Below are 288,358 nucleotides of genomic sequence, written 5' to 3'. Positions count from 1 at the left end.
TGTTGGTAAATTCTGATTTATTCTATTATCAACTATAATTTTGGTATTTTAATATGTGGATAGTTTCTGATTATATTTCCAAGGCAATAACAATAGTATTAACTAAGGTACAGTTAAATACTCATCAGATAATTTTTTTACTTAGGAATGTTTTATAGTTTTATATGGAAGTTGTATCTTGCTTGAAAACGGAAATGTTCAAGTCCACATTTTTTTAATCTCAATCATTGATACCTCTAAATAACTGATATGGCTATTTCCTTGTTATTATTTGTTTCTTGTTTCTAGTTTCAATCAGAAGATCTGAGACCTGAGAATAGTTTATCAGTTATGTGTTCTGGAAGAGGCCATCTAGTACTTCTGAGCATCACTTCATCTACGATATGTAGATAGTTATTTCTGTCCTACCTCACAGGAGGTTTGTAAAAATGAAACAATATAAAGGCATGCTGTAAGTGCTAAAACAACTAGAAATACAGTATTATTTTCTATCAGAGATAATAAGTGCTTGGATAAGTATTCTCAGCATAAGTACAACTAAAGTGTCCCTCTGACATTTTGTCCAGATTACTTTTTTTTTTTAGAAAATGGGGTGTCATGAAATAAAGACAACTATCACATGATTCCATTTATATGAGTTATCTAAAATAGTCAAATTCATAATATCAAAGACTGGGATGGCAGTTACCAGGGGTTAGGGGAAGGAAGAAATGGAGTTACTAACCAAGAGATATAGTTTCAATTAAGTAAGATGAATAAGCTCTTGGGGTACCTGGGTGGCTCAATCAGTTAAATGCCCAACTTTCAATTTCAGCTCAGGTCATGATCTCAGTGTCCTAGGATCAAGCCCCATGTTGGGCTCTGTGCTCAGGAGGGAGTCTGCTTGAGGAGTCCCTCTCTCCCTCTCCCTCTGTCTCTCCTCCTGATGTTCATACTCTTTCTTTCTTTCCCCCTCTCTCTAAAATAAATAAATCTTTAAAAAGAAAAAGAAAAAGAAAAAAAAGATGAATAAGCTCTAGAGATCTGTACAACACCATACCTATAGTCAACAATACTGCATTGTACCCACAAAAAATTTGTTAGGAGGACAGAGCTCATGTTACGTATTCTTACCACAATGAGGTGAAAAGAAAATACCGTATCGTGTGTTTATATGATTCCACTAATATGAACTATCCAGAACAGGCAAATCTATAGACACAGAAAGTAGATTAGAGGTTGTCAGGGGCTGGGGGGAGGGAAGAATGGGGAATTAATAAAGAGTTTCTGTATTATGAAAATGTTCTGGAAATAGTGATGATGGTACAATACTGTTATTATAATCAATGCCACTGAATTGTACATGTAAAAATGGTTAAAATGGTAAATTTTACATCATGTATATTTTACTACAATAAAAAAAGAAAGAAATTCAGGGGCCATGAGATTCCTCTTTCTCCCCCTAGATTGATTATCAGACCTTAAAAAAACTTGAACATACATACATTCACTCAACAAATATTTATTGGGTCCTCATTTTTAGTTGGCCTTCTTTAAAGATACCCTTTATAAACAGCCACTGTTTTCCTATGTGGGGAATATAAATGCTTTCAGTTAGAAGGTATTCAGAAATCCTTCTACTCAAGTGCTAAAGCAACAGTTTCTCACTTTGATGTTCACTCTGTATTTAATGATTTTTGATGATAAAGATTTATGCCCCTACCTATTTCTTGTTTCATTCTTGCCTTTATTGGGATCTTTACAATGGAGAAAACCATATTGACTCTATGAAGCTCATGTTCACTACAAGGAAAATATAAGATTACATCCTCATTTTACCATAACTCTCCCAAGAACTATGGTTCCATTTGGTTATTCTGACATTCCAGCACCAATATGACTTACCCTGCACTTGTCATGTCCTCTTCCCACCCCTAAACTCCCACTTCTGACTTCACTATCCCTTTTAATGCCAGTACCATTCCCTATGGCCCACTAGTTTGAGAAGTTTTTGTGTTTATGAACTCACATTTTTAATTTCACCTTCTTTCCATTCTATCACTAACATTGTTCCCCATTTTACAAATTTCTTATTTGGGCACCTAAAATCTTAGGCCTAGATTGTTTACAAGTATTAGTAAATTATAGTTCTGCCTACAATCCTTCTCCTCTGTATTCCCAGAATAATTTATTGGAGATGTTATGCTCTTTCTGTTCTCAGAAACTCATGAGAGTTTACTTAGACTGCATTCAAAGCTATCCTTAGTATTGTCCATCTTTCTAGGTTCTTCTCCCAGTAGCCCTGAAATTTAACTGCTTGTTCTTTATGCCAAAATCTGTATTTTTTTGTCTTTATTTGCTCATGCCATTAACTTTACCCAAAATGTACATTTAACCTCTTTTTAAAAATATTTATTTATTTGAGAGAGAGAATGAGAGACAGTACCTGTAGCACGCATGAGTGGAGTGAGGGGCACAAACAATCTTCAAGCAGACTCCCCACTGAGCATGGAGCCTGATGTGGGGCTCCCTGAGATCACAACCTGAGACAAAACCAAAAGTCAGATGCCTAACTAACCAAGCCACCCAGGTGCCTCTACATCCAACCTCTTACTGCATCTTCACTTCTTACCCCATCCATCATTGAAGACCTAATCTTTCACCTTTATAAAAAAAAGAAAAACCAGAAAAAACAATGCAGATTGATTTTTTCTCTATCTGCCCATTGCTTTTAAATGACCAACAGTTTGCATGTACATGATTTGGTCTTCAGAGCTTGTATTTCATCTGTTTGACAATGTTGTTACTAGGCTTAGGATGTTTTTGAATTGTCTTTATATCTTACAGTGTAGAACCAGCAGATTAACTACAAATGAAAAGAGAAAAGTCACGAGGAAGGATAAAAAACAAAAGAGTTGAAAGAAGAGTTCTGAAATGTTGGGAAATAAGTCATTATCCATGACAGAAGAGGAAAAAAAAAAAAACAATTTTGGGAAGAGAAAAGGAAATCAATTGAATAAAGCAGTTAAGTTCATTTAAAGAAATGAAATGATCCATATTCTTCCATTGGCTGTTGGTTTTTAGTAGTTTTATGGTTACCCCATGCCTCCCCTGGAATATTTAAAGTTTTTTTTACAGTGCAAGGTAAATGAAAGAAGCAGACATTCAATACTTGCCATTCTTCATTTTCAGATATAAATCCTTTGAATTCCAATCTTTCTGGGGAGTTTTCTTGTTTCACTAAGTACAGATAATGAGAGTGGTCATGTGTCAGTACCATTTTGGTTTCTTTGGATAATAAGAACATTATTATTATTTTTAAAAATTTATTTATTTATTCATGAGAGACACAGAGAGAGAGGCAGAGACACAGGCAGAGCGAGAAGCAGGCTCCACGCAGGGAGCCTGAAGTGGGACTCGATCCCAGGTCTCCAGGATCACACCCTGGGCTGAAGGTGGCGCTAAACTGCTGAGCCACCCGGGCTGCCCAGATAATTAAAAGATTATAAACATCTTGTTCATTCTCTTATTTTTTAAAATTTTTATTTACATTCTAGGTAGTTAACATACACTGTAATATACATTGTCTTACTTTTAAGAAGGGATTTGCTTTGGGACGCATGGGAAGCTCAGCAGATGAGCGCCTGCCTTCAGCCCAGGGCGTGGTCTTGGGGTCCCTGGATCAAGTCCCACGTCGGGCTCCCTGCATTTAGCCTGCTTCTCCCTCTGCCTCTCTCTCTCTCTCTCTCTCTCTCTCTCTCTGTCTCTCATGAATAAATAAATAAAATCTAAAAAAAAAAAAAAAAAAAAGAAAAAGAAAAAAAGAAGGGATTTGCTTTAACAATGAACTTATTCACTGTTTTAATTATTTTAGTATTTGTCCCTGACTCCCAAGACTCCACTGTTGAACATTTAGGAACTGATTAATGCTTTCTTCTTTTTTCAAGTTTATTTATTTATTTTGGAAAGACAGCACGAGAACGTGTGTGCAAGTAGGGGGAGGGGCTGAGGAGAAAGGAGAGGGACCAGCAGACTCCACGCTGAGCATAGAGCCCGACATTGGGCTTGATCCCACAACCTTGAGGCAATGACCCCAGCTGAAATCAAGAGAAGCTTAATCAACTGAACCACCCAGGTGGCCCTTGATTAATGCTTTCTTAAGGATCAGGTGAAAATATGGAAAGGCACTTATTTTCCTTTTAATTTTTAAGGTTTTTGGAAGAGAGAAGCTTTACTTTCTGATACTAAACTGTATCCATGCCTTAAACATAACAGTAATTTACTTCAACACAGTATAATTAGTGTAACAATATTTACTGAGTGCCTGCTATATGCCAGATGCTTCACATACATATGTCTTTGCAATCTACACAGTGATATTGAGTGATCATATACACATTTATAAATGAGGAAACTGACTTTCTATGTGGCTAAGGAACTAGATCACAGTTATATGGATGAACAATGACAGAGCCAAGTTTTTAATTCAGTGCAAGCACACATATACATTTTTCAGTATGCTATGCTATACTAGTCAAGCTATCTTAGGTTAACAAATCTCCTCAAGTCTCTGGAGCTTTCTGAAAATGAGAGAAGTAGCATATAGGTTCCAGAACCTCTGAATATTTAAAATTCATGGCAGAGGCCAACCTACTCTAGGTTCTCTAGATCTATGCCCAGGTGTGTATTGCCTGTGGATACTTTTGGTATCACTAACAGGCCTAGTGTACACACACACACACACAGCACAGAGGAACAATAAAAGCGAGAAGAAAAAGAAAGGAAGAGATAAAGGGAGGGATACTTGCTTTTGGGGAGAAGCGAGCTACTACAACCAACTAGCTATCAGATACTCCCATTTATGGGTCTATTTTTATACTTAGTACATTTCTGAAATTGTGTACGAATGCCTCACCTGCAGTAGTCAAATAATAGTCAAAAGATACAAAAAGTTTGTCTTCCCAGAGAGTTTAAAGAAGGAAAAATAGCTATCTCTTTTTTGTTAGATCCAGTTTTCAATGATAAAATTCCAATATTACATACATGTTAATATTTTTTTGTTTTAATTTGAAAATCAAATGCATGGTAGACTTGCTTAAATCTAATGAGAATCTTGGTAGATATAATTTTTTAACTTAGAATGTTTTCCATTGTTATCTAAAACCTATTAATTAGATTTATGAGAGTTATACTTCTTGTCAGCTGAATCATCACATTTGTTCCTGGTTTTCATAGTTTTCATAAAGTGATAAGGACAAAATGCAATGATATTAAAATAGTTACAAAAACTGGTGCACATAAATGGTGATGTTACTGGAACTGAACCATACAGAGCCTGAGAAAAATTTTTGTGACAGCTTCAAATGTTTCTCATCTGAATATGAAGGTCTGAAATCAGAGCACTGAAGGTTGTTTAGTGATGTTGGTGCAAAATTTGTGAAAATGAAATTTTCCATAGAAAATGAACACATGAAAAAAAAAAAAAGAAATTGCTTATGATTACCAACCTTTTGTCTCTTAGGTTTGGTCTCTCTGGGGCCATCCAGTGTTCCTTTGATTATAATTCATCAAAGACAGGGCTGCTTTTTCAAACCTGAAGGGGTCAAAAGTTCACTTCATCATTCATTCATTCATTCAGTTCTACATTCATTAATGCATTTCCCTTAAAATATCAACAGAGTAAATGCCCTCCTTCAGGCCGTGAAAGAACATATAAATGAGGAGGCAGTCTTCCTTCAAGGGGCTACAAACCCTGAAGTCCATGAGAATTCAACAACTTGGTTGTTCACTATTCTTATCTTTTTCCCTACTGAATCCCAGTAAATGGAACAGTGGTTGGTAGCCTACCAGTGGGGGTTGAATGGATGAATATAATCCAAAAGAACAAGTGTGCTCATAGATACAGAAAGGAGGACGGAAAGGAAGAAGGAAGGGGGAGGGGTGGAGAGAGAGAGAGGGTGAGAGAGAAAGAGAGAGAGAGAGAGAAAGAGAGAGAAAAGGAGACGGAAGGAGGGAGGAGAGGGAAAGAAAGAAGAAAGAGAGGAAGAAAGAGAGAAAGAAAAAAGAAAACTGAAGGATTTACAGCTGGGGGAAACCTTAGCAGTTATGTAGTCTATGAAAAACCAACCATGTTGTTCCATTTAATAAGTGAGAGTTAAGAATCATATTTTCATTTATAATTCTTTTTTTTTAAATTTTTATTTATTTATGATAGTCACAGAGAGAGAGAGAGAGAGAGAGGCAGAGACATAGGCAGAGGGAGAAGCAGGCTCCATGCACCGGGAGCATGATGTGGGATTCAATCTCGGGTCTCCAGGATCGCGCCCCGGGCCAAAGGCAAGCGCCAAACCACTGCGCCACCCAGGGATCCCTTCATTTATAATTCTCAATACCGTTTTTTCTCAATATTACAGCAGAACAAATATGTACTAACTACTTAAGATGCAGACAGCCAGAATTAGGCTTTATAAAGGATATAGGAAATAAGATATTAACTATCTTTTAATCTTTGCACACTATAGTGTTTGCACAATAAATGCTATTATTATTATTATTAAGTAGTTTATATCTAGAATTCTGAGAATGCCTCATATTAATAAAACTATAGCTACAAATACTTTTCAAGGATTGGGAAAATAAAAAATAATCATCAAAGCAAACTTAAAATAACACTGTAACATTAAATTTTGCAATGCTTAATATGATATTAGTTTTGGTTCTTATAAATAAACAGCTTACTAAACACCTTTCAATGTCATGAAGCATTTATTCTCTAAGATAAACTAAAGCTATTAAATGTTTCCCTTTTAAATTCACTTATACCTTATCTCTAGAGCACTTTGGAGCCCTTAAAGTTTTTCTGCTTTGATTTTCTAATGGTGCCTTTTCCTGAGGCTGCTACCCTGTTAAAAGGCAGATTAATCAGCCTATATCACTTGCCATTCATTTCCTCTGATGTAAGCTAAGTAGCATTCCTAAGTTAGGCGAGTATTGGAAAAGAACTTCCCCAATACCTGGATAGTAATAGAAATGCCTGGAAACTTCAGAGAGAGCGGTTTTCTTTATTAATTGTTTTGTTTGTTTGTTTGCTGGTTGGTTGGTTGGTTCTTTGGTTTTGTTTTTGAATTGCTTTTGGAGTAAATAATGACAAAAAAGGTGAATCAGGATGGAAGAAACTTCTTGGTGTAAGAAAAGGCGACTACATGATTTTGTCTATACAGCAACTACATGGGAGGCCATGATTATATGTTATAATATACTAGTTGCATGAAGTGTGTGTGGGATTATATAGTGTATATATAGTAGCCATTCACATCTAATTTATATATCTTTGTTAATAATTACCAAAGTCTGGGTTAGAATATAGTTTTTTCTTACTTCCCATTTTGGATTGTGAACTTGAGGTTATAATGAGTGCCTGATATTTGCTCCCTGACAGTCCTAGTCCATATCTTACATAAGTGCTACTGCACATTATTAGTAGACTTTAACTAATTAGTTACCTTCAGACTTCATAATTATACACTACAAATTATTTAATGTCACTAAATGGAAATTTTTTAACATTCAAAAGCAATCCATATTTAATGCAGAATATTCAGAATATTTAAAATGTAGTGTAAACTATCATAAAAAATAATAAAAACGCATAGCCTCGGGATCCCTGGGTGGCGCAGCGGTTTGGCGCCTGCCTTTGGCCCAGGGCGCGATCCTGGAGACCCGGGATCGAATCCCACGTCGGGCTCCCGGTGCATGGAGCCTGCTTCTCCCTCTGCCTGTGTCTCAGCCTCTCTCTCTCTCTCTCTCTCTGTGACTATCATGAATAAATAAAATCTTTAAAAAAAAAAAATAAAATAAAATAAAATAAAAACGCATAGCCTCATAAATAAGAAATGCATTTGTTTATTCAACAATACTGAGCACTACTAGGGTTTAGGCAGGTCCTGTTCCAGGACTGCGTGAAATGGGTGGAGAGTTCTAACAAGCCTCTGACTTCATGCAACCTATGTTCCAGCAGTGGCTAGGAGACAGACGATAAAAACAAACAAACAAGACATGAAACAGGTAGAAGTTGCTGGCACAAAGGTCTTAAGTGGAAAGAACTTGATGTGTTTGAAGCTTCTGTGGGTAGAAAAGGTGAACAGAGGAAAAGTATAGTATAAGTAGATGCTTATGCAGGCTGGCTATTGTTAGGATAATAGTCAGTCAAACCTGGCAGAAAAGAAGCTGATGGGGCCATTGCAATAATACACCTACACAAGAAATGAGGGTTTATATTAAGAGAACAGAAGAGGAAAAGGAGGAAAGTTGATAAACTCAAATGTTATTTTTGAAATAGAACTAAGAGGACTATATGATGGATAAGATGTGGGAAGGAATCAAGAATGGCTCCAGAGCTTTTATTTGAATCAGTAGGCAGACAGTAGTTCTGTTTGCTGAGATGGCAAAGGCTTAAAGAGAAACAGTGAGTAAGAGAACTTTGCTTGCCACAAAGCACCTATTTTCTCCTTCTTTCCTGGCAACACAATTCAAATCATAGTAAAGATGGAAGCAGGTCTAGCTAAAATCCATTTTTTGCATTCCCTTCCTTGTAGCTAGGTGTGTATCTTTTGGCCAAAGAGATATATTTGGAAATATCGTGTGAGATTTTTGGAAAGGTTGCTTCAATCTGAGTGATGTGCCCTTTTCACCCTGTTATCTTTCCTCTGTCTTCCCTGCGGAAGCTTAGGCAAGATGGGCGGCATGCCAAGATGACTGTGGATACTGAAGTGATGTGAAAAATGGAAGAACCTGCTAAGGCAGTGAATCAGAAAAAAAAAAAAAAAAAAAAAAAAAGAAACCTGATAACCAAGGAGTCTTCATAGTAGCTCTGAAGGCTGACCTTCAGACCTTTTTCGTATAAAAGAGAAACAAAAGTTGTATTTTTAAGCCACTGTTTTTATATATGTTTTTTTCTTTTCTTTGCAGCTGAGTTCATTCCCATTAATATCAATCAAGTGGCTTGAGAAGAGGGATGTGGAAAATCAAGAACTCTGTTTTAAAATGCTAATTCAAGATGCCTGTTAGACAAGGAATAGACAAAATGCCTATTAGTCAAGTAGCAAATGGGTACAGAAATTTCATCCTAAAATGGAAACAAGGGCTGAAGATATAAACTTGGGTAACATGGGACCAATGTTAAAGCCATGGAACTGATGAGATCATGCAGGAAGGAAACATATGTAGAAAAGAGAGCACTGAACCCTGGGGCCACTGAGGTTTCGGCACAAGAGAAGGAGTCAGGGAATGAGGCTAATAAAAGGAGTCCAGCAGAGTAGTAGGAGAATTCAGAGATTGTGGTTTCATAGTAGCAAATAAAACACACCAAGATACAGGAAGTTGTTATTTGCACTGAATGAATCAAGCAGAGAAAGAATCTGTAAGACTGGCTAGCGTGGAAGACATTTTATCCTTGACAAGAACAGTTTCAGTGGGATAGAGGAAGGGGACTGGAGCTCTAATTGGAGAGAGAGAGGGGAATGGGAGAGCTTCCACTCCCTGCAATGTGGAGAGATACAGACCTTAGAAAATCTCTCAACAACAGCAAAAACTTAGAAATGCTGGACAAAGCACAACACTTTCTTAAATAAGCTAAAAAGAAACTAAGGAGAATCCTAAAGGGCAGAGAAGGAAGAGAGATGAAGAAGGACTTAGTAGCCAGAGGGAGAAGGTGAAACTGTAATTGTATAGTTGTCCTCAGATAATTTGTCAATCGCTGTCCATTTTTTTTCAAACTTACTAAATAGATACCAAGAACATTTATTAAGCATTTGCAATGTATGAAAGCAGTCATGATAAAATGAATACTTAGAACAGCCTTTAAAGTCTTCTTTGTGCCCTAATACTATCCTTTCTTCTCCCTGCTCATAGTTAACCCAGTCCTGATTATTTTATTACTACCTTCACTTTCTTTATAGGTTCATCAAAGTTGTCACCCCAAACAAGTTACTGTTCATCACTTATTCATAACAAGCTTTAATCTGTATTTAAATGAATACAGTCTTTACATTCTTCTGCAACTCACTTTCTTGGGCTTAACAGTATTTTTCTAGTGTTTATCAATGTTGTTACATGAAGCTCTAAGTCAATAGCTAATGACAAATGTAACACTGCCCAGCTGTGGAAAAAAGTGGCTTTGTCAATAAACACAAAGGCCAACTGGAAAATAAAAATTTAACCACTACTTCACTCATCTCACAAGAAAATAAAATGGTGGATTTAAGAGCTAAATATTAAAGGTAAAACAACAAGATTCTAAAAAATAACACAGGAGAAAATCTTCATAACACTGAGGTACGAGTATATTTCCCAAGTGAGATGTAAAAATCACTGGCCATAAATAAAAAAGATTGATAAAGAGGGACGCATTAAAAATAGAAGTTTTTGTTCATCAAAAGACTACTAAGAGTGAGACAATGGAAGAAAGTTTTTGCAACATATATATTCAACCAAGGGTTTGTAAGGAAGAATATTCAGAGAATTTTAGCAAACCAATAAGAGCCTGGCAATCCAAAATAAAAATTCATAATAAGTCTGATTAAGATCTGTAAAAGAGTATAACTAAATGGCCAAACATTATAATCAAAGGTCTTGACCTCTTTATTCATTAGGCAAGTGCAAATTAAGACCTTATGAGTTACAAAATAGAATGACTACAATTTCAGATGACCATTCCAAATGTGGGAGATGGTGTGGAACAACTGTTATGCTGGTGGGATAATAAATTAACACAGAAACTTTGGAATGCTTATTGGCAGTTTATATTAAAGTTAAGCATGCATTCATCCTAATACATGGTGTTTCTATTCTTTGGTACATACCTAGCAAAATATGTTCACCTAGAAGCATGTCCAAGAATATTCAGAGCAGCATTACTCACATAACTCCAAACTAAAAATATCCAGGAACAAAATGGATAAATAATTTTTGATGTATCCCTATAGCCAATACTTCACAATAATGAAAACATGAAGTGCCACAGAACGAATAAATTCGACAAATGTAACACTGAACAAAAACACACAAGAAGTCAAAAGAGTAGTTACCTTTGGGAAGAAGGCAAGGCTAATGATTGGAAGAAATCATGTTTCTAGGTGCTGGTGTTGTTTTGTTTTGATCTGAGTGCTATTTACGTGGATTGTCTTATTCATTTCTACAGTTGTAAGACTTAACATAGGGTCAAATATTGTATGTATTCATTAAGTTTTTAAAATACATTTCATTGAATTTAAGGTGAGGAGGAAAAGCATTATCAATGAGATCATTGCTGTATTATTAGCTGTATACTACTTCAGCACTCCATAATATTTCTCTCTACTGAAACCAAGAAACCCAATGTGGTTAGACTGTTCTTCGCATATCTTTCTTAAAGCAAGAAGATATCTGTCAACCATATATATTTTTCAAATTCTAAATATTTAAGTTAGTAAACTTAAAATTTCTGGGAATTTTCTTATTTAGATTATTTTTTTCTCTGACAATTCCAGATATATTAGGTCGTAGAAGTGAAATCATATACACTTGTTCACTAAATTGTTTTCTACAGAGGATAACCAAGAATAAAAATAATTTTCACTGAATTTCAGGAATGCAGTGTTAAAATTAACTCTGGAAGTTTTAGGAGGTGTCAGGAGAGAAATATAGGAAAGCTTAAAAACATCCATAACATAACAAGGCTGCCAACTTCACACTAATAAGTTCTAAAGAATAAATTAAAATGCTCAGGGACTGTTATAATAAATTGAAGTATTTTTTTTCTTCTAAATGCTCTCAGAAAAACAAACAAAAAAAGTAAGCACTTCCCCTAGAACTACCAAGCCATAAAATTCAGAACATTTCAAATTTATGAAATATGAAAGCCAGTACGTATTGCACATGAAAAAAAAAAGTTTTCTATGATCTTTTGTCTCCATCATAAAGGATGAAGATGAAGTTCAAATGGAAAGGGAAGGAAAAAAAACCAAGTATGCATTTTTATGTGAGTCTCCTTCCCTATAATTAAATTTCAGGTTTTCTACTTGCAGGTAAAGAGTGGATTCCCTTCCACAGTGTAAGGTCAAGGAAGAAAGAAAGCATTTGAACCTTCAGTTTTACTTTGGAATAGACTCAGATTGCAATACTACTGTATAAACATTCAAATATCTAAAGAGGCTGTTACTAGACAAATGCCTGAGATTTAACCAAAGAAACCCTAATGCTCCATAGCTATAGGCCATTCTTCCAGCCCCAAGTAGCCACTTGCATGAGGGTGCTCCTATTCAGAGGAACCAAAGGAGAGAGTATTTCACATTAAGTATTATGTATTTCAGTGCAGTAATTAAACTCATTTAAAAATAAGTCACAGCATGTGTCTAATCAATGGGTAACCTATGTTGTCATTTATTATCACTAGTATTACTATGGGATGCACACTGTAGGAGACAGTTAAGCCTTACAGCTCAGACTTCATTTTCTAGAGACAGACTGAGTTTGACCTGCCGTAAGGTGCCAAGATTAAATATTATTTCTGGGTGTGCCTGTGAGGATGTTTCTGGGTGAGATTAGCACTGGGATTGGTAAATTTTCCTCCCCAGTGTGTGTAGGCATCATCCAGCCCACTGAGGGCCTGAACAGAATGAAAGGCAGAAGAAGGAAAGATTTGTCCCTTTTTTCCTCCCTCAGTGCTTTAGCTGAGACATGGCATCTCATCTTTTCCTGCCCTCAGACTGGGATTTATATATACCACCAGCTACCCTGTATCTTAGGCCTTTGGACTCAAACTGAATCATATCATTGATTTCTCTGGATCTCTAGCTTGCAGACAGCAAATCATAGAACTTTGCAGCCTCCCTAGTCACGTGATTCGATTTCTTGTAATATACATACTATGAAACAGAACCAATAGGAGATATATACCTGGAGGACCCTGACTAATACAGCGGTTGAGTTAAAGCATGTAAAAAATGTGATTAGTATCTAGCATTAAGAAAGTCCTCAGTAAATATTAATTACCAACGTTATTTTATTCTGTGTAACCTAGATGGTAGGACCAGCTCAAAGACTTAAGGATGCTGTTCTAAGACAAAGGACAAGTTGTAACTACATGGGTTAAAGAAATCAAAACATATCTTGGAAACTAGGGCTGCTGTGCGAGTTGAGTGTGAAAGAATCAGAATCCAAAAAGCCCTCCCCATTACTTCCTGGTCTTTAAGGTAGATATCCTACCACATATTCAAATTCTGGCATCCCTCTAACTACTTTAGTAAGTTTTAACATTTTGTCAAACTTCTACCATCTCATCTGCACACCCTCCCATATGTTTCCCAAGTGATGGCAGATGCCTCAAGCCTTTGATTGGTAGCTATGGGATCAAGATCCAACCCGAGTACCTGCTTGAGCTTCTGACTCTCCTATGCAACTTTTGCCAAAGACTTCAGTTTAATCTGAAGTCTTAATCTTATGGTAGGAAAAAAAAAAAAGCCTCATCAGGAAGGAACTGCAAAGTGTCTAGACTTTATGAAATTTGACTTTCACTAAAACTGGTGGCAAACAGTGGGAGTTTGGGCAATCTGGTCTCTACACTTGGGACACAATACTCTCCTCATTTATGTATTACTGAAAGGACTTGGAACTGGTGGAGGATGAAGGGCAGGTGTGAGGGTAGAGGTCCTGGCCCTGGCTCAGCATCTGTTAAAGGTCTCCTTTTGGCTCAAAATGTCAGAACATCTTTTGAATATTTAAAAGGAAACCCTTTTTTTTTTTTTCATATAGGTTCAAATAAATAATCTTGTTATAGACCAGTGAACTCTTGGCCAGTATCTTCTTCCTCTCTCCTGTTTTCTGTATACTCAAGGTTATTTTGTATGCATTTATCACATCACAGTTTTGAGTGTGTGCATCTCCAGTTCTTTTGCTGGGTGTGGTAGAGAGGGATGGCCTGGTGTAAAAAATTGTGCCTTTATCACTTTAAAAAATTTTAAATTATCTCAATTTTCTAGGCTTCTTGTCTCCTTTTCTATTTGTTTTGACATAGAACTTGTTTTATAAAATGTATCAGTTGTGGTGAGACTGTCAAAATATATGGATAGACTGTTGCCAAAGAGCCTTGAAAAAACACCTATGTGTTCACCATATGAAAGCACATTACCACAAATACCTATCAAATCATTGAGCAAATATTTTTAAAATCAATAGTGGGATGTATGTTTTATATCAAGTTTACAACAGAACAACAGCAAACCCAAAATTGTAATACGTACAAAACCACCATGCTTAGTATGTAGACATGAAGATATGCAAAGACCCAAATTTGCTAAGTATGCAATAATGATGCAGAAGGAATGGCAAACAAGATCTTTTCATTCTATCATAAAACTGTGAATTTAGGCCATTTGCTTAATCCCTCTGGATGAGCCTCAGTTTCTACTTTCATACAAAATAAGATTGAAGTGACACACCTCTGTAGTTGTTTCTACTCTTGAAGTCAGAGTGGTCTCTAACCAGAATGGTCAGGAGTGTGCACAGAAAACTTAGCCAACAACGTCAAAATACAAAGAATGTTAAGTATGTGGTGAGTGTCATTACTATTCTGAAAGTTCAAAGGAAAGAGTTTGCTGCAGGCTGAGTGTTGAAGGGAAGGCTTCCTAGAAGAGGAAGGATTTCAGCTGGACATTAAAGACACGGTAGGAATTGGATTGCAGTAAAGACAACGTGGGAAGTTTTAATTGATGATCATGGTACTGTGATTGTGGGTGATAAAGTCCAGAAGCAATAACAACCAAAAAGGTTTTGCTGAGAGAAAGCACAAGAAAAGTTTGGGGAAATATGTTGCAGTTGGGTTATAACTTATCCATGCTTCATTTTTCTGTGAAAAAAAAAATCTCAAACTAAGAAACATACAGTGCTCTGAGGAATGTACTCATTCTGGCAATGGTATTAATTGCCTGTTTTTGTAATTTTCTAATTACATTATTTCATAGAATATTAAACTGAAAAAAAATCACTATAACATTTTCCATTTGGATTAATTTTATACAATAAACAAATGCTATCTCTGTATTAGTAAAACACCTAAAAGTACTGGATGATAATGACTGTCAAACAAAACATAATTTTGTGATACATAATTCGTCTCTTGGCAAATATTCACTTGGCACCTACCATGTGCTAGGCTGTATAGTGGATGCTTGGGCAGATCTAAATAATGAATAATGTGAGTGGAATAACAAACACTGGTTTTGGAAACAAGAATGACTCGGTCAATAAAATAACATAAATAGTCCAATAACTGAACAGTGTTGCAATTTATTTCTACTTTATCACAAAGAAACCTGAAAAATATTTTTATACTGATTTATTAAAACAACCTTTCTTCTTACATAATTGTTAATTTCATTCAACAAATACATTTTTATAATTGCCAATCAGAATAAATTACGTTGATTATTCCTAGCTTACAGAGGTGACCAAAGTTATACCTCAATAAGCTAATATTTCCTCATCTACAAAATAAAAAAGGTGGTGATGGGATTTGGACATTACTTCCTATGAGAAAATTTTACATTGTGCATAAACCCAATGCCATCAATTTTCAGAATGTTTTGGATTTTCCTTATAAAAAAAAACAACAACAACAGCAACAGACACACAGAACGTTAACTACAATAATTTCTTCTTAGAGAATAATTTATTAAAGATAATGATTTTAGGGGTGCCTGGGTGGCTCAGTGGGTTAAGCATCTGCCATAGGCTCAGGTCATGATCCTGGGATCAAGCCCCACATCTGGCTCCCTGCTCACTGGGGAGTCTGCTTCTACTTCACCCTCTTGTTTTCTTTCTCTCAAATAAATAAATAAATAAATATTTAAAAAAAAAAAAAAAAGTGATGGCTCTAACCAAGATAGGGTCCTTGGATTGGTTCCACATCTCTTTCCTTCCTCTCTTTTCTAGGGACTGCTTCTGTAATTAATTTCTCTTAATTAATAAAAAGTACATCAGTTTTCTCCTGCAGGTGACTATACAAGTTCTGATTATTCAACCAAAATGTTTAATGTTGGCCTCAAAAGGTGGTGGCTTGTGTGTATGTGTGTTAGGAGGGAGTGGATGGGACTGGGAAGATGTGAGATGAGAAAGACGTGACATGCCCCTTGGGGGTCAGAGATGGGAGAGAGACTTCTCACTATCATTTAATGCTTTTTGGTGCTTGAGGTACATAATTTGTAACCCCTTAAACTAGCGACAACAACAATAACAGTAAGTGCAGGAAACAGAACTGCTTTTCAGTTTCGATGGGATTTTTAGAGTGCGAGTTTGTTGGGGCTGCAACATGTAGCAAACGTTGCTGGTTATGCACATGTCAATTAGACAAGATACTTCCACTGCAAAATATTTGGCTTACACAGTTAAAGTTTCTGCTCATCTTGCTTTTAGATATTTACTTATTCACCACATTAACAGCATTAACCATGTTCCGCCATGCTGAATTCCTCAGCCCATACTGCTGTCACTCCAGTTACATGGAAAGCACCAACCCAATTTCTCAAAGTTTGGACTAAGCTTACGCATCGCATTGCATAGTTAACTGCCGACCGGACACGGATGCCGGCTGGAGCGGAGCCAGTGGCGCTGAGGGGATCGGCTAGGGCGGGACTCAGGCCAGCCGGGGCAGGCTGTGGATGACGTGGGGCACCCTGTGGCCATGGCAACAGGTGACTGACGCCACCTCCTCGGCTCCATGCACTGCTCTGGCAGCCCCGCCTTCTGCAAAGGTAGGGAGGCTACCCACCTGGGCGCAGGTGACCACGTGGGATCATCCTGGCCTAGGCCACACCGAGAGACGGTTCCCTCTCCCGTTCTTCCATGAGGCAGCAGACTGGAGGACCTTACTGTGTCTCGGCTTTGGCTGCCCAGCACAAAAGCTGTTGGGGAGGTGGCCTTCCCAGCTTCTGTGGGTCGTCCTCCCTGAAGCTCGCAGGGGCCAAGCCGCCCTGGCCCCTCGCAGGCCGACTGAGGTAGCCGAAGCCGCGGCTGAGGGCGGCCGGCGTGCTGCGTGCACCGCGCGGTGCTTCCGGTTCCGCCCGCCGCTGGCGCCGCGGTGGCTGGCCGCGCCTGCGCAGTCCACCTCTGTCGCCACAGCCCGCTGAAGGCCGGGGGTCGTGACCTTCTCCGTCACCTACTTCCCGGTCTTCTACCTCTGGGCGCTGATCTCTGCCTTCTGCCGTTGGTGGCTGTTCTCCGAGTGGCGAAGGACCGCCCGAGAGCGTGTTGAAGAGCCAGGAGGGACCTGGCTGGCTCCTGCACGAGCTTCTCGAACTCGCCGCTTGGCCGCCGGACTCCCGAAGAAGGGCGGCCCGACAGGGGCAGAGGCAGCTGGTGAGACCCGGCCTTTGGACGGATGGAAACGGCCCTACCCCTCCTGCGTGGCCTTAACGCTCTTAGGGCCCAAAGAGGCCAAGCCGTGTCCAGTCTGTGGTCCCCTGGGAAGGTAGTTTCAGATTTCTTGGCACACGGTTGTGCATGAACGATAGGTGTAGGCCTGGGCCTGTTTGAACGTCCCCCGGGGCCCTCCCAGCAGCTGTAGCCACAGGTGAGTTGAGGGCATCCGTGGGCCGGGAGGCTCCAGGAGCTCCTCTGGCTTCTCTGCCCTGACAGGCTCGCCGTCCTGGCGCCCTCCACTCTGGAAAGCAGCACTGCGTTTGTAAAACCCATTCAGAAGGAAAAAAAGAAGTCCCTGCTGCCCGCCACCCCCCCCCAAATGTTCGAAGTCAGGAGCATCCAGACATTACTCAATATGATTTTACATGTGATAATCCACAAAGAAAATCAACATTTCCCAAGTATTTTATATTTTAAAAATTCAGGGAATTTTTTTAAAAACTTTTTTTCTTTTATTATTGGAGTTCAATTGCATATATATATGGCATATCACCCAGTGCTCATCCCGTCAAGTGCCCCCCTCCCAGTCACCCCAACCCCCCCCCCCTCTTTCCACTACCCTTTGATCGTTTCCCAGAGTTAGAGGATTCTCTCATGTTCTCTTTCAGGGATTTCTTAAAAAGGGAGGAGTCCTTATCTTCTTGTTACATGCTATTTTTCTAGAAAAGGTAACTTTTTTTTTTTAAGGTTTCATTTATTTATTCATGAGAGATGCACAGAGAGAGGCAGAGGCTAGAAACAGGCTCCATGCAGAGAACCTGATGCTCGCGAGACTCGTCTCTGGGATTCTGGGATCAGGCCCTGAGCCGAAGTTAGCCATTCAACCGCTGAGCTACCCAGGCATCCCTAGCAAAGGATAATATTTTAAGAACGTTTGCCATTCCTGGGTTCAAAGAAGAATGCTAGATAAAAAGCCCTGGGTTATTGTGGCTGCATATACTGCTTTACATCTCTAGAATCATACTTATGAAACTTTAGATACTTCACTTTTATAGTATTGTAGTACTATACTTATTTTATGAATACAGAGACAAAGGTTGAAGACTAGGGGACTCCTCCATGATCACAGACCATGGGATCACTGTAAGGAAATAAATTATCAGAGTCAACTCTCTTGGTAATTTTGCTGATGACATCTGACCACAGGATAGAGAGAATGACTTATGTGAGCATCATAATGAGTTTATCTACAAAGGGTTAATCAGTGATCTTATTTAAGAGATTTTCTAACTAGGGACATCTGGGTGGCTCAGTGGGTTAAGCCTCTGACTCTTGATTTGAGCTCAGGCGGGTCCTGGTTCTTTTGGGGTTGTGAGATCAAGCCCCAGCATCAGGCTTTGCCCTGGGCACGGGGCCTGCTTAAGAGTCGCTCTCTCTCCCTCTTCCTCTACCCTTCCCCTCCACCAAAAGAGGTTTTTCTAACTCAAATACACATTTTCCCGGAACTGCTTTTCCCCACCAAACCCTGTGGCTGGTAGGCATTTGCCCTAGTCATTATTTTTCATCTGGTACCTCAGGAACAGTATTTGGAGACTGAGTTTTCCAAGAGTCTAGGAAAATGTTGGAGAAAGGGGACATGTAATATGTGGTGTTAAATATATGAAAAAAAATCACAGAATTAATTAACATGTAATTCATGGTCTACAAAATGTAGCATTACAGTATTGTGGCAAATGCAGTCCAACTCTTATGATTATGTGTAAATTATAAAGTAAACTTTAATATCTGATATAGGTACGTTTTAAACATGTTTGATGTGACATTAAGCATTTCAAAGAATATGTAGAGCTTATGAAGGACCTCTTTCCCAGGCCTACCTGAAGACAACTATTCATCTATCAAATGCCAGCTCAAGTGCCACTTCCTCCGAGAGGCTGCTTATTCTTCATTTCTGCTTCCTCTAGGCTAAAGAGGTAAGCACTTATTTCTCTGTGTCCTGATGATGATTTGTTCAGATCACTATTGTAATAGTTTATTATACTTTTTGATTGTTGGTTGGTATGCTTTAACATGCTGCATGGATTCTTAGTTTATCAAGGGCAAGGACCACATATTTCTCATCTCTGTATTTCCAGTATTGAGAACAGTGCTGGTAATATGATAGGTGCCCCACAGTCGTTTAATAACTTAGATTCTTTTTCCATGTAGATACCCGAGCATCTGAAATTCTACCAATGTAGTTAAACTTCTGGAGCGGGGGAGGGTCCAGATATATATATATAAAATGCACATAATCTTGGAATTTATATTGGATTATTTTCCCTGGATCTCTTTGCATCTGTAATAGTTTTTCCCAGAACTGGATAAGCAAAGAATGTTAGAATTATTTTTGATCATTTAACTTTCTTCAAAGGTTGGCCAGTGGGGGACCCCTGGGTGGCTCAGTGGTTTAGCGCCGCCTTCGGCCCAGGGCATGATCCTGGAGACCCAGGATCGAGTTCCACGTCGGGCTCCCTGCATGGAGCCTGCTTCTTCCTCTGCTTGTGTCTCTGCTTCTCTCTCTCTCTGTCTCTCATGAATAAATAAATAAAATCTTAAAACAACAACAACAAGAACAAAAAGGTTGGCCAGTAGCCTGAAACTCCCTGATGTGCCTCTCTCCTCCATTTTCTTATTCTTTTTCTTTTTTCTGTCATTTATCTCCTCCACTTTGGAGAAAATTTTGGACCTATCAATAAAGGTTTTACCTAGAATCAGTTCTCTTGAGAGCTATTTATATATAAGAACTCTGAGGATTCAAGAGTTTCCTTCCTTTAAATCTTTTCATAACTTACTCATTCTACCAGGCTGTTTGTTTTCTATTTAAATGGAGGGGGAAAATGCAAGAGACAGAACATGCTTATCCTCTTAATATTTTCACACTTACCCACTTTTGATTAATTACAATGATATGCTGCAGATGTCCAGCATCATTTAATGTGTAATTACACCTTTTAGATGAATTCCACATCCTACTGCTGTTATTTTCCATGGCCCAGAGAGGTTATGTGCCTGAGCACATATCATGTCCATGATAATTTCATGGAGGATGAGAGTGAAATAGAAACTAGCTTGAGGATAAATTTTTCTTATGATAGAAAAAGTGGTACTTTGGGAATGCTTTGAGGTTCCTAAATGACAAGAAACTGCCAAATGTTACTATTAACTCATGTGAAAAAATAAACTCCATTTTTACAGATGGTGAAACTGACTAAGCACATGACTGAGTACTATTGTCACTAGAGGAATAGGTTTTTCAAGATATATCGTATCATGGAGTTGGTAACAAAATACTGCTAATATGCTCCAACTTTCTACATATAGGAGAATATTTATCTTTTAAACCCAAGAAAAAATATTTAGTGCTCACTTGATAAAAGGGTTAAAAAATATAAAGCATAATTTTGGGGGCTTCATTTTAAACTTTATTTTTTCAAATTGGCATAGAGCTGACAAGATGGATGTGCATTTTTTTTTTCCCTGAGCATAACTATTATTCAAGACAGCACTGATCATGTTTGGCTCAGTTTTTAGAAATAACAGTAACCTTTTAAAATTGATTGGTTTAATGTCATAGCAGCATCATAGTTTTAACACCAACTCAAAAAAGTCAATATCAGCTATATCTCCAAATTATTTAGTTGAATTGTATACTCAAAAGTTTGATTTCATTGTAGGTTTTGAACATTTGTCTCCCTCTTGGAAATGTTTATCTACTCAGGTGATAAACTACTGTAAGTGCTTTCAAAGTCAAAAAACTGTGTATCAGAGTTCCTTCCATGTGCAGTATTTCATGGATCTATTTTATTGAAGTCCGGGGTAAGTTCCAGAAAGAAGGATGAATGTGGAGCCTCTGAACAGATTGGATATGGCAGACTTGTAGACTGAGAGTCAGAAGCTAGACATGCAAGATCAGTTCTGGAACTATACATACTTTGTGACTGACCATGTTCAGACAAGTTATAAGCCTTATAAAATGAGGGTGGTAATATCTGCTTCAAAGGATGGCTGTGAATTTGATCAGACGAGATGTGAGAACGGACTTTGAAAGTGCAAATATGAAACTCTATTTAGATATTTTTCTGCTCTGCTACCTCAAAGTATCAAACTTGACCTAAAGTTGAAGTATTTTGTTAACCCACAAAAACGTACCTTGAAGCACTTCTTTAGATTTAACTTCAAATCTATTATATACTCTCTGTGGATTATTGAATTCATTTCTGTTAATCCAGATAACTTCAAAAATAGATAGCAACAAGCTGTCATTTTTTGAGTTGATGTGCATGCTATTTAGTCACCCACTGAAACTCTATGAGGTAGCTATTACTGTCTGCTTTCTTATTACTTTTATCCAAGTATAATTAACATTGTTTATTGGTTTCAGGTGTACAATATGGTTCAGCAATTCTATACATTTCTCAGTGCTTATCAACATAAGCTACTACTCTTAATCCCTTTTATATATTTCACCCATCCCCCTACTCGTCTCCCCTCTCATAACTACCGGTTCTATATTGAGTCTGTTTTTGTTTTTTTTTTTTGTCTTTTTTTCCCTTTGATTCTTAAGTTCCATATATGAGTGAAATCATATGGTATTTGTCTTTCTCTAACTGAATGATTCATTTAGCTTTATACCCTTTAGGTCCATTCATGTTGTTGCAAATGGCAAGATTTTATTCTTTTTTATGGCTGAGCAATATTCTGTTTACATACGTGTGTATGTGTGTGTGTACACCACATTTTTTTCTATCTATTCATCTATGGATGGATACTTGGGTTGCTTCCACAATTTGGCTATTTAAATAATCCTGCAATAAACACAGGGGTGTATGTATCTTTTGGAAGTAGTGTTTCTGTATTCTTTGGTAAATATCCAGTAATGGGATTACTGGATCCTATGGCCATTCTTCTTTTTTTTTTTTTTTTTTCTTTTTTTTGTGAAATGTACGTGCTGTTTCCCCCAGTGGCTACATAACATGAGGGTTCCTTTTCTCCACATCCTGTCCAACATTTGTTATTTCGTGCGTTTTTTATTTCAGCCATTCTGACAAGTGTAAAGTGATATCTCTTTGTTGTTTTGATATGCATTTCCCTAATGATTAGTGATGTTGAACATCTTCTGTGTCTGTTGGCCATCTGTGTGTTTTTGAAAAAAATGTCATGACTTGAGATTGAGGACCTGAATACTCAGGTCCTCTGCCCATTTTTTAACCAGACTTTTTTGGGTGTTGAGTTATATAAGTTCTTTATATATTTTGGGTATTAACTCCTTGTCAGATAGTATCTTCTCCCATTCAGTAAGTTGCCTTTTTGTTTTGTTAATGGTTTCTTTTCTGTGCAAAAGCCTTTTGTTTGGTGTAGTTTCAATAGCTTGATTTTGTTTTTGTTTTCTTTGCTAGAGTAGACGTTTCTTGTAAAAATGTTTCTATGGCTAATTATCTGCATTTTTAAAAAGAAGTTAAAATAATTTTCCAGGAAAACCAAGGCATAAACTTTCTTGTCGTATAAGTTGGTAGAAGATTTTACCTGTGGATACATTTACCTACTGTTTATTATTTTTATTATTTTTATTTTATTTTAATTTTTTTAGAGAGTATGAAAGTGGGGAGGGCCAGAGGGAGATGAAGAGCAAGAATCTGAAGCAGGCTCTATGCCCAGTGTGGAGCCTTATGCAGGGCTCAGTCTCACAACCTTGAGATCATGACCTGAGTTGAAACCAAGAATTGGATGCTTAACTGACCTGAGCCACCCAGGTGTTCCTACCTACTATTTATTAGAACCTTTACATTGGTATCACTACCACCAGCAGCTACTCCTTATCCAAAACCATCTATCACATTGAAACCAGTGATTTTGTAAAATAATAACTAAAAAATAAGTGGTCATTCTACTTCTGTGCTAAAATAACCACCATGGCTTTTCTGGTCAATATACTAGAATCAAAACTCCTTATCAAGACATAGTGTCCTTTTTCATTTGCCTTGACTTAACATTTCTGGTCTTATTTCCTGTCTCCATATCTTATATTTGTCTCACACTCATTAAAATCTTCTAGAAATTATCCAGTAATTCTCTGTTTCTGTGTTTTTGTTCAGATTTTATTTCACTGGACTTTCCCAATATTTCTTGCCATAAAAACTTTCATTCAGTCTTCAGACTAAGCTTATGCTACCTCTTTATTGAGTCTGTCTTCTTTTTTGTGCTTCTAAAAACTGTTTTTCTTTATTGTTATTTTACAGTGTACCATATACATCTTCTTTATGTACATGGGTGAAAATCCCCTACAGAAAGACAGAGACCACTGTAGTCAGATTCAAAGGCTGCTGGCAACAAGAGTGACACCTAAAGCAAAGTTATCAGCTTAAGGTTAAAGCACATAGCCTGGCAAATGCCTTCCAGGGAAAGCAGGGTCAGCAGTATTCTCTTCAGAGAAATTAGAATTGAAGAGTCAGGTTATTAAAGATATGGGATATCATGTAAGCCCCTTTGGCCCTTACCTCTGTCCTGCATTCCTCTGATACCTCGTTGCTTCCTTGGAGTGAATGGATCTTGTACATCTCCTTGCATCCAATGAAAACCACCTTTTTTTTTTTTTCTTAGCTCTTCCTGAGCCCTTGATATATCTCCGCATTCTTCATCATCTCCTCACTGCCCAAGTGCCTTTCCTCTAAATCCTCCTGATAGTCCTTGGGGGAATCATCCATCCCCCTATCTGTTTTTCTTTTTGCTTTCTTGGGTATGTAATCTTCAGGTAGGCACTTGTTGGCAACTCACAACTCACTCTCAGCCTTTGACAGATTCTAGCTTGCCTTCATTTTTTGGTTTTCCCTTATTTTCAGACTTGCCCTACTTTCTTGCTTTTCCTCATCTTCTGGATGTTTCTTATCATCTGGCTGTCCCTCATTGTGGAGCTTTCCATTATGCCCTGGCTTCCCCTCTACTTCAGCTTTTCTTCCTCATCTGATTTTTCTTCGTCTTTAGGCTCTACTTAACTCTTCTGGCTTTCCCTCAATTTCCAGCTTTATCTTCATTTTCATCGTAGAGTTTCTCTATGTTGAGATTTCCCCTTGTTTTCCTGTCCTGTAGAGATTCTGGACAGGCTCTTCCTCCTTATCCAGCCTTACAGAGTACTAGGGACAGACACACAGACCTGTGGGGCCCCGGGAAAGCGCTGCATCTCATCTAGCTCACTAAAGCCCATTGGCTGGAGGCCTGGGAAACTCATGAAACTGGTTTTACTTGGGGAGTCGGAGTGGACCATGCAGGGACAGGATCACAGGATGGGTGAGTGGCTGTTGAATCTTTCTTTAGTTTTCTGTCTACATGCATTTCTTCTAGTAGACTATGATCTTCTGAAAGATAAGACTTAAGGTTTACTCCCTGACAACCGCAGCACAGAGTATCATGTATAGAAATGTTTGCTAAATAAATAATTGAATTAATCATCTATTTCTGAACACACTAGAAATTCAAAGGATAATCAAAAACATAGCTTATTTAATAATGTCTGGGCATATTTGTACTCAAGAATATTCTTTAGATATAGAAAGCTTAGGATAGTTTTGTTATTTTCTCATTCTGCCTCCTTAACTGCACCCATTATAGTTTTACCATCTACAAAGTAGGAGAGCTAAATAAAATCTACTTAATATGAAAAATAAAAACAAATAACAACTTAGGATGTAGAAAGTAAAGAATGTATCACCCCAACCTAATCATGTAAAAAATCCGACAACCTACAATATCATGATTTGGGGTGAATCTGTTAGAAAGCTGGGGATATAAGGTAAAGCAAGTTGACTCAATTCCTTAGTTGTTTCTCAGAGAAAAAGAACAAAACAACTCTTCTATCCTGACAGAATGGAGGTGACAGAGGTGAATACCTTACAAGCAGAAATCCAGTGATAAACTTCCAAATGATAGCATGAGGAGCTATGCTACCTGTTTTCCAGTGAACCTGGTGAAAACTGTTTTTAAAACAAACAAACACTTAACATCTCTGGAAATGGTCCCAAAGGTAAATAGTGAGTGAAGAAACATCTGTTCAAGAACGCCTCCTAAAATTTAGTAATAAAAGTGAGTTTTTAATATTTGAACTAGTATTCCTCTTTTGCTGCCCATTCCCAGGTTTGTGAAGCAGATGCTCTATTCCACACTACTGCCTTCAAGGACTTCAGATATTGTTCTCCTAGCTCCCAGAGGGAGACTTTCTTCCCAGGATGAGTAGAGAATCAGTGTTTCCTATTTCAGTGATCAGCTACCTGTTACTGAGGCTAAGTCCTGGATGAATACAGTTGAGAGGTAGAGGGTCTCTTCTTCTACTCAGCCCCTACTCATTGAACAGAGGGTCTGCCTTTGGTGCAACATGCTAAAATACTGGAGCCCTGGTCACTTTTGCCCTGACTTTGGAGCTGGTGCTTTCTTACTAAGATCGGCAAGTTAAGAGAACCCTATACTCTTGCCCCCCACCTATAAAATGCTGGATTTCTAGAGCAGAGTGTCACTCAGAAGACTGCCATTGCCCCCACATCAACTTCAGAACTTTAGCTCAGAGATTTTGTCCAAGGGGAGAAACAGGCCAAAACAACAAAGCAAAACAAAACCCACAAAAAAAGCAAAACCAGTTTCCTACTAATTTCTTCCTAAGGAACTTATTTCATTTGCAACAGAGTGAAGAAATTTAAGCCTGAAGGCACTCTGAAGAATAGTGGAGATTGTGGTGAAGCCATATGGGAGGAGATTCAAGCTACAGGCTAAACTGTAGGTCAGGTAGTTTGAAGGAGAGAATTTAGGGAATAATGGAACAGAATAGAAGTCCTGGCATCAGAACAAAATGAAATGCTTATCAGAAACTGTTAACTTGGGGATCCCTGGGTGGCTCAGCGGTTTAGCGCCTGCCTTTGGCCCAGGGCGTGATCCTGGAGTCCCGGGATCGAGTCCCACGTCGGGCTCCTGGCATGGAGCCTGCTTCTCCCTCCTCCTGTGTCTCTGCCTCTCTCTCTCTCTCTCTCTCTCTCTCTATCATAAATAAATAAAGAAATCTTAAAAAAAAAAAAGAACAGCAGGAATTAATAAATTGAAAAAAAAAAGAAACTGTTAACTTCAGAGAAGTCATGTTTGATTGGATTAGTTTGTAGAACAATTTATGCCCTGGGCATTATTAAAAACAATAGATCAGCTAGCTGGTAATTGGTACAGTTTAACTTTTAGAGGCGGTTAGGGGAAATAGATGAAAAGAGTCCCACTAGTACCACTGTCATTTCAGTCTGAGTGTGGGTATACCTGATGTACTCCTTTGAGGAACAACATCAGAAGCTGATGCTCTTGGTGTGGGGAGATCAACTTCATTAAAATAATCTAGTCACTAGATGACCAAGCAAATAATGATAATAACAAGCCCCATGGAAAGGGGTGGAATAATACTCTGTATTATATAAAATTTTCAGTTTTGCCCTCTCCCCCAATTATAAGAATATAAAGAAATGGGAGTATATTGATAAAAAGGTCAATATGTCAGGAGGGTGTAGTGATTATAAACATGTATTCAGTAAATAATAAGAGTACTGAAGTATGTGAAGCAAAAACAGGGAAGTAAATGATTCAACAATAATAATCAGAGACTTGAATATCCCATTTGCAATAATGGGTAGAAAATCTGACAGGAGATCAGAAAATAGAAACTTAAACTGCTCTATAAAGCAACTAGAACCAACAGACATTTTTAGAACGTTCTACCCGACAAAAGCAGAATATGCATTCTTCTCAAGTGCACACAAAACATTCTCCAGAATAGACCATATGCTAGGTCATAAAAGAAATCTCAATTACATTTTTTTCTTTTCTTTCTTTCTTTTCTTTTCTTTCTTTTTTTTTTTTTTTTTAAGATTTTACTTATTTATAGAGACAGAGATCATGAATGGGGGGGAAGGGCAGAGTCAGAGGGAGAAGCAGACTCCCTGCTGAGCAGGGACTAGACGCAGGGTTGATCCCAGGACCCTGGGATCATGACCTGAGCCAAAGGCAGTCTGCTAACCAACTGAGCCACCCAGGTGCCCCAAATCTCAATGACTTTAAGGATAGAAATCATACAAAGTATGTTTTCTGGTCACAATGGCATGAAATTAGAGACTCCCAGCTGGTTGGAGTGCCTGGGGTGGCTCAGTTGGTTAAGTGCCTGACTCTTGAGACTTAAGTTTGGCTTAGATCATGATCTCAGGGTCCAGAGACCAAGCCCTATATTGGACTCCCTTCTCAGCAGAAGGCTACTTCTTTCTCCCTCTCCCTCTGCCCTTCTCCTTCTTGAGCGCATCTGTATGCACATGCTCTGTTTCTCTCTCTCTCTCAAATCAAAAAAAGAAAAACCAAAAAACAAAAAGAAAAAAGAAAAAACAACCAAACATGATAGCTGGAAGAATTTGGAAACTCATAATTATTTGATAATTGAATGACACACTCCTAAATAACCAGTGAGTCAAAGAAGAAATCAAAAGGGAAATAAGAAAATATTATACAATAAATAAAAACAAAGATAACACACTAAAATTTATTGGATGAAACTAACCAGTAGTGGTAGATTTATAGTAGTAAATGCCTATATTAAAAAGAAAGGAAGCTTGAAAATTAACAACCTAAACTTTCACTTTTGAACACTGAAAAAAACTACACCTTTAATACAAAGAGGAGAAATAAAGATTAGAGCAGAAATAAAAGAAATAGGGAATAGGCAAGCAATAGAGAAAAATCAATGAAACCAAAAAGTTGGTTCTTTGAAAAAGTTGTTAAAATTAACAAAACTTTATCTAGATTGACAGGAGTAAAAAAGACTCAAATTATTGGAATCAAATGAAAGAGGGGAATTTATAGGGCTGACCCTGTAGGAGCAAAAAAGGATTTTGGAAGAATCCTATATAAACTCATATGCCAGCAAATTAGGTAATTTAAACGAAATAGTAAAATTCCTAGAAATGCACAAACTACGGAAACTGACTCTGGGGGAAAAAAAAGAAATGAACATTCTGACTTGATCTATATAACTTGAAGACCTTAAGTAATTTTTAAAAAAATGCACATTTTAAAATAAATATATATATATATATATATATATATATAAAACTTCTTTGTTCATCAGTTGGGTTGCTTCCATAATTTGGCTATTGTATAATGCTGCTATAAACATAAGAATATGTTATGCTTTCAAATTTGTGTTTGGTACTCTTTGGGCAAATACCCTGTACTGTAATTACTGAGTTGTAGGGTGGTTCTACCTTTAAATTTTTGAACAACCTCCATACTGTTTTCCACAGTGGCTGTCCCACTTTGCATTCCCACCAGCAGTGGAGGAGGGTTCCTTTTCTGCAACATCCTCACCAACACTTATTATTTCTTGTGTTTTTGATTGTAGCCATTGTGACAGGTATGAGATAATCTCATTTTAGTTTTATTGTTCATTTCCCTAATGATTGATGAGATTGAGCATCTTTTCCTTTGTCTGTTGACCATTTATATGTCTCCTTTAGAGAAATGTGTGTTCATGTTGTCTTCCTATTTGATATTTGGGTTATTTGTAATTTTGGTGTTGAGTTGTATAAGTTCTTTATATATTTTGTATACTAACCCTCATCATATATATCATTTGAAAATATCTTCTTCCATTCAGTGGATTGTCTTTTAGTTTTCTTAATTGCTTCCTTTCCTTTGCAGAAGCTTTTTATTTTGATGTAGTCCCAATGCTTTAATTTTGCTTCTGTTTTCCTTCCCTTAGAAGACATTTCTAGAAAAATGTGATCATAGCAGATCTTAGAGAGATTACTGCCTATGTTGTCTTCTAGGATTTCTGTGTTTTCAGGTCTCACATTTAGGTCTTTAATCTGATTTGAATTTATTCTTTTGTATGGTGCAAGAAAGTGGTCCAGTTTCAGTCTTTTTGCATATAGTTGTCCAGTTTTCCCAGCACCATGTGTTGAAGAGACTGTTTTCCATTGCATATCCTTACCTCCTTTGTCATAGATTCATTGACTATATAACTGTAGGTTTATATCTGGGCTCACAGATCTATTTCATTGATCTGTGTGTCTGTTTTTGTGCCAGTACCATACTATTTTTATAACTACAGCTTTATAGCCTATCTTGAAATTTGGGATTGTCATACTTCCAGTTTTGTTCTTCAAAAGATTGCTTTAGTTATTTGGAGCCTTTTGTGGTTCCGTACAAATTTTAGGATTCTTTGTTCTAGTTCTGTGAAAAATGCTATTGGTATTTTCATAGAGATTACATTAAATATGTAGATTGCTTTGGATAATTTTGGGCATTTTAACAATATTTATTCTCCCAATCCATGAGTATGGAATATCTTTCTATTTGTGTCATTTTCATTTTGTGTTGTCAATGTCTTATAGTTTTCAGAGTATAGGCCTTTTACCTGCTTGGTTATGTTTATTCTTAGGTATTTTATTATTTTTGCTGTAGTTGTAAATAGGATTCTTAATTTCTTTTTCTGCTACTCATTATTAAGTGTGTAGAAATGCAACAGGTTTCTGTATATTAATTTTGCATCCTGTGACCTTACTGAATTAATGTATCAGTTCTAGTAGTTTATCGGTGGAGTCTTTAGCGTTTTCTATAGATAGATTCATGTCACCAGCAAAGAGTGAAAGTTTGACTTCTTTGTTATGAATTTGGATGCCTTTTATTATATTTTTCTTGTCTGATTTCTGTGGCTGGGACTTTCAGTACTTTGTTGGTTAATAGTGGTGAGAGTGGACGTCCTTTTCTTTCTTCTCTTAGGGGAAAAGCTCTCAGTTTTTCACCATTGAGTGTGCTGTTAGCTGTGGGTTTTCCATATATGGCCTTTATTATGTTGAGGTGTTTCTCTAAGTCTAATTTTTATTGTGTATGAAGATTAAAAACTTTTTTTGATCATAGAATATCATCTAGAAAGTTAAAAGACAAAATCCAGAATGGCAAATTATTTGCAAATCTTACAGATATTGCTGATCACGAAGGTGAAGCTGGAATACTGAAAAAAACTTTAAGTACCTCAGGTCCCAATCTAAGAACAAGGTAACAATAGCTAATGGCTATAGGTATTTAAAATCTGTGGCAAAGAGAAGGTTATGACATAAATAACAAAATCTACAGAAAGCCAAACTCCTGTTTAGAATAGCAGTTCGTCACACTGGCAGCATGACAAAAGAAAAGTTATACTGCTTTTAAACCATAACTGCTACCTTGCTTGGTCTCTATATTCCACATATGATACCCAGCACTTAGTAAAAAATTAATGAGATAAATAGGAAAACCAATCAATAATCAAGAGGTAAAGTAATAAAAAAATCTGGTTTCAAAATGACCCAGTTATTGAAATGATGTTAAATTTTTAAATAACTATAATTAACAACTATTGAAAAACTGAGCATCATATAGAAGCAGATTGGAGGTTTCAGCTGGCTGGAAGGAACTTTCTTAAATATCAAAGAAGAACACTATAAATAAGGGGTGCCTGCATGGCTCAGGTGGTTATGTGTCTAATTGTTGATTTCGGCTCAGCTTGTAGTTTCCCAAAAACACACACATCATAGTCAAATAGCTAAAACTCAGTGATTTAAAAAAAAAGAAAGAAAGAAAGTAAATGAAGAAAAAAACTACAAAAAAGGGGCAAAGGTAAGAATTTCATCAGACTTTTACTTAGAAAGTATACAGCCCAGAAAAAAATGAAATGATATCTTTAATGAAAGAAAAATCTTTCAATATAGACTTTGTTAGCTAGGAAATATATCTTTAAAAAATATATCTTTAAAAATAAATAAAACTTTTGTTAGGTAAACAAATAAAAGCTGGAAGATTTACTGTCTCAGGCCTGTGCTAAAAGAATTTTTTAGGGAGTTCTTTTTAACAAAGGAAAATGATAACAGAAATTGAGAACTAGTCAGAGAAATAGTACAGTGGAAAGGGTAAAAATCATGGTAAAATGTGGGGCACCTGAGTGTCTCAGTTGGTTGGGCATCCAATTCTTGATTTTGACTCAGATCCTGGTCTGGGGGTTGTAGAAACAAGCCTTGCATGGGCTCCCTGCTCAGTGGGGAGTCTGCTTGGGATTCTCTTCCTCTGCCCCTCCCTCTGCACTCCCATGTGTGCACACGTGTTCTCTCTCTCTCTCTCTCTCTCTCTCTAATATAAATCTTTAAAAAAATCATGGTAATATATAATAGATATTTTTCATAATCTTAATTGCTTTAAGAGATGATGCTGAAGTACTAACAATGCCTTGTAGAGTTCTGACATATATAGCAGTAAAAAGAATGACAAAGCATATAAAATTAAGGAAATGGATACTATTTTAAGATTCTTACACTATATATGAAATGATACTTAAAGGTTGACTACGCTAGGTTAATGATATATACTGTGAGCTCTATAATAGTCACTTAAAAAATAGCATGACGGTGTTCCAGTATAATGTAGAAAATCTGTAGGAAAAAACTACTGTAGTCTAAAAAGTTATCAATGAAAACTTGTTATCTTAAAACACATTTGTTATGCCTTGAAAATTAGTAAGTCTTTAATCCTAAAATCAGTAAACTTTGCCTTGAATAGTTATAATTAATATAGTAAAGAATTTAGTGGAAAAAATGGACATTTTCTGTTCATACAGCACTATCAAACCTACTAGTGGAAGTTTAAAAATATTTTGTTCTAAAGAGCAAGCAATAAGATGAAGTCTTTCCATTTTTTACTATGGTAGGAAAAATAGCAAACTTGCTTTATAAAATACCTTTCAGAGCATCACATTTCAAAATATACCATCAGAAATCTATAGACAGTATGAAGAGCCCCAGGCAATAAGAGGAATGTTAAATGTAGAGCCTTCCATGTGAAGAAATAACACTGGTCATTTTTTCCTAATACTTTCTATTTTATTTTTACTTACACTGATGTTTTAGATTCAAAAGGCATTGGGAAAATAGAATACTTGTTTTTTCAGTTGTCATACAACACATTTAGTTCCAATAAAGCAAAATAAAACAAAAAAATAAAGTTGATATTAGGATTAAAAATTCAACTTTTTAATTTTCAAATTATAGTTATTACTGTAATATGATTGATAGAAACACATCAAACACATTTTCTTGCATTAGTTGGACTACATTTTTTCTAAACTTTGGCTCGGTGATATTTTTATGCTCTGCATGGGAATGAGCAGTGACTGGTTTTCTGTAATCTCTTTCCATTCCCCTTTCTTTTCAGTTCTGCCTCTAGATGCTGCAGTAGATCAAAGCTTTTCAAAAGCAGTATCTTGCTCATTGTCTTTCGAGTCATGGTATGATAGAGAGTGACAAAGAGGAACAAGAATGTTTGGAACAACTATAATAGTATCTATTATGCATCAATCATAGAAGGATGAGCTGAATTGTGTAGAATTGATATGTGCCTATTGTGAAAGCTTTTTCTATAACATCAGATAGAAATAATCATTCCAAGGCAGGCTTTCCTGGGAAAGATATCCTCTGTCTTTCGGATGTGTGTTTTCAGTATAGCAGGTGGTTTTGCAGTTAACGTAAGGCACATCAAATGAGTAATTCAATTTGAAAGAATTGGTTTTAATTATTGTGGAAATACTAAATGATCAAGCATTAAAATGTGTAATACTAAGCACTGACCTGGCAATCCTCTGAATTAGAAATTGTCTATTTTCATATTTATATCTGGCAAGTAGCTTAAGTGTGGAGAAATGCAAATGCTTCAGGGAACTGCAAATGGGTATCTGCCAAAAAAAAGTACCCATTAAGAGTAAAATATCTGGTGCTCTTGAGAATCTTGAAATTTGTTTTCAGAAATCTGCAGATCACAAAAGTCTTACTTGGCATTTGTATAATTTGTCCTGTGTCCCTACTTATGGCACAGGTTACTTTGCACCATTTTCTTCTGCTAACATTTATAATTTAAATGAAAATGTTAAATGTTTTATTCTATTTACTTTTATAATAAAATATCTTTGATTATGGTATACTTCATTAAATGTCCTTCAAAAAATGAAATTCCAAGGTCTTTTTCTAACAGTTTCTCTGGGACTCATTTTGTGTTTTTTTCTAACTATTTTTCAGGGATACATTTTGTAGGAAAATATACAAATTTATTAAAAAGCAGATGGATCTTTATAGCTTTATAAGCACTACCAAAAACATTATTCTCCAGCAGACATGTTATTAAGAATGTAAATTGACAAATTTTAGATTAGAAAGGGAAAATAATCTATAAAAACTTTCCTATAAGTTCTTCAGTATTTTTCCTCTATAATATCTTCAGGGAAAATATCTGTCACTAGACTGTCACAATTGGTCCTTCTTCAGCAACAGAGTTCTTGAACCTAAGAACTGTGCAGACATAGAGGAGGTGACATAAGAATTTGACTAAGAGCACTTTCTGTCTTGGCTCAGATAGGCAGGTTTGGAGAGGTGACTTTTCTCTATAATGCACAGTCAAGATTTAGGCCTCAACTTCAAGATGTGACACAAGCCAAAATATGATCTCTCATTCTCTCTCTCTGGATCTATTTACTTATCAACCTACCTGCCTACACGCACATCCACACATAATCTGCATTGACAGAATTCGATACCTATATCTATTTCCACAAATATGTCTTTATTTTTTAATTTTTTTAAAAGATTTTATTTATTTATTCATGAGAGACAGAGAGAGAGAGGCAGAGACACAGGTAGAGGGAGAAGCAGGCTCCACACATGGAGCCGGACCTGGGACTCGGTCCCAGGTCTCCAGGATCACACCCTCGGCTAAACTGCCGAGAAACCCAGGGATCCCAATATGTCTTTATTGTAGTTGAGAGTCTTGGACTTGAGGCAGTAGTTAGTACCATCACTACAAAGCTCTTTATTGAATTACATGTTGTTTGAACATAAGGACTTTTCCTTTCCTTTTATATAATGTAGACATTGTAGACTGAATATAGACATAGTATAGAATTGCACATGGGCTTGAGTGTGCTACTTAACCTATGTGGACAAAACTAATGTCATTTAAATGAACATATTTCCTGCTAATCAAAGCTGGAAGATCATCACTAATTTGCAGGCACACATAAACTGTTATCATTCTTGATACTAATGTAATTATAATGTCAAGTTCTAGCATTACCTAGCAATATGTATGCTTAATATAGCATTAAATACCCTTTGATTCTTGAAAATTATTGTCATGTACAGATTAATACTCAGGCCTTTATTTTATTTAGTTTCCAAGTTTAATACACTTCAGTAGTTTACACATTTGTATCTGAAACAAAAGGAACACCCTATAAATCAATTTCTGAGGAATACCATTTTTCCAAATCTTCACCATAGAATGTTTATTAAGACAGTGAATGTTAAGTGGAATTTTATTTGTTGGGAACAAACAGAGTTTGGCAAAGTTAGATGGAATTGTGTTCTACTAAAACAAATCTATATAAATTTGGCAGATAAATATTATATGGTTCTTCATGCTTTGTTTTATTTTTTTTTAAAGATTTTATTTGTTTATTCAAGAAACAGAGAGGGGCAGAGACACAGGCAGAGGGAGAAGCAGGCTCCATATAGGAAGCCCGACGTGGGACTCGATCCCAGGACTCCAGGATCAGGCCCTGGGCTGAAGATGAAGCTAAACCGCCGAGCCACCCAGGCTGCCCTAAAGAAAATATTTTATATTATAATGATTTTTTAAAAAACTTAATATTTAATTACTATAATTAATGCATAATAATGAATAGCATGCAGAATTTATCTGTAAAGAAGACTGAAGGAATTGTTAGAAACTTAAAGGAATAAATGTCTTAATTCATTCTTTTTTTTCAATAAATTTATTTTTTATTGGTGTTCAGTTTACCAACATACAGGATAACACCCAGTGCTCATCCCGTCAAGTGCCCCCCTCAATGCCCATCACCCATTCACCCCCAACCCCCGCCCTCCTCCCCTTCCACCACCCGTAGTTCGATTCCCAGAGTTAGGAGTCTTTATGTTCTGTCTCCCTTTCTGATATTTCCCACACACTTCTTCTCCCTTCTCTTTTATTCCCTTTCACTATTATTTATATTCCCCAAATGAATGAGAACATACAGTGTTTGTCCTTCGATTGACTTACTTCACTCAGCATAATACCCTCCAGTCCCATCCACGTTGAAGCAAATGGTGGGTATTTGTTGTTTCTAATGGCTGAGTAATATTCCATTGTATACATAGACCACATACATCTTCTTTATCCATTCATCTTTCGATGGACACCGAGGCTCCTTCCACAGTTTGGCTATTGTGGCCATTGCTGCTAGAAACATCGGGGTGCAGGTGTCCCGGCATTTCATTACATCTGTATCTTTGGGGTAAATCTCCAGCAGTGCAATTGCTGGGTCGTAGGGCAGGTCTATTTTTAACTCTTTGAGGAACCTCCACACAGTTGTCCAGAGTGGTTGCACCAGTTCACATTCTCACCAATAGTGCAGGAGGGTTCCCTTTTCTCCACATCCTCTCCAACATTTGTGGTTTCCTGCCTTGTTAATTTTCCCCATTCTCACTGGTGTGAGGTGGTATCTCATTGTGGTTTTGATTTGTATTTCCTTGATGGCAAGTGATGCAGAGCATTTTCTCATGTGCATGTTGGCCATGTCTATGTCTTCCTCTGTGAGATTTCTGTTCATGTCTTTCGCCCATTTCATGGTTGGATTGTTTGTTTCTTTGGTGTTGAGTTTAAGAAGTTCTTTATAGATCTTGGAAACTAGCCGTTTATCTGATATGTCATTTGCAAATATCTTCTCCCATTTTGTAGGTTGTCTTTTAGTTTTGTTGACTGTATCCTTTGCTATGCAAAAGCTTCTTATTTTGATGAAGAACTTCTGAAAGAAATTGAGGAAGACACAAAGAGATGGAAAAATATTCCATGGTCATGGATTGGCAGAATTAATATTGTGGAAATGTCAATGTTACCCAGGGCAATTTACACGTTTAATGCAATCCCTATCAAAATACCATGGACTTTCTTCAGAGAGTTGGAAGAAATTATTTTAAGATTTGTGTGGAATCAGAAAAGACCCCGAATAGCCAGGGGAATTTTAAAAAAGAAAACCATAGCTGGGGACATCACAATGCCAGATTTCAGGTTGTACTACAAAGCTGTGGTCATCACGACAGTGTGGTACTGGCACAAAAACAGACACATAGATCAATGGAACAGAATAGAGAACCCAGAAGTGGACCCTGAACTTTATGGTCAGCTAATATTCAATAAAGGAGGAAAGACTATCCACTGGAAGAAAGACAGTCTCTTCAATAAATGATGCTGGGAAAATTGGACATCCACATGCAGAAGAATGAAACTAGACCACTCTTTCACCATACACAAAGATAAACTCAAAATGGATGAAAGATCTAAATGGGAGACAAGATTCCATCAAAATCCTAGAGGAGAACACAGGCAACACCCTTTTTGAACTCGGCCACAGTAACTTCTTGCAAGATACATCCACGAAGGCAATAGAAACAAAAGCAAAAATGAACTATTGGGACTTCATCGCGAGAATATAATTGGCCAGCTTGAGTGTAGGTAAAATGTAATCCAGGATATTTGTGTCAATTTTTCTAAGTGACAGGAGTCAAAAACATATTTTTCTTTGCCATTTTTTGTTTTGTTAAGAGTATATTGCAGGTATTTAATTAGAAAGGGGAATATTGTTTTAGAATATCTTAAGTAGCATAGAAATCTGATCCTAGATTTTCCTAATTTCCTTGAAAGTCATTTGTGCTTTTGAGTTCTCAATTCTATTATTAATACATGATTGTCAGTCATCTCTTGAATCAATATTTTGTAATTGGAATTTTCCTAGAAAATCACTGATTTTATCCTGGATTTTCAAGTTCCTTACCATTCAGTAATGCAAATTATTTTTATAGTGAATTGTGTTTTTTTCCAGATTTTTTGAGACATAAGTGACCTATAATATTGTATTAAACTATATAACATAATGATTTGTTATATGTATATATTTTGAAATGATCACCATGATAAGTTAACATTTGTCAGGTCCTGTAGTTAGAGCTTTTTTTCTTGTGATGAAATCTCGTAATGTTTACTCTCTTAGGAATATATTTATAATTTAATAATACATTAATATATAATATTTAATATATAATTTATTAAATATATAAAATTTTAATATATAATGTTTAATATATAATTTAATAACATTTATGTATGTATGTAGGTCCCAGAGAGAGAAACAGGCTCCTCTCAGGGAGCCCAATGCAGGACTCAATCCCCGAGCCCAGGGTCACACCCTGAGCCGAAGGCAGATGCGTAACTGCTGAGCCACGCAGACATCCCATCTCTTAGGGTATTATATATACCCTAAGAGGCATATTATATATACCTTAATATATAAGGTATAATTAACCAGGGTCAACATGCTGTGCACTTTCTCTCCAGAACGTATTCATCTTATAACTGGAAGTTCATACGTTTTTTCTTCTGCTTTCATTAAAAATAAATAAAGAACATTTTAATTTAATTTCATTTTTTTTAAAGATTTATTTGAGAGAGAGTGTGCAAGAGAGAGCAAAAGTGGAAGTGATGAGGGTTGGAGGGAGAGGGAGAAGCAGGCTCTCCACTGAGCAGGAACTGTCCCCCCTCCCCAACATGGACCCAATCCCAGGCCCCAGGATCATGATGTGAGTGCAGGGCATACGCTTGACTGAACAAGCCACCTAGGCACCCAATTTTATTTCATTTTAAAGTGTAATTAACATAGTGTTATATTACTTTCAAGTGTACAGTATAATGATTCAGCAATTCTATACATTTCTCAGTGCTCATCAATATAGTGTACACTTAATCACCTTTTTTTTCAATCCCCCAACCACCTCCCTTTTGGTAGTAGCTACCAGTTCTCTGTATATGATAGTCTATTTCTTCTGACTCTTCTTTTCTTTGTTAAGGTTGCTTTGTTTCTTAAATTCCATGTATGAGTGAAATCATGTTGTGTTTGTCTTTTTCTGGCTTTTCACTGTGCATTATACCCTCTAGGTCTATCCATGTTGTTGCAAATGGCAAGATTTCATTCCTTTTTATGGCACTTAAGCCAAATTCCATTGTGAGTATATCTGTATATCTGTAACATCTTCTTTATCTATTCAATTATGGATGGATACGTGGGTTGCTGCCATATCTTGGGTATTGTAAGTAACAATGCAATAAATATAGGGGTGTGTCTGTCTTTTCAAATTAGTATTTTCTTTTTCTTTTTTTTTTTTTTTTAAATTTTTTTTTTTATTTTTTTTTATTTATGATAGTCACACAGAGAGAAAGAGAGAGGCAGAGACACAGGCAGACGGAGAAGCAGGCTCCATGCACCGGGAGCCCGATGTGGGATTCGATCCCGGGTCTCCAGGATCACGCCCTGGGCCAAAGGCAGGCGCCAAACCGCTGCGCCACCCAGGGATCCCAGTATTTTCTTTTTCTTTGGGTAAATGCACAGTAGTGGAATTATCAGATCCCAAGGCAATTCTTGTTATTTTTTGTTTCCTTCAGTGGCTGCACCAATATACATTCCCACCTGTCATGCACAAAATTTTCTTTTATTCCAGTTACTATTGGAATACTTACTATTTTTTGTGTTTTTGATTTTAGTCATTCTGACAGGTTGAGTTGATACCTCATTATATTTTTGTTCATTTTCCTAATAATTACGGATACTGAGCATCTTTATATATATCTGTTGGTTATCTGTGCATCTTCCTTGGAAAAATATCTACTCAGTTCTTCCACTCATTTTTATTTTTTTTTATTTTTTTATTTCTTTTTTGTTTTTTGTTTTTTTCCACCCATTTTTAAATTGGATTATTTGTGTTTTGGGTATTGAGTTTTAGAAGTTCTTTATATATTTTGGATATTAACCCCTTATTGAATTTATCATTTGCAAGTATTTCCTCCTATTCAATAGGTTGCATTTTTGTTTTGTTGATGATTTCCTTCAGTGTATAAAAGCTTTTTATTTTGATGTAGTCTCAGTAGTTTAGTTTTACTTTTGTTTCCCATGCCAGAGAAAACATCTAGAAAAATGTTTCTGTGGCACATCTCAAAGAAATTACTACCTGTGTTTTCTTCTAGGAATTTGATGGTTTCAGATCTCACATTTAGATCCTTAATCTATTTTGAGTTTCTTTTTGTGTGTAGTGTGAGAAAGTGGTTCACTTTCATTCTTTACATGTAGCTGTCCAGGTTCCTCAGCACCACTGACTGAAGATGCTATCTTTCCCTCATTGTATATTATTGTCTCCTTTGTCTTAGATTAATTGACCATGAACACAGGGATTTATTGCCACATTCTCTATTCTGTTGATCTATGTGTCTGTTTTTGTGCCAGTACCATACTGTTTTGACTGCTATGGCTTTGTTTATCTTGGCTTATGATACCTCCAGCTTTCTTGATCTTTCTTAAGATTGCTTTGGCCATTGAGGGTTTTTGTGGTTCCATACCAAATTAGGATTCTTTGTTCTAGTTCTATGAAAAATGCTGTTGGTATTTTCATGGGGATTGCATTAAATCTGTAGATTGCTTTGGGTAGTATGGACATTTTAACACTGTTCTGCCAGTCCATGAACATGGAATATCTTTCCATTTGTGTCATCTTCAAATTCTTTCATCAGTGTTTTATAGTTTTCAGAGTAGAAATCTTCCACCTCCTTGGTTAAGTTTATTCCTAAATATTTTATTATTTTTGGTATAATTATAAATGGAATTATTTTCTTAATTTTTTCCTGCTATTCCATTAGTAGTAGTCTGTTGCATTATAGAAATGCAACAGATTTCTGTATATTAATTTTGTATCCCATGACCCTACTGAATTCATGAATCAGTTCTAGTAGTTTTTTGGTGGAGTCTTCAGTTTTCTATAGATGGGTTAATGTCACCAGCAAATAGTGAAAGTTTTACTTCTTTGCTACAAATTTGGCTACCTTAAAAAAAATTGGTATGCCTTTTATTTCTTTTCCTTGTCTAATTGCTGTGACTAGGACTTCTGGTACTCTGTCGAATAAAAGTGGTGGGGATGGACATCTGGTCTTATTCCTAATCTGAGGATGAACACTCAGTTTTTCACCATTGAGTTTGAGGTTAGCTGGTCCTTTTACTATGTTGAAGTATGTTTCCTCTAAACCCATTTCGTTAGGACTTTTAATCATGGTTGCATGCTATACTTTGCTAAATGCTTTATCTGCATTTATGGAGATGATCATATGGTTTTTATCCTTTATCTTGTTAATGTGATATATCACATTGGTTGATTTATGAATATGAGACCACACTTGCATCCCGGGAATAATTTTTACTGGTTTGTGGTGAATGATTTTTTTTTAAAATACATTGTTGGATTCGGTTTGGGAATATTTTGTTGAAGATTTTTACATGTATATTCATCAGAGGTATTGGCCTATGTTTTCTTTTTATTTTTTGTCTCCCCTACCTCAGTCCCCTGTGTCTTTAACTGGTCTTAGTATCAGGGTGATGCTGGTTTTGTCCAATGAATTTGAAATCTTTCTTTTATCTGACACTTTTTGGAAAAGCTTGGAAGAAGAGGTAGTAACTCTTTAAATATTTGGTAGAATTCACCTTTGAAGCCATCTGGTCCTGGACTTATGTTTGTTGAGAGTTTTTTGATTACTGATACAATTTCATTGATAGTAATTGGTCTGTTCAAATTTTGTGTTTCTTCCTGATTCATATTTGAGGTTTTATATTCCTAGGAATTTATCCATTTCTTTTAGGTTGTTCAGTTTGTTAGCATATAATTTTTCATAAGCTCTATAATCCTTTATATTTCTGTGGTTTTGGTTGATGTTTCTCTTCTTCATTTCTGATTTTATACATTGAGTCCTCTGTCATTGGATAAATCTGGCTAAAGAAATATGAGTTTTGTTGACATTTTTAAAAAAAGTAGTTGGTTTCATTGATGTGTTGTTTCATTTTCTTCAGTCTCTATTTCATTTATTTCTGCCCTAATCTTTATTATTTTGTTCCTTCTACTGAGTTTGGGCTTTGTTTTTCTTTTTCTTGCTCCTTTAGGTGTAAGGTTTGGTTGCTTATTTGAGATTTTTCTTCTTGAGGTAGACCTCTATTGCAATAAGCTTCCATTATAGCTTTTGCTGCATCCCAGAGATTTTTGGACTGTTGTTTTCATTTTCATTTGTTTCAGTGTATTTGTTGATTTCTCTTTGATTTATGAATTGGCCAATTTGGTGTTTAGTAGTATGTTATTTAGCCTCCATGTATTTGTGTTCTTTCCAGATTTTTTCTTGTGATTGATTTACACCTTCATACTATTGTGGTCGAAGAAGATGCATGATATGATTGCAACCTTGTGAATTTTTTGAGACTTGTGTTGTGCCCTAACATGTGATGTATTCTGGAGAGTGTCCCATGTGCCATTGAAAACAATGTGTATTCTGTTGTTTTTTGGATAGGATGTTCTGAATATATCTCTTAGATCCATCTTGTCCAAGGTGTCATTCAAAGCCATTGTTTCCTTGTTGATTTTCTGTCTGGATGATGTTGATGTAAGTGAGGTATTAAAGTCCCCTATTTTTAGTATATTAATGTCAGTTTCTTCCCTTTTTTTAATGGTATCTTTATATATCAGTTGCTTCCATGTTGGGTGCATAAATATTTACAATTGTTATATCCTCCTGTTGGATTGTTCCCTTTATCATTAGGTAGTGTCCTTATCTCATGTTAGTCTTCCTTCTCTATTTTATCTCATATTAAGTACTGCTACCCAGCTTGCTTTTTGCTTCCATTTGCATGGTAAATGTTTTTCCATCCCTTTGCTTTCAATCTGCATGTATCTTTATATCTGAAGTGAGTCTTATAGGTAGTGTGTGTATATATATATATACATATATATATATGTATATATATATATGTCTTATATATAAGACATATGACATATATATATATATATGTCTTGTCTCTCTCTCTCTCTCTCTCTCTCTTTCTTTCTTCCATTCATTCATTCATTCATTCATTTTTAAGATTGAGAGATAGAAACCAGAGGGAGGAACAGAGAGAAAAGGATAAAAAGATAAGCAATCTTTGTGCTGAGCATAGAGCCCAATGCAGTGCTTGATCTTACCATGACCTGAGGCAAAACCAAGAGTCAGATGCTTAACCAACTCAGCCACCCAGGTGCCCCTTCATCTTACTTATTATCTATTTAGTCACCCTATGTCTTTTGATTAGAGTTTTTAGTTCATTCACAGTCAGTCATTATCAATAGGTATGTATTTACTGACTTTTTGTTACTTTTTTTTATGGTTGTGTAGTTCTTCCCTGCTACTTTCTTGCTCTTTTCCCTTGTGGTTTGCTCTCTTTTCTTTAGTAACATGCTTGGATTTCTTTTTCTCTACCATTTGCATATCTGTTATAGATTTTTGATTTATAATTATTATGAGATTCATATATAGCATCCTGTGGGTACAGTAGTCTACAGTGAGTTGATGGTCACTTAAGTTTGAACCCATTCTAAAAACACTAAGTGTTCACTCCCCTCCCACCCACCACCACTTTTTATACATACAATATTGTACCATATATCCTTTTTAGTTTTTGAGTCCATTGACCAATTTTATTTATAGAATTGATTTTACTGTGCTTGGGATTTAACATCTGTACTGGTGTTTTTCTGTTATTGAGTTTTGTTTTTTTTTTTTTATCTCTGTTTGGTTCTTTCTTGTTTTCTGTCTTTGTTCAGTGTCTCACTGAGATTTTCCACTCTTTTCTCTAGTCCACTAAGTATCTTTATGACCATTTGAGTTCTCTATCTGGTATATTGCTTATCTCCATTTCATTTAACTTTTTCATTGTTATTGTGTCCTATTTCATTTGGGACACATTCATTAGTCTCATTTGTCTAACTTTCTGTGTTTGTTACTATGTAGTAGGAAAGTCAATTTGTGTGTTGTGATCTTAAAATAGTGGCTTTATAAAGAAGAGTTCCTATGGTGCTTTGTAGCACAGTATCCCCTGTTCACTAGAACTAGGTGCTTCAAGGGTGTCTCCTATATTAATTGTCCTTTACTGTGGTGGCTGATCCTTGTTTACTTTTAGCCCAGTGGGCTGCAGTTGTTTACTTTGCCTATTTTGGGCAGAGTTTGGTTCTTGTCCTGTTAAGAGGCCAGTCTGGGGCCATTGTGGGCTTGTAGTTAGGCAATGTCAGCAGTCAGACCAGAGGTCTGCCTCTGTCTATCTGTTGGGGCTGCAGTAGCACTGGGCTGCAGGGTGTTCTCCCTGCCTTGTACTCTGAGAGGCATTTGTTGGTAGATGGAACAAGAATTTAAGCCAGATGCTGGGCTGCAGATGCATGGATACATCTCTTGTACTGTCAGTTATGAGTGGTGCTGTTTTTGACAGGGTTGCTTGCAGGAGTGAGATGTGCAGGAGCTGCTTTGGAAGGACTCCTGCTGAGTTGAACTGGTTGGATGGGTCAAGTCTTCAGGAGAATGGGCAGGTAGGCTTGTGGGACTCAAGCCATTAGCAGATTGGGTGAATGACATTCTTGCTATTTCCAGCAAATGTCTGGCTATCTACACTGCAGGGCAGGGGGCATGTGGAAATGGCGTTTGTGAGGTCTTTTTTTCTTGGAGAAGGCCCCTCCAGGATGAGTTCTGAGATTCTTAAATAAATCTACTTCTTGTATACTCCAGGTGCTGTTTAGATTGCTCTTACTGTGCTCTATCTTGGCAAGATTGCTATATGCTATTTGGAAGGGCTGGAACTCAGTTTCCTATTGTCCTCCTGCTCTCTCAGGGCAAGCCTGCTGATTTTTAAAGTATCCAGGTGTAAGCCCTGCTGGTTATAAAGACTCACAGAGTTAAGCCCAACTGGTTTTCAAAGCCATTTGTTATGGGAACTTGTCTTTCCAGTTCAGGGTCTTTTGTGTTTGAGATGCCTAGTGTTGAGTTTGCTCCTCTCCTTTTTTTGTGTGGTAGTATCCCTCCAGTTTATGATTAGTCTTTGAGGAATTCGGTTTCTGACTATGTCTCTGCTTTTTGTACCATTTCTGGTCTGTCCTCCTCTGTAGGATTAACTGTGGAAGGACTGTTGTGCCCGGAAAGTCTGTTCTTTGGTCATTTTCTGGGTTGGATGCACTGATGTGGCTGATATCTTAGTAGGTCTCTAGGGCCAGATGAGCTTAAGATACTTCTACTCTGCCATCTTTTCAGAGGTGGAATTTTGTACCTTTTGACAACCTTTACCTATTTGCCAACATCTCCAAATTCCCATCACCTCATTTCTGACAACCAGTGATCTGTTCTTTGATTCTGTGAGGTTTTTTTTGTTTGTTTGTTCGTTTGTTTTTTCCACATATAAGTGAGATCATGCAGTGTTGTTTTTTTTTTTTTTCCTCCTGTCTGACTTATTTCACTTGGCTTAATACCCTCAAGATCCATCCATGTTGTTGCAAATGGCAGGATTTTCTTATTCTTATTTCTCATAGCTGAATAATAATACTGTGTGTGGGGGGGGGGCACATTGTCTTTATCAATTCATCCTTTGATGGACACTTGGAAAATTTCCATGTCTTGGCTATTGTAAATAATGCTGCAGTGAACATGGGTGTGCAGAAAGCTCTCTGAGATAGTGATTTTGTTTCCTTCAGTTCCCTTTGTTTCCTTCTGGAAACATCTGGCAGTGGATTTGCTGGATCATATAATACTTTTGTTTTTAACTTTTTGAGGAATCTCCATGCTGTTCTCCAGATGACTGCACCAATTTACATTCCCACCAACAGTGCACAAAGATTCCCTTTTCTTCACATTGTCACCAACACTTGTTATCTCTTGTCTTTTTTTTAAGAGATTTTATTTATTTATTCATGAGAAACATAGAGAGGAGAGAGGGAGAGAGGCAGAGACACAGGCAGAGGGAGAAGCAGGCTCCATACAGGGAGCCTGATGTGGGACTCGATCCCGGGTCTCCAGGATCATGCCCTGGGCTGAAGGCGGCACTAAACCGCTGAGCCACCTGGGCTGCCCTCTCTTGTCTTTTGATAATGACCATTCTAACAGGGGTTTATATATTATTCTGGTTTTAATTTGTATTTCTCCCGTGATTAGTGATGTTAAGTACCTGTTCATATATTTTTGGTCATTTGTATGCCTTCTTTGACAAAAAAATATATATATATCTTTTAGTTCCTCTGCTCATTTTTTAATTTGATTGTTATTTGCTGTTGAGTTGTATTAGTTCTTTATATATTTTAGACTTCAGTACCTTATCAGATATATGATTTGCAATATTTTCTCCCTTTCAGTAGATTGCCTTTTCATTTTGCTGATTGTTTCCTTTGCTGTGTGGAAGCTTTGTTTGATATAATCCCTCTGCCTTAAATTTCAAAATCTGCCCAGTATTTGTGAAAGTTTTCCCTGACTCATTCTTCATGTTTTCATATTTATTTTCTTTATTTTATTAGAATAGCTTTTGGCTTTTCTCTTATGTTGGTGTGGTGCATGAGTTTTTTGTCAGTTGTAATATATGTATATATATTATGTTATATATTATTTATTATTTTAATATTTATTATTTATTATTTTAATATTTATTTTATTATTTATTAATATATATTATTATGTTATAATATTTTTAAATTTTCTATTTGGCCTTCATTAGACACATTTTTATGTAATTCATTTGTTCAATTTGTTCTTTTGCCAACTTAAATTGAGTAAGTAGATTTGTACTTATTGGTAAAGAATAAAGTAATAGAATTTCATGTGCATACAGCTTTGGTGATACCTCATACAATGATTAATCATTATGTCGTATGTGTGTTTGTGTGTATTTTTTCTCCTCTAAATATTACACAATTGAATAGTTATTTTTCCTCCTTTACCTGGTCTTCAGTAGTGAAACAGTTCTGTCCATCTGTACTACGTGTCTTATGACCCTCCAATGGTGCTATTCTGTGGGATCAATAGAACACTGTAAAACTGGTACCTTTCTTTATCCTTTGCCTCTTTACTGCATTGCTCCAACAAGTGAATAAAAATTTGATTGGTATTTTCATTTGGGCTTGTTATCCCAATTGACTGCCTTGACACCTAACAGCTTGACAGTAAGATTCAAAATGTCTTTTGATTATATCCAGATGTCCCATTTTCAATAACATTTATGAGGCATATAAGGAACAAGAAATTATAATACAAAATTGTATCTGACAAGGCTCAAATGTTGGACTTATTAAAGACAGAATGATTTAAACTATTTTAAAAGTACTAAAAGAAACAATGTGTAAATAATTAATATATGGGAATGAGGTCTTATCAGAGACTATCAGAAAAATTATAAAATGCAACTAAATTGAAATTATGGAGATAAAAATATTGTAACATGAAAAATTCACACCCAAGGCTTACCAGCAGATTCAAGTATGCAGAAAATAGTAGGTAGGGCACTTAAAGATAGGACAATTTTCTACTGTAAGAGAAAGAAAAATGAAGACCTTATAAACCTATGAATACCATTAGGTACACAAATACATGCATATGGGAAGTACAGAAGGAGTGGGAAAAGAGAAAAGGAACAGAAATACTATATGAAGAAATACAGGCAAAAACCTCCTTAAATTTGATTAAAATGATTATTGAGGGATGCATGGGTGGCTCAGTGGTTGAGCATCTGCCTTTGGCTCAGGTTGTGATTGTAGGGTCCTGTGATTGAGTCGCATTTCAGGCTCCCTGTGGAGAGCCTGCCTGTCCCTCTGCCTATGTCTCTGCCTTTCTCTCTGTGTCTCTCATGAATAAATAAATAAAATATTAAAAAAAATTGAACACATTTATGAAGCTCAAGAAACTATATATCTATTAGTAGAAAACATTGATATAAACATCTTCTTGGCCTTCCTGTTGGCAATAATTTCTTAGCTTTTATACCTAAAGCATAAACAACTAAAGGGAAAACAAAAACAGATAAATTTGATTTAATCATATTAAAAGAATTTCACATCAAATGACACTATTAAGACCATGAAAAGACAACCCAAACAATGGCAGAAAAATGTGTGTGAATCATTTATCTAGTAAGAGTATAATATTCAGATTATATAAAGAATTCTTACAATTTAACAATAAGAAATGTCTATTAAAAATGGACAAAAGTATTTTAATAGACACTTCTCCAAAGAAAATACACAAATGTCTAAAAGTACATAAAAAGAAGTTCAACATTATAAACTATTAAGGAAATTCAAGTTAAAAACAGAAGGTACCGCTTCATAACCACTGGGCTTACTATTATAAAATATATGGACAATAACAAATCTTTGGAAGGCGTTTGTTGGTACCTGAAAGAGTCAAACATAGAGGTACTATATGATCCGGCAGTTGCACTCTTTGGTAAATGCACAAAAGAAGTGAAAGCACATTTTCACACAAAAATTTGTACATGAATGTTTATAGAGGTTATATTCAATAATAGCCGAAAGTGGAAACAATCCTGATATCTATCAATTGATGCATGGATAAACAGAGATGGTATATCCATACAATGAAATTTTGTTCAACAATGAAAAACAGTGAAATACTCATAAATGATACGTAATGGATAATCTTGAAAACATTATCCTAAATAAAAGAACCTGACAGAAAAAGTCACATGCAAATCCATTTATCTTAAGTGTCTAGAATTGGCAAATCAATAAAAAGTATATTAGTGATTGCCAAAGAATGTGAATGTACTAAAAATCTTTGAATTTTGCAGTTTAAAGTAGTGAATTTTATAGTACATCAGTTATATCTCAAAAACATTTAAAAGCACCTAGTTAATTATTACAAAGTTAATACTTGTGTAATAACACCTAAATAAAACAAGTTAGGGCACTGTCAATATTGCGTATCTCTTTTAATGTTTTTTTTTTTCCCCATAGCTTTACCATCTGGATTTGCACACCCAAGTACTATATTCCTAATATATGATGTTTTTTTCACATACTCTTTTTTTTACTTTAAATTGTGCTTGTGAGAGTCATCAGTGTTGTTGTAGGTAGTTACAGTTCACTTTCATAGCAGTATATTTTTTCTATATTATTACTGTGCTACATTTGATTTTTTATATGCATATTCAATTGACAGAAATTTGAAATTTTTCATATTACAAATAATGCAGTAATCATTCTTGTATATGTTTCTCAATGCACATATGCATGCAGTTTTCTTGATTGCACATTTTGTTAGATGCACATGTGTATGTAATTCCTGAGAGGGTGAATTGTTGGACAATATACATATGCTCAGCTTTAAGAGATAATGATTGACAAATTTACACTATCACCATCCCAAGTATGAAGAGTCCATTTGCTTCATTTCCTTAGTGTTGTCAACACTTCCTGAATTCAGGATCCTTGGTATTGGTTCACTGTTTTAGTCAGCTCTTGCTGCCATGAGCAGGTGGCTTCTTTTAAAAAAAAGATTTTATTTATTCATGAGACACACACACACACACACACACACAGAGGCAGAGACACAGGCAGAGGGAGAAGCAGGCTCCATGCAGGGAGCCCGATGTGAGACTCGATCCCGGGACCCCAGGATCACGCCCTGAGCTGAAGGCAGACACTTAACACTGAGCCACCCAGACAGGTTGGCTTAAACAACAGAAATTTATATATCAGTTTTGGAAGCTGGAAGTCCAACATTAAGGTGCTTGGTTTCATTCTGAGGCTTCTTTGCTTGCAGGCAGCTACCATCTCACCATGTGTTTACATGCTTTCCTTATGATTATGAGAGAAGACAGAAAAGCAAATTCTCTGCTGTCCCTTCTCATAAGGGTGCTAATTCCCCACACTCATAACCTCATACCTAATGACCTCTCAAAGGTCTCATTTTAAAATACCATCATATTGAGGGTTGGAGTTTCTTTTTATGTGTCTGTTGGCCATCTGTATGTCTTTTTTTTAGGATATATCTGTTCATGTCTTCTGCCCATTTGTCATTTGGGTTATTTGTGGTTTTGGTGTTGTATAAGTTCTTTATATATTTTGGGTACTAACCGTTTATCAAATATGTCATTTGCCCTTATCTTCTCCCATTCATTAGATTGTCTTTTATTTTTCTTCATCATTTCCTCTGCTTTGCAGAAGCTTTTTATTTTGAGGTAATCCCAATACTTTGCTTTTGTTTCCCGTGAGTTAGGAGACATATCTAGAAAAATGTTACTATGGCAGATGTCAAAAATGTTATTGCCTGTGCTCTCTTCTAGGGTTTTTATGGTTTCAAGTCTCACATTTAGGCCTTTAATACATTTTGAGTTTATTTTGTGTATGGTGAAAGAAAGTGGTCCATTTTAATTCTTTTGCATGTAGTTGTCCAGTTTTGCCAACACTGTTTCTTTAAGAGACTTTTTGCCATTACGTATTCTTGCCACCTTTGTTGAAATTTAGGTGACTATAAACACCTGGGCTAATTTCTGGGATCTCTACTCTGTTCCATTGATTTATGTATCTGTTTTTGTGCCAGTACAATACTGTTTTAACTACTATAGCTTTGGTAGTATATCTTGAAATCTGGAGTTGTGATACCTCCGGTATTATTCTTACTTTAAAAGATTACTCTGGCTGTTCAAGATCTTTTGTGATTCCATCCAGTTTTAGGACCCTTTTGGTTCTGTGAAACATGCTCTTGGTATTTTCATAGGGATTGCATTAAATGTGTAGATTGCATTGGATAGTATGACATTTTAACAATATTCATGCTCCCAGTCCATAAACATGAAATGTCTGTTATCCTCCATTTCTTTCATCAGTGTTTTGTAGTTTTCAGAGTACAAATCTTTCACTTCCTTGGTTAAGTTTATTCCTAGGTATTTTATTTGGTATAATTGTGAATGGGATTGTTTTTTCAATTTCTTTTTCTGTTACTTCATTATTAGTGTGTAGAAATGCAACAGATTTCTGTGTATTTATTTTTTTATCCTGTGGGCTTACTGAGTTTATCAGTTCTAGTAGTTTTTGTTGGTGGAGTCTTTTAGGCTTTCCTATAGATAGTGTCATGGTCATCAGTAATAATGAAAGTTTTACTTCTTCCTTACCAATTTGAATGCCTTTTTATTTTCCTTTTTGTTTGATTGCTATGCCTAGGAGTTCCAGTACTGTGTTTAATACAAGCGGTGAGAGTGGACATCCTTCCTCTTCTTGATCTTAGGGGAAAAGCTCTTGTTTTTCACTCTTGAGTTTGATGTCAGCTATGGTCTTTTCATATGTGGCCTTTATTATACTTTTTGTTTGTGGGTTTTGTTTGTTCTTTTTTCCCTTTGGCCTTTATTATGTTGTAGTAGGTTCTCTTTAAACCTACCTTGTTAAAAAAAAATAAATAAAAAAAAAATAAATAAACCTACCTTGTTGAGAGTTTTTATCATGAGTATGTGTTGTATTTGGTCAGATACTTTTTCTGTGTCTGTTGAAATGATTATTTTTAAATCTTTTTTTTTCTTGTTAAAGTGATGTATTATGTTGATTTGCGAATATTGAACTGCCCTTGCCTCCCTGAAATAAATCCCTTGGGATCATTTTGAATGACTTTTTAAATGTGTTGTTGGATTTGGTTTGCTAATATTTTGTTGAGGATTTTACATCTATGTTCATCAGAGATATTGGCCAGTAGTTCTCTTTTTTTGGTATTGTTTTTTTATCTAGTTTTAGCATCAGGGAAATGGTGGCCTTCTATAAATAATTTGGAATACATTTTGGTTGCATATTTCTTATTGATTTGTAGGTTTTTAAAATACATTTGCTGTGTAAGTTGGTTTTATGTGTTGCAAATAACTTCTACACTGTTTCATTCTTTATTATCTTTCATTGATATATTCTATTGAACAGATGTTTCTAAATTTAACATCTGGTTTATCAGTCTTTTATTCTTTTTTTAAAGATTTTATTTATTCATGACAGGCAGAGAGAGAAAGGCAGAGGCAGAGAGAGAAGCAGGCTGAGATCATGACCTGAGCCAAAGGCAGGCACTTAACTGACTGAGCTGCCCAAATGCCTTTTTTTTTTCATTTTTACTTATTTGATTGATTCAGAAGTCTCTCTCTTCATGGAGATAATTATCATACTTTTCATATCTTATATTCTAGGTCAGTATAGGGTGCTTATTATTGTTTGTGTTATTATTGTTCACCTTTACGTATACATATAAATATACCTAGAATTGATTTCTATGTAAAATATATAGTAGGAGTCAAGTTTCACTCATTTTTCAAAATGCAAACAAAATTTTCAACCAATTGTTGAAATGCCTTTCTTTATGTACTGTTCTTCAGTGCCACATGGATAGATCAGATACCATATATGTTTGTATGTATTTCTGGGATCTGCAGTCTATCTCATTCTTCCATATGCATATTTTTATGCCAACAACACTATCTTCAAATTATTCTAGCTTTATATATAGTATCCAGTAAGGAAATCCTCATATTTTTTCAGTTTCTTGGCTACATTTGTCCCACTGTATTTCCATATACATTTTAGAATCAACTGCTCAGGTCTTAAGCATCTGGTAGAAATTTGATAGGGATTTTCTTGACCTTACAGATAAATTTGGGAAAAAATGAATCCTGCATCTCTATGTGTCTACTTTAGTATTGCAATATTTTAGATTATATATGTCTTTGGAAGATTTACTCCAGCATATTTACTTTTACATTTATTCTAATTTCACTTAAAATAATTTTTTAGTTTGTTCAAGATACATAGGTATTCAATTGGACATTATATATTACTCTTCTATGTGACAAATTTGTTAAAGTCAATAATTAATGTTAATTAACCTAGAGATTGTTCTGAATTTTTTATGTACACATCATGCAATCTGTAAATGATGACAGTATTATTTTTCTTTCCAATAACTCATTAAAATTTTTTTGATATCTTATTTTCTCACTAGTATTACCAGTGAACAGTTCAAATATTTTGGAAGGTGTGGTAATAGCCATTTATGGCTCATTCCTAACATCAAACTGAAGGTAATGTTCCATCATTTAGTATAGTTATCAGTTTTTTTATAATTGTCATTTATCACATTAGGAAAGTTGTTTTTTAGTTCTCTAAGATATTTTTGCTTTAAGATTTTATTTATTTACTCACAAGAGACACAGAGAGAGAGAGAAAGAGGCAGAGACACAGGCAGAGGGAGAATCAGGCTCCATGCAGGGAGCCCGACGTGGGACTCGATCCCAGGTCCCTCGGATCAGGCCCTGGGTTGAAGGCAGGCGCCAAACCACTGAGCTACCCGGGCTGCCCTAGTTTTCTAAGATATTTTTATTACAAACAAATGTTGTATTGAGGTGCCTTGGTACTGCAGTTGGCTGAGAGTCCAACTCTTAGTTTTGGCTCAGGTTGTAATCTCAGGGTCCTGGATTGATCCCCCATGTAGGGCTCTGCACTTAGCATGGAGTCTGGTTACAATTCTTTCTTTCTCTCCCTTTGCCCCTTCTGCTCATGCTTGCTCTCTTTTTCTCTCTTCCTCAAGTAAATAAATCTTTATAAACAAATGTTGTAGTTTTACAATACTTTCAATGCACCTATTAAAACATTTGTGCTTTTTTGGTATTTTTTTAATGACTGATTTTTAAAGTTCAGCTTATATTCATGGAATAAATATGAAAAGGTATTATCTTCATTGTATGTTTGTTTTTGTTTTGTTTTTAGTACTTCATATTTGTATTTATGAGTAAGATTGACCTAAAATTTTCCTTTAGTGTGATATCTCTATCAGGGTTTGTATTAAAATTATGCTTTCCTCATAAAATATGTTGGGAAGTAGTACCTATTGTCTTATTGTTTTGAAGTGTTTTTATAAATTTGGCATTATTTCTTAAAGATATTATAATATCTGCTAGTGGATCTGATGAACTTAGAGCTTTGTTTGAAGGAAATTATGAATTATGGATCAATTACTTTGCTATAAGACTGCTCGTATTTTCTATTTCTTCTTATGTTTGCTTTAGAAAATTATATTTTCCAGGAATTTGTTTATTTCCTCTAAAGTTTGATATTTTTGTCAGATTTTTTGTTGTTGTTTTTTACAGCATCTTTATTACCTTCTCACTGTTTGTAGACTCTGGTGATAATACTATTTCTATCTCTGACATAGGCTATTTATGCATAATCTTTCTTTGGTTCATTTTTTTAGGTGTTTGTTAATCTTGTAATTTAGTTCACCAATTTTTTTTTTTTTTTAATTGTTGGTGGTGGTGTTGTTTCATTAGGGGTTTATTATTCTTTTTAAAGAACCTGCATTTAGTTTTATTGATCCACTTCATATGTGTGTGTGTGTATATACATATATATACATATATATTTCATTTTATCAATTTTTTACTTTATATGCTTAAAGATATAAAGATATATGTTAGCACTGGATTGCTAACAAGGTAGAAAAAAGTTAAGTGGTTCCCATCTAGGGCAGAATAGAATCCCCAGATGAGAAGAGGCCACATTATATATTTTATTTTTCACTCTCCTCTCACTGTCTGTCTCACTTATTTCAATGTAATATTTATGTACAAATATTTGTTGAACAAATTAATGGCAATTATAATTACCCCACAGTGACTATTTTTTGTCTTTAACCATTATTTTATGAGTAGCAATAGACTAAGTGATTACTTAATATCTGTTGGGGGAGAATCTAAGTAGAGAAACTAGGCCTGATTTCTTTTGCTGACATTTTTTTTTTAATTGACTCCAAATTATACTGACTGCAGAAAATTATGCTAATTTCCTGAGCTGATTTATTAGTAACATAGCTCTGGACAAATATGTTATTTGTCATCTTGATAGGGCCCAGACCTAAATAAATAATGTATAAAAATTTAGAAAAGTTAAGAAGCTCTTTATTATTGCTTCCACATTCTGGAAAAGACCATCTGCTCTTTAGAGCACTCCACTCTTGTAGAATGTTTAATGACGTGACTCAGTATAAATTTTTAAGTGTGTACTTAAGTATTTTGTTTATTCACTTATTTATTTACCTATTTATTTTCGTGTATGCATAGTTATAGAGTTTTTTTATTCAAGATATGACATGTATCTAGTTTCATCGAAATTTCAAAAAGTACGTGCTCATACAAGTGTGGTGCCTTTCCACTTGTAATTATTTAAAGAGAGGATATTGAGTTTGATGACGACTTTATTTTATTTTATTTTATTTTAATTTTTTATTTATTTATGATAGTCACAGAGACAGAGAGAGAGAGAGGCAGAGACACAGGTGGAGGGAGAAGCAGGCGGAGGGAGAAGCAGGCTCCATGCACCGGGAGCCTGATGTGGGATTCGATCCCGGGTCTCCAGGATCGCGCCCTGGGCCAAAGGCAGGCGCCAAACCGCTGCGCCACCCAGGGATCCCATGATGACGACTTTAGATATTAACCCTTGGATGTTTTCTAGACACATTGGCAATGAAATGGAAAATATTTTGCAAGTTGATATGAAGAAAAGCAGAATAACATTAAGACTCACAAACCTGTCATTGGTTTGGCAGTGAAATACATTCTTGAAATATTTTTAAAAGGCATTTGGAGTTTAAAAAAGTCACAGCTTTTTTATAGATTTTCCTTGGTTTTTATCTTTAAAAATGAAATTTAAGACTACTTGTTGCAAAAGACATTGCCACAAATACAATTGTTGGTTATCCTGAAACACATGCTTTTAATGTGCTAATAAACACAAGGCAGTTATTGAAAGGATTTGTGAATTTTGTTCTCAGTGTGACATATGTGAAAAATGATTGATGGTTAAGAAGATTAATAGAGAAAAGCAAATTCTTTTTTTTTTTTTTTTGAGAAAAGCAAATTCTTATACAATTTCTTCAAGGTACCACCTAAAGGAATAGGCAAAGATGATATGATATAATAGAATGATATATGACATTTATGTCAAGAGAGCATTGTTAATATGTACTTGTTTATCACATATTTGTGAGTTTTCTTACAGATAAATATGGCTTATTTATAATTTATTATTATTCTAGAAATTGGCCAGTTCTAGTTCTAATACATATACTAGGCAATATTTTTAGTGCTTATTAAGTTTGTAGAGATTACTGTTATGCTATTTATAGCAAAATATTTCAAAACTGTTCTAAACAGTGCTGTCTGAGAGCATTTTATATGATAAAAATTTTTCCAGTATTTTCCATTACTGTGGCTACTGGTTACACATGGCTATTGAGTACTTAGAATGTGGCTACTGCAACAGAGGAGATGCATTTTTCAAATTTTATTTAATTTTAATTAATGTAAACTTCACATTAAATCTCCACATGTGGCTGACCACCATAGTATACGGCATAATGTTTTCATTTATCTGCGTTAAAACATGTAAAATATTTAAACAGCATTTTTTAGATAATCAGTACTTATTGTCATTTGTTATTATTATTGATATTATTATGTACTTATAGTATATTTTGGGAAATAGGTTGGCCACATGAATTCAGTTAACGACATGTTGTCTGAAGTATTTGTGCAGCAAAACTCTTAAGAATCAGCTATACTCATTAGACTCCATTCTCCTGACATCCACTTATTTAAAAAAAAAAAATTCTTTCAATGGGTTTTGTGTCCCATGTGAAATTTAATATCTTTTCATGTTTTAAAGCTGAGTTATATAATTTGTGAACTCTCTGTACCACTTGTTCTTCCATTCTGTATTTCTCTTCTTTTTTATATTTTATAAATTATAATGGTATAGATTTGGACTTACATCAAAAAATTGTTAGAGAAAGAATGATGCAAATAAATTTTTATTTCTGAATGTTACATTAAATTATGAATCACATACCTCTTCTATCTATGGGATAAGAAAAAAATCAGTTTTATCCTTTTAGTTTTATAGAATTGCCATATGTACTTATAGATACCACAAAATGTTTGATTTAAACATTTTATGGAGCACATAACTTGTACCTAAAAAAATTTTTAACTACTCTTAAGAATATCTTAATTTCTAGTCTCTGTTGATTTTCTGTTGTTATCCTCAGTTTGGAACTATATGTATATCATGAATTCCTTCAGTATTCCTATGAATTAAGCCAATTTAAGTTGAATAATCATTATTATTATATCTTTTATAAAAATTGCATTTCCCTACATTTATCAGTAGAGGTAGCCTTGAGTTCTTTTATTAAACCATATTTAAATTTTAACACATACCTGTTCTATAAGTTTAGGCAAAGATCCTGAATGTATCTGGATGATAGTTTTTGTTTGTTTGTTTTTAAAGATTCATTTATTTGAGAGAAGGAGAGCAGTGGAAAAGGGGGGAAGGGATAAGCAGACATCCTCGCTGAATGAGAAACCTGATGCAGGGATTGATTTCATGACCCAGAGATCACAGCCCTGAGAACATAACCTGAGCCAAAATCAAGAATCAGACACTTAACCAACTGCACCACCCAGGTACTCCTGGATGATAGTTTTAATCTAAAATAAATGCAGCTTCCCAAAATGTTTATGTACCACAGTGCTAGGGGCTAGACTTCAACAAGAATAACTGATCCTCTCATGTGAATTTTTCTGAGATCAGAAGTTCTGATGTCAATAGGAAAGCAGCAGTTAGGAAAAGATAATCATAGGGAATGCAGTTAATGGACTTCAAAAAATTAATTGGAATAAAATTTGAGGTTAATCTATTGTAGGGTTAGTGAACACTAAGGCACTAATATGTTGGTGGTGAAACTTATATTGTATACTACTGACCTTACATTGGGCTGAGGAATGTCCTAATGATCATGTGAAAGTGATTCGTGAACTTTTTGTTCTTCTCTCCAAATTCTTGATAACAGAGGCTTGGCGGGTTGCTAATCACTAATTTTGTCTGTATCCAATAGATTGCAAGGAACATCCTCCTCATTATTATTTAGAGCAGATGTTGAGAGTTGCTTACTTAATAGCTATGTCCCTTTCTTGATCCTAACTATCATCTAATTTTGTTGAGGTATCTACCCTCATGTAACTTGTCAGTGAGCTTCACAGGTCTGTTCTCAGCCTAGTGGGTGTAGTGAATGGTAACAGCCAGCCATAGTGGCCTCATCACCTTTGAAGAGGATGATTTGACATAGGCTCCATGTCTCTCCTGGCCAATAAAAGTGCTCAACGTTGCTGGGAGTGCATCCTGATAAGGGTTTTCTTGTTTGTTAAAAGTGACACAAGAAAAAAGAAGTCCTTTTCTCCTTATGAATTTCATTCTGAATGCAACAGTGCTATAGCTTATATAGATATCCTCTAATCTGCAGGGGAGCTCACCTGAGAACATAGCCTTGGAACTGAAACCTAAAAATAATCAGAGTCCTTATTGAAGGCATGGAGCTTTTGAAAACAAAACAAAACAAAAGACAAAAAACAAAAAGAATTGCTCTATATCCCACTTTCTCGATTTTAGGGATAATAATTGCCATATTATTTAAACCATTGGAGTAGGGACTTTTCAGTTTTTGAAGTTCAAAGCTTCTTAACTAATGTATCGGTATTACTTTTATACCTATATGAAGATATGTATTAAATAATTATTTGAATAAAGGCAAGTTTAGGAAGACAATTTCACATTTTTTTCAAGATGCAGAAATAACTTTTACTCATGGTTATGTGGATTAGGTTTACTATGATTTGTCCATTCCTGTTAATTTGTATATTAACTTAGTTCACCTTTTTGTTTCTAAACTCAATCTTATTTAAATAAGCATTTTAAAACTTACTTATACTCATGATATAAAACAATTTGATTTATAATTTAAAAAAATGACAATAAAATCAAAGAAAAGCAAGAAACTCAAGTAGAAAATTTTAATAAAATACTCAGATATACAATGAAACTAAGGTTCTGATTCAGATTCCATGAAAACATTTAATATATTCAGTAAGAAAATTTATCTGTGTATGTATAATAATTGCAGTAGTATTCTGAGTCCCTTCTATTTTTACTATTGCACAGGATGAGTTTCTGTCAGGTTTCAGAGTAGGATTTTCTATAAACTATATACCCTAAATCACACTTGATTTGGATGGTGCTATTTCAGATGATTAGATATGGTCTCCAGGCATCCTGATGTGCCATATAACGGATTTGAGAAGGAGTATACAGAACTCTAAAGAGAAACACATTGAGAAGATTAGGATTTTAGGCATTAAAGTAACAGATTTCTTTCAAGATCATGCAGAATACAGTGAGTTTTAAATGGATTTCCACTGGAGTAATAACTAGAGCACTTCTGACTTTCCCTCGATCACCTGTAGTGCACACTGCCTACACTGCTGACAGGCCTAGGGCTGGTATGTGTTCACAGCCCTTGGGGTGTGGGAGTCACTGCCTTATCCTTACCCCTGGTGGAATGGGGAAGTACCGTGGGAGAATCTTAACTACATCTTTCTGTAGTGTTGGTTTCTCTAAGCCTGCTGTATTGATCATAGGTGAATTAAACAAACAAAAAGAAATACAAAACAAACAAACCAGACTTTTAATTGAGAGGGTAATATTTTGCAGAGTATATCAGAAAACCTGTAATGTGGAAAGTTCTGATAGGTCAAACACTTTGATTTCTTCAACAAATAAATTGCAAGGAAAACATGGGAGACAAAATAGAACCTAGAGACTAAAAGAGTCTTAGGAGACATGTCTATCCATTTGAATATATATACCTTATATCTCTCCTGACTAAAAACATAGCAACATCAATATATATAACCTCCCTTATTTATTTGTGAGATAATTAGGGTAGGTTGAATGCTGATTGAATATTTCATGGCATCAAATACTTATTAAATGTGTAGATATGACACTGTGTTTATATTTTTTAAAAGTCTTCATCCCTTAATGTTATAACTTAAGTCTTTATGGGTGAAATTAAATGATATCTGGAATTTGTTTAAAAATACCCTGGTTGACACCAACATCGAACCCTAATATAAACTAGGACTCTGGATGATAGGTAGATATAGGTTTGTCAGTGTAACAAATGTACCACTCTGCTGTAGAATATTGATAATGGAGGAGACTGTGTGTGTGTGTGTGTGTGTGTGTTGGCAGGGGGGATATATGAGAACTCTGTGTATGTTCTGCTCGATTTTGCTATAGACCTAAAGCAGCTCTAAACAAAACAGTCTTAAAAAAAATAGAAGAAAGAGAAATTAAGGAGTCAATCCCATTTACAATTGCACCCAAAAGCATAAGATACCTAGGAATAAACCTAACCAAAGAGGTAAAGGATCTATACCCTAAAAACTATAGAACGCTTCTGAAAGAAATTGAGGAAGACACAAAGAGATGGAAAAATATTCCATGCTCATGGATTGGAAGAATTAATATTGTGAAAATGTCAGTGTTACCCAGGGCAATGTACATGTTTAATGCAATCCCTATCAAAATACCATGGACTTTCTTCAGAGAGTTAGAACAAATTATTTTAAGATTTGTGTGGAATCAGAAAAGACCCCGAAGAGCCAGGGGAATTTTAAAAAAGAAATCCATATCTGGGGGCAGCACAATGCCAGATTTCAGGTTGCACTACAAAGCTGTGGTCATCACGACAGTGTGGTACTGGCACAAAAACAGACACATAGATCAATGGAACAGAATAGAGAACCCAGAAGTGGACCCTGAACTTTATGGTCAACTAATATTCGATAAAGGAGGAAAGACTATCCACTGGAAGAAAGTCTCTTCAAAAGATGGTGCTGGGAAAATTGGACATCCACATGCAGAAGAATGAAACTAGACCACTCTCTTTCACCATACACAAAGATAAACCCAAAATGGATGAAAGATCTAAATGTGAGACAAGATTCCATCAAAATCCTAGAGGAGAACACAGGCCACACCCTTTTTGAACTTGGCCACAGTAACTTCTTGCATGATTCATCCACGAATGCAAAAGAAACAAAAGCAAAAATGAACTATTGGGACTTCATCAAGATAAGAAGCTTTTGCACAGCAAAGGATACAGTCAACAAAACTAAAAGACAACGTACAGAATGGGAGAAGATATTTGCAAATGACGTATCAGATAAAGGGCTAGTTTCCAATATCTATAAAGAACTTCTTAAACTCAACCCCAAAGAAACAAACAATCCAATCATGAAATGGGCAAAAGACATGAACAGAAATCTCACAGAGGAAGACATAGACATTGCCAACATGCACATGAGAAAATGCTCTGCATCACTTGCCATCAGGGAAATACAAATCAAAACCACAATGAGATACCACCTCACACCAGTGAGAATGGGGAAAATTAACAAGGCAGGAAACCACAAATGTTGGAGAGGATGCGGAGAAAAGGGAACCCTCTTGCACTGTTGGTGGGAATGTGAACTAGTGCAGCCACTCTGGAAAACGGTGTGGAGGTTCCTCAAAGAGTTAAAAATAGACCTGTCCTACGACCCAGCAATTGCACTGCTGGGGATTTACCCCAAAGATGCAGATGCAATGAAACGCCGGGACACCTGCACCCCGATGTTTCTAGCAGCAATGTCCACAATAGCCAAACTGTGGAAGAAGCCTCGGTGTCCATCAAAAGATGAATGGATAAAGAAGATATGGTTTATGTATACAATGGAATATTACTCAGCCATTAGAAACGACAAATACCCACCATTTGCTTCAACATGGATGGAACTGGAGGCTATTATGCGTAGTGAAGTAAGTCAATTGGAGGACAAACATTGTATGTTCTCATTCATTTGGGGAATATAAATAATACTGAAAGGGAATATAAGGGAAGGGAGAAGAAATGTGTGGGGAATATCAGAAAGGGAGACAGAACATAAAGACTCCTAACTCTGGGAAACGAACTAGGGGTGATGGAAGGGGAGGAGAGGAGGGGTTGGGGGTGAATGGGTGACGGGCACTGAGGGGGGCACTTGACGGGATGAACACTGGGTGTTATTCTGTATGTTGGTAAATTGAACACCAATGAAAAATAAATTTATTATTTAAAAAAAATAAAAAAATAAAGGGTTAAAAAAATGAAAAAAATAAAATAAAATAAACCAGCCCCCCTCTCTGATGTGTAGTGGGAATGAGTGGTAGTAGAGGTGAAAGTAGAATGACCATGAGTTGGATACATGGCAGTTCGTTAGACTGTGCTTACAATTTCTACGTCAGGACCTGAGAATTTTCACTAAGAGTTTTAGAAGGGTATTTTGGAGAAGTCTATTTCTCTGACACAAAGTCAAGGAAGGCACACTTAGTTTAATACAAACTCATTGTTTCTGAAATAATAGAAATCAAGGCAGCAAGAAAGTTCAAGAACTGTGACAGAATTTCTTTTCTAGCCATTCTTAATGGAAGGGAAAATATGTGAAAGAGGGATTGTTTTTTTATTTGGATAGAAAAAAATAAATTGCTTCTAAGTTTCTCTAGAGTCATTGATTGCACTGCCATATGCATGGATAGTAGAGTCTTGAGAGCACCCTGAAAGTGGGTCTTTGATACGAACCCTCATCCATGTGCCAGAGAGGCCATTTTTTTTCAGTAGAAAGTAAAAGATGCACATATTTCTAGAAGCTCTTTAATTATTACAAGTTTAAAAGATATTAGGACGCCTGGGTGGCTCAGCAGTTGAGCATCTGCCTTTGGCTCTAGACATGATCCCAGAGTTCCGGGATCGAGTTCCACATCAGGCTCCCTGCGTGGAACCTGCTTCTCTCTCTACCTGTGTGTCTGCCTCTGTGTGTCTCTCATGAATAAATAAATAAAGTATTTAAAAAAAAGAAAGAAAACTCCAGTTACAAAAAGTTTAATAAATATTAATATAAAAATGTCAAATTTAAAACACTATTTTCTTTCCTTGTATCAAATTTAAAACACTATATTTTCTTTTCTTATTTTTATATTTCAGATACTAAACTAAAGATCTAAAAAATGATTGAATTTCCTTTCCTTTCCTTTTTTTTTTTTTTTTTTAATTTTTATTTATTTATGATAGTCACAGAGAGAGAGAGAGAGAGAGGCAGAGACACAGGCAGAGGGAGAAGCAGGCTCCATGCACCGGGAGCCTGATGTGGGATTCGATCCCGGGTCTCCAGGATCGCGCCCTGGGCCAAAGACAAGCGCCAAACCGCTGCGCCACCCAGGGATCCCCTCCTTTCCTTTCCTAAAATGAAAGTAGGTTTGCAAAAAAACAAACAAACAAACAAAAAACAAAAAAAAAAAAGAGAGAGAGAGAGAGAGAGAGAGAAAATAGGTTTGCATTACACCTACTTACTTTGCCAACAAGATACATTTAGGCTTCTTAAGTATCCATTTATTTATTTATTATCCATTTGAAATGTGGGAGCTACATTTTAAGTTTTTCTCTGTGTCTTGATTGACTTGAAATTTCATCCAAATTAATTCTCTGCACCCTGGGAAAATTTTTTTTCATTCCTACCAAAACAGTAATAACTCAAAGCATGTATGACATCATTATTGAATAAAAGCACATATAAAAATGTCAAGTGTTATTTTAGCCTTCAGCCATATAAACCAGGGCTCCCAAATTACTGGAAACCATCTAATCTTGCACCATAGTACTAATTTCAATAATGGTAACAGCTGTTGATGGCCTATATTTCATGTAAAAATAATGGGGCTATGAAAGTTTTAGCATTCTATATGCTCACTTACACAAGAGAATGAATCTGATGTAATATTTCTAAAATCAGATGTAAGGTTTTCATGGATAAGAAGTGATGTGTCATGGCTAATCCTATTTTATACCCAAGTGTATGCTCATATTATTTACTTAAGAAAGAGATGAGAAAGATTTTACTTCATTATCTGTCTAGTCTACTTTTTATTGCGCTGATAAGGAAATAGCCCTGAAAGGTCCCAAGAAAGATGTAATACACTTTAATTTCTCCTTTAGTCTTCTAAATGATCAGGTAATAGCCCTTTACTGCTCACATCTCAATTTAAAGCACAGCACAGGGATCCCTGGGTGGCGCAGCGGTTTAGCGCCTGCCTTTGGCCCAGGGCGCGATCCTGGAGACCTGGGATCGAATCCCACATCGGGCTCCCGGTGCATGGAGCCTGCTTCTCCCTCTGCCTGTGTCTCTGCCTCTCTCTCTCTCTGTGACTATCATAAATAAATAAAAAATTAAAAAAAATAAAATAAAAATAAAGCACAGCACAGAATGCTGTCCTTCTTTTGTCTTTGGGAATAGAATATAAAGAACAGTCAATAAAGAGTTACTATGGGTAGCTGACTAATACTCTGGGTTAAACTGATGTTTTCCAGAGTTGTCAGCTCTTGTTGAGTATGAACAGTGACCACAAAGCCACTTAAGAGTGAACTGACTTTACAAACAGATTGAATCTGTCCTGGAATGGAAAATTCTCATTGCATATTTAGAGAGACTAAAACTCCTTCCCATTTCCAATGAAATAATTCCATTAAAACATTATTCTTCGCCATGATATGGAATCATGTCCAAATAACACTGTGTGTGTGTGTGTGTGTGTGTGTGTGTCTGTGTCTGTGTGTTTCTGCTTCTGAAACAATACAATTCATCTTTACCACTTACCTCTCTTTTCTCTGGGTCACTCCAGTTCCCATAAACTGGATTAACAGATGCACAGTTAACACTTCCTTTAGTTTTCCTTAAAGCACACAAGGCCATAAAAAAAGTATAAGTATTGAAGTATAGCACAGTACATTTTTAGTTTATTATCTGGTAGACATCTTTGAGAGACATATTGTCTAGCCAGCATACTTATTTTTATGAATGTATTATCATAAGTAAGGCTATTACTTTTTTTTTCAGGATACAAAGGCAACTACATTCTTATAAGTAAATATAATTTGAATTCTGAATACTTAGATCCAAATAAACACAGACAAATAAGAAGTGGCATAAATTGGTCTTAAAATCGATTTCTTAAAATATCACTCAAGCGATACATAGGGTACAACATTATAAAGAGCTGGCTATATGGAAAGGCTACCATAGACTTCAAAAGTGCTAAACCAAAAAAATAAATAAATAAAAAAAATTAAAAAAAAAAAAAAGTGCTAAACCACCAAATCCTGAGGACTATTTTTCCATGACAGTGTTGGTCATAAAGATCTATGGCAATGGGTCATTCCATAATGTTTTAAACAGCAAGTTTAAATAGGAGTGTTTTGAAGAGTTCTTAATGTTAGTGTTTCCTTTAAATGAACCAAAAAGAGATGTGTCCTTGATAATCTCACTTGTTGGTCTAGATCTGCTTAATATATTCTTATTGACTAGACTCCTAAATGATCATTTCTTTTTGTGCTTTACTTAGTTACTCAAGTGTCAGCAGATTTATTAGAAGACAACAAGCCCTGGAATAGTTGGTCACAACTGATGAGTAAAAAATGCCCACCACAGAAATAAAAAAAAAAAAAAATAACCAGATAACTAAATATATCCCATTAAAGATTTATAGAATGATCCCATCATGCACACACACATTATAAGAATAATGGAGAGTAGAATACCAATTATAGGATGATTGCTAGTGTCTTGAGGGCAGCTCAGTTATGAGGAAAAAGTATGTAATACATGAATATTTTTGCCTAATCAGGGTATAATGACAATAAGTCTGTCAGTAACATACCCTTAGATCCTAAGGGAAAATGTAGTAAAGAGGGAAACTCTTACTGATTTGTTTTTTGGAAAGAAATCTTCAGTTATGACTTCTTTTTGTCACCTACCAAAATACGCAATGAGTCCAAGAGTCTAATCTGGGTAATTGTGTTTGGCTGGCCATATGTTCTTCCTATGGATTCAATCTTCAAAGTTTCCTAATCTCCACTATTTCTATACAATTGGCTTGAATATTCAGTAGCTTAACCAGTTCACCCTCATTGAATCTACATTTTGGGTATAATGCATAGGTGTATATATATATATATATATATATATATATATGATATATATATATATGGCAGCATAGGTGTATATATATATATATATATATATATATATATATATGGCAGCTATATTTGTGGGTTGTTATTTGAAAACAGTCATAGGTGCAAGAAATATCTGTTAATTCCTTAACTACAGTAAATGAATACTTACGATTTCCTATAGTTAGATTGAATAAGTGGTATTTGATTCTTCGCCTTTCCCTCCTCCAAGACTAGTCAACATAAAGTTCTCAAAGTGGTAAGCTCAGTAATGATACAGTTAGGTGCAGAACTAGGCAGGGCTGCTTTTACAGTTGAGACTGGATAGGGAATTGAAGGTAAATTTCAAAATGTGTCGAAATGCCAAAACAAAGTCTGGCACAGGAGAGACTGAACATTGAAGTAAGGAGTAACAAAACAAAATGGAAATTAGGAACTCGATAGAGATCAGACAAATGCCTCAGAAAAATTAATCTCAGCTGAAATCAGGCATGAAATCAGGAAGCAAGAGGAAATCCAAACCATAGGGCTAGATAGGACAGATGGTCCAAAGGCCAGGCAGGCAACCAGGAACTGAAGGGATAGGCTTGGCAGTCAATTGGATAGAAGTGAGGTACAAGCAATACAAAAGATCTTGATATGAGACAATTATTTTTGGCTTTGGAGTTTGGACCCCAGATGACCTAGACCAAGGTTGGTAGGTAGAAGGCAGTAATTAAACAGTCTTCCAGCTCTGTTAAATTCAGCTATGGGAGCTACTTTTCTTCTGAGAGGATTTTAAGTCTTAAAAATTTTTCTATTAAAGTGAAAAAAAATAACAAAGACCTGTAGGTGGCTAGACTTTGGGGGTTGGGTGACTACAAAAAGGGTGACACTTAAGGATGTGGAGTTGTAGTAAAAGAGGAAAGGGTCACAGTATAAGTAGTAGAATGTGAGCAATGGTAAATTTACTACCCTTCTTTAAATTATCTTTATTAGCAGTCACAAACTACTACTATTTTTTCCATCAAAGGTATGCCCCCCAGTATTAGAAACCTCTGAATTGTTAGGCTTAATTTTCAATGTCTTTCCTATATATAGTGTAAAATATCACCCATCATCAAAAGATACTTCCATTAAGTAAATTTCTAGTGTCAACTCCATACGTTTACTCTTTCAGGATTATGATATATTTTCCATATGTATCAATTATATGTAAATTTGATATTAAAACATAATTCCACTTCATTTCTTCATTTCTATGAGGAAAATGAAACATCTGATTGTAAAGTTTTCTGTCAGTACATTACACTGTTATGTGCAATGATAAGCCTGTATTAGGCTAAAAAATGCTACATAAGCCTGTATTAGGCTAAAAAATGCTACATTTAGCTTATACTTTGTCAGTAGTCTGATGGGCCTAGAAGAGTTGAGGTGTCAAAGAATCTCACCACCTCCAGGAATCAGCAAGGAACTGACTTAGAAGTTTGGAGTAGAGAGAAAAAGCAACATGAATCACATGGGTTTTTCCATCCATAATTTAAGTTACTTAAACTATTCTTGAGGTCCCGCTATATCAGTATGTACAGAAACTGTATAGGGTGGCATTTTGAATGGGCTGAAGAGAGAGATGTCAGTGCAGAACTGGGATAATTCTCGTGAGAATTTGTAATTTAAACTTAGTGAGCATATGTATAACTCTAAAAGCATTCACTTCATGGCTTATTAATTAACAAAATTATTTTAGTGTTTATTAAAAACATGAAAGTGTAGGTATATGAAATTACTGTAAATGATTAGTGAAGAAAAACAAAGATAAAACAAAATTCATCTATGTTACTTACATCCACTAAACATGACTTTGAGATAAGTGTTTATTATATGTATATTTTAACAGCTTTCTTGAATTATCACACACCGTATCAGTTTACTCATTTAAATAGATGGTTCAATTTTAGTAATATTAATTTTATTTTTAAAACTGGTAAAAAAATATTCATATATATAACATAAAACTTGATATTTTAACCCCTGCCACTATATAGTTCAGTTGCTTTCATTATATACACAGTGTTACACAACCATCACTTCTATTTACAAAATGTTTTCATAACCAGAAATAGAAACTCAGTAGCTATTAAACCATAATTTCCCACTCTCCTATCTCTCCACCCTCTGGTAACCTCTGGATTTACCTTCTGTCTCTCTGAATTTGCCTGTCCTAAGTACTTCACAAAAGTAGAATTGCACAATATTTATCGTTTTCTGTCTGGCTTATTTCTCTTAGTGTAATGTTTCAAGTTTCATCCATATTGTAGCATGTATAAGAACTTCAGTAATTTTTATGGCTGAATAATACTCCATTGTGTGCATATGTTACACTTTGTTTACTCCTTCATCTGATGATAGACACTTGAGTTGCTTTCACGTTTTGGCTATTGTGAATGATTTATGAATGTTGTCCTAGAAGTATCTGAGTTCCTATTTCAATTATATATCTTTCATGGGTTTATTTGCCATTTGTATATCTTTAATAAAGAAATGTCTACAAAAGTCTGCTTTTAAGTGGGTTGTTTTTCTTTTTGAGTTGTGGGAATTTTTATATATTCTGGATATTAAACTCTAATCGGATGTATAATTTCAAATATTTTGTTCTATTCTGTAGGTTGTCCTTTGATTTTGCTAATGTCCTTTGATACATGAAAATTTTTGATGAAATCCAACTTATCTTTTTTGATTTGTTTCTTGGGCTTTTGGTGTCATATCTAAGAATGTCTTGTTATCTTTCCACACGTCTTTGGTCATCTGTATGTATGTCTTCTTTGGAAAAATATCTCATGTCCTCTGCCCATTTTTTAATTGGATGTTTTTTTGATGCTGAGTTATATAATTCTTTGTATGTTTTGGATATTAATCCCTTTTCAGATTATATCATTTGCAAATATCTTCTTTGTTGATTATTTCCTTTACCAAGCAAAAGCTTTTTATTTTGGTGTAGTGCCAATAGCTTAATTTTGTTTTTGTTTCCCTTGCCAGAGGAGACACATCTAGAAAAAATATTTCTATGGTTGATGTCAAAGAAATTACTGCCCGTTTTCTTCTAGGACGTTTATGGGTTCAGATCTCTATCAGATAATCAGTGAAATGAAAATAAAAGCCACAGTGAGATATTACCTCAAAATGGTTAAAATGAAAGACACAAGAATTAGCAAGTGTTGGCAAGAATGTGGAGAAAAAAAGAACCTTTTGTGTACTGTTGATGAGAATGAAGATTGGTATAGTCAATCTAGAAAAATCTAGAAAAATATAGATGTTCCTGAAAAAACTGAAAAAAGAGAATTACTATATGATCCAGTAATTCTGCCACTGAGTACTTATCCAAAGAAAATGAAAACACTAATTTGAAAAGGTACATGTTTATTGCAGCATAATTTGTAATAGCCAAGATATGGAAGCAACCTAAGTGTCCATCCATAGATGAATGAATAAAGAAGCATGTGTGTGTGTGTATGTGTGTGTGTGTGTGTGTATATATAATATATAATATATACATGGAATATATATATATATGGAATATATATATGGAATTACTCAGCCATAAAATAATAAAATAAAAAATAATGAAATCTTGCTATATGTGGGATCTGAGGGGTATAATGCTAAGTGAAATAAGTTAGGCAAAAACAAATACTATATAATTTCACTCATATGTGGAATTAAGAAAACATGAAAAAAAAAGGAGACAGTAAAAACAGACTCTTAAATACAGAGAAAAGACTGTAAGTGGGGGGGTGGAGATAAAAGGGGTTTAGGAATACACTTATCTTGATGAGCGCTGAGAAGTATATCAAGTTATTGAATCATTATATTGTATACCAGCAACTAATATATCATTTTATGTTAATTATACTTGAAAACAAAAATAAAAATGTGCTGCTAAATACAGGTCTTCAAGATTGAGTCCTACAGCTTCCTCTAAATATTTTATGGTTTTAGTTCTTACATTCAGGTATTGTATCCATTTTGAGTTAATTTTTTCTGGGGTATGAGTAGGGGTTCAGCTGTATTCTTTTGCATGTGGAAATCTAACTGTCCCAGAACCATCTGTTGAAGAGACTGTTTTTCCCCATTGAATGGACTTGATCCTCTTGTCAAAAATCAATTGGTCATATATGTATGGTTTTATATTTGGCTTTTAATTTTTAGTCCATCAATCTATATGTATATATTCATATGCCAATGCCACGGTGTTTTGTTTGCTGTAGCTTTGGTTTTATGTTTGTTTTTTGTTAGCTTTGTGGTAAGTTTTGAAATCAAGAAGTGTTAGCTCTACACCTTTGTCCTTTGTCAAGATGGTTTTGTTTTTTTGATGCCCTTATAATTCCACATGAATCTGAGGATTGGTTTTCTATTTCTGCAAAGAACATTGTTGGAGTTTTAATAGGGATTATGTTGAATCTGTAGATCACTTTGGGTAGCACTGACATTTTGACAATATTAATTCTTTCTGTGAACTGGAGATGTCTTTCCATTTATTTAGGTTTTCTTTAATTTCTTTTGGTAATACTGTGTAATTTTAAGTGTAGAAATCTTTTACCTTCCATGTATTTTATTATTTTCCATGCTATTGTCAAGGTGACTGCTTTCTTAATTTCTTTTTTCTGATTGTTCATTGCTGGTTTCAGAGCACAACTGATTTTGTGTTTTGAATTTGTAACATTGCTGAATTCATTTTTATTAGCTTTAGTGGCTTTTTGTGGTTTATTTAGGACCTTCTATGATCATGTCTTTTGTAAGTAGAAATAGTTATATTTTTTCCTTTCCAATTTTGATGGCTTCTATTTACTTATTTTGTTTAATTGCTCTGGTTAAGGTTTCTAATTGATAAACACATTTATCTCTAGCTTCTTGGGGCTAAAACCTTTACTAATATAAAATTAAATTGTGGGCTGCTTGGGTGGTGCAGTAGGTTAAATGTCCGATTCTTGGTTTTGGCTCAGATTATGATCTGAGGGTTCTGGGATCGAGCCCCAAGTCAAGCTCCATGCTTAAGATGGAGTCTGCTTGAGATTCTTTCTCCCTCTGCCTCTCTGCACCACCCAACACGTGCTCACTCGTTTTCTGTCTCTCTCTAAAATAAATAAAATATTTTTTTAAAAAATACACACACACACACACAAACGTGAATTGTAATGATAGTGTATGAGGAAAATTATTATATCAGTGTTTGGATAGTTTTAGGGTAGAATCTGCTTGTCACTTTGTGTGACATCTTTAGACAAAATAAGTGAATAAACCTTTATTTAGGTTAAAGGAAAAGGTGACAGTGAGTGTCAGTATCACTGTGAATGTTGAAGAGTGGCTATCAAGAAGATGATAGAAAAGAATGATAGTGCCTGAGTTGTTTCTACTGAGAATTCTGCACTCCAAAATGAACATGTTTTACATACATCTTAAGTTTATTAATTAGTAACTGTAACCTGCTTTTATAATTAGTTTTATTAGGAATGTCCTATTTTATTTACTAAATCAATTACTGTGTTTGGTTATCAATGAGTTGCTTGATTTCTTCTTGTCAACAGACATGTTTTTCTCTAAGTTACTAGTATGTCATTTTGTGTGTCTGAGACTGGTCAGGTGCTTCTTAGTCTAATCTGCCAAATACCTTAGTCCCCACTACTATCTCATGGGAACAAGCTGTTACAGTTTTTTCTCCTATTTAAAAATAGTCTTAGAGGGATCCCTGGGTGGCGCAGCGGTTTGGCGCCTGCCTTTGGCCCAGGGCGCGATCCTGGAGACCCGGGATCGAATCCCACATCGGGCTCCCGGTGCATGGAGCCTGCTTCTCCCTCTGCCTGTGTCTCTCTGCCTCTCTCTCTCTCTGTGACTATCATAAATAAATAAAAATTAAAAAAAATAAAAAATAAAAAAAAATAAAAATAGTCTTAGAAAATGCTCAGAGAAAAATAAGCTTAAAACTTTAGTACAAATTATAAAAGTTAAGAGGAAATGACACTTGAAAGGGCAATGCATGATGATTCTAGGTGGACTGTATTATAAAACTCTATTGTAATAACCTGTATGCTAAAAAGTATAGAGAACTGTACTCTCTGAAATGGAGGAGGTGATCATAATGCAGCTATCAGGTGATTTGAAGGATAAGCATGTTACTTTATTTACCAAAAAATATCTGTTCGTGCATGTGTTTGTTTGTAGGGATCTGTTCTCTTGCTTCCACTAATGAAATGATTTGTATATATTGTTTCTAAATGTTGAAGTACATTCTCAAAATATAAGAAATGATTGTTCTGAGTTGAGTGCCTGAAGGAAAATGGTGCTCTAGAAAGTGATGCTCTAGAAAGTGAGTGCTATTCTCTTTACCTTCTTTTCTTATTCTTTTCTCTGTTTGTCATCTGTATCTTTCTTTTAAACTTCCTACTTCTTTCTCCTGACTTCAAAGCCTGGGTTCAATGAAGGGATATTGGGATAAAGAAAAATAATAAGGAAGTGTCAAATTAGAAATGGTATTAACCGTAGTAGTTTTTAAATATTAATTTACTAATTTAGAGCTAGATCTTTGCCATCATCTTGTTCATGGCCTACTTTACAGATGGGGCAACTGAGACCCTTCTTCTACTAAACCAGAAGTCTTCTGGAGGATAAAGACCTTGTCTGGTTATTCTCTCTATCACAGTACCTAATACAGCAGGAAACAACTGAATATTTATAGAAAAAAAAATAACAATTCATATAGTCCAAAACATCTATGATGGAACAAAATCCACTAACCTGCTTTCTCTTCTGTTCTCTTATGCTCACTCCCACCAATATATTTCATCAATTCCCGGAGAGAAAAGATAATCATATTTACTGTTGTTATCACGTTTGTATTTAGCTTTCTGTTCCACTTAGCACAAAACTTTAAGTAGGCCAGGAACCTCCTTTTGCCCTCTCTTTCCATTCTTTTTTCATTGGATTAAGTGCCAGCCCAGATGAATACCTTGGTGGATTCCCTGAAGATGAGAGGAAAGGATAGAGTGTGGCCCTTCTATCTTTTTCTGTTCATTAGAAACTGAAAAAGTCATGTGACTGGAGAAAAAACAATTTAGTACAAATAACTCATTTTATAATATTTGAAAAATAATGGTATGAGTTCCTCATATCTCATGTATATCTGAAAAATGAGAGGTATGAAATATAAGGATCTTGAAATAAGTTTTCAGGCTATGAAGTACTTGTTATTGCTAGAGAAAAATGTTTTCTAACCATAAAAGTACATGTGACATGTTTTTAAAGGATACATCAAAATTATGAAATACAGTAATTTCAGTGGTTGAGAAAGAATTCATTTATTCTGAGAGTCATGCCTGTTACATTAAATTTTGCTTTGCTGATCAGTGGTAAATCTGGTGTGTCCTAGAGAACTAAATCTCAATTCTACTCTCCCGGTTTCCACCTGTCATTTAAAAAAACTCTTTGATTTGTTTTTTTTCCAAATGTTTCTAGTTTTAGGACTTTGTTAGTATGCCTCAGCCTTTCTGAGTGTGCTATTCTTTCAGATGAAAGGAAGATATAAAATCTTAATAAAAATAAAGTATTCCTGAGTTTCTACTTGTACTCATCTATTTCTAATGTCCACTAAACATATTTCTCTTTGTCAAGAAGAGATCTTTTTAAAGAAATAATTGTGTCTTAACCAGGGTACTACTAATTTTTTTTCTCTGTCCCATCATCAAGGTTAATGAATGAATTTTTTTTTTGCTTCCCAGTTTTAGTTTGATGCACTGTGTTTCCCATTCAGTTGTCAGTGCCATATGATTCACATGTATCATTTTTTTTTTCTCTAAGCTTTAAACAAGCTTTATTTTACACCTGGTATCTGTTCATTTCCAGACCAAATTTTAGCCTGTTTGAATAAGCTACTTTTAGAAGAATTATTACAGATTATGATATTTACACCTTATTTTGTTCTTTTTGTATCTTTCAGCTTGCAAAGATAAGTACAAGAGAAGAATATAAAATAAATAAATAGATAGGAAATTAAAGGAATTCTGAGAACTGAAAAATAAAGTCAGATGTAGTGAAATAGTATGAGAAATGAAAATCTATTTATTTACTAAATGAAGGATACAACTTTAAGATTCTTAAATTTAAGCAAGATAATCAGTCACATAGGTAGTACTTTCAAAAGTAAACAAAGCAGGTGCTCAGTAGCACCTCTCCAACTCAGGAGAGAAGACACATGCATATATGTGTGCACCCTCTTAATGTAATATAGGCTAAAAGAGCATCAGGTCCTCACAACATTATTTTAGAGAGGACACAATGGGTTTCACTAGGTTTCAATCAAGATTCCATCAAAATCCTAGAGGAGAACACAGGCAACACCCTTTTTGAACTCAGCCACAGTAACTTCTTGCATGATACATCCATGAAGGCAAGAGAAACAAAAGCAAAAATGAACTATTGGGACTTCATCAAGATAAGAAGCTTTTGCACAGCAAAAGATACAGTCAACAAAACTCAGAGACAACCTACAGAATGGGAGAAGATATTTGCAAATGACGTATCAGATAAAGTATCCAAGATCTATAAAGAACTTATTAAACTCAACAGCGAAGAAACAATCCAATAATGAAATGGGCAAAAGACATGAACAGAACTCTCATAGAGGAAGACATAGACATGGCCAACATGCACATGAGAAAATGCTCTGCATCACTTGCCATCAGGGAAATACAAATCAAACCACAATGAGATACCACCTCACACCAGTGAGAATGGGGAAAATTAACAAGGCAGGAAACCACAAATGTTGGAGAGGATGTGGAGAAATGGGAACCCTCCTGCACTGTTGGTGGGAATGTGAACTGGTGTAGCCCCTCTGGAAAACTGTGTAGAGGTTCCTCAAAGAGTTAAGAATAGACCTGCCCTACGACCCAGCAATTGCATTGCTGGGGTTTACCCCAAAGATGCAGATGCAATGAAACGCCGGGACACCTGCACCCCGATGTCCACAATAGCCAAACTGTGGAAGGAGCCTCGGTGTCCATCGAAAGATGAATGGATAAAGAAGATGTGGTTTATGTATACAACGGAATATTACTCAGCCATTAGAAACGACAAATACCCACCATTTGCTTCGACGTGGATAGAACTGGAGGGTATTATGCTGAGTGAAATAAGTCAATAGGAGAAGCACAAACATTATGTGGTCTCATTCATTTGGGGAATATAAAAGAAAAGCAAAAGGGAATAAAGAGGGAAGGAGAAAAAAATGAGTGGGAAATGTCAGAAAGGGAGACAGAACATGAGAGACTCCTAACTCTGTGAAATGAACTACGGGTGGTGGAAGGGGAGGTAGGTGGGGGGTGAGGGCGACTGGGTGATGGGCACTGAGGGGGGCACTTGATGGGATGAGTACTGGGTGTTATTCTATATGTTGGCAAATGAACACCAATAAAAAATAAATTTACAAAAAATATATATATTAAAAAAAGAAAGAGTTTTCAAAATATCGGACTGAGTGACAAAGTGTGCTTCCATAAAAATTATCTAGGAGAAGGTGATAGCAAGGAGGGAAATGAATTTTATGGAACCCTTGAAGCACAACAGTGCCTCAGAGAATTTGATTTCAGGAGCATTTTCATCTGTTTTTGTTTATTGTAAAAAAGTCAACGCTAAGATTACAATTTGTATTTGGTAATTAAAGAGCAGATATTAAATCTGTTGTAAGAATCTATAGGTAGAATAAAATCACATAACATCATGAGGCATTATAAGAATAAACTGAGTCCATTAAATCAACTTTTCTCATTGAATGTATGCTCCTATAAAATACTGTATAATTTGACTAATGCTAAAGAAAAAAAAAAGGAAAAAAATCATGAAGGGTAGCAATAGAAATATTCCAGGTCTATCATAGTCTCTATTTCTAGCAAGATACTGGCTTTTTTTTTTTTTTTTTAAGAAGTAAATCTTGGAGGAAAAAAAAAAGAACCAAGCCAATTTTAAAAATCGGGGATAAATTAGGGGGGAGTGTCCATGATCTCAAGTTTTCATTTTCAAGTCTTTAAGGACAAGCTGAACCAAATGTTTGGGTGAAAAAGTTCAGAAAGAATTGGGTTTGCAAGCATAACCAGAAATGCCACAAAATGGAGAGGAAAGGATTAATCACCTGGGGTCACAGAACCAAACAACTGGGACACTGAATTTTGCTAAACTCATTCACATGACATAGCAACATATATTTCTTCTACTTTTTTCAGGCGGGAAATAAATACCACTGGCTACAAACCTGTCACTGTTTAATGCGATCTTGCTGTGGCAGAGTGCCTAAATAGGAACATGCCCTGGAATATGGATTCAATTAGTATGAATAAAGCTGACCCAAGTTCCTATAGCTTAACCTTCGGGAGAGCCCATGCTGCCAATGTGAGCATAGTCTCTACTTGGCTTCTCATCTGAGTGTTAGCACATTCACAACTGCCTAACGGGAACCAGATGCAGAACTGGAGTCCCTTTGGAAATATATTTGATAGCACACTTTGAAAATCTTTCTTGACCTAGTCAAATTACTAAGAGTCAATCTTTAGGAAATAATTAGAGAGGAAGACAAAGATTTATGTAGAAAGAGGTTCATCACAAATTATTGGTAATAATGAAAAATTAGATACAACTTAAATGTCTAATAATAGGGTAATGGTTAAATGATGATACATGTACTTGAGAGGACATTAAATAGCCCTTTCAAATAATGCTACTTTATATTTAGTGGTGTAAGGGCAGTGTTTCTCAAAGTGTGGTCTGTGGACTGCTGGAGGTCTTAGGGACCTCTTCAGGGGGTGAACAAATTCAAAACTATTATAATAATAATAAAGGTCTATTGGTAAAAGATTCATTCAAATGCAAGCTAGATCAGTGAATTTTAATTTTCACAGACAGTTTAAACTATGTTGATATTTGCACTGATAGTGCAAATGTGGTGTTGGTTAAAGCTTTCAGTGCCTTAGGAGGAGATAAAACAATGGTATGTACCAAGCTGTATGTTACATTCTTTACCACCAGGTATTTGCAGTAAATTTTTTGAAAAGTCAATTTCATTTCAAAATGACCTTGTTGAAGGAACAAAATTGATTAAATCTCAACTGTTCATGCAAGTTTCTTTTTTAATATTCTGAGAAATATGAAACAGAATTATATAATATATAATATATAATATATAATATATAATATATAATTTTGTTTCATAATATGTATTTTTTCTTAACATGTAATGGATTTTTTATTTTTTACTTAAAAAATCTTTTTTAGATTTTATTTTATTTATTCATGAGAGAGAGAAAGGCAGAGATATAGGCAGAGGGAAAAGCAGGCCCGATATGGAACTTGATCCCGGGACTCCAGGACCATGCCCTGTGCCAAAGGCAGACACTCAACAACTGAGCCACCCAGGTGTCCCAGATTTATTATTATTATTTTAAAATAAACTAATACATATAATTTAATAAACTTCTCAATTTTAATTTTTAATATAAATTTTGATAGTTATAAACCACACAAAAATTTCTTTGGGGTTCTAAATAATGTTTAATGATGTAAAGGTACCTTGAGAGTAAAAAATTTGAGAATGACCAGCATAAGGAAAAAAAAATTGGCAGACAACACAGATTTCAAGATGCAAGCATGTAGTCATGTGTTTGTGCATATTGATAAAAATTTAGAAGATACATCAAAATGATAATAGTATGGATTTCTTGATGGTGACACTAAAGTTAATTTTAAATTCTTTTCTTGCACTTTGTTGTATTTCAGTTGTGCATTAGAATCTTGGGGTGGGGAGTAGCGAGGTAAGATGATTTTACAACTTGGAAACTATCAGGAGGCATTTCCCCTGCTTGAGCTTCACACCATCCTGCTCCAACCCTGGTAAGCTATTTGCCTAAAAGATAAGATCTGCTTCCCTCACTAGTTTTTCCTGATTGCCCTCTTTTAGCATTTTTTCTCAAAGTCAACTCGTCAGCCTTGCTACCCTGCTTAACAGTTTGGATAGGCTATGCTTTTTCATAAATCCCGTTTTTGCTCTTAAGTTCACTCTTCACTGGCCAGATTCTTTGCTAGATAAACTAGCCACATAAACTTCTGGAGCCTGATAAACTTCTCTTCTTTGTATTCCACTGTGCCTGGTACATTTTACTATCAGGACATATAGTACTTTTTAAATTGGAATGAAATATTTTTCCATGTAAATTGCTCTATATGAAAACTCTCTCTAATTTCCTTATTGAATTCTCTTAGACACATAATCTGTTTGATTGAAACTGATTGCAATGTTGAAGTTAATGATCAGTTTTCATGATTTCCCTTAGCAATCACCTAGTACTTGCTGCTTTCTAAATGTTTTTTGGGAACTTTAAAATTTACAACACTATATGAAAATCTGTTTAGAAAAAATTGACTTATTTTATTATGACTCATGAGTTTCTACAAATTTTAAAAATATATTCTTTTAGATTTATTAGTATATATAGTTAAAGCTCTCTTAGATCAGTGAATAAATTTAGCTTATAATATTTAAAAGTTTGAAAAAAAACAAAATTGCATTTTCCTATTTTAAAACAATCTCTTTTTTAAAAAACATATTTAGAAATTGTAAGCACCCAATCACACAAATTAGCATTATATGTAGATATCTTACAAATATTCATTCCTTATTCCTAGTGAATTTGCCACCATTTTTACTTACATTACCTACATTTTAGTCACACTAACCATCCCATTCTCAAGCCTTTACACAAGTTGTTTTTTTGTGATGTTCTTCCTCCTTTTCATCTAGTGGGTTTCAGCCCATGAATTCAGACTTTACTGATGCTACACATCTTCAGGAAATCCTTCAACCTCTCCACCATATCATTCTCAACTCTGAAGCAATTCTTTATCTGTTTCTCCACTGCTGTACTGTTAAGTGTCTGTATGTGCTTAATATATACTTGTTGAAGAATTGGTATTATTTGCTTTTCTGCTTTTCTATATGCCTTCTTCACCAGAGTATAACTTATTATTTATTTTTATATTCCCATCTTTAGCATGGTACCTACCATGAAATAGGAACTTAATAAATGTTTGCTAACAAACACATGAATGGATTACTAAGAGTTTATAATTCATCGGTTTCTTCTTATAAAGATGAATATAAGCTGGTCTTTTAATTCTGTTGTCATTTGTCCTTTGATTCATTAGTGAGCTATAAATTTTAACACAGTAAATAGATTGTTGAACTTGTAGGTGTATCGCTAAGGGTATTTTAAGGAGAAGTTGTGTGAAATATGATTCAAAAGCAAAAGAATCTCTCAGGAGGATAGCAAAGCAATTATTGAAGAAAAATTATGAAACTCATCCCATCCCCTCCTCCAAATTTCCCACCCTTTAGTAACCCCTAACGAAGAAAAACATTTAGCATTCTCATTCTCCAAAGACGCTGAATGTGTTTGATGCATACCGTGGTGGAACTATATGATTTACTAATCGTACCTTTCCCCAGCTTATCTGTACTACCTCTTACCCTTTCTCATCTAAACAGGTCACCTCTTTCAAGGAGCAACTCTGATTTCTTGACTATGAGAGAATAAATGTAACAATGTTTTCTTGCTATATAAGATTTAAACAGAGACAAGATGCTGAAAAGATCCTGGGGACTATTTCTGCCAAATAGTTACTCTTTTAATATGGCAAAATGTCTGTCGTCAGACCAAATAATTAGAACATGGAGCTGTTATATGGTAAAGTGCTCGTTTTAAGTTTTATATAGATTTTACTTAAACTATTTGGAGTCTGTGTCCAATGACCATAGATTTGAAACAACTTGGAATAGCTAGTAACTAGTAACTACAACATATACACTCACACCAACGAAGTTTGTATTATTCAAGACTTGCATTTCTCACACATTATATATAAACTGGTTTTGTTTAGTCAGTATCTTAAATGATCAGAGAATTAGTTATTTAAAGAATGACTTAATATTTAGTAAAAATAGTGAATAATTTAGGTATTCATGTGAAATTTCTAATTTTGTTCCTCTGGAAAGTATGAATATTACTTTCTTAAAAAGATTTCATCTGTACACTAACTTAGAAATTGCTTCTCGGGATCCCTGGGTGGCACAGCGGTTTGGCGCCTGCCTTTGACCCAGGGCACGATCCTGGAGACCCAGGATCGAATCCCACGTCGGGCTCCCGGTGCATGGAGCCTGCTTCTCCCTCTGCCTATGTCTCTGCCTCTCTCTCTCTCTCTCTCTCTCTGTGTGTGTGTGTGACTATCATAAATAAAAAATAAGAAAAAAAGAAATTGCTTCTCAAGAAAAGAGAATGAGAGTTGTAATATAAGTAATTTTTAAATATTTTATTTATTTGTTTGAGAGAGAAAACTAAAGAGACAGAGCACGAGCAGAGGGGGAGGACCAAAGGAGAGGAAGAACCAGAGTCCCATTGAACAGGGAGCCTGATATGTTGCTCCATCCCAGGACTTTGGGATCATGACTTGAGCTAAAGGCTAATACATAACCAACTGAGCCACACAGGCACCCTAATATAAGTAAAATTGTTAATCAGATTACCAGCCAGGCTGATTAGATTGTGTCAGATGCCAGGCAATGTTTTCAGAAATCAGGGCAAAATCTGTCATAAAGTTGGACATCAAATTAAATGGTCTGGTATGAGGACAGTATTGAGAGTAGACACAATTACTCGTTCAATTAAATCCAATTTCCTAAAATGCCCAGGTTTTTGGATGCTCAGTTTCTTCCATAGATTTTGAAAGCTTATACTTATAGGTTTTTGGTATCCTCTAATGTTCATCATTAATATTCTATGATTTAAGCTTCTGATTATGGATTGGTTTTGTAGCCCATCATTGATCCCATTAATGAGTCTGAAAATGGTCATACGTGTAAGGCATCATTTTGTATTCCTTTATTTGCTTTCAGCCTCCACAGAATGAATGAAAATTGGTCAAGCTAGATAGAGATTTTCAGGAATACCCAACAATGATATCCCAACGTTTAGAGTCAGGTGCAAGGATCCTAGTATAAATAAATTCTGGAGCATAAGGCAAGTAAAACATTGCTTTGGAATATAAAATGTTCATTAGGTACCAGTATCCTATTGTAGATAACCTGAAAATTCAATTTAATAAAATATTTATTAAGATGAATTCCTACTTGCTATTTGTTGAATTTAGGAATATAAATATAAATAGAGTAAAGATCCTGCCATCAAGAGGCTCAGAGTCTGTTATGGGAGACATCAAACCAAAAGTGAAAAGCCTGAGAACAAAGTACTTTGGAAGCTCAGCAGTGGTTGCTTCTATCTAAGGTGATCTGGGAAGATTCACAGAGGACACCACTTTCGTGATTGGCCTTTGAAAGTCTTCTCTTTTTTTTTATATTTTATTTCTATGAAGAAATAAAGAAGAAGAATAAATAAAGAATAAATAAATAAATAAATAAATAAATAAATAAATAAATAAGAAGTAAACTTAGCATTTCTGGAATTTGCCCTATATTTCCTTTGACCAGTAAGTTCTTGAACGTTATAGTCTGGAAAGATGGCAGTTGGAATCACCCATTCTATGTGTTGGGTATATTTAGTCCATAGAATCACAGTTCAAAGATTTTCATATATGATTGCAAATTTATAGATTCCGGCCATCTGACTTTTCACCTGCCCTACATGTTATTTATGAAATGCACAGTTTGTGTCAGGCAAGGTGCAAGAAAAACAATGCTGTCCCTGCTTTTCAGAGATATATCCACAAATGGAATTATGAGTGAGTTCCAGACATATCGTTTTTAACCATCAGATTGTTGTTTGGTCAAGACTACTTGCCAAGTGTCTAGTCTAATATTGAATTGTAATTTAGGAACTTTTTTGGGGGGAGGGGATAAGCATGAACTATCTCAGGGAATTGTAATGCAAATATAAAAGGTAGATTCCTGCCCAGTCAGATTGAAGACACCCTAATATCTGAAGGTGTAATGCAGCTACATTATAACCAAGGGACTACTCAGGGCCTAAAGAATTAAGTTCAGTATTCTGTTTGAATCATGCAGTTTTGGAACTGGGAGAAAACTTTAAAATATTTTATCATTTCCCATGTAGAAGGGTATAGCATGAGTTTATAAGAAGGAGTAATTTAGGCAACTTAAACATCTTAACTTTGTATTTATATTTTATATTAGCGTTAGAACAAAAACATGAATGGCACATCAAAACATACTTTAATGAATATGATTTTCTAGGAGAAGGCTAAGAAAAAGGAAAAAAAAGTCTATTTAAACATGAATATATAAATAAAGTGATAGTAAATGTAATACATAGACCCTGAATTGTGGGGATAGCCTATAAGTGATAGAAGCTTGAGAAAGATTGATTGGGTTCAACTTCCTTATTTTATACATAATATGGACTATCAAAATAGTTTTCTTCCTATTTCCCAAAACCGTCTCTCTTCCTGGGCTTTTGGATCTCTGTTAGTGTGGTAGTATTAACCATGCAGTTGCCTAAGTACCATATCTCAAATCAACTTAGTTGTTTTTTTTCATCTCCTATATTAAGGCATTCAACCACTGTTCAGATTCAAGAATTCATAATCTCTTATCTAAACCTTTTGAGTAGGCTTATGTCCTAAAAGATTAGATCTTTTCTAATCTATTCTCATGCTCTGCATTTTCATGTTTTGTTTTTATTTTTTGTTAAACACAGATATGATCTTGTCATTCTTTTGATTAAAACACTTTCCTGGCTTGTATCAATTAAAGCCTGAGCAGGAAATAGCTGACATAGTCAAATTGGAAAATTGAATCTTTGATGAAGTGAAAGTTTGCAAAGGTATGGCCAGGATGTAGAGAAACAACACAGCTTTAGGAAATCCCTGGCCACTGGGTAGGGAGAGGAGCAGAAATGTGACTGTCTTAGGAAAATTGCTCTTTATCCTCTAAATACTTATGGGCCTTTTTTTTGCCATTTTGGGAAAACAATTCTAGGATTAGGGGGGAAGTATCAGGGAATAAACAGCATAGGCCTCTCTTTAAAATAGAGAAGAGAGAGAAGAGGAAGTGGAGATATCACGTGTGGTCCAATACCCTTTTTAAGGAGAGGATTTTGAAACCCTGTTCTCAATTTCCCTTTTCCAGCAAAGCAGACATTCAGCAGCATTGGCAGAGCATGGCTCTGATATACACAGGGACTGAGACTGGGGAGTTAGGTTCCTACATTTTAACAGCTGTATTTCTTGTGGGCAAATGCACACGAATGGAGAGAGCAGAGGTTTGCCAGCATTATGAGATAGCCTGAGTTTTTGCCCCTAATGGTGGTTGTCTAAGGCTAAGTACTCATTTCTGGGATCAGGGCAGGCTCACTAGTGATGCTGTAGCTGTAAAAAGCAGCTGAATTCCTTGAGACACAGAGTAAGAGAGGTTCTGGTTTATGCTAAGGATAAATATTCATTGCTGGGCCCAAGTTAGGCCTTGATATCCAAGGATCTCGAAGTAAAAAAAAGTAGCTCTACTTCTGCCTCCAAAATTCCAAATTATCACACTAGTGGCAAAGGGTCTGAGTGAGAGAATATAGTAGTATAGGGATAAGTAACTTTATTTGGGGGCCAGGACCACTCATTCAAGCATCTCAAACAACAAGAACACCTATATCTCCCTGAGGTTAAAGGCAGCTGGCTCAGCTTTGGGGATCTTAATCCCCTTTTTCTTAACAGAAATATGAACACCAGTCATTTTCTTTATTATCCTTTCCTTCCACTTTACCCCCAGAATATTCTGGTTCACATTTTTACTATTATAGTCATATTTAAACATATGCTATGAGTAAGAAAGCAAGGTATCATCATCATCTTATATATCTTCAAGCTCTCTCAACTAGCCCATAGGAAATCTTAATAAATGTTTGTGGAGTTGAATTATGAGGCATTCCCAAGATCACATTCGGGTCTTATAATTTCCAACTTAGCAATCTTTCCACTGTTGCACATATTTACAATCCTATGAAATTATTTAGAAATTTCCAGATGCAAACTAAAACAAAAATCTTCACATGGATGTATTTCATTTCTTAGCATAACTAAAAGAAATATGTTTATTTTTAACTTTTATTAAATTAACACAATACTTCAGGAGTAACTGCCACAGTGCAGCATAATAAAAAGTTATTTATTGCCATTTTTCCCCAGGTAAAGAAGATATAATCTAAAATACAAAAGCAATGGGTATTATGTAACTTCAGGTAAGGTAAGAATAAATAGTCCACTATTTATTTGAATCCTTTATTCTTCATTTATGAGTAAATGTTTGATTATAACATCTACTTTTGATTACTGAAACAATTCTAGAAGGCTGCCATATTTGTTACTTTCTCTAAAGTGTCATGAGTTAAGTTTTAGTGGCTTTTGGTCCATGGGGAGAGGGATACTAGATATTTTTTGGAGACCTATCATGATGACTCCCAATTCCATAATACAGTGCCTTGCTTGTAGAGTCCTTGCAGCCATGTTTGTATATTGATCCTACCCCATATCTCTCTGATCTGGTTGATTTGACCAGCAATGGAATCTTGATCCCCAAGTGGGCTGATCAGAAGGTTTTCCTTTGGAATAAATAATTAGGCAAAAAGACAAAAATCTAGTATCTCCACATGTCTGAAGACATTATGGGTAACTAACACCCACCTACAAGGCAGCACCATTTTGTTATAAAGATGGAAGCAGAGGAAATATATGTTCAGAGAGAGAGAATCACCAAACAAAGAAGCAAAAAGAAGCAGAGATGAGAGGCAGATGAAGAATACTAGTGGGTCCAGCCCTTCTCAACCTCATTCATTATTATCTTTGAGCTATGGGAAAAGTACATTTTAATACTAAATCTTCATTTTGATTAAGCTAAGCTTGAGTTGCTTTCTCCCCCTCACTAATATATTTGGTAGTAAATAGCTAGCAGAAGGGACACAGAATATATAATAAAATCTAGGAAACAGATCTCTAAAAGCAAGTTTAAGAAGCTTATTGCTGTGCTTAGAATTGTCTGAAGCATACAGTGCTCCATCCTTTTTTAAAAAATGGAAAATAATAAATTTTCTTTAAGTTGCTGAAAAGCTTCTTATGCTACAGATTCTTTTTACAAAATCTACTGAAAAGTCTTCAGTTTTATTTAAAGAGAGTAACAGATTTCCTGCTTATATTAATTCCTGTATATTTCAATTTCAATATTATTTTCTGAATGAATCAAAAGATTTAAAATTTGATGTGCAGCATTTTTACATAGTCAGTAGACAAGCAGTGTTTTTGGTGATGCTCAAAAACAATAATGATCAATAAAGTATAGCGAGTCTTCAGTAGTCATGTATCGGATACTAATTATTCATTCGGAGCTAGATACTGGGGACATAAGAAAAGGACTTTAATATGGAAATAGTTAAGTAATAACACTGCGTAATAGTGACGTAACTGTCTTCCTGAGGACAACATTCTGACAGCTCAGTGACTAAACCTGAAGGGATGCCAGTTTTTGCTTGGTATCAAAAATATATGGATTTGGATAGCTCTGCCAGTAAGAGGGTGTGGGAAACCATGTGTTTTGAGGAATGGTGAGACTTTTCCAAAGAGTAGGGGGTGGAAGGGTGAGGATGGTGGAAAGTTAAACTTGGTGCAGTGGTCTCTGAACGTCCTTTGAGTTTCCCTAAAATAATTTAGAAAAAAAAAAAAAACTATGCATCTCCTTTTATATTTTTAACATCTAAAATTTTTATTAAGTTTAGTGGTTGCAAAGGATATAATTTCTGAAATATTTTATGTGAGCTCCTTACAAATATTGGATTTGTCTGCCATTAAATCTAAATGACAAAGTCAGTACTGCTCTCTACTCAAATCAAACTTAATTTTCAGAAAAAGACGGACTTGATTGTTCAACTCAAATAGAAATGTAAAATGTGTTTCAGGGCAATCATCTCAATTAATTGTGATTTCAAATCCTAAGTGGGAAAGGGCAGAGAGAAGGAGAGAGAAGTAACTTGGCAAAAGATTCCTTTCCTGCTGTATTCTCAGATCATGCCTCTATTTGGCACCCCCAGAGGATATTTCTCTGCCCTTCTCCTTATAATGTATTTTGATGAGATTAAGAATAGGTGTGAGGTAAAGAGGACACCTATGAAAGAAGAAATGAGTAGGGAGAAGCAGTAGGACAGATGTACCTTTTTCAACCATAAGAGAGTATGTTAAATTTTAATGTCTCCTTGAAACTACTTACACCGCATACCTTCGAACAGTGTCTGAGACCCTGAGCATCCTCTCATCAGGAGACCCCTGGTAGAGGGAACAGGGGCAGCTCCAGTTTTGGCTTATCTTGTTCCTTTGAGGGCCTCCTCTCTTCAGTCCCACAAATAAGAACTTCATTATTGTGGTCTCTGGGGCAGGATATGTAGCAGGCAATTCGGAGATCATTCACAAGACTGAGAATACAGGCTTGGGTGTTAGTGTTGGGCAGTAATAGGGAATAAAAACCTTTTGAGATTTTAGAATTCAGAAGAGAAGGTACTATAGTGGACAGCAATGTAAATCAGATGGTCACAGAGAGAAATACTGTCTGGAACCTCAAGTATTAGACTTTGTCTCTTCTAGGAAGTAAAGACTAAGTCTTGGGTATCTGATTCAATGAGATATTTCAAGAAAATAATTTAAAAACATCTAAGTACTTTTCTTCTTTTACAATCATTTATTTCTAACATGTTCTATTAATCATCCTTTGTTCTTGGTCCAGTTCACGTATCTTAAGCAAATTTCATAACTATATTATCACTTTTAATGATTAAAAGTTAGTTTTTTTTAATGACTAAGAGGTAATTCAATCCACTTGAAAGGTGCCAAGTAATATCAGACTCTAACCTCAGTCTGTGTCCTGCTCCTTCCCCATTTCAGACTTGATATTTGACCATAACTACTGCTTAGAGTAAGGAAGAGGATGAGGGTCATGATCTAATTTAGAAATATTCCCTGCCCCCCCCCTTTTCTTGAGGTTTAACTCTGGTGTAGAAACTGTTCTCATTTCTGAGGAGGAAATGGAAGGCTGGAATATTCCTAATACGTAGTCAGCTAGCGTTAGTAGGGAGCCTCTCCTCTCATCCCTCACCACTTGCACAATGCAAATGTAGTTCTGACTTTTTTGGTGGACTTCTCTCATGAACTTCATGGTGATAGCCTATGGATTTTGATGAGAGAGAGACAGAGAGAGAGACAGAGAGAGAGAGAGAGAGAGAGAATGTGTGTAAATCAGTTTCATTGGCCCCCTTCTATTATTACATTAAAAAAAAAAAAAGAAAAGAAAGGCAACTATGTCAGCCTTCAGTTCAGCCTGGTCCCCAGTGCCCAGTCCAGGAGGGGCATCACCTCACCTAAACTGGCAGCTGCCTGAACAGCCCTACAACTCCATGTCCTCTGCTTCTTCAAATGGACAGAAGAAGGAAGCTCTAGGTTCTCTTCCATTCCTTTGGAGGATCATGCATAACTGGGATGCAGTATAATCCCCGCCTCCCCTCTCCTGTCCTCTTATTGTTCCCAGGTGTATTATACCACAGGCCTTTTAAGGCCAGTGAATGCAGAATATTCCCATAACTAACTATTTTCAGAACATTAAACCGAAAATAATCTTTCTGTCTGTCTGAAAGGGTGCATGTGTCAGATACTCCTAAGAACTTTTCTTTTTCTATACTTGGCCTAATGAGCATCAGGAAACAGATTTTATAGTTTTTTCACTTTTTTTTTTTCTGGATATCACAAGTCTGAACTGTTGAATCCCTTGGGACCTTCTGATCATTGGTGTTGGGTAGTGCTGGTGGTGGCATATCCTTCCCCTCCTTCACTGGAAAGAGGTAAAACTTCATACCAAAAATATTTTACTACCCCAAAGATAATGAGTCCATGAATGCCTTTTACCTCTTTTCTTTCCAGTCCTTTTCTAGTGGTAGATGGGAGAAATGAAAGGTTGGGTGATGACAATATAAATGGTTCTGCTTCCATTAGTAAGCCTCAGTGAGTTGTGTCTGATGACCCCAATTATTGGTAGTCTTCGACAGCTCTTCAAAATGTGTGATACTTGGAGCCTCTAATTTGAGGAATGTAGCCAGTTTCACTCAATTTCTTATGAATCTTCGGCAAGAGGAGTTTTTGTCACCTGAGTCCTGGTGTTTTCAGAAAGGGTGATATAAGCAATTATGTCTAAGCTTTTCATCTTTAATAATGAAATTGCCCTTTATTTCTGGGACCTCAAAGGTAGGTTCTAGAATATGGAAATAAAATATACTAAACATACCTAGAAGAAAATCTATGTAGAAGAAATAATTGAAAGCAATAATATGGATCTGGAGCTTGGAGCAGAATTTCAGTAAGAGAAAGATGATCTGAAGCCATTAACATTTAGACAGCATAAAGCCTTGGAGATGAATGACATCTCCCATGGAGAATGTGTAGAATGGGGATGGAAGCAGATATGGAGGGGAACTTTAAAATTGAAGGACAGAAGTGAGAGAGAAAAAGGAGAAGTGGCTGCCAGGCTATGGTGTAATACCAACAGCATTTGTCTGAGAGATCTCTCCATAGTCCCTGTGGTATAGACTGTCCAACATGTATTTGCAGAAGTGAAATTGAGGGTTCTTTTTGTATATTCTCACTGTTTGTGTTAATATGACAACTTGTTCACATATTGTGATGATTAATTTTATGTGTGATCTTGGCTGGGCTATAATACCTGTTTACCCAACACTAGTCTAGATGTTGCCTTGAAGGTTTTTAAGGTATTATTAACATTTACAATCAGTCAGGTTTAAGTAAGGCAGTTTCCCTCCATAATGTGGAGCCTTGTTCAATCATTTAAAGGCTTTAAGGACAAAGTCTGAGGTTTCCAGAGGACCATACAATATAGAAATCTTGCCTTTGTTTTTAGCCCAGTACTTTTGCCTGGTGGATTTTAGACTCAACCCAGCACCATGAACTCTGAATTGAGTTGAATTTCCAACTTAGCAGCCTGCCCTCCCAAGTTTGATGTTTGCCAGCCCCCACCATTATATGAGCCAGTTCTTTAAAGTAAATCTGTATTTCAGTATATTACTATTTTAAATTATTAAAATGATTTCATTAATATTATGTGTAATTTGTATAAGTATGATAAAACAATAATAGAATGAGTATGATAATGCAATATCTTAAGATATATCAAATGTGTTAATATATAATTTGTCAATATTCTATATTATATGTGTTAATATATTTAGATATTTAAAGATACAAATATACACATAGACAAAGAGAAATTATACAATATCTAATAATTTCTGTTTTTCTAGAGAATCCTAATACATGTGTGCATTCTAGCACACAAGCTTTGTGTGTATCTTTCTCACTAAGTTACAAACTCCTTTAAGTCCAGACAGCTTCTCATTCATGTGTATATCCACTTGTCTGGATATTTTAGGCATATAAGAAATAATTAAAAAATTAATTAGATGAGTAAGATCTTCTTGATAATAATAGGTAGAAGATGTCATTTTTTTTTTCTGATGAACACAATAGTTCTATAAGAACTGCTTTAATTGATGATATCAAGATTGGTGTCTCCTAATTACCATGATTGCAGGCTAGAGATCTGAGAAGAATTCATAAAGTATAAAAAATTGGCACCAAAGAAAATGCAGTTATCCTACTGGATATCTCTGACACATTGATACTGGTGCAGATCTAAATCTTTGATCACAAATTCTGGCATGCAAGGGATGATGCATTTCTTTAATTTCTTAAAATATTAAATCTTATTCTGAGCCATGGGCAGGAAGCTCCCTGGATCCTGAATGGCAATGTAAAGTGAAGCTCTTACATTTTGTTTTGGTTTTGGTTTTGGTTTTTAATCCAAATATGAAAAAATATACAGTGTTATATTAAATTTCAGGTATACAATATGATTCAAAAAATTCTACACATTTCCCATTGCTCATGAAGTGTACTCTTAATCCCCTTTATCAATTTCACCCATTCCCACCCACCTTCCCACTAACCCATCAGTTTGTTCTCTATGTATGAGTCTGATTTTTTGGTCTCTTTTTTCTTTGTTTAGTTTAAAAAATATGATTGAAATCATATGGTATTTGTCTTTCTCTGATAGACTTCTGTCACTTAGCTTTATACCCTCTAGATTTATCCAGTTTGTTACAAATGGGAAGATTTAATTCTTTCTTACGACTAAGAAATATTCCTGTGTGTGTGTGTGTGTGTGTGTGTATGTGTGTAAATATACTAGGTATATCCGTTTTTTTTGATATTTTCAAAAAAATAGTACCTGGTTTCATTGATCTGTTCTCTTTTTTTCAGTCTCTATTCCACTTATTTCTAGTCTTTTTTATTTTGTTCCTCCTATTGACCTTGGGCTTTTTCTTTTTCTTGCTCCTTTAGGTACAATATTAGGTTGCTTATTTGAGATTTTTCTTCATGTATTGCTATAAACTTCCCTTTTAGAACAGCTTTTGCTGAATCCCAAAGATTTTTGGACTCATTTGCTGTTTAGTAGCATGTTATTTACCCTCCACGTATTTGTGTTATTTCCAGATTTTCTCATGTGATTGATTTGTACATTCATACTTTTGTGGCCAGAGAACATGCCTGATTATGATTTCAGTCCATTTGAATTTGCTGAGACTTGATTTGTGTCCTAACAATGATCTGTTCTGGAGAATTTCCTGTGCGTCCTTGAACACAATGTGTATTCTGTTATTTTTGTATGAGACTATCTGAATATAGTTATTAGATCCATCTATTCCAATGTGTCATTCAAAGCCACTGTTTCCTTTTTAATTTTCTGCCTGGGTACTTTATCCATTGAGGTAAGTGAGATGTTAAAGTCTCCTGCTATTATTATATTGCTGTCAGTTTCAACTTTAATGCCTCTTAATAGTTCTTTTTTTTCCCCCCCTTTTGTAATGTATTAGGTGCTTCCCTGTTGGGTGCGTAAATATTTACAACTGTTACAGTCTCTTGCTGAATTGTTCCTTTATCATTGCGTGGTGTCTGTGTTTCTTGTTATAGTCTTCATTTAAGGTCTATTTTATCTGATATTAAGTACTGTTACCCAGCTTTCTTTTTACTTCCATTTGCAAGGCAAATGTTTTTCCATCCCTTTGCTTTCAACCTGCATGTGTCTTTAGATGTGAAGTTTATCTCTCGTAGGCAGCATATACATAGGTCTTTGTATTTTATCCATTCAGTTATAATGGATGTCTATGATTACAGTATGTCTTTTGAAGATTTTATTTATTTATTTATTTATTTATTTATTTATTTATTTATTTATTTATTCATTCATTCATTCATTCATTCATTCATTCATTCATGAGAGACACAGAGACACAGGCAGAGGGAGAAGCAGGCTTCATGCAGGGAGCCTGACATGGGACTCAATCCCGGGTCCCCAGGATCACACCCTGGAGGCGCTAAACTGCTAAGCCACCTGGACTGCCCTGGAGTATGTCTTTTGATTGGAGGTTTTATTTCATTTACATCCAAAGTGATTAGCAATAGGTATGCACTTATTGACATTTTGTTACTTGTTTTATGGTTGTTTGGGTAGTTCTTCCCTTTCTTTTCCTGCTCTCTTCCCTTGTTGTTTGCTGGCTTTCTTTAGTGATATATTTGGATTCCTTTCTCTTATTTTTTTGCATGTCTGTTGCAGGTTTTTGATTTGTGGTTAGCACTGGGTTGATGTATAATATCCAACGCATATAGAAATTTATGTTAGTTAATGGTTGCTTAAATTGGAACCTATTCTAGGGATGCATGAGTGGCTCAGCAGCTGAGTGTCTGCCTTTGGCTCAGGGCGTGACCCCAGGGTTGTGGGGTATCAGGTTCCTCGCAGGGAGCCTGCTTCTCTCTCTGCCTCTGTTTCTGTGCCTCTCATGAATAAATTAAATCATTCAAAAATATTGGAACCTATTCTAAAAGCACAAAATCTTTAACCTCCCTCCATGTTTCATGTATATAATATCATACTTTACATCCTTTTATTTTTGAATTCCTTGACTGATATTCATTAATTGATCTTACTGCTTTTATGTTTTAACCGCTGTATTTGTGTTATAGGTGATTAATGTAGTATGTGTGTATGTATGCATGTTTGTTTTAAAGTTTTTTTTGTTTGTTTGTTTATTCCCTACACACAACTTGGGGCTTGAACTCACAACCCAGAGATCAAAAGTTGTTTGCTTTTTGATTGAGTCAGCCAGTGCCCCAAATCTGCTACTTTTTATTTTGTTTGTTTTGCTTATGAAAACTCTCTTTTCGAATTTATCTTCCATGTATGACCTTCTTTCCATTCAGAGTCTATTTGAGCATTTCTTGTGTGACTGATCTAGTGGTGACGAACACTTTTAACATCTTTGGAAACTCTTTGTCCTTGTATTGTGAATGATAGTCTTGTTGGATAGAGTATTCTTGGTTGTAGTTTTTTTCCTTTCAGCGTTTTGAATAGATTATGCCATTTTCTTCTGGCCTGCGAAGTTTCTGCTAAAAAAGTAGCTAACAAGCTTTTAAGGTTTCCCTTACAGGTACCTGTCTTCTGTTCTCTTGTTGCTTTTATTTTCTTTTTATCACTACTTTTTGCCATTTTAATTATTATGTGTATTGGTGTGAACCTCCTTGGGTTGATTTTTGTTGGGGGCTCTCTCTGCCTCTTGGATCTCGATTTCTGCTTTCTTCCCCAGATTAAGGAAATTTTCAGCTATTATTTCTTCAAATAAATTTTCTGCCTCCTTTTCTCTTTCTTCTTCTGGGATTCCTAAAATGTGAATATTGTTACGCTTGATGATGTTGCTGAGTTCCTTTAACCTATTCTCAATTTTATTATTCTTTTTCTTTTTGCTGTCCCACTGGTTGTTTTCCATTATTATGTCCTCCAGGTCACTGATCTGTTCTTCTACTTCCTCTAATATACTGTTCATTTCATCTAGTGTATTTCTGACTTGTTATGTTTTCTGTCTCTTTGTTGAATGTCTCACTGAGATCCTCCACTCTTTCCTCTAGTCCAGTAAGTTCTTTATGATTGTTACTTTGAGTTCTCTATTAGGCATATTGCTTATCTCCTTTTTCTTTAGCTCTTTTTCTGTGATTTTTGTCCTGTTTCTCATTTGTGATCCATTCCTCTGTCTCCTCATTCTGTTTAGGTCTTTGTGATTAGTACTATAGAGTAGAAAAGTCAGTTGTGTCTTCTGATTTAAAATTAGTGGCCTTACAAAGAAGAGTCCTGGGATGCCTGGGTGGCTCAGTGGTTGAGCACCTCTCTTCAGCTCAGGGTGTGATCCCGAGGTCCCAGGATTGAGTCCCACATTGGGCTCCCTGCATGGAGCCTTCTTCTCCTCTCTCTGCCTCTGTCTCTCTTTCCCTGTGTCTCTCATGAATAAATAAATAAAATCTTAAAGAATCCTGTGGTGCTTTATAGAACACTGCTCCCTATTCACCAGAGACAGTATAGTTGGTTTCCTTTATTTATTGCATGCACCCCAGTGTTGTGGCTGAGCCTTGTTTGCATTCTGTCCAATAGGCTACAATGGCCCCCTTTCTCTGTTCTGGGTAGGATTTGGTCCTTGTGCTATTAAGAGGCCAATCTGTGGTTGCCTTGGGCTTTAAGTTGGTTCAGACCAGATGCCTGCCATCAGCCCATTTTCTGGGGCTCTGGTAGCACAAAATTGTAGGATGTTCTCCCTGTATTTTCCCTGAGAGGTTTTCATTGGTGAATGGGGTCTTTCATGAGACCAAATATCTGCCTCCAGTCTGTTGAGGTTGAACTACAGCCCTGGACTACAGGGCTTTTTCCTTGTGCAGCTCCCTGTGAGTTTTTTTTTGTTGTTGGTGAGTGGTATTGGCAATCTGATGGGATGTCTGTCTGTAGTCCCCTGCTGGGAGCTGCAGTGGAACTGGTGTGTATGATTATTTTCCCCTCTCCCCAGGGTAGCAGTTACTTTGGAATGGTGCTTTTCACTGTTGTAGTTGATTGCAGGATGATACTTGTCAGAAGCTGTATGGAGGGACTCCTCCCCAGTGGAGCAGGTTGGATGGGATGAGTCTGCAGTAGAATGCAGGGCGTGTGCTGTTAGAAAAGTAGGTGGGGAATGATACTGGTTCCTAGCAGGGCTACTTGTAGAATGAGATTTGCCAGTTGCTGCTTTGGAATGATTCCTGCCTGGTTGGGTGGTTATGATGGGGGAGGATCCACAGGAGAATGCTGGGGCAGGATATACAGTGTCAGCAGGCTAGGTAAAAAGTATTCATGCTCATTCTTAAAGATGCCTGGTTGTCTAAGCTGGCAGCAGGGAAACTGTCACCTGCCAGCTCTTATGTTCTTGGATAAGTCTCCTAAAGATCCTTGCCCTTGCAGAATACATTCTGAGATAAGTAAAGAAATCTAGGGCAGCCTGGGGGACTCAGTGGTTTAGCACCACCTTCAGCACAGGGTGTGGTCCTAGAGACCAGAATCGAGTCCCACGTCGGGCTCCCTGCATGGAGCCTGCTTCTCTCTCTGCTTCTCTCTCTGCCTGTGTCTCTGTCTCTCTCTCTCTCTCTTTCATAAATTAATAAAATAAAATAAATAAAATAAAATAAAATAATAAATAAAATAATAAATAAAATAAAATATAAAATAAAATAAAAAAATAAATCTACTGTATGCCTACCCCAGATAATTTTCAGACTGCTGATGCTTTGCTGTATCTTAGCAGCGTTGATTGTTATGTTCTATCTTTAAGGGTGGGGACTCAGTTTCCTATTGCCTTCCAGCTTTTCCAGAGTAAAGCCTACCGATTTTTAAAGTACAGAGGTTTAAGCTCTGCTGGTTATAAAAACTCTGAAAGTTAAGCCCCACTGTTTTTCAGTGTGTAACAAATGTTACACAGTTTGTCTTTCCAGTGCAGGCCCCCCCATGTTTGGAGTGCTTGGTGTGGGGTCTGTTCCTCTTCTTCATGATTGTGGTATCCTCCTGTTTGTGGTTAATCTTGTAGGAGTTTGGTTCTTGACTATTTCTCTGTCCTACCATTTTTGATGTGGCCGCTGCTCTGGACTTAACTGAATGGAGCCTGTTCTGTCAGTCTTTGGGTCATTTTCTGGGTTAGTTGTACTGATGTGGCTATTATCTAGGTATATCCATGGGAGGAGATGAGCTTGAGATCTTCCTACTCTGCTGTCTTTACAGGCTCTCTCCTTCCAGTAATTGGGTTCTTCTTAGTTTTGCATGAGTTCTTTAGGTTCAGCAGCTTCTGGTCTCTGTTCTGTGTATTACCTAGAACCTGGGAGTCTAGGCTTGAAATACTGATGTTTAGAGCATACTCAGAGGGCCAAGAAAGCATCTCTTTTGCAGTTCTGCTGCCGTCCCCCAGGCATCACCAGCCAGTGTGACACACTCACTCATCCCTTCATGTCTTTTAACCTCTAGAGAATGCTGAATTCCCTTTCTTGTTGTCATCAAAACTGCTTTTAACATATGTGAAAAGTAAACTTAAGGCTTTTTACTGAAAAAAGAATGATTATTGTTAAGTAGCTTCTATGTTCTGCCCAGAAAGAAAGAAATCCATAAAGCATAGACACACTAAAGTTACCTGCATGTAAATGGAGTGAAAGAAAAATAGAGCAAATGAAGTGTTTCAGAAAATTGCTCTGCCACGGTATATTTTATTCAGCAATCAAAGGCATCACTTACCTGACTGGTACTTTTCTATTTGCAAGAAAACACTCGGCTGTGACTATAATATGAGTCATCAGGAAAGCTAATCCAATGCCCAGGAGAGTCCATATATCTGGAATTTTAAACCAATTAAAAAGATAAATATGCAGTGAAAAACATTAAAAACTCCCAAATTGAGCAATTATTTAGTCACAATGTCACCTACTATTCTGAGTGTTCATGAAATCTGTAGGGGAAGGGTTAACCTTGATGTGGCACCGATTTCCTTTCCATCCTTGTATACATCTGAAAATGAGATAAAATGTGATAGCTAAATTAAGAAAAAAAGTTGAAACTTATTTTAGCAACATTATAATGGAATAAAATGATTAATGTCAATAGCTAATAATACAAGCAATGTGGATAACTTTGATAAGAAACCAAAAATATTAAACCAGAGCAAAAACAAAATTAAATTTTATTATTTTCATAATTGTATAAGATGATCTTAAAAAATATTTAGCACCTTTTGATTTTATCTCTAAGGTGAGAACTTAGTTTTCACATGTCCCTTTCTTATTTTCAGTATTGATTTGGTTTATAGCAGTGTCCAATCCAATATTACTTTATTGATCATTTGTCTCAAAGCTAAAAGCTAGTACTTTTTTCACTAGTGAACAGATTTTTTTCAATATTGATGGAAATAGTAAAATTACTAGATTTACATAAATCAGTATATTTATCACTACATCTGGATGATCCTTCAAGTGCATAGATTTGAAACCAGGTTAATAATCTCATTGGATATACCTGCAATACTACTATGATATAGTTAACTTTGCTTTATTTAGGAATATCATAATGAAACCTAAAACATAGGGAGTATTTTCTTTATAGTTGGCTTTCAGAACATTCAGAAATGGGGACCTGCTTATACTTCGAAGGGAAACCAGGTTTGTTTTTAAGCAGTAAATAGATTTTTTTTCTGGCATAGTATGTGTTTCCATGTGAGTGTGAAAGCTTATAAATTCATAATTTTTTATCAAAACTAACAGGATACAAATTATTTTTATTTATGTTTGGTTGAATCTTCTATCAAGTTCATAATACATACCACAAAATCAGATTTAAAAGTAGCTTTTAAATCTGTGTGCATTGAAACTGTGTTACAAGCAATGCTTTTTCAGCATATAGTTGTATTTTCCCTTTTTTAATTTGAAAATTTAAATGTTTAATGGCAATTTCTTCATTAAAAAATACTTCCTTAAATATAAAAAGCTTAAAGTTTTCAAGAAGGTCCATAATAATGCCTTCCTTCCAGGGTGCCTGGGTGGCTTAGTCATTTGAGTGTCTGTCTCTTGGTTTTGGCTCAGGTCATGATCTCAGGGTCATAGGATCCAGCTCTGCATTGGGCTCTGTGCTCAGCACCCAGAGTCTGCTTGTCCCTTTTCCTCCGCTCTCCACCCTGCTTGCACACTCCCTGTCTCAAATAAAATCTTAAAAAAAAAAAAAAAAAAAAAAAAAAGGAGTGAGAGAATGCCCCCTCACAGAACTAGAAGAAATAATACTAAAATTTATATGAAACCACAAGAGACCCTGAATGGCCAAAGCAGTCTTAAAAAAGAACAATGCTTAAAGGTAAAATCCTGGATTTCAAGATGTACAGCAAAAAAAGTAGTGTTCAAAACAGTATGGTACTGCCACAAAAATACATAGACAGAACAAAATAGCCCGGAAAGAAGCCCATGCTTATATGGTCAATTAATTTATGAAAAAGAAGGCAAGAATACAGAATGGAGAAAAGACAGTCTCTTCAATAAATGGTTCTGGGAAAACTAGTTTCATACAAAAGAAAACTAGTTTCATACTCGACCATTTTCTTACACCATACACAAAAATAAACTCAAAATGGATTGAAGATCTAAGTGTGAGATTTGAAAATGTAAAACCCTGAGGAAAACATAAGCAGTAATTTCTTGCATTGGACTTAGTGACATTCTTTTAGGTAAATCTCAGACAAGGGAAATAAAAGCAAAATTAACTATTGGGACTACACCAAAATAAAAAAGCTTAATAAAAAATAGCTTTTGCCCGATGAAGGAAACCATTAGCAAAACAAAAAAGCAATCTAAGGAATGGGAGAAGATATTTGCAAATGATAAGGAATTAATATCCAAAATATATAACAACACTCAAAAAACAGTCTGGTTGAAAATGGGCAGAGGACCTAACTATTCAGATCCTTACTGTCAAGTCATGACATTTTTCCAAAGGAGACATCCAGATGGCTGACAGACACATGAAAAGATGCTCAACATCAACAAATCGTCATTGAAATGCAAATCAACCACAATAAGATATCACATCGCTTCTGTCAGAAGGTCTGGAATCAAAAACACAAGAAATAACAAGAATTGGCCAAATGTGGAGAAAGAGGTACCCTTGTGCACTGCTGGTGGGAATGTAAATTGGTACAGCTACTATATAAAACAGTATGGAGTTCTCTCAAAAAATTAAAAATCTTATGTTCAGTAATTCCCTTACTTGGAATTTTCCCAAAGAATACAAAAATACTCTTTAAAAAAATAAATGAACCATTAAGTTTATTGCAGTGTTATTTAAAATAGCCAAGACATGGAAGAAATCTAAGTGTCCATCATAGATGAATAGATTTAGTACGTGTGTGTATATATTTTATATATATATATATATAAATTATATATATAAATTATATATATAAATTATATATATATATATATATATATATATAGTTGTTAGCCAAATAAAAGTTAAGATTTGCTGTTTGCAGCAACATGGGTATACCTAGAGGGTATAATACTAAGTGAAATAAGTCAGACTGAGAAAGATAAATACCAAATTATTTCACTCATATGTGGAGTATAGGATGAAAAATGCATTAAGGGAAGAGGGAGAAAGGGAAAATTTTCCTTATGTTTTTAAAGTAAAAATGTAGGAAAATTTGATCATTTTGATGTCTCTGAAACTGATTTTTTTTACTCTTGTCATTCATAAGGTGTGTTCTTTTTCATTCCTTAGTTATTTTTGAATCTACATGCCAGTTTTCACATGTGTACACACTGATGTCATATAGATATGGGGGACACTTTTTCCTTCTGGGTTATTTCGTCTCCTTTAGATTTTGAAGTTCCATTTCACTGGCATCAGATTAGAACTCCAACAATATCTAAGCAAATTATAATTTTAGGCAAACTGTAGGTGTTTGAATGTGTCTATTAAATTCCAGTGGAAAGTATCTTGGAATACCAGTGAAAAAAATAATGGGAGAAACTTCCAGTTAAGCTGGCAGAGAAGCTGGCTAAGTTTTTATCATCCCATGGATGCAAATAGGTAATACTCATGTAAATATAAATAACCCAGAAAATGACCAAAGACTGACAGAACAGACTCTGCACAACTAAATGTAGAGAAGAGACCATTTTGAAGAGTAGCAAGGGCAGAGATCTGGCTGGGAGCCAAACTGACCCACAAATGTGTATTTTGAGGAAGGATGTCACATGTGTGGAGAGTGGCACACTAGATACTCCAGGCATAGGGGAACCACACTGGGAAGACAGAGGCCCAAAACATTTGGTTTTGAAAATTTGGTTTCATGAGTTTTGATAATCACTGGGGCTTAACACCTGAAACTTTAAAAATCAGCCAGTTTAGCTGTGGGAGAATCAGAAGGCTATAGGAAACTGAGTCCCCACCCTTAAAGTGACAGTGTAACAGCTCCCCTAAGATATAGTATAGAAACAGCAGTTTGAAAAACACCTAGGATTTATGAGAACATTTATGTTCTAATCACAGAACATATGCGGAGGGGCATGGATTTTTGGGAAACTACTTCAAGAACAAAAGAGCTGGCACAATTTCCTTATACCATCCCCCAGCCTAGATACAGGGATACCTGCAGGAACCGGTGCAACCTACCTAGTGGCCCTAACACTACCCTTTCAAACCATGTCTCAACAATTTTCCAAAGCAGCCACAGAAGGTCTTTTCCCACAGAAGACCAGTGCAAATGTTCTAACACCACTCAACCTGCCTCTGTGTTTTCCTACAGACCTGCCTCGTCCAGCCTGGCTTTGGCAGAAGTTTTCCAAAGTAGCTACAAGTCTCCTCCTACAGTGGACTTGTGCAAACCTTGCTAACATGGAACCACAACCACTGTGTTCTCTTGTGGACCTACCCCATTCAACATGCCCTTGGCTAGATAGAGTCCATCCAAAGCTGCACCAAGCATAGCAGTGTGCAAGCAACCCATATAGGCACTAGCATCATTTCAAAGTGATTCCTGCACTGTGGAGAGGGGAAAAAAGAAAAGAAAACCAAAACAAAAACAGTTCAAGTGTAGCCACAGCAGTGTAGTCACAGCAGTGGGCCAGGGGCAGACATCTGCTCTGAATGCAGCTGTGCCCACCAATGAAAGCTCTGGGGATGGCACATGCTACTGTGGCCCAGTCTGATCCAGCTCAAGCTCAAGGTGGCCCCAGCCTGGCCCCTTAATAGAAGGACCAACCACTGCCCACAACAGGAAAAGAGAACCAAAGAGCTGACTGAGATGAAGGCAGGTGTGGCTCAAACACAGTGGTAGAGTGTAGGCAAAACACATAGGATGCACCTCTGAAGTGTCAGGTTCTGGTGAATGGGGGACATTGTACTGCAAGGCCCTATAGGACCTCTTCTCATAAAGCTACTACTTTCAAGAAGAGGAGATGTAGCTGAATTTCCTAACACACAGAAACACTCAGAGTGATTTAGACAAAATAAGACAGAGGAATATGTCCCAAATGAAAAAAAAAAAGAACAAGATCTCAGCAAGAAAGCCAACCAAAAATGGAGATAACATGCCTCATAGAGAACGTTAAGTAACAGTTATAAAGATACTCCCTCAACTTGAAGAAAGAGTAGAGGGTCTCAGTGACACCTTCAACAAAGAGATGTAAAACATAAAAAAGAACCAGTAAGGGGCACTTGGGTGGCTCAGTGGTTGAATGTCTGCCTTTGGTTCAGGTCATGATCCTGGGGTCCTGAGATCGAGTCCCACATCAAGTTCCCCACAGGGAGCCTGCTTCTCCCTCTGCCTGTGTCTCTGCCTTTCTTTCTTTGTCTCTCACGAATAAATAAATGTAAAAGAACCCAATGATATGAATAAATAAATGAAATTAAAAATACACTAGAGGGGGCAGCCTGGGTGGCTCAGCAGCTGAGTGCCACCTTTGGCCCAGGGCATGATCCTGGAGTCCTAGGATCGAGTCCTGCATCAGGCCCCCTGCATGGAGCCTGCTTCTCCGCCTCTCTCTCTCTCTCTCTCTCTCTCTCTCTCTCTCTCTCTTTCTCATGAATAAATAAATAAAATCTTTAAAAAAATACACTAGAGGAAATAAGTAGTAGACTAGAGGAAGGAAAATAATGGATCACTGACCTAGAAGACAGAATAATGGAAAGTACTCAAGCTAAACAGGAGAAAAAATAAATGAAAAAATGAAAAAAGATGAAGGGAATCCAGCAACACCACCAAGTGTAATAACATTTAGATTACAGAAATCCCAGAAGAAAAAAAAGAGAAAAGAGAGTGCAAAATTTATTTAAATAAATTATAGCTGAAAATTTCCTGAATCTGGGGAAAGAAACAGAAAACATATCCAGAGCCCACAATAAAACCAACCCAAGGAATTACACACCAAGAGACATAGTAATTTAAACTGCAAAAAGTAGTGTTGGAATTTTAGAAGCAGCAAGAGAGGAGATTCCCTGGGTGTCTCAGTGGTTTAGTGCCTGCCTTCGGCCCAGGGCGTGATCCTGGAGTCCAGGGGTTGAGTTCAGGGGTCAAGTCCCACATCGGGCTCCCTGCATGGAGCCTGCTTCTCCCTCTGGCTGTATCTCTGCTTCTCTCTCCCTCTCTCCCTCTCTCCCTGTCTCTGTCTCTCATGAATAAATAAATAAAATCTTAAAAATAAAAGCAGCAAGAGAAAACAAAAACAAAAACAGAAGATACCTATAAGGGAAGCCCCATAAGGCTGTCAGCTGATTTTTTTTTTTTTTTTTTTAGCAGAGTTTTGTAGGCCAGAAGAGAGTGGCATGATCTATTCAAAGTGCTGGAAGGAAAACAAAACAAAACCTAAGACCAAGAATACTTTATCCACCAAGGCTGTCAGAATAGAAAAGATTGAAGAGTTTTTCTGACAAACAAAAGTTAAAAGAATTTATCACCATTAAATCAACCTTACAGGATATATTAAAATGAGACCCCTTGAGTTGAAAGGAAAGACTATAAGCATCAGTAAGAAAAGTAAGAAGCACAAAAGCAGTAAAATTAAATATATCAGTAAAAATCAGTCAAGGGATTCACAAAATGAAAGAAGGTAAAGTATAGCATCATCTACCTAAAATGTGGAGAGGAGAAAATTGTAGGGCTTTTAAAATGCTTTCAAATTTAAGTGACCGTTAACTTAATACAGACTACTATAAGCATAAGTGTTACAGATAAACCTAATGGTAACCTCAAATCAAAAATAGGTAGTAGATACACAACACAAGGGGCAGAGAGAAGGGAACAGAATCTTCACTGTGCTGAGCTCAGAACCTGATGTGGGGCTCAATTTCACCACTCTAAGATATCAGGACCTGAGCCAAAACCAGGAGTTAGATGCTTAACCACTGTGCCACCCAGGTGCCCCCAAAATAGACTTTAAAACAAAAAGACTGTAATAAAAAACAAGGATAGTACATAATAATAAAGGGAAAAATCAAACAAGAAGATATAATTTTAAATATTTGTGCACCCAGCATGGAGCACCTAGATATTTAAAGCAGCTTTTAACAAATGTAAAGGAAGTAATCAATAGTACAATGACAGTAGGAGACTTTAATACCCCATTTACACCAATGAACCCATCATCCGGACAGAAAAGCAAACAATGGCTTTGTTTGTTTATACAATATAATAGCATTTTTTAAATTTATTTTTAATTTTTTAAAGATTTTTATTTATGAAAGACACACATACACACACAGAGGCAGAGACATAGCCAGAGGGAGAAGCAGCCTCTCTGTGAGGAGCCTCGTGGGGGACTCAATCCCAGGACCTCAGGATCACAACCTGAGCCAAAGGGAGACACTCAACCACTGAGCCACCTAGGTGCCCCTCAAACAGTGGCTTTGAATGACATATTGGACTATATGGATTTATGTGTTTCTAACTATATGGATTGAATAGATATATTCAGAACATATCATCCTAAAACATCAGAATACACATTCTTTCAAGAACACATGGAATATTCTTCAGAATGGATCATATGTTAAACCACAAAAGAATTCTCAGCAGTGGGTAGAAGAGGAAAGAAACTTTCCAACTTCATTCTATGAGGCCAGCATTGCCCTGCTCCCAAAACCAGATAAAGACACTACAAAGACAGAGAATGAGAAGCCTGTATGTCCAATGAACACAGATGGAAAAGTACTCAACAAAATCTTTCCAAACTGAATACAACATTACATTAAAATCATTGACCATGACTTCACCAAGTGAGATTTATCAATGAGATGCAAGGGTGGTTCAGTATTCACCAATCAATGTAAAACATCATATCAACAAAAGGAAAGATAAAAAAGCATATGGGCATCTCAACGGAGGCAGAAAAAGCATTTGACCAAGCACAATATTCATCCATGATAAAAGGGCTCAACAGTGTATATCTAGAGGGAACATACCTCTAGATATATAAAAATACCACAACCAACATCATACTCAATGCTGAAAAACTCAGCACAGTCGTGGAATTCTTAAATAAAATAGCATTTAAATTGGTAGGAAAGATTCAAAACTTTCACTATTTGGAGATGACACAATACTATCTGTAGAAAATCCTGAGGATTCCACCAAAAAAAAAAACAAACCAAACTAACCAACAAACAAAAAAGAACTGATAATTGAATTCTGTGACATTAGATACAAAATCAACATACAGTAATCTGTTGCATTTCTGTACACTAAAAATGAAGTAGCAGGAAGAGAAATTAAGAAAACATTACCATTTACAATTACACCAAAAATAATAAAATACCTAGGAATAAACCTAACCAAGGAGGTGAAAGATTTGTACTTTTTATTGTTGTTTAAGTAATCTCTACACTCAACGTGGGCTTGAATTTATAACCTTGAGATCCACAGTCACATGTTCTACCAAGTGACCCAGCCACTGCCCCCCTGTACTTTGCAAACTATAAAACTTTGATGAAAGAAATGGAAGATGACACAAACAAATGGATTCCATGTTCATGCAAGTGGGAGAACAAATATTGTGAAAGTAAGTGTCCATAGTACCCAAAGCAATCTGTAGACTTAATGCAATTCCAATGAAAATACCCATAGCATTTTTCACAGAACTAGAACAACCTATCCTAAAATTGGTATGGACACACACACACACACACACACACACACACACACACACACAAAATAGCCAGTGATCTTGAAAAAGAAAGAGAAAAAAACCCTGGAGGTATCACAATTCCAAATTTCCAGATATACTACAAAGGTGTAGTAATGAAAACAGTATGCTACTTGCACAAAAAAATAGATTAGTGGAACAGAATAGAGAGCCCAGAAATAAACCCATACTTATATGGTCAAGTAATCTCCAACAGAGGAGGCAATAATATGCAGTAGGAAAGAAGTCTTTCAACAAATGGTACTGGGAAATCTGGACAGGAACATGGAAAAGAATGAATCTGGGGCACTTTCTTACATCATACGCAAAAATAAAATCAAAATTGATTAAGGACCTAAATAGGAGACCTGAAGTCATAAAATTCATAAAACATAGGCAGTAATTTCTTTGACATTGGCCATTGAATCTTTTCTAGATAAATCTTAACCAAGGGAAACAAAAGCAAAAGTAAACTATTGGGATTACATTAAAATAAAAAGCTTCTGCAAAGCAAAGGAAACATCACCAAAACAAAAAGGCAACCAACTGAATGGAAGAAGATATTTTCAAATGATCTGACAAAGGGTTAGTATCCTAATATATAAATAATCTATATAATTCCATTCCAAAAACAAATAATCCAGTTTAAAAATGTGCAGAAGACATGAACAGACACTTATCTAAAAAAAAAGACATATAGGAGGTCCATAAACAAAAAGATGCCAAATATCACTAATCATCAGGAAAATGTAAATCAAAACCATAGTGAGATACCACCTAACACCTGTGAGAATGGCTAAAATCAGAAGCACAAGAAACATGTTGGTGAGGATGTGAGAAAAAGGAATATTTGTGCACTATTGGGAAATCAGGTTGTTTCAGCCACTGTCAAAAGATGCTATGGATTTTCCTCAAAAGATTAAAAATAAAATTACCATCTGATTCAATAATCTTAATACTGATTATATACCTAAAGAACACGAAAATACTAATTTGAAAAGCTATAGGCACCCTTATGCTTATTGTGGCATTATTTACAGTAGCCAAGTTATGGAAGCAACCCAAGTGTTCATCCATAGATGAATGGATAAACAAGACACACACACACACACACACACACACACACACACACACACACACAGTAACTTTACTCAGCCTTAAGAAGAATGAAATCTTGGCATTTGGAACAATATGGATGTATCTAGATGATAAAATGCTAAGTGAAATAAGACAAAGAAAGACAAATATATGATTGTATTCATGTGACATTTAAGAAACAAAGGAACAAAGAAAAAGACAAACAAACAAACAAACAAAACCAGACTCTATGGAGAAGCAATAACAGTTTGACCAGAGGGGAAGTGTGTTGGAGAGAGGGGGAAACAGATGAAGGAGATTATGACTACTCTTAACATGAGAGGCACTGAGTAATGTATAGAACTGTTGAATCACTATGTTGTACAACTGAAACTAATACTGTACATTCATATACTGGGAATAAAAAAATGGGAAAAAAATACTACACACACACACACACACACACATATACACATATCCTCCATTCAGGAGAATGGAGAACGGAACTGCATATGGGGATAAAGGGTTATGTTTTAACATATGTTTGTGCATAATTTCATTTAAGACTTGAAGCATATATTATTTTTAATCTGGTAAACATCAAATGATTGAGTAAAAAGTAATCATTTGAGAATCAGTTTGGTGTGAGGGTTAGTTTTTTACTTCCAGAAACCATTTATTCATTTATATTCAGATTTATTAGAATTTTAAAAATCTGATTTCATGATATAATTAAGTTTCTGGGTCAGTGGGACTGGCCAAGGACAAAATTTATGCTTCCTCCACCCCACAGTAAAAGTGCACCCTGGAGCAGGGTCAGCACACAATAACCAAGTTGCAGCTTCTAAACAAGTGTTGGGTTAACCCACAGCAGCTCTGGTCTGCTTGGGGCATGGGGGAAAAACTGGTTTTAAAAGAGTTACTGTATATAAAAGGGCCAGCCCTAGAATTCAATCAAGTGGTGAAGGAGCTGCTGAAATTCTCTCTGGGTGGGAGAGACTGATGGTCATAGTCTGTATTCCCCACACACCTTAAAAGCATAGACCAGTATACAATCCAGGTGCCCTAACTGACCTGCCACCTTAGTGTACCCTACCCCACACCAGCCCCAGCTGTCCCAGCAAAGAGGCCAAAGGGCAACGTACAGTGGGATACCTCTGATAAAATGTGCTCAATACCACTGCAGCCTTTGTGCCAAGGTGAGACATGCACAAAGCACCCTGGAACACTCCAAGCCCATACCACTTCAGCTTTAGACAGCTTGCTAGGGATCCCCAGTTCAAAGTGCTCTGGAAACTTCTGGCTTCAGAACCAGCTGCCCTGTCCGGGTGTCCCAATGTTAAGCACCCTGAGAACCCCTGGTCCTTCCCTGCATTGGTTCCATTCATTCCTCCCCCACCCCCCAGGGAGCACCCCTCCACCTCCTGTGTGGAGCACAAGAACACTCCCATCCACACTGGCCTCAGCTTCAGTCATGTGGTTAGGGCACCCCCAGTGCTGAGCACCCAGGGACTCCCTAGCTTTCACCACATTCAGCATCAGCTATCCTGTATGGGCAGCCCCAGTGTGGAGAGCCTGGGGATGACCCAGCTTACAACTGCTTAGCTTCAGCTGCCCTGTCAAGACACATTTTACATAAAGAGCTCAGAGACCACACTGGCCCACAAGTGCTTTAGATTTACCTATCCTGCCAGGGTGCCCCCCTTGATCCCACTCCTTACCCTACCTCAGCTCTAACCACCTTTCCAGGGCACCCTCTGTGTAAAGTCCTGGAACATGGTGATTTACACTCACTTCAGTTTTACTTATCCTGCCAAAGCGCCTTCTGCTTATAGAGCTTTGAGACAACCCAAGCTTACATCCAGGTTAGCTTTAACTACCTTGCCAGAGGATCCACTGTGTTCAGAGTCCAGGGACTACACTAATGCATGCTCACTTAAGCTTTACCTGCTGCACTAAAGCACTCACTATGTGGGGAGCCCTAGAAACCCCAACCCAAGGCAGCCACAGCCACAGCTCCAGCCAGCCAGGAAAAATGACCAAGAACACATAGTATACATAGGGGATGACCATACACAAACCATTCCCTGAAGTTGAGAGGAAATTATGCCACATAATATATAGAAACACAATGTACAGCAAATCGGGACAGAGGAATATTCTCCAAAAGAACAAGACAAAATCTCAAACAACTAAATGAAATGGAGATAAGCAATATGTCTGATTTTTTTAAATTAAAGTAGTGATTATAAAGATGATTACTTAGCAGGGAGAAGAATGGAAGAACCCAGACCTTCAACAAATAGATAAAGAAATAAAATAACCAATCACAGTTGAGAAATACAATGACTGAAAGTCCTCTAGAGGGAATCCTCTAGTGGGTGCAGATGAACATATCAGTGGTCTGTGAGACAAGTGAATGGAAAGCACCCAAACTGAATAGCAAAGAGAGAAAGTAATTTTTAAAATTTAGGAAAGGTTAAGGGATATCTCGGATAGCATAGATGAACAAATATTTGCAGAGTAGGAGTCCCAGAGGGAGAGAGAAGGAGACAGAAAACTCATGTGAAGAAATAAGAACTGACTTGTTCTAACCTAGAGAAGGGAATAGACATCTATGTTCAGGAAGCACAGAGAATTCCAAATAGATGAACTTGAGGAACCCCAGGCTACAGCACATGACTATTAAAACATCAAAGGTTAAAGAGATAGAATTTTAAAAGCAGCAAGAGAGAAGCAAAGAGTTATGTATAAGGGAAACCCTGTAAAGTTATCAGCTGATTTTTCAGCAGAACTTTTGCAAAGAAGAAGGTGACAAGACATATTCAAGGAGCTGAAAGGAAAAAAAAAACCCTGCAATGAAGAATACTGAACCCTGAAAGTCTTTCATTTACATTCGACAGAGAGATGAAGTTTCTCAGATAAAAGTGAAAAGAGTTTATTGTCATTAAAGAAGCCTTACAAGAAATGTGAAAGGGACTTCGATAAGTTGAAAAGAAATGGACATAATTAGACATAAGAAAATAAGGAATAAAAAGATCATCAAATATGGAGAAGGGAGTAAAATGGCTTTTTTATTTTTTCATAATGTAGTTGAACTTACATGACCATAAATTTAATAGAATACTATATATACTTAGGATGTTATAGATGGACCTTATAATAACCACAAACCTTATGCCTGTAATAGATACACACAAAAAATAAACAGAAAATCCACATAACACTACAGAAATTCATCAATGACAGAGGAAGAGAAAGGAACAGAGAACTATAAAAATAATCAGAAAACAAGTAACAAAGTAGCAATAAGTACATACCTATCAACAATTAATTTAAATGCCTGGAATATTCTAATTAAAAAAGAGTGGCAGAATGAATTAAAAAAAAAAAGACATCGATATGCTGCCTACAAGAAACTCACCTTGAACCTAAGGATACATATGGACTGAAAGTGAAGGTATAGAAAAACATTTATCATGCAAATGCAAGTGAAAAAAAGCCAGGATAGCAATACCTGTATCAGGGAAAATAGACTTGAAACAGACTGGAATAAGGGACAGAGGCAATGCATATTGAGAAAAGGATCAATCCAACAAGAAGATATAACGGTTGTAAAGATCTATGCACCCAACAATGGAACACCTAAACATAAAACAAATATTAATGGAATAAAGAGAGAAATTGATGGTAATATAATAAGGGACTTTACTACCCCACTTATATCAATAGATAGATTATCCTGGTAGGATGTCAGTAAAGAAAGTGTGCTTGAATGACACATTAGACCAAATGGACATAACAGTTATATGTACACAACATTCCATCCAAAACAACAGGATTTTTTTCAAGGGTACATGGAACATTCTCCAGAATAGATCACATGTTAGGCCACAAAACAAGGCTCAATACACTATATACTGACAAATTAGACAACCTAGAAGAAATGGGTAAATTTCTAGAAAATACAAACTTCCAAAGCTAAATCATGAAATAGAGAATCTGAGCAGACCAATTACTAGTAATGAAATTGAATCAGTAATCAAAAATTCTCAACAAACAAAAGTCTAGGACCAGATGGCTTCAAAGGTGAATTCTACCAAACATTTAAAGAAGGGCTAATATCTAGTCTTCTCAAACTATTAAAAAAAATGTTAAGAGGAAGGAAAGCTTCTAAATACATTTTACAAGGCCAGCATTATCCTGGTAACCAAAACTAGACAAAGGCATTATAAAAAAGAAAATTCCTATAGGCCAATCTATCTGATGAACATAGATGCAAAGATCCTCAATAAAATATTACCAAACCTCATTTAAAAATACATTAAAATGGCTATTTGACACAATCAAGTGGGATTTCTTCTGGGAATTCAGGAATGTTTCAGTATTCATAAATCAATCAATGTGATTTACCACATCAACAAAATAAAGGATAAAATTCATATCATCTCAATAGATGCAGAGTTTTGATAAAATTCCTGATCTATTCATGACAAAAAAATCAACAAAGTAGAGTTGGGGAAACCTATTTCAAAATAATAAAGGCCATATATGAAAAACCACAGCTAACCTACTAAATGACAAAACTGAGCTTGTCCTCCAAGATCAGGAACAAGACAAGGATGCCTATTCTCACCAGTTTTATTCTACCTACAGCTGGAAGTCATAGCCACAGAAATCAGACAAGAAAAGGAAAGAGAAGGCATATTGGTAAAGAAGAAATAAAGCTTTCACAATTTGTAGACTACATGATATTCATAGACAGCCATAAGGACTCCACCAAAAAATTACTAGAAGTAATAAATGAAATCAATAAAGTTGTAACATATGTAATACCCAGAAATCGGTAGTGCTTCCATACACTAATGATGTAGCAGAGAGATAAATTAAGAAAACAATCCCATTTACAGTTGCACCAAAAGTATTAAAATACCTAGAAATAAACTTAACCAAGCAAGTGAAAAACCTGTACTCTGAAAACTATAAAACATTTGTGAAAGAAATGAAGATAAAATAAATGGAAAGACATTCCATGATCATGGATTGGAAGAATTACTTTTGTTAAAATGCCCATACTACTACCCAAAGCAATCTATAGATTTAATGTAATCTCTGTCAAAATAGCAACAGTATTTTTTCAGATAACTAGAACATATAGTCCTCAAATTTATATGGAACCACAAAAGACCGTGAATAGCCAGAGCAATCTTGAAAAAGAAGAACAAAGCTAGAGGTATCACAATCCCAGATTTCAACATACACTACAAAGCTGTATTAATCAAAACTTTATGGTATTGGCACAGAAAATAGATACATAGATCAATGAAACAGAGGGAGCTCAGAAATAAACCCACATTTACATAGTCAATTTATGACAAAGGAGGCAAGAAGGTACAATGGAAAAAAGTTTCTTCAATAAATTGTGCTGGGAAAACTGGACAGGTACATGAAAAAGAATGGAACTGGCCCACTTTTTTATACCATACAAAAAGAAAATGGACTGAAGACCTAAATGTGAGACTTGAAGCCATAAAAACCCTAGAGAACATAAGCATTAGGTTTTCTGAAACTGACTGTAGCATTTTTCTAGGTAAGTCTCCTGAGGCAAAGGAAAAAAAATTAAACTGTTGAGACTATGTCCAAGAAAAAGCTTTTGCACAGTGAAGGAATCAATTAACGAAACAAAAAGGCATGCTACTGAATGGGAGGAGATGTTTGCAAACGATATACTATATAAGGGGTTAATATCAAAATATATTAAGAACTTACACAACACCGAAAAATATCCAATTAAAAATGGGCAGAGAACCTGAAGATACATTCTTCCAGAGAAGATACAGATCGCCAAAAGACACATCAAATAATGTTTAATATCACTATCATCAAGGAAATGCAAACCAAAATCACAAATATCCCCTCATAGCTCTCAGAATGTCTAAAATTAAAAAGATAGTAAGTGTTGGTAAAGATGTGGGGAAAAAAAAGGAACACTTGTGTATTGTTGGCAGGAATGTATGTTGGTACAGCTAAGGTGGAAAACAGTGTGGAGGTTTTTAATACAGAAATACTCTATGATCCAGTAATTTCATTACAGCGTATTTACCCAAAGAATATGAAAATAAAATTTTGAAAAGATATTTGTACCCCTCTGTTTAATGCAACATTCACAATATCAAAATTATGGACTCATTCTAAGTGCCCATCGATAGATGAATGGTTAAAATAGATGGGATGTATATACACACACACGTGAGCATTATGCAGCCATATGGAAGGATGAAATCTTCCCATTGGAGACAACCTGAATGTACCTAGAGTGTATTATGCTAAGTTCAATACCATATGTGGAGTCTAAAAAATGAAAATAAATAAGGAAACAAACAAAAAGCAAAATCAGACCTGTAAATACAGAGAACAAATACATGATTGATGGAGGTTAGGAAAGTAGGAGGATAGGTAAAACAGATGAAGAGGGGTGACCATACAAGCTTCCAGTTACTTTTTTAAAAAATTTATTCATGACAGAGAGAGAGAGAGACAAAGACACAGGAAGAGGGAGAGGGAGAGAAGCAGGCTCCATGCAGGGAGCCGATGTGGGACTCAATCCCAGGACCCCAGGATCACTCCCTGAACCAAAGAAGACACTCAATTGCTAAGCCACCCAGGCATCCCCAGGCATCCAGTTATGGAGTGAATAAGTCATGGAATAAAAACCATAGAATAATAAATGTAGTCAATAATATTGTAATCGCATGGTAGGAAGACAGATGGTAGCTGCACTTTTGGTGAACGTAGGATAACCTATAGAGAAGTTGAGTTATTATGCTGTACACCGGTTGCTAATACAACATTTTATGTCAGCTATACTAAAAAAATATGCAAAACAAACTAAAGATTCATGCAGAGACATGGAGATAAGTTTTTCCAGTATGAATTTTTTGAGGTATACATTCTTTGGATAATTAGTGGTAAAAGACATCCTCTCTCCAACTCTGATGTTAAAAGGAAGTATGTATCCCTATTAAGAAGTACTCTTTATCATTTTGGTACAAAAGCCAGCCTGAAGATAAAATAAACTAATAGGAACACAGAGCCTGCAGAATCACTGAAAAATGGAAGTACAGCCTTAATGTCATTGCAGACATCTGTCAGTTCATCTTTTAAGACTGCTCTACATTTAGACTTTATATTTACACACAGCAATGTTTTTTTAAATCCTTTAAGTCAATTTGAGTTAGGTTTTCTATTACTAACACATATAGAACTTTAACTTTTTAACTCTTTCATTTTGATCTCCAAAGTTTTCTTCATTAAATCAATAATTCTTATTCATAAAATATTTATTGAATGTCTACTATGTGCAGGATACTCTACATATAGAGTATGTAGAGTATATACATATAGCATGGATGTATAGAGTATATACATATAGCATGGATGGAAAAGAAATATTTGAGAATTCATAGCAGCATAAGCTTAGGAAATTTAAACATTTGAAAATAAGACACAAAGTAGAAAATAAAATATATGAAATATAAGAAAGCTTTAAAAAAAAGTGCTGAAAGAGAGGATGAAAGAATTGCTTAAAGAATATTTTTTCAGATCCAGAAAATTTAAATTTTTTATCTCAACTAGACTTTTATGGAACAAGTGATAATATTAAATTTATTCCAAAAAATGAAGCGCTTATATATGTATTATATAACTGTTTCAGAAAAACTAGTTATGTAGTATATACAGAAATCACATATAACTGATGAAATTGGGAGATACGTTCAAATTTTTTCAGATTGTAAAGGGGATCCTAGACAAACCTAGATTTTCCAATTCTTTTCTGTAGTTATTTTTTTCAGCTATACTTCCTCTAATTTTACAGTTCTTAATAATGTAGAGGGAAAATTCTTTCAGGAGCCATGTGAATTTTGGATATATTCCAGATTAGATTTATATTTTGCCGTAATAGCAGACTTATTTTTCTTTGATCAGGCATTTCTGTTGTAACACTGAGTATTAAATTCATGTATATATATTTTATTTATAGAACCTATGTTTTTCTACCTTTGCATTCCATGCTTCAGAAAATTCCAATGTAGAAAGCCCAATAGGAATTGAACACCTGCTGTGTGCTAAAGTTTTTTTTCTAAATGCTCTAATATCTTACTTGTAATACAGAAATGTTAAAAGGTAGGAATTATTTCCCCATTCTATAGTTGGGAAAATAAAGGCACAGAGAGGTTGATCACGAAGTCACCCAGAGTTATATTCTGAGTAAGCTTTATATTATGTCTCTGGCTTCTCTCGAGATGCTCTGTTCACTAAATGGCTTTCCTTCCCATAATCTTCCTAAAGTTTGTAATGGTAATTAACTTGAAATGTTTTTTCTGTTAGGACAGAATTAGGACAGAAATAAGAGGAGAAATATTTTGTCCTAATGGTCTGAGAAAGTCCATTAATCACATTAAGGCTCACCCTGGAAGCACCTCTAGGTGAGAGGGTTCTCAGAAGTGGCCCAGGGGGAAAAAAATTAAGTAATAGTATCAGGGTGAATGGATTTGAGTCTACACTCTGCCACTTTCTACTTATGTGGCTTTGGAATAGTCAAATAATTTCAATTTTCTGTTATAAGTAATAAAAATTAGGACTCATCTTATAGAATGTAGCTGTAAATTAAACAGTGACATGAAAGCATACTGTTAACTGTAAAATGTTATTTATACCAAGCTGTTTGACACCCAGTCTTTTGCTTTCTGGTATAAATCATGGTGATGCCTATTATGCTGACCTTATGCCTACATGCCCTAGGTCCTCAGATACCTGCCCTATTTCCCATTGTTTCCTGAACATCATTTAAGAATTAGGAATGAAAAAGACTTTGCCTCAGCTTCTGTTTTCATGGCTTATTAATTATGCCATTAAAAAAAATTTTTTCAATTCACAATTCAATTCACATATTCGCATATGAATATGCCTGAGGGTTCTTCATCCTTTGCACACATATGGGAAGAAAAAGCAGGTGTTGAAGATGCTCACTGTCTGCCAAGCAGGGAGAGTACTAGAGTACTGCAAGCAGGGAGAAAGTAGTGCTGTCTCAACATAACATGAAAGCATCAGTTCAAACCAAGTGTTTTCTGGACCATGTGCTGGGCCTATGTCAGCAGAAAGGCAGTGGGACAACTGAGGTAAACCCTTAAGGAGCCATCCTTACTGTCATGGGTGAATTCATTTTAACAGAAAACAAAAAAAAAGAAGGAAAAGCCACTAAATAATCCTGGAGCCACAAAGCTCTGAAATTTCACTTGAGTACCAGTGATTAATTTGCTTGAACTAATTTCCTGTTGATTAATTAGCTCCAACATAGTTTGTAACATTAAGTATTAGGTAGAGTCCACCTGAAAGAGAAAGATAAATGTCCCATTTCATCCATGCATAAGGGCTTGTTTTCTTAGTACAAACAGGAGAAAAGGAGAAATTATATGTAAGATGACTCTTGGAGCCAGAACCAACACCCTAATCTTTCCTAAATTCAAGCAGGTCTTCTGTTATTAATAGGTTATAACTGAAGAGTTATGAAACAATTTATTTCTCATTCTGCTTGGTAACACCCATTTATTACTCACTAATACCTAAAAAAAGCTCCTCCCATCCTTGTTGTCATTTGTGTGCCAGCCTTAGCTTAAATGTCAGGGAAAACAAATGAGGAGCTAACACATTTTCTAAGCATGTGTTCACAGAATAACTTGGTCGGAATTGACAGAGGGTTTACTCTGTTTTTTAAAGTAGTTAGATTGTTTAGTAAGTCTAAAGTAATAAGACAAAAGTCAAGTGTTAATGTAGAGGCATGGTTATTTCATAAAATTTTTGATACTGCATATTCAAATTTAGAAGAAATTATAAATTAGCTGATATCCAATATTTTTCACTGATTCAGAATAATCAGGAAAATTGATTTGATTGCATTTTTCCTAACAATTATGAAATTAAAGGGAATCTTAATCCTATTCTGAAGTGGGACATTTCAAAGGATCAGAAAGATAAGAATTTTATGAGAAATATGTATAAATACAATTTCTGAAATTCCCATATCCATTCCTCTATCATCTCAGTCACAAAAATTCTATCAGATTACCTCCTAAACTTACCTAACATGGTCTCCTGCCCTATACTGCTCTGACCATGTAGCCAGAGTCACTCATTGCTGTATAGTAACAGGTTCCTAACTACATGCCTTGCCTTCAGACTGATGTCACATTGTACAGCTTCCCTAATTTAAATCCTTTACCACTTTTTTACAGCTTTCAGAATTCTGTGCAGAAAAAGCAGTTTTACACAGAGGCTTTTATCTGATATTCTTGATAGCACAACTGTTATGTTCTTAATTCTGCCTTTGCTCATAAATCCTTTACTCTCATTTTTTAAAAGATTTATTTATTTTAGAAGGGGGAGGGAGACAGAGAGTGCAAATGGTGGGGTGGGGAGAGCAGGAGAGGGAGAGAGAATCTCAAGCAGACTCCCTGCTGATCACAGAGCCTGACATGGGGCTCGATTTCATGACCCTGAGACTGTGACCTGAGTTGAAACTGAGTCAGACTCTCAACTGATGGGGCCACCCAGGTGCCCCAGTACTTTAATCTAATATGAAATCCCTTCATCTGAGAGATACAATCTTCCACACTTCAAGAACTTCCCATGATGTCTATTCTCATTGGCCAAAATATGGCTTCACTCCTTTTCAATCTAGCTAAGTCATTTTTACCATTAAGGACATAGACCAAATTATATTTGCCCCTGAGAAGCTTTATCAGTGCCCTGACTTAAGTGTACCATCTTTGGTTCCATGGCACCCTGCAAACTCCTATTACAGTACTTACTACCCAGTACTGCAAATGTCACTTTCCTTATAAATACTAAGTTATTAAAGGAAGGTACTAGCTGTTATACTCTTCTATAGTTAGCACGATCCTGTTCATAGATATTTGCTGAAAATATTATAGTCATAGTAATGGGGGTAAACATGTGGATACTGTGTTACAGTGATCAAAGCACTTTTATTTTGTTATATACATTATCTTGTTTAAGCATTAGAGTAGTTATTTACAACTTTTGCATGCATCATTTACCTGGAACATTTGGTAAAACACAGATTGTTAGGTCCAACCTCAGAGTTTCTGATTCAGTAGGCATGGGGTGACCCAAGAATTTCATTTTTAATAATTTTTCAGATGATACTGACTCTTTGGGGCCATACTTTCAGAACTATTGCCTTAGATCATTCCTGTGTGGTTAAATGCTCTTATTCCCAATTTACAGAAGAAACTGAAGCTCAGAGAGCAATGACTTCGTAAGTGCTGAAATCAGGTCCTAGGAACTGCTTAGTTTGTGGTCTTGTCATCGTTCCATATGAATATTTGTGAAATACTTACTATTTTCCATTCCCTCACAAAAAGCAGTGTATATATTATCAGATTCTGTCCTTAGGGGATAATAGTCTGAAAATGCAAATGACATGCCCCTGTGTGGCTTTTATTGTGATTCCATTTGAATTGATAGTTCAAGATGTAGAAGATTGCAAATGTGGCAAGGAAACACATTCAAACATTATTTCGAATTATTATAGCACTATAGAAAAAACTGATTACTTCAGAGTAGATACCAAGCAAATTAAAAGTGCTCTTTTGTTTACCTTTTGTTCAGATAGATTGGTGTGTGGTGGTGCAGGTGCTCTAATACCAAAAATAATAATAATAATAATAATTTAAAAAATTTAAGTAATAATCCTAAATTGATGTTTTGAGTTTTCCATTTCTACTGATTTTTTGCAGATGTTATGAAATGATATTTCCCTAGAGTTGAATAGAAGAGGGGGAAAAGAAAGGAAGAAGAAATAAGGAAACTAACTTATAAACTGGGCAACTAAAAGTGCATTTCAAGTCAATAGAAAGTAGTCTTGTTCTGAAATGAAGAAAGTAAACACATTGTTTTTTTTTGTTTTTCCTGTGGAGTATATAGTATTAGCAAGAAATACGTTCTTGAAAATTTTCTCTGTCATCATATGAAGTTATGAAATAATTATTTTTTAAAGATTTTATTTATTTGACAGAGAGAGCAGAAGCAGGGGGGAGGGGCAAAGGGAGAGGGAGAAGCAGACTCCTTGCTGAGCAGGGAGCCCAACACGGGGCCTCATCTCAGGACCCTGGGATCATGACCAGAGCCAAAGGCAGATGCTTAATGGAGTGAACCATGCAGGTGCTCCAAGAAGTATTTTTTTTAAATACAGATTCTGATAGAGGTCCAGTGAATATTATTCATGTTTCCTCTCCTTCACATTGAAATACACATGAAAACACACATATAAGCACAAATGGAAAGGCTGAAAATCAGGAATAACAGACAATGAATGGTTGGGCTCTGGAAGGAACTTCCACTAACCACAGTGCCCTTAAAGGCCAGGTTTAGCATCCATGAGTGTTTAAGACTCACTTTGACGTTTTGATAAAGTAACAAGGTCCTTTACTTGCTTAGTACAAAACAAGAAATCCTCTAATGGCTTTCCACCAAACTGAGAGGAAAGACTAAACTCTATACTCTTTGTTCACTAAGCAATTATTCAGCGTCTTCTTTTGGCTAGGCCTTATAAACAGCTTTACTGTCTATTAAATTGTATGCTTTCTGGCCTCCAAACTCACTCAGTCACAATATAGTAATGCTCTTCACTAAACACACTAAACTTGTTCTTGTATCAGAGACTTAATGTTTTCTGCTTCTTCTGATAGTTATGTAGTTTACCCAAATCTTGGACACTCATTTTCATGGAATTGTGATCTTGGCTCAAATTACACCCTCTCAGAAAGGCCTTAATCAACAAGCCTATCCAATATATACTACTGCTATCATTCCTTCTCCATGCCTTTCTCTTATTATCCCAGTTTTATGTGCAGACACACATGTGCACTGTATATTTAAATATATTTATAAGTATAAATATTAATTTGGAAATACAGATCATATATATGTGAAAAAATAAATTTATATATTGTGTATATACCTCCATAGATGTTAATTATATGAACAGAAACTTAAAAATCTCAATGAATGGTTTTGCAATGACAATATAAAACTATTATAAAATTGTTGGTAGAAATTCAGAGTAGTTCAGTAACACTTATTAATAACACATGATACTGAAAAAGCCTTAAAAACTGCTTCAAGATGAGGCTGTTTTGCTTTTTTGTTCATTCAGAGTTTCAGGAAAATGTAATTCTCATGCTTTGCATGCTGTTTCAGAAAATAAAAGTCTACCCTATTTACTACATGGAATACATGTTTGCCTGATAACAGAACCTCAAAAAATAATTTTGCTCTGAAGGAAACCAGAGAACAATGTCACTTATATATGTCAAAATCCTAAACAAAATCCCAGCAATCTGAATACATTATAATGTAAGATTGAGTAAAAACTCCCTATTCCGTGGGTATACAGTTACAATCCATGAGGAAGAGGCAAAACAGTCTGTATAAGGAACAGGAGGCCTTATAGGTTAGTAGTATAAATATAGTAGAAAATATAGTAGAAAACCTACTATTCTCTGTTACCAGCAGATTCCCTTCCACTTATATTTCCATCTTGAAATCACTATACTGAGGAATTTTCTTAGCTTCTAAATGAATAAATAATCCTAGTGCTATATAAACTCTCCTAAATATATAAAGTGGATAAGAGCAATAAAACTTACATTATTTTTTAAAAGATTTTATTTATTTATGAGAGGCAGAGATATAGGCAGAGGGAGAAACAGGCTCCCCAGGGGGAGCCTTATGTGGGACTCAATCTCTGGGCCCTGGGATCACAACCTGAGCCAAAGGAAGACACTCAACCATTGACCCACCCAAGTGCCCCAAACTGTTTTATTAATGAAAAATCACGTAATATATTTTTGGTCTAGATCAGTTGATTTATGAATTCTCTCAAACTTCTTTTCCATAATAAATAAGCCCTTCTAAACATATGAAAAGATTCAAGGTTAATGAATTTGTTTCATAAAGCTACATATTCTCTGTTACATAAATCACATATAGCATATCCACAAAATCAGAGGTCAAGTTTTACTCCAAGATGTGCAGAAGTCTAAAAGAGAGGGAAAAAAAAGCCTATTAAGGAGTCTAAACAGCAGACAGTTGTGTATGTATGTGTGTGTGTGTGTGTGTGTGTGTGTGTGTGTGTAATTCCATTGTGTATATATATCTGTTGTTAGAATACATGATCTTTTAAGATTTTACATTCTTGGACAAAATGAAGAATGATGGTCTTTAATGCTTAATCCTAGTAATGATGGAGCTCTAGGTGACTATCTGGAGTTAGCACAGAGGCAGAATCTCTGAATAAGAGTAAGGTGGTGTGCCCAGCTAACAAAAGTCCAGGACCAGATGGCTTCACAGGTGAATTCTATGAAACATCTAAAGAGTTAATATCTGGGGATTCCTGGGTGGCTCAGCGGTTTGGCGCCTGCCTTTGGCCCAGGGCACAATCCTGGAGCCCCGGGATCGAGTCCCACGTCGGGCTCCTGGCATGGAGCCTGCTTCTCCCTCTGCCTGTGTCTCTGCCTCTCTCTCTCTCTCTCTCTATGTCTATCATGAATAAATAAATAAAATATTAAAAAAAAGAGTTAATATCTATTCTTCTCAAACTATTAAAAAAAAAAAACAGAAGAGGAAGGAAAGTTTCCAAATTAATTCAATGAGGCCATCATTATCCTAATACAAAAACTGGATAAAGACATCACTAAAAAAAAGAGAACTACAGGCCAATATCCATGATGAATGTGAATGCAAAAATCCTCAATAAAGGGGGACCTGGGTGGCTCAGTGGTTGAGTGTCTGCCTTTAGCTCAGGTCGTGATCCTAGGGTCCTGGGATCTAGTCCCACATCAGGCTCCCTGTGGGGAGCCTGCTTTCCCTCTTCTTATGTCTCTGCATCTCTCTGTGTCTCTCATGAATAATAAATAAATAATAAATAAATAAAATGTTTAAAAAAATAAATACTGGCAAACCAAATCCAACAATACATTAGCAAAATGATTCACCACAATCAAGTGGGATTTATTTCTGCAATACATGGGTGATTCACTATTCACAAATCAATTACATAATATATCACATCAATAAAAGGATAAAAACCATCTGATCATTTTGATAGCTGCAGAAAAAGCATTTGACAAAGCACAACATCCATTCGTGATAAAAACCCTCAACAAAGTAAGTCTAGAGGAAACATACCTCAACATAATAGAGCCTTATATGAAAAACCCACAGTTAACATTGTATTTGATGGGGAGAAACTGAAAAATTTTCCCCTAAAGTCAGAACAAGAAATGAATGTCCACTCTCACCACTTTTATTCCACATACTACTTAGTTGGAAGTTCTAGCCACAGTAATCAGACAACAAAAAGAAATAAAAGGCATCCAAAGAGATAAGGAAGAAATAAAACTTTCAATACTTGGAGATGACATGATACTACCTATTGAAAACCCTAAAGACTACCAAAAAAAAAAAAAAAAACTACTAGAATTGTTAAGTGAATTCAGTAAGGTCATAGGATACAAAATAAATATACAGAAATTCATTGCATTTCTGTGCTAATAATAAAACATGGAAATTAAGAAAACAATCCCATTTACATTTGCACAAAAAATAATAAAATACCTAGGGAATAAACTTAACTAAAAATCTGAAAGACCTATACTCTGAAAACTATAAAACACTGTTGAAAGAAATTGAAGATGACACAAACAAATGGAAAGATATTCCAAGCACATGGATTAGAACAACAAATATTAAAACATCTATATTATCCGAAGTAATCTACAGATTTAAAGAAATGTCTATCGTGATATCAACAGCATTTTTCACAGAACTGGAACAAGTCCAAAATTTGTATGGAACTGCAGAAGACCCCAAATAGCCAAAGCAACTTTGATAAAGAAAAATAAAACTGGAGGTATCACAATTCCAGACTTCAGGTTATATTACAAAGCTGTAGTAATTATAATTAAAACAGTATAGTACTGACAAAAAAAAAGATATATAGATCAGGGGATCAGAATAGAGCTCAGAAATAAACCCACAATTATATAGTCAATTAATCTTTGGCAAAGGAGGCAAGAACATGCAATGGAAAAAAGTCTCTTCAACAAACGGTTGAAGAGAAACCTGGACAGCCCATGCAAAAGGATGAAACTGGGCCACTTTCTTACACCATACACAAAAATAAACTCAAAATGGACTAAGGACCTAAATATGAGATCTGAAACCATAAAAATCCTAGAAGAGAGAATAGGCAGTAAAACTGACATTTGCTGTAATGACATCTTTCTAGAAATGTCTCCTCAGGTAAGGAAACAAAAACAAAAATAAACTGTTGAGACTACTACATCAAAAAGATTCTGCACAGCAAAAGAAATCATAAAGAAAACTAAAAGACAACTTACTGCATAGGAGAAGATACTTCCACATGGCATATTTGATAAAAGGTTAGTATCCAAAATATAAAAAGAACTTATACAACTCAACACCAAAACACAAAAATTCCAATTGAAAAATGGGCAGAAGAACAGACATTTCTCCAAAGAAGAAATACACTTGGCCAACAGACATATGAAAAATGCTCAATATCACTTATCATCAGAGAAATGCAAATCAAAAGCCACAAGGAGGTATTACCTCATACCTGTCAGAATGGCAAATATCAACAACACAAGAAATAACAAGTGTTGGTGAGGAAGTGGAGAAAAAGGAAACCTGTGCACCGTTTGTGGGAATGCATACTGGTGCAGCTACTGTGAGAAAGTGTGTGGATATCCCTCAAAAACTAAAAATAGAACTACCATATGATTCAATAATCACACACCTGAGTATTTACCAAAATTATAACAAAACACTAATTTGAAGTGATATATGCACTCCTGTGTTTATTAAAGCATTAATTACAATAGACATTATGGAAGCAGCCCAGCTATCCATCGATTGATGAATGGGTAAAGAAGTTATACACACACACAGAGGAATATTATTCAGCCATAACAAAGCATGAAATCTTTTCATTTGGAATGACATATATGGAGCTAGAGTGTATAATGCAAAGCAAACTAAGCCATTTGGAGAAAGACAAATACTATATGATTTCACTCATATGTAGAATTTAAGAAACAAAATAAATGAACAAAGGAGATAAAAAAAAAAAAAAGCCAGAAACAGACTCTTCACTATAGAGAACAGATGGTTGCCAGAGGGAAGATGGAGGGGAGGGATGGGTGAAGGGGGTGAAGGGGATTAAGAGTACACTTATCTTGATGATCACTGAGTAATGTATGGAGCTATTGAATCACTATATTGTACAACTGAAACTGTACTATATTTTACATTGGAGTTAAAAAAGAGTTGTGTGGCTAGCAGTGGAAGAAAAATGACTCTGTTAGGGACTATTTCCTGTTGTAAAAATCTCATAAATCTTAAGGATAATAGGTCATTAACTACCTGGCCAGGAATATACTAGTTGCATTGGGTGAAAGAGAAATTGTAAAAAAAGAAAAGAGAAGAAAAGAAAAGAAAAAAAAAAAAAGGCAGGGCAAGCACCAACTGATGATGATGCTGATAGATCTTCCCAAAGAAATGAGCACTGTATATGTTGGCATATTGAATTTAAATTTAAAAAAATTAAAAATAAATAAATAAAAAGCATGCTATTCATATCATAAAAAGAAATGTTATATTATGTTTTAGTTTCTGACACAATAAATCCTGTTAAACGATTCTGCCACACCCCATATGCAAAGCAACAAGCATTTCCTGTTAAATTTGAAATGTTTTAATTATTTCTGAGCACTTGACTGCATTAGCAAGGAAACAAATATGGACTAAAAATAAAATTTCTAGCAATGAAAATTGACCTGAAGTATATATTGTATGTTTATGTTACTAAATACTTAGCTATTTTGTAGCATATTGTATATACATAAATACAGATTGGTGTAAAGAAATAATGAAATATATCTTTACATTTGATTTACATTATGAATTTATATAAATCCAAGGGTTTTATACATATATTTAAATTTTTATTCAAGTAATTGTTGGATTATTTGTTCCATACTATGTACCGCACGTTATGTACTAAAACATCTTTTTTAAGGGATGCTTGGGTGGCTCAGGAATTGAAGGTCTGCTTTGGCTCAGGGCATGATCCTGGGGCCCTGGAATCAAGTTCGACATCAGGTTTCCTGCAGGGAGCCTGCTTCTCCCTCTGAGCCTGCCTCTCTCTCTGTGTCTCTCATGAATAAATAAATCTTTAAAAAATAATAAATAAAATATCTTTTTTTAAAAGTCCATGTTTTGAAATAAGGTTTTATACTTGATTCATTTGTTTGAAAATATAACAGGCCAGGTGCTAAGTCCTAAGTTTTGGGGTAGCAGCAGAAAAGACAAAGTTCTAAACTCAAGATGTGAATGTTTTACTGAAGAAGGGACATATGGAGAAAGACAATAAGCAAATGTATAAGCAATTGTGGTGCTATCAGAGAGGTTGTAGTGCCAATGTGAGGACTGAGTTGAAGACAGTGAATGTGGATAGCTCTTTTGAGAATTTTTTTTAAAAGATTGCATTTGTTTTATTTGAGAAAGAGAGTGAGAAAGAGGAGCAACAGAGGGAGAGGGAGGGGGTAAGAATCTCAAGTAGCCTCTGCGCTGAGCATGGAGCATGATATGGGGCTCAATCCTGTGACTCTGAGATCATGACCTGAGCTGAAACTAAGAGTCCAACACTCTACTAAGCCAGCCAGATGCTCCTGAAAATTTATATTATGAAGTGGAGAACACAACTTTTTTGAAAGCTAGAAAAGAAAGTGGGAACATGTGAGGGTTGTCTTGTCTTCTTTTTAAAAAGAGGATAGCTACAAGAGCATGTGTTGATAATTCAGTAAATGAGGAGAGACTAGTGTCTGAGGGAGAGAGAGGGGTGACACAGGAGAAATTCTTAGAATGAGTGGAAGGAATGGGTTCCAGAGCCCATGGGGTAAGGGGTCTTTCCTGAAAGAAGACATGGAGCATAAGAACAGATCATTTGCTGATGGAACAGTTTGAGAATTTCTTTTTTAAAGAAACTGGAGGTTAAGTAATTGACAAAGGTGATGCAATGAGATGGGGGCTTGAGAAGCCGGGGAGAAAGCCTAAAATTGGCATAATTTCTGACTTTCAGAAAGCACTCAATTTAGAAACACAGTGGCTTTTCATGCAGTGTTTAGTTATTTGAGGTCCAAATTGTTTGTGTGTGTGTGTGTGTGTGTGTGTGTGTGTGTGTGTGTGAGAGAGAGAGAGAGAGAGAGAGAGAGAGAGAGAGAGAAGTGGGCATTTTGCTATATTTAGATTTTCATTAAATGATTATATACAAACTGTTCAGAAACTCAAGTTGCACTAAAACTCTTAGGCTCTTAAGACAAATACTTTCAATTTCCTTAAACATTTCTTCTAGTGTGAACTTCCATTTTTATTAATAATACACATATGTGGGTTTTTTATTTATTTATTTTACTGTTATGGTTAAAAATTTCACTGCATTATATAACCAGCAGTTTCTTACTGCCTCTTAGAGGCCTCCCTCCACCACTCAATAAAATTAAATCCATACTCAGAATTTTTAATATTATTACTAAACAAATATTGCTGCTCACCACTGAACCAATAGAATACAGAGATTAAACATCCATTTCTTTTTTTGCTTTCTGTAGTTAATTTTCCAATTTATTTAAATTTGTTTAGTCTTCTGTGCTTTGTGCCCAATTCTTAAACCTTCCAACAATTTCTCAATATAATATTCCACCAGATTAAAATATCAGATAAACTATTAGTACTGTTTCTTTTGGAAACCTCCAAAGCCCCCTCTTCCTTTAAGCCAACCTGGACTGCTTACTGTCTAGGCTGCTTTTCAATAACTTGTAGGACTTCTGTTCATCATCAGCCCTGTGTCCTGGATCCGATTTGGTCCTCTTTGGTTTCCTCCCTCATTTTGCTAGGGCACAGTGTGTGTGGGATGTTTATTTTTAAAAATGTGTTGTTTGGAAGCACCTGGATGTATCAATCAGTTAAGCATCTGACTTAATTTCTGCTCAGGCCATGATCCAAGCTTGTGAGACCAAGCCTGGAGTCTGGCTCCATGATCAGTTCAGAGTCTGCTTGGGATTCTCTCTCTCCTTCTCCCTCTGCCTCTCACCCTGCACATACACTCTCTCTCCCTTAATAAATAAATATTTTAAAAATACCTGTTGTTTGAAATGCTACACTTACATTCAGTTTTTGGTTTGGTTGGCTTTGGCTCTCCAGTTTAAATATTATATAATCAGTCAGAAGATTTAGTGTCTTCTAGATATTTTCATCATTTTCTAGTTTCCAATATTTCTCTGATTATTCCTCATTTTTTTATATAAACTTTTATATCACATATAGAGTTATCATCCCAGGTTTTTTGAAATTTCCCCATGGAGAGTCCTAGTATATTTTTTCTTTACTCATTGTACCTGACACTGCATCAACCTGGAGATATTTTTTGCATTATTTCTTTGAAAATTCTTTATTTGCCTTATTTTCTCTTTCTTTTTGGAGCTCTTTGATATTTGGATATTGAACATCCTGAACTGATCCTTAAATTTTCTTATTTTTGTCACATATTTCCTTGGCTTTTCATATCTTTATTTTAGGAGAATGCTCTGGTTTTTTCCTGCATTTTTATTAATGTTTAAAAATTTTAAGAGTTATGTTTCCTGAGGCTGTTTTTTTCTCTATTTTTCATAGATAACAGGCATAATATATTTCCTCACCCTGAGCACACTGAATAGAATTAAACATTTTCTTTAGATCTCTATATTGTTTGTTTCATAGGAGTTCGATTTTTCTAATTGAATCTATTATTAGCTCAATCTGTCTTTTATATTAGTGTCTTTCATATTAGTGTCTTTCCTCCATGTTGGTTATTGTGTAGTTTTTTAGGTGTATTTAAGAGTAAAGCCCTAAAAAAGATGATCACTAGGTCTCTGTCATGCTCTGTCATGGACTGAACTGGTTCACTGATAGGCTAAAGTTTAAGACAACAAGCCTCCTTTTTTTTTTTTGGTGCTGCCCCATTCCCATTATAGAATTTTTAGGTCTTTATTCTGGGGTCATTCAGCCTCTCAGTTGAGAGAGACTTCAGTGTCTCACTTTGTGGTGAGGGTGGGAATTTGGCATGGGGAGGATACAAGATTATCTGCTGCTGTTTTGGGATCTGTGAAGGAAAAGGAAAAGACGGTTTTCATCATTAAACATGTAAACAGACAATTCTTGGAATAGCACCTCATGAGGGCTCTCTGCTAAACCTGTGTCCGGAGTCTTTGGCACAATTTTTTCAGAGAATAGATCTGCAGAATGGGTGGTACAGTTGGGGTTTGGCTAAGAACTTATAAACTTTGAACACATTATTTTCTGAGTGTTTCATTCTGACATTGAGGTACTCAGTACCCCTAACTATTGGGCATATTAGGGTGTCTAGAGTGAATGCACTTGCAATTCATTGGAAGCTCCTTCTGCATGTGCTGGGGTTCAACTTCTTCCACTCTGATAACTCACCCTCCACCTATATATTGTGTCTGAAAATATAATCAATTTTTCTTGTTGTTATCCATTTTTCATTGCCTACCCTTGTCAATTTATATGGCTTTATTTCCCTGTTGTTATTTTGATGGGTGTGGAAAGAAGACAGGGTAAATGCTTGACCTACCAGCTTTTATAATTTTGTTCATCTACATTTAGTTGCTCTGGTGTATTCATAGAAAAGACACATTTGGGTTCATTCAAAAGTGAAGTTTCAAAAAAAAAAAAAAGTGAAGTTTCTCCCAACAAATGATTCAGAAAAAAATTGGGAAAGGAATTGAAAATATCACCAAGAAAATACTTTTAATAATGGACCATGGGATTTTAAGTTTGGTAAGAATGGGAATAAAGACATGAGGAAGATGATAAAGAATGTAAAAACTAGCTTGAGGTCCATAGTTTGGGAATCTGAATAAAAGTAGAGACTATTGCAGTGAATATACTATGTTAATTATGTCATCTGGAAGAATAAGGCACTAGCCCAAAAGAGTATTATTGTAATCTAAATAATGTAGCTGTAGGTCATGACGGTGTCCAGAATGTGACTCTGAAAAGGAATAGATCTGCAAGTGTAAAAGAAAAGCCAATTGGGGAAAAAATCAGAGAATTGAAAGGATCAAGAGTATTTTGAAGACATACACATTGATTTTTAGCTCACTAAGAATGAGTATGGGAATGGAAATGGATATGGCTGAAAGCCAAAACTCCTGCAGAGAGACAGATGCCAGGAACAATGAGGAGTGGCAAATGGTGGAGCTAGATAGCATAGTTCTCAAGGGACTCTGCTAAGTCTGTTTTCTGTTACAGCAGGGAGGTAAAGAAAATAACTAGAATATGTTGAGGCTATAGGAAAGTTTGTTGATCATGCATCTGGAGATGGGACAGAAGGAAAGAAATAGAGGTGGAGATTGATTTAGATTAGCAGATATATTTTCACAAAATGAGACTGAAAATCCTTGATCATAATAGATGGAAGAAAAAAATGTAGAAAAGTTAAAATTTAAACTAAGATCCTGAATGTCTAAGTTTTGGTAGGGTTCAAGGCAGCTGGTCTCTTCAATAGTGTAAGGTCATTTCTTGTCTTAGTGGAGGAAGGGAATGAACATGGCCAATCCTAAATAAGTGCTCGTTTATCTTTTGACAGTGGCCTTTTGATTAAATCTAAATTCTTTTTTTTTTTTTAAATCTAAATTCTTGATGATATATGAAAAATTAATATTATTTAAAAATGTTTTTATTGCAACAAAATGCTTATGGTAAAATAAAAAGTAAAAAAAAAAAACCACCCATATGCCTCAAATAGTACACAGACACTATGATCTTAATTTAAGAGTAAACATACATCAAGATACTAATTTTGATTATTTCTGAGGTTTTCTCTTTGGTGCACTTCTAAATTTAAAAATTTTCTACAATAAATACATTAACATATAGCTTTTTAAATAATAAACAAACAACCACAGAATCTTTAAAAATATATCACATGAGAATGGAATCTTTTATTTAGATACGGGCTTATTTAAAAAAAAAATTCACTGTGTGAAACTTTCAGAGTAGCCAGTCCACTCTGAGATATACAAAGGCCATGACACTTTCATCCTAAAACTGAATGAGCACTTTAAATCAATGATTTCCAGGCTTCTCATCAGCATCTCTAAGAAAGCTATTTTAAAAAAAGAAAGAGAAAGAGATCCCTTGGTCCCACCTGAGAATTACTGAAGTGAGGCATCTTTCTGCTGATTAGACAACACTTTGGAACTGCTGTCATAAAGCAGTGTAAAATGAAAAAAGAATTATATAAAATGAAAATTATATTAGATCTAATGAATCATTAAATTAATGATCTAGTTAGCAGGTAAATTGAACTAGTCATCAGGTGGGTGGTTTTTTTTGTTTGTTTTTAATTTAAAACTATAACCTTAGATGGAGTAAAGCCATTCTATTTTACTCTTCCAGCTAATCACAAGAAGAAAAAAAAACAGTGGATGCATAATACTAAAATCACCTTTTTTCCTGAAAGGAAAAGAGTAGGAAGCTGGCTGGAGAGCTCAGGAATGGAGGAACCCCTGGGGGGATGAGTTTCATGTAGTTTTTATTTTTTCCTTGTCTCTGGTATATCTCTGCCTGAGTAGTAGAAAAGGGCACAGCCCATACACATCCATAGTTTTAACCAGTAAAGGTCCCCTGCAAAGTCTGTTTTCTCCCTACCCACAACACTGGTCAAAGGTGGCCCAGCAGAACAGAGACCTTTCAACCATACTCATTATCTAGACCAATACCGGAGAAGAAATTATGCCATTTCCTCATCCTATGAGGTGAATTCTTTTGAAATGATGTGAAAAAGCACCTGGCTTGAGAGTTGAGGAGCCAAGTGGGATAGGACTCACTCAGCCCAGCCATGATAACTTTGTTTTGTTTTGTTTTGTTTTCCACAAATGGTTGTTACACTGAATCTGTTTACATATTCCAAAGTTATTCAAAACCTCAAATTCTCTCATGAGAGCAAGTGAGACTGTTTTCCTTGGTTTTCTCTCTGCGATTACATTGTTATTAATATTAATATCATTTATTTTTCTTTCTACCAAAGAAAAATTGTTAAGTGTGTTAGGTATGATGGTATTGGAATAACTGAAGCATCTAACACCTCTCCCTACAGAAAGACAGTTTAACAAGCAAAGCCAATTGTAATACAGTTCTTTAAAGAATGATGGTCACTGTTCCTAATTATGTTTCTCTTTAAAGAAAATGTAAAGAAGTAGGAAAAATCCTTCTAGTATTAATGCCACTATTTTGATAGCCTGTTATTTTTGATTAAGGGCTTAAGGGAGAAAATATTCAATGTTCTTAAGTGATTACAGTGCTTGGAGAAAGGGGAACCCTCTTGCACTGTTGGTGGGAATGTGAACTGGTGCAGCCACTCTGGAAAACTGTGTGGAGGTTCCTCAAAGAGTTAAGAATAGACCTGCCCTACGACCCAGCAATTGCACTGCTGGGGATTTACCCCAAAGATACAGATGCAGTGAAACACCAGGACACCTGCACCCCAATGTTTATAGCAGCAATGTCCGCAATAGCCAAACTGTGGAAAGAGCCTCGGTGTCCATCGAAAGATGAATGGATAAAGAAGCTGTGGTCTATGTATACAATGGAATATTACTCAGCCATTAGAAACGACAAATACCCACCATTTGCTTCAATGTAGATGGAACTAGAGGGTATTATGCTGAGTGAAATAAGTCAATTGGAGAAGGACAAACATTATGTGGTCTCATTCATTTGGGGAATATAAAAAATAGTGAAAGGGAATAAAGGGGAAAGGAGAAAAAATGAGTGGGAAATATCAGAAAGGGAGACAGACCATGAGAGACTCCTAACTCTGGGAAATGAACTAGGGGTGGTGAAAAGGGAGGTGGGCGGCGGGTACGGGTGACTGGGTGACAGTCACTGAGGGGGGCACTTGATGGGATGAGCACTGGGTGTTATGCTATATGTTGGCAAACTGAATTCCAATTAAAAAAATATATGTAAAAAAATAAATAAATAAAAAGAAAGAAAAAAAATAAAAGCAAAGCAAACCAAAGAAAAACAAAACAAAACTTTTCACATGGAGAAAGGTGAAGGTAGCTTATAAAACAATTTGGACATTTTGAAATAATATCTGATTACTGTAAATATGCCTAGTATCCTGTTCTTCCATTTTCATGGACTCATCATGTAGATACAACAACTTGTTAAGAGTGTTTTTCTCCTCCTAAACTCTAAGGCCCACGAAGGCAGCAGTAATGTCAATCTTGTTAACTGCTTTGTTCACCACAGCCTGGAACAGGGAACACTATGTGGTCATTCAGTATACTATTCTGAATGCTTATAACTTCTTGTATCGATATCTCTAATGACCCAGGAAAAGAAAACTCAGGAACCCCAAACTAAAATTAATATCCCATCTATTGCCAGAGACTGGGAGAAATTTCTTCAAATAACAAATCAGGCAGATTAAGATGAACATACCTGGGCTTCACCATCTTGTATGAGCAGACTTTAACTATAAATTCTGGGTCTGTGCATAGCAAAAAACAAGGAGTCATTTTGTTACTGCCATGGTCTGCTTTTGTCTCTCTCTGTCTTTTCACTGGATTAGTCCCCCCAGAAAGCAACATGACACAAAAATATTGATTAGGGCAAATTATGTCCTGTGAGGTAATGTCCCCACAGCTTAAGTCACTGAAGGTAGGGATGGAGCTGGGGAGAAAATCTTCAAAATAGCACAGACTATGCGTTGTTTCTTACACAATTCAGTGTCTGTTATTCATCAATCCAGCAGATCCAGGGGCCAGCTGGCAAGGGTAGGAGATTCTCCAGTTTAGCAACTCAGAGTGGAGCCAGAAATAGGACTGCTTGTGCCCATCAACATGCTCACAATTTGATTTGTGATGGACTTCAGATCACCTGAGCAGAAATGGAGACGGGACATGGGTACCTTATATATATCTGTCTATTGTCCTCAATCCACAAGGAAAAATAAATATGCCACTTTAAAAATTATGTCAGGAAAAGCTGAAAGAACATTATCCTAAAGATCCAGAGAATGATCTATTGGAAGAAGACATGGCTTTTCTGAAGCAGACAATTGGTAAGAGAGAAGAAAATGAAATACATTTGAATTGGAATAAGATAAGGAAGATTATGTGGAAATTTAAAAAAATGGTTAAAAAAATTAGAATTCATGTTGTAGGCAATGGATGTGGAAATCGGCATTTCACAAAATAGTTTATTGATAAAGAGGATAAACCTGAGAATCCCATCTAGTATCTAGAAGATAAAGATAATTACATAATCTGTGCTTCAGTTTCTTCATCTGTAACATACATACACATAATAATACCTATTCCTGGGGCTTAACTGATACATATCAAAGTGCTTATAATTGTACCTGGTACACATTAAGCACGAGATGAATATTAGCTCTTATTATAATAAAGATTTTAGTAAGCTCCTAATGTATGCAGTGTATGATGCTAATTATTGAAAATATAAAGGCTAAAGTAACTGACATATTGACAAAAAGTGAATCAAGTGATTAGCAGAGTAAATACTAAAAGACTGAAATAGGTAGGGAAGAGCTCCCTGTCCTAAAAGAGTATCTATGGCTTAAGAGCAGAAAGTAGGAAAATACATAGACAAGTCATTTTTATGGTTGGTTTGGTATACAGGCAACTTTGTACTTTGCCAGTTAAAACATAAGATATCAAATCATTTGTCTTCCAAAGTGAACATTTAGTTCTATTGATTTTTCATTTCTTCTTTAAAAACATCGTAATTGTTTTTAATGCCATCCCTCTAATAAAATCAGGACAGCAATATCATTATTTTGAGAGGTAAGCTACCAAGAGAGACCTGGAGTATTTTTCAATGGTGGCTAACATTACATTGAAAAATAAATTATATGAAACTAGAGGTCATGCCAAATACCATGGTAGTTAAATAGGAAAGGGAATAAAAATTCACATGAACACTCATGGTTCATTATATTTCTATCTCTCCGAATAAAGTGTCTGTAATGTTTGTACTCATAAATTTTGTTTTGAACTGACAAGAATATCAATAAGTTATCTAAAAGATCTTTAAAAACTGACCATACAGTTATACTTCTGTTATTTTCATTGCACATGATTCTCAACTCTATTTTGATCTTTTGTGTTAAAAATTATTATCTTCTACTTTACCTGAGTACCAAAATGTGGCATACTATTAGTGTGAGCCTAATCAACAAATCAACAAATATTGGCTGAGCACCATACTGACTGGAAGAGATATCAAAAAGTATAAAAAATAGCTTCTTTCAGAGTTTATCGTCTTTTTTACATCTACATAATATAATTTTCAGAGAACTCCTGTACACATTATTTTATTCAGTTCTCAGAATAGCCCTATGAAGCAGCCGAGGCAAATACTGCCAACCCATTCTAAAGATAGAGAAGTCAAAATTTATAGAAGTGTCACAAACAATAATAGCAAAAGACAAGAATAATCACCTAAGCTCTTAAGGAGATCATGGAGGTTTTAAATGATTCATGGCTTGTGCATTTTGAAATTAGTGGTATATTTAACCAAATATGTATACAATATGTAATATTTGATTACTCTTTATACTTTTACTTCCAAAGTTGAACAAACAAACAATAACTATACTGTCCTTGCAGTCATTTCATAGTGACTGGACCGGGCTCTTCCTTGACTAGGTCTGTCAGGCCACCAGAGGCTGCTGATGTGGACACTGGAAAGTGCTTTCACTGGGTTCTTCAGGGGAAGTGGCTCTGAACTCTGCATTCTTAAAAGAGAGAAAAGCAAAGGCCCGAGGACCATTTAGAAGATTGTATATTGTTAGAATGTGGAAAATGGAATTCAGTGAAGAATAAAAATCCAATTAGTGTTAAGGCCAAGTTAGACAATAAAGCAAAGCCTGGACAGGTCAATAAGGAAAAGGATTAAATTTGATGACCAGGATAGTTGGATAGCTGTGACAATGTACCAAAATATAAAGGTAAAGTAGTGAAAAAATTGTAAGAGAATGGGGATAGCAGGTTTGATCTACAAATGGAGATATTTGGTGATAGACTGTAGTAGGCATACAAAAACACAACTAATAATTTTGCCCAGACATTATTTGATCCATAACTATACTGGCATACTATACTGATTCAGCAGCAACTATCCACTTAGATATTACAAATGAAAACAATATATGTATCAAGATACTTAGTTTGCAATAGAACAGAGTATAGGCAGAGTGAGGAAAGCCAACTGAGCAAAAGAGATTGAGGATGTCATAAAGGGAAGAGTCCCAAAGGAAAATGTTTCATGAAGACAAGGTCAAGAGCAGTACGGAACAATCTGATGGACAACCCTAATGAAGAAACTGTTGCCTGTTGTAAAATCATCATGTTACTCATAAAACAATTGTATAGCTTAAAAACATTTCTTAGAATGCCAATATTCTATCTACTTAGGAAGTTTTTATAAGACTACATGGAGGCTACAAACAAATGCGTATACATAATGGACGATGCTCCGAGAGTGGAGTTTGGGTCAGTACTACACAGAAGCAAGAAGAATCGATTCTGAGGCTACTGACGTAAATTAAGGTGAGGGGAGATGAAGGCCTGGATAATGGTTCTAGCTATAGCTATGGGTTATAGCTAACAAAGGTGAAAATATAAATATATACACAAGAGAAAAATCAGCAAGACTTGAAAACTGATCAGCTATAGGCAGGAGTGAAAACTCATGGCTTAAGATAACACTCAGGTTTGTACAACTAGGTTGTACAATGGAATAACAGCCTCTGAACTAAGTGAGGAAGATACGTTAGACAGTTTTGCAGGATGCTGTTGAATTCAACCTTGGACATATTGACCCTGAATCACCTGTAGAATATCCATAGGGAGGTATCTTCTGGAGAGTTTAGTATGAACAGGGCTTAAATAAGACTGTTGATCAGAATCTGTGTGTATGGTGGCAAGGGCTGATGGTTGTGGTTGGACTGTTTTTGGTTTGAGGCACCACTCTACTACTTACAGGATGTGACCTGGGCAAGTTACCTAACTCTCTAAATTTCAGTTTTTCAACTATAGAATGGGAATAACTTGAACTTATAGGTTTCATATATATGAAGAAGCATTTATCAATCAGGATGTATACCTGCTAAGCAGGTATAGCTCTTAACATTTAGAACTAGAGGTTTTAATTTTGGAATCGTCAGAATAATATAAATGCAAGGGTTGAGTACAGAAAAAAATTTAAGGAACAATCTGACTAAGGAAGATAACTGAGATAGTTGATATCATGAAACCCTAGGGAAGATTCAACCAGAGTCATCTTAATTATCAAAAGAGCCCAGAAAGGTAATGCTGGAAGATGTCCACTTGTGAACCACTACAGTGCTATCAACAACCTTAGAGCAGTCTCAGTGAATCGGAGAGGTACATGGGATATAAATATAAATATTTCAAAAAATACAGAGTATACCTGAGAAGTTAATGATATTTCTTTAAAAAGAGAGTACTGAAATTACTTTCAGCTTAAAAATGCAAAGAATCCTCTAGATCCCTAGCAAGAATAAATCTAAACAATTACTGAATATTATTTTTCCTCAGATCAAAGTTGCATTTTCATAGGTTTAAAAGCGGGGGTGGGGGGGAAAAAAAAGGAATCTTTGGAAAAGACTTTAAAGTACATTTGCTTTCTTCTATTCCAGTTTTTCTTTGGAATTTTTTCATTGCTCTTAGAAGCCTGGCTTCTTTACTTCTATTCAGATAATTCAAAGGCAACTTCTAAATAGTCTATCTAAACTTCAGAATAATATCTTGGTTATTCTTTGATGGCTCATGGTGATCCGTTTTAATAGGTTTTCCACTATTAATAAAGATGTCTGAATTCTACATCATTGCTTGTAGCTCATAATTACCATTATCTTGCAAAATCATGCAAAATAAAGTTTTCAGTTGTCTGAAGACTTTTAAACCAGTCTGTTTACCCATCACATCCTTTGGATAATCTATAAATTGTGGACATCCTTCTCTTAAAACCCCTGTGCCTTTTAGTTCCACTGAAGTACTAACTATAAAGATAAATATGACTTCTTCACCACTACAGCTCTTACACTTATTTTAGGGTATAATTAACTAACTAATTAACTTTATAATGAGAGGAATAGGATAGTAGAAGCAGAAAGAAAAACTTCTATAGATGGTAGAAAGGAACTTTAAATATCATTTAGGTTTTTTCTCCTCCTCTGTTTTTTTTTCTTTTTTCTTTTTTTAACCTTGATGAGATGATTTGAGCACTCCTCTGCTGCTGAGCAGCAATCCCTGGTTCCTGGTTCCAACAGTCACCCGGAGGGTTAAATCCAAGTGGAACTGTAATCACATGTTAACAGTTTAATTAAGCTTTTTGCTAACAATGAGTAGGGTTATCATTGATATACTGAGTGCCTTCCTGACATGTACAGCATTAAGAATAGGCAGCTGTAGACTTTATAGCATAATATTGTCTCCTATGGGAGCAGATGAATTTGTGATTTTCTTGAAATGACAAAATGATTTATCACCTCCCATATGCACTGCCATCCACCTGGCAGGAATAATGCTTCCCCTGGCAGGCTCCCTCCAATGGGAAAAAAAAACAGTTTTGATGGATAAAAGACTAAACCAAGATTAAGAGAAGGGAAAGAAAAAAGTTATCAAAAAATGGTGTGTTTTTTAATGCATCTTATTAGCAAGATATGTAGCATAACACATTCCATCAAACATAGTTGTAATTTAAGCCTTTAAGTGAAGGACTGTTTATCAATGTTCTGCTGATTTATAAGGTAAGCATCACTAAGAAAGATATAAGAAAACAGATATAAAGGCTGTATTTGGCTAGGACAAATGACCATTATTCATATTTCTACATAGATAAACTCAAAAGGAGAGTCATATTAAATAGTGCAGTTTCTTGTTCTCACTATATTTTGGAAAGGAAACCTGTGATGTAATAAATGGCTGGATTTCTTTGCATTCACTTACTCTCAATCACAAACAAATAACTCAGTTGAATCTAAAATTCAATGTTCTTAAAGTAAAAAGAGGCTAGGGAACAAAGCTCCCATAAGAAACTACCTTTGTCGTTGAATACAGTAAAAAAGAAAATGAGAAAGCATGAAAATTGAAGCTGAAAATATCCACATACAGAGGGGAAATCAGGAAGTGAGTATCAAGAGAGTCAGATGCAAAAAAGAAATGTGAAAGACACAGCAGTGTGTGCTGGAGCTGAGTTCCTGAATATTTATGGATTGTTGCAGCTTCCTGCCCCACCTGCTACATAAAACTCTTATGAAGATTTGAGGTATTTGGCTTAAAGAGTAAAGAACTGTAACTTTTTTCCTGCTTATTTAACAGAAAGGAATAGTCCTTCTCCTCTGATAAATAACTTTAATCAGAGAATTTATGTAAAACTAAAGATTCATTTTAGAGAACAGGACATATAATGCAGTTGGTCAATATTTTGTGCTATTCTAATGGGATAAAAAAATCATACATAATAGGAATTTGTAGGCAGAATAAAGCTACAAAAGTTGGAGAAACTTCATTTGAGATAAAAAAGAAACCTACGCATCAGTTTGGGGATTTTTTTTGGCGTGGTTGTTTTTCCACAGTCTTATGTTCAAATTAAATTAATTTTTAAAAATGCAAGTTGAAGAATCTTTAAATTTCTACAGTAAGATTGGAGAGAAGGATCTTTCTAGGACATGCCATTTGTATGCAGACAGAAAAAAGTGATTTTATAGACCATCACTGGCCCTAATAGCTCCATATTATTTACTACTCTAGACCTGACTTTATTAAATTTAACTACAGTTGACTCTTGAACAAAACAGGAGTTAGGGGTACCAACTCTTCACACACAGTCAAAAATCCATATATAATTTTTTACTCCCCCAAATCTTTTTTTTTTTTAATTTTATTTATTTATGATAGGCACACAGTGAGAGAGGGAGAAGCAGAGACACAGGCAGAGGGAGAAGCAGGCTCCATGCACCGGGAGCCCGACGTGGGATTCGATCCCGGGTCTCCAGGATCGCGCCCCGGGCCAAAGGCAGGCGCCAAACCGCTGCGCCACCCAGGGATCCCAACTCCCCCAAATCTTGACTACTAATATAGCTAATATAGCCTATTGACTAGAAGCCTTACTGATAACATAAAGTCAAAACAAAACATTTTGAATGTTATATGTATATATATGTATATATACATATATATATGTATGTATATATACAATATATAATTGTATTCTTACAATAAAGAAACCTGGAGAAAAAATATTATAAAGAAAATCAAAAGGAAGAGAAAATATACTTGCAGTACTATACTGTATTTATCAAAAAACCCACAAAAAAACAAACCAAAAATAACCCATCTGCCTTTAGTGGACCCAAGCAGTTCAAACTCATGTTGTTCAAAGTCAACTATTTAGATGATTTGAAGATACACTTGATATTAAATAAGCCAGATATCCAGAAAGTCATTATATTTGTGGAGATAGGACAATGAATGGTGTTATTCAAAATTATTCCCATTATACCTGAGATGTAAGGGTTGCTATATGAGATATATCTAGACATATGATATAGGCATTTCTGAAAAAATACCAGATGTAACCTTAGACCTGTCACATTTTTTATTTATCTTCTTACAATTTCCACATATCTCTGCTTTACTAGAGGGCTACACACAGATCTTAATTGCATAAAATCTCGATTTAGGACACCAGAGTATCATGACTGAGTGTATAGAATTCACTCAGGGTGTTTGAATTGATATTCTAGCTCTCATGAACTAGCTGCATAAGCTTGGGCAAGTTCATTACTCTTTCTAAAATTCTCATGTGAAAATTGAAGATTATAATAGAATCTACCTCATAGTGTGCGTGTGAAAGTTAAGTGGGTTAATGTTGGTAAAAGTCTTAAAACAATGCCTAGCACATATCAATTCTTGAAGCTATTATAATTATTTTGGTGGAGTGGCATTAAGAAAAATTTCTATATTACAGAGCTTACCAAAACAGAGTACTGTATCTGATATCTTAACCCAAATATATCAGATCTAATATATTCTGGATATAAAAGCTCCAGGTCATTTTTATGTTTAATTATGCTAATCAGTTATCTCATATTTGAAAACTATCTATGAAAGATCAATTATCTTAGAATGCTTTAGTCTTGTTCACAATAGCCAATATATTGATGTTATCATTAATATATGTGAGAACAATAATCAGACATATTTACTTGAATTTTCCAATTTACTAATTCTATAGGTTTTCTTTATTAAATAGAATTTAAAATAATGTTAATTGGCTTAATTTTAAAATATTATGAATATTATTTTAAATTCTTCCTAAATTATATCATGCTAAATTGCCACCATTCATTCTCAGTACTCCTTTTAGTGTTGTGGTCCTGAAAATTCTGGCAATATTTCACACAGTGAGCTTTGATTTTTCTGTCTGACCCAAACTAACCTTCAACCCTTTAGAACATTAAAATCCAAGAATGTGCCTCTTCATTTCTCTCAGGATAAGACTTATCTTTCTTATTGCGGCATACATGAACTTCTGTGGTCTGGATACTGTTTGCCTTTAAATTTTAGCTTCCATGCCTCTGGAAGTGCTACATACCTGAGAAGCAAATTCAAGAGTAGTCTTTACACATTTGGTTCCTTTTTTGTAGAATATGTAACTCTTTGTCTGTTTGGTAAATATCTATTTATTTCTCAAGATTCACCCCAAAAGCACTTCCTGTCATAAGCCAGAGGCAGAGCCCACATCCCATTGGAGAAATTGAACACTCCAGATACTTGTTTTCCCAGCTTCCATAGCAGGTAAGATGTCAGCAGATGCCTTTACTCTGCTAAAAAGAGGCTCACACTCTAGACTTTGACTTTGGAGCTCAGATGCATTACGTGCATCCTTGCTGGTACTATTGGCAATCTCATCACTTACTAGTTTCTGAGACAATATTGTACAACAGTGCTATAGGCTCAACACCAGTGTTGGGCAGCCACAATGATGCCCTTTCACCATCTGTTCTGGGGCGTGAATTTGGCCATTGTTCTTCACTTCATACTCCCCGAGCAGTGTTCTTCAGCCCTTCAAGTGTTGCTGCAGATTATGTGGTATTTTTAAAGTAAATTCCTTTCTACTTAAATCTACTGGAGTCATTTCTGTTGCTGGCAACTAAGAGCATTGATTGTTGTGCCCAGGCAAGATTAAGAAAGCTGTACTGTGATCTCGTAGCATTCTTTTTGCAGGGTTGTTCTGCACATCTTTCATTATACTGTGTCTCTAATGCTTACCTGTCTTCCCCATTATTATTAATCATTCTGAAACTAGGATAATTGCCTTCTTTATGTTTCTGTCCACATCCTATCACAGCTCCTGATACATAATACTGCTCAGTAAGTGTTTGTTTGTCCTGAATGGGGACGCTATTTAACGAATAACTAAATAATTGTGATTCTGAAGTGGTTTGCTTTTCTATATTATGCTTTTTCTCCTTCAAAGAATGACCTTCTCTTAAACAATGAAGCCTAAGAAGGCTCAATCTGCCTATATTGAATGTGATGATTTAAAGTGTCTCCTAAAGATACATAGTTGAGAGACCAAACAACACACTGTTTATCTAGTAAAAAAATATATATATATGTCTGAAATTAAGTAAGATATAGGTGACCACAAGACATCTCAGCATATTCAAAGCTGCCCCAGTCCCAATCAGTTTTACTAACTAACCTTAACCAGAAACATCAATTTTCTAACCATGATAGTTACCTCCAAAGATTACTCTAATTAAAGCAATGCCTAAATTCTTTAGACTTGTGACCATTTAATTAACTTTTTTAACAGAAAAAAAAAATGGTATTATGGGAAATATTCCATTACTGACTTCAGTTATTCTGTTTGGTTCAGAGACTACCCTTTGATATGGACAATGGTTCTAGAGAGGATGAGGAGACTGGTTTTCTACTGACCACTCTGTACACTTAGAAACAACACCGAGACTCTTAACTATAAGGAACAAACTGAGGGTTGCTGGAGAGGAGGTAAGTGGGAGGATGGGGTAATTTGTTGATGGCCATTCAGGAGGGCACTTAATGAAATGAGTACTCAGGGTTATATGCAACTGATCAATCATTAGAGTCTATCCTTGAAGCTGATAATAATACAGTATATGTTAATTATAACAGTTATATATACTATATATCTATGTTTTTAAAATATATTTATAAATATATAACATATATTTAAAATTTATATATTTTAAATTATAAAAAACAACAACAACAACACCTAATGCATTTTCTGATAGTCAATACAGTCTCCCAAATGTCAAAATTGACTATTAGGCTGAAATGACACCAGTTCTTACTCTCAATAGGAACTGCAACTGCAGATTTAACCTAATGAGACACATAGGAAACAGTTAGTAGATACCTAGCTGACTTAAAAAGATGCATATGAATTGGTTGGAAACCTGGAATGTTAAGAAATACCAAAAGGCTATTATAAAGATATTATCTGAGGCTGAAATCTAATTTTATTGACCTTACAACTATATATTACAATTATAAATTGATCTGTCTCTCTGCCACAGTCTACCTTGGGGGTAAGAACTATGTTGGACTTTACCATTCATCTTCATATATCTAAGAATAAGTACTGTGCTTGGCAAATTTTTAAAAGTGAGTAAGCCATGATAGGATAAAGCCTGTAAGCCAGTTCCCCTTAAAATAAAAGTTTAAAAGTTTATTATTTAAGAGTGTTATGACCAAATTGCTCTTGGCAATCAGGCGACAGAATCTAAATAGGAAAACAAAGACACTCACCATCTACTTACAATTTTTTTTTTAAAGAAAAGCAAGTTAATCTTTAGTTAGCCTGACTAGAGGCTTACTGATTTCATTGATCTTTACTAAGAACCAGCTTTTGGTTTCATCAGTGTTCTCTATTGACTCCCTGTTTTCAAATTTATTGATTTTTGTCCTAATTCTTTACTACTTTTCTTCTTCTTACTTTGGATTTGATTTGCTATTCTTGGGACACCTGGGTGGCTCGGTGGTTGAGCATCTTTGGCTCAGGTTGTGAACCCGGGGTCCTGGGATCGAGTCCTGCATCGGGTTCCCTGCAGGGAGCCTGCTTCTTCCTCTCTATGTGTCTCTCATGAATAAATTTAAAAAAATCTTAAAAAAATAATTTACTCTTCTTTTCCTGGTTTCCTAAATGGAAACTCGGTCTATTGATTTTAGATCTTTTTTTCTAATATTCAAGTCTATAATTTTTCCTCTAAGTGCTGCTTTCAGTGCATCCCACAAATTTTTGTTATATTTTCATTTAGTTTAAAATATTTTTTTTCAATTTCTTCTGAAATTCCTTCTTTGATCCATGTGTTATTTAGAAGTACATTGTTTAAATTACATGAATTTTGATAATTTTTCCTGGTATCTTTGTATTGCTGATTTCCAGCTTAATTCTTCTGTGGTCTAAGCAGACATTGTATGATTTACATTCTTTTAAATTTTTTAAGGTGTGTTTCATGGTCCATGATATAGTTTGTCTTGTGAATGCTCCATGTGAGCTTGAGAATAATGTGTATTCTGCTGTTGTTGGATGAAGTAGTCTATAGATGTCAATTAAAGCAGTTGATGGTGTTACTGTGTTTAACTATGTCTTTTGGATCTTCTGCTTGCTGGAACTGTCCATTTCTGACAGAGTGGGGTATTGAGGTTTCCAGCTATAATTGGACAGGTGGATTTACCTGTTTGTTTGTCTTTCTTGCAGCTCCATCAGTTTTTGCCATATATATGTCTTCTTGGAGTTTTGACCCCTTTATCGATATCTGATTATGTTTTTTATCTCTTATAACTCTCTCTGCTCTGAAGTCTACTGTGTCAGAAATAAAGCCTTCTTTTGATTCATGTTAGCATTTTTTGTTTTGTTTTCTGTTGCCTTCTTTTGATTCATGTTAGAATGTTTTTTTGGTTTTTGTTGTTGTTTTGAACATCCATTTACTTTTAATCTATATTTAAAGTTTGTTATAGATAAAATATAGTTGGGTCTTGTTTTTTTTATTTACTCTGACAATTCCTAACTTTTAATTGATGTATTTAGATCTCTGACATTCAGAATGATTATTGATATACTTGAAATAATATTTACCATATTTGTTAATGTTTTCTACTTGTTGCCCTTATTCTTCACCTTATTTTTCTTTTCCACTTTTGCTCCCTTTTTGATTGAACATTTAAATAATTCCATTTTCTCTTTTCTTAGTATATTGGTTATGCTTCTTTTTAACTTTTTTTTTTCATTTTTAGTGGTTGCCCTAGAGTTTGCAGTATGCATTTATAACTAATCCAAGTCTACTTTCAAATAATATACCATTTCATAGGTAATGTGAATGCCTTATAATGACAAAATGATCCTGATTCTTTCCTCCTGTCCCATGTCTTTGCTATCATTCATTTCACTTACATATAAATATACATAAGTGTGTGTATATGTAATTGAATAATTATTATTTTGAACAAACTATCATCAGTTAAAACAATTAGGAATAAGAAAGATAAGTTTTTATTTTAGCTCCACTTATTCCTTATTTGATGATTTTTTAATATACATCCTAGTTTCTGACCTATAGTATTTTTCTTCTCTCTAAAGAACTTAAACACTTCTTACAAGGCATGTCAACTGGCGACAAATTCCCTTAATTTTTATCTGAGAAAGTCTTTATTTCTCCTTCACTTTTGAAGGACAATTTCCCATGGTACAAAATTCTGCATTGGTGTCTTTTTTTCTTCCAATATTCTAAATATTTCACTTCACTCTCTTTTTGCTTACAAGGTTGCTAACAAGAAGTCTGATGTAATTATGTTTTTCCTCTACAGTTATATTTTTTCTTTGGATTATTCCAGAATCTTTATCTTTTATTTTTTTGTAGTTTGAAAGTGATATGGCTAGGTATAGCTTTTTTTTTTTTTTTTGATATTTATTCTGCTTAAGTTCTCTGAGCTTCCTCAACCTTTGGTTTTGTATTTGACATTAATTTGGGGGAAATTCTCAGCCATTTTTTTTCATATATTTCTTCTGTACCTTTCTTTCTTATCCTTTGTGTATTCCCATTATGCATATGTTATGCCTTTTATAGTTGTTCTATAGTCCTTGGATATCCTGTTCCTTTTTTTTTTTAGTCTTTGTTCTCTACTTTTTCATTTTTTGAGGATTCTAATGGTAAAGCCTCCAGTTCAGAGAGTGTTTCCTCAGTCATTTTCAGGTTGCTGATGAGCCAAACAAAGGCATTCATAATTTCTTTCTTTTTTAATTTCTAGCATTTCTTTTTGAGTCTTAGAATTTCCATCTCTCTACTTACATTTCCCTTCTGTTCTTGCATATTGTGTACTTCATGCATTAGAGCCCTTAGCAATTAATCATAATAGTTTTAAATTCCCAGTCTGATCATTTCAATATCCTTGTCCCATCTGGTTCTAATGCTTGCCATATCTCTTAAAACTGTGGGGGTTTTTTGGTTTTTGTTTTGTTTTGTTTTTTGGGTTTTTTTTTTTTTTTTTTTTGCCTTTTGGTATGCCTTGTAACTTTTTTTTTCCTGATAGCTAGACATTATATACTGGGTAAAAAGAACTGATATAAATAGGACTTTAGTAATAAAGTGCTGAGGTATAGGGGAATGGGAAGCATTCTACAGCTTTATAATTAGACCTCAGTCTTACAGTGTCTGGATTTAGGAACTTCACAAGTGTTTTTCAGGTTTTTTGTTTGTTTTTCTTCCCTCAGGTGGGGCAGGATGGCTAGAATGGACTGGAGTTAGGTATTTCTCTTTCCCCAGGTCAGCTAAGCTCTGATTAACTAGTTTTCCCTGAGGACAGTCCTTATTAAGAAGAATAGAATGTTTCTGGAGTAAAATAGTTCCCTTTTTCCTACCTCTGCTGGAAGACTAAGGGATTTTTCTGATAGTCAATGTGGGAATCATGTCAAGCTCCTGGAGGTAAATCTTAGAATATTATGGGAGTCCCTTATGACTCTGTTTTCCTGGAGTTTTCAACTCTCAGCTTTGTCCATATTGAGCCTCTAGCAATTTGTCAATTACAGATCAGGTTCTCCTCTCCCAGCATTGATTTCTGCAGTGGTTTCTGCTTTTGAGTCTCTGCTTTGCTAAACCTAGACTTCCTTTATTTGCCTGACTCTCCAATATTGGGAGAAGCAGATTCCCTTTCACCCTACCTTCTCTTGTTAGTCCAAGAAGAGTTGTGAATTGTTCAGTCATTTTAGCATTCTGCTTTTTGTTATGATCTCATCCATCTCAGATTTTTAACTTAATTTAGATTCCAAATGTTTGTTCTGTAGTTGTTGAGTTCAGTATTCTATGGATATCATTCGGGTCAATTTGGTTGATAGTGTTGTTCAAATAATCTTTATACTAATTTCGTTTACTTTTTATCATTTACTGTGTGATGGTGTTTTTAAAAAAAATTTTTTTTTTAATTTTTATTTATTTATGATAGTCACAGAGAGAGAGAGAGAGAGAGAGGCAGAGACATAGGCAGAGGGAGAAGCAGGCTCCATGCACCGGGAGCCTGATGTGGGATTCGATCCCAGGTCTCCAGGATCGCGCCCTGGGCCAAAGGCAAGCGCCAAACCACTGCGCCACCCAGGGATCCCCTGTGATGGTGTTTAAAATCTTCAACTGTGATTATGAATTTGTCTTTCACTTCAGCCACTGTTTGGTTAATGGATTCTGAAGTTCCGTTGTTATTTGTTTATTTTTATTTTTTTAAAGATTTATTTATTTATTCAGACGGGGTGGGGGGGAGAAACACAGGCAGAGGGAGAAACAGGCTCCATGCAGGAAGGCTGATGCGGGACTCGATCCCAGGTCCCCAGGATTACACCTTGGCACTAAACCGCCGAGCCACCGGGGCTGCCCTTGTATATTGATTTTTATCATTAGGTCCTTGTCAATTGTCCCTTTACTAATATAAATGACCCTCTGTTTCTTACAGTATTTGAAGTCTGCTTTACCTGCTATTAATAGAACCATGTAAACTTTCTTATTCTTTCTGTCTGTATAATATATCCTTTCCTATTCTGTTACTTTCAACATATTTATGTCTTTAGAATTAGTAGACAGAATATAATTGAGTCTTGCTTTTTTATCCAATCTGAGAATCTTCCGAGTGTTTACACACGGAACACTGGATATAGATATCTTTATCTATCTATACAATTTCCCATTCATTCTTTCTTTTCTTGCTTTTTTTGTTTTTGATTTTTGTAATGCTTCATTCCTACTTTTGGATTTTTTGATAGTCCATTTTAGTTCTTTTTAGTTCTTTAGTTATATCTTTTTTTTTTTTAATTGTTTTAGTAATTGCCTTAGGGGTACAAATAATGCATCCTTAACTTAGCAATTTCTACTTAGAGATTTCACACTTCTACTTTCCACTTAACTTCCTATTCCCCACCTTGCAAATGTAATAAACTTTTAACAGTATAATTCCATTTACCCATTGTACCTGATCCTTTTGCCACTGTTATTTCTCTCACTTTACATTATTTATTTCCTACTTTACAGTCTCTTTTGCTCTAAAAATTCAGTTGTCTTTTAAGGAAAAAAGGAAAAAAAATTGTCTTTTTTATTTCCTACTTATTTGCCATACCTGATCCTCTTACTTTTCCCTTATTTTTCTGTCCCATTTCTCTTCAGCTGAATATTCTTTTGTGTTTCTTATACTGCATGGCTGATTGTGAAAAATGTTGAGTTTTTATCTGAAAATGAACTGTATTTCACCTCTTTTTTGAATGATATTTTTTACTGACCAGTTTCTTTTTCTTTAATCACTTTAGATTTTGGCCTATTGTTTTTTTTGTTTTGTTTTGTTTGTTTTTTGTTTTGTTTTTTTTCTTTTGTTTTTTTGTTTTATTTGCTTCTATTGCTTCTGACAGGAAGTCAGCCTTCATTTGTATTACAGTTTCTCATAGATAATGATTTTTTTTTCTGAAGCATCTTTTAAGATTGTTTATCTTTAAATTTGGTTTTCAACACTTTTACTATGATGTGTCTAGATGTGGCTTTCTTCATATTTATCTTACTCGGGATTTGCTAGGTTACTTGAATCTGTAAGTTGATAGTTTTCACTAAATTTGGTAATTGTGTTGGTCTTATGTCCTTAAATATTTTTATAGACAATTTCCATTCTTTTCATCTGAGATTATTATAAATATGTGATATAATAGGTCACATTACCTAGTAAGTCCCTAAGGCTCTGCTCATTTTCTTTGTTATATTTCTTTCTCCACGTTTTTCAGGTAGGATAATTTCTATCCTCAATGAAATTTTTTTCTGCCACTTATAATCTTCTCTTAATCCTATTCAGGGAATTTTTCATTCCAATTATTGGAAATTTAAGTTCTAGATTTTTCATTTTTTTCCTTTTTATAGTTTCCATTTCTCTGAGATGCCAAGTCATTTTACAAATTAACCCCAGATTTTCCTTTAATTTCCTGAACATATTTATAATAGTTGCATTGTAGTCTTTGTTAAATGCAATAACTGGAGTATTTAGAAAATAGTTTCTATTGAGTATTTTTTTTCTTTGACTGTGGGCTATTGTTTTCTTCATCTCTGCATATTGGATTGTTGATGATATATTGTAGAGACCTTGGTCATCTTCCTTTGAAGAGTGTTGTTTTTTTTTTCCTAGAAGACAGCTCAATTATTGTTTGATTACTTTGAACTTGTGAAGTCTTGGTTCTAAGCTATGTTGAAGCTGATTTGTTCCCCCAAAGAGTTTCCCAAGCTCCTCTAACTTGTCATGTCTCTACCTTCAAAATTTCTCCTTGACCTATTTGTTAAGGTGTGGTAGACTTTGTTAAAATGGTATAGATTAGGCTTTATTTTGGTCCTTATGTGGTCTTTAATCCTAAAATGAGGTTTTTATCTCACATCTGATTTTATGTGTTTCAGATGAATGCCAGTGGTGTTAATAGGTGTTAACAAGGTCTTTGTGGACAGCCCCGGTGGCTTAGTGGTTTAGTGCCACCTTCAGCCCAGGGCATGATCCTGGAGACCTGGGATTGAGTCTCACATCAGGGTCCCTGCATGGAGCCTGCTTCTCCCTTTGCCTGTGTCTCTGCCTCTCCCTCTCTCTCAATCTCTCTCTTTCTGTCTCTAATAAATAAACAAACAAATTCTTAAATAAAAAAAAAAAACAAGGTCTTTGTACTATGCTGAATTGGACTTCCAACACTGCCTCCAACACTACTTGACTGATCTCCAGAATTTGTCTTCCATTTTTGATCCCATAACAGGTGTTCTCTGGTAATCATTGAACAGTTTTGCATTGTGCATGTAAAGTACAACCTTCAGAGATTTCTGGGTCTTACCTCTTCATAGTTTTTTCTTAAGTGGTGCTCTACTTTGCAAATGCCAGTAGCTTCAAATGCCCTAAACATCATGTTCTGCTTAGACACCTGCTTTTTCTGTGCCACAGTTGGGAAATTATGTCCAGGCAGAGAGTATATGAAATCAGAGGCTTACCTCATAAATTTATTTTCTTTAATGGATTGCAGACTTGTGCTACCTGTTAACCTAGTGTTGGAAAAATATTAGCATCATAAATTTTGCCCAGTTTTATTATTGTTTACAATAAGATGGCTATTTTGGTATCAGTTCATACAGAATAGCTGAAAGTAAAGGTCTTAATATTTAATATTGTTGATTAAAATATTCCATGCAGTCTCTTTCCTGCCAGTCTTTTTGATATGTTAGATGTCTACATTCCAAGCTAAATCTTCCTTGCTTAACCAGTTGCGTTTAGTTTACTATATATCCTGATGTGATATAGTAGGGAATATATATCTTGGTCTTTGTCCTCAGTTCATGACACAGAGTTTCTAAAACTCTTGGAAATTCCTGAGTAATAGAGGTGAGAAGGATTATCTTTTTGTATTCATAACCAGACCCTTGCAACCATAACTGAGTTTATGCTAATGAGTTGACTCTAGGTAGGCTCCTAGATAGCTTCTGCCTAAAATATCATTGCCCAAGAAGCCCTTCATGGAACTATCAGCCCTATCCTTGGACCTGAAAGAACATGAGAAGGGCTCCAGATTGAGTTCAAACACCAATGGCCAATGATTTAATCAATTGTGCCTGTGTAATAAAAATTTGATTAAAAACAAACAAAACAGGGGCATCCCTGGGTGGCTCAGTGGTTTTGCGCCTGCCTTTGGCCCAGGGCGCAATCCTGGAGTCCTGGAATCGAGTCCCGCGTTGGGCTCCCGGCATGGAGCCTGCTTCTCCCTCCTCCTGTGTCTCTTCCTCTCTCTCTCTCTCTCTCTCTCTATCATAAAAAATAAATAAATAAATAAATAAATAAATAAATAAATAAATAAATAAATAATAAATATTTGAAAACAAAACAAAAACATCCTTAAATGATGAGGTTTGGAGAACTTCTGAGTTGATGAACACATTCAGGTGCTGCAGGATGCCATGCCAAGAGAAAGCATGAAAGTTCTGTGCCTTTCTCCCATACCTTGTTCAATGCATATATTCCATTTGGTTGTTCCTGAGCTGTATCATTAATAATATATGGGTTATAGTAAGCAAACTGCTCTCCAGAGTTCTGTGAGCTATTCTAGATAATTACTGAAAATGAAGAGGGGGTTGTGGGAAGCCCCAATTTATAGCTGGTTGGTAAGAATTATGAGAGGCCCAGTACTTGTGCTTGGTGCCTGAAGTGGGGACCATCTTGTGGGACTGTGCCCTTTAACTTGTGGGATCTGATGCTAATTCTAGGTAGTGTTAGAACTGAACTAAATTGTTAGACACCCTGTTGGTGTCTGGAAAGTTAGAAAATTGGTTGGTATGAGAAATATACCAACACAGTTGGTGTCATAAGTGTTTTGAGTAAAAACAGTTCAGACCTGGTTTATTTGAGACAGTCTTGGCTAATTTATCCAGCCCAAGTATGCCCCCCTTTGATATTCAAACATGTTCCATTAGGAGAATAAATTATATCATCACTTTTACTTAGCTATATAACTCTGCTCAGGTGCAGTTAATCCATAGTTGTGACTTTTTAATGTAAAATTCATTGCCATGTATGCCCAAGAAGACTGGACATGTGAAACCTCTTCTAGGTTAGTTTTATTCAAACAGACATATAAAATTGGTATACTAAGGAGTATACAAAACATTATAGAAATGCTGTACCTAACTTTGGAGCATCAATTATACTTAAAGAGTTTTGAAAAACATTATAATATAATATACATTATATATCATATTAATAATAATATATATATTATATATATATGAGAAAGAGAAACATATAATATGGTATTCACTGCAATTCTTGCTAACTTTTTAGATAAAGCAGCAGGCTATCACGAAATGCCATACTTGGAATGAGCTGCTTCAAGCTGCACCCCTAAACTTCTCAAGGGATATGCATTTGTTTCTTTCTGTTACTACTGCTCTTTGGATGGAAAAAAAAAGTTTCAGGATACTTACTTCTAGGTCATTTGAGGGCATTTTTCAAATCTTATCCAGCTTAAAAAATTTCCCCCTGTGCCTTTCCTCTGTTTGCCCATTCACCTCCATACATCTTTCATCACTCAGTGCTTGGGACAGCTGTTATAACTTTTCTGTTAAAGACTACATATATATCCAGCACATTTTATATTTTCCACAAAGCATTGCATACTCCTGTCCCTTATACTCCTGAATCAGAAAGAGTAAAAGGCTATCCATAGGTTATCTCATTTAACACAGAAAATAACTTTATGAAAAAAATGTATTATTATGTGCTTTATTTTTTTTTAAAGCAGATGTGCCAAACTCTGCCCTGAATGCTAGGAATATTGACATAAACATGTACTCAGCCCTGTAATTGTGAAACTGACAGAGGAAGCTTTAAAACCTACTTTAAACCTAAAATATTTTATGTTCTGCAGATATTTTGGGTCATTGGTTAACCAAAACCAATGGAAATAATGTAACAGATGAGACACTGGAATGAGTTCCCTTATTAATAATCCCAGCTAGTGGCTACATGCCAGCACTCTCTCTATCTAATGAACTGCTGAAAAAGGAAATACTAACCTTTGAATGTGTCTCAGAGAAAATAAAAGAAAAAACAGTGTCATGTTTTAGAAAGGAAAAGTGGGGGAAAACTTCAATGTGGATGATCCACATTCAACATAGCAAAATTTTGCTTTTCCTTATTTACATGAACTATAAAACTTGCATTTAGTCAACAAAGGAAACACAAATAAAGGAAAACCAGACTTTGTTTTTGTAGGAAAAAAGATATGCATACTTGTGTTTAGCATACTGTTTGGGAGTTAAGAAAATAATTTGATTCCTACCTATTTCTTATATGCTGATTTCAGAAATCATTGTCCAAGATTTTATGAGATCAATGAAACCACTAAACATGATAGAAATGATGACAATTATTTGATAATGTCCTTATATAATGAATTGATATATAGTCCACTCCAAGTTCTAATCTGTACCAGAGAACTGACTGTATACTGCTACCAAAAACATAGCTAATATTTACAGGATCTGTACTTACCCAAATAGACAGTAAGTAGTTTTACAAACTATTGGTTTTCTACATATGCAGCAAAAGGCCAATTATGAGGTTGGTGGTTAAGAGAGTATTATTTATAGTCAAACAGATTTCATTTATATTCCAATTTTGCTACTTGTTAGCTCCATGACTTTGAGAAACCTAATAAAATGTTTGATCCTCTGGTCCATCATCTGAGGACACCCTTGTGTAGTTTTTTTTTTCTTAAATGAGACCGTGCTATCTGATTTACAGTTTTAAAAAATGATCATCATATTAGGTGAATACTGTCCATTAACAAACTGTTTTGGTCTTGTCATGGGATCTTGTCATGAAGTAAGATCTTGGAAAATGCTAATTTTTAAAATCTTATAGCTTAGAATCTGAAGCTGTCTTACATGTAAGCATAATATCATACAGGTATATATTTACAAAAGTATGAATGACCCCCCCGCCCCGTCACTGCACATGGCCCAAATGAATGAGCTGCTTCCTTTTATCTGTCTCTGACACCCACAAGCAGACTTCACTGTCTCTGTCAAATCAATAACAAGAGGGCTTCGTTAGCAGACAGGTATCTAAAAAATGAGCTCAGGAAGATACTATCAAACAGGATCTCTGGTTTCCATACCTAGGGGCCCTATAACCTTACAAAGCACTACCTTTAGTCTTTTTCACTCCTTTAAATCAGAGAGTAATTGGAGGGGAAGTATTCGGTCAGGGATCTGGCCAAACACAGAGGACACAGATAAATTTGGCTTATTGAAGAGTTTATTAAAGGGAATTTTTATAATGAAGGCAAAGCTTAGGCAAAGCAACAGGAAGTGGTGCAGTATACCAGGACAAGTGCCCATGGGATGTTGAAGGGGCAAAAAGAAAGAGCTCTTTCCTGAGCTCAAAAATATAATTGTGGCAGGAAGGGCTCCCATTCAGAAGCAATGTCTCAGAAGAGTAGTCAGTCTGCAAGAGCCCAGAAGGGACTGGGCCAGGGAAAACACTCCTTATAACCCCTGGTCTCTACCAGTGTATCCCACTGGCTGAATTCATAAAAGCCATAGGGCAAGGGATGCGGTTCACAAAGGTCAGCATCCCAGGCACAGAGTATGGAAAAAGAGGGTGGAGAATACATTGAGGGGGATGGAATATGTGCTTCAAGGTGGGGGACAGAATATGCATATTTCTAATGTTGATACTACATAATAATAAATAACCCCTTTTTGGAGCCAATGTTAACACTTTCATTTGCATAAGTCTAAGACTATTCCCTAAAGATGATTAAAAACACTTTCTCTCATGAGTTTCCTCTAACCTCATAATCCATACCCTTTAATAGTAATACCTGGATGCCAGAAACCTTGAATTCCTTGACTTCATGCTCTCAAACTTGAGGCACCTAACATGGGATTTCAAATTTTAAGACTCATATCTTTAAAGAATGTTATCTAAATTGAACTTCAGAATTTCTACGTAGATTATATTTTTGTTGTTGTTGTTCTTAGATCTTTCTAAATTATTGAGAGTATCACGCCTTGTATAAGAGTATAAGAGAGTATACTTATACTCAGAGTATAAGCTTGTCCAGTTGGATTAGATGTTTATTGACAGTATTAATTTTTCGGATTCCCCCTTCCATTCTGTTCAGTTTCTAGCTTGTTTTTGTTTATTTTTTTCTTTTTATCTTTCTCTTTTATGACAAATTGGAAGTAACAGTGTAAGAGGGTCAACTAAGCAGGTAGGTTGAGTTTTAATAAAGAAACTCACTATTATTTGTTGCTTAGGTTGGCATTTCATAAATACTTCCTGTATCTCTAAGTGGATTTCAAGAGCAGGAGAACATTCTGCCAACCCTGAAAATCATGGAGTCCAATATACCCTTATAGCAGAATGATAAGATAAACCACTAAGACAATTCAAGAGATCTCCTGGAACAATCTGTTATCTTGTTTCCACAATGAACCAAGACAATATAGGGAGACACATAAACAAACCAAAAGAAAAAAAAAGAAAAAAAAAAAAAGGTTTGCTTGACACCTTAAAAACAAAGCAGAGTTTTTATAAAGTTAGTATATGGTTAAACTCAAAATATATCATTTGAAGACTTAAAAAATATGCCTTAAATGATCAAGATCAATTTTCATTTTGAGGGAAAGTACTCATTAATCTTTATTTCATTCAAAGATAATCTCTAATTCTGACCATTATAAGCTCATTTGTTATTACTTGAAATAGGACAGGTTTTAGATGTATGGACTGTAACATAATTTGGGTCATTTAACATCTATCAGTATTGAATTTACAGTTTAACTTTGAGAAAGCCAGGTCTAGTGACTAGTAAATATCTTGCAAAGTACACTTGTAATAAAACTTAGACTGCTTGTGACAGGCGTTAAAAATCAACTAATGAGCTTGCATAAGAAAGGTAAATCCACACTAGATTGTAAGTAGAGGAACAAGCTGCAAAATTCATTCTCTTCTAACAAAAGCTTTCCACTCTAGTAATATAGCAGATGGCTTCTAAGATTCCTTGAAAGTCTTAGTGTTCCATTCTTTGTTTACTGGATCCTATAATCTATAATGGAGAACTAGAGCACCAAAAACAAAAATCCTAAGCAAAGCCTAATATTGTAATGGGAAAAATAATTTCTTCAGTAAGAAAACAAAACAAAATTATTAATATGTCTCAAAGTGATATCTTTGCTTATAAGAACCACACTTTTATAAAGTATTACCCATTTCCCTTTTTTTTGCATTTTAGAATAAACCTTTTCCTCTTTCATATAGTTTTTGTCTGATGATAAAAAGGTAATGTATGTATACATATAATTATTGTTTGGCACCTTGATATGTATAGTTTATTTATAATATTTTCAGTGTTATTCATTATTTACTTTAACAATTTTATCTAACAATAAAATTTTGAATATTAGTTCTAAATGTTACTATGCATTATAGTTTATTAGATTCATCATACTATGTATGCTATCATATAAAAACATAATCCACCATTACAGAAACTATACTAAATATATCTTTGGGAGAACCAGGAAGCAGTTAACAAAATGACAATAAATATGCAGCTATCAGTAATTACTTGAAATGTAAATGGACTAAAAGTCCCAGTCAAAAGGTATAGGGTGGCTAAATGGAAAATAAAAAAAAACAAAAAACAAAAACCAAAACCCATCTATATGCTGCCTACAAGGGACTCACTTCAGATCTAAAGACACACACAGATTGAAAGTGAAGGGATGGAAAAAGATATTCCACTTAAATGGAAACAAAAAGAAAACTGGAGTAATAATACTCATATAAAACAAAATAAGAGTTTAAAACAAAGACTATAACAAAAGACAAGCCTATCACATAAAGAGGTCAATGGAATTTTCTCCAAGATGGATCACATGTTAGGCCACAATACAAATTTCAATAAATTCAAGAAGACTGAAATCATATCAAGCATTTTTTCCAACCATAGGGTATGAAACGAGAAACTGATTTCAAGAAAACTGGAAAAACACAAACATGTGGAAACTAAAGAATATGCTATGAAACAACCAATAAGTCAACAAAGAAATTAAAGAAAAAATACCTTGAGACAAATGAAAATGGAAACACAACTTTTTAAAATTTATGAGATACAGCAAACAGTTTTAAGAGGGACTCTGATACTGATTCAGGCCACTTCAAGAAACAAGAAAATGCCCAAGAATCTAAATTTAAAACTAAAACAAGAAAAGAGAGAGAGAGAGAGAGAGAGAGAGAAGGGAAAATAAAGCCTGAAGTTAGTAGAAGGAAGGGGATAATACAGATCAGAGTAGAAATAGAGACAAAAAATAGGAAAGATCAATGAAAGTAAAAGATGGAGGTTATTTTTTTAAAGATAAATTCAATAAACCTCTAGCCAGATTTACAAAAGAGAGTGGGCCCAGTAAATAAAATTAGAAGTGAAAGAGAAGTTACTACTGACACTACATAAATATAAAGGAAGAAGCTACTAAAAACAATTACACACAAATTGGAAAACCTAGAAGAAGTGAATAAATTTCTAGAAACAATCTTTCAAGGCTGAGTCATAAAAAAAAAAGAAAAACAATACATTTATAAGTGATTAAACTCAATCAGTAATTTAAAAACTCCCAAAAGTGATACCTGGGTGGCTCAGCGGTTGAACCTCTGCCTTCACCTCACACGGTGTGATCCTGGGATTCAGGATCCAGTTCCATATCAGGGATCCTTACAGGAAGCCTGCTTCTCCCTCTGCCTGTGTCTCTGCCCTCCCCCCCTCCTCTTTCTCTCATGAATAAATAAATAAAATCTTAAAAAAATAAATAAAAATAAATTAACTCTCCAAAAACAAAAGTCCAGAATCAGATGGTTCCATAGGTGAAAACTACTAAACATTTAAAGAAGTGTTAGTACCTATTCTACTCAACTTATTTCCAAAAAGCGAAGAATGAACTCTTCCAAACTCATTTTATAGGCCAGCATTACCCTGATACCAAAACCAGATAGTTACCACACACAAAAAGAAAATTACAGGCCAGTATTCCTGATGAACATAGCTGCAAAAATCCTCAACAAAATATTAGCAAACCAAAATTCAATAATACATTAAAAGAATCATACACCATGATCAAGTGGTATTTATTTCACTGATGCAAGGATTGTTCAACATCAGCAAATCAGGGGTGCCGCCTAAGTGCCTCAGTCACTTAAGTGTCTGACTGTTGATCTCAGCTCAAATCTTGATCTCAGGGTAGGATTTAAGCCCTGCATTGGGCTCCACACTGGGTGTGTAGCCTACTTTAAAACAAAATAAAATACAACATCTGCAAATCAATCAACACGATATACTCCATTAGCAAAATGAAGGATAAAAATTATATGATCTTAATGTATGCAGAATAAAGTAATTAGCAAAATTCAACATCTATTTAAGGTTTAAAAAAAAAAAAAAAAAAAAACTTGGGCAGCCCGGGTGGCTCAGCAGTTTAGCGCCGCCTTCAGCCCAGGTCATGATCCTGGAGATCCGGGATCGAGTCCCACATCGGGCTCCCTGCATGGAGCCTGCTTCTCCCTCTGTCTGTGTCTCTGCCTCTCTCTCTCTCTCTCTCTCTCTCTCTCTCTCTCTCTCTGTGTGTGTGTGTGTTTCTCATAAATAAATATAAAAAAAAAGACTCTCAACAAAATGGGTATAGAAGGAATATACCTTAACATAACACAGGCTATATAAGACAAATCCACATCTAACATCCTATTCAATGTTGAAAAACTGAGAATTTGTCTCTAAGATCAGTAATAAGACAAGGATGCCTATCCTCATCTCGTTCAATACAGTACTGGAAGTCCTAGCCTAGCAATTAGGCAAGCAAAAGAAATAAAAAGCATCCAGATTAGAAAAGTAAAACTGCCACTATTTAGAAATATGATACTATATATAGAAAACTCTAAGGACTAAGAAAAGAAATTAATAAAATAAAACACTAATGACTCCATCAAAATATTTCTAAAACTAATAAATGAATTCAGTACAGTTTGTAGGATACAAATCAACATACAGAAATCACTTGTATTTCTATGCACTTAAGGCAATAGCAAAACGAATTAAGAACACTAGGGGCACCTGGGTGGCTCAGTCAGTTAAGCATCTGCCTTCAGCTCAGGTCATGATCCCAGGGTCTTAGGATGGAGTCCCACATCAGGCTCTCTGCTCAGTGGGGAGCCTGCTTCTCCCTCTCCCTCTGCCTGTCATTCTGCTTACTGGTGCTCTCTTTCTCTGTCAAGTAAATAAATAAAATCTTTTTTTTTTTAAAGGAACAAAACAACTCCACTTACATTTACAGTTGCACAAAAAAAGAATAAAATACCTAGGAATAGCCTAACAAGGAGGTAAAAGACCTATACTTTGCTTATTATGAAACACTGATGAAAAAATTGAAGATAAGAAGGATAAATGAAAAGATATACTGTGTTCATGGATTGGAAGAATTCATATTATTAAAATATCCACACTACCCAAAGCAATCTACAGATTCAATGTAATACTCATCAAAATATCAGTGGGGTTTTCACAGAATTAGAACAAAGAATTCTAAAATTTGTATGGAACCCAAAGACCCTGAATGGCCACAACAATCTTGAGAACAAGCAATAATGCTGGAGTTATCACAGTCTCAGATTTCAAATTATATTACATAGCTATAGTGATCAAAACAGTATGGTAGTGGCACAGATATCAATGCAGTCACTGATCAGTGGAACAGAACAGAGAGCCCAGAAATTAACTAATAAATGTATAGTAATCTATGAAAAGGAGCCACAAATATACAATGGGAAAAGTCTCTTCAAATAAATGCTGCTGGGGAAACTAGACAGCTAAATGCAAAATTATGAAATTATTTTCATTACCCCTACTTTATACCATATCCAAAAATATATTCAAAATGGATTGCAGATTTGACTGTAAGACCTGAAACACAGAACTCCTAGAAGAAAACAGAGGCAATAAGCTGACTGACACCAGTCTTAGCAATATTTTGAGGGGCTGGTCTCCTCAGGCAAGGGCAATGATAGCAAAAATGAACAAATGGGATTATATCATACTAAAATGTTTCTGTACAGTGAAGTAAACCATCAACAAAATGAAAAGGCAATTTACCAAATGGGAGAAGATATTTGCAAATCATACATTTGATGACGGTTTAATATCTGAAATATATGGAATTTACACAACATAATATAAAAATCACTAAACAACCTTACTAAAAAATGGGCAGAGGACTTGTACAGACATTTTTCCAAAGACGATATACAGTATCAACAGACACATGAAAAGATGCTCAATATTGCTAATTACCAGGGAAATGCAAATCAAAACCACAAAAAGATATCACCTGATCCCTGTTAAATTGCTTTTTATCAAAAAGACAAAAAAAAAAAAAGTATTGTTGAATATATGGGGAAAAAAGCAACCCCTGTGCACTATTGGTAGGAATGAAATTGGTGCAGGTACTGTGGAAAATATATAGAAGATCCTCAAAAAATTAAAAATAAAAATGCCATATGATCCAGCAATTCCACTTCTGGGTATTTATCCAAAGGAAATAAAAACAACAAATTTGAAGTGATATATATATATAATACCTTATGGTCATTGCAACATTATTTACAACAGCCAAGATATTTGCTTAGAAGCAACCTGAGTGTTCACTGACAGATAATGGATGAAGATGTGGTATATATATTTATGTGTGTATGAGCATACACACACACACACACACACGAATATTACTCAGCCATAAAACAGAAATGAAATCTTGCCATATGTGACAATATGAATGTACCTAGAGGGTATTACACTAAGTAAAATGAGTCAGACAAACAGAAATACCATGTGATATCACTCATATGTAGAATCTAAAAATCAAAACAAATGAACAAACAGAACAGAAGCAGACTCACAGAATGGGAAACGAATTGATGGTTACCAGAGTGGGGAGGGTTTGGGGACCAAACCAAATAGGTGAAGGTGATTAAGAGGTACAAATTTCCAGTTATAAAATAAATAAAGCATGGGATATACTGTGTAGCATAAGGAATATAGCCAATAATACTGTAACAACTTAGTATGGTGACAGAAGGTAACTGACTTATGATGGGTATCAATTTGTAATGTATAAAAATATTGAATCACTGTGATATACATCTGAAACTAACAGGATATTGTATGTCAGTTATATTTCAATATAAACTTTGGATGTTTAAGTCTTATAAATTCATGATAAACATACCTTGGGGTATTTAAACCTGAGAATTTTAACCTTTTTCTCTTATGTAAGCCTAAATTTTTTCTTCCTTTGAAACCATTAGTAAATGCTAATGTACAAGATAAATACAGATGGCACTAAGATGATAATAGAATGAGTTGAAAGCAATTCCTAAATGCTTTCTAGTTGGGATATGAAAACTATGTAGCATATTTTAAAGCAAAACTCCATTATTCTGACACTTTCCTTATTAGTCTTTTTTTCTTTTCATTTGGAAAACAAAACAAAAAATTATTATTTAATTTCCACATCTTAGCTGTTTTGCTGTGTAATAGCATGAATGCAGTTATTTCTAAATTGTGTAGAAAGGGGAAAGGAGGAAACTAGATAAGTTCAAGAAATGAAATGAAAGGAACTTTTTAACCACACAGTAACAGTGACCCAGAGAGATTATGAATTAAAATTAGATGCTGCTGGATACCACATTTTCCAAAACAGTCTAGTGCTATGAGACTCCACAAAATAATCTGATACAGAATATGGTCAGAGTGGATAGGAATATTAATAAAATGTTTAACGCTGAGTTTCAGTTTTTTGAAAGACCTCATAGATATTTATTTATTTATTTATTTATTTATTTAAAAAACTAAAACAGACTTTTTTTTTTTCCTTCCCTTCTCCTTTCTCAGGATTGGAGACACCCTTGGATACTACAGTCTTAGACTTCAGGTAATATTAGCTGAGGAGTAAAACCTAAAGAAGCAGTATCCCCTGATGGGCATCAAATCAATGGGGAGTCACTCCAATAGGTACGCATTGAGGGGAGGGGAGGTGACTTGAGATAATTTCAAATTATTTTGTGCGGCTCTGCTGTAGAAATAGACTCCGTCTCTACTACCACAATCCCTCCCCCCCCCCCAAAAAAAAAAGAAAGAAAAAAAAAACAAAATTCTGATATATTGATACAAAATCACAGTTGGCTCTTTAAGACAGTAGCAATTCTGAGGTTTAATTAATGGGGACTCCAAGTACTTCTTGTCTTGAGTTAAAAACATTTAAATGATCTGTATTCTGAAAGTGATATAGTGGTTAACTTCTGGCCAGAGGCATGCACACTGCAAATATGATAAGAGAAAATACTAATGTTCAACTGTTAACATTCACACTCTCTTATTTTAATTCCCTCTGCCAATGAAATAATTTGTATATGTCATTTCTCACACTGATTTTATGTGGAAAGGCTAGAAATGTATGCTGATTTCTATGTCAAAGGAATGGATCACTGAAATGTTATGGAGGGTCAAACTCTGATTTTGAGTGCTTATTTTATTTCTATTGATTGACTGCTAATTGTATATTTCCCAAATTATATAAAGATTTATTTTACCTTATTTATTTATGAGAAATACAGAGAGAGGGGCAGAGAAGTAGGCAGAGGGAGAAGCAGACTCCCTGATGGAAGACTCGATCCCAGAACCCCAGGATCACAACCTGAGCCAAAGGCAGACACTCAACCACTGAGCTACCCAGGAGTCCCAATGTACCATTTAAGCTAGGGAAAAGTTACTTTAAAGCGTATGGGATCCTCTTTGGGTAGTGGGCAGAGAGTTGTTTCGAAGGATTCTTGTGGGAATCAGAGATGTGCCTGTTGAATTTGAATTACTTCATTTTAGCCATTTTCCTAATCAAGAGCATTTAAAGATGGCTATATCCTTCCATGGTTCTACAGACAAATAAATACATAAGTTCCATCCACCTATGTACAAGGTACAACTGAATTTTACTAGGTGATACAGTGGATGCTTTTTCTGAAATAAAAGCAGTCTCAAGACGAAGAGTTTTTTTCTTTGCTATACTTTTTTTTTTCTTTTTGAGTAGAAAAATGTTAAATGTTTTTGACACTATATTTGTTTCTGTATTTGAACTTCTGGACCATTCCTCACTTCTATTTCCTAACTTTTACTTTCTGTTTAGTCGTTTGCCTGTAGAGCTCTGAGCTATTTTTTTCTTTTCTTTCTCTTCTTTCCTTTCTTTCCTTAGATAACACAAAGCTTAAGAATTTCATTTTCATGAGACTTCAATAAAACAACAACAACAACAGCAACAACTAGCATTCCTGCTACTCTAGTCACCCACATGACAAAAAGGAAGTTAAACTGTTTGCTGACATGTCTCTTATGGCTTAAGTCTGGGCTTCCTTCACCAGGAGTCTTGCCAAATACTCAGCTTCCACAATCTTTTGTGGGAGGTGACCTCATTGGAATCTAAGAGCAAAGGGTAAAAAGAAAAAATGCCATAATAATTGCAAATAAACCTTACTCTGGTGAAGGATTGCTTGGTTCACATTCCTAAAGTGGCTAGAAATACACTTCCTGGAGAGTTTAATAGAATAGTAGGTCTCCTTTCTTAAAACAACTCCTCGGGATCCCTGGGTGGCGCAGCGGTTTGGCGCCTGCCTTTGGCCCAGGGCGCGATCCTGGAGACCCGGGATCGAGTCCCACGTCGGGCTCCCAGTGCATGGAGCCTGCTTCTCCCTCTGCCTGTGTCTCTGCCTCTCTCTCTCTCTGACTATCATAAATAAATAAATAAATAAATAAATAAATAAATAAATAAATAAATAAAAACAACTCCTCTTGCAGACATTCAAGTTCTGGCTTACAGTGCCTCTATCTTCCAAGTTATTAGAAAGGGTTTAGGATAATCTTTGATTCTTCCTTCTTCTCCACCATCCTTTACTCATATTCATTAATTATTAAGTTCTAACATCTCTTTTCCAAAATTAATCTTCTGCTATTCTCTTACTACAATATCATTAATGCATTTGACTTGCTATCATAATCCATAGAGAGAAACTAATAAGGAAAAAAGAAGTTGGCCATTGGCACACGATCTTATTCATTGCCTTGTCTAAATGCTTACCTTATCTCCTTTGGCATTCCTTTTGTTGACCATTAAGCACGAAAACTTTTGCCTTCTTTCCTGAATTCTTTATCTGTCATGTGGTGCTGTCTTTCTAGCACCAAGTGGTTCCTTTCTGGGAAAATGATCTTAAACTTGTTTTGGAGACTGCATTTATACAAGCATACTGGTACTATGACATAACCCCTGGTGCCCACCCCATTATGGGGCTGGTACATCTATTAATTCATGTGTTATTTTTGTAAAAGGAATGGGCTGTTAACCTTCCTAAATGGAATTATGACCATATGATTAATGTGGATATAAACCCAACAACTCCCCTTTGACTCTGATTCTGGAACCAGGTAGGCCCATAGCCAGTTTTGTCACTCAAAAAGTGGCAAGCTGCTGAACCTCTCTGTGACTAAGTTACTTTATCTGATAACAACTGATAAGTTGTTTGCAAATATTTCACTTTAAATTTTTGCCTTTGTGTTTCGAAGTAAAATTGATCTCTCTTTGTTCTATTGGTGTATCAACATTATCCTGTTTCATAAAATGAGTAGGATAGTTTTTCCACTTCCTTTCATATCTCTGAGTAATTGGAAAAAAATAGGGATTATTGTTCTATGAAGATTTACTAAATTTCATTTTAAAAAATCATGTTGGGGCAGCCTGGGTGGCTCAGTGGTTTAGACCTGCCTTCAGCCCAGGGCCTGATCCTGGAGACCCAGGATCAAGTACCACATTGGGCTCCCTGCATGGAGCTTGCTTCTGCCTCTGCGTATCTCTCTTTCTCTCTATCTGTGTGTGTGTGTGTGTCTCTCTCATGAATAAAAAAATAAAATCTTTAAAAAAAATAAAAAATCATGTTAATTAACATAGTTTTTCTTCAATTTTTTTCTGTATTTTATATCCTTTCATTATGTGCTTTTCTTGACTAACTTTTACAAATTTACTTTTCTGCTTGCTATTTTTCTTACTCTTACTTATGGTTTTTCTTTTCCAGTTATAGAGCCCCCTTTGACATTTCTCCCTTTTAAGATTTTTTATTTAAATTGCAGTTAGTTAACATACAGTATATTATTAGTTTCAAGTGTACAATACAGTGATTCAACACTTCCATACAACACTTGCTGCCCATTAGGACAGGTGCATTCTTTAATCCCCATTACCTGTGTCATCCATTCCCCCCCATCCACTGCCTCTCTGATAACTGTCAGTTTATTTTCTATAGTTAAGAGTCAGTTTCTTTGTTTTCCTCTCTCTCTTTCTCCCCGGAACCCTCCCCCTCCCCCACCCCGGCTTTGCTTGTTTGTTTTGTTTCTTAAATTCCACATATGAATGAAATCATATGGTATTTGTTTCTTTCTGATTGCTTATTTCATTTAGCAAAATCTTTAGCTCCATCCATGTCATTGCAAATGGCAAGATTCCATTCTTTTTATGTCTAAGTAATATACAGTTTGTGTTATCTGTGTGTGTGTGTGCGCACGCACATATACATATATTATGTTTCCATAATTTGGCTATTGTAGATAATGCTGCTATAAACATCAGGGTATATGTATTCCTTTGAATTAGTATTTTTGTATTTTTTTAAAGATTTATTTATTTTTTCATGAGAGAGAGAGAGAGAGAGAGAGAGAGGCAGGCAAAGACACAGGCAGAGGGAGAAGCAGGCTCCATGCAGGGACTCCAGGATCACACCTGGGGCCAAAGGCAGGCGCTAAACAGCTGAGCCACCCAGGGATCCCCTATTTTTGTATTCTTTGGGTAAATACCTATTAGTGCAATTTCTGCATCATAGGGTAGTTCTATTTTTAACTTTTTGAGTAAACGCCACACTGTTTTCTAGGGTGGCTATACCAGTTTACATTCCCACTATTGATGCAAGAGGGTTCCCCTTTCTCCACATCCATCCTTCTTCGTATATTGTTGATTTTAGCCATTCTGAGAGGTGTGAAGTAATATCTGATTGAAGTTTTCATTTGTATATCCCTGATGATCAGTGATTTTGAACACTTTTTCATGTGTCTGTTGGCCAAGTGTATGTCTTCTTTGGGAAAATGTCTATTCATGCTTTCTGCCCATTTTTTAAATTGAATTATTCATTTGCTGGATGTTGAGTTTATAAGTTCTTTGTACATTTTGGATACTAATTCTTTATCAGATATGTCATTTGCAAATATCTTCCCCCATTACATTGATTGCCCTTTAGTTTCTTGATTGTTTCCTTCACTGTGCAAACCCTTTTATTTTGATGAAGTCCCAAAAGTTTATTTTTGCTTTTGTTTCTCTTACCTCTGGAGACATGTCTTGAAGAAGTTGCTTCAGCCAAGGTCAAAAACGTGATGCCTGCATTCTTCTCTAAGATTTTGATGGATTCCTGTCTCACATTTAGGTCTTTCATCTAGTTTGAATTTATTTTTGTGTATGGTGCAAGAAAATGGCCCAGTTTCATTCTTTTTAATGTTGCTATCCAGTTTTCCCAAAACCATTTGTTGAAGAGACTTTTTTTCCATTGAATATTCTTTCCTGCTTTGTTGAAGATTAATTGACCATATAGTTATGGATTCATTTCTGGGGTTTCTATTCTGTTCTATTGATTGATGTGTCTATATTTGTACCATATTTCACATTAAAAGATATAAGAAAAAAACATTATCTGGTTTCAAAAGCCATTTGGTGGGGGCATTTTTCATCAGTTTATCTAAGGTTATTATTTTTGTTTCTTCATAAGTCATTTTTGGTAATTTAATTTTTCCAAATAATTCTTAATTTTATGTATTTAAAGATTGTTAAGAAATATAGTAATCTCATACTTTGAATAATAGCTACTCTATACTTACATTCTTTTTTAATCATTGAAATTAATTTTCCTTTTGATTAATTTTTGATAACATGCATTTTGATGTATTGTCATATGTGTTTCAGTTCATGAGAAATTATTCTTTTATCTACTTTTATTCTCGTTATACTTTTGTTTTCCCTTTTCATTCTTATTTTAAATTAACTTTTGCCTCATTTTTACTTTGTCTAGTGCTACGGTAGTGTTATTTTTATTATTTTATTCTTGGAAATATTTTCCAACCAATTTTTCTTCAGTCTGTCTGTCTGTATCTCTTTAAGCAGCATATAACTGATTATTTTTTTAAAAAGTAATGTAATTGATGGCAATAGATAAGCGATAGGTACTTTTCATCATTTAAATATAATTACTGATATTTTAATATTCATTTTATTTATTTTGTGCTTCCTGCTTATACTGTTTTTGTTTCATTTTTTTCTGTTAATATTGGAAGTTACACATTTTATTTTTATTCTCTGGTGGTAATCTTTAAGGTTTAAAATATATTCATAGCTTTGAAAGCAGGGACTCAAACAGATATTTGACACCCATGTTCATAGCAGTATGGTTCTCAGTAGGCAAAAGATAGAAGTACTCTCAATGCCCACTGATGTATGAATGGATAAACAAAATTGTGGTAGGTATATCCATACAATGGAATATTATTTAGGCTCAATAGGATGGGAATTTTGATGCATGCTATAACATGGATGAACCTTGAGGCATTATACTAAGTGAAATACAGTCACAGAAGTACAAATACTGTATGATTCCACTTATAAAAGGTTAGAGTAGTCAAATTTATAGGAGACAGAAAGTAGGAGGTGGTTGACAAGGGCTGGGAGTAGGGTGAGGAGTTATTATTTAATAGGTAGAGTTTCAGTTTTATTAGATAAAAAGTGTTCTGGTAATGGATACTGATGCACAACTACTTAACTCTACACTTAGAGGTTGTAAAATGCACATTTAATTTTATATATATTTTGCTGCAGTAAAAATGTATTTATATTTATAGACATTATACAAATATAGTATTTCTCAAACAAATCCTAATTTTGGAATGTCTAACTTCTGAAATGAAAAAGAAACTTAGCACATAGAACTATCCTCTGAACTCTCTTCTCTTTTCAATGCTATTCCTTTTCAGATTTTAGTTCTGACTTTTTAAAACAAATTTAAAAAATGGGTATTATTTTAAGAGTTAATAGTTAATAAATATATAGAAGAACTTACTAATTCAATTTCTTTAATTATCACTGTTTTGTGCATCTTCACTATCACTTTGGGATAAATGTTTCATATTTACCAAGGAATTATTTTTTTAATCAGAAAGTCTAGGTATAGTAAATATTCCTAATCTCTGTATGACAGAGAATGTTTTTATTTCAGTTTCCCAAGGCATGAAATTCTCATCTGACAATTATGTTCCCTTAGCATTTTTCCTCTTTTATTATCTGGTCTCTATATTCCGGAGAGTTCCATCAGTTCAGTTTAATTACGAAAACTTCATAAGTACTGTGTATATTTTCTTCTGCTTGTAAAATATTCCCTTTTTCCTGATATCCTACAACTTTTCCATGCTACATTAAGTTATGGATTTTAGTTTTCTGTTGTGTTTTGCATGCACATGTGTGCATACCATTTTATGTGCTATGTTTGAATTCACAATTTTATTCAAATCAGAAATATTCTCACTTTATTCTGTCAATATTGCTTTTCTAATATTCTATTTTTCTGTTTTTAGAAATCATTGTGGCATATATTAAAGTTCACTAATCTTTCCTTTATATATCTTTATATATTTTAAGTATTCTTTCATATTTTTTAATTTTTTGTCTTTGTGTGTTACATTCTGACTCATTTTAAAAATATCTTCTAATTTATTAATTCTCTCTTCAACTCCACTCAACTAGAATTAGATTCTATTTTAAATATCCATGATTACTTTTTAGTCCAATTAAAAAAAAAAAACTTAGAGCTGCCTAATTACTTGAAACTTCTTTTACAGTTTGTGGATTGTATTTCTTCCTTTAGATTTTTGAGGATCTTTAACATACCTATTTTAAACATATTTTAAATTGCTTTTTAAAATTTTTATTTCACCAGAAGTATATTTCCTAATTGTTGAGTTTCCTTACTGTCTCTCTTTTATTATTAGATTTTCTTCTTGCCTTTGAGCTTTATTTTGTGAACTCATCAGGAGTTGGAGTTCCCTCTCATGTTTCTCCCCATGGAATGGTTTTAGGTTACTGTTTCTTAGGTTATTCTCCATTGTCAAGGGCTGCCATGATACTACACATCTCTCTTTTTTTTTAAGAGTTTTTAAGATCAAATAAATATATTTATTCATGAGAGAAACAGAGAGAGAGAGAGAGAGAGAGAGGCAGAGACACAGGCAGAGGCAGAAGCAGGCTCCATGCAGGGAACCCATCGTGGGACTCGATCCTGGGTCTCCAGGATCAGGCTCTGGGCTGAAGGCAGCGCTAAACCACTGAGCCACCCAGGCTGCCCAATACTACACATCTCAAATATACAGTTCTTATTCCCATAGGTAGCTTGGCCCAAGTACTAGTTACAGTGCAATCTGTGTTCCTTGCTATGACAGGCATTTTCCTTCACAAAAGGTATAAAGATCAACACTGCAATTGCACTTTTCTTCATCCTGATTTTATAGGTGCAGAATCTTGCTTGCACACCTCATTTCATAGGTTCATCCCCCAAAGTGGAAGTACATCTAGTACCGGTTCTTCTACAGGAGTCAGATGTCCAGCTAATTTGTCCTTTCTTTTTTTTTTTTTTTTTAAGATTTTATTTATTTATTCATGAAAGACACACAGAGAGAGGCAGAGACACAGGCAGGGGAGAAGCAGGCTTCCTGCAAGGAGGAGCCTGATGTGGGACTTGACCCTGGATCTGGGATCACGCCCTGAGCAGAAGGCAGATGCTCAACTGCTGAGCTACCCAGGCATCCCCAACTTGTCCTTTCTATAGTTCCTTTTATTTGGCTTTAGCCAAATAAGTCTCTGAAATCAAACTCTTCTTACTAAATTTTTACACCTTACTTTTTCATGGCCTATTATTTCTTATAGCTCTGCAGTCATATTTGAGGACCCCAGTCTAGTTCATCCCACTTACTTTTTTTTTTAAAGATTTTATTTATTTATTCATGAGAGACACACACAGAGAGAGACAGAGGGAGAAGCAGGCTCCATGCAGGGAGCCTGGTATGGGACTCGATCCCAGGTCTCCAGGATCACACCCTGGGCTGAAGGCAGCGCTAAACCACTGAGCCACCAGAACTGCCCAATCATCCCACTTAATTTGTAGATGAGTTCTATAGAACAGACTTCTCAGCACCTAGCCATATCCATTCTTTCCTTCTTCCTTACCTGAGAACCCTGAAACACACCCAGCTGAAAAATTATTAAACCTCTACATTGTATAAGCATGGCTTTGGGGATGTAGTAAAAGTAAGACCCATTTTGTCTTCCATGGTCTTTAAAGCTACAACATATAAATAAAAATTCTAATAGGCCTCATGACTCTCTTAGTCAGTTTAGGTAAATTAGTAATGTGATGGTTACCTTAAATGATAAAAGCATCATTTTGGCAATTTAATTGCTCAATCTTATGTAGTAATCAAAACACCAAACTTAAGATTGTGTTTCTTCCCTTCTTTAGCAGGGGCCAGCTTTAGGATGGTTGCCACATTTTGGGAACACATAACTTGGCATTTTCTTTCTCCCTCAGCCTCTCTTCTCCCAACTGCTTCCCGTCCATCTGTTCATCTGTCACTGGAATCTGGGAAGCAGCTGGGTGACATTACTAATTGAGTAGAACATTTTGTCTCCAGGATTTCTGTACTTTTGACCTACTTTCTAGGGGAGGCATGCAGTTCTTATCCAGTGCCCCAGCTACTGTTCCACTGTGCCTTGCTACTGTAGGGCAACAGCCACCACCAAACACCTCTAGACATCTCATATGCATGACAAACTCTAGTCCTATGAGCTCTTACAACTACAGAAACTACATTAGTGCTCTCTGAGAAGTCTCTTTGAGGCCAATTTACTGCTCCTTGAGGAACAGCATGGGACTCAGCATGGCCAAGAAATCTTCAGAAATCAACACCTTCTAAAGTCCTCCCTCAACACTTTTAATAGCCTCAATGTTGCACAAGTTGTCTAAAACTCAGTATCTTTTAACTTGATATTCTTACTGATTTTTACCTCTTAATCCAAAGTTCCCCCAAATAACATATTACAGTACATTTCTTAGAAAAATGAGATATATGTGAAAATTATTATGTGAGAATCTGGTTAAGCTCCTTTTTCCTTTCTGATTTTGTTTGTTGTGGTTTTTGTTTTGATTTGTTCTTGCGTTTTTTTGTTTTTTTGTTTTTGAGTTGTCTAGGAAGGGGTTATGATGAAGTAACAAATTTAGACTTCAAATTTAGGATAATCACATATTTAGTTTTGGGCTCCTTGAACATGTGAAATGATGTCAATAATCATTTATCTCTAGACTTTTTAAAGAAAAATAATTTTTCATTAGGTTTTAATTTAACAAGACCCAGGTATCTTCTACTAGAAGCTAAACTGGGCTTTCTAATTGATACATATACTTAGAGAGAGGTTCAGAGCCAAAGTCAGTCTACTGACTCAGACCTCTTTCTATGCCCTAATCTATGCCTGAGAGAAAAATGCTAAGGACTGCATCCTTATCTCTGTTCCTTTGTTGGCTTTCTGTTGGGGTTAGCCAATGGAAGACAGAAGCTGGAGTCTGAATGGTTGTAGAGAAAATTTGAATATGTTTTGTCTGTTTCCTCCAGCTTCTCTGTCAGGGCAGTTTTATCCCTGCCCAACTACCCTAGAAGCTTGAACTCCTCCTCCCCCCACAAACACATACATAGCTCTCACTGGGAGCTGGTTATCCGTGATCCACCCTTGTCTCTGTCTCTTCAATTTAGGCTTTCCACTGCTGCTAGTCCCTTAGAGTCTCAACATCCCTTGTCATTAATGTTGCCTATACTGTCTTTAAATAAGTATTCTTGAAAGTTTTGTTGTGTTAGCCATCCGGAGTGAATTATTTTTCCTGCTGGGTCCCTTACTAACACTGCTATATAAGTATTAAATGTAGCCTGGAAAGAACTTCTAATTCTAAGCCTAGTCTTCCTTTCCTTGAGCTGCACAGTATTTCATTAAACTTGATTTTCAGGGATCCCTGGGTGGCGCAGCGGTTTGGCGCCTGCCTTTGGCCCAGGGCGCGATCCTGGAGACCCGGGATCGAATCCCACATCGGGCTCCCGGTGCATGGAGCCTGCTTCTTCCTCCGCCTGTGTCTCTGCCTCTCTCTCTCTGTGTGTGACTATCATAAATAAATAAAAAAAAAAAATTAAAAAAAAAAAAACAACTTGATTTTCAGTGACAAAGTTTTATATATTGTCATGTTTTATCATAAAAACAAAGAAACTTGACAAAATACTTGTCAGTATGGGTATATATGTGTTCACTAGGTGATTTATCCTGGTGAACAATATATTACAAAAATAATATATACCATTTATCAACATATACCTTTTTACGTTCATAGCTTATATTCCCTCAGCATCATAAAATGCATACATAGCCAGCAGGACAATACAATGCATAATTATTTACCTTGTTACAGAGAAATCTCTTACAATATCCCTTTTAATTCCAACAAAATGGAAAACAATAATATATGGAAAGCCTCATTTCCTATTGAATTTTTTTTAAACTAGACAGATTTTCATTCTGATATTCTAAAAAGAAAATAATGTTTTTCAATTTTATCTACAAAGGAAAAATGCAATTATTATAAGATATTTATTACAAAATTAGAATTCTCCATATATATTCAGAAAGCATGCCCCATTGGTCCTCAACATTATTAGACAGCAGTGACATTAAAATGAAAAGATTTGCGGTAAAGTGATCTTACATGCTTTACTCTGGATCCTCAAGCAGTAAATTTAAAAGGGATGCATTACTCTGTTCAATACCAAAATGCATGTTCTCTCCTTTTATCTTTTTCTTGCTGCTCCTAGTGGCATCTGCTACAATGCTTTTGTGTGTTCAGTTCTTGCCCCACACATAGAGAATGAAAAGGCAAATGGAAATTCTATCAACACATCACTGTAATTTTTAGAAAATTATTTTTCTATATTGTGCGTTAGATTTTCCAGGTTTTGTATGTGTGTCTCTCATAATTCATTATTCTTCTAAAAATGGTAAATAGAAGGATAATATGGATCTAGAGATTTATAGATTACATAAAATCTAACCACTGACCACGAATTGTCATAATTTAATATTAAACTTGAAGACATAAACAATTCCCATTACCTCCTTCTTCCTCTTAGTGGACATAAGGAAAATAAACTAAGTCTATGAAGGAAACAAAGAGCAGCCCTACATCTCAGAGGTGTATAGATGGACAGCAGATTAAAGCAATGGCAAACATAAACTAAGGCTTTCAGAGGATAAGAAAAGGCCCACAGGGGTTTCAAAATTAAAATGCATTGAACTACTTAGATCTGTCAACATTTCGCTAGTAAGAAGGATAGGTTCAAAAAGTTCTACCTCATTTGCTAGATTTTGCTTCTGTATGGCAGAGATCAGCCACCTAGCAACAGCACAAAAGATTCTACTCAGACATAGTTAAACTCATGCTGGCTGAGCAGGAAGAAAAGCTATGTAGGATCAGGGCAGAGCTGGATGGCCTGCGGTTCCAGTGCCACTAGGGAGCCTGGTTTGGGAAATTGGGAAATTCATTTTGAGGAATGACTTTTTGTCAGCATTCTTCAAGGCTCAGGTCTCTGAGTGGCTCCATTGGGCTTGCTTCTCTCTTCCATTCAAGAGTATGTTGGACACATACACACACCACATACAGCAAAGAAAGAAAGGATGTCATTTCCAAACAACTGCTACCCCGTTAAAGCTCAGTTGTGCACATGCTAGAAAAACTGATAAAATAAAAATTGTGTAGATTAAGAGGAAACATTTTCCAATGCAGCTCTTTTAGGATCAGTGAGGTAGTGAGGTTTTCCAGGTTACTAATCCTGATAATATAGACAGCTATCTCTTGTTCTCTCTTTTAAAGCAAGTCTTTTGGCATTAGATACTGCCCCAGAAATAACCCACTACTTTTCTTCCAGGAGGAAAGAAATATCTACTTAACAGTCAGGTCATACCAGAGACTTTGGAAAATATCTGGATCACAAATCCCTGTCACCAATGACCACTATACGAAATCTGGGCCATGGCCTTCCTTGCAGAATGCCCTCCCTGGATGAGTCAACAGGTCATTCAAGAGGCACTTACATCAAATTGTCAAAGCAATGCAGTTTTCAGCTGTGAAAACTTATGCCTGGCATGAAAAATCTAAACACAATTTAACAGTTAAGTGTACAGACACGTCACAACACTTTTTTTCTGGGAAAGGAACAGAGAAGGAAATTTAGGTATTACTGTGCTTTTCATTTTCATGACTCTTTTGGCACATGTGATTGGAGAAGAATTGAGCTTTGGGAGTGAGGCAGGGAGGGAGGTTTGGTGAGAGGTTACTTGCTTCATCTTCAATCACATTCCTAGTCTGTCTGGCTTGTTTGGCTCAGCAGGAGGCAGAAAGTGTGTAATACTTTTTGACAACAAGGGAGAAAAACCAAGGGACAGGCACATTTATCTTGGAGACACTGTTAAAAGCAGCCAGTAGGCTCTGCCTTTTACTGTAAGCAAGGTTATTATTTTTTAAATACTGTAACTACTTTAAGGTCTCCTTAACAAAATGCATTTCTAAGTTATAGAAACAGTGTTTGTTCAAATGAAAAGGGAGAAACTGAAATATGAAATTGCCGTATCTCCCAAAGCCAGTTTTCTTTCTAGAGAGGTCACTTACAACCAGCACTTTGATGTATACACTGCTAGACTTGTTTTTCATTTTTTACATACACTCACACTTACACGTCTTCTCTTCCCATAGAAATTTAATATTGGAACTTGCATTTTTCACCTAACAATGTAGATACATTTCTATGTCAGGATTTATATTTTCCATCCTAAAAAATGATTTATTTATTTATTTATTTATTTATCTATTTATTTATGTATTTATTTATTTATTTTTTATTTATTTAAAATATATTATTTATTTTTCATGAGAAACACAGAGAGAGAGGCAGAGACACAGACAGAGGGAGAAGCAGGCTCCCTACAGGGAGTCCAATGTGTGACTCAATCTCTGGGCCCCAGGATCACTCGCTGAGCTGAAGGCAGGGGCTCAACTGCTGAGCCACCCAGGTGTCCCTATATTTTCCATTTAAAAAAATGGTTATATAAAACCACATTACACTGTTCTGAACTTGTTTGTTTTCAAAATAGTACCATAGGGGTGCCTGAGTGGCTCAGTTAAATATCTGCCTTCTGCTCAGATCATGATCCCAGGGTCCTGGGGCTTGTCCCTCTCCCCCTGCCTCTTCCTCTGCTTGTGCTCTGTCTCTTGGTCTCTCTCTCCTTCGCAAATAAATAAAATCTTTTTTTAAAACCAGTACTATACTATACCAATTTTAGCACGTTCTCCTATCTATTTCTTGTTAATATTCAGTAGGCTAGATTCCTAGACCAGAGATTCCTGAGTTAAACTGAATGATAACACCTTGAATGGGTGTTTCCACTTTGTCTTTCCTAAAAGTTTCTTTCCCTAAGAATTGTATATTTGGTTTCCTAAATTAAACAGATTTATATTCACATAATCTATGTATAAAAGTGCCAGTGTTTTTCTACATGCTCACAAATAGTGGTTATTACTAATTTTTTTGTCACTTTAATAGGTAAAACTGGGATTTCAAAGGTTTACTTTGCATTTACATATGAATGGCAGTTGAATTTTTTTCAGATATGTGTTGAGCATTTATATTCCTTCTTCTGTGAATACTCTTTGTTTAGTTGTTTATTACTTTGAAGGAATACTATATATAAATAATTAATGTTATAATTAATCCCTGTCTATATTATATGCTGCGTATCTTTCTTGTGGCCTATTACTGTGTTATTAAAAATACGTGATGTTTTTCACCATACTGTAGTTTTAATTGTTTGATAACTATCCATATGATCACATTTTCAAATTTGTTCACCTTTTCTCTTAAGCTGGTAAACTTATAAATGGTTTCTATACTTCAAGATTTAAAAAAGAGTTCTTTATTCTGTATTTTCTCTAAAAAAATTTACACTTTTAACCTGTTCATACCTTTATTAAATCTGGAATTAATTCCTTGTGTAAAATGTCAATAATAATTTGTATTCTAAATAAATGGCTAACCAGTTGTCCTAATACCAATTATTACTAGTCCAATCCATCCATTCTCATCAACTTGAAATGTGCCAGGCTTATCCCAATTTCACATAGCTACATTAACCTATTTGCAGAATCTTTATTCTATTGCAATAGCCTCTTTGTCTATGTCTGTCCTGGCTCCCCAGTGTATATTACCATGACTTTGTAGCATACTTTAATATCAAGTACAACAAATATTAATTCTTAAGTTTGCCTTTAAATATTATACTTATGTTTCCAGGTAACCATTAAAATCACTGGTGTATTTGAAAAACAAACAAAAATCTAAAACACTGAAAATGTTCTTTGGTGTCATTTCTACACTGATAAATATTGCTAACTCTAGGAAATAAGTTTATCTATTTCTTTTTCCTATCTATGTAATCAAGTCCTTTGCAGTTTTCTGTGTGTGAGTCTTCAACATTTACTGTTAAGTGTAGGCCTGTATGTATTATAAAAATTACTGCTATTTCAGAATATAGTTCTCCAGTTATGTTGTTCATTGTCCCTACTGGTGAAAAGGAAATTTATCTAGTGTTGCATAATTATCACATATCCATCTACCTTGCTGAACCTTTTTTTTTTTTTTTTTTTTTTTTACCATTCTAATGGTATTACAGTGAATTGGCTTGAATTTCCTAGGCTGTGAATATCTTCAATAATATTTGTGTTTCCTCTTTTCCAATATTTTTAACTCTTATTTCTTTATGATGGTTCCTTTGGCAAAAACCTCTTGAGCAAATAGAATAATCCCAGTGCTAGCAGACCATTCATTTTCTTATTCCTGGTTTTAAGAGAAATACTTTTAGTTTTTTTAAATAGACACATTTAAATTTTTGGAAGAGAGAGACTACATCTTTGACTTTTAAAATTTCTACTATATCATTCAATCTACTCAACTTTCGTACCTCCTCTTCTTGGGACAATTTTGGTAATTTATATTTCATCAGAAAATTATTTCTTCCATGTGTTAGACTTGAAAAACAGACATCCGCATGGTCTCTCAGGCTTATAGCATAAAAGATATCTAAATGCCCTCGTCTTTAAATCGACTTTTTGAAATTTTGAAGTGATTTTCATTTACAAAACATTTAAGTTTTTTTTACGAATATTTGTTAGTCCTTAACACATAAGTACTGTGTTTGAAAAATAAGAGGCCATGATCTTAAATTTTGATGGTTTGTTCTGTATTCCATCTCATAAAGAACTATTGTTGGTTGCTATAGAGATGATATCAAATAAAAAATTGGAGAACAGATTATTAATGCTTCCCATTTAGATACATTTAAAAATGTTAAGTAAATAAAACAATTATGAATTATTTATTTCAGCAATACAGAAGCCCTTTTCAGTTCATAGCTCCATGGTAGCAGAGGATGTTAGTTTCTTAGTGAATATCAATTTTCCTCTTCCTCCTTTTAGAAAAAGGTTAAGTATTTCATTCAAAGTCATGGCATTAGTAAGTACTGGATGGAGTTCATACCTAAACTCAGATTTTACCTGTTTTCAGATTCATATCCCAGACTTCTTTTGTGCATTGTACACAGGATAGGACTCACATGCATGTGGGTTCAGGTTAAGGTCTGGAGAGGAGGGTCTACATGGGTTGGCACATAAAAGATGAATTGATAATTTTTTTTAGGTAACCCAGTGGGAAAGTATAAAATTACAAAAAGGGACAACATGAACACCCACAGGAATAAAAGTGAATAGTGTGTTTTAAAAAGTAGCAAATAGCCAAGTGCAAATAAAGCTTAGTTCTAGATTTTCTGTAGGCATTTAATTCATATCTCTACTCACAGAATCTTGCAACCATATAACCATGAGCTACCTAGTCAAATCTCTGAAGAGGAAACATGCCACAGTGATTGAGCTTGGCCAAAAGACTTAGTTTTGAATCTGAACTCCACCATTTATTTATTTATCCATCCTTCCTTCCTTCCTTCCTTCCTTCCTTCCTTCCTTCCTTCCTCCTACCTAGTTTTGTGTACATACACAGTTGTCTCTGAATGCTAATTTTATAATCCCCAACCTTAGTGAATTGTTTTCAATTTTTTAATTACTTTTTATGATTTTTCCTAGGGTTCTTCTGGGAGACTATCATGATAATTTAACTTCTTTATTAATTTTTTTGAGAGAATCTTAAGCCGACTCCACACTGAGCTCAGAGCCTGATATAGGGCTTGATCTCAGGACTGTGATCATGACCTGAGCTGAAATCAAGAGTTGGATGCTTAACTGACTGAACCATCCAGGTGCCCCTTTATTAATTTTTTTGCTTTCTTTTTTTTTTCTCAAATGTTACTGCCTACTACCTCCCATTTGATATTAAATACCAAAGAGGACAGAGGTCATATATGCCTACATTCCCAATCTTAATGGTAATGTCTCTCATAATTTTCTATCAAGTAGGATGCTGAATTTGAGAATAAGGATTTATACTAGTTGGATACCAATTCATATTTTCATTAGTACCTTTTTAAAATTTTTTATTATTAATTTTATTTTTTTATTTTTAAAATTTTATTTATTTATTCATGAGAGACACAGAGAGAAAGAGAGGCAGAGACACAGGCAGAGGGAGAAGCAGGCTCCATGCAGGGAACCTGACATGGGACTCGATCCTGGGTCTCCAGGATCACACCCTGGACTGAAGGTGGCGCTAAACCACTAAGCCACCGGGGCTGCCCCCCCCTCCCGGCCCCTCCCCCCCGCCCAACCTTTAAAAAAAAATCAGGAATGGCAATTGAATTTTGTCAAAGACTTTTTTGCAACTCTGGAGATGATCACAATGGATTTCTTTGTTTCTTTGCCTTCAGAAGTCTAATATTAGACAATCTCTTTCCTTATTATTTGGTCTTTTTCCCTAGAGACCATGAGGAGAGGTGTGTGTGTATGCACATGCATGCATATAGATAGATAATATTAGGCAAAATACCTATTCCTCCCATTCTTTTTTTTTTTTTTAAGATTTTATTTATTTATTCATGAGAGACACAGAGAGAGAGAGAGGCAGAGACACAGGCAGAGGGAGAAGCAGGCTCCATGCAGGAAGCCCGATGTGGGACTCAATCCTGGGACCTCAGGATCATGCCCTGAGCTAAAGGTAGATGCTCAACCACTGAGGCACCCAGGTCTCCCCTCTTCCTCCCATCCTTGAAGCAGTATATTTTTCTTCATTTTGAAGTCTCATTTTTAGTAGGATATGTCTTGGAGTTTCTGGATTTGTATTAAATTTACCAGGTAACTTCTGGCCCTTTTATCATATAAATTCATTCTTCTTTCATTTCTGAATATTTTCTTGGATTACAGCTTTACGTATTTGTTCCATTCCATTGTCTTGTTTTCCTCTTTAGAGACTCCAATTATATACATTTTTTTAAGATTCTATTTATTCTATTTATTCATGAGAGACAGAGACGGGGGGGGGGAGAGGCAGAGACATCGGCAGAGGGAGAAGCAGGGAGCCTGACATGGAACTCCATCCCAGGTCTCCAGGATCATGCCCTGGGCAGGAGGTGGTGCTAAACTGCTGAGCCACCCGGGCTGCCCTATATACATTCTTTATCTTCCACTTCAACTACTTTCTCTTTGGATATTTGTAATTTTCTTCTTTTTATTCCCTTGGTTATTTTTCCAACTTTGTTCAGAATTCTTTAATAGATTTAATTTGAATCTATCCTCTCTTGGGAGAATGTTATAATTTAGTCTTTCTTTTCCACCCTATTTCCTTCCTGGCTTTAATCAATTCTTATTTTAATCTTATTGTTTTATTATCCATTTGTACTTAGACTTTAAAATCTCAATTAAGTTTTACCTCCCCCTTATTTCCCTAAATTTAACTGAATTAATAGTTAATTCAGTTTGGAGTCAGGGTCTTAGATCACTTTTATTTTTGCTTCATGTTTGTTTTTGTTTTGTTTTGTTTTTGATGGGGAGAAGGAAAGTGTTCATAATCTTATTTTAATATTATTTTTAAAATTTATTCATGATAGACATAAAGAGAGAGAAAGAGGCAGAGACACAGGCAAAGGGAGAAGCAGGCTCCATGCAGGGAGCCTGATGCGGGACTCAATCCCAGGACTCAAGGATTGTGCCCTGGGCCAAAGGCAGGCACTAAACCACTGAGCCACCCAGGGATCCCCTGAATTTTATTTTAAACAGTGGCTTTTTATAGGCAGAAAACTTATCTCTTCAATTCAAGCCCAGTGTGGAAGAGTTGAGGTAGTTTATATGATTCCTGGTTTAAGCGCACCCTCTCCTATCATTGTAGCAAAGTAGAGTTTCTTTAATGGATATTTTTCTATTTTGGTATCCATTCCGTCCTATAAACTGGAGTGATTTTTGTTTTTGGTATAATGAGCATATAATATCCTCACTCAGTATTGAAAACTGTTGGGAAAGTCCCCAACAGTTCCTTTGTGACTGGAAATTTGGACCATGGTAGGTCATTTGCTCATATCTTAATAGATTTTAGGTACAAATTTAAAAGTACTGCCACTTTTCCTTGAAATTACAGGACTTTCCCTTTGTATTCATTAATTTATACTTCATTCAGTTATTATTCAAATAGCTCCTACAATGTCAAGTATATATTAGATACTATTCATGAAAACGTGTGGAAAATATGACTCTTATTTTTTGTGACAATAGTCTTTAAAATTTTGCCCACACATTCTGTCTTTAATATTTAGAGATTCCAATTTCCGTTTTCCAATTTTCCATTTTCAATTATCCTTAAACTGATATTTTTATTCCATTTTCTAGCAAATATTTATCCTAACAATATATTTTATATTTACATCCTTTACATATCTTTTTTGCAACAAATATATGAAGATAGTTTATTTTTTAAAAATTTTCAGTGGCCATAGTTGTTCAAGTCTTATTCTTACAAATAAAACTAGTAAAAACTGGACAAAATAAATTTTGATAGTCATAAAGAATAGTTTTAATCGGAAATCTATTTCTTCACAGCATAGGACAGGTTTTCAATTGGTAGTTTAGTGAAACCAATACTTGTTAAATAACAGAATGAGGGAAGCAATAGAGGAGCCCAGAAGGAGGAATAAGGCATTCTCTCTGGTTGCTCTGGGAAAGGCTTCTCAGAGAAATTGCCATTTATATTGGACCTAAAGGATTAAAAGGCATCTTTTGGCAAATAAGGTAGAAACATAATTTTTAAGTAGAGGGAACCGTGTATACAAATCTTAGAGAAAGAGAAGAATATGGCCTGTCTAGGCAACAGGTATTTTTGCACATGGTAAAATGAATATGAGATATCCAAATGAAATCTGCTGTCTTATTGGTAAGTGAATTTAAGAATGTAGCATCTAGTGGGATAGGGTAGCTGTTGATAAATTGTATTCAAAGTCTATAAATTAACCCAAGCTTTAATATTTTTCTGCCTATCTTCACTATGTGAGCTCATATATACATATATGAAGTATATAATAAATTTATATATATATATGTATGATAATATATATGTGTATAAATATTATATACAGATATATGTGCATTAATTTGATATTGTTTTCTATATCTTTCTTTTAGCCTTGATGACTTGATTTTTTTTCCCTTGTAACCTCTTTCCTGCCCTTTAGAATTTATATTTCATAGCTCAGTCTATTTTTCAAGCAAACATATTGATATACCAAAATAATATAATAACCAAGCCTTCTTAGGTGAAGAATAATTTCCCTCCTTTGGCTCATGGTTCACATCTTCGGTCCTCAGACATACCACCCTGTTGGTGGTCCTCAAGTAATGGAAAACCATGGTTTGCCTAGTAGTGTCTACTGTTGTGGATAATGATAAGCTTCCAGCAACTCACATGATCTTTTCTAAAAGTATCTCTTGGGGATCCTTGGGTGGCTCAGTGGTTTAGTGCCTGCCTTTGGCCCAGGGCATGATCCTGGAGTCCCAGGATCAAGTCCCACATTGGGTTCCCTGCATGGAGCCTGCTTCTCCCTCTGCTTCTCTCTTTCTCTGTGTCTCTCATGAATAAATAAATAAATAAATAAATAAATAAATAAATAAATAAAATCTTTTAAAAAATAAAAATAAAAGTCTCTCTTGTCTATGATGATAGATAAGAACTGAATGTCCTTTCTTAAGGTACCTTAGGTCCTAAGAGAAAATCCAAAGGCTCTGGTATGTCCTCCTTTTTGATACCATGAAGTTCTTATATTCACAATGCCAAGGTGAGAGAAGGGCTTTGTTTTTCTGTCATTACTTCTTTGGGTGACAAAGACCACAAATTCTCACACTTGAGAATGACAGGAGTTTGACATAAAGCCAGTATCCTTCCATAGTGCTTTATATGTACTCTAAACCTTTGCATTCTGAAGCCACCTCGTTTAACTTTAAATCAAAAAGAATACCAGTGTGTGACAAATGACCTGGATACAAAATTTAATTGGAAATGAATTTGAAACTAAATGCAACTAGAAATAAATTACATGTTATCTTGCATTTCAGTAAGATGTGTTATGCTTAAGGAATTGTGCAACGACAAGTCAAAGGATGGATGTTGCAAGATTATTTGTGAAAGCAAATATTTAATAAAGAAACTAAACCATTAATAGGATTAATGAGGTTATTTAAATGATGACTAACTCTACATTAAATATTGTAGACTACACAGCATAAAAAAGGATGATATCATAGTTCTGATGGCTAGTTTTCCTGTAGTATCTTTTGTATGTCAAACATGGTACCGAGTATCCCACATATATTAACCCCTGTAAGTCTCAAAATTACCCTATGACATAGGTGCTATTATCTTCTTCAGTTTGCCAAATAAGAAGCTGAAATAATTAGATAAAGATATTTACTCAAAGCTACACAGCCAGTGCGTGAAGGATCTAGAACCAAACGTACTGACATGGAAGAACAGAACAATATTTTATGGAAAAAAAAAAAAAACATAAGGTACAAAGTGAATGTGTAAAGTATAATTTACATTTCTGTAAGAAACAAATGTGTGCTTGTTGCAAACCTGTATTAGTAAAAGGAAAACCATACTGAAGTAGATAGAAACCATAATACTACACAGTGGGATTTAGATGTTGGGGTTTCTACTTTTTGCGTGATATACTACTGTATGCCTTCTAAAAGTTTATTATAATATACATATGTTTATTTTTGCAGTTCATGGTTTTAAAGTAATTAGAATTTGAATAAAGAAACTACCATATTATAATATGGAAAAAAACCTCAAGTCATTCTTCACACCAATGTGGAAAAGAAACATTACAAACCTTTGTTTATACTGATAGTGATTAGTTATTTAAGTATTTGAAAAATACTATTTACCATCAAAAATACTATTTTAAAATTTCTTTCTACATTTTGCTGCAGTGATTTCCTTCCTCTAGTCCCTTTGCCTCTTAATCCTCTCATTGCATTTTCCCCCATGTTAGTTTTCTCATGTGAGAGAAACACATTTCAGACGTCACCATCTGGATATCCATTTTTAAAGTTTATTTAAGTACCAGAGGATGTTGCCAAGAACGCAAAACTCTTCTTGCTTAGATGAGACTAGCTACAGTCCGAGAGAGCTCTTTTGTCTGGCATGGTTAGAGAAGACAAAAACACAAACCTCCTTACTGTAAACAGTTGACACTAAACAACAGTATCTACTCAGCTGACATTCGATAGACATTATTTATGGCATCATTCTCCATTATTTTAGGATATTTTTAGAAATTAATACTGTGTATCCTGTCTTTCCATCAACCTACAGTTTGTGACAAATTAATTTCCATGGAAACTGATACAGGGAATGTATAATTTTGTTGAGATGTTGTGAAATAAATTATGTAATGAAATAGACAAAACACGTAGAGACACCCATTAATAATTTGCTTTCAACAATGTTAAAGCAGTGTCTAAACATATTTCATCATAAAAAAATTTTTTGTTGTGTTAATTGGTAGCAAGTTTTGCTTTTTTAAGGGGTAAACAACTTTTCGTAAAACACGAGTGTTGACTCAGAAGGATATAAGAATTTATTTATTTTATTTTATTTTTTAGGATATAAGAATTTAAACAACTATCAATCAGTGTTTCCCAGACACTTCTATCTGTCTGTATTTTGTTATAACTTGAGAATCAACGTACAATCCATTCTCTAATACGCAAAGCAATATATCCATTGGTCTGCTAGATTAAAAAGTCATAAACATAAACATAATGGAATATGCATCATTTCCTTTGGAATTTATGAAACTGTTTTGCACAATTCCCTAAAGGGTGAGGGAAAAAAATCAAGCAATCTTTGATATGCAATATAAATAACTCCCCAAAGAAATCACAATGACTGTTTTTTTTTTTTTGTTTTTTTTTTTTGTTTTTTTTTACAATGACTGTTTTTGTTTATTTTTGCTTTAAGTATGCAAATGTATTCCCTATCTGTACCTTAATTTTGGCTACTCACAAACATCCATTGCATAAACTAGAAAAAGGCCTTATTTATGAATTAATTTTATCCTTTGTTGTTAGAAAAGAGAAATATGAAATGGGAAATAAAAAGGAGTAAGGAAATAGAGATACTAAGTTCATCTGAACTAGGATAATGCCCATATAAAAAGTCTTTTTACAATTTGATATAAATATTAAAAATAAGAATTAGTATTAGAACTATACCCTATATACCATGTTAAGATATAAAATCATGTTAAATAATTGCATTTTTTCCCTAAAATATACTCACATCTTCCTTTCTCTTCTTCAGACAGAGAAATGGAAATAATGTCACTATCCTCTATTTTTGCCTTATTAACTTTGTGTTCATTGGTGTTATATTGGATTCAAGAAATAGAAAGAGAATTTATTTTTCTTTCTTCAAAAGAAAAAATAGACAATGCTCCTTACTGACACACAGGACTGTTCTTCTCCACTACACAATTCCCACCATTTCTGCAGTAACCTAATGGGCACTCTAAAAAGAAGCATCACAAAACCCACAGATTGTAAATATTATTAGGAAGGAGGAGGACATATTACTGTTAATCACTGCATCAAATCTAGCCACTGAGAATATATTGCTTCCCTGTTGCTAAAAGTGCAAGAATTCCCCTGTGCTCCACAAATTTGTTCATTGGCCCTTGCTGCGTTCATCCTCTTCACATGCCTGAGTGGTGAACCACAAGAGGATACTTTTTCTCTTCCCCTGGATTAAGTAAAATATACTTATTTAGATCATGTCTACATGACAAATTTGTGATTATACTGAAATTTGTTCCTTAATGCAACATGTATTGTCTTCAGTTCCACATAGTAGTCACTAACATGGCAGACAATGCTTTGCATGGAGGACCTTGACTTTTTGGCAAAATGTCACTTGTGCATGTGCACATCCTACATCCTGTCTTTGCATCCATGACAGACATCAGCATAGCTCAAATTGACCTTCATTGCCCTGGCCCTGCTCTTTTGCTGCTTGTATCATTCCCTCCTTCAAGGCTAGCATTAATGTTTACTTTCAAAGGTAATTTGCGTATAGATTAAAAAGAAGCTAGATAGGGGCACCTGGGTGGCTTGGTGGTTGAGGATCTGCCTTTGGCTCAAGTCGTGATCCTGGGGTATTGGGGTCCTGGGACTGAGTCCCAATCAGGTTCCCTGCATGGAGCCTGCTTCTCCCTCTGCCTGTGTCTCTGCCTCTCTCTCTCTCTGTCTCTCATGAATAAATAAAATCTTTAAAAAAAAAGAAAGAAAGAAACTAAATATTGTCACATAGGTATGACCCTGGAAATGGTTGGTGCCTTTAGCCCTTCAGGGTTCTTTACGGTCTTGATCCTCACATTCATCCTGATCTGAGAAACCTGTTGGTTTCTCTACTCAATACCCAAATTGCTTTTCTTCGCTTTTTTTTTTTTTTTTGACACCTCCTCTCTTGCAGGATACCATTCTTCCCTGGTTGGGCTGTCTTAACTCTAATACTTGATAGAAACCTCCACTTCCTCTAACTTGTAATTCAACACATCTATTCTGAGCATCTGTTAATGTCTGGCACTAGGCTAGGCACTAGATATGTAACAGTAAATAATCCAGGAAGTTTACAGAGTTGTTAAAGCTGCAGGCACCAGAGCCAGACTGCCTGACTAAGAATCTCAACTCAACTTATTAGCTGTATAATATAGGATAAGCTAATTAATCTCTCTGTGCCTCTGGTTCCTCTCTGTCAAACAGGGTTAAAAATAGTACCTATCCCAGAGTTATTGAGAATGTTAGAAAACACCCAGCTCATGGTTAAGAAATGTTGACCTAAAAAAGATACAGTTGTGATCTTTGCTCTTGTTGACCTTCCAGCTTCATGGAAAATACAAACAAACAAACAAAAAATGACTGGGGCATTAAAATACACTATTAAAAGTATATAATTTGGAATGGATATAACAAACGTGATGGGAGTACCATGGAGAGCACCTAAATCAAATTTGGGGAATAAAGAAAAGCTTTCCAGAAGATAATCAGGCATTCATTTGGGCAGGTGTGTGTGTGTGTGTGTGTTTGTGTGTGTGTGTGTAAAGATAAGAATAAAGACTCAGAGGCTCAAGAAGAGTGTGGTGTGTTTGAGGACCTGAAGGAAGTTCAGCCTGATGGGACTGATAACATGAAGAAAGTATGGGAGAAGGTCAGAGCCACACAGGGGCCAGATCATATAGGCTGAATGAGGAGTTTAAACTTTAACTTAGGAGGCCAGAATTTTAAGAAAGGAGGTAGATGTTTCTTTCTTTCTTTTCTTTCTTTCTTTCTTTCTTTCTTTCTTTCTTTCTTTCTTTCTTTCTTTTTTTTTTATCTTTCTTTCTTTCTTTCTTTCAATATATTATTTATTTATTCATGACAGACAGAGAGAGAGAGAGGGCAGAGACAGGCAGAGGGAGAAGCAGGCTCCACGCAGGGAGCCAAAGTGATATGGTTATCATGTCTGTGATATAAAGAATATAAAGAATAAAATTTCAGTGGTTTCTTTTTGCTAGAATCAGAGATAACACCTGCATTTATAAATGTTAAAGTACTTGGTGGTATTCTAAGTAAGTATGACATCTTTAACACCAGGACAGAGCTACTGAGAGCCACAACCTCCTTTTTAAATCTAATTTTTATGTGTGTTGTATTACTAATCTATTCAGTTTTATGGTTTTTAGAACCCATCTTTGCAAAAATAAAATGCCCTATGGATATTAAATAGTTATAAATTTAGTATCCTCCATGGTTCTGAAGAGTACATTATACTCTGAAATAAATAGAAAAAAAAAAAAAAAACATGACACGGGACTCGATCCCGGGTCTCCAGGATATTGCTAATAACAAACAAACAAACAAACAAACAAAAAAAACCACGACATGGGACTCGATCCCGGGTTTCCAGGATCACACACCGGGCTGAAGGCGGCACCAAACGGCTGGGCCAACGGGGCTGCCCAATGGTGTAGCTGCCTTTTTTCCTTTTTTAAGATTTTAATTTATTTATTCATGAGAGAGAGAGAGAGAGAGAGAGAGAGAGAGGCAGAACACAGGCAGAGGGAAAAGCAGGCTCCATGCAAGGAGCCGGACGTGGGACTCGATCCGAGGACTCCAGGATCATGCCCTGGGCTGAAGGCGGCGCTAAACTGCTGAGCCACCCGGGCTGCCCTGTTCCCTGTTTTAAAAAGACAATTCTGGATCCAGTATGTAAGATCAACAGAAGGGCTAAGACTAAAATTCAGGAGCCCCATTAAAGGCTTGTTGTAATAATCTAGTAAAAATGATGAAATGAATGAAAGAGATGTAGTGGGAGGTGAGAATTTTGGGGATCTGTGAGATATTTAAATGTTGGGATTGAAATATACAGTGATAATTTCCAAGAGTCAAGGGTGGTGTTCAAGTTCCTGGCTGAGCCACAGGGTAATTGGTGGTTTCATTCACTGAATTGGGGGATTTGTGGGGAAGGAAGAATTTATAGGGGAAAATGCTGGCGTTTTAGGTACCTAAGGTGATATGCAAGGAAGTATTGCTTGGCCAATATTATTTGCAGGTCTGAAGCCCAGATAAAATATAGGCTAGGGCATGAATTTGGAGCTTTGGATTTCACGTTCTGCCTTTCAGATATCATCACTTTTCAGGCTTGCCCCTCAGAAATCACTTGATCACTTTTTAGGCATCATGGGGTTACAAAGATACAGTCTTTGCCTTTACAGGAGCAGACTAACCTTAGCAGAGAGAGAAACAATTTACTTGGGCAGAGAAAAGATAATGATAATGAACATTAACAGAAAAGTAATAAGGAGAAACAAATTTTATATAGGAAAATATCCATTGGAAGAAGACTTTGAAGGGCAACTAGAGAGAGTCTGATTGTGGAGCTAGTCATTGAACATTGGGAAGGGAGTGGAAAGAGGAAAATCAGGGTAAGAGGGAAGTTGCAACAACAGGGAGATGCAAAATACCACATGTTCAGTGTCCTTTTTGTTTTCAAAGGTTTCCAGTGATTTGCCCTTCCAGAGATATCCAGTTGGCCCCTGAACAATGTGGGGCTTGGGGCACTGATCCTCGCACAGTTAAAAATCCACAGATAACTTTTAACTTCCTCAAAACTTAACTACTAATAGCCTACTGTTGACTGATATCATAAATAGTCAGTAAACATATTTTGTGTGGTATTTCTATGATATACTGTATTACTGCAATAAGGTAAGCTAGAGAGAAGATTAGGACAATCATAAAGAAGAGAAGTTGCACTTACAGTACTATACTGAAAAGACTCTGCATGTCAGTGGGCCCGCACAGTTCAAACCCATGCTGCTGAAGGGTCAGATGTAGTTCCCATCTTGCCTTCCCTACTTTTCCCTGTTTAATTATGACAGGGGAGTGTGGTGCTAATGATGGGAGAACAGCTATACCCTGCAGGCTTCTGGGCCATGCTCTGCTAAACAGAACAGATGTGAAATTTCCTTCATAAACGAGAAATTAGCTGTTTTGAATAAAAATAGCCCACCAGTATGGTAAAGCATAAATAGCTACAAACATTTCTTTTTTTTTTTCAAACCTTTCAGATAAACCATTTTATAGTCATGTTTGGTCTTAAGTACAATTTTAGTCTTCCTTATATAAGGGCTTTGTTTTTCTAAGAAAAACCAGTAGAGTGTCTGATACTGCACTACATCAAAATACATACAGCTGCACATTTTTTTTTCTGGGGTCGTTAATATTTACTTTGATGGCTGAGAGTAAGTCATAGGCTTGCTTTACATCAAAATAATTCTGTGGAAATTTAACTATGCATTTTATTACACTGTATAATGGAGCACAGTGGAAAGGACACAAGCATTGGCCAGAGCAAGGAGTAAAATTTGGTGTTTTGGTGGGGAGATGATTTGTAGTTTACCTCCACAAGGCATTCTTTTCAGTTTCCGCTTAGACCCAGGTTCTTTATCCATAAGATGCAAAGACATAGTACAACATATTTTCACCTTACTCAAAACAGTTTAAAGCAGGAAACAGATGAAATGGGGAGGGAGATATCCATGACTAGTTAGGAATGAAGGGATTAAATACTTCCAGGAGATAAGTAGATAATTCTCAAATGGGAATTTGGATTCTATGGGGTTGATATTAGAATTAGCCTGAGTTCCCAGACTCTTCAGCCACATCAGTGTCTCACTGATGTTTTGCATTGGTTACTGTGACCATGTATCTGGAGGCCAGTAGGACTTAACGGACTAGATAGAAATAGCATTCTAGGAAGAGTTCAAGTTCAGTTCCACTCTGGTGTATCACCCTAGAAAAACAGGAACACATATAAACCAGATGCCTGTGTGTGTGTGTGTGTGTGTGTGTGTGTGTGTGTGTGTGTATCTGTGTTGTGTGGTCTCTTTCAATGTGCATGAAGGCTTGGGAAGTGATAGCTATTGCATGGATCACTGAGAAGACTGACAGTCACCTGAGTCCTGGTTTTGCCTCATTGGTACATGGCTCAGTTAATGGGTTGTGTGACTTCAGGCTAGGTACTTTAAAGATAAGGTTTCTCATATTTCAAGTGAGAATTATATCGACTTGCTTTCTAGGGCTGCTGAGAGGAGTATAAAATGAAATGTATTTATAACATTTCTACACTAGTGAGTGGTATGCACAACGTATTAAATCATTGTTCTCACCCAGCTCTCTATATTTGAGGATTCTTTAAACTGCCCATGAAACCTAACTTCTATTACCAGTGTCTCTCTTGCTTTTCCTTTTCCCCTCTACCATTATGAGCACCATTACCACTATCATTTACTGAAAACCTGCTCTGTTTTAAGACTATCCTAAGAGTTTTGGCATTACCTCATTTAATCCTCATAACATTGTGTGGTATACCCATATATATCCTTTTTCACAGAGGAGAAAAACTGGTTAATAATATAATTTGCTCAAGTTAATAGTGAGGGAGCAGCAGATATGGAACCCAATTCTAGTCCTCTAACTCTCAAGTCTGTTAGTCTAAAAATGTCAAATGATCTGCTGTTCACATCAGAATTTCTATAACTCCCTGCTATTCCAATACTATGATCATGAACTTCTTTAAATGGTAAGGTATTTATGTACATTCATGGATTAAATATACACATATACAACAACTTCCACATAGTTTTGGTTTCTGTATGGATCTGAGAGTCTTCCAGAAAACCAAATGGTTTGATGCAGTAAACCAAATACCCAGTGGGCACAGACTGTTCTCTTTATCTTGAAATCCCAGCACAGGGACTGCAGGGAAGATTAACTATGGCTTAGAAATTTGGCATAGCTCTATAGGGCTTCTATTTGGTGTCTGCTTCAAGTACAAAATGTTCTTGTTGAAAAAAATAATAACTTTAACTGAGGGAATTCATTTCAAATAGAGCGAGGGGGGTGAAGGAGAATGGGTGAAATAGGTGAAAGGGATGAAGAGCACACTTATTATGATGAGCACTGAGTAATGTATGGAAGTGTTGAATAACTACATTGCACACCTGAAACTAATAAAGCACTATGTTGAGTCTCCTGGAATTAAAATAAAAAACTTAGTAAAAAAAAAATAAAACTTTTGAAACATTATTAGGTGTTACTGTTATTGCTATTAAATATATATTAAATCATATTCATAATATCTCATATTACTACTTTATATTTTTTTCAAAGATTTTATTTACCTATGTGAGACAGAGAATGAGCATGAGTGGTGGGGGAAGCATGGGACAGAGGAAGAAGCAGGCTCCCCACTAAGCAGGTAGCCCAACATGGGGTTGAAGCCCAGGACCCCAGGATCATGACCTGAACCAAAGGCAGACACTTACCTGATTGAGCCACCCAAGCACCCTTACAACTTTATGTTTTTAATACTTTTTCCTAATTCTCCTTCACATGGATGATTGTCATAATGCAGTATAACCTTACCATAACTTTCATTAACCTCTACTACTACAGATGACTGGAAAAAGACTCCCAATTTAAATTAAGCCAGGCACATTCTGTTCAATAATTTTCTGTTGCATATGCAACCAAAACTTGAAAATAACATGCCTTTCTAACATAACTTGAGAACAAACAGGCTTTGTTGAAATATACTTAACCTGCAACACTTACACAGGGCCTGAGGTCAATGTTCCCTTTAATGACTTAAACCTCAGGTGAGGGTAGGCCAGATGCTCACCACCTGCCATGTGATCAGGGACATTACTGGATGCTGTCAGGATTGGGCTCATAAAGCCTATGAAATGCCATCCATAAAGGGATATGATGTTTGGAAAGAAAGAGGAGGGCAGCCCGGGTGGCGCAGCGGTTTAGCGCTGCCTGCAGCCCAGGGCGTGATCCTGGAGATTCGGGATCCAGTCCCATATCAGGCTCCCTGCATGGAGCCTGCTTCTCCCTCTGCCTGTGTCTCTGCCTCTCTCCCGCTCTGTATCTCTCATGAGAAAATAAAATAAAATCTTTAAAAAAAAAAGAAAGGAAAGAAAGAGGAAGGTGTCATGGGCATTGACACATCTTGGTGTGGATTAAGCTTAGACACATTTTTTTAAAATATTTTATTTATTTATTAATGAGAGACACACAGAGAGAATGGGATGGATGGCCAGTCTTCTGTTTTTCTGACCATATTTTTAAAGGCAAAATATGTAAAATCGGACAATAAACCATAATATGTTATATTTGTTCTCATAGAGAACTGTCCTGAACAAAATCTCACCTTTATGCAAATAAGTTTGGGTATCATGTATCAGTGCTTTGTCTTAGTGGTTTCAAAGAATGAAACTAGCTCATTAATATCTTTCTCACTCTGAAAAGAAAGTGAAAGCATTTCCTTTGGGTATCAATCTAATGTATAAGCATGCCTGGTACAGAAACAATGGCAAAGAGTATTCATCTTTGCATATTTTATGGGACAAGATTTACCTGGTTCTTGATTTCCTTTTGTACTCATAAAATTCAGTGCTCTATGAGTATTCATTTCGGCAGCATGAAAAATAAGACTTTTTTGTACAGTGATTTGATTATAATTATCATGCTTTTGTCACTTATCTCATAATAATCTGATAAAAAGAATATATTCTCACCTAGTTTTGATATTAGAAAATATGATTGAATATATATTTTATTACCAATTTATATTATCTTTTAGATGTGAGAGATTTATATTGCCCAAACTATTATTCCATATATCTCCTACATGAAATAAAAGTTCAATTACTCAGGAGAGATGTTAACAATGGACTGTAATAAATTAGAGAATTTTAAAGCAGTTTTGATAAAAATATACTCACAAACATACATTATCAGCTCTTATAAATATTCCGGGGTCGGGAGAGAAAAATGTTTAAAAGTCAGTGTAGGGCAGCCCCCGTGGCTCAGTGGTTTAGCACCGCCTTCAGCTCAGGGCATGATCCTGGAGACCCGGGATCGGGTCCCACGTCAGGCTCCCTGCATGGAGCCTGCTTCTCCCTCTGGCTCTCTCTCTGTATCTCTCATGAATAAATAAACTCAAAATGGATGAAAAATCTAAATGTGAGACAAGATTCCATCAAAATCCTAGAGGAGAACACAGGCAACACCCTTTTTGAACTAGGCCACAGGAACTTCTTGCGAGATACATCCATGAAGGCAAGAGAAACAAAAGCAAAAATGAACTATTGGGACTTCACCAAGATAAGAAGCTTTTGCACAGCAAAAGATACAGTCAACAAAACTCAAAGACAACCTACAGAATGGGAGAAGATATTTGCAAATGACCTATCAGATAAAGGGCTAGTTTCCAAGATCTATAAAGAACTTATTAAACTCAACACTAAAGAAACAAAGAATCCAATCATGAAATGGGCAAAAGACATGAACAGAAATCTCACAGTGGAAGACATAGACATGGCCAACAAGCACATGAGAAAATGCTCTGCATCACTTGCCATCAGGGATACAAATCAAAACCACAATGAGATCCCACCTCACACCAGTGAGAATGGGGAAAATTAACAAGGCAGGAAACCACAAATGTTGGAGAGAATGTGGAGAAAGGGGAACCCTCTTACACTGTTGGTGGGAATGTGAACTGGTACAGCCACTCTGGAAAACTGTGTGGAGGTTCCTCAAAGAGTTAAACATAGATCTTCCCTACTACCCAGCAGTTGCACTGCTGGGGATTTACCCCAAATATATAGATGCGATGAAACACCGGGACCTGCACCCCGATGTTTCGAGCAGCAATGTCCACAATAGCCAAACTGTGGAAGGAGCCTCGGTGTCCATCGAAAGATGAATGGATGAAGAAGTTGTGGTCTATGTATACAATGGAATATTCCTCAGCCATTAGAAACGACAAATACCCACCATTTGCTTCGACGTGGATGGAACTGGAGGGTATTATGCTGAGTGAAATTAGTCAACCGGGGAAGGACAAGCATTATATGGTCTCACTCATTTGGGGAATATAAAAAACATAGTGAAATGGAATAAAGGGGAAAGGAGAAAAAATGAATGGGGAATATCAGAAAGGGAGACAGACCATGAGAGACTCCTAACTCTGGGAAACAAACTAGGGGTGGTGGAAGGGGAGGTGGGCGGGGTGGGGGGAGAGTGACTGGGTGACAGGCATTGAGGGGGGCACTTGATGGGATGAGCACTGGGTGTTATTCTATATGTTGGCAAATTGAACACCCAAAAAAAAATAATAAATTTATTATTTAAAAAATAAAAAATAAAAAATAAAAAGATAAAAGTCAATCTAAAGCTTAATAAGTTGACTTTTAAACATGACTAGATCATGCAAATAGGGAGCTTTTGTGAAGAATTGGGAAAATTTTTTAAAAATGTTAGGTTATTTCCTTATCTTAGAAACCAAGCAATTTGCCTCAAAGAGATTTTCAAATACTAATAACTTTAAGTTACATTAAACTAAAATTAAGTGCTTGGTTTTTCTTTATTTGGGGACATCCTTTATATAGAATAGGCATGAGTTCATTATGTTATATATTTATAAGTTTATGTGTGTAGCAATGTTAGTATTCTTCCCACCCCAAATCAATAATAGAAATTCAATTATTCCATACTTGCAATTATTTAGAATTTCAAGTTTTGATGTTTTTATCATCTACATGGTTAAATCACTGGCTCATATTGTAAATAATATTTTAATGGAAATAGAGTACCTGAGCAGCTGGATTCATCAGGCTGGAAATCTGCGCAGTTGGCAAAACCATCACAGCGCTCATGAACTGGGATACAGCTGTTCGAGGAAGTGCACATCAAAGCACCATCAGAACAGCTCTCATTGGCTGGGGGAAAAAAGAATCATCTCGTTTTCAAGTGAATTTCTTCTAATGAAATAAGACAGTTTATTATATCATTCCTCATCTTTCTAGTCCTATACTTAAATTATATAATTCTTTCTGATTCTTCAAAAAGTTTGTTGATAGAATCATTCCCCAGCTGTGCACTATGTACTATTATACTGGTATGTATGTATAAAGTTCACTATGTGTATACTATGTAGTCTGAATTGATTTTAGACTAGAATAAACTATGTCAAGGCAGAGCTCTCTGTGCTTCTGCTGCCCTCCTAATGTCCCTGGCATTATGTACAACTGAAGTGACAGCAACCATTACTTGTTTGAATGTTCATCCATTTCCACATGTTTGTAAGCCATGGGTAGTCATATAGGTCACTGCAGCTCAATGCCCTACGACCATGTGCCTTTATAACATGGTGCATTTTACTAATTCCAGAGTCTCTCATCAGCCTGACTTCAAGAGACAAGCATAGGTCTTGCTTGTAAGACTTGGGTTGTTTCAGAAAAATGACTTCACTGATGCTAACTAAGGGTACTGACAATTCTATAACAATCTAGTTTGCCAAGTACTCAACCTCTCTTGGATGCTATTCTTAGTCATGAAACTGTATTTTTGTCTTCCTGCCTCTCTATCTTTTCACTCATTAGGATGATGGTTTCCTGTAAAGCTGTAGGTCATGTTTATGTTCTTTTTACAAGTTAGAGCTGAACCAGAACAGAACCCTTCATTCCAGGCTGCCATCAGTCATTTCTTGTCTCCTATTTGCTTGAGAACCTGGAAACAAGCAGGCTTAGGTTTCAGGTCTAATCTCTGTTCTCTGGTTCTACCTGTTTTGTTCCATGTTGATATTTGTCATGTCTTTAAGACTTTGATGTGATAGCTCTTCCATCTAGCATTGCTGCATGTTTGGAATAGAGGGAACATTGAACCTTGGACCTACTGCACCATCCTGTCAAGAATTCTGGATATATTTCAAAAGCACTAAATAATGATTGTATGATCTACACTGATTTTATGTCCCTGATCCTTTGAGTCCTTCAGTTCTGCAGAGAGAAGCAGAGGGTGGCAGTGTACAGTCAAGGCTTTGTGGTGCCTAATCCAAGTTCAACAAGAACAATTCTGCCTTTCTCTGACTTACCTAATGGTGTCACATATAATACCTGATTTGAACATTTTAATACAAACCTGCTGCTATAGTTTAAAAAAAAAAAAAAAAGAGGATTGACCTGGGAAGTTACTTCTACTAGAATAAAGACAATTAAGTTCAAACTTCTCAACCTAAATTGATATTTTTAGAAGACTTTGAAATAAGCATCCCCATGGATGGGTCTTACACAAATTTTGTCAGTATTAATCATGATTTTTTTCTCTCTTTCAAGTATATTTATGGGCTGGAATTGTTAGAGTTATCGTAGGTTATTGACACAGTTTGACAGCTGCTTATCAAAATTAATTTTCAAATTGGACATGAAATGTTTTTAAGAGTCTTTCCATTGATTAAAAAAGCTAGTTCTGAAAACAAAAGTGATACTTTTCATTGAGCAATCCTGAGGTGCTAGAACATCAGTTCCTGCCAGTAAATATCATGGAGCTGCCACTACATTTAAGACTTTATGCTTAGCACTTCAACTGGAGACTGCAGGGAAAGATTTTTTAGAAAGAGTGAATGGAAAAAAAAAGAAAAAGAGTGACCAGAACATAACGAGCAATAAGAGCAAAATGACAACACAAAAGCAGTTAACAATTTAAAATAATAATAAGAGAAATGCCATAAGGACAGACTTAATTGGTAAAGTATCAGTACAGATAAGTATTATAAAAATAAGAGGTGCCTTTTAGTGCATGAAGTCTGTAAAGACTGAAAGAGTAGAGTCTTGAGATGTTTTAAATTTTCATGTTTCTAATAAGCCATTTAGCAGAGTTGGAACAAAATCTATAAATGGGGGATCAATAAGTTTGACATTAAAACAGTGAGTATAGCAGTTTGCCTTTCACTGGGGAGTTTGTGTAAGGAGGTACTGCAGACAAACTTAAAGCACAGGACTGAAACCAGATTGTAGAAATGTCTGAGGTCTCTGAAGAGATGTCTTTAAGCTTTTTCAACAGGTTAAATAATTTTAAGATCTACATTGACAAGATAAATGGCATTGCAAACCAAGTAAACTAGGAAATAGAATAATCTTCCAACTCTTATAAGATGAAGAGTTGTTTGTAAAAAATGAATATGTATGTATATACATGTATGTTTGTGTATATATACACATTGTTATCACCATTGTTTTGCATTATAAGGGGCTGAGAGATCAGATTAGTGTTACAGTTTTATTTAAGATTTATTTATTTATTTTAGAGAGAGAACACAAATGATGGGACAGGGGGCAAAGACAGGGAGAGAAAATCTCAGTCAGACACTGCTGAGCATGGAGTCTCAATGCGGGACTTGATCTCATGACCCTGAGATCATGACCTGAGCTGAAACTAAGTGTTGGACGCTTAACTGATTGAACCACCTGGGCGCCCCAACAGTATTAAGGTTTTAAATAATACAGTATGTTTAATTTGTGTACAAAGATGATAGATAATACTCATCTACTATTGAAACATTATTTCAAACACTTCTACACTTGAAAATGCTAATCCATTCACATACCTTCACTCAATTTCCTGTGTGACTGATAACTTATTTTCAAGTTGACTATACAATGAAGAGCTCTACCTGTAAATGGCCTAAATCCTCAGCTTTGGCCCAAATAGTATTGAAACACATAAAAAAAATGTAACAAAATAAATGGTTTCCAGTTATAAAAAGTCTTCCTTTTCCCCTTTATAGAAATTCTATAGCTAAGAGACACTATATGAAATTTAAAACAAAAATCTTAGTTTCTATGGCATTTAAAATAGTATTAGACACTGTATGAAATTTAAAACAAAAATCTTAGTTTCTATGGCATTTAAAATAGTATAACATTAAAGTTAATAGATATTTATCAATTTCCCTCTAAAAGTAGATGGCACATAAGTCATGAATGCAATTAATATGTACCAAAACCTACACAGCAAAGGACATTGTACTGAATATAGGAAAATTAAACCATTACTATCCTTTTCTCCTTATCACTACATACACAACAAAGAAAGATTCCAAAAGTACTCCAAATAATCTATATATAAAATTTAGAGGAAACTTAGATTTCAAAATTTCCCTGGACAATATCTACTTTCACCACATTCAAACATGATGGGTTAATGTCTATAAAAACACTTGTCTCAATCTGTCATCCTAGAGTTTGACGTTCTTTCTTACCAAAATGAGCCAAGTAACACAGAACATTCTGTGGCTTTTAGCTTATTCACTCAGGTATTAAACATACATTAAATATAAGCCATTCATGAATGGTTCACTGGAGTTACTTTCCTAAAGCAAATTCTCTTTTATAAATTATTATTGTTACATACAAAATATAGACAAAAGTAAAGTACATGTGTCTAGGGATGTATATCCATTTACTATGAATATGAAAGCACATGTATGCAGTCCCACATTTCAAAAAGCAGAGTGACTATGATCTTGCATCTTGAGGATGAAGGTTGTCAGCCCTTCAAGGCATGTCCACACCGAGCACAGAGCAGGATGGATATTTACTCTACCTTTGAGCTAAAACCAACTACTACTCTTACTGAAATATCTTAGCAGTTTAAATAAGTTTTATAAAACTACAAAAACAATTTAACAGGTAAAGAATAATAATTTATCATGTGCATTATGCAACTGACCATATTCATCCAATTCTTTAGTAACTCTGGAAAATAGACAATCACCATGGTTTTAATGTTGAATAAGCTGAGGAACACTTTTGTGAGAAGCTATCAAATGCAAAGTGATGATCTTTATACTATCATAGAGAACCACCATAGGATGTTGGGATCAAAGCTAACATATTGAAAGGCTGATCATAAAAATATTGATGATAAATGTTGACCCACCAATCTGAAGAGCCTGACCCATTTTAAATCTTCTAAATGGCAACCAACTTCATAAGATACATTGACTACTATTGGAATATGAATTAATGGTAGAAAGTGGGTAGACTATTCACTTCCTCATCTTTTTCAGTCACATCCATCATTGACAGATAGCTTCCAGTGCCTCTCACAAAACATTCTGCATCTTCCCTCTCTGCCCAGAATCCAGAAGCCTGAACTATAAAGGACACGTCAACACACCTCTAGCCCTCTAGCTTCTTCTTGGTTTGGCTGATGTATAGAACCAGCAAGAGGTAAAAGGGATGAAAGAGGCTGTGAGATCAGCATGGGCTAGCTGTTCTCTGACCTTTTATCAAGTAGCCCTCTCTGATTCCAGGTTAACACACATCTTCCCTCTCACATCCTTTGGCCTATGGGTACTAACAGCTCCTGCTTTTACTACCTAGTGTGGTTTCCTTATACATACTATCTCCCTATAAATAAATAACCTCTTTATTAAAATACTCTCAAATTTTACAAAATCAATGTACCATCTGTGTCTTGTAAGGATACGACATCGGATGAACTGGAGGAGTATCAGTAGAAGAAAGCTCCTAACTTTGTGCTATTTTTCTATATAATTAAACCATACTAGTTTTTTCTCCTTTTACAGGTTTATATAAACATTCTGATTACTAGAACACTTATTTTTACAAGAATAAAAGGCCATTTGATATTGATTTCCCTGCTTAAATTGTGACCACTTCAGAATCCGTATTCCCACAACATTTAAACATGTGCAAGCCTCTCAAAACCAACTTAAAAAAAAAAAAAAAACTTATTCCTCTTCTTCTGACTACATCACATTCTAAGTGCCAACTTCTTGGAAGAGGTGTCTATAGTTGATTTCTCTGTTTGCCTACTTTCTCTATTAAAGATTGGCTTCAGAATTCTGGCCTTCCTGCCCACCCAAGTTTCCTTTCCAGGATCACCAGGAATTCTGTTATGCTTTTCCTAACCCATATGTTTTAGGCCTAAACTTACATGATCTCTCAGAAATATCCCAGCCTGTGAATACTCTGTATTTAAGGCTTTATACGTTTCATTTATGGTTGTCACTCTCTTACCAGTGTCCTCTCATGTCTCTGACCACATCTCAGGGTCTTTCAGTGTTTGTTTTCTCTTAACTGTCCTCTACCTTTTGTTTTCTTCTCTATCCTCTATATTATCTCATCAACACCTACAGCTTCAAGCATGTATGCTGAAGGCCATGTGTCTTTATATATCTTGCTTTATCTCCTTCCTGAGTTCCACTTATCCATTCTGAATACATCTTCAATATTTCCATGTGGATGTGTCACAAACCACAAACACAACAAGTTTAAAAGTGAGGCCACAATCTTCCCCTAAGCAAAGCTTCTCCTCCCATTTTCCCCAGCTCAGGAAATGGCCCATTCTCTGTCCTGTTGTCCAAATCAGGAACTTGCAAACTATTCTTGATTACTTTCTTTTTCCTCTTCATCTGAACATTTCTAAAAATCTAGTCAAAATCTTTACTTCACACTGTTATGCAGTCAATTCTTTGTACTTCAGCTGTGACACCTTCTAGCCAACCCTGTGTCTCACTCCAGTGCATTCCATGTACTACTTGAACGGTGGGTGTCAGTTGCATGATGGATGAGAAAGGACTCTTCAAAGTCTAGTCCCTGTTCATCTCTCAAGACTTATTTCTACATTTCTCACCACAAACTCTATTCCAATTATACAAAATATTCTTCAAGGCAAACAACTTTTTCTCAATTTCTGGACTTTTAGTGGAATCAAGACTTCTATACTTGCCAAATGACTACTGTCTTTCCAAATTTGCCCCTGCAATCACTTTTCTTACTAAAGTTTACAGATTCCCTAGCACCAAAAGTATGACCTACCCTATGTTTTCAATAACATTGGGTTTATCTCTGTCACAGAACTTATTTTATCCTCAACTATCACCTTCAGTAATATATCATGAATCCTCAATCTGAGCCGGTCTATGCACATCCATCTGTATTGTCAATGCCCACAACAATATGTGGCATAAATTACATTCTTAATGAGACCGTGTGAGTGAATAAATAACTGTGAGTTTAAAGAAAATACCATTCTAAATCAATATGTAAGCCCAGAAAAAAAACAAAAACCTAGTATATCTTCAATTGTGTGAGTCATCATTAGGTGCTTTAATTCTGTAAATTGGCCCTAGCATTTATCCCCTAATTTTCACACAATTTTCCTTATAGACTCATAACTTAATTAAATATTTCAGAGATGGATGGAAGCAATACTTTCATGATACCAGTTCCCAGCATGAGCTTATTTCCCTTTAGGAGAAGAACTTCACATGTTACTCCATCATCAAACACCAGGTTCCCAAAGAGTGTTTGAAAGTATAAGGATACTGTACTTTCCTAAGCTTCTATTTAAATAGCATTCTTATTTGAAGTCAAATATCATATGACTCTATAGAACTTAATAAGATTTCTATCAACCAAATTACTTAGAGCCCTGATGGGAATAGGGATAAATTATTTGGCAGGCTTTTTCTTCTTCATTCACTTCCATTTGTTTACTTTCGTCTAAGAAAATATTATAAGACTTGACAAGTTGGCTTTATTACATAAAGAATATACATGTAGGAAATAACAGGGGAATGGAATACCAATCTCTAAGCCTAAACTAGGAAGGAAGTTCATTTATTTATGACTGAAATCTTTGAACATCCAAATGCTGTATCCCCTTTCTTGTATTCATCTGTCCTCCTTTTCTAATACTTATAATTCCTGATGCCCACTCTAAACAAGACACTAAAATAGCTTTATATTTCTTTCAAGGTCCCCTTAAAGTTACATTCCAAGCTGTTTTTTACTACTTAAAAACTTGTGGTCATTAACATGTGGTTTGTGTAGCTCTATCACTGCAACCTATGTCAAAATATAAAATACAATATAATGAAACACCAAGCAAACAAATAATTAATGAGATGGTAGCGGTGCTTTGACTCACCATGCTTTTGTACTCACCTTAATGATTTGTGTAATTCTTAACCAACATTCTCCCTTCCCTCTATGAAATATGCTAGTTATAATAAAAGTAGAAAGTGCTGAATACAGGGCTGAGGATTTTCCATATATTTTCTCAAATCTTCACAGTTCTATAAAGCAGTATTACATGGATGATAAGACTGATTCTAATAATGTTCTCAAGCCTGCACTTGCAATAAGTGATAAGGATTATATTCAAAACCATGTCCTTAGGATTTACTTCCATGAATCCTTAATCACATGACATCTACCCAGGTAGTAGTCCAGGTCCAACCCCTACCTACATATCTTCATTAAAATGAATATTTGCCTATGTCTCTTTGCTTGATCCATCTTCATAAATACACTGGGAAGTAATTAAAACTGCACGTCCTCAGTCATTTCCACAAACATTTGTTAAAACAATAACAAGTTCCATTTATAGGTGTATCCAGAAACATCTAAAAATAAATTTAACCAAGGAAGGGAAAGATCTGTATGTTGAAAACTATAACACATTGATGAAAGAAACTGAAAACAATGAAAATAAATGGAAAGATATATCATGCCCATGGATTGGAAGAATTAATTTGCTAAGAGGTCCAAAATACTCAAAGCAGTCTACAGATTCACTGCAATCCCCATCAAAATACTAATAGTATTTTCTACAAGACCTATTTATATGGTACCAAAAAAGACTCCAAATATCCAAAGCAATCTTGAGAAAGAAGAACAAAGCTGGAGGTATCACAATCAGATTTCAAAATATACTACAAAGCCATGATAATCAAATAGTATGGCATCAACAGAACAGAATACAACACAGAGGTAAGCCCATGCATATAAATAGGCAATTAATCTATGACAAAGGAGACAAGAGTACACACCAGGAAGAAGACAGTCTCTTCAATAAATGGTGCTGAAAACTGGATGGCTACATGCAAAGGGATAATTCTGAAGCACTTTCTTACATCACATACAAAAATGAAGTCAAATGGATTAAGGACCTAAATGCAAGACCTGAAACCATAAATTAAAAGAAAACATAGGCAGTGGGCTCTTGGACATTGGCCTTTGCATATTTTTTCTGGATTTGTCTCCCCAGGTAAGGGAAACAAAAGCAAATTTATCAGTTTGAAGTACATGAAACTAAAAAGCCTTTGCACAGAGAAAGAAACTATCAACAGAACTAAAAAAAAAATACTAAATGGGAAAAAATATTTGCAAATGATGTACTTGATAAGGGCTTAATATCCAAAATATACAACTGAACACATACACACACACACACACGTAATCAGATTAAAATGAGCAGAGGACCTGAATAAGACATTTTGCCAAGGAAGACATCCAAATGGTCAATGGACACATGAAAATTTTCTCAACATCACTCATCACCAGGGAAATACAAATAAAAACTACAATGAGATAATCACCTCTAAGATTGATTAGTGTCAAAGACAGGAGATAACAAGTGTTGCCAAAGATGTAGAGAAAAAGGAACACTTGTATTGTTGGTGAGAATGTAAAATGGTACAGCTTTGATAAAAACAAAACAAAAAACAACAAAAACAAATACTACAGAGGTTCCTCAAAAAATTAAAAACAGAACCACCAGACAATCTAGTAATTCTGCATCTGGGTATTTACCCAAAGAAAACAAAACACTAATTCCAAAGGATATATGCACCCTTACATTTATTGCAATAAACACAGCCAAGATATGGAAACAAACCAAGCATCCATCAGTAGATGAATGGATAAAGAAGATATGAAACGCACACACACACTAGTAATATAAACGATAAAAAAACAATGAAATCCTGCCATTTATGACAATAAGGATGGATCTAGAGGATATTGTGCTAAGCAAGTCAGTCAGACAGAGGGAGACACATACCATATGACTTCACTCATATGCATAATCTAAAAACCAAGCAAAAACAGAAATAGAACCATAAACACAGAGAACAAACTGGTGGCTGCCAGAGGGGACAGAGGTTGTGTGGTGGGCAAAGTTAGTCAAGGAGATTAGGGGATGCAAGCTTCCAGTTATAAAATAAATAACTCATGGGGAAGAAAAGTACAGCATAGGAAATGTAGTCCATAATACTGTAGTAACTTTGCATGGCGGCAGATGGTAATAAAAACAACAAAAAACATAACAAATACATAGGAGCATCCTCCACATAAATGGCCCAGATGTAAATAAAAAAGGAAATCAGGTAAGTTTAACATAAATTAGTGTGACTACAAACAGAATGTTTCCAGAAATGCTAAGCAAAGTCTACATGCTTTGATTAGCAACAAAATAAAAGCAACTACGTTACTAATGATAGAATCATGGTAAGACTCTAGAGAACTCTGCTTCATCTGTCAAGTTCTCTTTATAATTTCCAAACTGCATTTCTTCCCTGACACACTGAGTTAGTGAAAGTAACTCACAGCAGCTGGATTCATCTTCATTAAAGTGACAGTCGGACACTCCATCACATAGCAGGAGAGATGGGATACACTCGTTGCTGGAGCACTGGATCTCCATTTCACCACAGCGCTGAGGAGGGGGGCTGAGAGAACAATCCATTTCATCAGAGCCATCTATGCAGTCTTCCTGTCCGTTACATTTCCCTGGAGTGTGTAGATACAAGAAAACTGATGGGCTTCACAGGATGATGGCTAGGGGGGGCCACAGGACCTAAACAGAGAGCAAGTTGTTTTCATATTAGGAGAATTACTGCTCTGTCCGATGTTGAAATATTATAGGATACATTTATTCCTGGGTAAAAATGAAACATTATGGTAATTTAAATAAATTACTCTTCAATTAGGAATGATGTGAGCTCCACAAAACATCCAGGTGTTATTAGAGACTATGCCCCATCTTAACCTTAGAAACAACATCCTTTAAAAAATGACACTTTCAAATTAAAGAAGAGATTTTGGTTCGTGTGTTTTAAATTTGACCATTACATCAGATTTTCCTTGAGAGTGAAGCTATTTTACACAGTAAGTTAAGTACTTTGGAAAGCTGCATTTGCAATTCTAGAATTATGTGAAGGAAACTGTCATTCGACCAGTAGGTAGTTTACAAACGTTTTGTAGCCTCCACTTGGGAAATTTGACTCCTGAGACCCTGGTCAGGGCTGAGTCACAGAAGTAGACATCTGCCATGAGTCTGTCACACTGCTCTAGGCCCTTGGGTCTTGATGACAGCTCAAAGGTCATGTGCTGTCATATGGAAAACACCAATGAAATCATAATGGATGGCAAGATACTGCCCTAGCAGGAATCTTGAAGATAATGTGGTTCAAATCCAATCGACTTATTTTACAAATGTGGATGCAGAGGCCCATAATTTTTGAATTTACAAAGACATAATACTAGTTTATAAATTTTTATCACATGAAACTCTTCTGCAGCACTGGTTTGTTTGTTTGTTTGTTTATTTTTGCAGCACTGGTTTAAATCAGCTCTAAGCCAAAACTTAAAGCATGAGCAAAGACTGATGACTTGCTGCAATTTTTTGAAGTCAGAAATATATGAGAATATACCTAATTGCATTAATTTGCTGGAATATTATTGGTGCAATGTTCCTTAAGTTTCATATTATCTTTTTAACAGTTGTTGATGAACCTGTCAGTATATTAAGGGGAAAAATAGATAATGGTGGGGACCAGTTCAGGAATAGTTTTGTGTTCTTTACATTTTAGAACAACTTTTATTCATATTGTTATTTAAATTATATATAAGATTATATATTCTATCTTATACAAAAGATATATAATTTTAATTACACAATTATATAGAAGATATTGATTATATATTATATATAAGATTATATAAGAATAATTTGTTTTACGTATTAAGATGCTGTTGTGAATTTCTTAAAAAAATGAAACTTTTAAGTTCTTCTTTCTCCTGACTCAATCGAGTAGTGGTAATATATGTAGGATATATTTAGACTCAAACTCTGTGGTGAAAGCCATATATTTGCGGGAAATTTTCCAGGAAACCACCTTATTGGACTGGGCTAAATGTATGACTTTTAAGACACTGCTACCATGTTTTTATCTCATGACTAACAGGTCATAGTGGCATATACACTTGTAGTGCTCCAATGTACGCATCAGAAACTCAAATTTAGAAGGTAAATTGGATTTAAGCTTTTGTTTTGTTTTGTTAAAGATTTTGTTTATTTATTCATGAGATACACAGAGAGAGACAGAGACACAGTCAGAGGGAGAAGCAGGTTCCCTGTGGGGAGGCTGATGCAGGACTCGATCCCAGGACCCTGGGATCACAACCTGGGCCAAAGGCAGATGCTCAGCCACTGACCCACCCAGGTGTCCCTGGATTTAAGTTTTTATATCTTTATACACACACACACATCCATTAGATTAAACTCATATTTAAGGAAAGGCAGACATTCTTAATTTGATTTTTTTTCTAAAATATTTTATATGCTGAACTTTCATCTTTATGAACTCATCAAATGTTGAGAAGTTTGAATAAACTGCATATGATAAAAATTTAGAATCAGATTTCATTATACACCTATTACTTAGCTGAGGTACTAACCTTTCTGAAAAAAGAATACAAAGGATGTAATTTTTCCATATTCCAAGACAAGTACAAATTCCCAGTGCTTCTCCCCTGTTCAGAATGAGGCATATATGTGTGTCTGTTTGTGTGCATGCACACGCACACATGTGGATGTGTTCCCCTACATTTTCCCTTACATTAGATACATAAATATAAATAATACCTTTTATTTGGAGGAATTATTCAGAATTATTTATGGCAAAAGGTACTCAGAGCTCACTTGTCCTTCTTTACAAGGAAATGGGTAGACTTGTCCTGCTTTTTGTGGATTCTGTCTTGGGCTGAGGTTTTCCCACCAAGATTAAGGTGTTTTATCCCACAGCTGCCTGGCAGGGGGGGTTTGCAGACAGCTCCCAGAGTCCAACCCTGGGAGTTTCCATCTGAACCCCTTCTGGGAAATGGCTCCATTAACTGACTGGTGCACTGGGGATAGACAGGCCCAGCCCCTACGCCTCAGCCAGGGACAACTATGAAAGGGCCAGTGCGGCTCCAGAGCCCCCATGGCATGGTCTGAGGCCCCCCTACAGCACCTGCATCACACCTGAGCATCCCTCCGCCCAGTCCTGCTCCCTTCGATCCACGGGGCTTACTGCTGGGAGAATTTCCAATCCGCTTTCTACAAAGGAATCTGTGTCTCAAGGTCCACTTCCCTGGGAACCTGGCCTCAGATACACTCCAAGCACCAAAACGTATCCGGTTTTAAACTGAATTCCTCTGAATCACTTCCTAAATTTTCGCTAAAGTATTTCTGATGTGAGAGGAACATGAACTTGCATCCCTAGGGGAGTCTAAATAGGCTCTTAGCCAGAAGCACTTCTCCATAAAGCCCAGCATTTCTCTTAAGTCCCTTGTTTCATCTGATGAAAATTCTGTATTCTGCTACACAATATATCCGTGCTTAGCTTGACAGTAAAGTGCTCAGACAGTAAAATGCTCAGAAGTTGCTAGGGGTTGGGGAATAGAAGAGATAAATGATGTTCTCGTTCATTTGGGGAATATAAATAATAGTGAAAGGGAATAGAAGGGAAGGGAGAAGAAATGGGTAGGAAATATCAGAAAGGGAGACAGAACATGAAGACTCCTAACTCTGGGAAACGAACTAGGGGTGGTGAAAGGGGAGGAGGGTGGGGGGTGGGGGTGAATGGGTGACGGGCACTGAGGGGGGCACTTGATGGGATGAGCACTGGGTGTTATTCTGTATGTTGGCAAATTGAACACCAATAAAAAATATATTATTTAAAAATAATAATAAATAAATAAATGAATTAATTAATTAATTAATTAATTAATTAATTAAAATAAATAAAATCTTAAAAAAAAAGAAAAAATGAGTATGGTACAGGGGATTTTTAGAGCTAGGAAATTCTTCTGTATGACACTACAATGGTAGATATATGTCGTGCTATAGACCAAATGTTTGTGTCCTCCCAAATTTCATATGCTGAAATGCGATGATATGTAGAGGTGATTAGCTCATGAGGGTAGAGCCCTCGTGAACATAAAAATAACTCTTGCTCCTTCCACCTTGTGAGGACACAGCAAGAAGGCATCATCTAAGAAAAATCAGCAACAATATACCTCAGAATCTGTACTTGAGGGACACCTGGGCGGCTCAGTGGCTGAGCATCTGCCTTTGGCACAGGTCATGATCCTGGGGTCCTGGGATCGAGTCCCGCATCAGGTTCCCCACAGAGTCTGCTTCTCCCTCTGCCTATGTCTCTGCCTCTCTCTGTGTGTCTCTCATGAATGAATAAAATTATTTTAAAAAATCTGTATTCTAGCCTGTATCTCCTATTTGATGTTTTTCTTCTGAAATCTCTGTTCTAGTTTCTCCAAATCCCTTTTAAACTTCAACATTTAAAGTACACAATACTTTAAGGGTGCCTGAGTGGCTCAGTCAGTTTAGTGTCCAACTCTTGATTTTGGCTTGGGTCCTGATCTCAGGGTTGTGGATCGAGCCACACATTGGTCTCCACCCTCAGTGGGGACTCTGCTTGTCCTCTCCCTCTGAATCTCCCCGTTGTGCTCTCTCTCTCTCAAATAAATAAAATATTTTTTAAAAAGTACACAATACTTTGATAAATGTAGTGTGCATAAGCCAAGCACACTGGCCCATTATTTACCATCCCCAGTGAGCTGCTTAGGCAGGTTGTTTAAGACCAATGGACCTAGGGATCCCTGGGTGGCGCAGCGGTTTGGCGCCTGCCTTTGGCCCAGGGCACGATCCTGGAGACCCGGGATCGAATCCCACGTCGGGCTCCCGGTGCGTGGAGCCTGCTTCTCCCTCCGCCTGTGTCTCTGCCTCTCTCTCTATCTCTCTGTGACTATCATAAATAAATAAAAATTAAAAAAAAAAAAGACCAATGGACCTAAAGCGCAGTGAACACACAAGGAGCATAGAGCCTTATCAGTGCCAACCCTGGTATGCTGTATTGGAAATGCATGCTGCTGTACCTACATGAGGGGGTAATTTTGTGGGAGAGAGGAACGTGATCAGAGCAAAACTAAGATATCCAGGAAAGCAAGCTGAAAAGAGCACATTCAGGTGTCACTTCCATATGCCCCAAGGGGCACCATCAGGATAGAAAAAAATGAAAGATAAAGTAAGAGAGAGGGTTGTTCACATTTTGGAGAGTGTGACAGAGAGACGGGAGCAGGAGAAAAGACACTCCAAGAAAATGGTGCACTCATTTTGACAAAATGATTCACTGTTGAACTTAAAGTCACTTCTGGTTAAGTCAACACCTCTCAAGCTGTATCTGATAAGACGTATTGCATAGACCTGACGCTGGGCAGGGAGATGAGAGGCTGGTGTGAAAGCTTCGTGCACGCGTGTGCGCGTACACACACACAAAAACACGCACACACACTACTATACTATCTCATAATAGCTGTAGGGGAAAGTTCCTCAAGTGAATTACAAGTCTAAAGTGTACTGGGATCAATAATGAAGTAGATCTCATGTTGTAGTTTGCAACTGATTTGTTCTCTATATATTAGAGCTAATTCAAGGCGGTATCAACAGTAAAGCTACATTCACTCACTATATCCCACCAAGTGCGCTTCCTCCAGTGGAGAATAAGTGTGGATGTAAGGTAAGCATCTTAAATTGTTCATAAATCACTGCTGTATTATATTGCATGACGAGTGGATAAGTACATGAGCATTCGTTTTTGTATGCTTCAGCAGAAAATAAGGTAAGAAATGCTGCTTGGGAGTATAGGGAATTTGTATTCAAGTTTGTTTTGAGAAAAGTGATTCTGAAACCAGCAGAAAATTCCACAATTGAAGCTCTTCTGGCACCACCACAAAAAGAAAAAAAAAAAAAAAGCAGCGGAATCACTACAACTGCAAAAATTGCATATTTGTCATGTCTTTATCCATTTTTTTTTTTTGCTCAGAGTTGTGATTTCACATTGAATTTGGCCATTCCAAATCAGAGTTGAAGAAGTTTCAAACTTCATTTGAAAATACAGTGACATTTTAATGTCCAAATAATTAATGTCATGAAGTGTTGCTCAACAAATATTTCTTAAACTGATGAATAATAAATCAGCGGTTTAAATAGTAGTTTTACTTTCCTTGATCGTAGGCAATGAGATAAGCGAAATGGATAAAACTAAGAATGCACTGACAAATTGACAATTTCCATTTATTTAATAAGCCACAAGATAGAGTAGATCAGAAAAATAGAAACTCTAAAGTTTTCTAAAAAGATAACCTTCTTATATATTTAATAAATCTGTAGTTTAGCAACTAAAGCTATCATACATTCATATAGAAACTATGGGTTTTTACCAATTGCTTCAGAAGTTTTATGGGATCTTACGTAAAGGGCTTTTAAAACAATGATATGAATATGAATAAATCTTCCCTTTTTATTTTGCAGTAAATCTCAGGAGAGGGAAGAGGAAAAACCCAAAAACAAAATACCTGGGATAAAGAAGTTTAGGAACCGACATTGTTGACTAATTTTCCTATTCCTAGTAACTAAGGCATTCCTCTGAACACCGCTTTCTATTTCATTCTGTGCTCTGCAGACAGTTACAGTTCCTGACATTTTGGGTATTTCTTTGTCCTCCTACAAGATATTGTTTCCTTGTTCACTCAGTTTTGGAAGCAGCTGAAATATCTTTCTTATACCAATAAAAATTATTTCATACTAATAATTTACAGTGAAACACAGTGAAACATTTTTATGATTTTCATGTAAGTTCAATAAAAGCCTAAAAGTCTCAAGGATAATCTGATGGATTTTTATCTTGATGATTATTATGTTTAGTGAAAGCAAAATTGATTGCCTATTTTGAAAGGAAAAATATATACACAAGGAATTTCAGTTTTAAAGACCAGGAATTAAGCTCTTGCCAAATATTGCTGTACTTAATGATATAAATGGTAAAACGCTCACTGTTAAATACATCAGTTATAAATTGGTAATTGTTTATCTCTGCCACATATCTCAATAACAATACTTAAAAAGCTCACAAAAAAATTAAGACTATAGGAGGGGAAAATATTGCAGATACACACACATAATTCTTCAGAACTTTTGGTTTGAGGATATTTTGAGCTATAATTTTTGTTCATATTTCCTGAAGGATCATTCACAGAGTATAAAAATATTCGTTTCTGTAAAGATTTTATTTATTTATTCATTAGAGACACAGAGAGAGAGGCAGAGACACAGGCAGAGGGAGAAACAGGCTCCACGCAGGGAGCCCAATGTAGGACTCGATCCCAGGACTCCAGGATCACACCCTGGGCCGAAGGCAGGTGCTAAACCACTGAGCCACCAAGGGATCTCCCTTTTTTTTTTTTCATTTCTTTTTTTAAAATTTATTTTTATTTTTTAATTTTTTTTCTTTTTTCATTAATAATAGTTATCTCTAATTTGGAGCCATAAGAGGATCATTTTGATTTTCTTATTTAATTTTAATATCTAATAGCTTAAATATTCCTGGAAAGATGGAAGATGACCTTTGTTCAGACTAAAGAAAAAACAGAAGAGTGTGATACAAACAGAGATGTATGGGGAGTATGCAGAGTATATGATTAGTCAGGAGGGCTTATTTGGCTGTCAGAAGGCCTACACGAAAGAGAAAAGCCAAATGTCTGACTGAAGAGACAAAAGGAAAGGAAATCTAACAGTTTCCAGAAGTTGGATCCAGTGTAAAAGCTGATAAGAACCTGAGAACAGATGCCAAACAGAAAATAATCATTATTTTCAAAGTGAAGAGCTGTAGCCACTCAAGACTAAACTAAAATAAGTATAGAAGAAAGCTGAAAGAATTAAAAATGTATATAGACATACATATAATGCCTTTATATATGTATATGTGCATTTGTACAAATATCATATGTAAGTATGCATGTGTACACATGTGCCCATTGGTGCGTTGTTTGAAACCATGGGGCTCTTCACAAGTGATGGAAAGAGCGGGGGATGATGGGCAACATAAGTGAGAGAGCACACAGGCTGTGGTGGAGGGGTGAACATCCTACTGCCAGAGAACCTGCTCTCCCCTAGCTCACATGGAGCTTACACACTTGAAAGAAAATCAAGAATAATCTTAGGGAAAATCAAGAGCTGAGGAAACAGAACATATTTCAGAGGCCCCCAAAGAGTTATCACTTTTATTCAACATTGACGTTTGCCACAATTATAGCCAGTTCCTTACTAACTAAAAAATAGTGATAGCAACGTAAATGATTGAAATTGCATAAATGAAGAATTTTCTGTCATCATCTAACCCCAAATAATCTAAAACGTGTGTGAATGTGGGAACATATATAAAATTATAAAATGTTAGAGTGTTTTTGGTCATTTCTTTCTTGTCATGAGGCCTGGAACCCAGAGAGACCCTAGTGGATAACTCATTCCTATTTTATCGTTTCCAGATGGTACAACAGTTCCTGGTCGAATATTTCTATGCTGGTGTGGCTTCTATTATGCACAATATTGGACTAAGTTATATATTTGACCTAATTTAATGCTATTGTTCACTTGGTAGCTCTGGCCCATATTAACTGCAATTTTATTTAACAGTTGAAAAAATTCCCCAAATGCTGAACTCTTGACTTCTAATTTTAGGACCATTATTATTAAATAAGCTTTTTAAATTCATGCTTCATATTGCTTCCAGTTTACATTTCCCAAAGGAAGACTCCTGCTAAAAAATGATGCTTCAATACCTTACAGGATTAAGTCCACTGTCCTTGCATGATGAAGTACCATTGTCCTGATGCCTGACTCAGCCTCACCTCTCTTCTCCCTAACAAACCTACAGTTGCAGAGGAAAATAATGAATTTTTCAGATAAGATGGTATCATACTCTTTGCTGGCTGGGAAGGAACCAGGAAAGAAAATGCCATTCTCATTCCTGTGAGTGGGAAACCTTTTATTACAGAAATGTTGAGTATCTTGACACCAATCAATTATTAAATTTTTGTCTAATTGTAGAAGACTTGAGGTGGAGAGTGGGAAACTATTTCTCCATCACACACCAGAAATATACACAACTGAAGGAAATCAAAGGTTTTAGGAAGGCCAAAGGAAAGACGGATGATTTGCTGAGGCTAGTGATAAAGAAGACCACTCAGGAATCAAATACAATTCTGTGGTGATCTTTCAGAGATCTCTCAGCTGTGGTGTCTTGACTACTTCTATGACCCAACCCGAGAAAGTGACTGTGATCCCATAACTTCCAATTAATAGGGCATTAGCACTAGAGATAGAGATAAATATAGCTATGTTTAACCATTATTTACTTTTGAGAAATATTAATGAGTAGCTTTATCTCTAAGTTCAGAGTGTTGTATATGATTGAATTATTATTTTAAAAACAGATGAGGGGATCCCTGGGTGGGGCAGCGGTTTGGCGCCTGCCTTTGGCCCAGGGCGCGATCCTGGAGACCCGGGATCGAGTCCCACGTCGGGCTCCCGGTGCATGGAGCCTGCTTCTCCCTCTGCCTGTGTCTCTGCCTCTCTCTCTCTCTCTCTCACTGTGTGCCTATCATAAATAAAATAAAATAAAATAAAATAAAATAAAATAAAATAAAATAAAATAAAATAAAAAGTTTTAAAAACACATGATTTTTAAGACTAATTTTTGCCTTTCTGATAAAATGATTAAAAGATTACTTTGAAGTTTATTAGGTTATCTTGCCCCATATGGGATACTTCAGTAGGCATGGTTAATATTACATTAATTGTATTACAATCAGAAAGACCAGAAGAGGCAAATAGCAAGGTAAGGATATTCTAGAACTTATGCTGACCTCCTCATTGATCAATCATTTGCTCTATCTGGCAGAAACAACCCAGCCCGTCATCTCCTTATACCTGTTTTTACCAAAACTTAGTTATTTCTCTAACCTCATGTTTTCTATTTTGAGCAAGTTTATATTAGCAAAAAGAACTCATACATATAAATCAATTTATTCTTTCTGAAGCCAAGAAAGTTGTGTTTTTGTTGTTTTCTATTTTGCCACTTCCAACTATTTCCAGAAAGAGTAACCGGTCCTTTCTGGGTACAGTGCTGTCACATGCTAATAAGATGGTATCAGAAAAACCGTTATCAGAATTGTTAAAGCCACTTGAGTTTTAATTTAAAAAAAACTTCTTCTTAAAACATTTTTTTTTTTTTTTAGTGAAGTAGTGTCACTTTCTTCTTCTATTTCTTAGGCAACAAACAAACAAATTTGTTTTCATAAAGTCTGGATGTTTTCCAAATAACAACATATGTGTTCCAGGGAATCAGGAAAACCATAATAAAAGTAGACTCTAATAGCCCAAGAGAACAAAACAGAGCCAGATTGACCTTGGCAATGCAAAGCTCCCAGAATCTCTCAGACATACTTGGCTTGGTAAACAGTTGGCCCTACTTCTGAGTGAAAAAAAAAGGTCTTAGCAAAGGTTATGATAATTTCCAAAAGTGATTAGGAATTTGGAAGAAGACTATTGTTTTTACATGCTAGAGAAAGTACTATATCACTACACCATGTTTTGTTTTATATATACATTATATTACTTAGAAATTAAAGTATATATTATGTATATATTTGTCATACATACAAAAATATATGTTTATATGATAATATCAGTGCTCACATAAAAGCATTTACCTTTAAGAAGAATAGTAACCTGTGGTTTACCTTCAAGTTCAAAGAGAGGCACTTGTCAAATCCAGCCAGGCTAATGGCATATAGTTCATACTGGGACTGAGTCTTCCATGGTTTTCATTTGGATTTTTCCCCCTAATTAAACAAAATTCCTTCCAGCTTGATGATCAGCAAAAAAATCAAATAAGAACCATCTCATAGTATAATATGCAAGTTTCTCCAAATGCAGACCATGGCGGGTGGGGGGGGGGTGGGTCTTGCTCACATATGCCTGTCTGGTATTAGCTTTTAATGCCATTTTCTGGTTCTTGTATTTTGTTTTGTTCTTCCTTTAAATGTAATGCCCTTCCCAGAGCAAGTAGAAATTGTCCCATCTTTTGATAAATGGTGAGGACTTCATGACCCACAATAATAGATTTAAAGGCTAACAATATTCTAGAAGTCAATAAGTGAACTATAATTGACTATCATTTTCTTTCAGCATTCTGTACATTCATCACTATTCATTTTAAGATTAGGCTCATGAGGGGATCCCTGGGTGGCTCAGCGGTTTAGTGCCTGCCTTTGGCCCAAGGCGTGATCCTGGAGATCGAGTCCCGCGTCGGGCTCCTGGCACGGAGCCTGCTTCTCCCTCTGCCTGTGTCTTTGCCTCTCTCTCTCTCTCTCTCTCTCTCTCTCTCTCTATCATAAATAAATAAATATTTTTAAAAAATAAATAAAATTAGGCTCATGAATCACTAACTGAATCAAAATTATAAAAATGAACCATATATTAAAATTGCATTTTAAATAATTTATGTATACTTGGTATATCACTTTGATATAAAATAAGTATCTATTCTCAGGGCAGCCCCAGTGGCCCAGTGGTTCGGCGCTGTCTTCAGCCCAGGATGTGATCGTCGAGATCTGGGATCAAGTCCCACGTCAGGCTCCCTGCATGGAGCCTGCTTCTCTCTCTCTCTCTGTGTCTGTCATGAATAAATAAATAAAATATTTTTTTAAAAAAATAAGTATCTATTCTGTATCACATGCTGACTTGAAATTTATTTTATGCTTTTCTCAATCAACCTAAAAGTTAAAGATCACTCATTCTCACTAAAATTAAAACACACACACACACACAAAACAAGATAATGACAACGGTGACTTTTTTTTTTTTAACACAGAGGGACCCAAAAAAAGACAGCAAATAAGCCATGCAAATCACAAAATGCCATAAGATACATAATAGGAGAGCCACAAATTTCAGGCTAAGAGAATCTGCCACAAGGTTTGGCTTCCTATGGGGAGTATTAAGGATAAATTCATGACAAAGGCTGCTTTGCTCTGCCCTTGAAAGTGGGAAAGCATTTACACAAGAGGAGGTAAAGGGCAAAGCGTTCCCAGCCAGAGAAGCAGTGGGACCAAAATCATGGAGGTGGAAGAGTATGGAGCACAGCTGGACAGAGGAGGTCGGGGCGGGGGGGTCATATTTTAAGGGATTATTTCATAGACACAGATAAGAGTTGTACTAAAGGATAAGAAACTTATTTAGTAGGTAATTGAGAGCCTGTAAGCATTTTTCTTCTCTTTTATAACTTCTATGAATTTGTGTATTTTCATTAGTTTCCCCTTTTATTTCCTCTCTATTAGAGTACAAACAGATAATTTATTATTCTTGGTTAGCTTTATAATTTGGTCCATATGCTACAGAGTATTGAAGCTTGATTATGATTAAAGAGAAAACTGGCCATTATGCAGACCTGGATGATGTGGAGATTAGATATGAGAGTATAATTTAGGGGACCCCGAAGCATGGGCTTGGTCAGGGATGCTTCCAACCAGATCTTTTCTGACAGAGTGGTACAGGGACCTCTAGAGACCATTCATAGTGATGGCAGGGGAGTAGATAGACCATTTTCCAAGGCAAGTATTCAAAGACCATGAAATTAGCCAGTCTTACCCATTGATTTAGTTCATCTCACTTGCTTCCCATTTGTCTTTCCAAGTTAGATTCTCAGTATTACATTTAATTTTTGGACCTATCCAAAATCCTTTCAATAAACTTAGTTTCTACTTAAGTTAGTGCAAGTCAGATTTTGTTGCTTACAGGTAAAAATCTTTCTTTGTTACTGTGTTGAATAAGAAAGATACCAGATCCACTTTTCTGGAACTTACTCTATAACAGGTACTAGAAGATGAATATTGTGTTTCTATACATGTCAGTAAATTAGATAAATCAGTTATGCAGCCATTACAGAGATCCTACTGAGTAATAGGGATGTCTTGAACTAGAGTTTGAGCAGTAAAATGGAAGGGAAAAAAAAAATAAGAAGGCAAAATCTATAGAATTTGTTGCCTTAGGTGTGTTTAGAGTATGGTAATGGAGAGGTAAAAAAATAAACAAATGAAAAAAAACACACAACTTATATTCATAACTGCCCTTCCAATCCAAATCCAGTGCAGCACACTGTAGATTCTCAACCAACACTGAGTGAATGAGGGGCAGGCCTGCTCAAGTTTACCAACATACCAAAGAGTGACAGGTCTTCTCTAACTGCAGTGACACCTCTGCTTGGACCTATCTGCCCTCACTCCTGTAGCCCCTTACCTGCCCCCTCCTTCTCTATGGACTCTCTCCCTTTTTCTTTCTTTCTTTCTTTCTTTCTTTCTTTCTTTCTTTCTTTCTTTCTTTCTTTCTTTCTTTTTTTGTCATCCTCTATGCTACTCCCTCTACTTTCCTGATCCTCTTGTACAAATCCAGCTGTATGTAATCATAAAATGGAAGATTTGGCAGGGACTTAAGACATTATCTATTTCATTTCCCTGATGACAAAACATGGTCTAAGGAGTTTTAATGATTTTCTCAGAATTATATAATTATTTAGTGACACAGTCATGATTTAGACTTGCGTCTCCAAATTGTAGTCCAGCTGTCACCTCTCCATCACTCAATATATGTCTACAATATATATCATGTAATACTTTATGGAACTTCTCTCCCCAGATCTTCAAGTAAGTCAAATGGAATTGCAGTTTATTTGGTGGTATTGCATGCTCCTGACATGTCACTATTGGGGTCCTCACATCTCTGTTTGAGAAATATCGGTTTAATGGATGATTTTCTAAAAACATCTGCCTGAATCAACTATGAAGCAATCCTGTAAAAACTATACCTAGAAGTTCTGGATTTTGGATGGGCATTTGTTTGGAGGTGCTTCTTTTATAGGAAATCACAGAAAGAAGACATGGGTTAATGTGAAAGATCTTACTGTTTGTTGTCTGTCTGTTTTTTTAACTGTCCACAGAAATAGAATCTGTTTTATAACATGGTGGTTAATAACCTACTTAGGCAAATGTTAGAAACTCAATCAGTTATTACTGTTATTATGATTATTTAGAATTATAGTAATGATACAGCTCAGATTTCTTAGGCCTTGTATTAAATTAGGCTCTGGAGAAGAAACAGACAAGTCCTCTTGCTCTTGAAGAGCTCAAAACTAGTGGGAAGTGATATGAAATTCATGTATGTATATGTATGTGTATGTACATATGTATGTATGTTTATATGCATGTGGCAAGAGCTAAGAATAAGTAGGGAAAGGAAAAAAAACCTGGAGATAGAGGACAGAGAAGACTTTGATAGAACAGTGACTGGAAGGAACTAAGAATGGAAATGACGAAGAGCATTTACTCTTGGAAAGACAGGGTTTTCCCTAAGACAAGCAGTGACAAAAAAGACTTTGGTTGTGGATACAGGTACATTTAGAGGTAGAAAAGAAACATTGAGGGAATTTGTAACCAAAGGGAGTTATCTTCTATTCAAAGGATATAAGAACATTGGCAGAGTAAAGAAAGTTGAAGGTAACAGCTGGGAGACTTGAGGATTGTTGTAGAAGAACAGTGTCAGGGAATGGGAAATAGATGTGTGTAGGACCCTTGACCACAAGATAAGATGATAAGCCAAAATTTTTTGTGGTCTCAATGAGCATGACCAGCAGCAGCCTGGAAAATACAAATGGTTATAATAACCCAACTTCAAAGACTGATAACGCCATTATGACTGAACATGACCTGAATACTTGTATGTATTACACGAAGTTAGTCTGATCAATAAATATGTTAATACATGTGAAGTGCTTAGCACAATGCCTGGTACATAATTATAACCCAAATTTATCTTTAAAAAATTGGATACAGGAGCACCTGGGTGGCACAATCAGTTAAGCATCTGCCTTCAGCTCAGGTCATGATCCCGGAGTCCTGGATGTTAGTGTGGGAGCGGGTTATGGAAGAAGAATATTTATAAAGATGACTAGAATTAAAGACATCAACAATTTACCTAGGCTGAGTGACCTGGAAGTTGAAATTGCCCAGAATTTAGCATTCAGAGAAAAACCATTTGGAGGATAAGAACCCAGATGTGGGGGTTAAAATGAAGAAACTTATTTTTTTTTTTAATTTCTATTTTTTTAAAGTAATCTCTACACTCAACATGGGGTTTGAACTTACAACATAAGGCTTGAACTCACAACTGAGCCAGCCAGGCACCTCAAAAAGAAGAACCTTTTAAATAACCCTGTAAAAATAAAATTTTGAATGAGGCATAGAATAGCCAGAAAGACAATGAATGGCTCTGTTATTTAACATTGAAAATCTGAAGACTTTAAAATGGCCACTGAAGTGGAAGCATCATAAATAGCAGACATTCAGATTTTAGATAAGGGGATGATTTCATACAAGAAGAGTTATTGATAAGATTCTTGTTTTGACTAAGAATTCTAGATTGTACAGTAGAAACAGTGAGGAGAAGGGAGATGGCCTAGGAAATGGGAGAAAGCTTATATGGATGGAAAAGGTAATTTGCAAGATGGTAGGTGATCAGAAGAATCCTTACCTTGTGCAGTTATTGTGAAACTTTAGAAATAAAGAAAGTAGACAATAATGCTCTTTTAATGAAGCTAACTTTCCTCTACATCTCGTAAGGAACCATAATCAATTTGGCTGCCTGGAGGACATGAAAACTTTATGGACAGAAAGCAACATCTACTGTTCTTCCTTCAATGTATACATAGTATTGCACCTGGAAACAAATGTTATTCATCAGGAATTCCCAATTCTTCTATATATGGATAGCAAAAACAATACTTGCACACCCCATCTACTGAAGAATCACTTACCTCCAAAGACACATTCTGGGGTGAAAGTGATGGCATCAAGGGCAATAAAGATGTCCTCATTTCCAGCCAAATCAGCTTCAAATGCCACTTTAAATGCACTGTTACTGGAGAGAAGCACATGTCTATACCACCAACCGCTTCTTTTGTTTCCAATCACTGACCACACCAGGATGTTTAGTCCAGATTCCTCAATGGTATATATCTAATAATAAGGGGAGGGGGGGAGTCCACTCTTTACAGCTTGGATGTTAGAGATATATGGGCATCCTGGTTGTTAAAGAATGGAATCTGGCAATGTGACAGCATGACACCTTGACTATCATACTTTTTTTCAGTACAAATTGGAGTTACAGAGTGAGTTATATTTTCTTTAAGTAGTCAGACCTCTGATTTTGTCATGTCTATTTTTATTTTTACTTTTTTACTTTTTTAAGATTTTATATATTTATTCATAAGAGACACAGAAAGAAAGAGGCAGAGACACAGACAGAGAGGGAGAAGCAGGCTCCATGCAGGGAGCCTGATGTGGGACTCGATCCCAGGACTCCAGGATCACGCCCTGGGCCAAAGGCAGGATCTAAACTGCTAAGCCACCCAGGCTTCCCTTTCATGTCAATTTCTGTGCATCATAGTAGGCGTGGCCAAAACCTGTAACTGTCCTAAGATTCTAAAAGGCTGGAAGAACTATAAAACTAGAATTTCTCATTGCTAAAGGACTTTGTCCATGTTTTGCCAAGGTTCTTTTAAAAGAAGAGAACATTTATAATAAGTGAACATGACTACATACAAGTCATTTCAAAAGCCAAAGTAATGCGCAGGACACATTTACTATTTGGACAAATGGGGAATCTTCCTGAATTAATTAACATCAATATCCAAGACTTTTTAAGTGTAAGGACTAACAGATTCAATAAATAAAAGTGAAATAGCAATAAAGTTAGCTTTGAAACCAACCACCAGGTCAAGTTCCAGTAATCTTTAAACGGTAAAAAACAATTCAAAACAAATTTTAAAAATGTCATTTCCCACTGCTCTTCAAAAAAAAAAAAAAATCTGTATTTTAAACCACAAAACCACACAAGGTTGTAAATATATTTTTTCTATATTATCTTTCTATACCTAAATTATTTCCCTAGAATAGTAATGTATGTTAGCAATCACTTACACAACTCTTTCTTTTTATGTGGGAAAAATATGACTCAGAAAAAAGAAAACCCATGAATAATTTTCTTCTATTGAAACAGTTTTCGTCCAATGACATTCTTCCCTACTAAAAAATTATATTTTCTCATTTTTCTCAGCATCAAAATTTATCTAAGGATAATTTATCCTACAAAAGTTTATCCAGGGACACCTGCGTGGCTCAGCAGTTAAGCACATCTGCCTTCAGCTCAGGGTGTGGTCCTGGAATCCTGGGATCGAGTCCCAACACCAGGTCCCGGCATTGAGCCTGCTTCTCCCTCTGCCTGTATCTCTGCCTCTCTCTTTCTGTGTCTCTCATGAATAAATAAAAAAAATATTTTTTTAAAAATGTATCTAAATTTTGTACTATCAGGAGAAAATTACTACTCCTCATTCTGCTACATGTAATGATACTATATTGGCATTCCAGAAATTTTTCCAAGAGCCACCAAATTATGTAGACCCAGAAATTAGCATGCTATTAATATTCACTATTATAAAATTCTAAGTCAGAAATCCAACTATTAATGGAAGATTAAAAATCAGTAACACAATATGATGATCACAGAAAAAGAAAAATAGAAAAACTTGCCCCAATCTGGAAATCTGAAAAGTGAGATTTAATATCAACGTTATGGAAAAGCACACATTTTGTAAGCAAAAATTAGTTTTTATATTGATTCTTCAATAAATGAAATAAACTAAGATTCAGTATGAAGAGATTTTGGCTCAAAACTGCATTTCCAGTCTCACACGTAAGCACTCTAAGATTTAAAGCTCTAAGATGTGGTGGGTACCTATTTGTCAAATTAATACAAAATTCCTACATTTTTAAAAAATTAAAAAGGTAAGAAGCTTCCAATTAAATGTGATACCAGGACAACTTTATAAAGTCAACCTAAGTTGAATTATCTTTTTTATCTTTATAAATCCTGGCTTACAACATAAAGATTTAAAAGGGGATGGCTTTATTTAGAACTCTTTTTCCAGAAAAACCAATTCCAAAAAACAAATTACATGAAAATACAACCCAATACTTTCTTTTTTCAAAACCCTAGTGTAAATGTATTTTATTAATTTATCTATTTTTATTGTTTTTCATTTCATTTTTCTCTCTGCTTCAATCATGTTAATCTTCAATTAATCTTACTTGTTATTGCCAAATTCCATTTCCTTCATTCTCCTTTTACTCTGCTTCTCCTAAATCCATAATGACATCCCCTGCCTGTTCTCCCTCCCCCTGTGCCTTTATGAGCATTAACTGTCTAATAGACTTCACCTATGTTACCCATTATTTCACCATACAACAGTCCACATTAATTCTCATCAATTTCACTAATTCACTAATTAATTCCAATTAAACTTTTTGACAGTCTCAAGGGTTGTTTCAATTGTAACATGTATTTATAATGCTACTAATATATTAGATTGAATAATTGCATGTTATGTACAGTGTTTCTGTAGCTACAATGGCCAATGGTAAAAATAGAATCATTTAAGGACTCCATATAATGTTAGGGTTTTTTTATGGCCAATGAGAAACCCACAAAAGGCTAATATTATTTATTTCTGTTTTCCAATAAGAACAATATTCATTATATTCAGAGAAATTTCTGTGATAACTGTCAGCAAAATATTTATTTTTCAAAAATCTATTACTTTGAAAAAGTAAAATGGCTTATTTCCTTAAATAATTCTAATTTATTCATTATATTTTATTACACATATTTTACTGAAAACCATTTTATGTTTCAATAATAACATTATTTGAGATAGCCTCTAAAATCAGCCACTGAATAAATAATTTGGCTACTTCAATTCTGATATTCTAAGTTGTGGTTGGACACACACCCATTAACATAATAATACTTAACATTATATATTATAAAATAATCATTTTATCATGATTTTTATCATAAAACAATATGGATTCAAGAATAAATAAAAATGTTATAATGTTTAGATATTAAATCAAGATTATTATATTCAAGAATGATATAATTGTAACTGCTTATGACATAGGGCAGGGAAAACTTGAAGAGAACTTTCTAAATCAAAACATAGAAAAAATGATATGTCATCTAAGTGCAAATATAATACTATTCAATTAAATATATGTTACATTTTCTGAGGAGGAAACTCTTCAACACTGATTTAGAATGAGCACACCTTTGGAGGAAGATGTTCAATAAAAGATACGATGAGGTAACAGAAAATATGAGTTAATGATTAAATTACAGGATAGTATGAAAACCAGAGACCAGCTATATCAACAATACCCACAAATGTAGGTTTTCCAGGTGAAGAAGTAAAAGAACATAATTAGCAGATTATCCTAAAGTTCATCTCCAGCCAGCCACAAAATCCAAGTGCCTGCAACATGGAAGGTAGGCTAGTACTGATTTAGGGTTTGCTAATGGACACTTCCAGATATCAGAAACTCTTTATCCATTTCATTATATATTTAGGTTATTGAAATTAGTGCATGAAATGCATCAGGAAAATAAAACCTTGGGTTTGCTTGATCCCAGTTACTCCTGGCTATTCTGCTAGATGTCTTTTCATTAACACTGATAGGGTAAAACAACGAACTGAGCTACACGATCCTTTTTAATGCAGAGTTTCTCTTGACTTCATTTGAAAACACTCAAATTTATAAAATAAAGAAAAAATCAAGAGTAATGAAAAGGGAAATTTCCTTCAAAAAGAAGAATTTATGGGCATTAAAATTATTTAATAAAAGAGAAATAACATCTACATTAATGAAAATTTAGCGCTTTCACATATGTTATGTGACCTTAGTACACAGCTGAACATAGAGTAGGACTATTGCCTGCCCTCTACAAATCTGGAATTAGAATTGTAGACAGTGATTAAACAACCCATTACTTGTACACATCAGAGGCTTCCAATCCTCCATATGGCATAAAGAAGAGATTAGAAATCATCATACTAGTTCTAAAAAAGAAAAAAGCTAAGCTAAAAATCAACAACTATTCTTAGATCCATCAGACAATTGATGTCAAAGAGCTATCATGAATACCACCCCCAAAATTCAGAAGAATAATAGGTAGATACAAAGAATCACAGCTTACTGGGGCAGAAGCCTCGACAGAAACGCCAGTGGGAACCAGCAGCAGGGTAGGGAAACTTGGACTGAAACTGATGAATTGCTGAAGGCTCACTATAGACAAGTTTCAGGGCTAAACACTCTTTTTTTTTTCTTTAAAGACTTTTTCTTTATTTATTGATGGGAGACACAGAGAAAGAGGCAAAGACATAGGCCGAGGGAGAAGCAGCCTCCATGCAGGGAGCCTGATGCAGGACTGGACCCCAGACTCAGGATCATGCCCTGAGATGAAGGCAGATGCTCAACTGCTGAGCCACCCAGGCATCCCAGGGTTAAACATTCTGAAGGGACTCTATACTTTTGTGAGTTTGACCTATGGGAATGTCACCAGTTTCTCATATTGAAAATTAGAAAAAAAAATTCCTTCAAAATTTTGTCAAATGAAGGGAAAAGTTGCCATTGGAAATATACCCCAACCATTCTGTTCTTAGCAAGACCTGTGCTCAAGACTCAAGACAAACTACTTAAAGAAATTGTAATTTACTGGGGTTTAACCAAACTGGAGAGAGAAAAATACCTAACTCCAGTCCTAGCAGCTTTCCAGGTGGAGAAAGAGAAAGAAGCAATTTAGCAACTTAAAGCCTTCCTGTATTACCTCAGGAGTGGGAAAACAACCAACTAACCAACCAACCAACCAATCAAAAACAAAACACACAAACAAAAAAACATCTGAGAGGCAATTATGAAGGCTACAACCCAGTGGCACTAAAAGAGTCCCTGAGACCTAAGCATAGGCTCCACAACTTACCAGGGACATGAGTCAGGCATCTGTATAAGAACAGGCAAATACAAGGAAATAATAGCACATGGCAGACCTTATTTAAAATTAATATCTCTGGAAACCGAAAGGTAACCAGAAAGACAAAAATAGACAACAGGGAAATGATAACTAATACCCACACTTACAGCAAAGAGTAAACACATCCTAACTGCCAAGAACGGATTAATATGGTAAGGGCTATAATGGAAAAAGTAGACAATATGCAAGAAGAGATGCAAGAAGTATAAACAGAGAGATGGAAAGTCTAAGAAATAGCCAAAAGGAAATACTAGAAATAAATAAAAAAGTCTTTACAGAAATAAAACATGGGCTCATCAATGGATTGGACATAGGAGAGGAAAGAATGAGTGAGCTTGAAGATATGTCAATAGAAACTACCAAATCTAAAATGCAAGGAAAAAAAAGACAGAAAAAAAAATGGAACAGAATATCCAAGTACTGTGGAATTGTTCCAAAAGGTGTAATATGCAAAAACAAAACAAAACAAAACAAAACAAAAGGTGTAATATGCATAATGTAAATACCAGAAGAAGAAAAAAGAAGAAATATTTAAAGTGATAATGAATTATAATTTTCCAAAATTAATGATAAACACCAAACCACAGATCCCAGAAGATTTATAAGCACCAAATATTTATCTATACCTGGGCATATGATATTAAAACTGCAGAAAATCAAAAACAGGGATAAATCTTTAAAGAAGCCCCGTATGGGTGTGGTGTGTGGGGGTAAATACCTCACTTACAGAGAAGCAAGAATTACATCAGACTTCTCTTTAGAAATCATGCAAACAAAAGAGTGTGTAATAAAAATATTTAAAGTACTAAAGAGGAAAAAAAAAAGACCCCCATCTGGAATTCTTTATACAGTAAAAGTATCCATCAAAATTAAGAATAAAGATTTTTCTCAAACATAAGTTAAATAATTTTTCGTTGGTCTACCTGCCTTGCAAGTAAAGTTAAAATAAATTCTTTAGACAGAAAGAAAATCATATCAGTCAGAAAATCCAACTACATAAATAAGAAAGAGAATAAATGTAGTAAATAAAATATTTTGTTTTATTATTAATTGAACAGGTAACAGTTTGTTAAAAATAATGATAGGAAGAATGTATTCAGTTAATTTAGGTTTGAGGTAAGTGAAATAAATGAATGGCAGCATGTTATAAAGATAGATAGGGGGACTTGAAAATGCTGTTTATAATGTTTATGCACTACCCATGAAGTCACAGTGTTATTTGAGAGTGGGCCTGGATTACTTAAAATTGCATATTGCAAGGGGCAAAAATTAGGGGAAACAAAGTTTTAAAAGAGGTATAATTGATATGCTACAAAAGGAGGGAAAAAAAGGAATCATACAAAATAATTAAGACAAAGGCAAAAAAGAATAGAGGACCAAAAAAAAAAAATCCCCTTAAATGTTTTCTAAATATACCAATTAAAGAGATCGTTAAAGTAGATTTTTTTTTCATTAAAGTAGATTTTTTAATAGGACTTAACTCTATGTTGTCTATAAGAAACTCAAGTTAAATATAAGGACAAAGATACATTAAAAAGTAAAGGGATAAAGATATGCTATGTTAATATTAATGAAAAGAAAGCTGGAAAAGCTAAATTAACTTTGGGCAGAGCAAATTTCAGAGAAAGGAAAATTATCAGGGACAGAGTATTACAAAATGAAGACAGTGCTCAATTCTCTAAGACAAAGCTGTTCTTGATGTGTATCACTAACAGCACAATGTCAAATGCTTGAGACAATAACTGGAAGAGCTGCAAGAAGAAATAGATGAATCCACTCATATAAGTGGAGACTTCAACATCCTTTTATCAGTAATTGGCAATCAGGAGGCAGCAAATCAGTAAGGGTATAGCTGAACTGAGCAGTGTCCATCAACTTTACATTTATAAAAAAATTATCCAGGAACAAGAGAACACACATTCCTCTCGAATTCACAGTAAACAGTCAGAAAGACTGATAATATTCTAAGCCATCCAATACATTACTGCAAATTTGAAAGAACAGAAATTGTACATTGTACACTCTCTGGTCACAATGGAGTTTAACTAGAAAATAATGACAGGAAGATATATGGGAAATCCAAAACTACTTGGAGATTATACAACATATTTCTTAATACCACATGAGTTAAATTGGAAATCACAAGAAACAACTAAAACCATTTCAAATGAAATGAAAATGAAAGTACAATTCATTAAAACTTGTGGGATGCAGTAAAGCAGTGCATAGAGAAGAACTTTATAGAATTAAATTCATATAATAGAAAATGAGGAAGATCTAAAATCAGTAACCTAAACTGATTCTTTGAAAAAATAATAAAATTACTAAACTTCTAGCCAGATTACTTAAGGAAACAAAAGAAGGTATGAATACAAATATCAGAAATGAAAGGGGGACTATGACTACTGATCCCATGAAAGTATAACAAAGGATTATTATTAACAACTCTATGTCCACAAATTTGATAAATCAGATGAAACTGACCAATTCCATGAAAGGCATACCTATCAAAATTCACACAAGGACATACAGAAAATCTGAATAGGCCTGTAATATTAAAGAAATTAAATCAATTATTCCAAAAGAGAAAGCACCAAGCCCAGATAGATTCACTGGTAAATTCTACTAAACATCTAAGAAAGAAATTACACCAATTATCTATAATCATAACCAGAAAATAGAAGCAGAGGAAATATTTCTAAATCTATTCTATGAGGCCAGCTTTACCTGAATATCAAAACTAGACAAAGATATTATTAGAAAGAAAAACACACCAATATCTACCATGAACATAGATTCAGAAATTTTCAACAAAGTATTGGCAAATTGAATCCAATAATGTATAGGAAGAATGACAAATAGCCACTAGGTGAGATCTATTCCAGGTATGCTAGGTAGATACACACTGGGAAGTCAATTAAGTAAACTATCATATCAGCAAGATAAAGAAGAAAAATAATATAATAATATATATAATAATATGCACAAAAAAGCATAGGACAAAATCCAATACCCATTCATAATAATAAGTCTTAAGAAACTAGAAATAGGAAAGAAACTTCAACTTGATAACAAACATCTACAAAAAACCTACAGTTAACCCTATGCTTAATGATGAGAAACTATAAACTTTCCTGCAAAGATCAGAAATAAGCAAGGATGTGTGCTTTCACTGCTTCTCTTCAACACTCAACTGGAAGTCCTGGATAATACAATAAATAAAGAGAAAAAAGGAACTAAAAGATATACTGATCAGGGGTGTTTGGGTGCCACAGTTGCTTAAGCTTCAGATACTTGGTTTCAGCTTAAGTAGTTATCTTGGGGTCGTGAGATTCAGCCCCATGTCAGGATCTGCACTCAGTGAGGAGTCTGCTTGAGGTTTTCTCACTCCCTCATCCCCTGTCCATCTCTCTCTCTCTTTCCTCTCTCTTTCTCTCAAATAAACAATTAAATCTTTTCAAAAAAGATATACTGATCAATAAAAAAAATGTTTTTTGTTTGCAAATGACGTGATTGTCTACATATAAAATCTCAAAGAACAACAACAACAAAAACCTCCTGAAATTATTAATTTACAGCAAGGTTGCAAGATACAAGGTTAATATACAAAAGTCATTTATTTTCTTATAATCCAGCAATGAAAAATTGTATTTGAAATTTAAAACATAATGCTATTTATATCAGCAAAAAAATACATGATTCATATGAACATTATAAAACCAATGAAAAAATTGAAAGACCTAAATAAATGGATGATATATTATGAGGAAGACTCAATATTGTCAAGATACAAATTCTTCTCAACTTGGTATTCAGATTCAATTTAATCCCAGGCAAAATCTCAGCAAGTAATTTTAAGGCTACTAAAAAAGTCATTCTAAAGTCTATAGGGAAAGACACAGAATAGCCAATAGAATATTGAAAAAGAAGAACAAAGTCAGAGAACTGACACTACCTCACTGGGATTCATTTTAAATTTACAGTAATCAAGGCAAGGTAGTATTGGTGAAAGATAAACAGAACTGAAAAGAGAGCCTAGAAACAGACCCATGTATATCTAGTCAACTGATTTTTGATAAAGGAACAAAGACAACTCAATGTGGGAGATTGGTATTTCCAACAAATGGTACTGTAATAACTAGATTCACATGCAAAAAAAAAAAAAAAAAAGTGATCCTAGGTATAGAACTTCCATGTCTCACCAAAATAAATTCAGAATGGTTCATAGACGTAAGGTCCACTGCAAAAGAATAAAACTTCAAAGAGAAAACGTAAGAGAAAAATCTATGTGATCTTAGATTTTGAGATAACTTTTTAGCTATAAAACCAGAATCATGATCCATCAGTGGAAAAACTGGTAAGGTGGATTTCACTAAAATTAAAAACTTCTGCTCTGTTAAGGACACTGTCATGACAACAAAAAGAAACACATAAACTGGAGAAAATATATGTTTTAAAGATTTATTTATTTGAGAGCAAGAAAGTGTGCAAGTGGGGGGAGGGGAAACGGAGAGAGGGAGAGAGAGAATCTCAAGCAGACTCTCTGCTGAGTGCAGAGCCCATCCCATTACCCTGAATCATGACCTGAGCCGAAACCAAGAATTGGATGTTCAAACAACTGAGCACCCCCAGGCACCCCGGAGAAAAGATTTTAAAACACAAATCTGATAAAAAGACTAGTATACAAAATATGCAAAACGTTTAAAAGAGAAATAAGAAAATAACCCAATTAAAAAAGGGACAAAAGATCTGAAGAAACACCTCACCAAAGCAGCAATGAAGATCGCAAATAAGCATAGGAGAAATTCTCAACATCATGTATCATCAGGGAAATACAAATTGAAACAGCTAAAACACCTATTAGAATGGCTAAAATCCAAATCACTGAAAATACCAAATTCCAGCAAGGAACAAAAGAAACCTTATCATTGCCAGTGGAGATGCAAGATGGTATAGCTACTTTAGAAGACAATTTTTGCAGTTTCTCACAAAACTAAACATACTCTTACCATATGAGCCAGCAACTGTACTCCCAAAGGAGTTGAAAACTTATATCCACACAGGAATCTGTACATTTATAACATATAATTTATAATTATACTTTATAAATATGCAGATTTATAATTCTCAAAACTTGGAAGTAACCAAGAGATTCTTCAATAGATCAATGCACAAACAAATGCTGGTGCATCCATACACTGGAATTTTATTTAGGCATAAAAGAAAAATGAGCTAGCAAGTCACAAAAAGACATGAGGGAACTTCAGTATATATTTCTAAGTGAAAGATGCCAATCGGCTATAAAACTTCTAGAAGATAACAAAGGTAAAAAATCTAGGTGACTTTCGGCTTTGCTTTGCTTATTGCTTTTTGGTTTCGTTTGTTTTTATTTTGTTTTTTGAATTAGAGATGAGTTTATGGATAGTAGTACGGGACAAAGTGGGTAGAAGCCAGGGCCTATAGTAATGAGCTTCCCAGGAATAGACAAATAGACAGGAATGGCCCAGACAAACAAACTGAGAGATAGACAAGAAAACAAAGCCAAATGGGTAAGAGGCCAGGACCAGCCTCAGCAACTGTGTCTGGGCTTCAGATCTAGTTATGCTCTGGGGACCTAGAAAATGGACATGGCTGGCACCGAGCTCAGTGCCCCCCTGCTCACTTGCTCTTGTGCCTCACCAGAAGCCAGGGACCTTTTGCGCGTGGTTTCCTGAAATACAGAAAGGTTGTTCTGGGAGTGTGTGGACACAGAGGATCAAGGTGCTTGGAGGCTCCCTGGGGAGGTGGAGGCCTGAGTGATGTGGGGTTAGCAGCAGCAATGGGGAGAATCCGCTCACACCCTGCCCACCACACCAACATGGGGCAATAAATACCATTTCAAGTAGAACTCTAACCTTATGAATTTCTGGGAAAGGTAAAACTATCTATAGACACAGTAAAGAAGATGAGTGGTTGCCTGGGGTGTTGGGGAGGAAGGAAGGGATGAATAGGTTGATCACAGGATTTTTAGAAGAGTGAAACTGTTCTGTATAGACTTTAATAATAAAGTGCTAATATTGACTCATCAATTGTAGTCAATATGCCATAGTAATGTCAAATGTTAATAATAATGCAAAGCTGTGGAGGGATGGGGGTATACGGAAACTGCCTATGCATTCTGCTCCTTTTCTCTGTAAATCTAAAACTGCTCAAAAATTAAAGTACTGATTAAAAAATATTTTTAAAAACCCAAATATACACAGTTTAAGAGCGATAGAGCTAGTATGGAATTTTTCTTACTTGCTTTGATCCACTCAATTGCCCATTTTATTAGAAAAAATACTAATATCCATTTCAACACCAATTGAGCATTATCCAAGTGGTCACTTGGTTCTCTCTTTTTAAAAAATATTTATTTATTTGAGAGAGAAAGAGAGCGAGTACATACACAAGTGGATGAGAGACAGAGAGGGGATCTCAGGCAGGCTCTATGTTCAGTGCAGAGCTTGACACAGGACTCGATCTCATGACCCTCAGATCATGACCTGAGCCTCATCAAGAGTCTGACACTTAACAGACTGAGCCACATAGAACAGTCCTCCAAACACATTATTGTCTCTTTCCTCCTTTCCCTCTTTCCATCACACTTTCTACTTCCAATATTGGACATTTTAAAAAGTCAGGAGGCATACCATCTCAAACATTTACCTCAATTTCCTCTTAAGAAACTACCCATTTTTGCCTATTAGATGCATGAATTATACAAGTACTAGGTATATTAAGCTAACAAAGGAAGCACTGAAGAACTCAGTAACAGCAATTTTCTAGAACTGGGTCTTACAACACAGGTAATAAAAATGTCCTTCCAATGGTATAAACATTTCTTCAAGATCTCTGTCCTGTCCCCCTTCTTCCATAGCTCACTACTCTTTCCCTCCATGAGGCTACCTTGCCAATCCTCCTAAATACCAAGGACACTCACAACTCAGGGTGTTGCACTGTTGTTGTTTTTTTTCTCTTTATCTGAAGTGTTCTCCCGTCATGGCGCCCATATTTCCATGGCTCACTCCCAGGTCTTTTTCAAGGGTTTGCTCAAAGTTTACAATCTCAGTGTGGCCCATTCTGACCATACCCAGCTCTGTTAAGGCGGTCTTCTTTGCATGTGACTTTTTTGAAATACATTGTCCCTCCCTGTGAGGACTCTGAAGCCCCATGTGGGGACATCTCTGACTAACTCACTTCTAATCCTCTTACTCTGTCTCATTTTGTTACATGGTCATTGCAAAGACTAACCAACTTACTCATTTATCACATTTCCTGTTTAATGTCTGCTTCACCATGGTAGCATAAATCCTATTAGGGCAGGGAGTTTGTTTTGTTTATTTAGGTATGTCTAAAATACTAAATACTAAATACTAAAATACTGTCATGTCCATAATAGGTGCTTGGTAAATATTTGCTAAAGAATGAAAGAATGGAAAGGTTCCAGATTTAAGAACTTTAGGGTTGGAAAGCATCTTGGAGATTTTCCAGTCAAGAACTTCATAGGGGATTGGAAAGAATACCTTACTCACTAGTCAGTGATGAAAGCAGGATTTCATGTTTCTCACTGTGCAATTTCTAACTTAGCAAACTCATTATTCCATTTGAAAAATAAATGTAACTATTTAGAAAAATAAAGATTATTTGGCTACAGCAGTGAAAGCTAGCAATGCTCTCATCACTAAGTTTACAAATAATTGCTCATTCACACTAAAATGTCACCACAACTTGGAGGTCACTGAGTTATAAATAAGCTAGTGTCTTAAAATAAGAAATTTACCCTCAATTAAATAAAGGAATGGGTGATTAAAAAAAACAAACAAAAAACAAAACAAAACAAAAAAAACCAAGAAACTTGGAATGATCAGAATTTGAATTGAAGGATAATCTACATTTCAGCTCTGTCTTTAAAATTTGAAGAGATATAGCACTCTTTTTTTTTTTCTTTCTCTTTCTCATTTGAGATAGGGGATACAGAATCTCTGTTATCTAATATCTCAAAGCAAATTAAGTAAATTTATTCACACAAAACCATTGCTCAAGTTAAACAGAACCACCCAAAATTGGTTGCTGAATATTTGTGGTTTAGGGAGACATTTCTGGTCATCTCCATCATATTTTATTTATTTATATATTTTTTCAATCATATTTTAAAAGCATGAAACCCTGCTTTAGTGTTTAACTTGCCTAGTAATAAGAAGACTGAACAGTGTTATGATCAGAGGCTATGACCCAGAATCCAATCCTAGTCATGCCAATAATAACTGGATGTCTTAGGCTAAATTATTTAATGTCTTTAAACTTTGACTTATCCTCCATTAAATAGAATATTAATATTTACCTGAAAAGTCTGTTATTAGGTCTAAATAATGTATATAAGGTAAGTACTAACATTAATAAGTGCACTTCCTTTTTATTATTTGTTATTCACATGTCTGTTATCACATATCCTATTTGTGATAACATACTATTCTAAGATAACATATCTATTCTAAGAAAATAGAATCTTAGATAACATATCTATTCTAAGAAAAGAGTTAACATACTAAGATGTTTACGAGAATGTTAACTGGATGATTTCATTAGGAAAACTGATACCCTTTGGTGGGATTTGAAAGAATGACTTCACGGTGCAATTTCAGGTTTATCAGATTTTTTACAGAAGCATTGCTAGGATTCTTATAAATAAGGGGAATGAGAACCAAAGAGCGTTCTAAATGTTCTAAGTTTCCAGTCATTAGTAACTTGGGAAGCTGAGTCTAGGACATAGGTTTCCTATATTCTAGTCAATTGCCTTTCCTGAGCATTACTCTGTTTGCAATAAACATCACAGGCTATATCAGAGGAGAAAAGAGCTAAGAAAAATTACAGCTGAGAGATATTACAGTAGAAATTGAAATGGTTGATTTGTATGTAGCTCTACAACATTAACTTCACTTTCTTTGAAAGAGGCAGACTATTTAGGAGTAATCAGAAATAAGGAAGCAACCAATGTCTTAATGGCAGAATGACACAAGTAGCTTTCAATGTTAGGCTGATACACATTTTTCCCTCCCATCAAACAATATTATGGTACAGACCAACTTTAAATGCTTTCAGAACAACTTACCTCAAAGTGAGGGAAAATTTAGACTGCAAAACAGCAAAGAGAAAAACATGGAACTGTGATTTGATTTACTTTTCTTAGTGTGTTCTGCAAAACTGCAAATATATGGAGAAAAATAGTCTCTGGTTCTGATGGGTAACTGAAAACACATATTTACCTATATTCCTTAAAACTGTTCTGCTGTAAAGACAGGAGAAACTCTGAAATAAATCCCCAGGGTCACTGAAAGAACAGGACCACAGATCCCAACATACAAAAGTGGTTTCTTACAGACTTTCTGCAAACCAAATGGAAACTTTTTTTTAAAATAATAAATTTATTTTTTATTGGTGTTCAATTTGCCAACATACAGAATAACACCCAGTGCCAATCCCGTTAAGTGCCCCCCTCAGTGCCCGTCATCCAGTCACCCCCATTCCCCGCCGTCCTCCCCTTCTACCACCCCTAGTTCGTTTCCCAGAGTTAGGAGTCTTTATGTTCTGTCTCCCTTTCTGATATTTCCTACCCATTTCTTCTCCCTTCCCTTCTATTCCCTTTCACTATTGTTTATATTCCCCAAATGAATGAGAGCATATAATTTTTGTCCTTCTCCGAATGACTTATTTCACTCAGCATAATACCCTCCAGTTCCATCCACGTTGAAGCAAATGGTGGGTATTTGTCATTTCTAATGGCTGAGTAATATTCCATTGTATACATAAACCACATCTTCTTTATCCATTCATCTTTCGATGGGCACCGAGGCTCCTTCCACAGTTTGGCTATTGTGGACATTGCTGCTAGAAACATTGGGGTGCAGGTGTCCCAGCGTCACATTGCATCTGTGTCTTTGGGGTAAATCGCCAGCAGTGCAATTGCTGGGTCATAGGGTAGGTCTATTTTTAACTCTTTGCAGAACCTCCACACAGTTTTCCAGAGTGGCTGCACCAGTTCACATTCCCACCAACAGTGTAAGAGGGTTCCCTTTTCTCCGCATCCTCTCCAACATTTGTGGTTTCCTGCCTTGTTAATTTTCCCCATTCTCACTGATGTGAGGTGTATCTCATGGTGGTTTTGATTTGTATTTCCCTGATGGCAAGGGATGTAGAGCATTTTCTCATGTGCGTGTTGGCCATGTCCATGTCTTCCTCTGTGAGATTTCTCTTCATGTCTTTTGCCCATTACATGATTGGATTGTTTGTTTCTTTGCTGTTGAGTTGAATAAGTTCTTTATAGATCTTGGAAACTAGCCCTTAATCTGATACGTCATTTGCCAATATCTTCTCCCATTTTGTAGGTTGTCATTTAGTTTTGTTGATGGTACCCTTTGCTGTGCAAAAGCTTCTTATCTTGATGAAGGTCCAATAGTTCATTTTTGCTTTTGCTTCTTTTGCCTGCGTGGATGTATCTTGCAAGCACTGTGCAAGTTACTGTGGCCAAGTCAAAAAGGGTGTTGCCTGTGTTCTCCTCTAGGATTTTGATGGACTCTTGTCTCACATTTAGATCTTTCATCCATTTTGAGTTTATCTTTGTGTATGGTGCAAGAGAGTGGTCTAGTTTCATTCTTCTGCATGTGGGTGTCCAATTTTCCCAGCACCATTTATTGAAGAGACTGTCTTTCTTCCAATGGATAGTCTTTCCTCCTTTATTGAATATTAGCTGACCATAAAGTTGAGGGTCCACTTCTGGATTCTCTATTCTGTTCCATTGATCTATGTGTCTGTTTTTGTGCCAGGACCACACTGTCTTGATGACCACAGCTTTGTAGTACAACCTGAAATCTGGCATCGTGATGCCCCCAGCTATGGTTTTCTTTTTTTAAAATGCCCCTGGCTATTCAGGGTCTTTTCTGATTCCACACAAATCTTAAAATAATTTGTTCTAACTCTCTGAAGAAAGTCCATGGTATTTTAATAGGGATCGCATAAAACGTGTAAATTGCCCTGGGTAACATTGACATTTTCACAATATTAATTCTGCCAATCCATGAGCATGGAATATTTTTCCATCTCTCTGTGTCTTCCTCAGTTTCTTTCAGAACTGTTCTATAGTTTTTAGGGTATAGATCCTTTACCTCTTTGGTTAGGTTTATTCCTAGGTATCTTATGCTTTTGGGTGCAACTGTAAATGGGATTGACTCCTTAATTTCTCTTTCTTCAGTCTCATTGTTAGTGAATAGAAATGCCATTGACTTCTGGGCATTGGTTTTGTGTCCTGCCACGCTACCAAATTGCTGTATGAGTTCTAGCAATCTTGGAGTGGAGGCTTTTGGGTTTTCTATGTAGAGTATCATGTCATCGGCGAAGAGGGAGAGTTTGACTTCTTCTTTGCCAATGTGAATGCCTTTAGTGTCTTTTTGTTGTCTGATGGCTGAGTCTAGGACTTCCAGTATTTGTTGAATAGCAGTGGTGAGAGTGGACATCCCTGTCTCGTTCCTGATCTTAGGGGAAAGGCTCCCAGTGCTTCCCCATTGAGAATGATATTTGCTGTGGGCTTTTCGTAGATGGCTTTTAAGATGTTGAGGAATGTTCCCTCTATCCCTACACTCTGAAGAGTTTTGGTCAGGAATGGATGCTGTATTTTGTCAAATGCTTTCTCTGCATCTATTGGGAGGATCATATGGTTCTTGGTTTTTCCCTTGCTGATATGATGAATCACATTGTTTGTTTTACGAGTGTTGAACCAGCCTTGTGTCCTGGGAATAAATCCTACTTGGTCATGGTGAATAATTTTCTTTATATACTCTCGGATCCTATTGGCTAGTATCGTGTTGAGGATTTTTGCATCCATGTTCATCAGGGACATTGGTCTGTAATTCTCCTTTTTGGTGGGGTTTGTCTGGTTTTGGAATTAAGGTGATGCCGGCCTCATAGAACGAATTTGGAAGTACTCCATCTCTTTCTATCTTTCAGAACAGCTTTAGAAGAATAGGTATGGTTTCTTCTTTAAATGTTTGATAGAATTCCCCTGGGAAGCCATCTGGCCCTGGACTTTTGTGTCTTGGGAGGTTGTTGATGACTGCTTCAATTTCCTCCCTGGTTATTGGCCTGTTCAGGTTTTCGATTTCTTTCTGATCCAGTTTTGATAATTTGTGCTGTTCTAGAAATGAGTCCATTTCTTCTAGATTGCCTAATTTATTGGCATATAGCTGTTCATAATATGTTTTTAAAACCGTTTGTATTTCCTTGGAGTTGATAGTGATCTCTCCTTTCTCATTCATGGTTTTATTAATTTGAGCGTTCTCTCTCTTCTTTTTAATAAGGCTGGCTAATGGTTTATGTATCTTATTAATTCTTTCAAAGAACCAACTCCTGGTTCTGTTGATCTGTTCCACAGTTCTTCTGGTCTCGATTTCGTTGAGTTCTGCTCGAATCTTTATTAACTCTCTTCTTCTGCTGGGTGTAGGATCTATTTGCTGTTTTTTCTCTAGCTCCTTTATGTGTAAGGTTAGCTTTTGTATTTGAATTCTTTCCAGTTTTTGAATGGCTGCTTTTATTGCGATGTATTTCCCCCTCAGGACTGCTTTTGCTGCATCCCAAAGATTTTGAATGGTTGTATCTTCATTCTCATTAGTTTCCATGAATCTTTTAAATTCTTCCTTAATTTCTTGGTTGACCCTTTCATCTTTTAGCAGGATGGTCCTTAACTTCCATGTGTTTGAAGTCCTTCCAAACTTCTTGTTGTGATTTAGTTCTAATTTCAAGGCATTATGGTCTGAGAATATGCAGGGAACATTCCCAATCTTTTGGTATCGGTTCAGACCCAATTTGTGACCCACTATGTGGTCTATTCTGGAGAAAGTTCCATGTGCACTTGAGACGAATGTATATTCAGTTGAGTTTGGATGTAAAGTTCTGTATATATCTGTGAAATCCATCTGGTCCAGTGTATCAATCAAAGCTCTCGTTTCCTTGGAAATGTTGTGTTTAAAAGACCTTTCGAGTGTAGAAAGTGCTAGATTGAAGTCACCAAGTATAAGTGTATTATTATCTAAGTATGTCTTAACTTTGGTTACTAATTGATTGATATATTTGGGGGCTCCCGCATTCGGGGCATATATATTGAGGATTGTTAAGTCCTCTTGTTGGATAGATCCTTTGAGCATGATATAGTGTCCCTCTTCACCTCTCAGTACAGTCTTCGGGGTAAATTTTAATTTATCTGACATAAGGATGGCTACCCCTGCTTTCTTTTGAGGACCACTTGAATGGTAAATGGTTCTCCAACCTTTTATTTTCAGGCTGTAGGTGTCCTTCGGTCTAAAATGAGTCTCCTGTAGACAGCAAATAGATGGGTCCTGCTTTTTTTTCCAGTCTGAAACCCTGTGCCTTTTGATGGGGTCATTAAGCCCGTTCACGTTCAAGTTACTATTGAAAGATATGAGTTTAGTGTCATCATGATATCTATTCAGTCCTTGTTTTTGTGGATTGTTCCATTGGTCTTCTTCTTAAAGGGGAATTTTGAGAGTCCCCCTTAAAATTTCATGCAGAGCTGGTTTGGAGGTCACATATTCTTCCAGTTCCTGCCTGTCTTGGAAGCTCTTTATCTCTCCTTCCATTGTGAATGAGAGCCTTGCTGGATAAAGTATTCTTGGTTGCATGTTCTCATTTAGGACCCTGAATATATCCTGCCAGCCCTTTCTGGCCTGCCAGGTCTCTGTGGAGAGGTCTGCTGTTACCCTAATACTCCTCCCCATAAAAGTCAGGGATTTCCTGTCTCTTGCTGCTTTAAGAATCTTCTCTTTATCTTTGGAATTTGCAAGCTTCACTATTAAATGTCGAGGTGTTGAACGGTTTTTATTGATTTTAGGGGAGGATCTCTCTATTTCCTGGATCTAAATGCCTGTTTCCCTTCCCAGATTAGGAATGTTTCCAGCCATGATTTGTTCAAATTCATATTCTGGCCCTCTGTCCCTTTCAGCGCCCTCGGGAACCCAAGGGTTTAAAGGTAGGTTTTTCTTCCTCAGGCTGTGGTTTATATCCCTTAATCTGTCTTCATGGTCTCTTAATTGTCTGTCTCTCTTTTCCTCAGTTTCCCTCTTTGCCATCAACTTGTCTTCTATGTCACTTACTCGTTCTTCCACCTCGTTAAGCTTCGTCGTTAGGACTTCTAACTTGGATTGCATCTCATTTAATTGATTTTTAATTTCTGCCTGATTGGATCTAAATTCTGCAGTCATGAAGTCTCTTGAGTCCTTTATGCTTTTTTCTAGAGCCACCAGTAGCTGTATAATAGTGCTTCTGAATTGGCTTTCTGACATTGAATTGTAATCCAGATTTTGTAACTCTGTGGGAGAGAGGACTGTCTGATTCTTTGTTTTGAGGTGAGGTTTTCCTTCTAGTCATTTTGCTCAGTGCAGAGTGGCCAAAAACAAGTTGTATTGGGAAAAGGAGAAAAAGAGAGAGATAGAAGGAAAGAAAAGAGAAAAAGAAAAAAGAGAAAGAAGAAAAAGAGGGAAAAAAGAGAAGAAAAAGAGAAAGAAAAAGAAAGAAAGGTGAAAAAAAAGGGAGGTGGAGTGGGGGAAGCAATCAGAAATCAAGAAGAAAGAAAGAAAAAAAGCACAAAACAAAACAAAAAAAAAAAAAACAAAAACAAAACAAAACAAAACAAAAACCACGGGGGAGTATCTTCCGATTCTGTGTACTTTAAGTCCCTTGACTTCCCTTGGAACTGGTCCGTGTCGCTGGTCTTCTGGGGGAGGGGCCTGCTGTGCTGATTCTCAGGTGTTAGCACTTGGGGGAGCTGCTCTGCCCCTGCCTGGTGCAGGGCTCAGTGGGGGTTGTTCACCCCGTGAGGCCCCAGGAGGAAGCCACAGTGGCGGGGGCAGCTCTGGGGCCCTGGAGTCAGCTCCCGCAGTAGCTCCGGGGCTCTCCGTCTGCAGGGCCTGGGGGCTCCCGGGCGGGGCCGCTGATCTGCTCAGCTTGGGGCAGGAGGGTCATTGCTGTCCTGGGCCCTCCCGGCCTCTGCCAACCCCGGGGGGAGGCCGGATCCTGGGCTGTGTCCCGGCGCCCTGTGCTCCGGGGCCTGCGCTGTTGGATTCGCGCTCCCGCCCCGCAGCCCCCTCCGCGGAGCCGCCGCCCGAGCCCCTCCGAACTGCTCCGGGTCCCGCCGAGCGCTGCAGCCCTTAGGGAGCTCGGCGCACTCCCCCGGGGCGCAGTTCCTCTGTTACCTACCCCGGGAGCCCGAGGGCGTCCCCGCCATTCTGGGGATCCTGCTCCAATTCCCCGGGAGGCCTTTCCGCCCGGGAAGGTTGGTGCAGCTCCTGCTCCTCCGGGACGGGGCTCTCCTGTCCTGGGGACACTCGCCCCGGCCTCAGCCTGGCTCCTCGCGGGGCCCCTCCCCCTTGGAGGCCTTTTGTGTCTTTATTTCTTTTTCCCCGTCTTCCCACCTTGATAGAAGCGCGAACTCTTCTCACTGTAGCATTCCAGGTGTTCTCTCTTTAAATCTCAGGCCGAATTCGTAGATTTTCAGGATGATTTGAAGGTTATCTAGGTAATTTGGTGGGGACAGGTGACTTGGGGCCCTACTCTTCTGCCATCTTTCCCCACTAAATGGAAACTGTTTGATAATACATAAAATTGAGAAACATGCAAACACCTACAGGTGAAACAAAGATGAACCAAAAAAAAAAAAAAAAAAAAAAAGTTCCCAGCAGAATTCTGGAATTCCCCATATTGAAAGAAGGCATAATGAAGGAGCTGTGTATGTGTCACCAAATTATTCAAAAAACTTAAAAAAAAAAAAAAGCCAGGTCAATCCCTTGGGTTAGAAGCTATTGATTCTAGCATTCATACTTAGGATACCCAGGGTAGGTAAATATCACTGATGTGGGAGATCTGACACAAGAGTTTCAAGAGGGGGCAATGGGACAGGAGAAGTGACTGCTAAGAAGAACTTTATCCCCCACCCCGCCAAACAGAGAAGCTACCAGGGCATCATTAACACAAGCCCGCTGGAAAACACTACTCCTTCTTTACACTGAGAGCAACATATAAAACAAGAGATCTTGAATCAGAACACGTATTCCCTGCTAGAGGAATGAAATTTCTTTCTGGGTCTAAGGCAATAAAATACATATAGTAATACTATTCACTCTGGATTCATCTAAATACAGGAATAGAAAACCAGTAGTAAGTAACCTGATAGTTGAGGAAAATTCTTAAAGAGAGACATTATATTAAACAGAACTCTGAACCCCATGAGCGCAACTGCTAAGAAAATAAATGGAAAGAAAATAAGGAACTATAATTAATTCCCTTGAGATATTGGGGCATCCATCATATCTACAAAATAGAACAGCCTTCAAAAGAAGCATTTAGAGTTCTTAGAAATTAACAAACTGATTACTAAAATAAAACTCTCAGAGAAGAACTGATGAGCAGAATCAATGCAGATTAAATGCCAAACAGTGAGCTGGAAAACTAAACAAAGTGATCCTCCAAGACTATAGCACCAGAGAACCAAGAGATCAAAACTTTGAGAATAATTGTTTAGGGATGGCAAGGACAGATCCAGAAGTTCTCATGTCGGTCTCACAGACCTTTCCAGAAGGAAAGAATGAGATAAATTATAGATAAAATTCTCCCTGAGATAAAAAATGATAAGAGCCCATCAAAATGCTATAGGGATCTATGAACTCCAAGGATAAAAAGAACACTTTATCCATATCCTGACAGAGAAAAATATGTAAAAAAAAATCAGAAGAGAAATAATTGGATATCTGTCTTCTAGGCAGGTGGATAATGCATGCTAGAATGCATTGCAGCAATGCTGTCAATTATTTAAGGAGAAGTCATTTTGAACCTAGAATAAACTACTTTTTAAATATAGGTATTTATTTATTTATTATTTTTTTATTTTTTTAAAGATTTTATTTATTAAATAAAAAAAAGTAAATAAATAAATAAAATGTCTCATGAAAGACACAGGAGAGAGAGGCAGAGACACAGGCAGAGGAAGAAGCAGGCTCTATGCAGGGAGCCCGACGTGGGACTCGATCCCGGGTCTCCAGGATCACGCCCTGGGCTGAAGGTGGCACTAAACCACTGAGCCACCTGGGCTGCCCACATATTTAAATTTATATACTCACACACATATTATATACATTTATATTTATACATAGACACATATTTTTTTCAATTAGGAACTCAAGAAACTTACCACCATGCACAATTTCTGAAATGTGTGAGAAAGACATAGTATTGGGGCTGAATGTGTCTCCCATACCTACTTCATGTTGAACCCTAAGCCCCAGTACTTTAGAAGGTGACTGTATTTGGATACAGAGCCTCTAAAGAGGTTAGTACATTAAAATGAGGCCGATTAGATGAGCCTTCATCTAATCCTGCTGCTGTTCTCCTAAGGAGAAATTTAGACCCCGGAAGAGATACCAGGATGTACACACCATGTTAGGATATGGCAAGGAGGCAGTCATTTGCATGCCAAGAAGAGAGGACTCAAGAAATCAAACCTGCCTGCAATTTGACCTTGGATCACTAGCCTCAAGATAGGGAAAAAATAAATTTCGGTTGTGTAGACCATCCAGTCTATGATATTTCATTAAGGCAGCCCTAGCAAAGTAATATGTACATCAAACAAAAAGAATCCAACATAGTGATTGCATATAAATTAATAAAATGTTGTGGGCAAAGAAGACTATAAAACATATGTAACCATATAGTATAAACATACACTTGATAATTAGGTACTAGTGCCGTCTACAGCGTTTTTAAGAATATGACTACCAAGAGAGCAGATGAATTGCTTACACTCTGAATCTCAGGTTCCAGCCAACAGGAATGAGCAATAGAGTTGTTTGAGAAGATGAGCAGGGTCAATAGAACTTGCCCAGGTTGTCTTTTATTTGAAGAGTGGGTGGAAGTATGCAATGAATTTTCAGTGATAATGGATAAATATTTTAAATGGATTTATTAAAACTGGGTCCACTTTAGAAAAAAAGGCAGCAATGAAAACTTACTGGAGGTAAGCAAGAATTAAGAAAATCTAGTCAACCCAACTAAAGATAGAGCTAAATGGGAGAACAATAAAACAAAAGACAAACAGAAAACACACCAAAAGTAAGTCTACATCATGATGAAATAATAACACATGTGAAAAGCACTGAATTAATTTATAAAAACCAGAAGCACAGATTATGGGAAGAAAATAATCTAGCCATATGCTATTTATAACTGATATAAGTAAAGCCACATACCATGAGATAGTTAAAAATAAAGGCATGCGTAAAATACTAATAAAATTATTTTTAAAATTGAAAAACTTCCATATAATTAGCAGAAAAATGAGATTTAGGGAAAAGTATAAAGAGGGCTATTTAATACTGATAAAAATTATGACTCTCCAAGCACATAAACATGTCTTGAATCTCTCTACATTCGACAATATGGCTTTGGAATATAAAGGGCTGAGACTGATAAAAACAAATTGTGACTTTTATAATTTCACTGAAGGAATTTAAAATACTATTTTCCTAAACTGACAAATTAAGTAAAGATAACAGTAGAAATGTAGAGGAATATGATTTAATTTATCTTTGTGTTTCTATCATCTCTCTAGCCATCTAGCTATCTTTGTACCAAAGAAGCAATCATTTTTTTCATATATCCATAGAAAATTCACAAATACATATATGAATTTTACATGTGATAACAAAAGTATGTCAAAAAACCAGGGAGAGGGCACAGTATTGAATCAATGGTGTTTGAAAGAACTGCCTTGCTCATTAGGAAAAAAATGAGCTTTACATCTCTTAACATACATACACAAAATGAATTATAAGTGGCTTAAATAATTGAATGTAAAAATTAAAACTATATAATAACTAAAACAAATGAGAATATTTTGGGCTTTTAAAAAAGATTTTATTTATTTGAGAGAAAGTATGGGAGTAGGGAGGAAGGAGGAGAGGCAAGAGGGAGAGGTAGACTCTCTGCTGGGCAGGGTGCTGTGGGGGAGCCCATCCTGGACCTGGGATCATGACCTGATGACCTACGCAGAAGGCAGAGAGGCTTAACTGACTGAGCCACCCAGGTGCCACGAGAATATATTGTTATTTTATGCCAAGAAAGGGCTACCTAAACACTAAATCTGGAATCTGTAAGTAAAATAGAGATTGACAGATTTCACAAAATAAAAATGTAAAAAAAAAAAGTTGTTTTAACTTTGAATATGTTAAACTGTTTTTTCTTAAGAAGTCATATTCAGCTTGGGACTCAGACTTCTAAGCAAAGCTGACTTTTGGTTCTTTCTCAAGGTGACTCTGCATCTAACCCGTTTGTAGGCAGGTGTAAGAAATGTCTTCTCTTGCAAATTCCCACATCTCTGTCTCAAAACTGTGACTTGATTTTAATTTTTAGTAGCATACCTCTTTGACTTGAGGTCACTTTTCTCTTTCTGTTTTTACGACAGTCTAAAGGGAAAGTCTAATCTGAAGGTCAAATTAGATTATCTCCTTCTCTCAAGTGTCAACCTTTGTATTTCCTGCAGTACTTTCCCATTCTTATAATTTATAATTTAATAGCAACTTAACAGTAGTGTTTTTACCATCCTACAGTGAACTTTTCTATTATCTACAATGGAAGATATATAGCACATATTGGCATAGTTTTCTCTACCCAACCTATCAAAGTATCACTGCTGTGAAGATATATATGCCTGCCTTTGCTCTGCTGTTAATACAAGCCCATGCGTCTTCCTATGTTATAGGTGACATGTGTGTGTTTGACACACTTTTCTACATGTAACCCATTGCAGGAGCAGAATGCCTGGCATGCTGTATATCACCCTACCTTTCTCTTCTATTCAGGGAGACCTATCAGATTAAAATATGGGATATGGATATTATATAGGGAGAATCTTGAAGCTATTCACAAAAAGGAAAGAAATTGCTAAAAACTACTCTGATTCATTTTAACTATTGTTCTTGATATTATCTCTGCCATACCAGTGTGTGTGACACATTTAGAACTAATGCCCTAGTACATTATTTTCTGTATTTCTGCTTAAAATACCCTGAATTGCTCAAATTCAGAGCAAAATCCAGATTTTCTACAAGTCTGGAAGACAGAAATTTGCTAAGTATGTTGAATGGCTCCTATGCACATCTCTCTACCTTTTATGCAAAGGGATATTTGCATTATTATTATTTCCTGTCTTACATATTATCTAATGGTATTCTCAAAAGCTGCCTTCATAAACAAGGTGCATTTTGTGCAAAAAAATGACTGTGAAGCTCAGTATTTTAACAGAAGTGAGAGGGAATTGATTAGTCTGGAACATCAGTTAAAATGTACTTTACAAAAGAATAAGATTATAGATAGAACACTGATAGTGCCTCTCAAAAACTTTCATAATAACATACCTTAAAAATGCATTTTAAAATTAAGCATTAATAAAGAAAATGAACTTAAAAATCTATAAATTGCCTTAAGCACACACTATGCAAACTAGTGCTTATTTAATTTTGAATACGTATTTTTGTAAATGCAAGTATATATTAAACTTCTTTGAATATATTTGCTCCCCTTTGGAAACTTTACATTTTTGTTCATTTCTCTTTTTGTCCAACATGGGACTAGAAGAATTCTGCAGCACTAGTGGTAATTAGGAAATGGGCTAGTTCCTCATCTATGTGGTGACATCTCATGGTAATAACCAGAGCCTTTTAGGCAACTCATTAACACAGATATCATTCTATAAATTATCACTTCACTTCACTGAGTGGTAAGCTAATGCCCTGATTAAATGAATGCAAGTCTGAAACACATTTCCTCTATTACTAGTGAGTGTTTATATACTGTATTTCATTGATCTGTTATTTAATTATTTTTTAAGATTTTATTTATTTATTCACACACCTGACTATATATTGATTATGCCATTGTTTAAAATTTGCAAATTCAAACCAAATCTACACTGACAACCACAGTATGTAGAACACAAAATATGCAAAGCACCTTTTAAAGAATAACTATTGGTATAACATATTATTTTGAATAATAAAAATATAGAACATAAAATATGCCATAAAAATACCATCTAGTCCTAAGAGGCAGTATAGCTGAGTACTTGAAAGCACAGAGTGGAGCTAGTGGATCCCGGGATACCCTGGCCTGCTGTCTGTCATCCCCCAGCTCTCTGACCATGAAAAAGTTCATGAAACTTTCTTGATCTCATTTTCCTCATATGTTAAAATGTAGATAATGTCAGTATTGCTTCATTGAAGGCTGTAAAGACTATATACATATATAACTTCAAACAATATATGGTACATAGTAACTATCTGATATTTCTCTGTTTTTTTCTCTTCTGCTCTTACTATCTTCCTAAACTTCACATTAAAAAAAAAATTTTCACAAACGCTGGGCCAGAAGAACAATAGTTTCCTGCATAGAACCTGTACATGCTAAATTCCAAAGGTTTTAGCAGAAATCATTTTGGTCGAAGACGCAACTCTAAGATAAAGATCATTTCAACATGGCTAAGTGTTCTGAAATATGAACAATAGGCTTCCAGAAGCCAATTCAGAAATATTAATTCATCTGTTATCACTGAAGGAAGTAGTTCATTTTTCCCCCGAGCAATTAGAAACTTCTGTGAATTACAAAAAAAAAATGTTATAAAAAGTATTAATTATAAAAGTTGCCTATTCATTCAGCAATTAGAAACTTCTGTGAATTACAAAAAAAAATGTTATAAAAAGTATTAATTATAAAAGTTGCCTTTCTGAGCCTTTAAAAAAATGAGGCTGGAATAAAATAAAAGGATATTAGTAACTTTTAAAGAAATTCTCTTTTCCTGTAACAAACTTTACTTCTTTTTGTAGACATTAAATAACTCACCTGAGTTGGCCAAATATCAAAACCAACCAGAAGCTAGGAAGCTGATCTAATGGAACTAAGTAATCTCGTGGGAGATTATTTGGTTCACTTAGGGCTCTTTTAGCAATGTGGATCAAAAAGTGACCAGCCCCATTTTAAGGAGTGCTTTTAATTTTATATGTAAGTAGGTAATGGAAAGATAGAAAAAAAAAACTGACCTAGAAAATAAAGTATGTATTAGCATTATTCTCTTATTTCCTGAGCCTTTGAATCAAAGGGCACTGATGCTTGTGTGAACATTTTATTATTCTGAATATCATCCATTTCTTATTCTGAATATTATTCCTTTACCATCAGGCTTCCACGTTCCTATAAAACACATGCCTTCTTTATGCAGGCTATTTTGCCAGCTTTGCAGGCTGGGATAGATCTGAATTGTTTGGCTTTTTATCCTGGAAACTAATAAGAAAATCATAATTGGTTTTCACCTTGATCTCACTGACTGTACAAGTCTTGTCTGCTTTGGCTTTGTATGATGCCCTTCATTAATATACTAATAAAATTAAAGTATGTTTAAAGAAAATAGTCTTTTATGCCAGGTGAAAATACAGGTATTCATTATTTGTAGAAATTGCCTTCCAATTTATCCTTAGACTCTACTCTAAGCAAAGCTACACCATCTCTGCTCCCAACACGTGGAAATCATCTCTCATTTGCCTCCTTGTTTCACTGTCACCTCTGGCTGCCTCCTACCCACCAATCCCCATTCCTTTCCATAGAGCAGCCAAACAGATCTTTTAAAATTTCAAATGAAGCTATATTATTCCACAATTTAATACTCTCTACTATGGACTGAACATGTTCCCCTAACCCCAATTCACATCCAAAGCTCCAAGTCCCAATGTTTTGGTTTTCAGAGGTGGGGTTTTTGGGTAGCATTTCGGTCATGAGAGTAGAGACCCCACCATGAATGGGATGAGTGTCTTTAAAAGAAGTGTCTTTAAAAGAAGAGTGTTTTGGGATTCCTGGGTGGCTCAGTGGTTTAGCGCCTGCCTTCAGCCCAGGGTGTGATCCTGGATTCCCGGGATCGAGTCCCACATCAGGCTCCTGGCTCGGAACCTGCTTCTCCCTCTGCCTGTGTCTCTGCCTCTCTCTCTCTCTCTCTCTCTCTCTCTCTATATATATATATATATATATATATATATATATATATATATATAATGAATAAATAAATAAAATCTTTTTAAAAAAAGAAGAGATCATCTCTCTTGCTGTAGGGGAGCACACAGTGAGAAGGCAGCCATCTGCAAACCAGGAAGAGGATTCACACCAGGAACCAAATTCAGTAACTTAAACTTCGACTTCTCAGCCTCTAGAACTGTGAAAAGTAAAATTCCATTGCTTAAGCCACAATAATCTGTTATAGCAGTCCAAAATGACTTCCTGTGGTTCTTAGAATAAAAGCTAATTTCCTTGTGTCCCTACAAGGCCCTGCCTACATGAGCTGGCTCTTGCCTGTTTCATTATCATCATCATCATATTCTCTCTCTCTCTCTCTCTCTCTCTCCTCCTTTCACTTATTTGCTCCAGCTATACTGGCCTTCAAATAGCTTCTACGTTGAGCTTTTTCACTGGCTTGTTCTGCCTTCCGAGAGCATCCTTGCTCCATATGTTCACAAGGCTGGCTCCTTCCTTTTTTTTTTTCTTTTTTTCTTTTTTGAGCCTAAATTCAAATATCATCCTTCTCAAAGACTTTCTTTCTTACCATTCAGTAGAAACTGTCTCAGCAGGGATCCCTGGGTGGCGCCGCGGTTTAGCGCCTGCCTTTGGCCCAGGGCGCGATCCTGGAGACCGGGGATCAAATCCCATGTCGGGCTCCTGGTGCATGGAGCCTGCTTCTCCCTCTGCCTATGTCTCTGCCTCTCTCTGTGTGTGACTATCATAAATAAATAAAAAAGTTAAAAAAAAAAGAAGCTGTCTCAGCAGACCATGAGTAACTATTTATTACAGAAACCTGTTTTATTCGCTCCAGAGTACCATATCACAAGCTGAGTTTTTCATATTTGCATTTTTAAAAATTTGTTTTCTGTCTTTCCCAACTGAAGGGCACATTTCTTATAAGTTAATATAAGGAGGACAAATTTAAGCTTACTCAACATTTTTCATTATGTTACAAGTTATTATCTTCAAAACATTTGTGTTTTCTTTGGAGTGGGCACTTGTATGAGACAAGGCCAAACTAGAAAATATAAACCACTCTAATGCATTTCAAACAGAGAAACTTTAATGTAGAGCACTGGTCACAAAGTTTATGGAAGAGATGAGAAATTGCCAAGGAAATCATGAAGCATTCTATAAATTAATAATTATGTATGGGAAGAAGGTCTCACCTCTTAAACAAGTCAAAGGGAGGAAGTCACTGAAACTGAGCTGCTGGAAGATGGAGTTTGGCAGGCATATTTAGTGGAGGCAGCGCTTATCTAGAAAAAGCTGAGACATAAATGAAATGCAGTTATGCAGTTAGAAACTCAGCTGAGAGAGAAGAGGGGGAGGGAGAAGGAAGAGAAATGAGAGGAGGGAGGGAGAAAGGGAGGGGGAAGAGAACGGCTTGTCTAGTCTTTCTGCTCTCAGATTTTGGGCCAGGGGAAGACACTGGGCAAACCTAGCTGGGAAAGCCGAGAGCAAAGGAGCCGGGGAAGTGCAGTTCTCTGGGGTACAGAACAAAGCACGGAAGGGCTGGGGATGCACAGCACTTAATACAGCTGCATAAAATGTGCACTGACAAGATAGCATCCTACCACAAACTAAAATCCAGAAATTCTCTCAGAAATGCCTTGCAATTTTTATTTCTTCCTAGACCCTCCACTATTAAAACTTCACCATAGGTATTTTGTCATATTTTTTCTAAAGGATTTTTATAATCAGTTTAAGAAATAGTTTCAGATTAGAACAATTATGATGCACCATGTGCTCCAGAACCACACACATAGACACACACACACACACACACACACACACACACACAGATTTTCCAGACCTATAGCTGAGAAAGTGAGACTTGTCCCTTATGTTCATCAGTGACATAAAGATATATTACATTATGAGAACAGTTTCTCCTGGGTTTCTGTAAAAGTTAGAACTTTTCAGTAGCAAGTCACAAAAAGAATTTTACTGGCACAGACAAGGTAGGATCCAAGATTTAAACCAAATAAATACCATTCTGTTTCTTCCTCTTTCTTTACCTGGAGTCCTTTTTGTGTCAGCTTCTTTCTCAGATGGTTTATCTCCCCACGTTGGGAAAGATGGCCTCCAAGAGCCCAAATCTAGCCTATATCCTTGTGACTTATAATACAGAGGGAAGACAAATCATCTTATAATCTGCACCAAATATTAGAGAAGACTATGACTTGGGTCAGCTGTGGAGGTGGCAAAAGAACCTCCAGTGACAGTCCACCCTATCAAGACAGTTTAGAGTGGGGGATGTGATTCCTCTACAAAAAGCAGATGTCAGACTAATTCCCCAGCACTGTTTTTTCCAACAGACCTCTGGGAAGTAAAAAGACTGCTACAGTTAGCTCTGCCTTCTGGTTAGAAAAACCAATAGTCATCAAAAGCAAGGTATCAAAAATCAAGACTTGAGGACATTTCATTTCCAAGTTTCCATGTCTATAGAAACATGGCTAAAAGCAATGGGTGACTAAAGCAGCAGTCTCAGGATTTCATATATGAATTTGGTATGTGCCTGGGGGTGTGGAAACATTCTGTCTGTAGCACTGACCAACCAGCTGATGAATAGCTAAAAGATAGAAGGATGCTCTTTTTGAATTGAGGAAGCAACATTATGTGAAAAAGTGACATAAATCTACTTTTCTGTTGAAAGATCTCTAGGCCTTTCCATTGGTATTTGCTTCCATAAGTAACAACTACCGACTTGTGTCCTCTTCAATTACAGAAATCTGTGTTTAAATAACGTATTGTGTAGAAATAATGTATTGTGGAGTCTCCCTAAAGTTAGTCTAAGGTTGTAAGTTACCCTGGATTAAATTTTTTAAAATATTGTATCGAAAAACAATGACAAAAATTCCAAAGTTGTCACATGATCTTCATTTACTCAATTCTCCACTGTTAAAAATGAATCTCTTTCTTTTTTGTTTTTACTGGCTTCTCTTTAGGAAAATAGACATGCATGGAGAATCAGTATAAATTCTCTACTTTCTTTGCATGTTTGTATATTTACTTAAATAGCTCTCTTTTCTATCAGTGGTTAGAACTTTTAAGGCATCCCCCCAACCCCCCAATGCTCCTCCTTAGACTTCTTTGGTATATACCTTTCAAACCATGCTGCGTAAGGGATGTCAGGTTTTTGAAGTCAGATTTTTTTGTTACTTTGCAATCATGGAAAAGTTACTATGCCACAATGAGTCTCAGTTTTTAAACTGTAAAACTGGGGAAAATATAGTACCTCATGAGGTGGATAGGAGAATTAAAATATATGGGAGATACAAAGTTTACAATACTCAGCTTGAAAGATAGGAATCACTTAATAACTATTATTGTTTATAAGGGACAATGTTTAAGATAAAGTCAAAGATTCCAGTTGTGTTTATTCAGACAACGGGTGGTTGTACAATTACAAAGCATTAACACCAGGTATGGTGTTCTGATATATAATCTTTCAATTAGAATTCAAGATTTCAAAGGTGCTTCAGGCTGACTGAAAAGCCTGATATTTCATACCATGAAAAATAAAAATGCAGCAACCTGCTTCATCAAAGATGTTTGCATTTGATGCAGGTTCTCATCTTAATTAGTCAAAAATGGAGCAGGCTTGTTTTTAGGGTAAGCTGATATATGCTTAAGATCTTAAATTTCTTTGCCTTTATCTTGTTTTGGGAAGAAAATTCTTTTTATCATTATCCCTCCCATCACATATCTGCATTTTCCCTATCTAAGTTGTCAGTAGAGAAGCATGGAGAATCTGCCCATATTCTTATTTCTAGATGATCTTTTAAATAGTATGCACCATAATTGAGTTCAGGTGGCAGCCATGAACGAGATAAATCTTGAATGAGATTAAGATGAATGACAGCTCTGCTGGCCAAAGTCCCACTGTCCCAGAAAGAAATGATAAATTAATGGAATCGATATTGGTGTTGTGTGATTTTAAAAAAGAATGTTTAAACATACGCTATGAATATTTCAGTGAAACATGAATCTCTGCCTTCCTTTTGTGCCTTTAATATCCCCATACTCCTGGGATCAACCGTGTAGAATCAGAACCGAACAGTACATATTCCGAGACTTGCTGGAAAGTACTGGGAAGTGGTGACTCTTGCTGTGTGTCCTTCTTTGGGTCCAAATGAGTTGACATACAGGAAGTGCTGGCCGCTCCCTTGAAACATATGAATACAACTCTTTCAGTACAATGTTAAGTGTCACAGCATGAGGAAGAATATATTTAAACTATGTGCTAATTTCATGCCGCCCACCCGCACACAATTAAACACAACTCATTTTCTTTCCGTGGAGTCACATATCGATAATGTTTAATTCTTTTGAACCAAAAAAAAAAAAAAAGAAGAAGAAGAAGAAAGAAAGAAAGAAAGAAAGAAAGAAAGAAAGAAAGAAAGAAAGAAAGAAAGGAAGAAAGAAAGAAAAAGGAAAAGGAAACGGAAGACTGTCACTATGATTCTATGATTCACAAAATTCACCTGGGTATGTGACTTTCGCCTAAAGTGATCAAATATCTGTGCTGAGTCTGAAGGTATATTCCTTTTCTTTTCTAATTTGCTCAAACTTCTTCAGTTTCAGATAAGTAAAATATTTTGTATGCTGTGTAGAGAGCAGAGACACAGGGTTTTGGAGGCTGACTGATAGTATATCTGCTTTGCAGTTGCTCTGATTCCCACACTGACCAGAGCAGTAATAAATGGCAGTCACAGTAAGTGAAATCTAATTCTGAAAGTGACCATGCTATTTTTTTTTCTGAGTGGTAACTTCTATTCTCCTCAACTGCAGATCTCTCCATTTATACACAAATGGATTTTGTTCTGCAGACATCGTCAAAATTCATCATAGCTACTATCCCTTGCATTGCTTTTACTAGGAAAGAATGAAAAAAATGTGTGTGTATTTTCTAATATATATAAAAATATTTTCTAATTAAAGGTATTCTTTTTTCCCCCCAGTGGCAGTTTAGTATTGTTACTGAGACATACGGTTTTAAGTCATCAATTGTGAGTCAGTAGCACATGAGGCTTCTTTCATGAAGCTTTCTGATTTAAGAGCTTATTGTCTGGTGAACCTGAGGAATCAGTATACATATTAGTTACCTTTATCCCCTATAGCACTGAATTCTTCAAAGCAAGGAACACTCATGCATTACTCCCTTGAATAGAGTTACAAACAGAAGTAGCCAGAGTGAATTGCAAAGAACAGTTAGGAAAAAAAAAGAACAGTTAGGAGATCCAATTTATGCCAACTAATGACTTTTTGCCTATTCCTGTTCACAAAAAAACATTATTTCATCAAATGGATCATCAGTAAATACAGATATGTGGTAAATAAGACAGCCTGGCTGTAGTCCTCAGCAGGCCTAAGTAGAGACAAAATTCTTAAGGGGTTGCTTGTTCTTGTATCCACTTAAATAATAATAATAATGGACTTTATTTTTCAGAGCAATTTTGAGCTTAAAGTAAGTTGAGAGGAATTACAGAGTTCCATATATGTCCTCATCCTCCCCAGCACCTGTGACTTGCTTATTATTAACACCTTGCATTAGCGCAGTACATTTATTAATATTAATGAATGAGCCAATGGCTGATGCATTATTATTAACTAAAGTCCATAGTTTACGTTAGGGTTTAATCTTCCCCTTGTGCATTCCATGGGCTCTGACAAAGGTATAATGATATGTCCACCACTACAGTCAGGATTGTACAGGATTGTTCTCTGCTCTAAAATCCTCTTTGCTCCACCTCTCCACCTTTTCCTCTCACACTTGCCCACCAAACATCTGGCAACCATTGATCTTTTTACTACATCCACTGTTTTGTCTTTTCCATAGTTTTTTTTTTTTTTCTCTTTTCCGGAGTTAGAATTACATAGTCTGTAGCCTTCCTAGGTTAGCTTCTTCACTTAGCAATACACATTTAAGGCCCTTCTGTATGTTTTTTTGTGGCTTGATAGCTCATTTATCACTGAGTAATATTCCTTGTATAGATGTACCACAGTATGTTTATCCATTCACCTATGAGGTTTCTTGGTTTCTTCTAAGTTTGGCAATTATGAATAAAGGTTCTATAGCAACAGAGTGCATACTTCTGTGTAAACATAAATTTTCAACTCATTATATATATATATAGTATATATATATACACATAAATGGTATATATATATATATATATATATATATACCAAGGAACACAACTATTGTTTTTTTTTTTGCATATTTTTTATTGGAGTTCGATTTGCCAGCATATAACACCCAGTACTCATCCTATCAAGTGCTCCCCTCAGTGCCTGTCACCCAGTCACCCCAACCCCCCGCCCACCTCCCTTTCCACCACCCCTTGTTCATTTCCCAGAATTAGGAGTCTCTCATGTTCTGTCTCCCTCTCTGATATTTCCCACTCATTTTCTCTCCTATTGGATCCTTTGGTATGAGTATGTTTAGTTTTGTAAAAAAACTGCCAACTTGTCTTCCATCAACAAAGAAGGAACGTCCCCATTCTTCTTTATCCTCAACAGCATTCAGTGTTGTCAATGTTTTAGATTTTAGTTATTATCATAGTTATGCAGTGGTATTTCATTTCAACTCAGTGTCATCTCAATTTGCATTTTCCTGATAACATATGATATGGAACATTTTTTTATACTTATTTGCCACTTGTGTATGTTCTTCAGTAGGTATCTGTTCACATCTTCTGTATGTTTTCTACTTGGGTTGTGTGTTTTTTTTTTTATGACAGGCACAGAGAGAGAGAGAGAGAGAGAGAGAGAGAGAGAAGCAGAGGCACAGGCAGAGGGAGAAGCAGGCTCCATGCACCGGGAGCCCGACGTGGGATTCGATCCCGGGTCTCCAGGATCGCGCCCTGGGCCAAAGGCAGGCGCCAAACCGCTGCGCCACCCAGGGATCCCTGGGTTGTGTTTTTTAATTAAGTTTTAAGCATTTTTTTGGACATAGATATGTGTTTGCAAATATTTTCTCCCACTTTGTGGCTTATCTTTCTTTTAGTTTTCTTAATCGTATCCAATGTAGATTGAAAGTTTTAATTTTAATGAAGTGCAACTCATCATTTTTTTCATTCACAACTCAAGTTTCTAGTATTGTGTCTGAAAACTCATCACCAAATCCAAAGTTACCTAAATGTTCTCCTATTTTGCCTTCTAGGAGTTTTATAGTTTTACACTTCACTTTTAGGTCTATAATCCACTTTGAATTAATTTTTATGAGAGGTTTGAGCTCTGTGTCTATATTTTTTTCTCATATGAATATCCACTTGTTCTAACACCATTTGTTGAAAAGATAATCCTTTCTGTGTTGAATTGTCTTTATTCCTTTGTCAAATATCAGTTGATCTTATTTGTGTCAGTCTATTTCTGAGTTTTCTGTTCTATTCCATTTATCCATTTCTCTATTATTTTATCAATATCAAACTGTCTTGGTAACTACAGCTTCATAGTAAGTCTTAAAAAAGATAGTATAATTCCTCCAACTTTGTTTTTTTATACTTTGTGTTGTATACATTGTGTTGGCTATTTTGGGTCTTTTGCCTCTCTATATAAACTTTAGAATCAGTATCTTACAAAATTACATGCTAGAATTCTGAATGGAATTACACTGTATATATACATCAAATTGGGAAGAATTAACATCTTCAAAATACTGATCCTTCCTGTCCACAAACATGGAATATTTCTCTATATATTTAGATCTTTGATTCTTTACCAGAGTTTGTATTTTTCCTCATGTAGACCTTGTATTTATTTGTTAGATTTATACTTAAGCAGTTCTTTCTCTCTCTGCTATTAATGAAAATGTTATTGTGTCTTACATTTCAAATTCCAATTTCTCATTGACTGTATATAATGAAGCAAATGACTTTTATGTATAAACCCTGTGTCTGACAACTGTTATAACTTTAATTCCAACAGTTTTCATGTTATATCATTGAGATTTCCTGTATAGACAATCATGTCATCTGCAAAGCATACAATTTTATTTCTTCCTTCCCAATCTGTTCTATTTTCCTCTCTTGCCTTATTATATTAGCCATGAATTCCAGGATGATGTTGAATAGGAGTACTGAGAGCGGACAACCTTGCCTTATTCCTGCTAGCTTCTGACAATTATGAATGATGTAAGCTGTAGGTTTTCTGAAGATTTTTTTTACAGCTTTATTGAAGCATAATTGACAAATACAATTGAAATATATTTAAAGTGTACAACATGATGATTTGATATTTGTGTACATTGTGAAAGGATACCCACAACTTAATCTATCCAACACCACACATTTACTTTGTGTATGAGAATGCTTAAAATCTACTCTCATAGCAAATTTCAAATATATAATTTAGTATTAACTCTATAACCATAAAAATATGGAATCTATCACAAATTCATGTGTTATCGTTATGTAGGGGCCATGGTAATCTTATGTTTATCATTTCAATTTTAGTATGTGCTGCAGAAGCAAGATATTCTTTATCAAGTTAGGGATATTCACTTCGATTCTTAGTTTACTGAGCTATTTTATCACAAATGTATGTTATATTTTGTCAAATGCTTTTTCTGCATCTATTGACATGATCATTTAATTTTTCTGCTTTACTCTGCTGATGTGATGGATTACACTAATTGAATTTCAAATATAAAACCAGTCTGACATACTTGAATAATTCCCACTTGGTTGTGCTGCATATATATATATAATGTTTCCATGAGATTAGATTTGCTAATTTGTTGAGAATTTTTGACTAGAGATACTGATTTGTAGTTCTCCTTTCCTGTGTTGTCTTTGTTTTTTATTTGAAATGCTGGTCTCATTGAACAAGGTAGGAAATGTTCTTTTTGCTTGTCTTTTCTGGAACATATATAACTGGTATAACTTTTTTCCTTTGGGAGAATTCACCAGTGAATCCATCTAAGTCTAGTGCTTTCTGATTTGGAAGATTTTAAATTACATATGCATTTTTTTAAAAAGATTTATTTGGGAGAGAGCGCATGAGGATGTGAAGCAGGGCTCCATCCCACAGCCCTGAAATAAAGACTTGAGCCACAATCAAGAGTTAGACGCTTAACTGACTGAGCGACCCAGGTGCCTTTGTAAGCAATTTCTTTGATACAGACATATTTAGATGATCTATTTCTCATGTGAGTTTGGTGGATTGTGTCTTTGAAGGAATTGCCTTACTTAGGTTATCAGATTTGGGGCATTTAGTCGTATATAATACCTCTATCATCCTTTTAGTGTTCATGAATAAATAATGATGATTCCCTTTTTATTTCTGATATTTTGCAATTTGTGTTTCATTTTAGGTTTGTATGTCCAGAAGGTCTTCAATTTTATTAATCTTTTTTTTAATTAACTTTTATTGGTGTTCAATTTACCAACATACAGAAAAACACCCAGTGCTCATCCCGTCAAGTGTCCACCTCAGTGCCCGTCACCCATTCCCCTCCAACACCCGCCCTCCTCCCCTTCCACCACCCCTAGTTCCTTTCCCCGAGTTAGGAGTCTTTATGTTCTGTCTCCCTTCCTGATATTTCCCAACATTTCTTTTCCCTTCCTTTATATTCCCTTTCACTATTATTCATATTCCCCAAATGAATGAGAACATACACTGTTTGTCCTTCTCTGATTGACTTATTTCACTCAGCATAATACCCTCCAGTTACATCCATGTTGAAGCAAATGGTGGGTATTTGTCGTTTCTAATTGCTGAGTAATATTCCATTGTATACATAGACCACATCTTCTTTATCCATTCATCTTTCGATGGACACCGAGGCTCCTTCCACAGTTTGGCTATTGTGGCCATTGCTGATAGAAACATCGGGGTGCAGGTGTCCCGGCGTTTCATTGCATCTGAATCTTTGGGGTAAATCCCCAACAGTGCAATTGCTGGGTCGTAGGGCAGGTCTATTTTTAACTCTTTGAGGAACGTCCACACAATTTTCCAGAGTGGCTGCACCAGTTCACATTCCCACCAACAGTGTAAGAGGGTTCCCTTTTCTCCGCATCCTCTCCAACATTTGTTGTTTCCTGCCTTGTTAATTTTCCCCATTCTCACTGGTGTGAGGTGGTATCTCATTGTGGTTTTGATTTGTATTTCCCTGATGGCAAGTGATGCAGAGCATTTTCTCATGTGCTTGTTGGCCATGTCCATGTCTTCCTCTGTGAGATTTCTCTTCATGTCTTTTGCCCATTTCATGATTGGATTGTTTGTTTCTTTGGTGTTGAGTTTAATAAGTTCTTTATAGATTTTGGAAACTAGCCCTTTATCTGATATGTCATTTGCAAATATCTTCTCCCATTCTGTAGGTTGTCTTTTAGTTTTGTTGACTGCATCCTTTGCTGTGCAAAAGCTTCTTATCTTGATGAAGTCCCAATAGTTCATTTTTGCTTTTGTTTCTTTTGCCTTTGTGGATGTATCTTGCAAGAAGTTACTGTGGCTAAGTTCAAAAAGGGTGTTGCCTGTGTTCTCCTCTAGGATTTTGATGGAATCTTGTCTCACATTTAGATCTCTCATCCATTTTGAGTTTATCTTTGTGTATGGTGAAAGAGAGTGGTCCAGTTTCATTCTTCTGCATGTGGATGTCCAATTTTCCCAGCACCATTTATTGAAGAGACTGTCTTTCTTCCAATGGATAGTCTTTCCTCCTTTATCAAATATTAGATGACCGTACATTTCAGGGTCCACTTCTGGGTTCTCTATTCTGTTCCATTGATCTATGTGTCTGTTTTTGTGCCAGTACCACACTGTCTTGATGACCACAGCTTTGTAGTACAACCTGAAATCTGGCATTGTGATGCCCCCAGCTATGGTTTTCTTTTTTAAAATTCCCCTGGCTATTCGGGGTCTTTTCTGATTCCACACAAATCTTAAAATAATTTGTTCTAACTCTCTGAAGAAAGTCCATGGTATTTTGATAGGGATTGCATTAAACGTATAAATTGCCCTGGGTAACATTGACATTTTTACAATATTAATTCTGCCAATCCATGAGCATGGAATATTTTTCCATCTCTTTGGTTCTTCCTCAATTTCTTTCAGAAGTGTTCTATAGTTTTTAGGGTATAGATCTTTTACCTCTTTGGTTAGGTTTATTCCTAGGTATCTTCTGCTTTTGGGTGCAATTGTAAATGGGATTGACTCCTTAATTTCTCTTTCTTCAGTCTTATTATTAGTGTATAGAAATGCCATTGATTTCTGGGCATTGATTTTGTATCCTGCCACGCTACCAAATTGCTGTATGAGTTCTAGCAATCTTGGGGTGGAGTCTTTTGGGTTTTCTATGTAGAGTATCATGTCATCGGCGAAGAGGGAGAGTTTGACTTCTTCTTTGCCAATTTGAATGCCTTTAATGTCTTTTTGTTGTCTGATTGCTGAGGCGAGGACTTCAAGAACTATGTTGAACAGCAGTGGTGAGAGTGGACATCCCTGTCTTGTTCCTGATCTTAGGGGAAAGGCTCCCAGTGTTTCCCCACTGAGAATGATATTTGCTGTGGGCTTTTCGTAGATGGCTTTTAAGATGTCGAGGAAAGTTCCCTCTATCCCAACACTCTGAAGGGTTTTGATCAGGAATGGATGCTGTATTTTGTCAAATGCTTTCTCTGCATCTAATGAGAGTATCATATGGTTCTTGGTTTTTCTCTTGCTGATATGATGAATCACATTGATGGTTTTACGAGTGTTGAACCAGCCTTGTGTCCCGGGGATAAATCCTACTTGGTTATGGTGAATAATTTTCTTAATGTGTTGTTGGATCCTATTGGCTAGTATCTTGTTGAGAATTTTTGCATCCATGTTCATCAGGGATATTGGTCTGTAATTCTCCTTTTTGGTGGGGTCTTTGTCTGGTTTCGGAATTAAGGTGATGCTGGCCTCATAGAACGAATTTGGAAGTACTCCATCTCTTTCTATCTTTCCAAACAGCTTTAGTAGAATAGGTATGATTTCTTCTTTAAACGTTTGATAGAATTCCCCTGGGAAGCCATCTGGACCTGGACTCTTGTGTCTTGGGAGGTTTTTGATGACTGCTTCAATTTCCTCCCTGGTTATTGGCCTGTTCAGGTTTTCTATTTCTTCCTGATCCAGTTTTGGTAGTTTGTGGCTTTCCAGGAATGCGTTCATTTCTTCTAGATTTCCTAATTTATTGGCGTACAGCTGTTCATAATATGTTTTTAAAATCGTTTGTATTTCCTTGGTGTTGGTAGTGATCTCTCCTTTCTCATTCATGATTTTATTAATTTGAGTCTTCTCTCTCTTCTTTTTAATAAGGTTGGCTAATGGTTTATCTATCTTATTAATTCTTTCAAAGAACCAACTCCTGGTTCTGTTGATCTGTTCCACAGTTCTTTTGGTCTCGATATCATTGAGTTCTGCTCGAATTTTAATTAACTGTCTTCTTCTGCTGGGGGTGGGGTCTATTTGTTGCTTTTTCTCTAGTTCCTTTATGTGTAAGGTGAGCTTTTGAATTTGAGATCTTTCCAGTTTTTGAATGGATGCTTGTATTGCGATGTATTTCCCCCTCAGGACTGCTTTTGCTGCATCCCAAAGATTTTGAACGGTTGTATCTTCATTCTCATTAGTTTCCATGAATCTTTTTAATTCTTCCTTAATTTCCTGGTTGACCTTTTCATCTTTTAGCAGGATGGTCCTTAACCTCCACGTGTTTGTGGTCCTTCCATACTTCTTGTTGTGATTAAGTTCTAATTTCAAGGCATTATGGTCTGAGAATATACAGGGGACTATCCCGATCTTTTGGTATCGGTTCAGACCCGATTTGTGACCCAGTATGTGGTCTATTCTGGAGAAAGTTCCATGTGCACTTGAGAAGAATGTGTATTCAGTTGAGTTTGGATGTAAAGTTCTGTAGATATCTGTGAAATCCATCTGGTCCAGTGTATCATTTAAAGCTCTCGTTTCTTTGGAGATGTTGTGCTTAGAAGACCTATCCAGGGTAGAAAGAGCTAGATTGAAGTCACCAAGTATAAGTGTATTATTATCAAGGTATTTCTTGAGTTTGGTTATTAATTGGTTTAAATATTTGGCAGCTCCCACATTCGGGGCATATATATTGAGGATTGTTAAGTCCTCTTGTTGGATAGATCCTTTGAGTATGAGATAGTGTCCCTCTTCATCTCTCACTATAGTCTTTGGGGTAAATTTTAATTTATCTGATATAAGGATGGCAACCCCTGCTTTCTTTTGAGGACCATTTGAATGGTAAATGGTTCTCCAACCTTTTATTTTCAGGTTGTAGGTGTCCTTCTGTCTAAAATGAGTCTCTTGTAGACAGCAAATAGATGGGTCCTGCTTTTTTTTTTTTTTTTTAAATTTTTTTTTTTTAATTTTTTATTTATTTATGATAGTCACAGAGAGAGAGAGAGAGGCAGAGACACAGGCGGAGGGAGAAGCAGGCTCCATGCACCGGGAGCCCGACGTGGGATTCGATCCCGGGTCTCCAGGACCGCGCCCTGGGCCAAAGGCAGGCGCCAAACCGCTGCGCCACCAGGGATCCCCGGGTCCTGCTTTTTTATCCAGTCTGAAACCCTGCACCTTTTGATGGGGTCATTAAGCCCGTTCACGTTCAGAGTTACTATTGATAGATATGAGTTTAGTGTCATCATATCTATTCAGTCCTTGTTTTTGTGGATTGTTCCACTGAACTTCTTCTTTAAGGGGAATTTTAAGAGTCCCCCTTAAAATTTCTTGCAGAGCTGGTTTGGAGGTTACATATTCTTTCAGTTCCTGCCTGTCTTGGAAGCTCTTTATCTCTCCTTCCATTTTGAATGAAAGCCTTGCTGGATAGAGTATTCTTGGTTGCATGTTCTTCTCATTTAGGACCCTGAATATATCCTGCCAGCCCTTTCTGGCCTGCCAGGTCTCTGTGGAGAGGTCTGCTGTTACCCTAATATTCTTCCCCATAAAAGTCAGGGACTTTTTTTCTCTTGCTGCTTTAAGGATCTTCTACTTATCTTTGGAATTTGCAAGCTTCACTATTAAATGTCTAGGTGTTCAACGGTTTTTGTTGATTTTAGTGGGGGATGTCTCTATTTCCTGGATCTGAATGCCTGTTTCCCTTCCCTGATTAGGAAAGTTTTCAGCTAGGATTTGTTCAAATACATATTCTGGCCCTCTGGCCCTTTCGGCGCCCTCAGGAACCCCATTTAAACGTAGGTTTTTCTTCCTCAGGCTGTCGTTTATTTCCCTTAATCTATCCTCATGATCTTTTAATTGCTTGTCTCTTTTTTCCTCAGTTTCCCTCTTAGCCATCAACTTGTCTTCTATGTCACTCACTCGTTCTTCCACCTCGTTAACCCTCATCGTTAGGACTTCTAGCTTGGATTGCATCTCATTCAATTGATTTTTAATTTCTGCCTGATTGGCTCTAAATTCTGCAGTCATGAAGTCTCTTGAGACCTTTATGCTTTTTTCTAGAGCCACCAGTAGCTGTAAAATAGTGCTTCTGAATTGGCTTTCTGACATTGAATTGTAATCCATATTTTGTAACTCTGTGGGAGAGTGGGCTGTTTCTGATTCTTTTTTTTGAGGTGAGGTTTTCCTTCTAGTCATTTTGCTCAGTGCAGAGTGGCCAAAAACAAGTTGTATTGGGAAAAGGAGAAAAAGAGAGAGAAGGAACGAAAAGAGAAAAAGAAAAAAGAGAAAGAAGAAAAAAAAAGGGGGGGGGGAAGAGAAGAAAAAGAAAGAAAAAGAAAGAAAGGAGAAAAAAGAAAAAAAAGGGGGGGGAGTGGGGGAAGCAATCAGAAATCAAGAAGAAAGAGAGAAAAAAAAAAGCACAAAACAAAACAAAACAAAAAAACAAAAACAAAACAAAACAAAAAAAAAACCAAGGGGGAGTATCTTCCGATTCTGTATACTTCAAGTCCCTTGACTTCCCTTGGAACTGGTCCGTGTCAGTGGTCTTCTGGGGGAGGGGCCTGCTGTGCTGATTCTCAGGTGTTAGCACTTGGGGGAGCTGCTCTGCCCCTGCCTGGTGCAGGGCTCAGTGGGGGTTGTTCACCCCGTGAGGCCCCAGGAGGAAGCCACAGTGGCGGGGGCAGCTCTGGGACCCTGGAGTCAGCTCCCGCAGTAGCTCCGGGGCTCTCCGTCTGCAGGGCCTGGGGGCTCCCGGGTGGGGCCGCTGATCTGCTCTGTTCCAGGCAGGAGCGTCCTTGCTGTCCTGGGCCCTCCCGGCCTCTGCCTGTCCCGGGGGAGGCCGGATCCTGGGCTGTGTCCCCGCGCCCTGTGCTCCGGGGCCTGCGCTGTTGGACTCGCGCTCCCGCCCGCAGCCCCCTCCGCGGAGCCGCAGCCCGAGCCCCTCCGAGCTGTTCCCGGAGCCGCCCCGCCCCCTCCGCGCGGAGCTTCTTCCTCTGCTGGAGCCGCCGCGGCCAAGCTGCTCCCAGAGCCGCGCAGCCCCCTCCGCGGAGCCGCCGCCCGAGCCCCCCGAGCTGCTCCGGGTCCCGCCGAGCGCTGCAGCCCTTAGGGAGCTCGGCGCACTCTCCGGGGCGCAGTTCCTCTGTTACTGTCCCCGGGAGCCCGAGGGCGTCCCCGCCTTTCTGGGGATCCTGCTCCAATTCCCCGGGAGGCCTTTCCGCGGGGAAGGTCGGTGCAGCTCCTGCTCCTCCGGGACGGGGCTCTCCTGTCCTGGGGACACTCGCCCCGGCCTCAGCCCGGCTCCTCGCGGGGCCCCTCCCCCTTGGAGGCCCTTTGTTCCTTTATTTCTTTTTCCCCGTCTTCCTACCTTGATAGAAGCGCGAACTCTTCTCACTGTAGCGTTCCAGCTGGTCTCTCTTTAAATCTCAGGCCGAATTCGTAGATTTTCAGGATGATTGGATGGTTTTCTAGGTAATTTGTTGAGGACAGGTGACTTGGGGACCCTACTCTGCCGCCATCTTGCCCCTCCCCCTCCTTTATTAATCTTTTTTAAAAAAAAACTAGGTTTTAGTTTTGATTTTCCCTTTTTTTTTTTTTTTTGGTAATTTCAGGTTCTTATTTAAATGCCAGTTGGTTATTATTTAGTGTAATAGTAGTTTCAGGAGTAGAATTTAATGATTCATCACTTACATATAATGTCCAGTACTCATCACAGGTGCCCTCCTTAATACCTATCTCCCAATTACTCCATCCCCCCACTAACCTTCACTCCAGCAACCCTCAGTTTGTTCTCTATAGTTAAGAGTCTCTTCTGGTTTGCCTTCCTCTCTCTTTCCTCTCCCTATGCTCATCTATTTTGTTTCTTAAATTCTACATATGAATGAAGTCATATAGTATTTGTCTTTCTCTGACTTATTTTGCTTAGAATAATATATTCTACCTCCATCCATATCATTGCAAATGGCAAAATTTTATTATTTTTTGTGGCTAAGTCATATTCCATTGTGTGTGTGTGTATATATATAATCTTTTTTTTTTAAAGATTTTATTTATTTATTCATGAGAGACACAGAGAGAGAGAGAGGCAGAGACATAGGCAGAGGGAGAAGCAGGCTCTATGCAGGAAGCCTGATGTGGGACTCTATCCCAGAATCCTGGGATCACGCCCTGAGCCAAAGGCAGACGCTCAACCACTGAGCCACCCAGGTGTCCCTATATCTTCTTTACCCATTCATTAGTTGATGGATATTTGGGCTCTTTCCATAGTCTGGGTATTCTTGATAATGCTGCTATAAACATCAGAGTTCATGTGTCCCTTTGAATCTTTATTTATTTGAGAGAGAGAGCACACGCACACCTGATCATGAGAAGGGGGAAGGGAAGAGGGAGAGGGTGAAAGAGAATCTCAAACTCCCTGCTGAGCGCAGAGTCAATGTGAGGCATGATCCTGAGATCTGGGGACCCTGAGATCATGACCAGAGCCAACGTCAAGAACCAGATGCTCAGCCAACTGAGCCACCCAAGAGTCCCACTTCAAATCTGTATTTTTCTATCCTTTGGGTAAATGCCTAGTACTGTAAATTGCTAGATTGTAGGGTAGTTCTGTTTTTAACTTTCTGAGGAACCTCCATACTGTTTCCCAGAGTGGCTGAACCAGTTTGCATTCCCACCAACAGTGTAAGTTCCCCTTTCTCCATATCCTCACCAACATCTGTTGTTTTCTGTGTTGTTAATTTTACCCATTCTGACAGGTGTGAGGCAATATCTGCATTGTAGTTTTCATTTGTATTTCCCTTATGATGAATGGTGTCGAGCATCTTTTCATGTATCTGTTGGCCACCTGGATGTCTCCTTTGGAGAATGTCTATTCATGTCTTTTGCACATTTTTTTTTGTTGTTGTTTTTTGTTTTTTTTTCTTTTGCACATTTCTTAAGTGGGTTGTTTTAAGATTTCCTGATTTCAGTTTTATAAATTACTCTTCCTAGTTTCCTAAGCTGCAGATTACTGATTTTAGATCTTTCTTCTAATACATACATTTGATGCTAAAAATTTCCCTCTATATACCATTTCACTAAATTTCACACATTTTTATTAGTTGTATTTGCTTTTTCATTTAATTCAAAATATTTCAAAATTTCTCTTGAGATATTTTTCTTTGATCAATATGTTATTTAGAAGTCTATTTGGTTTTTTGTTTGTTTATTTGTTTTTTTTTTTTTTTTGAAGTCTTTTTGTTTAATCTTTAAGTACTATGGAATTTTCTGCTTGTATTTCTGTTGATTTCCACCTTAATTCTGCTGTGGTCTGAGAGCACACATTGTAGGATTTCTTTTAATTTTGTTAAGATGTGGTTTATGTCTCAAATGTGGCCTGTCTTGGTAAATGTTTCATGTGAGGTTATGAGGAATGTATATTCTACTGTTGAAGTATTCTTTAGACATCAATTATATCCAGTTAATTAATGACACTGTTCCGTTTAAGTATGTCCTTATGATTTCTGCCTGTCCTATCACTGACAGAGGGGTGTTAAAGTCTCCAGCTATACTAGGGATTCATCTATTTCTCCTTGCAACACTATTTAGGCTTGCTTTGCGTATTTTGATGTTCTGATGTTAAGTACATGCTGAGGGGTGTTTTGTCTTCTTAGAGTAATGACCTTTTTATCATTTTATAATCCTTCTTGTTATCCCAGAATGTTCTTCTTCCTCTGAAATCTTATTTATCTGAAATTAAAGTAGCCACTGCTGGTTTCTTTTGATTAATGTTAACATAGTATATTTTTCTCCATTCTTTCATTTTTTCCCCCATTTATCCACTCTATGTATTTATACTGGAAATGGGTTTCTTATTGACAATATATGATTCTTTTGTTTTGCTTTAATTTTCTCTTAGTCTTTTAATTGGTGAACATAGACTAGCAACATTTAAGGTGATTATTGAGATAGGTGAATTAACGTTTACCTTGTTTGTTATTATTTGCTATTCACTGGTATTGTTCTTTCTTGGTTTCTCTTTTTTTTTCTTTCACTCTTTTTCAGTCTTCTCTGACCTTAATTGAACATTTCATATGATTTCATTTTGTATCATCACTTAGGATTCCAATTATATATATATTTTAAACGTTTTCTAGTATTTGACAATGAATTTGCAATATACATTACCACTAACCCAATTCCTCTTTAAGATGTCACTATATCACTTCATGAATAGTGTAAGAAACATACCAGAGTATTCCCAGTAATCTCTCCCATCCCTTATCTCTTAGGTCAGCTTTTTTCTTTCTTTCTTTCTCTCTCTCTCTTTCTTTCTTTTTTTTTTTTTTCAGGTTAGGTTCTAGTAAACTAGTTTCTATTGAGGGTGGGCTTTGTTATAAAAAACAGAAAGCTCTGGGAAATTTTCAGAATGGCTATTTTTCCCCTCTACTTCCTGACAGCAGAAAGTTTTCTTTGGTCTTCATTGTCAGAAACTAATAGGGCTTCAAGTTAAAACTTACAAAAGTGTGTGGGCTTCCTAATGCTGATTCCCCTGGACTATCTCTCCAACTTGTTCACATTGAGCCTAGAGCAATTCATCAGTAATAATATTGGATTTCCTCCCCTGTACTGACTCCTGCAGAAACTTCTGCTTATGGGTATCTGCTCCAGTAAGTTGTGATTCTCAGTTTCTACCTGCTTGTCTCCAGTGTGGGAGCAGTGGTTTGCCTTGGAACCTCAATTCTCTTAATAAACCTAAAAAGAGTTGTTGATTTTTAGTTTGTTCAGCTTTTTATTTTTTCCTATTATGAGGAAAGAAATAGTGACTTCCAAGTTCCTTACATGCTAGACCTGATACTGAAAGTGACTTGCATCTATTTTTTTTTAAGATTATTTGAGAGAGAGAGTGCATGTGCAAGTGTGCATGCAAGTGAGTGGAGGGAGGGGCAGAGGGAAAGAATCTTCAAGCAGGCTCCCCACTGAGCACAGAGTCCAATGTAGGGCTAGATCTCACAACTCTGAGATCACAACCTGAGCAGAAAACAAGAGTCCCACGCTAAACTAACTGAGCCACCCAAGTGTGGGACCCAGGAAATTTAACAAAATCCCCTACCCCTGGACAAGCAGAGCAGGACTGACTCTATTTTGGGCTGCACCCGCCTTGTGCTGACCTGCTTATTACTTAGGGCACTGCCTTGCCCTAGTCAAAGACCAGGACACACCCTAATAGGAAATCCGGCCCAGGGATACTGCCCCACCCTAGTCAAAGACCAGGACATAGCCTAACCAGAAATCCGGCTCAGCGGACCAGCATGACTGTGCAACTTTCTGCGTATCCCATTGGCCACTGGCCCCTATAAAGTTGCTAAGCCGGGATCCCTGGGTGGCGCAGCGGTTTGGCGCCTGCCTTTGGCCCAGGGCGCGATCCTGGAGACCCGGGATCGAATCCCACATCAGGCTCCCGGTGCATGGAGCCTGTTTCTCCCTCCGCCTGTGTCTCTGCCTCTCTCTCTCTCTCTCTGTGACTATCATAAAGTTGCTAAGCCTCTTAGTCTCAGCGTCCAAGTCCCTGCTGCGCTGCGTCCGGTGTGCTTGGTCCCAGGCTCGAGCTTGTATATAAACCCTCGTGTGATTGCATCGGTGTCGGCTCCTTGGCGGTTTCTCGGATTCGCGATCTTGGGCACAACACAAGCGCTCCTATATTTTTAAAAATTCCTTACTGAAAATATTTATCTTCATTTAGAACATTTTATAAAGTCTGGCAAATTAAAAAAGAAATCTTAATCAAGAAAAATAACCAGGGAACATGCCATATGAGTGGTGCAAGACTTTCCTCAATATAAAATAGTGGAAACTACTTGAAAAATTTCCTGGCTTTCACCAGTGGACTGTCTTCTATCCTCATGTATTTTATAAATACATGACTAGCAAATATTGGATTAGGAAAATTATACCAAATATTTTAATTCAGCCATAGAAAAGTTTTCTTTCATATTTCTTTGCAAGGATGTAATATATTTGTTTTCTTATTTGGAAAATGAAGACATACATGTGGCATGTGCAGCCAAGATACACCTAGACTCCATCAGTCAAATCTACTAAAAACTGTGGCTTATTCATTAAGAATACACATTTTTTAAATCTATGGTATCTTTGATTATAGAAGAACATCTAGGTGTATCCTCATTTTATTGCCTTTCACACATGTAAGAATTCCTAGTGCACTTAGAGTACAATATCAGACAAACTTTACAGTGTTATCCTGACTAAAATAAATGTAGCATAATCCAAATGAACTATAATAATAACTTATATAGTTAAGATGAAAGCAAGGACTCTAGTCAGACTAGAGTGGATATGAAGAAATAGCCCTGACCTAGTTCCAAATAAGGTAAATTAATGCTAAGTATATTTGTATAAAACTACTCTGTATTTCATGGCTCAGCTCTTAAATAGTATGACATATATAACGGGAACTAATATACCTCTATCTCAAAAACAAATCATGTTTAACCCAGACTTTAAATATATATCTAACCATGCTTTCCTGCTTACCTGATATTGAAAGTCAAACATTTAGAGAAGAAGAAATAGAATTGTGTCTACTGGCACAAATTAATCCATTTTAAAAATGAGGAATTCTGATTTAAAACCTTGTATTTTGGTAAATTTATTCTTCTAACTACATAAATACATTAACCTTTCACTAATTCAGAAGTTTTTTTGAATAATTTTAATCATGTGATACATATTTTTAAAAGTTAGGTTTTCAGTTTGCACAGAAATCTGAGTGCAAGTTAACCAAATTCTCCATCCTTAGTCATTGCCAATTGGCTCTTTGTGGAACTCCACTCACAACATTCTCAGTATCTTAATAATTTTTCTCATCACACCCCAGGTGGGAAGCAACATTTTGGTTTTATTAATTAAGTCCTTAACAACTTAATGCTTATTAATATTCTAACAACAACATAGGTATTCAAAAAAGTAATACACACAAATTGAAAAATATCATTCTAAATAACCACAATTACTTTCCACTGAAGAGTGTACTCATTAGGCACTTCTTGAACTCTCTAACATTGAAATTACATTGACCATCACCACCATCATTTCCTATTTCACTTTTTTTCCCCCAGTATTTACTTTTATCATAGCAACTACCATAAACCAGCTTAGCAAAGAGATGACATCATTGAAAGGAATGTAGAACAATATAATATTTGCATTTTAGGGCTATATTATGAAACTTAATGTAAAAAAATGTAATTCACTGGGGATGATAATAATCCAGCATATTTCACTGTGGCATATTTATTTCAGTATAAGACAATGTTATGCAAAATTCAACATCAAAGACAACATTTCCAATTATTAGTTAGGGGACTCTGAGTGAGTTTTCAAAGTGTACCCCACCTAGCCTCTCCTAATTTGCATACTCAATTTGGACTTACAACATCCTTCAGTGAAACACAAAAATCAGAAAGTCAGTTCCTGGCTGATGTATTAATGCATGCAAATGTGAACTTTTATCCATTTTAAGATTTAAGAATACAAAACTATGCCTGGAAATTTAGAAGCAACATTGCAAATTTGGTCTCTGGGGATTTTTAATTCTAGAACACTAGTGTATCCAAGCCTGACTTTGTAAGGGAACTAGACTTGTTGTAGTGCCAAATTTTTTCCCGAGACTCACAAAGGTGAAAAGTTGCTTAGCCTCTTGAAATTATTAACAGAAATATATGAATTATCCGGGAACTATGTACTGTATCACAAAGTTATAAAACCTTACAAATATACAACCTTATATTTTCAGAAATAGACTCATTCTTTATCTAGCAAGCTCAGACTAGACCTACTTTCAAACATTTATAAACCTTCAGTTGCTTCATTGAAAACTACCTATTTATATCTAGCAAAATCCTTGGCGAAGGTCAATCTAGCTTCCCACACAAAGTTCAGAATTTGTTAAAGCAGATAATAAAGCTTAAAAGTCTCAACTGCCACAACATATTTAGAATTTAATGGTAAATCATTGAATCACTTGACTTTGTTTATATGTGGCTCTGTGGAATGATCAACCACCTTCATTTCCAATTCTACATTTATTTTCCCCGACACTTCCTTTTCCCAACATTCATGGGATAGACTTTTACAGAAGCAGAATTTTTTGATTGTTGGTTTGATTTTAGACTGCTTTATAGTTTTCTGTTGGCCATTTTAAAAGTTACTTAATTCTCATATATTACATCAGAATGTACACAGTTGGGTTTGTAAAACTTTAACACGGCCAGATGTAGTACTGTGGAATGTGAGCATTTACTAAATATGTCTGAACGTTACTTCTCCCTCCACCTCCTGACATTTTCTGTACATTTCAATGTAATACTTCAATTTTATTTGTACAGGTTTTAGGTTTACAAGTTCTTAAGCTTCCTAAAGTACAAACTTTATATGTCATATCTTAATTAGCTAAAATCAGGCACTGGATAGAACTTTCTCATCAGTATTCAATTTTTACCTTAAAAGCTCTTTAAGAATTATACACATTTTCAAAACCTGGGGGCACTTAGTGTCAAATAGTGTACATTAAGCATCCCTTTGTTCAAATCACCATTGTTATTTGACAGGAGAGAGCCAAAAGATATCAGCCACATTCAGAATCCATCAGTGTGCTTAGTGGACATTCTTTTTCACTTTGGCATTGGCATCAGTAAAGACTATTAGCTACAATCTTGAGTTTTTGAAAATGTTTGAGTCATTATGCCATAAGGTAATAAATTTGACATTTCTTTTATAAAAAGACTGTTAATACTTTCAAAAGAAAGCTATGTTTTTTCAGCTCCAGTGCCCTCAGAAGAATCATACTCTCTTATACGAGGGTCAAATCATAAAAGACAATTTCCCACTTCAAATGATCTGAATTCACTTCCCGCTTTAATTTGTAGGCAGTTTTAGTCTTTTTTTTCTTGTTCATAAAATAAAGCTGCCTAATTTTTTTTAATGTGATACAGTATGCCTCTTTTCTAAAATAACAAATGCTCCCTGTTCAGCATTAGACTTACTTAGCTTGGTTCCACACCCTCCGTAATTTCTGCCTGTCCCTCACCTTACAATAGAAGGGGGGTACAATGATTATCAGCTGAAATGCCTCAATCTCTTTTTGTCTGCAAGTTTTAAAGGCCATGAAATGTAAACATGCTCAAAGGGAGAACGAAGGTTTTCCTTAAAGTTGTCAAAATGGCAACCACAGATACAGTGTCTCTGAAGTCAAATGAAATGTTTTCATGGCATTTGATGAAAATGTCATTACATCACTTCTATTTTCTTGTTGAAAGGCTGTCCAATGAATTGATCTGGCATTTCTTTATTTCTACCTTTTCCAAAAGTTTATTCTTCAGGCATTACTCTTCATTGATAATAATTATTACCTATTTAAAAAAAAACTTCTCAACAGCATGTCTCAACTTAGCTCTATGTACTATTACCAAATTTTGGTGCTATAAACTTTTTCCCTCAGTAATCATTCATCTGGTATAAAAATGAAGCTTATAGTTGAGACATGCCAAAATGGGATATGTTCATCTTATTTTGAAAGCTTTTAATTTGCTCATTAGAAAGTATACCTCAAACACATGAAGGTACTGTATGAATGGAATTGGTTGGCACTTCTTATAAGTGTAGCTAGAGACAAGGATTCTGAATCTCTTAATCTTCATAATGCAAGAATCCTGAAGAACCTCTTTACGTGTTATTGTTGATGCCTTGAGAAACATACATTTGCTTAATAGCACTTGTGTAACTTGATTTTATTTGCCAAACTGAGATTAAAAAGAAAACTAGTTGGGGATCTCTGGGTAGCTCAGTGGTTTAGTGCCTGCTTTTGGCCCAGGGTGTGATCTTGGAGTCTCAGGATCAAGTCCCACATCAGGCTTTCTACATGGAGTCTGCTTCTCCCTCTGCCTATGTCTCTGCCTCTTTCTCTCTGTGTCTCTCATGAATAAATAAATAAAATCTAAAAAAAAATTTAAATAAGTAAAAAGAAAAAGAAAACTAGTCATGTAGGAAGGGAGAACTAATAAAGTATATACCTTTTAGGTAACTGATAAATAGTATGAACTTTGACTTTGTTTAGATTTCAGAGCCATTTTACCTGAAAGAGTGTGGAAAGCATATAAGAACAAAGAATATTAGCTGGCAAAAATTAACTCTATAATTATTTGTTAAATGAATGGAGAAAAAAAAATTTTTTCACCATGCCAATTCATATCATTTTACCTTCCATTTCATCACATAGATCTTTAAAGTGGTGGCAGAAGCATCACACAAATCATGTTTCTTCTTAATACTCTTCTCAGTCTTTACTGTGATTAGTATTATTATGGTACATTAGGAATTAACTCCCCTTAGTGTAACCAAAAATATCCAACTTTAAATATAAAGCTATTCAGAACTGGTATCATAATAAATTTTAGTGTATTATTAAGTGATTAGATAAAATAAAAGATGGATTTACAAATTAAATCCTTCGATATATCTCAGTGTCATTTGAATATCTAGAGAAGGTATTATTTTTATTATTATCATTTTTGAATCTTTCCTTCTCCCTATTGACAATTCTCTTGGTATTTTCTGACTACCCAGTTCTTATTGAGGGAATAATTTTTAAAACATCTTTCTGGTAAGTTTCATATTTATACCAAAGTACAAAAAATAGTATAATGAACTTCCACCTACCTAAGAGCCAGCTTCAACAATTTCAACCCATGGTCAATTTTGTTTCTCCTGTATTACCACCTACATCCTTAACAACACTAATTTGAAAGTAATCCAGATATCAAATTACATCTACTTTAACCACATCAATATTTGTTTCTATAAGATTAGGATTAATTTTTTCATAACTAGCATTTCATACTTAAAAATAGCTATATTTCCATATTGTAATTAAATTTTTGGTCAACAGGGCACATATTTTGTATTAAGATATATCAATATAGATATACTTGTTGGAATATTACAGAGATATTATATAGATGTTCCTATATTCTTCTATCATTCTGCATATAAAAATGGTTATAGTCATATAAAGTGTGCTGGGGTAAAAGAGATGGATGAGTCTTGCAGGCATGCACCTGATTGGCAACTTTAATCCTATCCATGAGAAGCTGGGTGAGATGGGGTTCCTACAGTTCAATATTAAAATAAACACAGCAACAGTTTTTTAAAGAGCAAGAAGAAAATAGAACAAATATCCATTACACAGAGTTATCCATTTCCTCCAGGGATAAATGTTCTCTTTTCACGCCCCATCTCTCTCTTTCATGATGTTGGTTGTCTTTAATTGCCTGGTGGATTCTTGGTAATTCACTGAAACTTCTGAATGAAGGCTTTTGTTGCTTAGTGTAGGAAACTTGAAAGAATTTCCACTGCTGTTATACAGAACTGTTTTCCTAAATGGCTTCTCCCTTGGGAGAATGAAAAGCAGGTGCTATATAGGTGGGCTGGGGATGTAAGCTTCCCCAACTTAAGCTACATGCTAAAATCGTATGAGGAATTCTTAAAAATCTTGATGCCCAGGCCACAATATTAACCAATGAAATCAGGATCTTAGTGGGTGGATCCAGATAATTAGGGTTTTTTTGTTTATTTGGTTGGTTGGTTGGTTTTTTAAGTCTTCAGAGGATTCAGATATGCAGCCAAGTTTGAGAACCACTTTCTTGGTGGTGTGGCCAAAGGCTAAGTAAGCAGGCAGGCAAACTGCAGTGCTCCAATTTTTCTTTTAAATTATTCATTTATTTATTCTAGATAAAGAGAGAGAATGTATAAGTACAAACAGGGGAGGGGCAAAAGGAGAGGAGACGGAGAATCTCAAGCAGACTCTATGTTAAGCATGCAGCCAGATATAGTCCTCGATCTCATGACTCTGATGTCATGACCCTAGCCAAAATCAAGAGTCAGTGGCTCAACCAGCTGAGCCACTCAAACTCCCCTTAATGCTCCACTTTTTAACTCTTGGAGTTATCTTATTTCCCCTGAAAACCTACAGTATTGATCCCACATAACTCCACACATGACTGTGCCTCTTTTTTAGGCTGTAAGTATCTTATGATAATCTCTTCCCAGACAGATGTCTGACCATCTTTACATGGCAGTTCTCTGATTTAACTTTGTGAACATGAGAGGGAATACAAGGGGTGGGGTCAAGTTCCCATCTCTGCCAGGTGATCTCAGTGCTGGTTTCTAGGGAGTTACTCTGAAGAATTCTTCACAACCTTTTGGTATTTGTAGAAGTCCGTTTGACCTGCCATCACAAAATACCACAGACTGGGCCACTTAAACAACAGAAAGTGATTTTCTCACAGTTCTGGAGGCTAAAAGTTTAAGATCAAGGTGCTGACAGGGTTGGTTTTTCCTGAGGCTTCTCTCCTTGACTTAGAGGCTTCTCTTTATCTCCTCTGTGTGTACACATCCCTGGTTCCCCTTTCTCTATTTTTAGGACATCAGTCCTATTGGATTCAGGACCAAACTGAAGACCTCATTAATTACCTTTCTGCCCTATCTCTAAATATAGTCACACTGGGCATTAGGGCTTCCACATATGAATTTTAGGGGGACACAATGCTGTCCAGGACGGTTCTTACTTTGACCTTAGAATATCTATGTAGCTTTCTTGGAAGACCTACAGTGAACCACATTCCTGTGGGCTGGAATTTCTGCTGTTTTTATCCATCCATTCTGCTCCCATTGGCCTCCTCCCCAGTTTCCTGAAATATCTCAAAAATTGCTGGTACAGTGATTGGATTTTAAATGTGATGATTTAAAAAATGTGTTACAGTAATTATTTCTTTTGTGTGTGTGTGTTGTGTGTGTGCATGTGTGTGTGTGTGCGTGTACATGAGTGTATGCAAGTAAGATCAAAGTGAGCAGTCTGGTAAACTGTGAGTGAGGGCTGGCTTTTATATCTCTAAATCCATATCATCCGCCAATCCCAACAGTCCCAAGCAAAGGAATAGGAGGGTCTCCCTCTACTCTATCAGAGGCCAGAGTGAGATGGTAATATCACCTAGACTGAAAGAGAGGGCAATTGCCCTAAATATAGAGGAAGGAGATTCAGGCAGAGCTTGATGTATCATGATTTATAAAATGATCTAATAGTAAACTCCTAAATTTAAACTCCTAAATTATTTCCTAACACTTTCACTATAGTAAACAACACAATAGTGAATGTACATTAAGGACAAAGCATGCTTCCAGGAGGTGTGCTTGGATGAGCCTCCATACGCCAGGTGTTCAGTTCTGGCTTTGTTGTTCATTATATAGGCTTAGGTAAGTCATCTAGCTTTTCTTGTTCTTCATCCCTAGTAATAATAATAATATTTGCACTATCTATTCAAAAGGAAGTATGGTTATCACCTGCCTTGCCTACAGGGCTCTGTCAACCCAAGTATCAAGTAAGTTATATTTGTTGAACACTTAGTACTTTCAATTGTGATTATACACAATACAGCATTAGTATCACTAAGCCTGTTTTGGAATATTTTTTGACCTTGTGTTGTGAATATACAATTGCACAACAGTAACCTCCTGGAGGTTATATCAGGCAGCAGATTGCATCCCAGTTACTTTACAAACATCTCCTTGACTCATACCCTCAGCTACCAACACACTGTATATTTAGTAGGCACTCAGGAAATGTTTGTTGCATTAATTAATCCAAGATACTTTGCTGTTAATAAACACAGAAGGACACAGACACGTAACATGAGACCTACACAAGTATTATCAAGTGCTTTTCCATCTTATATGCTGGAGGGAATTTTAAAATAGCAAAAAAATGTGACTCCTATCCTTCCAGATAATTAGAGTTTAATTGTGAATATGGTCAATTATACCATGAAAAAGAAAATAAAGTTGTGAAGAAAGAAAAAAAAAAAAGGAGACAGCAGCTTTTGTTTATAACTTCGTTAGTTCATGTCCCCCAAATGTCACTCTTGCCATTAAAGCCTGTATACACTAAGCCTGAACGCTATTCATGCACACATGAGAGTGAATTAATGCCTGTAGTTTTCCTCTACAAGATCCCCAATGGCTCCAAAAAGACTCATAAATAGACCTGTGATGGGCATTGAAAATGTCCTCCTTATGGATCTAATTCTTCATCTTGGTAACAATAAGTGAAAAGATCCATAAATACAGTTTTAATTAACAGCAGCGTTGAGATGTTTAGAAATAGACCACAGGCTCTTTGAGTCTGTTGGCTGTCTCATAAAGAATTTTGTTTTTCCCAGAGGGTTAAAATTAATTAACATCCTTACAATTTATTTAGCCGCCCATTGTTTCAGAGATGCCTATACAAGTTCAGTGAGCCGTATTAGTATATCAAGGATGATATCATTGGGCTGCTTTGAAGAGAGTACTCTGTAAAAATATACTGTTTCAAGTAATGATTAACAGGGAGGATAGTACAGTATTCTGTCCAAATGATTACTTTTCTTTATCTGTGGATGTTACTTGTGTACGATCTTGAATAACGACCAGATTCAATTTTCATGTGGCCTTTCATGAACTCACACAAGCTATAAAAGTTCAAAAAAGAAAATAAATATGGCCCTTAATAGTCTCTAATTGTTCCATTAAAAGGTATCAATTGATCACTCATGTTTGTCTCTTTGAATAATGTACAGAATATTTCCCACGTCCATTGATTATACTTTTATCTTTTCCTAAACTGAGCCTATGATACTTTTGTACCATTAGTAGTATTATACTAGCAGACATGCTCTATGGTTTCCAAATACTGCCTTAAGATAAGGAAAGATTGCTGCAGATGTTATCAGAGGACCTCACAGACATCGTATCTAAATGTTACTGTCCAGATCTTAGCAGCAAAAATGAAAATTGGTTTATTTCTCATAAGTTCTCAAGAAAGAGAAATATGTATTTATCCTCAGGAACTATCATAGAAGTTAAAAAAAAAACCACATCTTAATGTATTTTCACTGTTGTGATGTTTACTATAGTGAAAATGTTGGGAAATAATTTAAGAGTTTACCAGTAGATAATTTTTTTTTATACTATAAAAATACTATACCCCAAAAAGTAGAATATCATGTTAAAAACATTTTATAACATATAAACTTCTTCATACTAAATACTGAATCTAGTAGAAACCTTTTTTTCAAATAAAACATTTTTATTTGAAAATGTGTACATTAAGAAAGAATTGCAAGATACACAAATATAAAGCTTATAGATGATTATATCATTCTATTGGCATTCCTAGAGGTTCTTTTCTGTTTATACATTTAAAATTTTAGATAAAAGATGTATTGCTTAGTAATATGAAATTTATGAAAAGAAATATTGAAGAAAAAATAAGTATTAAAAAAGCAAAAAAGATAGCCATTCAGCGTCTTTCCATGGTAAAACCTAAAAATATCCACCACATTTTCCATAAACACATGTAGATGCTACCATCATGTATATTACATTTTCTTTTGAGGTGTAGTTGCTGTTTTTACCTGTTTTCTTTTTATTTTTAGATTTATTCTCCCTCTCGTCTGCCCCAACCCTATCACTCATCCAAGTAATCCATGTTAATAAACACATATATCCTTTTCTTTTTTTAAAAAAATAAATGTATTATTTATTGGTGTTCAATTTGCCAACTTACAGAATAACACCCAGTGCTCATCCCGTCAAGTGACCCCCTCAGTGTCCATCACCCATTCACCCCCACCCCCCGCTCTCCTCCCCTTTCACCACCCCTAGTTTATTTCCCAGAGTTAGGTGTCTTTATGTTCTGTCTCCCTTTCTGATATTTCCCACACACTTCTTCTCCCTTCCCTTAAATTCCCTTTCACTATTATCCATATTCCCCAAATGAATGAGAACATACAATGCCTGTCCTTCTCCGATTGACTTACTTCACTCAGCATAATACCCTCCAGTTCCATCCACATTGAAGCAAATGGTGGGTATTTGTCATTTCTAATGGCTGAGTAATATTCCATTGTATACATAAACCACATCTTCTTTATCCATTCATCTTTCGATGGACACCGAGGCTCCTTCCACAGTTTGGCTATTGTGGCCATTGCTGCTAGAAACATCGGGGTGCAGGTGTCCCGGTGTTTCATTGCATCTGTATCTTTGGGGTAAATGCCCAACAGTGCAACTGCTGGGTTGTAGGGCAGGTCTATTTTTAACTCTTTGAGGAACCTCCACACAGTTTTCCAGAGTGGCTGCACCAGTTCACATTCCCACCAACAGGGCAAGAGGGTTTCCTTTTCTCCACATCCTCTCCAACATTTGTGGTTTCCTGCCTTCTTAATTTTCCCCATTCTCACCGGTGGGAGGTGGTATCTCATTGTGGTTTTGATTTGTATTTCCCTGATGGCCAGTGATGCAGAGCATTTTCTCATGTGCATGTTGGCCATTTCTATGTCTTCCTCTGTGAGAATTCCGTTCATGTCTTTTGCCCATTTCATGATTGGATTGTTTGTTTCTTTGCTGTTGAGTTTAATAAGTTCTTTATAGATCTTGGAAACTAGCCCTTTATCTGATACATCATTTGCAAATATCTTCTCCCATTCTGTAGTTTTGTCTTTTAGTTTTGTTGACTGTTTCTTTTGCTGTGCAAAAGCTTCTTATCTTGATGAAGTCCCCAATAGTTCATTTTTGCTTTTGTTTCTTTTGCCTTCGTGGATGTATCTTGTAAGAAGTTACTGTGGCTGAGTTCAAAAAGGGTGTTGCCTGTGTTCTCCTCTAGGATATTGATGGAATCTTGTCTCACATTTAGATCTTTCATCCATTTTGAGTTTATCTTTGTGTATGGTGAAAGAGAATGGTCTAGTTTCATTCTTCTGCATGTGGATGTCCAATTTTCCCAGCAACATTTATTAAAGAGACTGTCTTTCTTCCAATGGATAGTCTTTCCTCCTTTATCGAATATTAGTTGACCGTAAAGTTGAGGGTCCACTTCTGGATTCTCTGTTCTGTTCCATTGATCTATATGTCTGTTTTTGTGCCAGTACCACACTGTCTTGATGACCACAGCTTTGTAGTACAACCTGAAATCTGGCATTGCGATGCCCCCAGCTATGGTTTTCTTTTTAAAAATTCCCCTGGCTATTCGGGGTCTTTTCTGATTCCACACAAATCTTAAAATAATTTGTTCCAACTCTCTGAAGAAAGTCCACGGTATTTTGATAGGGATTGCATTAAACGTGTAAATTGCCCTGGGTAACATTGACATTTTTACAATATTAATTCTGCCAATCCATGAGCATGGAATATTTTTCCATCTCTTTGTATCTTCCTCAATTTCTTTCAGAAGTGTTCTGTAGTTTTTAGGGTATAGATCCTTTACCTCTTTGGTTAGGTTTATTCCTAGGTATCTTATGCTTTTGGGTGCAATTGTCAATGGGATTGACTCCTTAATTTCTCTTTCTTCAGTCTCATTGTTAGTGTATAAAAATGCCATTGATTTCTGGGCATTGATTTTGTATCCTGCCACGCTACCAAATTGCTGTATGAGTTCTAGCAATCTTGGGGTGGAGTCTTTTGGGTTTTCTATGTAGAGTATCATGTCATCTGCGAAGAGGGAGAGTTTGACTTCTTCTTTGCCAATTTGAATGCCTTTAATGTCTTTTTGTTGTCTGATTGCTGAGGCGAGGACTTCCAATACTATGTTGAATAGCAGTGGTGAGAGTGGACATCCCTTTCTTGTTCCTGATCTTAGGGGAAAGGCTCCCAGTGTTTCCCCATTGAGAATGATATTTTCTGTGGGCTTTTCGTAGATGGCTTTTAAGATGTCGAGGAATGTTCCCTCTATCCCAACACTCTGAAGGGTTTTGATCAGGAATGGATGCTGTATTTTATCAAATGCTTTCTCTGCATCTAATGAGAGGATCATATGGTTCTTGGTTTTTCTCTTGTTGATATGATGAATCACATTGATTGTTTTATGAGTGTTGAACCAGCGTTGTGTCCCAGGGATAAATCTTACTTGGTCATGGTGAATACTTTTTTTAATGTATTGTTGGATCCTATTGGCTAGTATCTTGTTGAGAATTTTTGCATCCATGTTCATCAGGGATATTGGTCTGTAATTCTCCTTTTTGGTGGGGTCTTTGTCTGGTTTTGGAATTAAGGTGATGCTGGCCTCATAGAACGAATTTGGAAGTACTCCATCTCTTTCTATCTTTCCAAACAGCTTTAGTAGAATAGGTATGGTTTCTTCTTTAAACGTTTGATAGAATTCCCCTGGGAAGCCATCTGGACCTGGACTCTTGTGTCGGGAGGTTTTTGATGACTGCTTCAATTTCCTCCCTGGTTATTGGCCGTTTCAGGTTTTCTATTTCTTCCTGTTCCAGTTTTGATAGTTTGTGGCTTTCCAGGAATGCGTCCATTTCTTCTAGATTGCCTAATTTATTGGCGTATAGATGTTCATAATATGTTTTTAAAATCGTTTGTATTTCCTTGGTGTTGGTAGTGATCTCTCCTTTCTCATTCATGATTTTATTAATTTGAGTCTTCTCTGTCTTCTTTTTAATAAGGCTGGCTAATGGTTTATCTATCTTATTAATTCTTTCGAAGAACCAACTCCTGGTTTTGTTGCTCTGTTCCACAGTTCTTCTGGTCTCAATTTCATTGAGTTCTGCTCATATCCTTTTCTTCTTTTTTTTATTGGGTTTCAATTTGCCAACATATAGCATAACACCCAGTGCTCATCCCATCAAGTGCCCCCCTGAGTGCCTGTCACCCAGTCACCCCCACCCCCCGCCCATCTCCCTTTCCACTACCCCTTGTGCATTTCCCAGAGTTAGGAGTCTCTCATATATCCTTTTCTTATCTTTCTCTCCATGCTCATACTGTTATTCAAAGAGATATCTATATAGAGTTCTAAATGTGCACAAATAAGACAGCATTAGTCATTGTTGGTCTTAGAAAACACAGACTCATTTTGTGTATTGCTTTGTGCCTTTAATAATACGTTTTGGAAATCCCTACAAATCAACTGTATAGTGTTAAACTCTCTCTTTTTACTGGCTGCATGGTTTTGAATGCTGTGGATTTAACAAGTTACACTGACCGCCAGGCTGTGCCTCCAGGTTCCCAAAAGGAGGTGATGTTATCCCCCAGGGGACAGCTAACAGTTTTTAAAGACCTTTTGAATTGTCAATAGCAGGGAGAAGAACACTCCTAGTATCTAACGACTAGAGGTCAGGAAGACTGCCAAACATCAGTGTGTACAGGACAGCACTATAATCATTAATCAGATTACCTAAAATGTTACTTGTGGCCAGAAGCACACCCACCAGGCATACTCTGATTTTAGGGCACTTGGCACTTGCTGACCCTTTGGCTGCAATACTTCCTTTGATTGTTTTGTTTTTAAGTTTTATTTAAATTCAATTAATTAACATATAATCTGGTCTTGGTTTCAGAGGTAGAGGTCAGTGATTCATCAGTCTTAGATTAACACCCAGTGCTCATTCCATCATGTGCCCTCCTTGATTTAGAAATCCAAACATCTCACAAGTCATCTCCTTCAAGTCTTTTTGGAATGGTATTTTTCCCACCACAGCCTAAATAACCCTTCTAGAAACTGCAATCCTTCCCCAACTGTAACACACACAACCATCCATATGCCTTCTCAATCCTACTTACTCTATTCCTTTTCCCACTCACTCGACTTCCAATGAGCCACATATTTTACTTATTATGTTTATTTGATTTTCCTTTTCCTTCCTTCTAGAATGTGAACTCCACAGCAGCAGTTGTGTTTTATTCACTAATGTATCCCCAGCACCTAGAACAGTGCCTAGCATTCAAAAGGCCAATTAATGAATGAACAAGGGAACAAACAATGATTGTATGAATGAGGAACATTCATTTTCTTTCCCATTACTTTCAACTACAAATGATGCTGAAGTAAATATCCTGATACGTACGTGTTTATGTGTTGGTCTTGTTCTTTCTATATGGCCAGAATGCTTTCCAAAATAGAAAACTTCCATCACCAAGGATGTATCCTTCTCTGACTACCTGTTCTGCATTTCTCAGCCATCTATTGGTGGTTTTTGAAAACCTTTCCCCATATTTTTATTTTGATTTGTATTTTTCTGATGACTTATGGACTTGAGCATCCTTTAATATTTTTGTTGATTATCCGAATTTGATCATCTGTGAATGAGTTATGCAGATCTTTTCTGATTGTTCAAACTTTTATTTCTAGTAAGTCTGTATCTATTTGGATACTACTTGTAACTGACACACAAAAAAATTGTTTTCTAACCTATTGTTTGCCTGATGATTTTGTTTATGGAATTTTTAAGCCATACCTATAATTTTTCACCATCAAATATGTACATCTTTTCTTTCGTAGCTTCTAGGCTTTTGGAAGTGAGATCCTACCTTTATATTGCACAGAGTTTACCCTCTGTTTTCTTTCAAGAGTTTTCTTATTTTTATTTGCTGCATTTAAGTCTTGAATCCGGGCAGCCCGGTGGCTCGGTGGTTTAGCACCACTTTTGGCCCAGGGCCTGATCCTGGAGACCCAGGATTGAGTCCCATGTCAGGCTCCTTTCATGGAGCCTTCTTCTCCCTCTGCCTGTGTCTCTGCCTCTCTCTCTCTCTCTCTCTGTTTCTCATAAATAAATAAAATATTTTAAAAAGTCTTGAATCCATCAAAATATATTTCTATATATAAAATCAATACAAAAGTAAAACTGGGGCTTAATTTCAATTAATTTCAGCTATATAACCATACTAATAAAGACTATCTTTTTCCCCATTGAATTGATGTCTGTTATATATTAAATCCTCCTAATTATTGACCTCAGTGTCTTGATTCCCTATCCTGTACCATTAACCTATGATACAATGTATACTAACTTCATGCTTTAAAACAAAACAAAACAAAACAAAAACTCACAAACCAAACTTGGTGAGGAAGAGGAAATACAACTTGGTAGGTCAAAAGGAATAAGAATATTCAATTTGGAGATGAATTAGGATCCAATTTAAGACAAAAATGATCACCTAGGCTATACCTGAACATCATGATATTTTCAATCTGCCTGAAAATATAAATAATAAAAGTATTCTTCTTTTTTTACTAGTCATAAATTGGCTGAGACAACCTTGCATACTTTTTCTTTGAAAAGTCATTTTAATTAATCCCATTATATACTTGTTCTTTTTCATTGTACCTATGCTTCAATTGTTTTGAGTGATAGTGTATTAGAGTTCTCCAGAGAAGCAGAACCAATAAAATGTGTATGAAACTAGAAAGACATTTACCATAAGGAATTGGCTCATGTGATCACAGAGGCTGGTAGGCCCCATATCTGCAGTGTGGGCTGGCAAGCTGGAGACCAGAAAAGTCAATGGGGCAGAAGTCTGAATGTAGCCTAGTGGAGAATTACCTCTTGCTCAGAGAGGCGAGTCTTTTTTGTTCTATTTAGGCCTTCAACTGAATGGATGAGCCCCTCCCGCCCCCTCCCCCCCTATTATGGAGGGTAATTTACTCAAAGTTCACTGATTTAAATGTTAACCTCATCCAAAGACACCCTCCAAGCTGACACATAAAATAATCATCACAAATATCTAAAGTTATTTTTTATCCCTAAGAAAAGCAAGATTTTATCCCTAAGAAAAGTTATATCATAAAAAATTATTTTTTTGATCCTTAAGAAAAGTTAGAGTTCTATGGGGAGGAAGAAAAAAAGTGCTGAATAGGCAACACTTCAGGGTAAAAGTAAATAAGAATACAAGCTTACTTCTACTCTCACCCTATTACCTATAAGACAATTAAGGATTCCATGAACCTCAAATCACAAGGAAGGAGGCAAACCTTGTCAAGAGTTTGTGATGTTCATTCCTTTTATCACCACTTACCTCTTATATCTCTGCTCCTACACTTAAGAGGGACTAGAACCAAAGAGTTGGCCAACTACTGGCCATTGTGGCAGCAGGAAAACTCTTATCATTGCTCAGCTTTGCCTAATGAATGCATTAATCTGAATGTCCTCTACTCGTTTCTTCCCCCAACTGGACACTTTATGGACACCGTTAGGGGAGACTAGATAAAATCTGTGAGACTCTTAAAATATGAGTCATGGATTTCCTTGCTGTAGCGATGTCAGTTCTGTGTCTATTCAATTATTCAGAGGTTACAAAAAAGACTAACTCTCCTTTCATGAAGCCTATAGAGCTCTACCCACACACAGACATAAGGAATGCTCTCTGATATTCATTCCAATAGTTAAAGCAGATGTCCAGGAGTGAATCACTTGGCCTGTGTATATCTCTGCTAGACTCACCTGGGGTGTGATCAAAGTCTGGACTCAATGCTCCCATAGGAATTCTATTGCCAATGGCCCAGTCCAAGTCATCTTGAGAGTCCTGAGTAAGACTGCGGTCTGTGGTCCAGTTTCCTGAAGTTTTTTCAAAATTGCAACTTCCTGCTGTTCTTGTATACTGGCCTAAGGAAATGAAAATTTTGATAAAGTGTTCTGGAAATGTATTTTACACTTGGTATTTTTTTTAAGATTTATTTATTTATTTATGATAGACATAGAGAGAGAGAGAGAGGCAGAGACATAGGAGGAGGGAGAAGCAGGCTCCATGCTGGGAGCCCGACGCAGGACTGATCCCGAGGCTCCAGGATCACGCCCTGGGCCAAAGGCAGGCGCTAAACCACTGAGCCACCCAGGGATCCCCTACACTTGGTATTATACTACATTTGTGATTATTTAAAATTAGTGCATGCATATTTTAATGATTTGTTAATAAATTTAAAGAACCAGGACATTTGTACCCATTGGTAATTGCACATGTAGCTTTTTGTTGTTGTTGTTTTATCAGAAATTCTAGAGGCAGTGCATGGATATTGTCATTTATCCATGAAGGAGCTCTATGGATTGACTAATTATATCACAGATGATAAAACTGTATCTACATATAAGCAATGAACATAATATTATGATAATATAGAGAAGTGAGGTCAAATAAATCAACAGCTTAGTTGTCTAGAAGTTTAATTCAGTCCTCTATTCCCTCTGTTGTTTGAACAGCATATACCATTAGAGGGACAAAATCATTAACTAAAAAAAATGGTGCCTCTGGAGAAGTAGAAATGGTAGAGGGCACAGACCCTCTCAGCACACCATACCAAGCATCCACATACAACATTTCAAAGCTAGCCACTAAATACTGAAAGAATGTTCTTTTCTAAGAATTGATTGATAACTCATTAAAATTAAGTTACTCATAATGAGAAAAATTACCAGATAATAGCTGAATGTCTACTATTTAGTCATCTGTGGAAATTATCATCATCACACAATTGATACCTACATTTTTCTTTTTTTTCTTTTTTCTTTTATTTTTTGCACAGAGGTTATTATTTTTGAGCATTCATTGTAAAACTGTATTGTACAGACAGAATGTTTGCATGATTTAACCAGTATGAATCAATTGAGATTGTTATTGACTTTTCCTTCCTTTTTAGAAAGATGACATTTATGTTGCTTTTAATATTTCTTCTCTAGATTGTTTCCCGTTCATAACTTCCTCTTAACATAAAACTAATACCAGCATATAGAAACTGCATCAGAAGAAAATTGTGCTGCTAAAATCGATACCAAACATATCACAAACAAGGTTTTAAATATTTCTACAGAAAATTTTCTGGATCCCTGACAATAGTTTCATTAATCAGTATTTATCTTCTCAGGCATGATTGCATCTTATCCCTAAAATCTAGAATTATTTTTAATTAACTGAATTTCTTTCATTCATTTGATATGACATAGATTGTATTTAATTGTATATGCTCATTTATGGGCTCTCTATATCCTCTTTTTATGTTTATTATTCCAGCATCATGATATAAGTAGGTTTATACTATGCTATACAATATGGCTAAAGCAAGAAATCCAGTCTTCCAGGTATTTAGCTAACACAACGGCAAACATGAAAAATCTTCCAATATAAATATGAAACAACCATTATGTATTCCTTAGAATGATGTCACAACAGGTTCTGCACTATTGCATTTCTACATACTGACTCCCTACAGCATAGGACCTATAAAAATTATTCTATATCCTTTATTATTCTTTGTAACTACCCTTAAACCTTCTGTTCCACCTTATCTAACATATGACTTTATGTATGACTCTAAATATGTTGATACAATCAGAATCAATTCTTTTATATTTAATTCTCTCTACTGTTAAATTATGTCATTTTCTCTTTTCTAGGGCTAATCTCAGTTTATGATCTTAACACTTTATCAAGCATTCTATAGCTATTAGCATTCTACAGCTCCATTTTTTTTCTGTTAGGGATAAAGATAGAGTCCTTCAATCTCACATTTTCTACAATTCCTTTCTTATAACTTGTAGACATAGCCAGGGTACAGTGCCCCACTTGATTTAATTTTATATGCTTAAATTTCTCAGTCTGTATAACTTTCACTCATCCTTTTCTTTGGTACTTCACACTTTAATACAGATGACCTACAAATCTACAGCCAGGATGGAACGCAGGTGTTTATCTTCAAATGCTTGTTGAATATTCCACTTAGAAAATGCAACTGCTATCTCAAAACCAAAAAGCCTAAAATGAACTCATCATTCACCTCTGCAAATGAGTTCTCCTCATTGAGATTATTGATTAAATTCAGAGCATGGATCTTCACTCTCCTTTTAAAGATCCTACCTTTGGAATTATCTTTGATTCTATATTCCTCGTTTCCATATTCAGTCTACCACCAACACTTGTAGGTTATCCCTTTGAGAGCTTAAATCACTCCTTTCCTTGAAGTCTATAATCCCTATTCCACTTCCATTGGTCCAAGCCCCTAGTTTATTTCAAGAGTTCTTTTCCTTTTTCAATAGAGCCTTCATTGTATCAACTCCACAAACTCAAACAACATTAATCATCTTTAAGAATGCTCTTGAGTTACTTCCATTGCTCACAATATCAGGTTTTTCACATCATTTGAATATACTCTGCTAAACCCCTTGTATTGCATACAAGAACTGTTCCTTTGATGCAGAATGTTTTTGAAATGGAATCTTAAAATTGCCTCTATGCCAACCAAATTTTTCAGAAATTTTTTCTTAAATAAAAACTGATTTTTTCCCAACTTTTATGTTTCCTCTCTTTTTGAATGCTTCTCTAGCAGCTTGGGTATTCATTTATCAGTCATTCCTTCTCTCTCTTGTAGAGGACAGAACTGTATTTTGTTTGACTCTTCAATTTATTTCACTCAGATAGCCAGAGATGACTTATAATTTATCTAAGCAATCGTGATGTGCAGTGTTCTCTTTTTCCTCATCTTGATTAGTTTAGCCATAGTCCTTGGGATACAATTCTAGATGAGTCTTATTCTGGAAAAGGTAAGTAGGAAAAGTTTGTCTTGCAGTTAAAAACAAATCAAAAGAAAGAAAAACCATTTATTCTTCCTCAGGATATCACTGTAAAGACATAATCCTTGGGATTGAAGAGATTATATGAGTCGCTGACCTTATTTCAAAGTTAGTTATATGAAGATGGCACAGGATAAAGGAAGGAGCAGTCCACATGGTTCTAATCTTTTGATAACAGAAGTTGCTAAAATTAACCAGCTCTAGGGCTCCCTGCTTTTGACCTCTTTCTATGTGAGATAATACATTTTCCTTATTGTATTAGTTAAAAATGCAGTTGGTTCCAAGCAACTGAAAACCCAAGTACGAGGAGCTGAAACAGACAGGAATTAATTCATCTCAATTAAAAAGAAGCCAGGAAGTTGTCCATTTAAGGTTGGTATTGTGGTTCAACTATGTGGTTGTGAAGCACATATTTTCCATCTGTTCTCTCTGTCATCTTGTCATTCTCAAGCTCATTCATGGTTGCAAGATGACTTTGGTACTTCCTAGTATCACATGCTATTCAAGGAATTGAAAGAAGTGGGAAGAGGAAAGGAGAAAAGACTTTTTTCCCCTAGTCTGGTGTTTTTCTTTCAAATTGCCACATTATCTCATTGGTATCTGCTGGCTACAAGGAAGTCTGGAGAAGATGGTATTTGTAGTTGGTCACAATGCCACCCCATATAAAATTGGGAGTTCTGTTTTTAAGAAACAAAGGGGTACAGGCAACCAATAGGAACTACCATGATGTTAACTGATTGAGTTTGAAGTTTCTGCTACAAGTATATTAATTAATTTTTCTCCTTCATGCCATCTAGCAAATCATACTTATATTCGAATGTTCAACTTACATCCTATTTTTCCCTTTCTAGCCCATAACAGAGTATATGTGCATGTGTGTTTTATGGCACTTAACAGTGATTATAATTTCTATTCATTTGGAAATTCATTACTTCTTTATTGTGGATTGTCATTGTTATGTTTACCATTGAATCACTATAAATGTTTCCATGTGGGCAGTATCACTACTGAACTGTTACATCCATAAGTAGTTCTATATATAACTATTAAATAGTAAATGATACAAGGAACTTTGTACTATTTCTTGATGATGATTATTGTGGTCAGTATTTTCCAAATGGTTATTGCTTTTGATAAAATATTTTCTAAATTGTGATATTTGCCATAATTTCTCAAATAGATTCAAAGCATGACCAACAATGTTTAAACAAATAGCATTTTCCCAGTAGTATGATTAATGTAAATACTGATCAACTTATTCATATATTTTTAAGAACTGACCCTATAATTAATTATTTTTAATTAATCATATTCACATATCTGCCTTAGTTTGCTATACCACAATGTTTAAGACAGGGATATTTAATACTTTCTCCTCAGCATGAAATGGCCTCATAGAGTGCTGCATTGAGAACAATTTTGAAAAATCTGGGTTCAGTGGGAAAGAAGGCTATGGATAATGATGTTTGCAACTGTTGTAAAAGGCAGCAGAGAATACAGAATACACCCACCCACACCCTGCACATCCCTAGCCTAGAATACAAGGCACACTTAATACAGGCTTGAGGGAATAATTTTCTTCCATGTCAGAAAATAACACATTTTTTTTTAACTTAACTGTTTCTTTGAAAAAGAATCAATTTCATTTATTCTAAACCACAAATTTTTGCAACAGGAGTTAGGGATGCAAAGAAAATATTTATCTTTGTTTATAACTTATAGTAAAAGTTTACTTATGAAGAATTCCTGAACTTATATAAATTACACGTAATACATCCACTATGACTAACAAATTTAAAGAGTATAAAAATAATGAAATAGAAGAGGCTAACATTATTAACCCCAGAAGACTGAACAAATATATTCTTTACATCATTTAATTCTAAAAGTGCTCTATAGAATGGATGTGATTTATAATATATCTAATATAAAGATAAGGAAATTAGTCTCAGAATTTAAATAATTGCTCAACATGGAAGGGTCAACATCAAAATGAAGACTTCAGTTTAATAAACCAAAGGTCCATTTTTCCTTTATATTTCTCCAAAGGTCATTTTGAACATTTTGTAATTTACTTCATCATCCACAACAGATTATCTTATTTGTAGGAACCTAACCCTGATGCCTCCAATGTATTCAAAAGACTACTAACAAAAAATACTGATGAAATCAATTTGCAGAATCAATAAGTCACCTGTATACCCATGTGTGTTTTGTGATGCTCCCTTTGGATTTGGACAAAGTCTATCAAAGGTCTTAAGGAAAGTGACTATTTCATTTGTCAACATATTGTTTTAATTTTAATACAATAAAATACTGCATACAGTTGGACACCAAAGCTGTAGGTAACACAAACAAATATGAGTATGCAACTGACTCCGGTTCTGAAAATCAAAACTGTCTTCGTGTATTTTTGTATCAATACAAAGAGCTGTGGGAAAAATAAAAATCATATACGGCAGTCTGAAAGAAAAAAATTAGTGAAGCCAATGGGGAAAAAAGCAGCATTCACATTTGAAAAACCAAAATACTTAGTAACTTTTTATGTTTTACAAGCCTATATTTATGTTGCATGGGCATATGGATGCACGTATGCACATGTGAGCTCATACACACACTATATTCTTCATCAGTACTCCCCAAATAAACTGTGATAGCCATTTTTATTAATGGCACAGGTTACATTTCAAAAGTAGTCATAGTTCTTTTATGACCAACTTTTTCAAAAAGCAAAGAAACTATATTTTAATATATCCCCCAATTCCCTCCCAAAGTAAAAAGTTAGTTTCTGAAGTCTAAGAAAATGTCTTATCTTTATATATTCAATATTTAGAAAGTTGTTCCTAGACCATGCTAAGGATAGGAATAAATGGAAAAATGTATTTTTTATATAAACATTTCCAATATATGTGCATCTTAAAATGAGAGGAAGAAAACTTACTTTCTGTAACTCTTTTTCTATGTGCATGTGACAGCTGTCCTTTCCACTCACTGGATTATGCATGTCAATGTTATTATGTTCAAATTATTTTTCCTTTAGAATCTTCATTTTATTTTGATGGTGATTTTTAAATATTCTACTTGTTATGCCTAGTGAGAAAAAGAGTGATTCTGCAAATGTTTTGGAGCATTTTTTTAGAGCTCCATTGGAATCCGTTCTCTACAGTCAGTATCAAAAATGTATTTTTTGATGTACTTTAAAAAAGCTAGAAAGAACAGTTGGGGAAAAAACTAACTTATATT

General features: G+C 35.9%; 2 long non-coding RNA genes and 2 pseudogenes across 2 annotated transcripts; 1 reads left to right on the top strand and 3 right to left on the bottom strand.

The window, feature by feature from the left end:
• The first annotated feature begins 17,196 nt into the window (after positions 1–17,196).
• LOC121496697 lies at positions 17,197–19,343 on the top strand. The gene is made up of 3 exons (XR_005989313.1): positions 17,197–17,367; positions 18,039–18,098; positions 19,242–19,343. It is a non-coding gene; the product is annotated as an uncharacterized LOC121496697 (long non-coding RNA).
• Positions 19,344–23,865: 4,522 nt separating this feature from the next.
• Positions 23,866–24,670, bottom strand: LOC121497740 (annotated as a pseudogene).
• A 39,160-nt stretch (positions 24,671–63,830) lies between these two features.
• Positions 63,831–201,829, bottom strand: LOC121496696. The gene is made up of 5 exons (XR_005989312.1): positions 201,587–201,829; positions 191,978–192,103; positions 95,295–95,374; positions 95,105–95,201; positions 63,831–64,070 (listed from the first exon to the last, which is right to left on the bottom strand). It is a non-coding gene; the product is annotated as an uncharacterized LOC121496696 (long non-coding RNA).
• A 51,853-nt stretch (positions 201,830–253,682) lies between these two features.
• Positions 253,683–253,781, bottom strand: LOC121498317 (annotated as a pseudogene).
• Between the last annotated feature and the right edge of the window lie 34,577 nt (positions 253,782–288,358).

Source organism: Vulpes lagopus, chromosome 8 (assembly GCF_018345385.1).
Source record: "Vulpes lagopus strain Blue_001 chromosome 8, ASM1834538v1, whole genome shotgun sequence".
Classification (NCBI taxonomy): domain Eukaryota; kingdom Metazoa; phylum Chordata; class Mammalia; order Carnivora; family Canidae; genus Vulpes; species Vulpes lagopus.
Note: the sequence above shows the minus strand (reverse complement) of the source record. Positions and strands in the feature narration are given on the sequence as shown.